The sequence below is a fragment of the Myotis myotis genome, unplaced genomic scaffold (assembly GCF_014108235.1).
Source record: "Myotis myotis isolate mMyoMyo1 unplaced genomic scaffold, mMyoMyo1.p scaffold_m19_p_5, whole genome shotgun sequence".
NCBI lineage: Eukaryota > Metazoa > Chordata > Mammalia > Chiroptera > Vespertilionidae > Myotis > Myotis myotis.
Window position 1 is genome coordinate 3,570,658 of NW_023416357.1, and position 288,358 is coordinate 3,859,015.

Genomic DNA, 288,358 nt, shown 5'->3' on the forward strand with positions numbered 1-288,358 from the left:
ACAAAGGCCCATGGGAGGGCCCAGCAGCCTCCGTGCGCTGTGGAGACATCACATGACAGCTGGCCTTTCTGACAGCTTCAGAGTGAAAAGGGAGAGGGCGGCTGGCATGGGAAGAGATCGCCCAGGGTGAGGAAGTGGGATTTTAGTGAGAGAGGGGAAGCCCTTGTGGAGGAGGGGACCACAGAGTTCTTTTCAATCGTCAGGTGAATAGAACTTCTTCTTGCGATGGTTCTCTAACAGAAAGGCACCCACACAACTCAGAACGCCTGCCAAGCCCAGCGGCTTCTGTAAACAACGTGAACTTGAGCAACCCTCTCGTTATTGAGCTGCTGGTACTTCTGCTTCCGGAGAAACGAATCCTGCAGGGTGTCCTGAGCTCCTCGGGTGGGTCCAGCAACCGATGTGTGAGCAACCCAGAGTCAACCCGAATAACCTCGGCAAAATGGAGGAGAATTTTAGGTGGTTTGATGTGAAATGTGTTCCAATTTGGTCCTTGTAGGGAGCGGCTCTAGAGGTAAGCCTCAGATTGACCTGTGGCAGAGCCACAAAGAAGTCCCAGCTTAGAGGGCAGAGCCCTCTTAGCATAATTAATCTTGACCATATGGCCGCCCCCTAGATCCTTCCTGGGTAGCAAATGGGCTGTGGGAGGTGCAGCAAGTGCTGCCAAAACAAGTGAAACGCACAAGAGCATTGTAACTATGGTGACCACTACCTTGTTTTCCTCTGACTATAAAATAAAGCCTCAGCTTGCTGGCTGGATCCTTCTCTGTGGCCTCATCCAGGCACAGAAGACACACCGAGCCCCAGCTATATTCTCTTTGTCTTTTCTTTAATCCTTCACCGCCCCTCCTCAGGCTCACCGAACCCTTGGCTGTGCTGACACGGCACAGGTCCTAACCTAAGATCAAACGGGCCAGCACAGTGGCCGTTGTGAGATTTTATGGCCTTTCCTAGCCTCACTGAGCTTCACTAATACAAAAGCCGTAGCGTGAAACCTGAACGGCTCTGTCTGCTGACCAGGCCCTCTTTCATTCAGTCCCAGGGTCTCTCCTTACATGTTAATCCCATTCCTCATCAGCCCCAGTTAGAGCAGACGCCTACCTTCCCATGCAAACACACATCCCTCTCAGTTTGTTCTCCTGGTAATTCTACTTGGTTTTCAACAGCTCTGGTTTCCCTTATTTTTAAAAGTGCATAAATACTGCAAGAATATATTCTCTGGGGAAACTGTTTAAAACATACATGAGTACAGACAGTAACATGTCCAGCTATCCTAACCCCTAATCCGCTCCTCACCCCAAAGGTAACTAGCACTTATAGTTAGGAGAGAATTCTCTCATTCTTGCATTCATATATTCACACAAATGTACTTATTGGGTGTCCCAAAAATGTATGCACACAGTTCGAATAATTATAAAGGCAGTGTTTTTTAAAATATATTTCATTTTTTAAATTGAGCTATCAGCTGCCAATGTGTGTATACATTTTTTGAGACACCCTATATGTTCATAGATTTATACACACACACAGTTCAAAAGGAACCACATAATACGTGTTGTTTTGCAACTTGATTTTTTCATTGTCTTGGAGAACTTTCTATGGCAATGCAAAGACATCTAGCTCAGACCTTTTAGCCACTGCAGAGAATTTGATTGAGCAGATAAACCATCACATATTTTAAGCATATCTCTATAGTCATAATGGGTTTTTCAAATGCTTTGTGATTCAAGCAATTTGCAGCAAACACACATCTTTCTGCACAGTTTCAGCAGTTTCTTTGGGGTAGATGGTTAAGGGGTGGAGTAACCGGGTCTCCAGGGGCTGGCAGTTCAAAAATGTGATGGGTATAAGCAAACTGCTCTCAAAGTGACCTGATCATTTTCTACTCTTCCAAGTGTGTTTTTAGAGAACCCAATTCTCTGCAACATTCCTAACAACAGCGACCACCAGCCTTTAAATATTTGGGTAATAAGTTGGATACAAAAAAAAAATTCATCTTATTTCTTTCCCTGATTATTACTGAAGTTGAGCATTTTTTTCAAGTGTTTATTGGCAACTTGTATAGTCTTTTGAGTATACAAGTATGAATATAATTGCCTGTCATATCCTCTCTCTATTTTCCTATTGGGGTTTTTCTGGCTTTCTATGACATATTCAGAAAAGATCTTTATATATTCTGGAGAGAAGTCCATTTTCCATTATAGATACTTTTTAGTTACATAGAAGTTTAAGATTTTTAGTTATTAAAAATAATGAAAACAAAAAATGTTAACTCCTTGAGACCAAATACTGCCCTCTTCAAAGAACCCTTCCTGGTTTTCTTTCTTACTAATATCCCCTCTACCATGAACTTCTCATTTCTAGACTGTAAGTTCCTTGAAGGCAGGAACTGGTATTACTCATCTTGGTAACCATCACGGAGCTTACAGTAGACACTATTTTACTAGAACGCACAGAAGCTAAGTGGATAGTTATGGGATTGACGTAAAGTCTTAGGGCCTCTACTGCTATTGTTTTAAATTCCCTGACATTTAGGTTGCCTGCTACTTACTCTTTGTTTCCACTGGCCTTAAACAGCTGTTGACACAGTGATGAGTATCCTGGGGGTACTCAGTAAAGACACATTGATCAATGGATTTCATTTTGCGATGACCTCATACATTTTATTCACAAAAGAGATGTCCCCGAAAGTGTTCCATGGGATAAAATTAAATGATAAGATTTCCCCCAAAAGTTTCCAGATTTAAGTCAATTTGGGGAGAAGTAGATTAAATCAAGTTAAATAGGTTTCTCTCTCATTAATTTGAACTTGTACTATGCCTAAGAAGGACATGTGGCATTTCCAGAAAGTTCCATATGACTGAACATTTGAGGGTTTTGTTTATTGACTGATTTTTTATTTTTTTGCCAGTGAATTGTGTTCTGTGTAATTTCAATTATATGTATTTTTTAATTTGGGTAAAAACTTCCAAGAGATATTATTTTTCTTCTTCTTTTTAGTATCAATTATGAAACAATTTTAATACTCATCCCAAGAAGGGCCTGTGATGACTGGGCTTTCAAGTAAGATAGGATCAAATTCTGACTCTCCAACATAGTAGAAACCTAAACTTGAGCAAGGTACATTGTTAATACATGAGATCTGTTTTCTCAGCTGAAGAGTGGGGAGAACAATGGCCCCCAGCCCTTTAGTGGCTAAAGAAAAGGGTTAACTGAGATGAACATGCAAAGAGAAATATAGGACTTGCTTAGTAAAAATTATTGAGGAGCCACTGAAAGACAATTTTCCTCACCCATTGTATATATAGATACAATTGACGGATTCTACCTTTATTTCCCTAATTAATCAGTAGTCTTCTATCTGGCCATCTGGATTCGTATGTTACAAGTAAGTTGTAAGGCTCTGCACAGGGACTTCCTGTTGTATTTGCAAGCTCCCTGGTTGGGTGCCCCGCAGGAAGCCGTGCGGATCTGACTTGAGGGTAGCTACTTTTCCCAGCAACTCGGCGCTAATCCCGGGCTAAAGACACCATGACCAGCAGCCCTCCTTGGGGCCAGGCTCTACCTGGCGGGCTGCTGAGTAAGTGAAGTGCTGTGACCTGCTCGGCCCAGGTCGAGTTCCCACTCCATGTTCGGGGCAGCTGGTGGGGAGGAGGAAGGAAAGTCTCTAGCTGGTCTCCTACGGGTCCGGTTGAAAAGCCATGTACAACCCCAGCTCACTGCGTTTCTCTACAATGCACCTGGGATACTCATGCATCTTTTGAGGGGGCGAATGATATCAAGAAAGATTGTTTTACTCCTCACAGTTTGCATTCCTTCTCGTTTCCATTTCATGGTGGAATAGCTACAGTGACAGACTGGCTTGCCTGTCCAAGCCCCTCCTCTGGGCTCAGCCCAGCAACAGCACGTCACACACACACACACACACACACACACACACACACACACACACACACACACTGTCTGTCTGTCTGTCTTTCCTCAGAGGCTGAGCTGCAGGGCTGAGAGCCTGAGTGATCGGCTTAGTCACTGGGAGATTCGGAAAGAGAAAGCCCAGGACACGGCTGGCTCATTACCTGCTGGTGCTCAACAGTCGCTCTGCATGACGAGCTTGGCAGAAGGTGACAACCGTCACCCTCCACTAAGTGCTTGCCGTTCTAGAAGTTACTGCCTGTCCTAGCAAATCGGTCTCAGCCACAGCTTGGCCCAGAACTCGGCCAGGCCCAACCTGAGCTCCGTTCCGTCAGGACCAGGAGTGGCCACGTGGCAGCACCACCCTGAATCCATGCCACTGTTCATCTACCCCTGTAATACAAGCCCACCTCCTCCCGCCACCCGGCCTGCCAGCCCACAGACATGGTGACGTTAGCAGGCTTCCAATAAGTTTGCCCACTCCAGCCATATCTTCTCTCTTCCATCTAGGTTATTTGAGGTGTGGTCCTGTCTAATAGCAGAGGTAGGAACTAAGTGGGTTTTCACTTTTCTTATGAATATATGTGTATACACACACATACACACACACACTAGAGGCCCGGTGCACGAAATTTGTGCATGGGGGGCAGGGGGTGTCCCTCAGCCCAGCCTGCACCCTCTCCAATCTGGGACCCTCGAGGGATGTCCGACTGCCCGTTTAGGCCCAATCCCACCAGGGCAGTCGGACATCCCACTCACAATCCAGGACTGCTGGCTCCCAACTGCTCATCTGCCTGCCTCCCTGATTGCCTCTAACCGCTTCTGCCTGCCAACCTGATCACCCCCTAATCACTCCCCTGCCAGCCCGATTGCCCCTAACTACCCTCCCCTGCCAACCAGGTCACCCCTAACTGCTTTCCCCTGCCTGCCTGATCGCCCCTAACTGTCCTCCCTTGCAGGCCTGGTCTCCCCCAACTGCCTCTCCTGCTGGCCTGGTCACCTCTAACTTCCCTCCCTTGCCAGCCTAGTCACCTCTAACTGCCCTCCCCTGCCATCCCAATTGCCCCAACTGCCCTGCCCTGCAGGCCTGGTCCCCCGCAATGGCCCTCTCCTGCAGGCCTGGTCACCCTAACAACCCTCCCCTGCTGGCCTGATCACCCACAACCACCCTCCCCTACAGCCATCTTGTGTCCACATAGGGGTGGCCATCTTGTGTGTTGGAGTGATGGTCAATTTGCATATTGCTCTTTTATTAGATAGGATATATATATATATATATAGAGAGAGAGAGAGAGAGAGAGAGAGAGAGAGAGAGAGAGAGAGAAGTTGATTTAAGAGAGAGAGAGAGGGAGAGATGGGGGAGGAGGAAGGGAGGAAAAAGGGGAGGAAGAAAGGAAGAAAGGAGTGTTCCTTCCAGCATTGTTGGGATGACAGCTTCAGCTGAAAGGATGAGCTGCATCTAGTGCTGCTTCCAAAGCCACTTTGTCGTTTTCCACTCAGGGTTTTGCTTCTGTGAAGCATGAAGGTGCTCAGTGGCCAGGCTCTCGCTGGCTTCTGGACAGCACAGCAGGCAAAGACCATCTTCCTTTCCTTAGTTCTGACCCCTAGAAGCAGCCCCAGACTGAGTTCCTGGAGCCTGAGTCTCTCTTCTCTTGGGGGGGCCTGGCCTTCCCACCGCCCAGTGCAGGGGACGCTTTGTGTTGGAAACGATCACTCTACCTGTTTCAGCTTAGTATAGTTTGAGAATAAAACGTACAACAGAGCCAGGAAATGGAATTAATATTGCTGTCACGTGTTACTGCCATGGACAAGGGGTTACAGAACAACTTAGTGCAGGTAAACTCAATACAATCGTCTTCTTCGTCTCCCATCTTCTGAAAGTGAATCATCCATGAAAAGGTTGTCAGAGGGCAAAGTCTGATAAATCAAAATGTAAGTACCAGTGACATGAACAGTAGGCAATGACTTCAAGAATTAACAGAGCAAACTCATAATGCTCAGGGTTTGCCTTGAAAAATCCTCCTGCCTGCCAGCCTGCGTGGGCAGAGTCCGCTCCTTATTCCCCTTGGATGTGTGACTTTGGCCTCTTGCCAAGCGGAGTACACACTGTGGCCCCTGCCTTTGGACTTGCCCATGACTTGTTTTGGCCAATCGGTTGCTCGCAGGTGCGATCGAGCAGAAGCGTGGAATGCGCCAGTGTGGTTGGACTTGGTCTCACACACTTGTACCATCACCGTGAGAAGAAACAACCTGGGTAATCTGCTGGCTCAGGAGGATGAGACAGTAGAGCAGACCCCGATTCAACTTGCAGCTAGGAGCCGAGCCCAGCGTAGCCCAGCCTAGACCAGGCACGGACACCTGAGTCAGAATAAAAGGGTGTTGGTGTAAGCCATGGAGTCTGGAGCCAATTTGTTACTCAGCACTACCGTGGTCATTGGTGACTGATACAAACAGTAAAGGCAATAGAAATCAATAAAAACGATGCACACGGCTCACCGGGCCATTGCTGGTACAAACTAGAGAACTATGAGCTTCTTGACAAGAAAACTTATACAGCCACCACCGGCTTTATTCCTACAAAGACACCTTCACGCCTTCATGGTGGCTCCCAGTTTGTCAGGCTCAGCCCCCCGCTTCTCAGCTGGACGCACATCCTGAAATTAAACGTGTTCTAAAGTTGAATTATTTACCCCTGAACGTGAGGGGGTAAGTAATTATGTGAGGTAGTGTGCCTGGAATCCACCCCAAAGTGTTGAGAGTGTTTATCTCTGAGCCGGGGTGGTCTTACGGACATTTTCATTTCTTTCTCCTTATTTTGAATTTTCAATAATAACATGGATTATTGGCATAATTTAAAAAACAGTTCAGTTTATTTTTAGAAGAACAAATTTAGCCTGATTTTTCAAATGACAGATTCTGAAGTGGTCATCTGTTTCCTGTGGGAATTTCAGAAGAGCAATAAAGAGGGAAAAGCTAACATTGCTGCCCTTCAATAAGTATGGCATTTATTTTACTTTTGCTGTCTTTCTCAACTCTATCAGACTTTTAAATGAGCTTCTGTAAGACCCTGTTTCTAGGGGGGCATTTCGTATTGTTCCCAGGGTGTCTGCGGGAGGCTCTGTAACAGGCTCTGTCTTCCCAGGACTTCCTCTTCCCTGTCAACCCCCCACCCCCATCCCAGGCCCTTTCACCTGCTGGTGCTTCGGGGATAGCATTACCTCCCCTCTGGGCACTGACAGGGGTCACGTGATCTCCAGCACACTGCAGGGAGGCGGAGTGTGCACGGGCCACAGGGGGGAAGTTCAGCGAGCATCACCCCGTGGTTAATGGTTAGTGGTTAGGCAAGAGTCTTCCTACACAAGTGACGGCTGCATCAGCTCCTTTGGGTCAGCATTCTAGGCCCCAACAGCACCCCTCATTCCTGCTGGGGTGACTCTTTAGCAGGCTCTCCCTCTCTCTCCCTCTTCCTCTCCCTCTCTCCCTCTCTCTCTGTCTTACACTTCCTTCCATTTTCCTTATCTTCCCTTCTCTCTTTTCATCTGAACGCAAGTATTTGGGATTGGGTTTTGATTTTGATTTTAATAAGAAAGTGGGGCCAGGGGTTCTGCTCCGCCTCAAGCTGCCTTGTTAGGTCTAGAGGGCACCCTGGCTGTCTCCCTGAGGCTCAGGACCTTGGCAACCAAAGCCAGAAACACACTGCTCCCTACTTTGCATGTTGACATCCCCGAGCAGCGGCATCAGGCCCCCAGTGGTCTAAACAGCTCCTGAAAGGGTTGGGTGGGAAGAGTCAGAAAAGGAAATAAATGAGTGGTAGGGAGAAGGGGAGGGGTAAGTTCTGTGCTAGGTTTTAACAGACAGCATTTCGCTTCCTTCTTGCCGAAAGGCCTACCTTCCCCGCCCCAGGCTGCTGCTTCCTCAGCTGAGGGCCAGGATGCAGCTGGAATGGGCTATGGTGGGGACAGGGAGGCAACACACTCCGTACAGCCCACAAAGCACCTCCCCGCCCCGCCACCCACTCTCCCGTGGCCTCTTGGGCCCTCCTCTGATGAAGGAGCCCCTCTGCTTCCTGTGTCTCTCTGAGAGCCCTTCTGCCCTGTCTACCCGACATACAATGTCCTGAGGAGACCCCACAAGGGACTCCCAGCCCCAAGCCTCCCCCTTCCCTATCGCTCTCAGAGTCACATGGCTCAGCCTCCATCTCCACGCCCAGTTGCTTTGACTTGTTCTTTTTGTTATTATTATTATTATTATTGATTTCAGAGAGGAAGGGAGAGGGAGAAAGAGACGGAAACATCACTGATGAGAGAGAATCATCCATCCACTGCCTCCTGCACGCCCCCCACTGGGGATCTGAGGCCCCTACCAGGGCACGTCCCCTGACCAGAATGAAACTGTGACCTCCTGGTTCACAGGTCGACGCTCAACCACTGAGCAAACCGGCCAGGCGTGTTCTGTCTTTTTACATCAGGCAACTTCTGCTGTGACTTAGCGATGTATTGCAATGGAGTCAAGCACTTTGAGGAAGAGTATCTTCCAATGTCCTCCCATCATTCAATTGGGAGTCTTCATGTGGATTTTAACGTAGGATATTAGTGTAGGCTCACACTTACCTAGCATACCTCTTTCCACTCCACACATCTCTTTCTCAGCACCACTTTTTAAGAAATAATAGTGTGGGGGTTTTTCCTGAATATTATTTGCTTGTCATGGGCTACCTCATGTACCATCTGAAAGAATGATCAAAATAATCCTATTTATGCATACTTTTATTTGGGCTTGTTTGTTTGATGAAGAAGAAGTTAACAGGAAAGTCTCTAAGTGTCAAGAAACTGCCAAGGAAAATGTTTTCTGAGCTGAACTTATCGAGTTCTCCATTGAAGCATAAAATATTTTATAAAGAAATGTGCTAGCCCAGCCATTCCTAAGAACCAGGAGGCCATGGTTCAATTCCTGGTCAGGACACATGCCCAGGTTGTGGGCTCCATCCCCAGTGTGGGGCGTGCAGGAGGCAGCCGATCAATGATTCTCTCTCCCTCTCCCTCTCCCTCTCCCTCTCACTCTCCCTCTCCTCTCCCTTCCTCTCTGAAATCAATAAAAAATATATATATTAAAAAAAGAAATGTTAACCAAATAACAGTTAACCGGGGTGCCTTAGCCCAGCTCTGTATGGCTGGTGTGGATATCATGGACTTTGAAAGAGACGGTTTCTGGAATGAAATGACTGAAAGAGAAGCACCTGTATCGTGCACATATGTAGATGCTGACACAGGAGGAGCAAGATTAGCACCAAAGGAGAGGTTCCCACCCTTGGGGTGGTGACGCTGCAGCAATTTCTTTGCAGCAAAGGCCCTTCCAACATCAAGTGCAAAGATCCGTGTGCTCAGTGAGGCCGCGTGGCCTGAGCTTTGAAGAGCTTGGAACTAATTCCCAGAAAGCTTGTACGGTGCCCATCTACCACATCCCAACAATCACATTTGCAGGGACATCTGTGAGTTAAATCTCTCCGTGTTCATCAGGTAATATCTTTAATCATGTCTGGTTAGAAAGTCAATTTGAAACATTTAAAAAATGGGCAAGACACGGGTATAAATGTTGAAAAAATTAACTGGCAAGGCAAAGTGAAACCCATTCATTCATTCTGTCCATCAGTTGTGTATGAACAAACATGATTTGCTTCCATACGAAGACAGCCTCTTGGGGGTTAAGTGGACAATTCTTTTCTCAATATCCCTCAGTCTTTCCTAAGTATGCCTCTAATCTAACTTCCCAAGTAAACTCCAGGTTCCCAGAGGAAAGGTCTGTAAGTCCTACTTCTTTTGACCCTTTATAATTTTGGTATCCATGCACAATTAGGTGGATGCTTATAACTATCCCAGAAACATAAATCTTTCAGAAAATATTTTCCATCACTTTCTCATTTCCGGCCTATGCTGTGCTCTAGGGAACGCAGAGAGTAATACGTTCCCTGCCCTACAGCAGGCTACTTGGAGGGAGACGTGAAAATCTATGTGCTGGAAAGGTTGCAGACACTGTGATATAAATCTCCCAGGAAAGAGCTATTTGTAGAGGCAATGTTCTCAGGCTCGGGCTCAAGTCACCGAGATTCAGTTCTGGCCTCGCCACTGGCTTCTTTCGGGACTCTGGGAAAATTACTTCAGCTCTTCAAACCCCAGTTTCCTCATCCTTAAAACAGAAATGATAAATAGTCCTTATCTCATAGGACTGGTATGCGATTAAAAGGGATTAGGCATTGATTAAATTTCCCCGGTGCTTTGCATTGCCAATGTTAGTCTTTGCTCAAAAATCAAATGGGGAGACAGCAGTTTATCTCTGAAGAAAATTTCCCATCGGTGGTCTACAAGAGGCCTGGGAAATGCCCAGCCTAGAGGTATGAAAGGCGAAGAGCAAACTTTTCTCTTTTTTTACGTACAATTTTTAAAAACTCTTTCTAAATAGCAAGAAGTTCTACAATCACTGTCAACAGATAAACAAATTGAGAAAAAATTATTAGATTCATATGCAGCAGATAGAGAGGTGATTCTTTTTTTTTTAAATAATTTTTATTTCTTGAAGTATTACAAAGAGTATTACATAGGTCTCCTTCCCCGCGCCCCCCCCCCCTTGACCTTCCCCCAGCCCCTACCCCCTAGTGTGAGAGGTGATTCTTAAACTTACAAATTATCAAGAAAACAGTGACGAGCCCAATAGAAAAAGGGTAGATGATACGGACAGCACTCCATAGAAAAGAGAAACACAGAGAAAGAGAAACGCATTAACAGTGAATATGTGAAAAGGTGCTCCATCTCACTGATGGTTCAAGGCGTTCGAAGCCAAATAGCGTTGGACTACCCTTTTCCAACTGATATAACGGCAAAACTGACATTTGTAAAACCTAGCATTGTTGGCAGCTTGAGAACAGGGTTTTGCTCGAGCACTCTTAAGGAACGTGTACAGGAATTAAATCTTTTGGTGCACAGTTTAGCGGCCTCTATGAAAATCAGCAGCGTCTATTCTCTTTGACAGGGAAAACCCCATGAGATGTTTGTAAAAAATAATGTGTAGGGATGTTCACCGCAGTGTTGCTTACTGTCTGCCAGGCCGAGCTGGAAAGAAGGTAGATGCCCAGGAACAGGGGACCGGGCGGGTAAACAATGGCACATTTGTGCGACACGCTGGACAGGAACGGAAAGCATGGGATAGAGACATTGCTGTTATGAAAAGAGTTTTAAGACACATTAGTAAGTGATAAAATCGAGGGTCATGAAAATAACAATAGTCCGTACACTAGCATGACACACTGCTATGTTTCTTTTCAATTTAAGATTTTCCCATCATCATTTATCCCCTCTATGCCCTTTTCGCTCTACACCTACCCTGCTTTTTAAAAAAGGGAGTCTATAATAATAAAAGTGTAATATGCTAATTAGAGCAGACATCCTTCCGGACAACCTTCCTGACAAAGCCATGGCTGCCCAGGTCCAAGGTGCCTGCCAGCGGCCAGGGCTGCCCACGTCAAGGGTGCCAGAGGAAAGCCGGCGCCAGCAGCCGGGGGAAGGAAGGCCTACTCTTACACGAATTTTGTGCATCAGGCCTCTAGTGTGACACATCAAAAGGTGAACATGAAATTGTTAACAGCGCCGTTCTCTGGGTAATAAGACTATAGGTTGGGGAAAAGAAGATACTTATTTTTTCATTTTAAGCCCAATGAGTTATTCAAATTGAATGCCATGGAGTGCATTGTTTTTATAATAAAAGTAATAATTAAACAAACACTGGCACACATTTTAAGTACTTGGGATATACATTAAACATCAATACAGTACACTTTAAAGGGTTAGCAGTTATTGTGTTGAGATTGGACTACAGGACCCTCATCTGCCACAGCTGTTAGCCAACCTGTACCATCAGCACCGGTTCTTTTTGAGAACATTTACAGCTGCCTAGTGTAGACTCTCAGTAACCCTTTGGTATTTTATTTGGTTCTTTTCCTGCAGGGATTAGCAGTTTCAGGCCTCAGATTGCTTATCTTCTTTCTGGCAGGTTAAACGCTTCCTCTTAAAAATAATTGCTCTTTTTTTCCCAGTGCATTTCGGAGGGTTTTTGCACCCCGTCTGGTTCTTCCCGCCTGATTAGACCTTTTCCTCTTAGAATGGCTGGTCCTGATAGGCTGCTTTCTTCAAAGTCCGTCTCAGCTCTTTGGCTGTTTGCTTTTTGGCTCATAATCAAACATGAATCTCCGGTTTGTTTTGTCCTAGAGAGAAACTCCATGAAGGGGAATAGGAGACGCATTAAAAATATAAACCCTGCAAAAACCCCATCATAGAGGCTGTCACGCTAAGACACTCCCACAGCTGGTGTGGCCATTCATTCCTCAAGCCCAGCAATTGTTCTTGCGCATTGCTCTGCCTTTCATTCTGTAACTGGGATGCTACACAGCCCCGGACACACTGCTGTGAGGAACCCCACTCATCGCCCAGTGATGTGACTTCGCCCCCGGGTGAGGCTTCTCAGGGGAACTGCAGGATGAGGTCCCTGGGATCGCGGCTTGCTCAGGCAGGGGGAGGGGGAGCATCACGCTGGCCCTCCGGGGAGCTAATGCATCTTTCATTATTGACAGGTTCACACAAGACCCTGTAGGTCTAAGAACATTAGCTCGGCAGCTAACTGACGGTCACATGAGACGGTCCTGCACAGAGCAAATCCGTGGGAGCTGGTGCCCACGGGAGGGACGTCTCTGCAGCACCCATCCTACCTGGCTGGTGCTGGAGACCAGGGCCTGCATGCCAGGCCATCCTGGAATGGAGGCCTCTGACATGTCTACATGGGAGCTGAGAATCATCTGGAATATACTCTGATATCTCCTAGCTGAGAGCCAAAGGGATTAAAGGGAAACCACCCTCTCGTTTTAAAGTAGAGTTTAAATTATGAAAATATAATAGCTCCATAATGTAAAATAGTTAGATGCACATACTACAGATGTAAATAAAGTGAGAGGTTTTCTTTTCACTCCTGCATCCATTTTTCCTTTAGTCTCTAAGGGAAATAGTTTAGCGCGAAGGTCTCCAAACAATATGTGGTGGTGTGTATGTATGTGTGCATTTGTGTATATGTGTGTATGTATATGTGTGTATACATGTGTTTGTGTACATGTGCATGTACTCATGTAGGCATGCATGTGTGTGCATATATGTTTGTATACATGTGGGTATGTGGGTGTTTATGTGTGTGTATTGTGTGTATGTATATATCTGCATGTATGTATATGCATGTGTGTATATGTGTGTGCCCACATATGTGTGTGTATCTGTGAGTGCATATGTGTATGTTTGTATGTGTATCTCATATGTTATTTATATATAATATATATCATATAAAATATGCAATACATGCATGTATGCACAAACAAATGAAACTTCCTAAACATATGGGTCTGAAAATGGTTCAGAATAAATTCGGACTGGGACATACAGGCACATGTGCGATGCAAAGGCAACCTCATTGTGTCAGGCCAGTAGAACTTGGGGCCTCCAGGCTCTGCCCCCCTGGTTTTTGTTGTAGAGGAAACTCAGTGCCAGAGGAAACCGGAGCAGAAATGCATGTGGGGACATGGGAAGCGCGTGGAGCAGCTCCCACTCACACACGCTCCTCACAGGGCAATGGGCTCGGCCACGGCAGGTTGGAGTGGGAGGCCCTCGAGCCAGGGCCTGGTTATGGTCATTGGTGCGGGAGGGGGCTCATCAAACCCGCTAACCCAGTGGTTCTCAACCTTCCTAAGGCAGCTCCTACTACGGTTCCTCATGTGGTGGCCCCCAACCATAACATTATTTTCGTGGCTACTTCATCACTGTCATTTTGCTACCGTTATGAATCGTCATGTAAATATCTGATATGCAGGATGTGTTAAAAATTGACCATAATTAAAGCATAGTGATGAATCACAAAAACAATATGTAATTATAGATGTGTTTTCCGATGGTCTTAGGCAACCCCTGTGAAAGGGTCGTTCGACCCCCAAAGGGTCGCCACCCACAGGTTGAGAACCGCTGTGCTAATCAAAGAAGAAGAAAGCACAGCTGTTTCATTCCATGACTGAGAGCAAAACTGCCACGGAACAAAATGGATTCCGGCTGGGGCAGAGCAGACATTCTGAGAGGACAGAGCATTTGAATTGTGTCGGCGTGAGGCCCCTGCATGAAAACACCCTGGGGTCTTTACTGCCATCTAAATTCCCCTCAGACAGGAGCCAGGCTGAGTTATGCTTTTGTGTTGCTTGCAGCCCACATTACGGGAATATATTAGTGTAAACTGTTGTATCATAAGTAATCTGTACTGGTATTTGCCAAAGTGTTTAGGGGAATTCCTGTGTCCTAACTTCTTGGTAAGTGAAACAGCCCCTGTTTAAATGCGTTTGGAAAATACTGAGGTTAATGTTTTATACTTTTAGAGATTTGCAAAGCACAGAAAATAATAAACACTTCAAGAAGTAAAAACTCTTATACCCACAGTTTTCATATTCATAAACTCTATGTTCCTTTTTTCATGCAATATCTATTGAAAACCTGTAAAAAAGCTACTTCCTGGAATTCAGCAATACTGTTCCAGATTTTCGGTATAGTTTTATGTTCCACTTTCCCACGAGATCAGAATCAGCATTTTCAGTCAGGACATTGGGACCCAACACCCCAGTCTCTAGAATGTTAGTTTAGTACTTTTTTAAAAAAATCTAAAAGTGTTTTCTGTTGAATCAAAAACATAGGGTCTATCTAGTTGTATTTTTAAGAACAACCAGGCTTAAGATACATGTGGTCTTTGTCTCAATTCCACGCGTTGGATTTTGTTCATTCTACCTGGTGTGACATTGATTATATCTTCACTTAAAAAGACAATGTTTGCTGAGCCAGTTCCCTTCGTCTGTCCGGATTTTTTTAAATAAAAGCCACAGAAACCTCACATGTCTGACTCTCACGGTGAAGAAATGTATCACAGAAATACCAGGGAGCTGGAGGAATTGTTGACAAGATGGGCAGGCCCCTCAGACTCAAAGTTAAGTGCCAGGAACATGCCCCAAACAAAGCGGCGGAGTCTGCAGAGGAAACCACCTGCCCCCCAGCTCCCCGCCCTGCAGCTGCAGCTCTACCTGCTGCTCCGCCCCGGCCAGCTGCGCAGCCCCCGCCCGCACCGCAGACACCAGCAGCTGCTGCCCTGCCTCCACCCGGAGCAGAGAAGCTGTTTCCTGCTCTGTGAACGTCTGTCCAAATCCCGCCAGGCCACCAGATCGGCAGGACGGAAAGCATAGGCTCGGGCCCAGCTGCAAAGGAGGCTGAGAAAGCCGGCCATCGGCCTTCAGCTTCTCCAGCAACAGGGTGCCTTGCTCCCCTGACACTGACGGGCGGGGGCCTTCCTCAAACACGGGAACAAACTTGACGTGACCACACATGTCCTCGCCCGGCTGCCTCAGGATCGGCGCACACGGTCACTTTTCTGGGAAACACAGAAGGCTGCACTCCCCGCCAGCAGAATGCGGCTGCTTCTCCAGGTGGACACTCACCCGCGCTCTCTTCCCCAGGGGCCTCCCAGCCACCTCCTCCGCCCGCATCCTCGCATCCTCGCATCCTCGCTGCGGCCAGAGCTCCAGGGATGGCCACCCCTCCCTGAGCCCCTCGCCCTGTTATCTCGGTATTTTGCCAGGCAGGGCTTCAACATGAAGTTAACTCCCCCAGTACATCCTACATGGAAAAGAGGAGGGATGAGAGGAGAGAAGAGGGAAAGGCAGTTAAGATATGTAAGGACATACGAGACGATGCAAGAAAGAAGACGCGGGAAGTGAAGGCCCTTGTTTGGGCCCCGGTGCCCCCAGCGAGCACGCTGCCAGTCCCAGCTCCACAGTGAAAGAGGTCAGACCCTCACTCCTGACGGAAATGTCCTTCCTGATCTACGCGCACACGCTTCCTGTGGTCGTCCTGAACGTATTTTACTTAGAAAATCAGTAGACTTCATTCTGTAGAGCAGCTTTAGGCTCACAGAGAAACTGTGTAGAGAATACAGAGTTCCTACACATCCCCTTGTTGTCCCCCCTCCGCCCCCCGCTCAGACTCCCCTGTTTTAAGCATCTTGCATCGGTGCGGGACACCTGTTAAAACTGAGGACCTAAAACTGCCTCGTTATTAACTGAAGTCTGTCGTTTACATCGGGGTTCGCTCCTGGTGACGGACAGATCTAGGGACTTGGCCACATGCACAGCCCTGACTCTACCGTTGCAGAGTCATGAGGAAGAACAGCTTCAGTGGCCTGAAATCCCCCTGCCCCTGGCTTACTCCTCTCTCTCCCCCTGCGGTCCTGGCAGCCACTGATGTGTCGCTGTCTCTGTAATTCCCAGAATGTCATGTCGTTGAAATATTACAGGACACAGCGTTTCCAGGCTGGCTTCTGTCATGTAGTAAACCGCCTCCAAGTCTTCTGTGGCTTCATAGCTCTCTTTTTTTAAATCACTGAATAACATCCCATTGTGTGGATGTATCACTGTTTGTTTACCCATCCACCTACCGGAAGGTATCCTGGTTGCTTCCAAGTTTTGTTAATTAGCCGTCATTAATTTTTACCATAGGACTTGGCAGAGTTAGTAGCCATGCAAGGAAATCCCCTGGGTTCTTCCCACTTTTCTCAGAAATTGCAAGTCCCCACTTAGAGTCAAGGTTTAGTAACCGAGCCACCCAAGGGCCCACTCTTAATTTTTTTATTGTTTCTCCGAGGGCGCGAGAAGCCCGAAAAGGCCACATTCCGTGGAATATTGCTGTGGCTCTCCCCTTGGGTGCACAGTCAGCAGGGCCTGTGGCTCAGAGGCAGGAGACGAACCTTTGAAAAGAACCAGTAGTGGTCACGGTGAAAGGTGTCCCTCTGGCATCCATAACCCCAGTCAGGGATCCCTGTGTGTGCTCCGTGGGGGACACATACAGGCGCAGCCTTGGTCACTCGTTCAGAACGCACACCACCCCCTCCAGCATCAGCCCAACCTTGCAGCCATTGGCTCTAAGCTGGCACTGAGCCAAGATGCTAATACAGCGGTTCTCAACCTGTGGGTCACGGCCCCTTTGGCGGTCGAACGACCCTTTCACAGAGGTCGCCTAAGACCATCCTGCAGATCAGATATTTACATGACGATTCATAACAGTAGCAACATGACAGTGATGAAGTAGCAACGAAAATAATTTTATGGTTGGGTCACAACATGAGGAGCTGTATTTAAAGGGCCAGAAGGTTGAGAACCACTGCTCTAATAGAATAGTTGCCATTCTGTAGTAAGTTATTTTGGGGTGATTGAGTAAATGATAAGACAGGCAAGTCCAGCGATATTGACTCTTTTGTTATAAAGTGAATTCCTTGCATACAAACAATGTGATACTATGGCCACATAGAAGGCATTCACTATGGCCCCGGAGGGCAGTGCTCAGAGAAGCATGGTGCCGAGAGAGACAGTGCAATCCCTGAATAACATCTATTCCCATTATTAACCCCCCGATGCCACGAAGAGAGGCTCCAGCATGACCAACCAGCCTGCCCACAGGTGAGCACTTCTTCACCCGAAATATACGACAGGGTGCTCAGCCTTGGGCCCTGCTGCCTGCGTGTTGGGCAGCGAATAGTCCTGCAGACGAGCTGGCTTTGGAGAGGGAGGCGGCATGCGGTTGAGCCTCTGGGTGCGCTCTACTGCCACCACCAAGGCTGCTTGTCCTCTAGGTTGTCTCCCACCTGCCCACGTGATTGATGATCTTCTCGACAGGAGTTTGCTGAGCACTCATATTTAACACAGACGTTCTCATCCTCTGGCCCATTCTCAGGGCTTCATCCACATATTTCTTCCCCCAAATTCACTGTTCTCAATCCTCCAATCTTGTGCCTTCCAAGCCCCTAATCATTTAGCCAAATCATGAGTCACCTCACATAAATCAATGATAGTTCTCCTTGCAGGAAGAGTACACAGCCAAGAATGTAGCCTAAAATTCTTTAAGACTGCGGAGTGGCTGCAATGCCCAGGCAACCTCCTTTTGGATGGTGCTGATAGGCTGTGCAGCGACTTCTATAAATCAGGCTCAGTGCCTGTCTTTGATCATCTGGCGGTAGGGAGCTTACCATGAGGACATAGGTGAGGACTGGGGAGGCGCAGCAGTGCAGAGTGAGCCCCTGCAGCTTCCTGGGTCTTCAGGATCCGTTTTGACTCAAGTCCATAGGTCTATCATTTCTACCTGCGGATGGAGTAGACTAGTTACCTGAGTGGCACTTACTTCGTCATAAGCAGTTCATGTTGTCATGTTTGTGCCATTGATGGACTTCATTCTCTACAATGGCCCAGAATCAAATCAACAGTTGTTTCTTAAAAAAAAAAAAAGGCACCTTACCAAAAAAGAAGCATTTGCTCTAAATTATGTGAACTTTGGAGGGGCACCCTAGACCCATGGTTGGCAAACTGCGGCTCACGGGCCACATGCGGCTCTTTGGCCCCTTGAGTGTGGCTCTTCCTAAGCCTTAGGAGTGCCCTAATTAAGTTAATAACCATGTACCTACCTATATAGTTTAAGTTTAAAAAATTTGGCTCTCAAAAGAAATTTCAATCGTTGTACTGTTGATATTTGGCTCTGTTGACTAATGAGTTTGCTGACCACTGCCCTAGACCATTAGTGCAAAGAAAATACTTTATTTATATTTATAATAAAGTATGTTAGAAGAGTGCACGATGCAAGCAAAGGCCCCTATAGGACATTAAATCATGGGGGTGTCAACAGAAAAACTCAGAATGAAAATTAACATAGTGCAATGATAAAGGAAGAAAAGACAGGCTACTCAGAACGAAGCTAACGTAACAAGAATGAACTACGGAAAAATAAAGGCAAATTTATACATTACAATTGGTAATTATTTATCTCCGATTATCACAGTTGGTTGTGCTCACTTATAAGCAATACAAAGCCTTATCCACATAGCAATATTTGACTTTTACTTAACAAGCAGTCGTAAGGTAGTTGGTCCCAGGGTTGGTTTGGTGGCTCAGTGTCACCTTAAAAATCTAGTTTCTTTCCACCCTTTCACTCTGTCTTCTTTAGAGTTTGAATTTCATCACTGGCTCATCACGCCCCAGTTATAAATAGCTGCTTCCTCTCCAGACAACTCAGACTTTTTGGAAGTTTCCAAAGTAGGCAGCTGATGAACGGGGCAAAGGGCCTTTTCCTTTCTCACTCGGGGTGAGATCTTTCCCGGAAGTCCCCCACACATTCCTTCTTATCTCTGAGGTCAGAAGAGATCGCACCTGCCTCAGAACCAGTCACACGCAGAGGGGCATGATGCTACATTATTGACTCGGACTTCGTCATGATTCATCAGTGGAGGCCAAGGTCTTAAAACGATAAGAGATCTGTTATGAAGGAAGAACGGGAAATAGCTGTTGGATAAACAGCAAGAGATTCTGCCTCCATTATATCTTTTGTGGATACGAAATTGTTTATAACCATCTGAGAACGGGAGAGGGTCTCCTCTGTTCTCTGGCTCTGTAACCATTTCATGATTCTATGCTATCACCTGAAATAATTTCACTAGTGTCTTTTCTAAAAATTGGACTGGTTGAAGATAAACTCATCCATACTATAGCCGCCATGAGCTAATATGTTACTTGTCCCCAAATATCACAGAGACTGGCCAAAGGATACCATACACAGTCCAGAAATCATGTAAGAAAAAGTTAAAAGGTCATGACAAACATCTCCACTCACCTCCGATCCTATGACAATAGCCACACACAGGTAGAGGAAAGACTAGGAAGTTAGGGAACGCAGAAGAAATATACCTCCCAGTCACTATCCTGAAGTGATGGGAGGACTTTGGCCAAGGTTCTTCAGAGAAATGAAACCAGGAGGGAATCGGCTTCCGTGATGATGGAGTATGGAAGCCGGCAAGTCCCAAGAGCCGCAGGGTGAGCCTCAAGATTTAGCTGTAGTTTGAAGGCCTGCAGGCTCGAGAACCAGGAAGAACTAATGTTTCAGATCAAGTCTGAGGTCAGAGAAAAACCAACAGCCCTGTTCCAAAGCAGGCAGGCACAAAGCACCCTCCCTGACTCGGGGGAGCTTCAGCTTAAGTTCCACTCGGGCCTTCCACTGATGAGGTGTGGCCCACTCGCATGAGGGAGGGCAATCGGCTTCACTTAGTCTACTGATGTACATGTCACCCTCACGGAAACAGCGGGGCAGTGTGTGACCACGTCTTTGGGCACTCGGTTCAGTCAAGTTGATGCATGACATTAACCATCCTAGACCCGGTGAGTCTTCAAAAGATATTAATTCCCGCAAACTTTGGATAACCTTTGTAATTGCACTGAAGGCCACTCAACATGCACACATTCCTAAAAAAAAAAAATGTTCTGTGTTATGTTGTTTGGTTTGTGAGAAGAACAAAGTTAAACACGGCGCTTTGGCATTTTTCCGCCTTTTACTCTGCTTACGGGCATATGCGCTACGTGTGTTTACTGCAAAACAGAAACAACAAACAAATAATAAGTAAAATTCAGAGTTGAAGAAATAGGAAAGGGTGGGATTAGCAAATATCAAACCCACGGACAGATTTGTATTCAGCGGCGCGGGCCGGACAGAAAGGGAGAGCCCGCCAAGCGCAGGAGGACAGGGCCCATCCAAACGCAAGTGGAAGTGGCTCAAAGCGAAGGGAACCCTCTCAGGGTAGAGGGGGTCCGGGCAGGGGACAGACTAACTCTCCCGCTGTGTTCGCTCCAGCTGCTCCAGCACCTCCCATATTCCCCGCGGCCCCAGCAGCGTCACGTTTACCTCTAAGACACAGCGCACTGCTTCTGTGCAGTGGCAGGCTGGCTCCTCGGGCACTCACCGTGCCCTGCCTCCTCTGCTTCTGTATCGCCGACGTTCAACACGGAACTGTCGAGATAAAAATGCTTACTGCTTAAAGCACTCAGCTACTCAGGCAATTTGGGTTTCTGACTCTGTCCTTGTGTCATTGCGCACGCACTCACACGCACACGCACACACACACACACACATCACACACACACACACACTCACACATCACACACACACACGCACACACACACACACGCACACACACTCACACGCACACACACACGCACACACGCACACACACTCACACATCACACACACACTCACACATCACACACACACGCGCACACATCACACACACACTCACACATCACACACACACACTCACACATCACACACACACACTCACACATCACACACACACGCGCACACACACACACACGCACACACACACACACACGCACACACACTCACACATCACACACACACACACACACACACACACGCACCATTTATTTACTTTTCAATTAGTTTACTTCTCAGCAGAAAGGGAAGCTCTGGAACTTGTGAATATGATAGAGCGTGTGTTCCGAATGTGAGCCGCACTGGGACAGGCGCACTGGATGGAGCCGTCGTCTTTTTCCACTTTATTTAATTTGGGGCGAAACAACACCCGGTTTGTATAGTGACTGGCGCCATTCGCTAAGAGCGCTCCAGCCACGAACACGTAAATGTCACCTGAATCACTGTAGGCACTTTCTGTGGTGCGGGAGGCTAGTATCTCCCGTTTGAAAAACACGTAAATGTCACCTGAACCACTGTAGGCACTTTCTGTGGTGCGGGAGGCTAGTATCTCCCGTTTGAAAAACACGTAAATGTCACCTGAACCACTGTAGGCACTTTCTGTGGTGCGGGAGGGTAGTATCTCCCATTTGAAAAACACGTAAATGTCACCTGAACCACTGTAGGCACTTTCTGTGGTGCGGGAGGCTAGTATCTCCCGTTTGAAAAACACGTAAATGTCACCTGAACCACTGTAGGCACTTTCTGTGGTGCGGGAGGCTAGTATCTCCCGTTTGAAAAACACGTAAATGTCACCTGAACCACTGTAGGCACTTTCTGTGGTGCGGGAGGCTAGTATCTCCCGTTTGAAAAACACGTAAATGTCACCTGAATCACTGTAGGCACTTTCTGTGGTGCGGGAGGTTAGTATCTCCCGTTTGAAAATATAAAATCTCAGGATCACAAAGTTCAAACATAGCTTCCAGAAGATCATTTTCTAAAGCCAATAGGAAAAAAAAGATCACGCCGGTCAGAAGAGAGGCTCCTGGCTGATAATGAAGTGGAAGTTTTGGGGTACCGCTAACCAGAGTCTCAGGAAGCAGCAGAAAAGCACTGCCAATAGGACAAGGCTGAACCGGGACTGCAGCGTCTGCAGCTTCCGCAGGAGGACAGTTGGCTCTTTGAATGCTAACTGGCTGCGCACAATGTTTTCAAGAAAGCGACACGGAGACACGGAGGGAGGGGACAGCATGGTTCTCTCCCTGGTTTCTAGCGCCTGGAGCTCTGCGAGCCCATTGTGTCTTCCCTTTGCCTCAAAGCCAAGAAAAAAAAAAAAAACAGCCCTGCCTCCAGTTGTCTCAGCAGCCTCATCCAGCAGATGCGATCGCACCACAGGCGCGTCTTACATGAAAATTCTTGCTCTCGGCCGCTGCCGTCTCTGCTTTTAATTGGGATTCCATAACCTGCTTGCCACTGAAAATATAGCCGGCGTCTGCTCCTTCTAATTAAGAAATGTGATCATTCGACTTGATTAAGTAATGATGTCACCTGCAACTTATAGCGGCGGTAGAGGAGCCCCATTCTCCCAGGGCCGTGCTTGCGAACGGAGCTGCCTGCGGGCCCCCGGGGTCCTGATGAGCCGCAGAGCCGGGCTCCTGGCTCTGGGAAGGGCCTGAATCCTGCCTTCCTAACAAGCCCGAGTGAAGCAGGCGTTCCTGGTCCTGAGACCCGCTATGAGCAGCGAGGCTAGAGAATTACAGATTAAACACGTGTGGACATGGACAATGTAGACCGATGTTAGAGAAATGAGGAAAGCTGCATTTTTAAAAAGGGAGGTGTTTAGCCTGTTCAGATCAAACTCAGGACGGTTCCAGGAATCCACAGCTAAGCTCCCCTTGAGACAGACGTGGCCTTAAGGTCCCCATGTATTTATCAGTACATCAGTTTCCTCGTTCTCAAATGGTATAAGAATTTGCTCCCAAGAAGCTTAGAGCGTTTTGTTTTGTTTTATTTATTTATTTATTTATTTATTTATTTATTTATTTATTTATTTTGCTGACTGAAGGCAGATACAGGTTACAGCCGCTATGTAGAGAAATGCATTAGAGAATAAAAAGATTGAAGAAGCTACATTACTAAAAAAATGGAATTGAATGAGAATAAGGAAGATCAAATGGAAATAAAGAATATGCAGCAGGGTATGGACTGTTAAACCCTTGATGAGATTTCCCAGGTAACGTGAGATAAGAATGGCAGAAAAGGTCAATTCTGATCTTTAAAACGTTGTGGGAAGCTGGGAGTAAGACGTAATATATCCAAGAATCCAGGACTAAAATTGTCATTTATCTCCTGAAAAAAAAAAAAAGAGAGAGAGAGAGAGGGAGAGCAACAGACCAGAAACAGTAGGAAATGAAAGAAAGAGGTTTACCTGCAATTCTTAAAACCAATAATAAATAAACAAATAAAGCTATTTAAAGAAATTTTTATGAAATTTAGATGTATAAGAAATATCTCCTCATGATGACATTATGTATGAACAACTGTTCATAACTCATATATAATGAATAAATATCTCTATGAAACAAACAATCCAATTAAAAAATGGGCTGAGGAGCTGAATGAACCCTTCTTTAAAGAGGACATACGGAAGGCCTATAGACATATGAAAAGATGTTCAATATCACTAATCACCAGAGAAATGCAAATTAAAACCACAGCGAGCTGCCACCTCACACCTGTCAGAATGGCTACCATCAACAGACAAACAAGTGCTGGCGAGGACGTGGAGAAAGCCCGCTCTCACGGGCTGTCGGTGGGAATGCAGACGGTGCAGCGCCATGGAAAACAGTATGGAGGTCCCCAAAATTAAAGATGGAACTGCCTTATGGCCCAGCAATTCCACTTCTGGCGACATATCTGAAGACACTACTTTGAAAAGATATATGTGACTCTATCTTCACGACAGCATTATTTACAATAGCCAAGATATGAAGCAACCCAAGTGCCCATCAATTAACAAGTGGATAAAAATAGCTGTGGTGCGTATGTGGCAGGAGAGCAAGAAGCGAGGGAGATTCCTGGGCAAAGAGAGAAACTGCAACAAGGAAATTAAATAAGGCCAAACAGTTTGGGCAGCTTGCAGCCAGTTTGTATCTAGACCTTATCTTCCCCAAGCAAGGACACTTGAGAGCAAATACTTAATACCTTGCCTCTCTAACCAGAGAATACAAACTTACATCATCCGGCCTGGGAAAGTATAAAAAACAAAGACCTGAGCTACACCCAAGGATAAATGTCACTTGAGGGATGCTAAGGCAGGAAGAGGGGAAGAGGGAAGGGAAAAGGGTTTGGGTGTTTGTTTTTTATCTCACCTCTGAACAAATAAATCAGCAGTCTTATTAGGACTTGCCAACATAAAATCACCAGACATTCTCATAAATTCTGGGAAAAGCCACAACAAAGTGACAGAGGGACCTTGAAATCTAGTTTGTGCCCAAGACATCCGGCAGGGAAGCTTTGAAAGCTATAGTGAGAAGGGTATAAAACCCCTTGAACTCCACAGGAAGGGGTGCTCAGAATACCTGGGTGGCCCACTTGTGCTATCTGCCAAATGTATTTTTAATAAATTTGCTTGTCTTGCTTCCTTAATAAATTTGCCTGCTTTGCCACAATGCTGCTTGCTATCTGTCACTTGTTTGAAATTTTTCTTTTGAGACTGAAAAAAACGGAGGAGGGGACAGCCCTCTTCCTCCAACTCTGGGGGCCGTCCGGTAACATCTTTTCTGGTGCCAACAGCACATACAGACAAAGGAATATTACTCAGCCACAGACAAGAACAAAATCTTAACATTTGCAACAGCATAAATGGACCTGGAGGGTGTTATGCTTAGTGAAATGTGTCAGACAGAGGGAGACAAATACCAGAGGCTTTCACTTACATGTGAAATCTAAAGCACAAACTACATGAACGAGCGAGACAGAACCTGACTCATAAATGCAAAGAAGAAAGTGATGTCTGCCAGAGGGGAGGGGTGTGGGGGTGGGGCGGGGTGTAAAAGGTGAAGGGCTCGAGAAGCACAGGTTGGCAGTGACAGAACAGCCATGGGGATGTAAAGCACAGCACAGGGAATACAGTCAGTAACAGTGTAATGACTATGTGTGGTGTCCGGTGGGTACTGGAAACATCAGGAGGATCACTTTGTAAAGTGCATGTGTGTCTAACTACTCTGCTTACACCTGAAACCAATACAAAATAATATTGCCCTAACCGGTTTGGCTCCGTGGATAGGGCGTCGGCCTGCAGACTGAAGGGTCCCAGGTTCGATTCCAGTCAAGGGCATGTACCTTGGTTGTGGGCACATCCCCAGTAGGGAGTGTGCAGGAGGCAGCTGATTGATGTTTCTCTCTCATTGATGTTTCTAACTCTCTATCCCTCTCCCTTCCTCTCTGTAAAAAATCAATAAAACATATTTTTAAAAAAATAATAATAAAAAAATAAAATAAAATAATATTGAATTCAAACTGGAATTGAAAAATAACATTTCAGAAGTTAAAACTTCTATCTACCATAAAAAAGAAATGTATAATAAAGGAAAATTATAACCAATCTCCCTCATGAACCTAAAGCAAAAATTCTAAATTAGAAATTAGCAAATGAAGTCTAGCAATTATTGAAATAAAAAGATATAGTATGCAAACTAGGTTTCATCCTTGAGCGCAAGAATTTTTAACAATAGAAAAAAATCTATAAATGTGATTCATCACACTAACAAGTTCAAGGAGGAAAAGCATTCAATAAAATTAAATAATTAAGCTCGGTAAATCTTTTTAGCAAACTAGAGATAGAAGAGCTTTTAGTGTCCATTTATAAATCAGACACTCTTGGTCTTTCAAGCGGAGGAGATTTAATAGAGGTGACGGATGACGCAGGTGATGGAAACCCAACCAGGAATGGTGAGTCCGCTGCAGCAGAGCGGAGACCAGTGATGCCCCAGGGCTAGAAGGTCAGTGGTAGGAGGTGTTGTTATTTGAGTCCAGAGGCCAGAGAGCAGGCAGGTGCTACAACCAAGGTCAACATTGTCTAGTGGAGCTGGCTTCAAGGGAGGAGGGCCATCTCTCAGGAGCTGGGCCCTCAGAAAAGAAACAGGATTGCTGGAGACACCAGAGGAGAAAGGGCGAAGTATCCTAGCTTCTCCCAGTGCCTCCCACGGCTAGCCTTGAGGGAAATTGAAGGCCAGAGGTGCTTGGGAATGTACCTTCCTGAAACAGCCAATAGGATAAGAGCGGAGACAGGAGGGGATCTGAGAACAAAGCAGTTTAGGAGCCAATAAATGCGTTCAGCAGGGAAGAGAGGGCCTGGTCGGTCGGAGCAGGTGGGCTCCACAGGAATTTAAACAGCCTAGTTTTAAACTTGGGGTTGAAAATATTATTGTACTATTACTAATGTGCATATCTCAGATATTTTTATAAATATTATTTTATATATATTCAGTACTTAAGTACTTTTCAAAATAGCAGTGTACAAATTTGTATGTACAGTACAACCCCGTAATTGTTTTATATACTTTTACATACAGTGTTCAAATGCATAAATATGGAAATACACATGAACTTTGGGCGAGACAGAATGTGAATATTCTTCACTATTATCCATCAATTTATAGTTACATTACAAGGATTGAATATACAAAGGATGAAGCGAATTGTAAAAGAAAAGTCCTTTAGAAATTAGCCAACAACTGTTCTCTGATCACTTACAATCCAGCTGCTACCAACTTTGGGAAGCATAACCGATGATAGTTTAATGCAAAAAGCTTACTAGTATATGTTAATAACCATATTTATTCTCTCTGAAGAAATGATGTCTTAACAGAAGCGGGTTAATCTGCATGGAGTCGGTAAGACGAAAGCTGAGATGGAATTGAGCTCTCTGTTGGTCCAATTCTGTCTAGAAGGACAGCTGGTGCACTGGAGTGAATCTCTGAGTTTTTAGTTGGTAGCAGTTGGATTTTAAATGACCAGACAACAATGGTTGGATAATTTCTAAAGGATTCTGCTTTTACACTGAAAATTAAAAACTGCGACCTTCTCCATTGTCTCACACTGTTCAGGCTGCTATTGACAAACTGCCACAGACTGGGTGGCTCATAAGAAACAGAAGTTCATTTCCCACAGTCTGGAGGCTGGGGCGCCCGAGATCAAGGTGCCTGTAGATGGGGTGTCTGGTGAGAGCTCACTTCCTGGTTTCATCATTGCTGTCTTTTTGCTGGATACTCTCTGGGGTTTCTTTCCAAGGGCTCTGATCCCATTTCTGAGGGATCCACCCTTATGACCTAATCACCTCCCAATGCCCCACCTTTATATATATATTATTTATTTCAGAGAAGAAGGGAGAGGAAGAGAGAGATAGAAACATCAGTGATGAGGGGGAATCACTGATTGGCTGCCTCCTGCACGTTGGACCGAGCCCGCAACCCAGCCATGAGCCCTTGACCAGAATCAGACCTTCGGTCCACACTCTATCCACTAAGCCAAACCGGCTAGGGCCCAGCGCCCCACCTTCCTATACCATCACCTTGGGGGTCTGGATTTAAACATATGAATTTGGGCGGGATGGGGGGGTGCATGAGATACAAACATTCAGTCCATAGCAGCCAATCATGGTAGAGTGAGACTCAGGTAGAAAGAGGGTGCCCAGTCTCCCAGTTTGCCCAGGGTGAGGAGTTGTCTGGGTGTGGAACTTTTGTTGCTAAAATTAAGACAGCACTGGACACACCAAGACTGGAGAAAAGTCACGTAGTGACTTTGTCTTTAACTGTGAATTTCTGTCTCGGTCTAGAGACCTGGCTACTCTGATGAACAGAGTAGGTGAGGAGGTGAAGTATCCCTGGAAAGAGGACTGAATTTCCATACCTGCCCGAATGAATACAGAGACCACCCACATCCTGTGAGAAAATGCCTTGCACTTCCGAAAGCTAACGTCTAGCTAAGTGGCGGAGAGTGAGCCTACCGAGGCCGTGGCATAGACCGTTTCCAGGGTAGAGCAGACAGGGAAGTTGATAAAAGAAGGTGAGAGGAGGCCACAGAAAACATTTCCTAACCTCGTTTTCCCCAGGACTCGCCCTGTGTTGCAGAGTGAAAACCTCTCTCCTAGAGACAGAGTTCTAGAAATGAACTCTAACATGGATCTTTTCAAACCGTTAAAAACACACACGCAGAAGAACATGCGCACTTACAGTGGCTGTGCCTACCTCCTCTGCCTGTCATTCTCCCGTGCTCAGGTGCCCTGTGACCCGTTGGGGAAAGAGGACATTGTATTTGATAGGGCAGGACCTGGATTTTCTTAAGTATCTTGGCCCTAGAGGGTGGTTCTCAACCTTGGCCACTCACTCGTGTCACTTGGAAACATTTTAAACTATTTCAATGCTGATGTAAAGAACAGCACAGGGAATATAGTCAATAATATTGTAATAACTGTGCGTGCTGTCAGATGGGTACTAGACTTATTGGGGTGGCCACTTCGTAAGTTCTATAAATATCAATCACTAATATCATATTGTATGCCAACTGTAATTAAAAACATGTTAAAATAAAATAAAATAGGACATCCCAATGCCATGTCGCACTGCTGCCTTTGGGAGGAGGGCAAGCATCAGGATTTATTTCTAAAGCTCTCAGACCTAAGAACCATGCACCTTACAATATTGCAAGTTCTAAAAAGAACACAGATGTTGTGCATAGATCTGTTACAGCCACGTTCTCACTCACAACAGACCAGTCTATAGAAATGCATTGATTATCAGGACTTGGATTAAATTTAAAAGAAGCATCATTAACATACAGTAATGTGTGGTCCTGCCCAAAGGCGAGGATCTATGGCCACAATGGAATCACGCTTGAAACTTAAAAAAAAAAAAAAAAAATGCCCTGGCCCCACTTTATCCCAATTACCCCCAATTTCTATTTGACTGTGTCCAGATACAAGTTTAAAGAAACAGTGGCTGCTTAGTGCAGTCCGGGCTAAGAACCGGCGTGCGACAGAATCGTTATGTGGAAACAGATGGCTCAGAGGGAACGCTCTCCAGACTTTGAATTCAGAACAGACAAGGCAAAGACAACAACAATCAAGCCAAAGTCTCAAAGAGCTGGTAGGTAACAGGGTGTCGACTCCAAGTAATTCAGTTCTTATGTGAGGCTTAGCGGGAGTACAATTTTACTTCAGTAAATTTCAGTTGGCCAGACAGAAGGAACACGGTGAGCGTCCATGTATGGAAACCACTGTTTTCTGAGTGATTGGAGAGGAGCTGGAGGAGTTAGATATGCAGCACGGCCATTTGCTCAACAGCCCGGGGTTTGTTTTATTTTATTTACGTAATGGGACATGTTTGGCCACCTGGAATAGTGCCTGAAAGTGGATGGAAAATGGCAAACGTAGCCGGTGAGGCTGATTAATAACCAGGGGCAGAAAAACAGGCCGAGTGGAAAAACTTATTCATGTAATTGCTTCGTTTTGCTGTCTGCAGAAGGATTTGCTTTGGAAGTGATTTTGGCTACTTAACTGGGTAGATTGATAGATAGAGAAAGGTCTCAAAAATCACCTTGCACAGTTTTGTTCATCACATGGAATTAGTTTGACCTGAGAGATGGATGCCATTTTTGGTGTCCACCTGATAAGACATTTGCCTTGAGAGAATCATTATTTTACAACATAAACAGTCTTTGTGAAAGGAAATAGGTAGACAGCAGAGGATTTTCCTAAAAACCACGGACTCAGAATCATAAAATTTTAACAAGACAAGCCTTATTTTTCTTTATTTATACACAAAAATACATGGGAGAAAACAGAAGTGTCTTATAATTCCATTTACCTGATTATTCATGCTGACAAAAATAGATTCCATGCACATGTTATGAAAATCCAGGAATTAAATAGAAGTAAAAATAAAATATAAAATTCTCCTCCTCCAGTCTTCCACCACCAGACATCTAGAATTTCCCCTGAAGGCAATCACTGTTGACAGTTTCTTGGTTATCTTTCTAACAATCCTATATAATAAAACCCTAATATGCAAATTGACTGAACAGTGGAACAACCTGGTCGCTATGATGCGCACTGACCACCAGGGGGAAGACAATGCAGGAGCTGCCCCCTGGTGGTCAGTGCGCTCCCACAGGGGGAGCACCGCTCAGCCAGAAGTTGGACTCACGCCTGGTGAGCGCAGCAGTGGTGGCGGGAGCCTCCCCTGCCTCCACGGCAGCACTAAGGACCCCTCAGGGGATATCCACCTGCGGGCTTAGGCCTGCTCCCTGCAGGGGCCTAAGCCGGCAGATCCCCCAAGGGGTCCTGGACTGCGAGAGGGCACAGGCTGGGCTGAGGGACACACACACCCCCAATGCACAAATGTCGTTCACCAGGCCTCTAGTGATTTAATATAGAACCCCCTGTAGAGAATATAGCTCTTAAACAAGTTACAGGAAACATAACTTTATCTTTTAGAATTAATGAAAGGATATTCAGAACCTATGAGTTGTGTGTCCCCCTTCCCATCTTTATTGAGACATAATTAGCAAATAACATCATGTAACTTCAGGGTGTGTGATGTCATGACCTGATAGACATATATAGTGAAATGATTGCTTAGACTTTGTGTTTTTGTTTAATGTTTTATCTTCAAGATATTCTTACTTTTAACACTGCATTGTATGACTATGTCATACTTTATCAAAACAATCTGCTACCAATAGCATTAATAACATATCTTGGTTTATATGCTTTTGCAAGATTATTGGTGTGATAAATTCCTATCATGAAATTGCTGCAGAGTATGTGAATTTCACAGTGTTTGTTGCTGTGACCAAATATGCTCCCCAAACATGGCCCCAGTGTGTACTCCTACCAACACCATACGGGCATGTTCAAGACTGACTCCCTCATGAACAGTAAACATGATTGCATTATTTAAAGCTTCACTCGGCACTGAATTTTAAAATATAATCTGATGAATTAAAAAAACAAACAAAACACCACAGTTTCTGCTACTTGAATCTGACATTCTCTGATCATTAGTCAGATCAGGCATCAACATTATCCCTTCAGCATGCAACTACTGACGCCGACTATAATAAATGTCAGGTGTCTGGCAGCCACGAATCCCGGTAGACGGAACAGCAGACTCCTCCGAGAGCACAGGCGTGGCGGTGCCGCTGGAAAGCCCCACAGAAACCCCAGCGCCTCCAGCCACGACCTTCGCCAATGTGGGCAAGAGGCTTTGCTTGTCTACGTTTCAGTTTCTGCAACATCTAAGCCGGACGGAACCACTGTGCTACTTCTTGGGGTGCTGTGATCGTATTAGGGAGCAGCGTCTGCTGGAGCGGTGAACACGATGCCTGGCACAGAGAGCCACAGCACCACTAGTGTTGCTAGGTGCGTGTCCCCTCCTGTTGTGCTTGCACTTCCTTTCTCTCTAGGCTCTTGAGTGAGATGGGATGCAGAACAGGAGCAGGATGAGTCAACCTGAAGACCTCAATGATTCACATTTGAAATCTCTTAACATATTTTGCTGGCAAAACAAAAGACACCTAACTGCCCACCGCCTTCACTGGGCAGTGGCCCCCTCTTTACGCTAGATAGGCAAACAATATTATAACGTGAGAGCATCAGCACCCAAACCCAAACCAAACCAAATGAAGCAAAAACACCACAAACAAAACGAGAACATGAACTTAACAGTAGGTTCCTGACTTTCCTGCAGGTGAGACGGTCACGCTGTGAGGACTGAACTGTCTGCATTGATGAGTAGGTGTCCGCCGTGAATCCAGATCATCTGCTCACCCACCCACTCACTCACTATTCCTCTTTCCAGTCTTTTTATATCTTTGCTACTTGTCTCTGTAAATTCATTTTCCCCAACCTTCTATTCTTACACTTTGCGGCATTTTATCATCCTATATAATAAAAGGCCAATATGCACATTGTCCCTTCCGGAGTCCAACCAACCAGGAGTTTGACCAACCGGGAGTTCAACTGCTCGCTATGACGTGTGCTGACCTGCCGGGGTCCAACCCCAGCAGGTCCAGGGGTCCCCAAAGGTGTGGATGGAGTCGGCGAAGAAGGAATGACACAGAGACAGCGTTCAGTTGATCAGCAGCCTAGCCAGGATCTCTAGCCAGGATCTCCAGGCAAGTTCTGGTCTGGATCTCCAGCGAAGTTCTGGTTCGGATCTCCAGCCAGGTTCTGTGTCCATGTTCTCTTGCTAGGTTCTCCAGGTTCTCCAGCCAGGTTCTGTAGCCATGTTCCCTCGCTAGGTTCTCCAGCCAGGTTCTGTCCAGGTTCTCCAGCCAGGTTCTGTAGCCAAGTTCCCTCGCTAGGTTCTCCAGCCAGGTTCAGTTACCAGGTTCTAGTCAGGTTCTCTTGCCAATTTCTGTAGTCAGGTTCAGTCCAGGATCTTTTGCCATGTTCTCTCCCTAGGTTCTGTCTCTAGGTTCTGAGGCCAGTTTCTGTCCAGTATCTTTTGCCATGTTCTCTCCAGCGAAGTTCTTCTGTCTCTAGAGAACGTTCTGTGTAGGTTCTGTGCCTAGATTCCGTCTCTCTTGGTTCCGTATTCTAAGTTCTGTCTCTTGCTGTCTTATTACATCTGTATTTATACCAGTTGATTCAATCCTATCAATCTCTATTACAAAGGTTAGGGCATTTCTTATCTTCATTCCAGGAAGTAAAGATTATGTAGCTTAAGCATGATTGTTCGTAGTTAAAGTGATTAATTACCCACCTGGCACTAGTTAAGAGGTTTTATTCCCTCCCTAACTTCAGGGGAAAATCCCTACCTGGGGAAACAACCTTTCTCAGAGACCTTGGTTAAAACACATAGTGCCAAGAAGGTGAGCAAACATATTAAGAACAGTATGCCATATATGCCAGGTCCTTTGAAACAGCAAGGATGGACCGGCTCCCGGCACTGACCACCAGGGGGCACCACAAAATGAAGGAAGGCCCCAGCCAGCCCTGATCGCCGGCCAGGCTTAGGGACCCTACCCGTACACGAATTCATGCACCGGGCCTCTAGTTTACAATAACCTTCCATTATCAAATGGTAGTTTGCATTTGTTTATCCTCGGCCATTCCAAAGCATCTAGCATACTCTCCTTTAAACCATCTTCCTCCCCTCTCACAACACTGCATTATTTTCAATTAATTCCCAATAAACTCTTAATTGCCCACGCTCTGTTCCAGCCAGCGAGTTAATCCCTGTTTAAGCTAATGGGTTCAACTTTTTTACTAGACAAATCTTTCATGAAGGCTGTGGACAAGCAGAGTATTAACGGAGCCTCGTTTCATTACTTCGCACTTTCCTTGATCTTTCTCCTTCTCATTCTTCCAGGCACACATGGCCAGCGTCCTGGTGCTAATAAACAATGTGATAAAAAGTAGAGAACACGGGCCGAGGAGGCCGGAAAATTCCCCTTAAAGCGGACGGATGCTTCTTATGCACCAAATACAGATTCCCAGCCCTGATGTGGGCAGCAGGGCCCTCTCCGCCCCCCTCACCACAGGGCAGCACCCGCACACCGGTTTCACCAGCACTGCGAATAAGAAGGCACTGTGGGATCAGATGCAATGACACATGATTGGAATTAATTTTGCAAAACGGAATTGACTTCATTATTTCTAATTATAAAAGCAATATATGTTTTTCATTGAAAAAGGTACAGAAATGTCTAAATGAAAAAGGGGGAGGGGAAATTACCTGCAGTCCTATATCCCAGAGACGATGACTGTTAACATGTTGACATTAACTATCCAAACATGTTTCCTATGGATAATATTCGTTTTCACAAAAAAGAACATACCAAGCATGTTAGTGTTTAATAACCTGTGCTTTTCTAATTGTATGTACTAGTCTATGCAATAAATGTCTCCACTTGACAGTATAAATGAATCCATTCTTTTAAACAGCAACGTACAATATACATAACACAATTTTGCATAAAGTTTTTACTGCATGGGCATTTAGGTTGCTCGTAATTTTCCGATTACAAACAATGTATTAAAAACATTATAAATTTTATAAAGATATTTATTTATGTGGGAAAATTACCAGGGAGAATTTCTGGATCAAAGATACACATCAATTTAAATTTCAAAGTAGTGTGTCTAATTGTCCTTCAACATATTGTACTGCATAGTACATGAGTTTCTTTATCTCCATCTTCTCTATAGCCAATCATCCTAATCTTTGCTAATCTTTAAAGCAAAAAAGGCCCCCAAAAATCCAATATACTAATACACAAGGGAGATGAAAAGATAGAAATAAAACCACCAACGACCAGGAATAATATGGGAAGTCATCGCCAGTACAGTGAGGATTCAGGGACATCAACACGACACATTGTTGGTGGAAATGTGAACTGGAACCTTTTTGTAATGTCAATAGTTCTTTGGGTTGTTGTTTTTAAGACAAAAAACCTTTTCGCCTGCATTCCACTTTTGGGACGAGGGCCGATGGAAATGAAAGCACTAGTGTGAAGGAATACATATTCCAGACGTTAGAATGTTTATTACTGCTCTGTTTTTAGTAGCAAAATATATGGGGCCGTGATGGACCTCCATCAATAGGAGAACGGTTAGATAACTTGTAGAATTTAGTTACATGTACATATATGTGTGTATATATTTGCACACATATATACAGGGTGTCCCCCAACAATGCAGACACACATTAACAGCTGATAGCTCAATTTTGAAAATGAAATATATTTTCTTAAACAATGCCTTTATAATTATTTAAAATGTGTGTATATATTTTTTGGACATCCTACGTGTTATTTATATCTATATGCAAAAATTATGCGGTTGTGTAAGGGATAGTGTTCACTTTTGCTTATGAACCTGTGGAGATGCTTATACTGTATAAGTAGGAAAATCAATTTGAGTTGAAGTGGCAAAGTCAAGTTATGTTTATAAAGTTTATTGCAGATTTTTATAAAGGGTAAAAATTTAAATGTACATTCCTCAAAAATTATTAACAAAGCATGGTGACCGCGTCGCGCAGCCTGAGTTGAGGCAAGGAAGAACTCATGAACATCTTTTTTTCTGTCTCCACTGGGGACAAAAAAGGTTGGAAAGAGCATGAATTCTTTTACTCTGGAATTCTTCATAAAATGTCAAGGAAGCGGGAATTAAAATTTTACTGTACTAATGTGTTTATATCTTCTTAGGAGAAATAAAAGAAAGTCCAGGTTTTAAGAATTTTTGACTAATACAGAGAAAACAAAATAAAACATGGGAGACGCTGGGTGGTCCGGAGCATGCCGCCTGGGAGGCAGGTCACCCCCGGGGAAGCCTGCAGACCCAGGTGCGCTGCTGCTGAGCCTCTGTGTCCACTTGTTGGAGGTTTGCTGGCGGCCACAGCTCTGATTTTGTTACATAATGTCAGGGAGCCCTTCTCTCTTGGGTGGACGTGCTGGGGAATCGAGCAGATAGTCTTTTATACTTTTTTGTGTGTCTATTTGTATTGAAGATTTTGATGCCTTCTGGCATCTTCTGTGCTGATTTTTTTTTTTTTTTTTTTTGCACAACCAGATAAGCTCAAAGTGTTTGTGCTCGATGGGATGGAGAGCCTTCCTTGGAGATCTGGGTCAGTGACATTTCTGTGTTCTATGCTCCCTTCTCACATGCAAATGAAATTCTAAAGTGCCGGGAGGGTGTGAAATGCAATAAAGCATTCTCCCTAGTCTGATCCACTCAGGGTAATTCACCTTTACAGTGGTCTGTTCTTAAGTGCTACTACTCTTCATTTTTCCTCTCTCTCAGGAAATTGGCAGATGAATTGAGGACAATAACTGGTCCTTTTGTGAACATTCTAGACCAGCGGTTCTCAACCTGTGGGTCGCAACCCCTTTGATGGTCGAACGACCCTTTCACAGGGGTCGCCTAAGACCATCCTGCATATCAGATATTTACATGACGATTCATAACAGTAGCAACATTCCAGTTATGAAGTAGCAACGAAAATAATGTTGTGGTTGGGTCACAACATGAGGAACTGTATTTAAAGGGCCAGAAGGTTGAGAACCACTGTGGCTCTCAGCATGACCTGGGAACTGGACAGAAATGCAAACCCTCGGACCTTACCTCCCGAATCCACCGGCTGCCAAGTAAGGGCCTGTGCGCCTGGGTTTTGATAAGCCTTCTGGGTGCCTCTGTGCACAGGAAGTTGAGTCACTGCGGTCGCAATGACAGACGGTTTGCATGGCTTACGCAGGGAGAGTGCTGACCTGGGAGGGTTTCCCTTGGTTTGCCCGCACCGAGCTCCTGGGAGCCTCAGTACACCTCGCAGTAGGGACTGTTCTTTGGACTTGTCGGGAGTTGCAGGCCCTTCTGAAAACTCTAAAGCAGCGGTTCTCAACCTGTGGGTCAAGACCCCTTTGGGGGTCGAACAACCCTTTCACAGGGGTCGCCTAAGACCATCGGAAAACACATATATAATTACATATTGTTTTTGTGATTAATCACTATGCTTTCATTATGTTCAATTTGTAACAATGAAATTACATCCTGCATATCAGATATTTACATTATGATTCACAACAGTAGCAAAATTCCACTTATGAAGTAGCAACAAAAATAATGTTATGGTTGGGGGTCACCACAACATGAGGAACTGTATTAAAGGGTCGCGGCATTAGGAAGGTTGAGAACCACTGCAAAGGGTTTCAAATGTGTAAGTTTCTCCATTCTCTCAAAAGAAGACCAAAAAAATCTCACAGAAATATAAAAAGGATTAAAAATAAGATGTGAGGAATGTTCTGTATGCCAACAACGAGCTATTACTGAACTTCAACAGTTATGCCCTTAGCTTGGCCTGCAAGCCAACTGGCTGAGGACTATAAATAACCAGCACAGAAAAGCCCGTCAGAACCCAGGGAGAGAGGCAGGGCTGGCCCAGGAGCTGATAATGACCCCCTGCTGTGCGATGTCAGTATCTTCTGATCAACTTCTTATATATCTTACTATCGCAGGAGAAAATTCATGGATTAGGTTAAACAACCTCTTAAATTTCAGGAAGTTCCTGGCTTCCTGGGCTTATCTGTCTAAATACAGGTGACTTGCTAAACTGTAGCTCAGAGAGAAAAAATAGAGAGGTTTACGTTTAAGTTGAATTAATGGACTTAGTTCTACGTAGGCCAAGAGGGAGAGGAAGACAGGTGAGTATGAGGAATCACGTAATGCTAAAGGCCTTGGTACTTTAAAGCACAATTTGAAGGGTTTTCCTTCAAATTTAATTAACCTTGATTAAAATGGAGCTCACTAATATTTCTACGCGTGGGAAATTCTTGGCCAAATGCATATGGTTTGATAGATTGGTTTAAATATGTGTTTTCCTCCTGATTTTATCACAAAGTTAGAATTAGTGTTAGCATATTTTTCCAATTTATAAAACACCCCAATTAATCAGCACTCTCTAAATGTTCAACGCTGCTTTTATGGTTCAGCTAAACTGAATTACAACAACTAATATCTCTTTAAAAGTTTGGTTCCTGGAGCTTGTGATGGGGCTGCCAATCATTACACTGCCTAGGTAAAATCCCCCTTACTCTGCTTGGGGAAAACTTTTTAAATTCCATATCCGACAGAATTTTAACATAAATCTTTGTTTCTCTATAACACAGCAGCCTAAGCTGAATTTAATCTACACATTACCTTTAAGATCATGGGCTCATATGGCGTTGAAATAATTAATAAATAATCTCTGGATATTCAAGCAAAACCTTTGGCACATCCGTCTCCCTTCTTTTCGTACATGACAGTGGCTGTCAGAGAATGAGCAGAATGCACGCGTCCCCTCAGCACCTTCAGGGCGTGCGTCTATCGAAGTCGGTGTGAATGTGGGGAAAGTGCACATCAGATAACTAATGTGTGTTTGAGTATCGGGGCAAAAAGGAAGTAACTTTTTCTAAAAATAAAATGGTTATGGCTGTGCCAGACTGTAAAATTAAACTTCAGAATACAAATTTCTGGGTGTGTAAGAATTGTAGAATAGCTGAGGGAATTGAGCTTTACTCACTACATTTTATATCTGTAAAGAGAAGAAAAACTAACAAGTGAAAAGTGTCCTAGATGAATTAAATGCAATAATTGTGTATGGCTATGCGGCAACATGTGTGCTGTTCAGGTTGGACTGAGACATGTTTATATTCATGCATGAAGATTGGTATGATAACTATCAGCCGTTGATTTTTTTAAAAAAATAACCTCATCCATTGACGGCAATAATAATACACATTTTTTAGATAAATTAAAGGCCCCAGAGGTCCCTCAGAATGCTTATTGTCTTTCATATGCTCTTTTTTAAAAAATAGTTTTTATTGATTTCAGAGAGGAAGGGAGAGAGAGAGAGAGAGAGAGATAGAAACATCAATGATGAGAGAGAATCATTGATCAGCTGCCTCCTGCACGCCCCCTACTGGGGATCAAGCCGGCAACCCAGGCATGGGCCCTGACCGGGAATCAAAGCGTGACCTCCTGAATCATAGGTCGATGCTCAACCACTGAGCAACACCAGCCGGGCGGAGCTTTCTTTTATTCACTCATAAAAGCTTTATTGAATGAATGTGCATTATACCTCCCTTGTGATGTTGTTTGCTATGACAAAAAATAAACCAGACTTTCCAGTCTCGTTATCTGCAACACTCCTTTCCCTTTAGATATACCTGAAGTCCTTTCTACAAAGTGCCGATCAGAGGTTGAGTCATCTGAAAGAAATATCAAAAGAACTTCAAAAAGAGACGCATCAGACACTTGATACTCTTGATACCACAGGAAATTGACGCACGGATGTCGGCCCCCACGAATGAGCTGGCCTTGTCCCCACAGACAATATTCTAGCTCTACCAAGCCAATGAGTCAGGATTTCCAAGACTCTTGTGATGTAGAAGCAGGTGATTTCATGAAGGTAGACCGCACAACACCAGCAAAACAAGAAGTCCTCGCATAGGGCGAAAGAGACTTCATAAAGTCACTTCATTGGGATTAATTTAATTTCCTCTTTAGTGAACATGAGAGAAGCCCCTTTTCTTTCTCCTGAATCTGCCTTAAACCCTCAATTTAAGAGATTAAATGTATAAAAACTAAACGGAGCACTCTGAGCCTGAGTCCTCAGCATTGAGGAAAAAAGATTCCTTATAAAAATTCTTAGTGTAGAATCAAAACTATTAAGTTGGCAAGAAAATCATACAAATAATGATCTTGTAAAAAATTGTGACATGTACAGTGGAATACTATGCTGCTGTAAAAAAGAAGGAACTCTTACCATTTGCAACAGCATGCATGGATGGAACTGGAGAGCATTATGCTAAGTGAAATAAGCCAGTCAATGAAGAAAAAATACCACATGATCTCACTCATTTTTGGATGAAAAAGACCATTATAAACTTATGAACAAAAATAGATACAGTGGCAGAGCAGCCTCAAACAGACTGTCAAACTACAGCGGGAAGGCCGGAGAGGGTTGGGGGGCAGGAGGGGAGGGTAAGAGATCAACCGAAGGACTTGTATGCATGCATATAAGCATAACCAATGGACATAAGACACTGGGGGTTAGGGGAGGCCAGGGGATTGTCAAGGGTGGGAACAAAAGGGGACATATGTAATAGTCTTTGTAATACTTTAAGCAATAAAAATAAAATTAAAAAAAAATTGTGACATGTAATATTTGGCTTTGTCTATTAAAAGACTCACAAAATTATAATGGTTAAATTATGTTATAATGGTTAAATGTTATACAAAATTACTTTTAATAAAGACCTTTACTTTTCAAGACAATGTAGTTATTTGTTTTGGCTCAACAAGAATCTGTCCTCTTTCCTACCTGAATAGGATTGAAAAAATCCAAATCTTAACATGCCCATGCTACAAATTTCATTTAATTGGACAACACACATCCAGTCATAGAAACAAGTCTTATGCTTTGACTGCAGAAATGATGCCTGCAGCATCCTTCAGGCGGCTCATCGGGTCCTTATAATCTTGGCCCTGGAGGTGGGGGAAAATGTCACTTCTTGGCAGGGCAGGGACCCTGAGAAATGTGGGTGTCTTTTGGAAAAAGGACGCCCTGGGAGGTATAAGTGCGGGGGCGAGATCAGGTAGGGGTGAATTGGATGACTGACTCTGCTCTCTACTAGGAAACACATAAGAATAAATTAAAACTCCCAAGAAACCAGAAACACCAGAGAGGACATATGCACCCCTATGTTCATAGCAGCACAGTTCACCATCGCTAAGATCTGGAAACAGCCTAAGTGCCCATCAGCAGATGAGCGGATTAAAAAACTGTGGTACAGCTACACGATGGAACACTACACTGCGGTAAAAAGGAAGGAGTTCTTACCATTTGCAACAGCATGGATGGAACTGGAGAGCATTATGCTAAGTGAAATAAGCCAGTCAGAGAAAGATAAATACCACATGATCTCACTCATTTGTGGGATATAATGAACAACATAAACTGATGAACAAAAACAGATCTAGAGACAGAGAAGCATCAATCAGACCATCAAACCTCAGAGGGAAGGTAGGGGAAGGTGGGGGTAAGAGGGAGAGATCAACCAAAGGACTTATATGCTAGCATATAGGCCTAACCAATGGACACAGACACCAGGCGGGTGAGGGCATGAGTGGGGGGATGGGGGGTAATGTGGGGATAAGGACACATATGTAATAACTTAATCAATAAAAAAATTTTTAAAAAAGAATAAATTAAAACTATTAAGGTTTTACCAACCTATAGACAGCCGTACACTATTGAGTCTTAGTATCACGTTGTTCCATTAAAAAAAGTACAAGGAGCTAATTCTATATTAAACATTGCTTGTTCCATCTATGCAAACAAGATGAGTCAAAGTAAAACACAAAAGCCAGACGGCTCTCCGAGCACATTGTTAAGCAAACACAGGCAGACACATGCGTATGACGGGGGCGGAAGCGTGACCACAAGACGAAGTGCAAGAGCAGAAGTGACACCTGGCGTTGCCTCCATCCGCCCCGACGTCACGTCCCAGCGCTGAGGGCAACAGGGAAGCTGCCGCGCCTTCCACTCCGCGTGAGTGAACAGAGAAGGGCCGCTCTGGGCAGCTCGCCCTCCACAGAAAGCCTCGAGTCTTCCCTGCACGTCGCTAACTCCTGAGCAAAAAGGACTTCATTGCGGACGTTTGCCAAACGACTGTCCGGAGATATGTCCTGGGCTTTGTGGATCTGGTGACCGTGAGAACACGGCCTTTCCCCTCAGAAGCGGGCGAATGCAGAGTCGACAGCCTTCGTAACACTGTTTGTTACAAAAATAAAACAAAACAGCTCGTCCTGGTTTTTCATTGAAGCCACTTCTCTGAAGTCTGACTTCCTCCCCTTTCCCCGCTTCCACTTTCCTCCCTGCTTTTGTGTCTCAGCCCCTCCGTGCCCACGCGCGCCAGCAGGTAGTAGAACCTGCAGCTGTTTTGGGGTTTTATGCTTCACTGGTCACGTTCAGTGGAAAAGAATATTTTCGCTCCAGCCTTGCTAACAAAAGACCTGGAATTCACCCTGAACCAACAAATGCCCCTCAGAGAAGGGTTTCGTCTTCCAGCTCATTGTTTCAGGATTTACTGTCCTTTCGCGCTGGCTTCCGCGCCTGACCCAATCCATGTTCTTGTTTATGTTGCGCCCCGAGCAGTGATCTGGGGACTCGGTACCAGGCCACGTGTTAGCCCGGCTACCCTCGGCCACTTTCCCTCAACCCGCAGCTCGGCACTGCAGGCAGCCAGCCTGTCTCCCCTCCTACCTCCCAGCACAATTCCGCGCGTGGATTCGTCCCGTGTTGAAGTGCCCAATTCTAGGCCCTGCGCTGACCGCCCGCCTGGGCTCACACTGGCGTTTGCTTCTTGCCGTTTTCAAATTCTGAAGACACTGCCTACTCTAGACCGCACATCACCGCAGCCAGGCCCGCTCCCCCAGGACCTGCCTCCAAAGAGCAGACTTTTAAGTTCCATCTCCCCGTCGGCCCCTCCATAGCCGCTGGAGGAGCCGGCACTGCTGTCTGACAACTGGCAATGCAGCCGGGAAAAGCCTCACTTCAGCCCGGGTGCAGGGAAAGCTCACTGATGGACAGGCCGCCGAGATCAGCTCTGATGAGCGTCTGCAGAGCGCACGGAGGATGGAGGGATGCGGTGGGAAACGAAGTGGACACACATGGGCATCCTGGGGAGACAGTGAGTAGAAACAGGAAGACGGGCAATGAGATGGCGTTCACAAAGCCCGTAAATAATCCAGTGTTTGACTCGCCGGGTGCGGGAGGTGGGCTTACGGGAATCAAAGGCTGATGTATCAAAACAGGAGCACTGTTGGGAGGGGGTGGGGACAGACCAGGTGACTCTTGTACATTCGGGGGGGTTGGGGGGGGTGGCTTCTCCGTTATAAACATGCCCGAAGGCCACTGAACCTGGGGCCATCCTTCAGTTAACACCTGACTGATATACACAAGTCGGTTAGAGTGTCCCCCTAATATGCCATTAGTTCCCAAGGTTGGGGGTTCGATCCCTGGTCAGGGCACGTATGAGAATCAGCCAATGAATGCATTAATAAGTGGAACAACAAATCGATGCTTCTCTCTTTCTCTTTCCCTTCTTCTCTCTAAAATCAATCAATAAAAATTAAAGGAAAACAACACTTTACTGATATTATATTGACCTCTGATGACCTCCAGAGAGCACCAACAAGATGGACTGATGGCAGGAGAAGCAAGAGAGGGCGACAGAGCAAATCCGGGCATGCGTCCTGTCATCTACCGGCGGCTTCGGCCAGAGGCAGCGATCTGCTTGTTCTGCAGTCAACGCTCTGAGTACAACCGAGTGGAACAGTAAATCCGGCCCCCGGAACGACAAGGGCCGCAAGCAGAGACAACAAGCCAGTATCTCCCAGGCGAAGACAAACTAGCCTGGATCTCGCCTTCCGCCAAGCTCCTGGGACAGTGCCCGCTGCAGCCTCGCCGGCCCTCCAGCCAGCGGCCCTCCCCCCTGCCCATGCCTGGGGGCGATTCTCTGATGCTCCTGCTACGGAAAATGGCATTTGTAGATGGCGAGTAGCATTCTGTGTAAAAGAAGCTGAGTTTTCATCAAATAAAAGAAAAAAATCCGGGAATAATAAATAACAGAAATCACGTCATGTCCTTAGCTGGGGGTTAGTTAAATACAATATCATGGAAGCCTGAAGGCCAACGACTAAATTGCAAAAGAATATGCACATAGTCGGAGACTAGGACTCATGAGTCCAGCACGAGGTCAGTGATTTGGGTGTATTGCCCACCGGACGGTAAGGGACTTTAAGAGAAGGTTTCCGATGTGTGTCCCAGGGGGAAGGAGCTGGGCCCACAGTAGAGAAAGCCGATGGCCATCGCTTCCAGACTCAGCTTGTTTTCCGCAAATGAACCGTCGTTTTGTAAGCAACTTTCAAACGCCTTGGAAAAGCATTTTTAATCCTACGGGTTTAGCTATTGCATCAAGTAAGTGGAATTCCGCTGGGGAAGGGTTAGAGGCTCATAAGTGAGAATCAATACTTCATTTGGATAATGGCTAAAACACCCACTGTCAAGATAAAGGCGAGAGTAAGCCATGATCAGGCCTCCGCCGACAGAGGGAGGGAGAAGCGGGTGCCAACGGGAACGACTTCATTCACGCAGCCACTTGAAACTGTGCCCCCGCCTGCTGCCCAAGCACAGTGAGCACACAAACAAACCCAGGCGGGCCAGACACGGGAACTGCACCCGTCGCCCACAGTGCGCCCCATGGCCACAGTGCGCCCCGTCACCCACAGTGCACCCCGATGGCCACAGTGCGCCCCGTCAGCCACAGTGTGCCCCGTCAGCCACAGTGCGCCCCAGCGGCCACAGTGCGCCCCGTCAGCCACAGTGCGCCCCACGGCCACAGTGCACCCCGACGACGACGGCCACAGTGTGCCCCGACGATGGCCACAGTGCGCCCCGTCACCCACAGTGCACCCCGACGGCCACAGTGCGCCCCACGGCCACAGCGTGCCAGGGAAAGTGCTGTCCCCCTGCTGGCCTGCTATCAGGGGCGCCTGGTGTTGGAGCCAGGAACCCTGCCCCTCAGCCACAGGCTCAGGCTGTCTAGTTCAGCACTTGTCACCAACCCCTGGTGTGTTTTGAACAACTGGCTTGATGCCCAACCACTTCTCTGTGACGTCCCCCGCTGTCCTTGGGGCTCTCCCTGCTGGGCGAGATGAAGGCAACCGTGTCCACAGCAGCTGGTCAGTTACTTCCGGGGGACAGCATCCTAGAGGACTGGGCTGCAGCAGGAGGGTGGCACGTGGGCCTGTCGCGGGACCCCCAGACTTTCATTTCTTTCTGACCAACGCCCTGGACAGCAGCGAGGCAGGGGCTGTGCCAGGGGGTGGAGACCACAGGGTGGGGGGGAGTTTGGGGAGAAGGAGCAGGGCCGGTGCTGATTGGGCAGGCAGGAGACGATGGAAGAGGCTGGTTTGACTTTTGTTGTCAGAAAAAAAGAAAAAGAAAAACCCTCAAACAACAACAAAGAAACACACACACACAAACTGCTCCATGTTTGGAAGAAAAGACATAACCGATTTGTGGGGAAATGCTGTACAGGCAGGATGGGCCCGAGAGGGAGGAAGAGGTGAGTGTGGGAAAGACCTGGAGACACCGACGTGCTGCCCAGGGTGACGTGGGCGCCCGCAGACGAGGATCTGGGTTCGTTTGCTTCCGTTTTCGAGGTGAGCCTCCCGCATCAGCTGCTGTCACAGTTCTTCTCAGGACGAGCTCTGTGGCTTTGTTCGGGAAGAATGTACATTTCCTTTACCACCTGGGCCCCGCAAACCCCAGAGGTGTTCGTTCAGATGGCATTTAGGAGGATGCGTGTTCCGCACACGTCACTGCTTCCAACCAGGACTGCAGGGCACACTGCCGTGACCATGGAGCCATGAGCCTGTTCCCGAGCGCGGGAGGGGCTGGGGGACACGGGGCAGGGTCCTGCGCTGTCACCCGAGGCCCCGAACAGGGGGAGCGGCCCAGGGCCGGGCTGCCCGAGGCTGCAGTGGCTCCGACCAGCAGTCAGTGGCCGGAGCGGCTTCCACACTCCGTGCAGATGAGAAGGTAGAAGGGAGAGCCCACAGGAGGCGCAGCCTTGTCCAGAAGTAAAATACGGCGACAGTGGATGAATGAGGCGCCATGAGGGGGGCCCAGGCCTGGGCCAGACAGAGGCGACACGACTCTGCTTTCTCACCACTAACAGGAGGAACTGGATTTTCAATCTCCAGGGATCAGGCGGGACCCAGGGGTTTCAGTAGCTGAACGAAATAGAGAGGGACACGATCGGGCCACTTCCAAACCAATACATAAAGGGGGAATTACTGAAATAAGTGGGTGACTCTGCCCGGGTGACTGTTAACAAAGCGCCACATGAGACTGTGCAGTGCCGTGAGCGGAGGCTCCAGAAAGGAGACAGAAAACAGAAGCACATCACGGCTTCCTGGGAGCGAGGTGTGAGAAGGAAGCCGGAGAGTGCGGCTGCACGTGAGACAACACGGACAAAGGAGCAGCCCGAGGCGAGCTCCTCCTTAGGAGAGACGCTCAGCCAACCCCCAGCGGGAAGGCAGGAAGAGGAGAGGGCACGGAAGCAGCGACGGAGGAACAGGTCACAGGGAGAGGTCAGCAGCCCACGGATGGGCCACAAGGCCTGGAAAGCTAGCGGATTAGAAGCAGGGCAGGAAGAGCAGGACCCGCGACAAACCGAAGGAGCAGGAAGAGAGAAATTGGAGGGAGTCCAGGGGAAAGGAAATTATTATTATTATTATTATTATTATTATTATTATTATTATTTTCACCACCTCAGTATTTTCCATGCACGGAGGTATTTTACATTTATCTATTAGAATGAGGAGCATGGGAGGTTTTCTAATGGGCATACTCTTAAGAGAAAGAGAGTTATTTGGGGATCATTTCTCTGCCTGCAGCAGTTATTCAAAGGAGATTTTTAGTTGCATCTCAGGGAAAAGCCCAATCCCAGTGATCAGTATGGTAGGGTATAAGGTCAAAGTTCATTTATTTGTATATATGTACTAACATCTGGATTAGAACAACAAAAAGACAGAAAGAAAAGGAAATCCAGAAGCCAGTCAATAACGCACAGCAGTGCTTTTGGATGATACTGTGATGGCTACTTTCAGAAATGTGATCTCAACCGAATTTCAAAACTGCCTTGTGATGGAAGGTGGCACCTTTCCTGACAATGTCAACATTCATTTGTCAAAACCTGGGATGCAGGCAGAGGCATGTAAGGTTGAATGAATGCCATTAGAAATGGGAAAGTGTTTGAAATACAGGACATACCTTCAAAATGTTGAAAAACTAGTGCTTATTCATCATAGTAAAAGTTTATAAAATATTGAAAAGCAAAGGTAGCCCTACCCCGTTTGGCTCAGTGAATAGAATGTTGGCCTGCGGACCAAAGGGTCCTGGGTTTGATTCTGGTCAAGGGCACGTACCTCGGTTGCAGGCTCCTCCCTGGCCGGGGCCCGGGTCGGGCTGCGTGCAGGAGGCAACCAATCAATGTGCTTCTCTCACATCAATATTTCTGTCTGTCTTCCACTCTCTCTAAAAGATCAATGGAAAAATATCCTTGGGTGAGGATTAACAACAAAATAAGTAAGTAAGTAAATAAATAAATAGAAAAGATAAGATAAATCACCTATAAACTCACCACATTTACTATGGAAATTTTCAAACATTCACACAGGTAGAGGGAGAGCCTAATCAATCCCCTTGGGCCCATCACCCCGTGTCCAGCAATTGTCAACTTTCTGTCAATCTTGTCTGCTGTTGCCCCACCCCTCCCCACACACACAGGTTTTGACAAGTGGTGTTGGAATATTTTCAATCCAACTCCACTCTTCATTACATTTTACCGGGGAATACTTCCGTGTGCATCTCTCACAGATAGACTTTCAAAAATACAAACACGATGCCATCAGCACACATAAAAATTAATAATTATTCCTTAATATAATTTCCCTGGTTCTCTCTCAAATGTCACATGGGGGGGGGGCGAAGGGGGAGGAGGAATTAAGGAAGGAAAGAAGCACCCCATGGAAACTAGAAAGTGTTTCACCTGAGGTAGCATTCATTCTAGCCACCCAACATATTACTAGCGATTGTTGTCCATAACCTTTCGCATCCATTTCTCACATCATTCACTCCCTGGTTTTGTGAATTAAGCAAATTCCTGGTAGAAGTGCAGGAGAAAGTACATGACTGCCAGTTGCTCGGTGTCTGTGAGCCACCCTGGTTTCAGACATTCCTGTGGCCAGCCGTTCCGACTTCTCTTTAGCTACCCAGAGATGCCTCAGTAACTTCTCAGAAAACCCTCTCCTTCTCCCTGTGGGTTCTATAGAGTTGTATACACATTGGTGTCTTGGCTCCGAAACTTTTTTCCTACAGATTCATTTCACTAAAAGTATAGGTCAGCTCCTACTTGTTAACGTTTATTCTGGAAGCAGGTCATGCTGGCGGGTGCGCTAAAGGCTCAGAGAAAGGTTCTGTCCAAAAGAGCTCAAATGAACAGACCCACTGCCAACTCTTACCTATTTCCTAGTGTCTATCATTTCGCCTATCTGGTGCCAATATGTCGTGCTGGCTTTTCCCCAAGGACTGTCCTCACTGACTTGCATTGGACGTCTTGCCCTTGTTTGCCACATCGGCAACTAAGCCACGTCACATGGGAGTCACTCTCATTTATAGGTCACCATTGGGCAGAAGAGTGAGTCCCCAGGGACGTGTGGCTGCTGGACCTTTTACTTGGTTTGGGAGTCACATAGGATTGACTTGGGAAGGAGGTTTGCTGACATCCTTCTGGCAAAACTAGAACCAGAAGTTTCCCCACTTCATTCACCTCACCTCCATTGTCCAGCCTCTTACTCCAGGAGAAAACAGGAATTAATTGGGAGGGACACCGGGCAACACTGGAGTCACTGGGGAGATCCTGCTAGAATTTGTTCTTAGTCTAATGCCGCTTCATAATTATTGGACATGTTTTTCTTTCTTGTTATACCCAGTCTTACACTAAAAACAAAAAAGTCATGGACTGAACTAGTATACAAGGAAACCCTGTTGGGTGAGGGTATTACATATCACCTTGACCACTGTCTCCTGTGTATCGGTCCAAGGCTGTTGGTTGGAAACATTAGACACTGGCTCTGGTTCAGTTAGGTAAACAGCGATCTTTAAAAGGAAGGTACTGCCAGCTAAAAACTCAACTTCAAGAGCGCCATAGGATTCCGTTCGAGATTCAGGTTCCCAGGAGAGAAAGCATCTTAGTTTACCACCTGCCGGTTAGGAAGGGCCGGGCTGCTGTGACTTAGTCTAAGAGCCGTGTGCTGTTACAACAAGGAGAAGAAGAAGAGCTCCTGGGAAGACATTCACACACACACACACGCACACACGCACACAAGCACGCACACACACGCATGCACACACGTGCACACATGCGCGCGCGCACACACGTATATGCACACACATGCGCATGTACACACATACACACACACACACCCATGACTGCGGAGAAATTGAGGAGCCCGGGGCAAAGCCATTAGCTATGTTTACTGCTTATAGGCTCTGTCCTTCGAAATGTAGCTTAAATGTGAGAAGAGTTAGAGGATGAAAATAAGTGTGTACATCAGACCTGAGGCTTGTCACAGCAAGCGTAGACATGAGAGCAAACGTACCAGCAGGGACAAATACATCAGATAAGAACCTTACAAATGGTACTTCCAGAAATTAAATAAAAATAAATGAAGCAACTAGAAAAATGCAGTAGGAAGCCATTAAAATGTATCACTAGAAATCAGATCAATAAAACTAGGCATTTAATTAAATTTAATGAAGCAAAGAAGAATCCCTGTCATTTGTGGCTGAGAAATGGCAGAACCTCCCTGGGTTTGTCAACCTATTGTCCATCCGAAATGTGACAATATTATTCAACGTTTCTAAAGGTAAGAACACGTGTGTTAGTTTTCTGTTATTTTTAATCCTCACCCAAGAATATTTTTCCATTAATTTTTAGAGCGAGTAGAAAAGAGAGGGAAAGACAGAGAGAGATATCGATGTGAGAGGAGCAGGTTGATTGGTTACCTCCTACAAGAGCTGGACCAGGGAGGAGCCTGCAACTGAAGTACATGCCCTTGACCAGAATCGAAACCGGGACCCTTCGGTTCACAGGCTGATGCTCTATCCACTGAGCCAAACAGGCGAGGGCCACATGTGTGTTAGTTTTCGATCACTGCAGTAGAAAACGACCACAAACTTAACAGCACAGAACACGCCTGTGTGCTATCGTTCTGCAGATCAGAAGTCTGACGGGGATCCTACTGGCCTAAAGCCGAGGCATTGGCAGGAGGCATCTCCCTGGCAGCTTTCCTGCCCCTGGAGGTCACTCACACTCCTCCGCTCCTGGCTCCCCCTTGCCCCTCCATTCACAAGGCCAGCGATGCCTAGTCCCGTCCTTCTAACATCTCACCTCTCTGACCTTCTTGATCACACACCTTTCTCAGACTGAGGCTCAGAAAGCTTCTAGGCGTTTAAGGACTCTAGATTAGCTTGGGGCAGTCGGGATAGTTTTCTTATTTTAAAATCAGCTGATTAGCAACCTGAATTCCATTTGTAACCAAAGTTTCCTTTCGTCACGTAACATAACATATTGATCATTTTTAGATGGTAGGACTTGTTCATCTTTGGGGATCATTATTCTGCCCATCACAACATGGAATATAAGGTAAAACTTTTTAAGGAGCAGAAATATAATTATTAATATTTTTAAATAATAAGGCAATCACTTAGAAAATATAAGGAAACTTGAAAATAGTAATGAAATGAATAATTGAGTCAAGTTGTCAAAATTAACAATAAAAATGTGAAAATAGAAGATGGCAGCATAGGTAAATGCCTATACTCACCGCCTCCCACAACCACATCAAAATTACAACTAAAATACAGAACAACCATCATCCAGAACCACGGGAAAGCTGGCTGAATGGAAGTCCTACAATTAGAGGAGTAAAGAAGAAAGCGCACTGAGACCGGTAGGAGGTGCAGGGGCCAGGAACGGGCTGGTCATGCACCCAAGTGGGCTGCTTTTCTAATCAAGAGGGAGATCATCCCTGCAGAGGCCGCCCAGAGGAGCAAGGGGTCCCAGCCCCACACCAGACCCCCAGCCCAGGCTCCCAGAGCTGACAAAAGAAGTCTCTACAGGCAGTAAGAACTACAGGCTGTAAAAACCAGTGAGGTTTGGGCCTCAGTGACACAGAGGCTGCTGGAGACTCAGCTGTTCCTTGTAAAAGGCCAGCACCATGAACTGAACTTACAAGGTCCCACTTCCTCTGAGCTTCAGCACCAGGGCAAGGCTCTGGGGAATGCAGACACATATGAGGAGGAACTGGATTGTCTGGCATCGGGGCAGGAACTCAGCGGTAGCTTTCTCCCAGACGAAGGTTCTCGCAGGGATCATTGTGCCTATGCTGGGACCTCCCCGGTCACAGGGCTGACTGACAGCCATTTCTGTTTGCTCCACCCCAGTGATTCCCTGAGACCTCGCCTCATCCAATTTATAACTCCACCCAAGCTGCATGCAGAAGCTTTTGCATATGAATGGCCTGTCCTTGCTCAGGCTTAAACCTCTCAAACAAGCTGCAGGTGGGTCAGGGAGCCCAAACCTATCAACAAAAGGCCCCAGACCCAGCAACAACACCAGCCTGCCTTGCTTCACAGCTGGACCTCATTTGGGCACTTCCAAACCCTATACAAGGAGGAGGAATCTGCAGCTCTCTCTCTAACTCCTGCTGGGTGGCCCCAGGCAGTGGCTGCCTTTACTCCACCCTGGAGACCCAAGAGCTGGTGTACCCAGTGGTCAATGTCAGGCCATACCAGATTACAACTCTACACATAAGTGACACACTCAAGGGGAAGATTCAGTGAGCACCAAAGCCCCGCTGAAGTAAGTCCTGCTCCATAGGGGTGTCTTCTGCATAGCAGCTCTCCCACTGTATTCCAAGCTGGTCCTCACAGCCAATTGGCCTGGAGGTCAATTCCTCCCAGGGATACAAACAGAAATCAAGTCTCAACTACAACAAGACTGTGCTCACAGCCTACAAAGGGATGCACCTAGAGTCCCAGCTCAAGTGACTGGGGAGGTTGAGCCACTGGGTCCTATAGGACACCTACTACACAAGGCCACTCTACCAACTCAAGAAGACATAGCAGCTCCACCCAATACATAGAAAAAAACACAAGGGAGCAGCCAAAATGTGGAGATAAAGAAACATGTCACAAATGAAAGAAATGGAAGAAAGCAAACTACTGGATATAGACTTCAAAACCACGGTTGTAAGGTTATTCAAGAATCTTCTAGAAACCTCCAAGGGACTTGGTGAGACTTTCAATGATCTTAGTGAGAATGCCAAAAAAATGAAAAGGACCATTTTTGAGCATACACTGACTGAAAAAAAAGACTAATACACAGAGATTCAACAGTAGAGTAGAGGATTCCAAGAATTAAATCAATGATTTGAAATACAAAAAAGCAAAAAACACCCAACCAAAAGAGCAAAAAGAAATAAGATTCCAAAAATAGGAAGCTAGTATAAGGAGCTTCTGGGGCAACTTTAAGCAAACCAACATTCACATTATGAGGGTGCCAGAAGAAGAGAGAGAGCAAGATATTGAAAACCTATTTGAAGAAATAATGACAGAAAACTTCCCCTACCTGGTGAAAGAAATAGACTTACAAGTCCAGGAAGCACAGAGAACCCCAAATAATAGGAACCCAAAGAGGACCACACCAAGACACATCATAATTAAAATGCCAAGGGCTAAAGACAAAGAGAGAATCTTAAAGCAGCAAGAGAAAAGCAGTTTGTTACCTACAAGGGCATGTCCATATGACTGTCTGCTGATTTCTCAACAGAAACTATGTAGGCCAGAAGGGAGTGGCAAGAAATATTCAAAGTGATGAATAGCAAGAACCTACAACCAAGATTACTCTACCCAGCAAAGCTATCATTTAGAATTGAAGGTCAGGTAAAGAGCTTCACAGACAAGAAAAAGCTAAACAAGTTCATCACCACCAAAATAGTATTACATGAAATGTTGAAGGGTATTCTTTACGAAGAGGAAGAAAAAAATCAAAAATATGAACAACAAAATGGCAATACACACATATCTATCAACAATTTAATCTAAAAATCAAAATAAACTAATAAGAAATCTAATGAACAGAATAAACTAGTGAATAAAATAGAGTCAGAAGCATGGAAATGGAACAGACTGACAATTCTCAGAGGGAAGGGAGGTAGAGGGGGCGGGAAGAGATTAAACAAAGATCTTACATGCATGTGTGCATCATCTAGGGACACAAACAATAGGGTAAGGCCCACAGGTGAAGGCCTGAGGCAGAGCGGAACCGGGTGGAGGGGGACGGACCATGGAGGGGAAAAAGAGGGACATCTGTAATAATCTCAACAATAAAGATTTTAAAAATAATAAATAAATAAATGTGAAAATATATGTGGATTAAAAAATAGGAAATTATCAATACTATGACCTATTAGGAGTGTGATGGTATACATATTTTTGGCACTTTCCAAATTTTTCTATTATGAGTATTATTTTTATTAAAGAAAAATAATTCAAGTTGTATTTAAAACAGTGAGAATATTAGGTCCATGTCTTTTTAAAAGAAACTGTACAGAGAAACAAAACAATATTGGGGGGGGGGGGTGAGCATACTAAGTTCTGAGAGAGTAAATTCAATTATTTCAGAATTAATTTAGAAGTTTAATGTCCTTTTTTATAAAGTTTCAATGAGGACCATTTTTTTTTAATTAAATCTTTATTGTTCAGATTATTACATTTGTTCCTCTTTTTTTCCCCCCCATAACTCCCCTCCTCCCAGTTCCCGCCCCACCCTCCGCCCTCACTCCCCACCCACTGTCCTCATCTATAGGTGCACGATTTTTGTCCAGTCTCTTCCCGCATCTCCCACACCCCTTTCCCCCCCAGGAATAGTCAGTCCATTCCCTTTCTATGTCCCTGATTCTATTATAATCAACAGTTCATTCTGTTCATCAGATTATTTATTCACTTGATTCTTAGATTCACTTGTTGATAGATGCATATTTGTTGTTCATAATTTGTATCTTTACCTTTTTCTTCCTCTTCCTCTTCTTAAAGGATACCTTTCAGCATTTCATATAATCCTGGTTTGGTGGTGATGAACTCCTTTAGCTTTTCCTTATCTGTGAAGCTCTTTATCTGACCTTCAATTCTGAATGATAGCTTTGCTGGATAAAGTAATCTTGGTTGTAGGTTCTTGGTATTCATCACTTTGAATATTTCTTGCCACTCCCTTCTGGCCTGCAAAGTTTCTGTTGAGAAATCAGCTGACAGTCGTATGGGTATTCCCTTGTAGGTAACTGAGTTTCTTTCTCTTGCTGCTTTTAGGATTCTCTCTTTGTCTTTTGCTCTTGGCATTTTAATTATGATGTGTCTTGGTGTGGCCCTTTTTGGATTCCTTTTGTTTGGGGTTCTCTGCGCTTCCTGGACTTGTAAGTCTATTTCTTTCACCAGGTGGGGGAAGTTTTCTGTCATTATTTCTTCAAATAGGTTTTCAATATCTTGCTCTCTCTCATCTTCTGGCACCCCTATAATTCTGATGTTGGTACGCTTGAAGCTGTCCCAGAGGCTCCTTACACTATGCTCGCATTTTTGGATTCTTTTTTCATTTTGCTTTTCCGGTTGGGTGTTTTTTGCTTCCTCGCATTTCAAATCATTGACTTGATTCTTGCGCTCCTCTGGTCTGCTGTCGGGAGTCTGTATAATATTCATTATTTCAGTCCGTGTATGCTTAATTTCTAGTTGGTTCCCCAATATAAGATCGAGGGTCTCATTAGTTTTCTTGTAGATCTCATTAAGTTTATCGGCGGCTTCTAAACAGTTCTTGAGAGACCTTAAAAGTGTGGTTCTGAACTCTATATCTTCCATTGACAATTTTGTCCTGTTTCTTTGTCTCCGCATTTTGTTATGCTTCCTTGGTGCACCCCCTAGTGGTCTTTGTGCGCAGTCTTATAGTTAAATCTTGATTGTTGTAGCTAATTCCAGGGAGGGTTTGACCTCCAGGCCAAGTGGCTATGAGAATCAGCTGTGTCAGCAGTGAGAGAACTTCTGTCCTCTAGGGAGGTGCTAATCTAGCCTTTGCCTGAGGCTATCCGGCAAATGCCTGTGTGCAGGGCTTGGGCGGGGTGGGTAGCACAGGATCAACAGGGTGGGCCGGAGAGAGCAGTTATGGCGGCTCTCAGTCCTGTCCCCAGGGGCTCTGCCTCTCTGAGTCCCAGCACCCGCTGCAAAGCTCGGAGAGAAAGCTGCACTCGCTCTGACCGAAGCCAGACAGTCCCGCCTCTCCCGTTTGAGTCTGGGTCCCTAAAGACTCGCCCGTATCTGGAGCTCAGAGTCTGCGACTCCCTCCCGATTGAAAATGCCAACCGCGCCCTCCGCCGCCAGCCCGCTCCGCACACTCCGCACCTCAGAATTTGACTTCAGCACTGTGCCTCCTCTGAGTGTCCGTATGTGTTTCTCTTTCCTCCTAGTTGTAGGACTTCCACTCAGCCAGCGTTCCTGTGGTTCTGGGTGATGGAGGACCATTTTTAATGTAACTTTATTTTGGAAGTGAACCAAGTTTTAACAAAATGCCCTTGGTAAGGTAAACAGTCTAAACAATTTAGACCATTTTGAAAAAAGAAGAGGACAGTGGCGACGGGAGGGGGGGGGGTGTTGAGAGGGGACTCTTCCTGTCAGATATAAGGTGTATTTTGAAGCTGCAATGCATAAAGCTGGAGTAGAAGTGTCTAGAAACAAACTACGATGCAGTCCAGATATGTCAGGCTAGGCCAGTGGTCGGCAAACTCATCAGTCAACAGAGCCAAATATCTACAGTACAACGACTGAAATTTCTTTTGAGAGCCAAGTTTTTTAAACTTCAACTATATAGGTAGGTACACTGTTATTCACTTAATTAGGGTGCTCCTAAGGCTTAGGAAGAGCCACACTCAAGGGGCCAAAGAGCCGCATGTGGCTTGAGAGCCGCCGTTTGCCGACCGCGGGGCTAGACCATGCTGGAGCATCCATCAGCATAAAGGAACCCTGACCACACACAGCGTGGGGCCTGCTCGCAGGGACGACAAACGCGGGCTCCCATCGCGGACTAGCCAGGGAGCCCGAGCTCGGCAGACAAGAGGAGCCCCAGAGGTCACTCAGCTCGCCCCAAAATGGGACACCAAAGGGACATGTGTTTACTCTTAGCCAGACAACCATGTCTTTTAACAAGTTGTGGGAAGCAACAGGATGGAAAGGAATTTTTATTCCTGAAAATTGTCAGCTTTGGATGGAGCTACGAAGGCTCAGATTCTTTCATTATGTGTCGGGGGACTGTGCTATTTTAAAGACTTGTTTTCTTATCTTGTATAGATCACCCAGAACAACCAAACACACTTCGAGCATTTGGGAAATCTCATTTAAAAACTCCCAGTGTCTGGTGCCGAAACCGGTTTGGCTCAGTGGATAGAGCGTCGGCCTGTGGACTGAGGGGTCCCAGGTTCGATTCCGGTCAGGGGCATGTACCTGGGTTGCGGGCATATCCCCAGTGGGAGATGTGCGGGAGGCGGCTGATCGATGTTTCTCTCTCATTGATGTTTCTGACTCTCTATCTCTCTCCCTTCCTCTCTGTAAAAAATCAATAAAATATATATATAAAAAAAAATAAAATAAAAAAAAAATAAAAACTCCCAGTGTCTAAGAAAACCATTCAAACTCGCCAACTTCTTCCTTTAACGTTCAACCCAGCAAAGTCAACCAGACTCCAGCCTGCGGTTCGGCTACATATTGATCGACTTGCCATCCAGGGGCTCCCTCCACAGGAGCCAGGATGGACCTCTCCAGGGGGGGGCGGCCGTGCGGTCTTTGGTGGGGTCGGGGTTCCTGGAGAAGGTGCGGGAAGCTCTGAGGGGACGCGCTGTGGGCTGGGGCCTGTTCCGCAGCAGGACGAAGAGGAGGGCGGGACTCCCGTGAGCGAGGGCAGGTTCGCAACTGCTGCCCCAGGAGTAGGCGGGTGGGGACAGCAACCTAGGTCTGGAGGTGCCAGTGTTAACAGAGCGGCGGTCACCCAAGCAGAGGGGGTCCCGAGGACATTTTATAGTTGCTCATGACCTTGAAAGAACAAAGCCTCCTGTTACCTCCGCACGAGGCTTCCTCCGTGTCTGTCCTCCCCGCCTGCTGCCCGGCAGGGCGGCCTCTTCCTTTTCGATCCAAGCTGATTTCCAGCACTTGGTTCCCGACAGACTTTCCATCTGCAGAGCCAGTGTCACCCCCTTTCTGTTACAGCTTCTGGAAATAGCTGTATCCGTTGATAACTGACTTTATTGAACAATCTAACAGAAAAGCCTTGTGAGTTTAGGTGGCTGTGACTCCAAATTGTGCTTCGAAGACATGGGTTAACAGCTAGGAAAATGCAGCATAAGACTCTTGGAGTTTTGGTTTTGAGTTTCCATCTAAGGAAGAGAGAAAATGAAAAGACTGGACACAAATTCTAACACCAATGAGGCATGCAACGCAGCCAGGCTGTTCCGGAGTGGGAGCTGGGCCACGGGTCGGAGTGGAGGAGGGGGAGCCCTGGAGAAGGTGAAGGACCCCAGTAGCATGTTCCCCCGCCCCCCTATCACCTCTGCGCAGCCCCTCATCACACCAGCACCGGTACTTCAGGCACCTTTTTCTAAACACAACCGCTGCCGTCTTCCCTTTCCTTAGTCTTAAGAACCTGTGAAAAGGGGGCGCGCCCAGTGGGGAGCAGGCCCAGAAGAGGCCGAGAATTCCCAGCTTTGTCCTGCTCTCCCCTCTCCCAGCCTCCATCTCCCCCTCTCTCCTGACCAAGCTACATTCCCACTTCATCTTCTCCCTCTCCCTCCCATGGGGAGAGGATGGATTGAGGAATAAATACATGTAGAGAAATATCAGCGGTGATTCTGCTAGTGGGGAAGAGGATGGATTTGTCGGGGAGCACCCGTTTGGGGCCGCTGGCGTTGGACCCGGAACAATGCAGTGTCGCATGGGAGGGGCCCTATACGGTAACTATCACATACAGCCTGCTCCCCACTCCCAGGGAAGGGGCAAAGCGCGTGCCCAGAGAAGTAGAGAGACCAAGCAAAACAACCTCCAATGCGCCTACACTCAGATTGGGGTGACAAAGAGTGGGCCCATTATATTGACAAAGAATCTCGTTACATGTGAAGGGAAAAGCTGGAATTACCCTGAGAGATGCGGGCTCTGTGGGATCTCGCCGCTTTGAAAGCATAACTGCGTGTGGGTTTGGAAACAAATGATCCGAAATGTGCACTCGGGGACAGAAAAGAAAATGGAAAAGGAGCAGAGGAAAACAGTAACAACTCGGAGTTTACGGTCACCCCCTTATCTGTGGCTCCACTTTCCAGAGCTTCAGTTACCTGCGGGCCAAAAACATGAAATGGAAAATTCCAGAAATAAACAACTGGCAGGTGTTAAGTGGCACGGGGTTCTGAGCTGTGTGCTGAGAGCATCCCTCTGTCCAGTGCAGCCCACTGTGTATGCTGCCCGCCTGCTCGTCACCGAGTAGTGGGTTACCCGATGGACTGGCAAGTGTCCCAGTGCTTGTGGCCAAGTAGCCCACCGCTATGTCACCGCGCCTACGTCACTCACCTCCCGTCCTCTCGTCACGTAGGCCTCGAATCATCTCCATCAGCACAAGAAGAAAGGTGAGGCTGGCACAATGAGGTATTTGAGAGATCACATTCACATCACTTCTATTTCAGCACATTGCTATAATTGTTCTATTTTATTATTAGTGTTGCTGTTAATTTCTTACTGTGCCTAATCTGTAAATAAAAGTGATCATGGTTGAAGAGAAACTAAGATGGCGGCATAGGTAAACACTGGGAAATTGCCGCTCCCACAACAATTGAAAAATACCCTAAAGGACAGAGTGGACATCACCCAGAACAACAGGAAGGCTGGCTGAGTGTAAATTCTACAACTAGAAGGAAAGAAAAGCACGCCGAGAGGAGCTGCGGAGGTGAAGTGCAGAGGTACGGCGGCTCGCGCGCGGGCGGAAAGGGGGTGGCACCTGAGGACACGGCTGTTTTTTTGAATCACAAGCTCCGGACTGCTCTGAACTCCGGTTCTGGGAAGTCTCTGGGGACTCAGGACTCATACGGGGAGGAGCGGACTCTCGGGCAGCGGGCGAACTTGAGTGCGGCTTTCCCTCAGAGGTGCTTGCAGCCACTACCGGGACACTGAGACGCGCGACTCCGGGCGGAGAATCGGCCATAGCTGCTTTCTCTGCCCTTTGACTCCCTGAGACCCCGCCCCACCCAGGCTGCGGCAGAGGCTTTTGCATGTGAATGTACCTAACTGCAGCCGAACCAGGCAGACCCGGAACTTCCAAGAGAAGGCCCAAGGCCCCGCAGCGCTTGCATTGCTTCACAGCTGAGCCTCTTCGTGGCTCCTGCTGTGTGGCCTCAGGCAGAGGCTGAGTTAGCACCTCCTTAGATCCAGGAGCCACTGTACCCAGTGGTCAGAGGGGGACCACCCAGATTGCAATTCCTCAGATCCATAAGGGACACACTCAGGGAGCAGACTCAGTGAGCACCAAAGCCCCACTGAAGCAAGTCTTGCCCCAGAAGGGTGTCTTCAGCACAGAAGTTCTCCCACTTTAGACACAGCTGATTCTCACAGCCAATTGGCCTGGAGGTCAATTCCTCCCAGTGATCCTACAACAACCAAGGCACCAAGAGTGCACCAAGAGTGTCCACCCCAGGTAACTGGGGAGGCTGAGCCACTGGGCCCTACAGGACACCTGGCACGCAGGGCCACTCTATCAACACAGGGAAGCAGCCAAAATGCAGAGACAAAGAAACAGGTCACAAATGGCAGAAATGGAGGAAAGCAAACGACTGGATATAGAGTTCAAGGCCACGTTTATAAGGTTTTTCAAGAATTTTATGGAAACCGCCGATAAATTTAATGAATCCCTCAATAAGTATAGTGAGACCATGGAGGACATGAAAAAGGACCAACTAGAAATTAAGCATACACTGACTGAAATAAAGAATAATTTACAGAGATCCAACAGCAGACAAGAGGATCCCAAGAATCAAGTCAAAGATTTGAAATACAAAGAAACAAAAAATACCCAACCGAAAAAGAAAAATGAAAAGAGATTCCAAAAATATGAAGATAGTGTAAGGAACCTCTGGGACAACTTCAAGCGTACCAACATCAGAATTATAGGGGTACCAGAAGGAGAGAGAGGGCAAGATATTGAAAACCTTTTTGAAGAAATAATGACAGAAAACTTCCCCTACCTGGTGAAAGAAATGGACTTACAAGTCCAGGAAGCGCAGAGAACCCCAAACAAAAGGAATCCAAAGAGGACCACACCAAGACACATCATAATTAAAATGCCAAGAGCAAAAGATAAAGAGAGAATCTTAAAAGCAGCAAGAGAAAGACAGTCAGTTACCTACAAGGGAGTACCCATACGACTGTCAGCTGATTTCTCAACAGAAACCATGCAGGCCAGAAGAGAGTGGCAAGAAATATTCAAAGTGATGAATAGCAAGAACCTGCAACCAAGATTACTTTATCCAGCAAAGCTATCATTCAGAATAGAAGGTCAGATAAAGAGCTTCACGGATAAGAAAAAGCTAAAGGAGTTCATCACCACCAAACCAGCATTATATGAAATGCTGAAAGGTATTCTTTAAGAAGAGGAAGAAGAAAAAGGAACTCTTACCATTTGCCACAGCATGGATGGAACTGGAGAGCGGATAAATACCACAGGATCTCACTCATTTGTGGAATATAATGAACAACATAAACTGATGAACAAGGACTGATCCAGAGATGGAGAGGCATTGATTGGACTGTCGGGCCTTGGAGGGAAGGTAGGGGAGGGGAGGGGTAAGGGGGAAAGATCAACCAAAGGACTTATATGCAAGCATATAGGCCTAACCAATGGACACGGACAAAGGGGGGGTGAGGGCATGAGCGGGGGGGGGGGGGGGGAGTAGAGGGTAACGTGGGGACAAGGACACATATGTAATATCTTAATCAATAAAAAATATATTATAAAAAAAAATTTAACTTTAAAAAAAAAAGTGATCATGGTTATGTACGTATAGGAAAAACATGGTATATACAAGGTTCAGTAATCTGTGGTTTCAGGCATCCATGGGGGTGTTGGGGGGTCCTGGAATGTCTACCCCATAGATAAGAGGGGGGATATTGTGTAGCCTTTATAATGTATTGTTATTTAATATTTGTGGAGGTTCTATTGGTTTGGTGATCAGAATAAAATCAGGGAAGTTGAGTTAAATCGGCTATGAAAGATGTGCAATCACCTATGTGTATCTTTGTTAGACAGCATTAACATCTGTGATTTCTAGTAGTAACTGAAAGGAAACCCACATTTCTTATTGTGAAGCAAACGTTTTGAAACGTTGATTTTCTACGGGGCAGAGGTAAGGAAAAGGGCAGAAGGGACTGGCTGAAATGCTCAGAAGAATTGTCTGAGCACCAGTGTGGTGGGAACTTAGGGAACGTGCCTTTTTAAGTTTGGGAAAGCACAATTTGAAAATGGTGTTACAATTATTTAATTGCCATAAAGTCTACACTATTAGAGAGGAGAATTTTAGCTAAACTTTTTTGATATACCTGGGAAGACATTTTTAGATATTCACAAATTAAGTACAACTTGATATTTGAAAAAGTAACTGACAAGAGTTAGTCTGTATAAAACCAGGTAGATGAGATTGCTGACAGTGAATTGCATTTGACGCGGGAAAGTGAGAATTTCATGTGATTCAAATTAGCTGGTAATTTTAAGTATTGATTCACTGCTAACTGCATGCGGAATAACGTGCAATTCATTTGTAAGAACTCATCCAAAGTTAATCATGAAAATAAAATGACATAACACCGTAAAGCGTCACAAATGCTGAGAAATAAGCAGAACAGAGGCGTGACCACGGCAGGAACGGAGCGGAACACAGCGCTTCCGACGGCTTTGGAACACACTTCCCTTGCTTCCTTTCATTTTCTGGTTTGTGACCAAAGCCTTCAGGATTCATCAAATGTTCTGCAATCTTCCTAGTTTGTTATGGGCTTAACCTCTTCACCAGGAAGTAATTTCTGATGTGAAATGTGAATATTAATGATCTCGCTGGACAAGATGTCTCTGGAAAGTGACACTGAGAAGACGCTCTGTGGATAAGTAGCTAAAGTGAGAAGTTACGGCGACATCTCGGGGGAACTTTGAGATCTTTTTCCACAGGGAACAGCCTTTCAGCAGCGTGTCCCGGGGCTGCACGGAGCGAGGAGCCGAATGTCTTGGTAGAACGGGATGAGGATAAAGACTGCATCTGCATTTTGGCTTAGGAAGTGACATACGTTCCTTCTGGAGTGTTGAGGATTCAACTTAAATTAAAAGTCAGCTGTTTCTGTCTTAAACAATGCTGGGCTGCTAAAGGGAGAGCGAGCCTGTTTCAGCAAGAGGACATCATAAATAAAGCACAGTAGAGCCCTAGCCGGTTTGCTCAATGGTTAGAGCATCAGCCTGCAGACTGAAGGGTCCTGGGTTTGATTCCGGTCAAGGGCATATGCCCAGGTTGCAGGAGGCAGCCAATCAATGGTTCTCTCTTATCACTGACGTTTCTATCTCCCCTCTCCCTTCCTCTCTGAAATCAATACAAATACATTTTTTAAAAAACAAAGCACAGTAGAAAACACTTCCTCCCTCTTCCCCCAAATTCTCACTGTCATCACAAATACCCAGGTTGTCTTTTTTTTTTAATTATTTTCTTTGTTTGCATTGAGCTCATATCATTAAATCTACTATGAGACCTTTTTTTCATTTTTATTTTCCAAACTGTGGGGAGCCGCTATAGCAGTGATGGCGAACCTATGACACACGTGTCAGAGGTGACACGCGAACTCATTCTTTTTGGTTGATGTTTCTTTGTTAAATGGCATTTAAATATATGAAATAAATATCAAAAATATAAGTCTTTGTTTTATTATGGTTGCAAATATCAAAAAATTTCTATATGTGACACGGCACCAGAGTTAAGTTAGGGTTTTTGAAAATGCTGACACGCCGAGCTCAAAAGGTTCGCCATCACTGCGCTATAGGGTTAAACCTTGGACTGACCTGTTGACAAAGTCACAAACAAGTCCCAGCTTAGAGGGCACAGTCCTTTTAGCATAATTAGGCTTGACCTTATGACGCTCCCTAGATCTTACCTGGGAAGCTAATGGGCTGAGGGAAGTGCAACAAGAACAAAAACAAGTGAAACTCACAAGAACAGTGTAAACAAGTGAAACTCACAAGAACAGTGTAACTTTGGTAACCACTACCTTGTTTACCTCTGACTATAAAATAAAGGCTCATATTGCCGGGGGAACTCTCTCTGTGGCCTCAGCCAGGAACAGGAAGATCCACGGAGACTAAAGAGAGCTAGAGAGTTCTGAACGCTGTCTCCGTGTAAAACGTTCTTCGCCGACTCCGTCCACACCTTTGGGAACCCTTGGACCCCCGGGGCTGGACCCTGGCACCAAACTCCATTCTGTCCCCAAAGTTGGGAACATAGAACATGGGCCAATTCATTGCTCATAAATAATCACAATGACAGCCCTTTTGTTTGTTTGACGTGTACTGTAGGCTTGCGAGCACTCAGCTGTGTGACTGTGTCATCTTACAGAATCCTTTGAGGGTGTGGCACTTGGTCCTACATCTTCTGACCTGTGAGGGAGCTGAGGCACAGCTTGGTTGGTGATGTCCTCAAAATGAAGCGCCCCATTCGGATGCCCAGCCTCCAGTTGTGGGCGCCGCTACCCCAAGGTGCTCCTCCTACGCCCCATGGAGCCCCTGTGACAGGGGTTTAGCTAGAACTTCTAGACCGCCCCCCATTAGTAAATCTGAAAGAGCACCCTCGCCCTGGAGAGTTGAGGGGCCTCGTAGGAGTAAGAAGAAGCTACACAGAAGATAGGGGCCTCTGCTCCTCCCCCCACCCCTCTGCGCAGACCAGGGCAACAGTCCTGAGCTTCCATCGGCTGAAACACCGATGTGAGCAAGAGGGACTCCTCGCAGACTCGGGGGGCGGGGGGGCTGAAATGGGGACAAGTGCAGTGTCTAGTCGCTAAGTACATACCGTTGGCTAAATGTGGTCCTTTAATGTTGTGATTTCCACACTTGGCTCTTGGGAGCCCCAGCTTCCAGGCCCCAGAACTTTCTAGGGCTCCCTCTGGCTAACCCTGAGCTGAAGGGTTATTATGATTTTTTGTTTGGTTTGTTTGGTTGATTTTGCCTTGTTTCGGGGACAGGAGAAGGGACCTTTTTGAAATAAAGTGTGATCTCCAGTAGCCGTTCTTGCTCCTGACGTTTAAAAATAAGCTCACACCTGGGTCCTACCCCAGAGATTCGCTTTAATTGGGCCCAAGCGACACTTCCCAAAGCCCCCCAGAGAGTCCCACGTGCAGCGCGGTTCCGGGAGATGGTGCCAGGCGGGTTTTGGAGACACTCTGGAGGGGAGGTCAGAGCACAATGCCGAAGCCCCGCGTTCACAATCTCGAGTCACAAGGCAAAGAAAACACAGCCGCTGAGAAACGCCGGTTCTGAAAGGGCCTCTGCGTCGGGTGGGAGGATGAATGCACACAGAACTGACCGGTGGGCTCAGCTCTCGGCTCAGGGAGGCTACAAAGAGGCCAACGCCACAAACTGTGCTCTGGAGGGAGGGGCATGGCCCAGGCAGGGGGGGCAGGAGGCAGAAGAGAACCTTTTGTACCAGACAAAACAGACCAAAGCAGACAAAGGCTACATATGGCAGAAACAGCCAGGCCCCAGCAACCCCACTGTGGGTGTTTATCTGCAGAAACTCAAAACGCTAAATTGAAGACATAGACATCCACAGGTTCATCGCAGCATTACTTACCATAACTAAGATACAGCAGCAACCTACGTGTCCATCAGCAGATGAATGGATAAAGAAGCAGTGCCGCCCTGGCCGGTGTGGCTCCGGGGATGGAGCGTCGGCCTGCGGACTGAAGGGGCCCGGGTTTGAGTCCGGTCAAGAGCACAGGCCCGGGTTGTGGGCTCGGTCCCCAGTGTGGGGCCCACGGAGGCAGCTGATCAATGGTTCTCTCTCATCATTGATGTTTCTATCTCTCTCTCCCTCCCCCTCTCCCTTCCTCTCTGAAATCAATAAAAATATTTTTAAGAAAATTAATAAATAAATAAAATGTTTAGCTCAGTGCCTGATAACAAACAACAAAAGCCCAGGGCGCTCTTGTATTTATTGTGCTCAGGCTCCGGGGACCAGATCATTCACCTCCTTTGTCTCCGTGTGCTTGGAAGTTGCCCCATAGAATTGGTTTTGGTTTTCAGTTCGGTGAGAAGTTAATTGCTGGAGACATATCATAGAAGCTTCATTGACATTCATAGGTCCTTCCCCTGCTTCATTTTAGGAATAACGACTTTATTGTGGTAACATTCACACAATTCACCTATTTCAAGTGTGCGATTCAATGACTTTCATTATAGTCAGACTGTGCAACCACCACCACAATGAATGTTCGAGAATTTCAATCGCTCCAGAAAGAAGCCGGTGCCCAATGAGCAGTGGAAGAGGGGAGAGTGTCTAACACAAACAAATTTGAAAACAACACACAAATATTTTAACACAGCGAACACAATAAAATCCAGTGAGCCCCGTTTCAAATCGGTAGAGTAATACTCTATGTGAAGAAAGGAGCATAGCATTTCTTTCGACAAATAATGCCATTATCATGTTATCATCCTGCTTGGCAATTATCATAAAGCATTCATTATTCTTGATTTAATAATGTTCTTCTGGGAAGTACATCTTTAGGAAATCACTCAAACTAGCCAAAACAATTTTTTAAGTATATATTGTATTGAAGGGAGAGGGCGAGATAGAAACAGCCATGATGAGAGAGATTCATGGATCGGCTGCCTCCTGCACGCCCTCTACTGGGGATAGAGCCTGCAGCCTGGGCACGTGCCCTGACCGACCATCGAACCGTGACCTCATGACTCATAGGTCGACGCTCAGCCACTGAGCCACGCCAGCTGGACCAAAACCATTTTTTGGGAAGAGTCTGCTTGCGATTAGGATGTAAAAGACCACGACAGGTTTCCACTCCCCCTGACTCATAAGTTACCCAATAAACCAGAAATTCACACTTTTGTTTAAAACCATCATTTTCGGACAACCCTGTTTCACCGGTCCAAGTCCATGTAAAAGAACGAACCTCCCCCGAGACAGACTTCCCAGAGAGATGAACACCGTTACCTGGTGCACTTGCTGCGCTGGGGACGCCGTCAGGGGAGGAGCAAACCTCAGAACAAGGACACCCTGTGCTCTAAGTAAGAGGAACCTGCCAGCCTCTGTTGGGCCTTTGAGCTGAGGTGAGGCTTTGAGTCTGAGGAAGCCTCTTTCCTCCAGCCATGTATTTTACCGAGTAACGGAGCCTTGCGTCAGGCCTGGAGATGGACAGATTGCTTACCTTGCGATCTCACGGTTTAGAAGTCTCTCCTCACTGTGCTCTGAGCTCAGACACCTGCCCTCTCCCAGGCACGAAGCTGCGTGGTCTCCCGGCCCATGGTCCTGCCGTGCCTAGAAGGCGTGATAGTGCTGACAAGGATGTGGAGCTACTGGAACGCTCACGCATTGCTGGTTGTAACAGAAATGATACAGTCACTTTGGAAAATGGTTGAGCCATTCCCAATAAAGTGAATCATGCATCTACCCTCTGGCCCAGCAATTCCGCTCCTACATAAAATGAAAACCTATGTACACAAAAAGACTCAATGAGAATGCTGGTAACAGTTTTACTCATAATCTCTCACAACTGGAAATAACCCAAATAACAAGAACGGCTAAACAAATTCATACAATGAAATATTGCCCAGCCCTAGCTGGTGTGGCTCAGTGGATAGAGTGTAGGCCTGCAGACTGAAGGGCCCCGGGTTCGATTCTGGTCAAGGACACATGCCTGGGTTGCGGGCTTGATCGCCAGAAGGGGGAGTGCAAGAGGCAGCCAATCAATGATTCTCATCATTGATGTTTCTCTCCCTCTCCCTTCCTCTCTGATATCAATAATTTCTAATTATTAAGACCAAGGAGCCCTGGCTGGGTAGCTGGTTGGTTAGAGCGTGTCCCGATATGCTAAGGCTGCAGGTCCCAGCCCTGGTCAGGGCACGTACAAGAATCAACCAATGAACGCGTCAGTAAATGGAACAACAAATGGAGTTTTCTTCCCCCCCCCCCCCCCCCGCTTCCTCTTTCTCTCTAAAAAAGTAATAAAATTGAAAAAATATTCTCTTTAAAAAAGAAGACCATGTTGCAACATGACTGATGTTTAGGGTGTAAACAGGAACACTGAACTAGAAAACTCGCTAAGACACTGGCATGTTGTGGATGGTTGGCATTGAGATTAATGGCACTCATAAACCCAAGCTCTACAATCCTGGAAAAAATCACAGTTGTCTGTGATTTTTAGCTGATTCCACACTTCGCCAATAATGTGCAAACAAAATAACCATAATAATAAAATTATTCTGCCAGCAGAACAAAGGTAGTCAAGTAGATCAAGTAGATCGAGCCTAAGTGATTACATTTGTGAAAGTTTATCATCATTTTTTCTCAATAAGAGTAATAAAAGCTTTTGTGGAAACTTGGCTTACTAAGGAAACTTATTCATTTCTAGACTTATATTAATATTTGTTACACATTTTCCCACTCTACTGTATTACTAATTACAGCAAGTAGCATAAAATTTACATTTCTGGGCATTATTCTTTACATAAATAATACGTTTAATGTTTAGCAAACTCTTCAGATCATGTATTTTATTACTGTATTGTTTATTTTCAAGTGTAGCACCAGCCAATATTTGTGAAGCAATGTCTTAATATATTATTATTTCTCAAGTTTTCTTAATATCTAATATTATAATAAAACTTTAGGAAGATTGAGCCAGCATCTACAACTTGCAGTAAATTCATGTCTGTTATAAACTACTTTTAGGCTTCAAATCCTGCCCCCCAAACCAAAACATTTTTAAGAAAAAATTTAGAAAATACATGTGAGGTTAAGGTTCCTAGTACTACATTGTCATAAAACCCAACTTTTTAGTACAAAAATATAAATTAAATACACCCACCTGCATTTTACGCCTGCTCGCCATCAAGCAAGACAGTGAGAAAGACAACGGTAATGTCTGAGCGGACTTGGGCCTGGGAAATGCTCAGCAGCAACCCGCCTGCTGAGGGTTGTCCGTCTCCCCAGAAACAGGGCAGATGCTGAGTTCTATTCGGTCGTTTCTGGACCTGCAGCCTGGTTGGTGCAGGACGCGGGGCTGTGCTTGCAGAGCCGCCGGGGGAGACGGGGGTGCGCGCGAGTCTGGCTGCACTTGGGATTCAAGGGCAGAGCTAAAGAATCCGGGTGCGAGCTCCAGTGGGAGCCCCAGCGTGAGGCCAACAACCCTCCCTCCCCCACTTTACACCTGGGAAGGGGGCAGCTGGTCCGGCACGGCAGCAGCTGTTCCAGGTAAAGGTGGTTAAAGGGTAAAATCAGACTGCAGGTGGCCCCTGCCGTGGAGAGAAAGAGAAATCCTGGGATTTCTTAAACCTGAGGTTGTTTCTCACTGTGGCCGGTGGTGTCTCTAGGACGGTTTCGTTTAGTGAAACAGATGGTGGCCGGTTGTCTGTTCTTCTAATGACGCACTCAGGCTCCTGGGCGGTCCCCACCGCGTCGCCCACGGTGAACGTCTGGCGAGTGAAGGACTACCCCCTGGATGACTTGAACCCTGTCCTCAGCCGCCAGTTCCCCAGGGGCGATCTGCTGTGGCTTGGATAAAACAGGTTTCCCGTGCTTACCTTTACTTGGAAGTCAAAGAAAAGACAGTGGTTAATAATAAGATGTATGTAAAGTATACAGGTTTATTTTTTTATGTGGCAGACTTTCCTAAAGAACCAAAGTGTTAAAATCAAACTTTTTATTTGTTACGTGTGACTTCATACACGGGTCCCGAGAGCAGATGAGGGTCCTAGACATGAGTTTGTTTGCAACGGCCAAGTTCCTAGACAGCAGTAGTGGACAGGGGAGTGTGAGGTTAATTGGGAGAAAATTAAGGTAGGTGCAGCCCAATGGCTTTTTTTTTTTCTTTCTAATTTAACTTAAAAATTCCAGGGATGGTGGAAAAGAGCACAAGCTCCCGCCACGTTCAGAAGATTTAACCTTCTGTTCCTTGTGCACAAGATAGGACTCAGATTCACCCGTGTGCATTACGAACGGCGAGAGTCCTCTTCGGATTGTAATGCATTTTTCGTCGGCATAAAGAAAGCTGTAACTGCCGTGCCGTGTATTCATCCAGCTCAGTCAAAAATATCTCTTGAGCACCTACCGGATCCCAGGCACGATGCCAGGTTGTGCGGATAACATGGTGAGTACAGCTGACAAGTGTTGTCTGTAACAGTGGTTATTAATCCATCCTCACGCAATGTCAGGCTGTGACAAATGGTAGGAAACCCAACACCAGGACCTCGATGAGCGCTCATCTAGCCTGGAGGTCTGAGCTGGAGGGGTGGCGGACACAGTTCAGCAAAACGCAGGCAACGCGAAGGTGCCGAGGGCCTGGGGGCGTGGGACTCTGAGAGGAGTAGAAGCTGGTCGCAGGCTGGTGTGTGGGGCTATATTAAGGTTTTGCTCAGGAATGCGGCTTTGGGAAACCATTGAAGGGTGTAAGCGGGGAAGTAAAGAAGGTTTATATTTGTAAACAACCACCCTAGACACTGCTTTCGAAGACAGCACAGGTGACTTCGATGGCCAAGTCATCTGTGCTAAAGCCTATGGCTCAAGTCTAAGTCATTGGCAATGCCCAGCTGCTTTAAAATATGCTGAGTATTTACTAATACGTTGAGATGGCAAAGTGTTTCAAATGCTCACTACTATTTGAGAGTAGTTACAAACGCATGAAATGAGGAGCCTGTCACAATGTCAGGGTCACTCTGTCTCCAACTCAAAGGCGCCCTCATTGGCATTCAAGCATAGATGGTATGTACGTGCTCACAATGCCAGCCAGCCGCTTCTCTGTCCACAAAAGAGAGGGCCAAGTCAAATCAGAGGTGCATAATGGCCTCCACATTTACCACAGGCGGGGTTCTTTTTATTTTATTTATTTAAAATATATTTTTATATATTTCAGAAAGAGGAAGGGAGAAGGAGAGAGAGATAGAAACATCAATGATGAGAGAGCATCATTGATCAGCTGCCTCCTGCACAGCTCCCGCTGGAGATGGAGCCCGTATCTTGGGCAGGTGCCCCGACGAGTCATCGAACCTTGACCTCCTGGTTCATAGGTCGATGCCGCTGTGCCCACAGTCTTTATTCTTACCATTGAAGACAACCTGGAATAGGTGAAGTATGATTCTTTCCCTTGTGAATTACAAAGCTATCATTTTGTTGATGTTATGATGACATTCGTTCTAAGAGAGAGCCTGAGCAACTGAAAGAAGTTCTGTGATACAATTTCAAGATTTTATGTGGAATCACCAATTCCCTTTCTGTGTTCCCCTTCTTCCTCTTCTCTTTTCTCCCTCCTTTATCCCCCAGGCATTTTCCTTGTGTAATTTTTCCATTGAGCAAAAAATGTGGATATGGTCAGACTTCCAGGACTGTTCCGTGGAACTGTTTCCACAAATCCATGTGCTTGTTTTTCCTCGTCAGCCCTGACCCACAGTCTCACTTTGAGTCTCATGCCACACAGGACAATTATGCTCTGTTACGAGGGTGCCTCGTGTGTCCTTGTCCTCACAGATGTCAAGAGAAAACCATCTGGAGTAACACCATGATATTTTCAAACAATTATGAATGCATTGTTATGGAAAATTATTACTGGCAAAAAAAAAGTAATGCAGTCAGAAATTATACTCACTGGGACGAAGCCCACACTTCGGATGTACCACAGTGAACTGCTCCACTACCACATCTTTTCATCTGGAGCTCCGAAGGCATTTAATAAACAGGAAGGAAATTTCAACAAATACACTTTATAGTGGAAAATGATAAAGACTGCGAACATTTTAAGATCAAAAAGAGTCAATGATACAATTGGAAGAGACTAAATATATTCTAATGTATAACCAAAGTGATACTTTTTATTGCACTTTGCAAATGGTAACCATTTTCACTGAAAATGAAACAGGCACATAAACTGAAGCTATATTAGAAAATTTAAAAAGAAACGTAATGACTAAGTACCTGCCATTTAAATTTGAAAACCTAAAAGGTAACAATATTCGCAAGAGAATAAATTAAGATAATCAAGCCATGACAAAATATTAAAAATAAAAAAACAATTAGAAAACACATGTAGACCAATAATACCTTCATCAGGTAACTTAATGGTGATATCAATTAATAACATTGTTTTGCTAAGAAAATTAGACTGATTTCCAGGTCAAGTGTCAGGAGAAACACATGCTAGAGAACAGACTTTTCTGTCCCAAATGATCTAGTCCCTGAATCACACAACACATTTTTAAATGCGTGTAAATCTGATTTGAAAATGCAATAAACACAAGCTATGCTGTGTAAGTAACTATACAATGTAACCATAAATAAACTATTTATTTTTCCTCTTTAAAAATCAACTTCAGTTATATTTGGGATAACAATTCTAGTCTTGATGAGAAAAGGAAACATATTTCTTATCATCTGCAGCCAGACAAGAGAATATATTCTACAGAATAGAATTCCATAGAATAGATTCTATAGACAATAGAATATAGAGTTTTTTTGCTTACATGTGAAGATTTACTTTATATTTTATTCATAGTATATTATGTAAAATGCTGGGAAATGTTATGTAAGAAAATGCATTTGAATAAAGTTTGCTTTATTTGATGGTACTGTAAAACCTGCTTTATTTAATTTCTTTTGTTTTGCTTTACTTAGTTATCTCAATTTTCTAAACTACACAGATAGAATTCTTGGCACAGTATGCAGATATGGGGATTTTTTTAAAATGAGAAATGCAGTTGGATGGATTCCGAAAATTTTCTAGATGATTCATGCATGACAGTATAAAGGGGGCTAGGTGATGGTAACTTTTTCTCTTCCTGAAAATGACTATAATATTTAAGTGCTGTAAAATGAAACCCTATATTATAATCTAGATGGCAAAGAAAGAAAATCTGTCAAAACACATTCAAAATCCTTAGCGATATAAGGTGATACGTCTAGCTAAACGAGATTTGGAACTCCTTAAGCCTTTTTCATTTTAGGAAGAAAAAAGAGCTTGAATTTGAACAACTCAATAGAATGACAAAGGAAACAAGGCATTACCTTAACCAGTTATTTTGGTTTTGGTCAGCCATCCATATCTTTTATCCAATCAAGTTATATAAAATTTTAATAGGAAGAAACAAATTGTACGGAGAGAGGGTAATAAATTTTACTAATTGAGAAAACGTAAACTAAACAGACCTCCGAAACAAACACTTTATTTGGATACTATAATTAACAATGATAATAGCAATACATAGAGCAAATTATGAGAGTAAGTGATTTTTCTTCCTGCTTGGCTATAGAAGATGCTTTTGTAAAGGCACAATAATACCATTCCCTTCTTAATGTAGCCGTGGGCACCCGCCCAGGTGCCATTTCTAACAGCACTAAGCATCTGACAAGGCCTCCTGCAGAACCAATGAGCAGTACCGCTGGGGCCAGGGCGGGTGGAGGGCAGCTCTGCGTCCCAGTGAAACAACAGAGTCATCATTAGCAACTTTTATAGAAATCTTTTGGGCAACTTCCACCTGCGAGCAATGAGGCTATTCACTCAATTGCTCAGGAAAATTGATTCTAAAAGAAAGAATTGCATTTGCAATTCAAGAAATTGGATGGAGCCGAAACCGGTTTGGCTCGATGGATAGAGCGTCGGCCTGCGGACTGAAAGGTCCCAGGTTCGATTCCGGTCAGGGGCATGTACCTGGGTTGCGGGCACATCCCCAGTGGGAGGTGTGCAGGAGGCAGCTGATCGATGTTTCTCTCCCATCGATGTTTCTAACTATCTCTCTCCCTTCCTCTCTGTAAAAAATCAATAAAATATATATAAAAAAAAAAAAAAAAAAGAAATTGGATGGAAATGCCAATTAATCACATTTTCTATTTAAGAATCAATTAGATAGACTTCAAGGTCAAGATGGCAGATATCTGTACAATTTTGTTAACCAGTGTCACCCCAATCAATTCAATAAAAAAGAAACAAAAACACAGTAATTTTGGAAATAAAATATCACATTGCTAACAATGAAGATTTAATAATGCTTAAAACTAATAAACCAAAAAGGCAATTATGTCCCAACTGGTGGTCCTAAATCAATATTTGGATGGAAATGTATGATTTCATATCCATTAATTCAAAGAAAAGACAGCCGAAACCGGTTTGGCTCAGTGGATAGAGCGTCGGCCTGCGGACTGAAAGGTCCCAGGTTCGATTCCGGTCAAGGGCATGTACCTGGGTTGCGGGCACATCCCCAGTAGGAGATGTGCAGGAGGCAGCTGATCGATGTTTCTCTCTCATCGATGTTTCTAGCTCTCTATCTCTCTCCCTTCCTCTCTGTAAAAACTCAATAAAATATATATCAAAAAAAAAATTAAAAAAACAAACAAAAAAAAAAAACAAAGAAAAGACAAATTGAGAATAAATAAATTTGGCAACTATCTCAAAAAGTTACAAATGTAGTAAACTGAGAGACTGTAGAGCAGTGGTTCTCAATGTTGGCTGCACATTAGAATCACCTGGGAATCTTTTTAAATTCCTGATTTCTGGGCCTCATCCTCTGGAAATTCTGTTTCTTTGTGACTAATGTTGTGGCCCCACCCCATAACAAAGAAACAGAATTTCTGGAGTATGAGGCCCAGAAGTCAGTATTTTAAAAAGATTCCCAGATGATTCTAATGTGCAGCCAAGGCTGAGACCCACTGCTGTAGAGGAAGAACTACCAAAGGTAAAAGTAGAAATTAATAAAATAGAAAATCACAAAAGGAACTCAAACAATTATAACCCAAAGTCAGAAATAATATCAACAGAACTAGAAGATGACTCATTGGAAAGAAAAATGAATTAGATATTCCTAGAAGTGTGGTAAATAAAACCGGGAGAATGAAGTAAAAGACAGTACAGAATTGGGAGTGAAAACAAAGAACCTACATTAGAAACTTCTTAATTTGTAAGAGAACGTAATGCACAAATATTTATCAGCAAATTTGCAAGGATAAATGACATAATTTTCTCAAAAGATTAAAGTATGTAAATCAGCCCTGGCCGGTTTTGCTCAGTGGATAGACCGTCAGCCTGCGGACTCAAGGGTCCCAGGTTCAATTCCAGTCAAGGGCATGTACCTTGGTTGCCGGCACATCCCCAGTTTGGGGTGTGCAGGAGGCAGCTGATCGATGTTTCTCTCTCATTGATGTTTCTAACTCTCTATCCCTCTCCCTTCCTCTCTGTAAAAAATCAATAAAATATATTTTAAAAAAAATAAAGTATGTAAATCAAACCAAGGCAAAAGAAAAAAGTTAAACAAAAAGTTAAATAAAATATATAGAAAACCGATCCATTTTCCTCAGAAGCAGACCCCAATACAAGTATCTGGGTGGGAGTAGTTTATATAGCCGCTGACGTCCCAAAGCTCTGATAGGGAAATGGAGAAGGAAGACTGGGCAGAACGAGGTCTACAAGGAACATCGTGGGCGGCTTACCCATGGGGGCCACTGGGACTCCGGCCCCCTGGAGGCCTCCGGGAGGCCGTGGGGAACCCTCCTCAGAACGGTGCTCCTTGAGGGACCAGGACAGCAGGGTGTTTATCCACAAACTCATCCTGCACCTGTTGAGGGCTCCTCCTGGGCTGTCAGTTCTCCAGAACGTTCAGGCTGCTCGTCCCCGGGAGCCCCAGGGGCGCGCAGCAAGCCGTGTGGGCAAGCACGGTGCCAATGAGTTAGGGGCAGGCCCCCCAGCCTGGGCTGGGGCACCTACTCACTGCTTTTTGGGAAACATTTCAGCAGGGCGACTGCGGGAGCGCAGAGCGGAGGCCCCTCCAGCCAAGGCACCGAGCCCGAGCCTGGCAGCTCTGTGTCCCTGAGGCCTGGCAGCCCCGCTATCAACACTCAGGTCTCCTCCTGTGATGCGAGAGCTCAGCTGCGAGACGGAGCGTCTCTGGTTTGGGGTCATTCGAGTAGACTCTGTGGAGGATGTGGAATATGAGTGGGCAGCAAGGAACCAGGAGGGCATTCCAGTGAGAGAGGCCGAGGCACAGGGCACGGGCACCAGGGAGCAAGGAGAGCGCTCAGGGCGTGTTTGTGTTCATAGCGAGCCAGGCCGACGGGAGCAAAACGGTTGATTCCGTAGGTGACTGGCCTGGGGAGAAATTCCAGTGGCAGGCGACTTGGAAAGATCTGGACTATGGCCTGATCGCAGTCACACTGCTAGCCACTTTTGGTCAGAAAAAAAACAAGGAAAATGGTGTTTTAGGAAGTTAAATCTGTGAGGAAGGTCAAAGGTGGATTGATTGTAGGGCTGAGAGCTGCAGTGGTTTGGGCAGGAACGAAAACTGACAAGTGACAAGTGCCTCTATGTGGGAAAGAAAGGGACTCCTCTGAGAAGTGAATCACAGGGTTTAGACGCAGAAGGTATTTTAGAACGCCGCCCACTCCCCCACCAATCCGACAGAGCAGAGAGGGGAAGTGTCTTATCAGATGTCACAGGGCGACTTGGTAGCTGGGACAAGAATAGATGTGGATCCCCAGACGCCAGGCAAGCGCTATTTTTAAACTCAGAGGCACCTTCTTCCATCGATAAGCAAATGACTGAACTGTGGTCACTACATTTAGAATTTCCTTTCCCCTTCCAGGCTGAGGCTGAAGGAAGGAAGTAAGAAGTAACTGCCAGTCTGCTTTTCTTGTCACCAGAAAAAATGTTAAAACTTGATAACTGGTCAGACATGAGCTCTAAAATCAAATGAGGCCCTGGCCGTTTTGGCTCAGTACATAGAGCACTGGCCTGCGGAGGAAGGGTCCCGGGTACGACTCCAATCAAGGGCACATGCCCAGGCTACTGGCTCCATCCCCAGTGGGAGGCGTGCAGGAGGCAGCCCATCAATGATTCTCTCTCATCATTGATGTTTCTCCCTTCTCCCTTCCTCTCTGAAATCAATAAAAATATTTTTTTTTTAAAAAGAAAGAAATCAAATGAGGACTGAAAGACAAACATCTATCTTCAGGGTCTCCTGACGGAGAACATACAATGGATTTTAACTGAGAAAATGAAGTGGCTTTTGAGAGGTGGCAGCAGGCGACCTAAATACACGTGGTCGGCATGAAGGTGGAACGTGGGCTGGGGAGGGGCTGACTCTGCTCAGCTGTCCTGGGATCCCACGTACGCTTCTTATGGTACTTGGTTTCACCAGATTTCTCTCCTTCCCCGAAAGATCGCACATGAACTTCTAACTTTGGACAGTCTGATTCATCTCTGAAACCAGCTGCTACTTGGTAACACCTGGACCACTTCTGTAATTTCACGGACAGTTATTTTTAAAGGGAATTTCACAGGGTGAGATTTGAATGTTTGGAAACTGTAGGTAGAAATAATATCTAATTCAGTGATATTGCCAAGTAAGTAACCTACAATTTCTTTCTTTGTTTTTTTAAGCCAAGCACAAATTATTTTGGGGGGAATGTTTAATAGAATGTCTTGAAATTATTTTTCAAGTGTGTCTGAACTTCTGCTCTATTAAATTTATTATTAGAAGTATTTTTTTCTTTGAATCATTGTACATCTCTTTTTTTTCTTTTCTCTCTCTTTCGCATGTGCTTTTAAAATAAACTTAATTTTTTAGAGCAGTTTTAAGTTTGTAATAAAATTGAGGGCGGTACAGAGGTTTCCCATACACCACTTACTCTCACACACGCATACCCTCTCCCGTTATCAGCACCACTCCCAGAGCGCTATCTTCTTTTCCTTTTTACCCAGAAAGGACCTACGTGGCCACACTACCCAAAGTCCGTACTTTATCTTAGGGTTCACTCTGGATGTTGTGCATTCTTTGGGCCAGACGCTCTCCCAGCATTCCACTTAATCCAGAAGACGGCTTACAACTTTGGTGTTATTTTCCCCACTTTAAAGATCAGGTCACTGAGATGCAGAGAGAGATGCGGTAATTTGCCGATATTCATATAATTACTGAGTGACCGAGCCCACGTGACCAGGCCCTCCTCCATGACACGCTCATACAGGAGGAGGCGGGGAGCTGATCCTGTCGTCCTGCACGCCTACATCTGCCCTCCCAACACACTCCTACTGGGCTCGCTTTACTCATGGACTTTGTCCACTTCCTCAGTGAGCCCCAAAGGTAGCCCAGCAGACCATGGACAATCCTGTTTATTTGGAGAATCTTTCAAGGTTAGTTCCAGGGCTGCAAACTTCTGAAAAACGTCAACATCGATAAGGAGTCCCCCCCAAAGCAACAGCGGTACAGTGGCTCCTAGGCATTCCGTAGTTGACAGTCAACCCTACCCCTACCCCTAATCCTACCCCTACCCCTAATCCTACCCCTACCCCTAATCCTACCCCTACCCCTACCCTAACCCTACCCCTACCCCTACCCCTACCCCTACCCCTACCCCTACCCCTACCCCTAACATACTCACATGTGAGAACTTCCAAAGGAACCACAGGGAATGGCTGCTAGGGATTTTCTAATGAAGGGGTCCTCTGAAGAGCATAGCCCCCAAAAGCTGAGCTAACTGGCTAATCTAATCAATCCTCATTCTCTCAATTTTCTCTCATCTCTCGCTTCTCTCATTTTCCTAAATCTAATCAACTTAATCCAATTGGCTGAACTAATCAGTGTAGTCCAATCGGTTGACCTGATCGACCTGATCTGATCAGGTAGCGATGATGCAGGTGCTTCTCCAACTTAGGCCTGTGATGCAAGCAGTCAGGCAATACTAAGAGGCCTCCCTATGGGAGCAAAGGATCCCAATGGTTAGTGACCAGCAGGCTAGAACCCCAGCTTCGAGTCCACAGGCAGCCGGTCCAGAGGGTTTCTGAGTGCACGACTCACTCAGAGCCTCTTCGGCAGACTGCAGGCAGGCGGCGACAGCCTGATGGTCTCGGGTTTGCAGTTTGAGGGTCTCTCGTGACTTTTTCTGCAACAGGTGCGAGGATTGTCCATAGTGGTAACTATGGGGCTTACGAAACCGGGAAGTTTTCCTTCGCAGGTCAAAAGCTACTGTACAGACGTCCAGGTGACAGACACGCCGCTTGCTCTCATTGCCAAAGGCAGGCAGGTCATAGGAGGGTCAACAGGAAAGAAGAAAGAAGAGCCCGGACCTGAACCACAAAGCAGGCCAAGATGTCTGTGCCTTTAAAGACACAAAACCACCACCCCAACAAATGACTTCTCTTCAGCGTAGAAAGGACACGTCACAGTTCTTTGGAATCACCCAGGGCTGGCCTGGTTATCAATATACTCATGTGTGAGCACTGGGACGCATTCCATCCCCATCCTAAGATTTTAAGGATGAGATATATATACATTGTGTGTGTGTGTGTGTGTGTGTTGGGAGGTTGCAGGAGTGTGTGGGCCCTGTCACTAGGCCGTCCCTGCACTGTGATGGGGACGGTCTTGGGGGCTCTCCCTGTCCTGCCAGGGCTGCCTTCCTAAATGCTCCAGAGCCCAGGGCAATGCCAGCTGAGACGCTCCTGCAGAGCGGCACTGACCACAGCCCCAGGAGGCCTGGAAGCAGCTGTCGTCCAGGCTCGCCCTACCCGCCCGTCCAGGACAGGAGGTGACCCAGGAAGGCACAGGGGCCCCGCCCCGCCCGTCCTGTCTCCCCCAGATGGGAAACGCCCCTCTTCCCGCCCCTCCGTCTTCCCCCGACCTCACCTGGAAGCCAAGGAACAAGAAATTCAGGGGAGACACGCCAGGCCCCCGGGGAAACCAGACCAGAGCCTGCTCATTGGCGGGTCCCGGCCCCTCCTGGGAAACGAATAAAAGACCAGAACTGAAGGCCGAGAGGACGTGGCGGCAGCGGGGCCTCCAGGGTCCGGCTTTGTGGGCTGAGGAGAGGGGATGTCCTGTCCTGACGAAGGGAAAGGGCTACAGGGCGGGAAGGCCGGAGAAATGGGCCTCCTCCCCGCACACGCACACAGGTGCCAGGCCCAGCCACACAAGGCCGTCTGCGCCCCGCGGCTGGCAGCGCAGCGCCTCGCAGGCACCCCCAGGGAAGGGCAGCCGAGGCCTCTCCCTTCACGGTGGACCGGCACTCAGAGCTCTTCCAGCCAGAAAACACAATCCTCATCTCAAACGGCCCCAAAGCAGAGCGCCCTGGCATTTCACTGCAAGGTCTAAAACTGTTCCTCAGCCGCTCCAACAGGCTCCTCCCTATCTTACTTTTCATTACAGTGTTTTGTCACCACTTGAAATTTAAATATTTGGTTATTGATTTTCCCACCACCTCCAACCAACCAACCACACACACACACACACACAATGTGTGAAAGTAATTATTCCATGTTTTACCAACCACACTGAGTATGTCTGCTGGTAAATTGTGCTTTAATTTCTGCAGTCAGACATGGTGCAGTGAGATACAAGTAAACTTTCATTGTACGTTCAAAAAATAAAAAGCACATTTATACAGATTTAGCCCAACAGCTTATTCCCTTTAAAAAAAAGTTTTACATGTAATTAAAGCTAATTTATCTTCAGTGTAAAAACTTGGAGGTATAAACAAACGCAAGATATTATACGCGGTAAAGTAACGTACATTTCCAAACGCGCACAGTGCAGCATCTTAAACAAAGCGAATGGTCTCGTTTCAGTTTTAACTGTTAAGCATAACCCACATTTCAATTTTGAATAAAAACGTCACAATATATAAACCCACTGAGAATTCTGTACACAAATACAAGTTTATAGAAATCTGATTTCAAATATAAATAAAATGTCATGACCTCCCATGTTATAACAGCTTATTTTTCTACTGTAATTTTTTTAAAGTCATAGAAAAATATTTCAATGCACATTCAACTGCTATGACAGGGGCCATGACTTGTGCCTTTAAACCATACTTTGTGAAGTCTAAAGCATCGCACCGGGCGTTTCTGGAATGAAAATTGCTAAGATCTTAAGACTGAAGAGGCCACTGTATAAGTATTCACGCTACAATATGGTAGCAAAAATAGCTCCGTCGTGTATTCGGGAGGCCCCTGGGGCAGAGACGTGGAGGTTGGTGCTAGTGTGCGAGGCCCACAGAGCGTGTGAGGGGGGCTGGTGAACGAGTGCACTGGTGAAAGCTATGGCAAGCCTGCGCCCACCTCCCCAGTGAGACTCTTCAGGCGACCGAGGCCGGCGTGTGCTTGGCCCCAGTGCAGGAGCCCGCCCTCCGCCCAGCCCGCTCCCGTGTCCACACGAGTGGGGGAGCCAAGCAGTGTCGGTACGGACAGAAGACGATTCCGTGCACACCGAGAACCTCCCGCTTCCTCCTGCCTCGGGACAAGTGGGAGTGTTTCTAACACCTGCCACTTAAACCGGGCTCTGCACTGGGCAGCAAATGCACTTAAAAGGCAAACATTCCTGCTGACACCTTCTAACCTCAGACGTTTTCCTCCCGCCTTTTGTGGGTTTAACGGGGTCCCACTGAGAATGAGAAACTGGTCCTTGCAAAGTGGACTTTCCCGCATTTAGAAGCAGGTGCGAGAAGGCTACCAAGCGCAGTTCGGCTTCTTGTATGGCTTTTAGGTCGCGGAGGCACAATCGGACAGCCATCGCTTCTGATGCTGATGCTCAGCTCCTCCCGGGGAAGCCACGGCCGGAAGGGATCCTCATCAGCCTGTCAGCCGACAGAGAGTGTGGGGAACCATCTGCGGGGCTGCGGCGGGGACCCCGGCCTGGGCACGCCGCTAGGAAATGGCCGAGCATCACCTGCACGCGCTGAGCCTCCAGAACGGAAGCGCCTCTGGGCAGACGAGAGTCCCCCCGTGTAAAAACCAGGTCTAGCAGCAAGGCCCGGGACCGCGGGCACCGCAGCCGGGCGGCATGGAGGGACGGGCGAGTGGGCGGAGCAGGCAGAGACCTGGAGGCGTCAGCACGTGGAAAAGGGTGGCGCGGTTGGCGGGCCCAGCACCCGCGCACGAAGGCCATCCCTGCGGGAGGGGGACGGTCTGCCCGTCAGGATGGTGACCGGGAGGCTGGCTTCCGCTTTCCACGGCAAGCGATGCAGGAAGGAATGACACGGCGGGTGTTGAAGTGAATGCTATACATCTCAACGCTCCACCTGAATCCCCGCCCCCGTCGCCATTCACATCCCACGAAGCTGAACCTGCTCTGCACTGAGACTGGGTAAGTTATCTTGGCACCGAAAGGATCTGAAGAAAGAATCGATCCAAGAATGTCTGACCAAAGCCCTTCTGAGTAGTAAACGAGCTACGGCCGATTCCGTGTAACACTGTGCGTCAGGGAACAGTTACTAATACTAGAGATACGGTTTTAATTGCATAGTCGCCCAGGGCCAGGAGTAGAGAGCCGGCTCTTCTCCTGAGGCCGCTGGCCCTCCTCCCAGCATGGCTCCCGCGGGACACACAGCCCGATCAGCGTGTCCACGTGCGGCCTCCGGTCCCAGTCCTCGGCTTCCTCTCCCACGGCCACCGCCCGCAGGTCACACCTCCCCGAGGTCCACAAACTCATCTTCTCGCCTGGCCAGGTCCTCTTCGTCTCCCAGGGCTTTCCAGCCGCTGGTGGGCAGGACGGGCTTGGAGGGGCGCCGCTGCAGCAAGGCGAAGGGGAACAGCGAGGACAGGCGCGCCGAGCTCCGCAGCAGGGACGGGGCCTCGGCCGGCAGGGCCCTCTGGTGGTGGTGTCTCTCGTTGATTTTCTCCTGTAAGCTCCGCACTTCCTCCATCATTCCCACCAGTCTGCTCGTCATGGCCACCGCGCCACCACCCAGGATTTGGGCTTCTGGGATCCAACGCAAGTAGCGCTGGGCCCACACCCTGACCTCCGGCCCCTCGATGTGAGGCAGCAGCAGGCCGTGGTAGTCGGCGGGCTTGCTATGCCAGCTGTCGTAGAACTCTCGAAAGCTGTCTTGCAGCTCATCGGAATAATTAATCAGTTTGCTAATTCTCTTGCCCAGAAGGTTTTTAATTAAATGATCTGTTTCTTCCCTGAAAAATCCTCTTTTGGGAGATGACTTGGACTGGGTCAGCGGCAAAGAAAGCTGTCGCTGATGCTTTGAGAGAAAACACAAAGACAAGCCTCCGGTTAGCCGGGCCACACAGGGACCGCTGCTCCCACCACAGAAAGGGGCCCGGTCCTGGGCTAACGAGTCACGAGCCCTCAGAACTGCCATGTGCATGCAGATTCCTGAAAATGCTCACAGAGGGCGGCTTCGTGTCTATTCCACCCGCCCGGCCGGGCCGAGGGCAGCTGCCCCCGCCCACGGCCACAGGGGCGCCAAGGGCACCGGCACTTGGGAAGGGCAGGTTTCCCCGAAGCCGGGTGAACACCGTGAGGAGGGGGACAACGACCCGAGGGTCCTGCCCCTTGGATGAAATGACTGTGGTTACCAGGCGGCCAGTGGAGCTGACGCTTAAGTCAGAAAGATTCTTCTGGAGAGGCAGGTGGGGCCAAAGACCTGTGAGGAACTGACTAACGGGCCAGGTGCTCTCCTCTGACAAGCTGCACAGAGGGAAAAGGTGAGCGCGTTCGCCTGTTTCCCCGGTAACTCTCCCTGCAGCCAAGCGAGGTGCTTTGTGTTGGGGCAGCTGTGACAGGGCTGTGAAGACGGGCGTGTCCTGACTTTACTAGTAACTCAGTTCTCGCGCTGACAGGCTAGTTACATCTCCTGGCCGGGATTTCTCCCCACAGACCCCACAGAGGGGAGGGCAGTCAGGCCAATCCCAGGCCCTGCTCGGCCCTAAAGGGGGCGGGAGCCTGGCTGCTCGGTGTGGGCGGTGGCTCCATCCTCCAGTGGCCTGGGGCCCGGGGAGCCAAGGCCAGGACTCACAGCAGGGCAGCTGCCAATGACTTCCCGCTGCTGCTGGGCCCCCTGGAGGGGCCTCAGGCCCAGCGTGGACCTTCCCTCCCTGCTACCCTCTCTCCTGCCGGGGAGCCCAGAGCTCCCTGAGCTCCACACGGCGTGGCCAGAGCTCAGCTTTTGTGTGTGTGCTGCGCCCCCTGGTGGCGACATGCACACTTCTGGTGATAGCGGAGTTAGGATCACAAAACTCCCCCAGGCCAGTGGGTAAGGGCCCTCAGCGATGGCAAGGCCTAACCCTTATTTGGTTTATTTATTTAACATATTTTTGTTGATTTGGGAGAGGAAGGGAGAGGGAGAGAGAGACAGGAACATCAGTGATGAGAGAATCATTGATGGCTGCCTCCTGCCCGCCCCCCACAGGGGACGAAGCCCACTTGATCCCAGCTCTGCGGACAGTTCCAGCACCAGCGTAACGGTTACCCCTCCACACACACCCGACGGGTGACGGGCCAGGCGTGTGGGCCTTACTTTGAGATGCGTTCCTTTCCGCTGGCCTTTGTCCAGTTTGGGTTTTTCCACGTACAGAGGGTTCTGGAGCAAGGTCTGGGCTCTGGGTTCAAACTGCACAGACCAGTCCCACACCGTGAGCAGGTGCAGGGGCGTGCTGTGTGCATCCTGAGCTTCCCTGCCCTGCAAAACAAGCACGGGTCAGGCAGGGCGGGGCCAGGGCCGGGGCGGACACAGGGCACAGGGAGGCTCCTGCGCCAAGACCAGCCCCGCGCGCCTCGCTTCTCAGGCTCCTGCTCTAGGCTGTGGGGGGAGGGGAGGGGTCACGTGCCAGTCGCTGTCCTGGGCACTTTCACAACCACCTGTGACGCCCCTGTTATTTCTGCAATTGTACAACTGAGGAAACTGAGGCTCAGAAAACTGAAGTGAACGGTCTGAGGTCACGGAGCTGGTGTGGCCGGGCTGTGTCTCACTTCACCGTGGGATCTGGCAAAACCCCACCTGGAGGGCCAGCTGGAGCGAACCCCGAGGCCGCAGAAGGCGGGTCAGAGCTACCCCCCCACCCCCTGCCCGGCAGCATGGCCTCAGGACACTAAGGGAAGCACCAGCGCGCTGCCTGGTCCCGTTCTCCAGAGGAGCTCCGAGCATCGAGCCCGTGGGAGGGAAGGCCTTGGTCTGGCCGTCTGGCCACCGTCACCAAGGACAGCTCTGTTTTGTGAACTGCCCAACCCAGCACTGGCTCCCGCTCCGCACTTACTGTGAGACAGGGCGAGCGACGGCTCCTCTCTGCGCCCCCCTCGGGACCATCGGGACAGACCCAGGTGCTGGGCTTACAACCACCCCCAGGAGGCACTCGGAGCAGGGCTCGCCCGCTGTCGTGTTAAAGGCGTTTCATTTTATCATCAACCTCCTTGCAATCTGCTTGTGAGGCAGTTCCTTCCACACACGGTTCCTAAGAGGGACTCACCAGGTTCATCTCCTTCTGATGAGGCGAGTTGAAGAAGAAGGTGGTGAAAATAGGTATGTACAGGCTGTCCGACAAGACGGTCAGGTACGTCTCTGTGAACTCGAATGCGGGGGGGTGCTGGTGCACCAGCTGCCAGACACAATCCAAGAAGAGCAGGAACACGGGGACCTACGTGACAACAAGACACGCGTTACTGAGCGGGCACGAAGGGGCCAGTGCCCGCCGCCCAAGCTCAGGGGCAGCCCCCCAACGGCTGCGGAAGAACCTGCTGGGCACTAGTCTCCAGGCAGCAGCGGGCTCCGTTCCACTCCGAGCGGGACACCCTGGCAGCGCCCCCTGTAGGGCACGTGGAGACCATGATGCGGAACCTCCCAGCTCGGCATTAGCCGAGGGGCACGTGGTCACTCTGACAGGAAACACCGACCGTGAGCCCTAACTAAGTGGGACATTACTTCCCCTGGAAGAATCCCATTCTTCTTCTTAGCCAATTTTATTTAAAAAAACTGTATTTAGTTATTTTGAATTTTGTTAATACCCCCTTCCCACTCCCACAATGAGAACCAGAAGAGAGAGAACAGGGGAGAAGGTAGATGCAGCAAAAAAGAGTTCCTAATATTTTTTCACAATTATATTTTTTAATTGACGGACTCCTTTATTAGCAACCGAGAGGCAAGCCCAGTATTAGCAGAGAATAGTGTCCAAGGGCCTCGTCACCCACCCGTGCTCATCCTGAGCCACCTGTGCCCAGCAGGTGGGCAAGACAGGCCCCTGACAGCCTCTCCCTCACAGGCTGGCCCAGGTCTCTCGCACGGCTCACGGGAGAGGTGAGCGTGGAACCGCACGGCTCACGGGAGAGGTGAGCGTGGAACCGCACGGCTCACGGGAGAGGTGAGCGTGGAACCGCACGGCTCACGGGAGAGGTGAGCGTGGAACCGCACGGCTCACGGGAGAGGTGAGCGTGGAACCGCACGGCTCACGGGAGAGGTGAGCGTGGAACCGCACGGCTCACGGGAGAGGTGAGCGTGGAACCGCTCGGCTCACGGGAGAGGTGAGCGTGGAACCGCACGGCTCACGGGAGAGGTGAGCGTGGAACCGCACGGCTCACGGGAGAGGTGAGCGTGGAACCGCTCGGCTCACGGGAGAGGTGAGCGTGGAACCGCTCGGCTCACGGGAGAGGTGAGCGTGGAACCGCTCGGCTCACGGGAGAGGTGAGCGTGGAACCGCTCGGCTCACGGGAGAGGTGAGCGTGGAACCGCTCGGCTCACGGGAGAGGTGAGCGTGGAACCGCACGGCTCACGGGAGAGGTGAGTGTGGAACCGCTCGGCTCACGGGAGACGTTATGTGTGGAATCACTCAGCTCACGGGAGAGGTGAGTGTGGAACCGCACGGCTCACAGGAGACGTTATGTGTGGAATCACTCAGCTCACAGGAGAGGTGAGTGGGGAATCCAACTTCTGAATCAAAGTCCAGCACTGTGTCATTTATATCACAAACAGACCATCCAGCTTTCCTTCAAAACTTGAATACTTCGATGTTGAGATGCTGAGAAACACTTACACTGCACTTTTATTTCACACCTCGTTTCATGCTCCAGACCATGGAACAGATGAAGACTGTCTGCCCGCGCCGTGCGGTCAGGGCCGTGGGTCAGGGCCGTGGGTGAGGGCCGTGGGTGAGGGCCGTGGGTCAGGGCCGTGCAATCGGGGCCGTGCGGTCAGGGCCGTGGGTGAGGGCCGTGGGTCAGGGCCGTGGGTGAGGACCGTGGGTGAGGGCCGTGGGTCAGGGCCGTGGGTGAGGGCCGTGGGTCAGGGCCGTGGGTCAGGGCCGTGCAATCGGGGCCGTGCGGTCAGGGCCGTGGGTGAGGACCGTGGGTGAGGGCCGTGGGTCAGGGCCGTGCGGTCAGGGCCGTGGGTCAGGGCCGTGGGTCAGGGCCGTGCGGTCAGGGCCGTGCGGTCAGGGCCGTGGGTCGGGGCCGTGGGTCAGAAGGCGTGGGGACTGCTCCAGGGCTGCATGAGCAGGTCAGAAATTCTCAGGGCTTTTTCTCCATTAGACACGTGCCTGTCGGTCCTATTTTCTGAGACATGAACACACTCTTCCCCCACAGTCTCAGCTCTCTCTGCCCATCGTATTATTTGAGTCCCATAAGCTTTCAAACTAATTTCCCAGAAAGGCGAACTCCACTCCAAGAATGAAGACGGTGACTTCCATTCAGCTCAGTGAGATACAGCCCAGGCCTGAAAGAAACTCCAGGCCCAGCGACGGCGGCCTGGGTCCCCGGGAACACGCCGCACGCAGACAGACGTGCTTTTCTCTGCAGTGAGAAAAACCACGAGGCACGCTACTAGCATATGGTAGCTCTGTAGGCGATTTAATTCAGGAAAGGACCCGTTTTCATTGTTCCTTCCATGATCGTTAATCTTGTGCCGCTGCAGCGAGATAAGCAGAACCAAACCCTAATGCTAACACTCCTGCACCCGCACTCACAGGGCCAGAAGCAGAGGCCGGCCGAGTGCGTCACTCACAGGCACACCACCAGGGCCCTGGCAGCAGGTGGCGCTAGCGTCCCCCTCTGCTTTACTTGGGACAGGTTTATGAGCAAGGAAAAAGGATCCAGTGTCACGTATTTTCTATAGGAAACTTATACCGAGTATCCATTTTTTGGCAAAAACTAACTTAACAGAAATTCTAGGAGTCTCTCTTACTGAGTTAATTTTTATTAAGTTTTACAAATCAGTCCTCCTCCCACCACGGACTATCTATCCATCCTTGGTGTACACCCTGAGAAGAGAGCAGGCTGAGAACACTCGCTACCATAACATCTCTTCCCTCTGGGAAGGGCTCCAATGTTGTTTAAACCATCAAAGTCATCACACGGGGAGTCACGCAGCCTTCCTGCTGAGCAGTGCCGGGTGCATCCGCACACAGAGCCCCGCCCCAGGCGCCAGGACACTCACCTCCTCCTTGTCACTCTGCCGCAGGTGGTTGCAGCGGTCCAGGAAGCAGTGCCCGCCCGCGACCCACTCCTTCTGGACGAGGCTCTGGAAGCCGGCCCTGGTCCTGCAGTGCGGGTCCATCATCACCTGCACCAGCGAGGAGACGAGGCAGCAGAGGTCGGAGGCGTTCTCCTCTAGGAGCCAGGAAGGAGGGCGAAAGTGTTAAAACCTTCAGAGCACTCACACTCGCACACAGAGCAGGGCCCCAACACCAGGCCTGCCATGGACAGCCCAGCTCTAATTCCCTCAGAACAAGGGCAACAGAAAGAGGGGATGTTCCGAGTGCGAGAGGGCGGCTTCGCCGGCCACAGGCCCCCGCACACAGGGCACTGAGCACGCTGTGCTCGCTGAAGGAGTGAACGCAGCACGGCAGACCCTGAAGCATATGGGCATCCCGTGTGCTGCATGGGAGGTTGGATCACACACGCAATGGTGACCTGCTGGGCTCTGCAGACCAAGCTCACCACCCGGGGCTGCGTGTCCACGTCTCCGTCACTGAACTCACTGCTACCAGGAGCTGCTCTCGGACCCTCCTCGGAACTCCTTTCCCGCTCCCAGCCCCTCCACCCTCTGCTCGGAGAAAGTGAGTCTTTCTGGACGTGCCCAGTGCTCCACGCTCGTGTCTAAGAGGTGGAGAGCCTGGCTCCCTGCCTGGCCAGACAACTCTCCGTGGCCGAGTCCCCCGGCCCAGCCCTGAAGGGGCAGCACAAAGCCCTCACAGTGACAATCCAGCAAATACCTGCTTACTTCATGGCCCACAGCCAATACACACTCATCTGCATCTGTGCGTCTGTCTGAGCGTTTAAGGTGTTAGGAGTCAGGGTCTAACACTCCAGGGTTCCTCTCCATAAAGAGAAGAAGAGCAATTCCAGTGGCTATTTTAAAATGGCCCACAGGATGATGGCACTGGCATTAGGGGTCAGAGACAGTAAGAAGGGACTGTGTGAGCAGGGAGAGCAGTCTGGCCCTGGGACTTCCCCCTCTCAGACCTGCCGTCACCCAACCTCCTTTCCACCGTGAGGACTGAGCTGTGGCTGTTGGTTAGGGCTTTTTCAGTAACACGCTTCAGGCCAACCCTCCCAACTGGTTGTCAGCTCCCAGAAGGCAGACGCATAGAGCTCTGCACATGGCAGGTGCCAACAATCAAACCTAGGCCAGCGAGCCAGCATCAGATGGGGTAGAAGCCACAGGCAGATGCTCTTCCCCATCGGCCCAGAAAAGCTACATCTCAGCAGCCATGCAGCGTGTCAGAGAAATGGTAAGAGCTTGAGGGCAGGAAAGCAGGAGGCGCCCTCCGCCATTTGAAAAGCAGGGGCTAGAAGAACCGATGGTACTCGCAGCAGCAGTGCTTTGGCTCGGACCTCACCAATCCCAGCCATCACCGCGCGGCGGCTCCCACCTGCTCTCACACACGGCGAACGCCCACGCCTGTCCCACCCACAGCAGAGTAAGCCCCCGAGGAGCAGGAAATCACGCACCACAAAGTTCCTGTGGCAGCTGCACCAGGTTGTTGGACAGAAACATATAAAAATAATAATTAAACCGCGGGTCTCTTTTTATAAAAGGGATTATCCAAAGATTGTAACTTTAACCAAGTTGAGTTAATATAAAACAAAATCCCAAACATTAGAAAATGAGCTTCGGTAAAGACACCAAACAACTCCTTATTGGGCTGCGAGCAGATCTGCCAAGTTCCAAGCGAAGGGGTTTATTTTTAAGCTGAAACACTGAACCCAACGCAAAGGACTGCAAGGTCAGGCAGGAGGCGGGCAGAATCCTGCGCTGGGTCGCTGCTTCCAGTCGCATCGGCTGTGCCCACAGAACCGAGCCTCAAGCAGGAACATGGAGGCCAGGCTCATACCTACAAGAAGGACGTTCGTGTTCTGTGCGTCCAGGCATTCTATGACCTCGATCGCCTTCTTCAGGCAGCGTCTACATGGAAAAGAGACAAGGAAAGAGGCATTCGTTCCGGGCTTGGGACGAAACAGGAAGAGCTTTAGAGACAGTCCACGCGGACCTTCAGTTTCTGTCTTACCTGCTTTCGCTAAAACCTCCAAAAGAAACAGATACTGCAAGACACTCGTCTGCCTATTAGAAACTCAACCTTTCCAGAAGGGACTCCCAAGATTGATGTAAAAGTGCTCCCAGGTGATTTCTAAACCAGAAGTCCTCAGTGAGAACGCGGACAGAGGCTGCGGTGGGTCCCGGTGAGACCTGCCGGCCCCACTGAGTGCTGCACGCCCACCCGCTTCATTCAAGGTCACTGCCCGGCAGTCAGCGGGCGCCAAGCTCCACCACGCCCAGCGGTCCTGCGTGTCTCTAGCTGCACCAGTCCCTCCGCGACGAGCAGCGGCTGGCAGCTTTGCCTTTGCTCATCCCCAGGGCTTCCCGCAGGCGGGCCTCTGCCCAGGGGCATGGCCCCAGCCCGACACTTCATCTGCTTACGGACACTCAACCTCCCCTGCCCACAGAGAGAAGGGCCTCTATGACACTTATCGCTGCTTGCGAGAACATATTCCAATTCTGAGACATGCAGCAGGCGCTTCAAAACATCTGTTAGGGAGCGTGGGAAGGGAGGCTCCTCCCACAGTGCACAGGGCCCAGCTGAGAGGATGGCGGGCTCTGCACGGGAGAACGCTCACCCCAGGATCAGAGCAAAGGTGTTGAGTCCACAATCAGCACCCCTCCCCTGCCCCACCCGCTTCCCCCCAGAGGCCGGAGGCCGGCACTGCTGCTGCAGCAGGAGGATCAGGCTGCCTCACCCCCCTACCCTCGCCTCTCTCAAGGCCTAGCCTCCGAGAGTATGTCTCCTGGGGAGCAGGTAGCATGTCTGTACATTCTGATCCCATGAGCACAGATATGATAAATAACAAATGCAAAATGTTTAACTGTGAAATATAAAACACCTTATCTGTCAATTTGCTTTACGACAATTAGAGAACTATAAAAGTCACAAGCAAAACAATGGCTTCAAATACCTGATTATGTCAAGCCAGCTGCTACTTTCCAACAAAGAAAACCATTTGATATCTGTGTCCCAAAATTCAGTACTGTTATCTGGGGGGAAAGAGCAGAGAAGTCAGGTGGCTCACGCACACGCCTGCACCGAACCTGCGCTGCTCAACGCAACGCGCTGCTCGCGCGCGTCCAGGCACAGGTCTCCGTTTCCATCAAGGCGCTTCCAGACCCCCGCGGGAATGGCTCTGAGCTGGAAGGCCCTGGGAGTGTGTGGCAGCCAAACCAGGTGTTACTGCTGAGGGAAAAGGTGCCTACGACATGCACTGAGCCACGCCCGCCTGAGGAGAGCAGCATCCTTTGGTAGAGACAGTTGACACCTTGGGCGATGTCTTCCCACTTCACCCTCACCTACGATCCAGGGAAGTGCCACAGGCTGCTGCTCCGAGAAGTGATACATCCTGGTGCCATGAGGGCCCAAAGGGGAGACCCAGCCTCCACTGGAACCCTAAACACACCCATTCATCCACCTTGCATACCACTACCCCGTGCCCAGTCCACCTGACTCAGAGCCCCGCATCCCACAGACGTCTACTACTTCAAAGCTGCAAATTCAAATCAAAGGCTGATGGCCTACAGGTCCCAGATGGTGAAAACTCTAGTGGAGACTCAGCTAGGGAAAGGGCCAGGGACAAGGCAGCACCTCCCACCGGATCCGCTGTGTGTCTTTCCTCCGTGACACAGCACGTTCGCCAGCATCTCTCACCTATCAGAAACAGCTGTTTAAACTTCGAGTACGCGGTCTGGATGTCGGGCAGGGACAGGAAGTTGCTTGATAGGTCTTCAGTTTTGACTATTTCATAGGGTGGCCTGTGGATGACCCTGTAAATTCTAGGTATCAAAAGTAATGCGTGATTAGAAAGGCAGACATGAACTAGAAGGGGCTGATTTCTCCTGAGCACTCACTCCGGCCGAGACCTGAGTGAGGAGCTTTGCAGGCGCCCTCCCATGTAACCCTCACCTGCGAGCGAGGCAGGCACAGGACCGCCGGGCCAGGCAGTGCGCGTGGAAAGGGAGGTGTGTGGCGTGCAGCTTCCTGGCCCGGGATTATGCCGTTTACACACTGATCGAGCCATGATTTGAACTAAGGCAATTTAACTCCAAAGTCTACGCCTTTTCTCCTTTGTTTTTCAGTTTCATTGGGATATAACTGACACACAACACTGTCTGAGGAGTACAGAGTGATGACTGGACCTACATATACTATGAAGTGACTACCACGATAACTTCACAGCCATTATCTCAAACGTGTTCTTTTTTCTTTCAATTTTGTTTTGTATTGGTTTCAGGTGTACAGCTTAGTGGTTAGACAATCATATACTCTACATAACGTTCCCCTTGGTATTTCCAATATTCACCTGGAACCATATATATGTATTGCAATATTATTGATTATATCCCCTCTGCTTTACTTACGTCAACGTGACTATTTTGTAACTATCAATTTGTGCTTCTTAATTCATGTACTTTGGGTTTTAACTTTTTATTTTGAAAATTTTCAAACATGCAGCACAGTGACGTGCGCCATGACCTCAGTTGGACAGCTATGAACAGCACAGACGCCCGGCCACTGCCCCTAACGCTCAGCGTGCGTCATTAAAAACAGCCACTCGAGGCTGCACTCGGGAATGCCACGTGATCAGAGGTAAGCAGATATGGAGACACTACTAGGAACTGCCCCTTGCTTCTCGGAAAACAAGAACAGAGCTGAACAATAACAAAACACTAAACAGCACTGACCCATCCAGGAAGTTCTTGTGGGTTTGTAGAATGCCATCGTCCTGTTCTCTGGGCAGCGCTGACATTTTTAAAAGGGCACATCCATTGTGGTAGGACCAACACCATATCTGCAGAGGGAAATGAAGGTTTTCTCAGATAATATACACGACAACAGGGAACAGGTAAACTTAGCATTTAAATTAAGTCAGAGAGAAACATTTTTAAGTTCAATATGAAATGGCTGGATTTATTCAACTTTGCGAAGTTCAGGAGCAGCTTCAGTGAAAAAAGACTGACTGGCTTAGAAAACAAAACAGGTCTAGGTGGACACGCTCAGACTTGCTTCTGGTCTGACACATGCCTCTGGCCTGGCCTTCGCACTGGGAGCCTAGAGGCTGACGACACCATGGCTGTTATTCCTGGGGCAGGGGCTCCTGCTGGAGTGAGGCTGGGCAGCCAGGACTTCACCTGGATCGGCTCACTCCATCCGCACAGTGGGGCAGGTATGATTATCATCACTGTTAACAAGAAGAAACCGAGGCTTGCAGACCAAGTAAATTCCCAAGTTACCCCCAGGCAAGGACGTCAAGGACCAACAAAGGGAGGGAAGGCAAGCAAGGAAGAGGTCCTGGGAGTGACCACAGTGACAGTCTCCGTGTTGTTCTGGATACACCGGCCATTTTCACTGGCTGGTTGGTTTGCTGTTTGGCAGCAGCAAAAGCAGATCAGCAGTGCTCCGGGGCACTGATCTGCCAGGAGGGCCTGGGAGGGAGGCAGGCGAGGCTGAGGCTGAGGCTGGCTGGGGCCTCTGAGTCCATGTATGGGCTTGGTGCCTGGGACACGGCCTGGCTAAGGGTTCCAGAGTAGCTAAAGCCCGACCTCTGCTCTGCTGCCCGGCATCGGGCCCGAGCTCACAGGTAAGCCTGGAGGATTTCAGCTGCCACTGCTCTGCCACGCTCCAGGCACGACTGGGACGGAGGGCTTTCATCCGTTCTGTCTCCTTTCCTGCAGCAGAAAGGCTGTCACTCGTTTTCTATGGGGCACAACCACATCTAGCTCAGCTGGGGCGCTAAGATGCAACCCCCTTGACTCTCCTCTATTTGAAACGTAAATGGAAACAAGCGAACTTCCTGGACAGAGCGATTTCTCAGGAATTTAGCAAAAAAGCACGCCCTCCCCTATTGTAATATGTACTATTTCTGTCTGGGAAAGGACTACAGGGTTCTTAGTGTGAATGACTTGACATAGACAAGAATCATAGTTTGTTAATCCTGTTTACCTAAAGAAAGGAAGGGGAAATTATTCATTATTTCATACATCTTACAGGGTCTCTCTTAATAGGGCCAAAACCAGAGTTTTAGGGGCGCAGTTGGAGGCCAGGAAGCAGTGAAGTAAGGAACTAGTAAGGAGGTAAGAGGACCAACACAGCACAGTGTTCCCAAAGCCAAGACAGGAATTTAAAAGGGAGACGTAGGCAGTGCCAACACTGTAGAGAGGGCGTGGGGGCCCGGGCGCAGGCTCGGTGCCTCCCGGGGTGAGTGGCAGTGCGGCAGCAGGGAGGCAGCAGAGACAGTGAGCTCAGACTCTCCCTATCCTGGCAGCACGTGGAAGGAGCGTCAGGAGCGTGGCTCTGCAGGAAGAGCCGCTTCGGGTGGGGAGGGCCGCGGAAGGGTTACGGGGAACGGGAAGACTGGGGAGCAGGTTCCAGCCACGCAAGGGCCGGAGACCCAGAGCCCAGGCAGAGGCCTGGGGTCGAGAGGAAGGAAACGAGCACAGAAAAGGAGTGGGAAGGAAGGAAGCGGAGGGAGGTCTTGCAATTGCTGTCCAAGATCCCACTGAAGGAGGGCGAGTCTCCGAGAGCCAGAGAGTTCAGAACGCATCGTACAGCCCAGGGAAGAGTGTGGCACCAGGAGTAATCAACAGGCGAGCCGCTGAGCAGAATGAGGACCCCTCCACGGCAAGCTGAGTTCTCACGTATCCCATCGAGTGACTAATCTATAGCCCCACATAAAAAAATAAAAGGAAATACTCTGGTTGGGGCCAAAGACTCCAGAAGGGCGGCAAGAGAATGACTGGAATTACAAACCACGGAGGCCTCCCTGAGAGGCGTGGCGGCAGGAAAGCAGACAGGGACAGTGGTGACGGTTCCGCAGGACTGTGAATACACCGAATGTCGCGATGGTAAAGTTCACGTTATGTGTACTGAGCGCTGTCTTCCCCGAACACATGTGTAAATTCCATCTGGCTAATAGTTTCTGCTGTCCGTTCACGCCCTCAGGACTGGCGACCTAATACAGTGAGCACGCCTTCCTACAGTTTCTATCCAAGTTTACTGCCGACCCCTCGCGCAGGTGTTAGCACATGTTCTGCTGCTAGAACACAGAACACCAGAGTCCCGCACCACGCGGCAGCGAAGCAGCTGGCCCCGTGGGCAGGCGACTCCTATTTCTTCCCACAGAGCACACCCTGCTCCTGGATCGTCTGGGAAAGGCTGACGGAGAAGACCCTCATTTCATTCCTCGAAGAGTGACTCGCAAACTGCGGTCCACAGACCCAAGATGGAGCCGAGACCCTGCCGGGCGCTCAGAAGCCCTGTCCTTGCCGCCGGGTGGCACTGGCACTGGCACTGCTGGCAAGGGAGGCCACACGGCCCTGCCGCCCTGAGCCTCACTGCCACGCAGAGAACACTCGGTCCCTGGACAGGATCCTTGGTGAGGGACTAAGCAGAGGTGGGCCAACTTTTTGACTCGAGGGCCACAATGGGTTCTTAAACTGGACCGGAGGGCCGGAACAAAAGCATAGATGGAGTGTTTGTGTGAACTAATATAAATTCAAAGTAAACATCATTACATAAAAGGGTACGGTCTTTTTTTTTTAGTTTTATTCATTTCAAACAGCCGGATCCGGCCCACGGGCCGTAGTTTGCCCACGGCTGGACTAAAGGCATTAATGTGACAGAATACGAGGCAAGCAGCACGGTACAATGTCTCTCACAAGGAAACGTGCTTATGCAACTGAGCTGAGGACCCGGCGAGCTGCTCTTTCCGTGTTCAGACTTCAGTAACGGGCAGACAGTCATTCTTTTTAAATAAATAAGTAAATAAAGTGAGTTTATCACGTCAAGGAAAATAACTGACAAATTGTCGCCAACGGTTAAAAATTGAACTTTCAAGTAAAAATTAGGATTCTGGAAAAGCGAGTCTCTGACTTTTTAGCTGGACAGCTTCCAACAGTTAAAGGTCCTGCTGATGAAATGGGGTGATACTAATGTGTGATTTTTACAGTCTATAAGAAAACGTCACTATCTGGACAACCTATATTACCTAGGGAGCCAGCATTTTCCAGATGAACAAGATTCATTCAAAGTACAAGATAGACCAGTGGTTTTAATTTAGAGAATGAAAAATCTGATTATGTTTTCATCAGATTCCTTACTGCAATTAACCTTTATGAAACTCCCACTGGCCATTTTTTGGTGTACCATCGAAGAACAATCTTCTCAGTTATGAGAAAAAGCTATTAAATATTCCTCCCTTTTCCAAATACAGATGTGTGAGGCTGGATTTTTCTTCATGTCCTTCAACCACAGCCTAACATACCGTAACAGACTAAATGAAAGGGCATACAGAAGCAGATGGCTGTCTTCTATTTTCTTTTTCTAATATGTTTTTATTGGTTTCAGACAGAGGAAGGGAGAGGGCTCTTCCTATTGGAGAATGAGCCGCAACCCGGGCATCTGCCCCGATTGGGAATTAAACCTTGACTTCCTGGTTCATAGGTCCATGCTCAACTGCTGAGCCACCCAGGCCAGGCTTCTATTTTCAAAAATGTAAAACTGCTTTTTAAAATTTTGGACAATATAGTTATTTTTTCATATAAATGTGTTACTTCCATTAGCAGATAATGAGTTTATTACTAACCTAACAATGTTTTTTTGTGATTTTTAAAAAATATTTTTATTGATTTCAGAGAGGACGAGAGAGGGAGGGGAAGAGAGAAACATCAATGGGTGGCCTCCTGCATGCCCCCTCCTGAGGATTGAGCCCGCAACCTGGGCATGTGCCCTTGACCGGAATCAAATCCAGGACCCTTCAGTCTCCAGGCCAATGCTCTATCCACTGAGCCAAACCAGCTAGGAAGTGTTTTAATGTTTCAGTTTTATATTTTAAAAAATGTTATCGAATTTAGAGAGAGAGGAAGGAAAGGGAGAGAGAGAGAGAGGCATCAATGTGAGAGAGAAACATCGACTGGTTGCCTCCCATATGGACATCAAGCAGGATCGAAACTGCAAGTTGGGTGTGTTCCCTGACTGGAAATCAAACCAGCAACCTGTTCGATGCTCAAACAACTGAGCCACACTGGCCTGGGCCAGTTTTAATTTTTCATATGGCAAATATCAGTACATACAACCACATAAACAAAGACTTTTTTGAGACCCTCAGTAATTTTTAAGAGTGTAAAGTCCTAAGACCAGAAAGTTTGAGAATTTCTGCTCTAAATTGAAGGTTGCAAACTGGTGGTACATGAACCAACTCGGGCCCAAAGACATGTTTTTTAAACCTTCAAGTCAGATGCGTCCATTTAGAAATCGGGGAAAACACAGAAATCCTACCTGTGTTTTCTCCTGAGGAGTCAGAGCAGCTGGCAACACCAGGCCCATATTCTGACCCAGCACGGACCTGCTGGCACGGAGCAGGCGCCCTGCGCTGTCATTATGCCCGGCCTGCACGTGCTTCCGGGCAGGTGACCCCAGCGTACACACCGCCTCCTACACGGGAGGGAGTGGCCTTTCTGGTGAACCAGCCATGCACACAGCAGAGCACATGTTTGCAATTCTCATTCCTTACTAAATTCCTGCCGGCTTGGCACCTCCCAACCGCCCATTAGAAACTAGAGTAACTGCCGGAGGCTTGCTCTCTCTGATCAGTGAGACATTAAATATGGCTCCCATCCAGTGATTCTGTGAAAACTCAGTAATCACTTTATGTTGTCTCTGGGGAAAAGACGGCCACGCCCATTCAAGATGAGTGGTGGGGCCAAGTAGGAGCTTAGACCTACTGCCCTCAGAGTGGTTGGCTCAGCCTCAGATCACTTAGGTGTCAAATCAGGCTGTCTTCCAACACCAGGCAGATCTGTGACCCTCTATGACAATGGTTCTCAACCTTCCTAAGGCCGCGACCCTTTAATACAGTTCCTCATGTTGTGGTGACCCCCAATTTCATCGTTACAAATTGAACATAATTAAAGCATAGTGATGAATCACAAAAACAATATGTAATATTATATGTGTTTTCCGATGGTCTTAGGCGACCCCTGTGAAAGGGTCGTTCGACCCCCAAAGGGGCCGCGACCCACAGGTTGAGAACCGCTGCTCTAAGAGCTGAGAAGATGTCTGCTGAGCACGCCAGGGCCTCTGTGAGAACTTCAAAACCCTGTCCCAGGGAGCCTCAAGCCTAAGACTCTCCCCTAGGGAATCCCTAAGATATTTTTGGATCACTCTTGGACTGAAGACAAACTATTTAGTACTAAAGCCGAAGGTTTTCAGGAGAACAATTTGCCAAGATGGACCGATGAGCAACCCATGGCTGTGAGGGTTTCCAGGTGCACTTACTGGGATGCCGTGGCCCTGGAAGCGGGACACACTCTCTTCAGGAAGTGGGGCGGGGACAACGAAGTGCGCCGGCAGCCTGGAAGAGAGAGGGCGGCAGTTTCAGGACTGGAGTTAATTCACTAGACATGGAAGCTCAGCTTAATGAACACAGGAAGCTAAGCAGAGAGGTAGGAATGGGTCCTATTTCCCTGTTAGGAACCAGTGCAGGTGAACTCTCTCCAGTCGCATCAGTCAGGAGCCTCAGTGCCAAGCCGAGCTCTGCCTGAGTCTGTGTCACCGCAGGTGAGGTTCTCACCCCCAGAAGGAGGGCCTGGAGTGTGAGCACAAAGGCCCAAGCTGGGAGTGATCTCTGTCATCACATTCGGGCAAAATAAGCAGTGACGCTGCTCTCAGTCAGATTACTGAAACCGGTAATCACTATGACTACTGCCCACCTTGCCAAGGGCTCTCACAACACCCAAGTGCTTACTTCATGCCCGACTCTGTTCTCATTACCTCCCATGACTTATTTACTTCATCTTCCCAACAGCGCGATGGGGCATGCGCTCGGGTTATTTCCATGTGGCAGGTAAAGAAGCTGAGACGCAGCCCGCGAAGGCCTCCGCAGGTCACACAGTAGTGAGCACAGTGGAGCGAGGACCCGACCCCCAGCACTGACTCCAGACTCCACATGAGAACGTCTACAACTAACCAAGCGGCTAGGAAGGGACGGGGAAGGGGGTTTCAGAGTGCAGAGCGCAGGGCTCCGCCGGCTCCACGCCCCCGTCAGCAGAGGGCAGCTTCCAACCAGGCTGCCCACGGGCTGTGGCCGTGGAGCTGGAAGCTTTCACTCAGAGCTTGAGAGGAAGCCTCACGGGAGGCAGGCAGGTGGGGTGAGGGACCCAGGGCGACGCACAGAGCAGCAATGGCGCCCTGGGCCGTCTGTTCACAGGCTCCTGCTACAAGGAGTCCTCCAGGGCCAAGGCCTCCCGCCGCCTTCCTGGGACGGGGACGAGAAAGCTCTTCAGGGGAAGGAGCAGACTGTGGGGCTGGAGCAGCCGCTCGGACCGCGGGGGAAGGGGACGTAGACACTGGGTCTCTCCTCCTCTCCAGACTGATCGGAGTCCCTCTCCCTACCCAGGGGGCTTTCATTAATGCACTCCCTGTCTCCCCCTTCTGGGGTCCCTCTTCAACCCAGGCTCTGAGGGTACACGGGGTGGGGCAAAAGCAGGCTTACAGTGGTCCTCTCTCTCAGAATACCTTCTTGTGCTGCACTCTCCTTCTCACTTAAAGGAAGCCCTCACCGTTCCTTTGGCATTTACTGAATTGCAGCATCACCACTCCTGCACTTTAAGGCCATGTCTGAGTAAGAGAAGGGTCACGTGAACACAAGCGCTGTGATACCACGACCGTCAGTCTGAGAACCAACAGGGCTGTGAGGGGCAGGAGCGTCTGCACACGGACAAGCTGGACAGGGCGGCGTGATTCACATCCTGGGAGGGACGCAGTCGAACAGCATGAGGTTTCTTCACGCTGCTCAGAGCAGCACCTGATTTCACTCTTATGCACTGTTTATTTCTGGAATTTTCCATGTAATATTTTGACCTGCAGTTGACCACAGGTAACTAAAACCATGGAAAGCAAAACTATGGGTAAGGGAAGACTACTGTTCAAATTTTATGAAACTGTCAGCAGAGTGCTGGGCGTTATGCTCCAAAATGATAAGATTCAAGTTTCCAAAAGAGAATTATGCAGAGTCATCCTTTAAAATGTAGGTCAGAGCACATCCTGCCTCTGCTCAGACTCCTCCTCACTGAACTATAAATCCTTCTGAAGCCTCCCAGGCAGTCACCTCCAGCCACTCCCTCCTCCCCGACCTCACGCCCTGGCTCACTCCTCTCCAGCCCCGGGCCCCTCGCTGTTCCCCACTCAGCCGGACAAGAGTCCACCGCAGGCCTTGGTTCCTGCTGACCCGTCCTCCCCCTGCCCTAACCTACTTTTCCCCTCGGCGCTTCTGCCTTCCAGTCCACTACAAATGCTCAGTCACTCCGTCACATCTCCTGCCACTGCAATGACAGCTCCCGAGAGGCGGGGATCCTTAGACTGTTTGCTGCTGTATCTTTAGTGGCCAGGACTTCCTGGCACAGAGTAGGCACTACAAATTTTTATTGCATGAATAAATAAATTGAAATGTTTGATAAGAGGAAAGCAAATACACAATATAAATTCAGAGACGCCTCTAAAAATTTTACACTTAGATTATAGATACAGTAATGGGGGGAAAAGACACAAATTTGCTTTTGAATGTTTGAAGGGACACTTTAAGGGTATTAGTGTGGAGAAAGGGGAACCTTCTGATGGGAATGTAAAATGGAGTCATTGCTGTGGAAAACAGAGTGCAGTTCCTCAAAAAGTTAAATTTAGAGTCGCTACCTGGCCTAGCAATTCCACTCCTAAGTATTTACCCAAAAAGAAATGAAAATATACATCCACACAAAACCTTGGACTCAAATGTTCACTGCAGCACTATTCATAATAGCCAAAAAGTGAAAATAACCCAAATGCCCATCAACTGATGAAGGGTAAATAAAATGTGGTATACACATCCATCCCATGAAATATTATTCAGCAATAAAAAAGAATGACATTCTAATAAATGCTACAACATGGATGAACCTTAATAACATTATGCTAAGTGGAAGAAGCCAGGCATGAAGACCGCGTATTACATGACTCCATTTATATGAATGTGCAGAGCAGTCAAGTCTATAGATACAGCGAGTAGCTGAGTGGCCGCCTGGGGCTGGAGGTGTTGTGAGGACATGGGAGAGACTCCTAATGAGGATGAAGTTTCTTGGGGGACGATGAAAACTGACGGGAGTCATGGATGCCCAGCTGTGTGACTATATCTGAAAACACGGTATGTTTCAAACAGGTGAACTGTCTGGCATGTGAATTAAATCTCAGTAAAGATGTTTTTAAAAAGCACAGCGTGAGCGCTTACCTCTCACAGACTCTGTAGCCTTCGTTGACACTCACTGCCTTGTACTTCATGCTGCCTTTGGTCCGCTCCAGTTCCCAGCACCAGTCCTCCAGTGTGTCAAACATCACAGTATGGTTTTGGGGATTGGTGGCTAACAAAATAAATTTAAAAGACAATACACTCTTAGCATGAAGCGCTGGTATGTGAATGATGTGAAAGTGAATCCTCAGGCCCCAGTTTCCTCTACTATGCCCATGATTATCCAAGCAGAATGATTCACTGCTTAATTCTAACTTTGTTCCTCTTTTTTGTCATTATTCCAAAATTATGACTGAGGCTCTTTTTTTTTTTTTTTAAATCCTCACCTGAGGATATGCTTAGAGAGAGGAAGGGAGAGAAAGGGAGAGTGAGAGAAACACTGATGTGAGAGAGAAACATAGATTGGTTGCTTTCCGTACTTGCGCCCAAACTGGGAATCACACCTGCAACCAGGCATGTGCTCTGGCCGGGAATGGAACTGGCAGCCCTTCAGTGCATGGGCCAACCCACTGAGCCACTCCAGCGGGGCGAGGCTCTCTGTCTTTTCATACTGTAGCAAAGGGCTTGTTCTCATTCCTTTCCTTGCAAAAGCCATTATAGCTCCATTTTCAGTCACCTGACCATGAGACAATTTTTATGACATAAAAAGATCCTGAGAGGCACTGAAGACGGGCTAAGCACAAATGCTAAAATAGATGTTTAGCCAATATGTGCACAGGATGCAAACCCATCCGACAGCATGCCAGATTCCTGAGTGTAAGTCCTCCTTCACTTTGAAGACACCCTGCCCAGAGGAGTTTCCAGTGTAACACTCGCTCCTGAAGCCACAACCACCCAGAGCCATGGCGGGCCTGCTGGCAACGGCTGCGTCACGGGGACGGCACCTCTGCCCCCACCCTGCCAGGCGACCACCTGCGGGAAGGGCATGCCCAGGACACTGCTTCTGTAGCTCAGCCCTCGCCCAGGCCTCACTGCTTGCTGGGGTGAAATGCGCTATTAGAGTTTGGGGTATTTACACCAATCGGTTAGTTTAAGCCTTTACACATCTAAAAAAACAAGCATTCTGGGGAAAATAAAGTATCTGACAAAACTCCCACCTGCTCTTTTTAATAAAACCAGATCATTGTATAAAGGATGATAAAAAGAAAAATGGTTTAGAAAACACAGTAGTTAAGTATATATGTATGTGCCAGGCACTGTTCTGAACAAACTACATGAACGAACTAAATCCTTATAACCCTACAAGTTAGATGATATCCTTTCTTCCAGCTTACAGGTGCAGCACAGAAAGGTCAAATGACTTGCCCAAGGCCACAGAGCTAGGCAATGGCAGAACTGGAATCGAAACCTAGCAAATATTTAAAAAGTCCATAAAATGATAAATGCAATAAAGTTTGCCCATGGACATAAATAATAATACTCCAATTCAAGCATAACAGGTCATTTTCTCCACAATATAGATAGGTCCTTCCCCAAAATGCCATCATAAGAATTTAGGAGTACCTTTCCGCCAAGCACAGTAATGAATTGTTAAGCCTGAGAACAGTGAAAGGTGCTCAGCTTGCAAAGCAGCCAGCTCTCCACACCCCTACACAGTGAAAAAGCTAGCTGGTCAAGTCACAATTATCTGATATAATCTTTACTTATCAAAATCTGGGGTTAGAAGGAGGAGAGAAGAAGGATGGGGTTAAAATAGAATACAAGATGCTTCATATCCTGGGCCTTCTGGCACAACAAGCCACCACAAGGTAACGAAACTGCCAGGGTTTCAGCACACGACTGACATATGTTCGCCAGCTGAGAAACTGTTCTACCCTAGGTCCGGATCAAGAATCAGGATATAAGAAGCAGAACTCCTAAAAATAGAGGATGATTTTTCAAGTGTAAACCCAATACAGGTTTATTTAAATTACAGTAATCAACAAAGTCATATTTTGCATACCTTATATTGCAACAAGCAGTTGTGAGCCAGCACCTAATCAGTACTTGTACTTACATTTAAAGTGAAAAGGTAGCCCCAGCTGGTTTGGTTCAGTGGATAGAGCGTCAGCCTGAGGACTGAAGGGTCCTGGGTTCAAGTCCTGGTCAGGGCACATGTCCGGGTTGCGGGCTCAATCCCCAGTAGGGGGTGCGCATGAGGCAGCCGTTCAATGATTCTCTCTCATCATTGATGTTTCTTTCTCCCTTCCTCTCTAAAATCAATTTTAAAAATATTTTTTAAAAGTGAAAAGATGTGCCCTAACCAGTCTGGCTCAGTGGATAGAGCATCGGCCTGCAGACTGAAAGGTCCTAGGTTCAATTCTGGTCAAGGGCATGTACCTTAGTTGTGGGCACATCCCCAGTAGGAGGTATGCAGGAGGCAGCTGATCGATGTTTCTCTCTCATCGATGTTTCTAACTCTCTATCCCTCTCCCTTTCTCTCTGTGAAAAAAATCAATAAAATATGTATATTAAAAAAAAAAGTGAAAAGATGAACTTATTGAATGAAGAAACAAATTTTATGTTCAGCCTAATAGTCGTGCTAACTGTGTTTTATGTCAACGTAATCCTCTGAACATAACCCGTCCTGTGTAATATGCAGTTATACTCTCAATGAACCCTCATTTAGTACCGTCCTCTGTGTCACACACTTAACAATTTATACTCTTCACAACACTTCAAAGGAAACATGAACACTATTGGTTTTTAAAATGAGAAAACAGAGGCCCAAAGCCCCACAGCTACTAAGCAGCTGAGCAAGGATGCAAAATCGAGTGGGACAGACCCCAAAACTCACACCTTTTCTACTAAATCACCATAGTTCCCAAACGCCACCTGCTCTCAGCTCTCTCCAGCGCTGCCCGTACCCGCTGTGCCCACCAGACATGCCCATGTCCTCTGTCAGCTCAGGCACAGCCTGCGCCCTCTGGCAGCCCACCCTCCTCCCTCCCCGGGGGTCGGGCGCGTCCTCCTGCTCCTCAGCCCCTCCCGACAGAGGCCGCATCCCTCAGCTGCTTCCGACGCGATGCTCTTCGGGCAGGGCGTAGCCCTGTTCACCCAAGAGCCCCAGTGCCTGCCCCTCAGCAAGCATCCGACACGTGCTGGCTGACGAGCAGCAAGTGGCATGCACTCTGCATTCCAGAAAGGCTGATACGGGCGTTAAGCTAACATGCCACCTCCCTGACGAGAAGCACCGAGCACGGGACCATCAAACGTCGACTTCCTGTTAGGAGTAATGGCAGGGCAAGGGGACAGCCGGAGGGAGAGACCGGGGCAGGAAGGCAGACATCTGTGGAAACACTACAGTGCAAGGCCTTATTAATAGCTAATTCAGATGACCAAACTTCCTTAAACGACCACTCTCTTTTCCAGTGAGCTGAATGGAAAATACTTGGAATCTTACATTTTCTACCCAAGCTAGTTTTCTGATGTATTCTTCTTTTACTAATGCTAACTGCAAACCCTTAGAGTTCACGATGGGCCTCATACTCTTCTGCGTAGTTCACCTACATTCCCTAATGTAACCTTCCGAACATCTCAGTGAGGTAGATACCATTATTAGCTCCATTTTACAGATGAATAAACTGAGACACAGAAAATGTAAGTAATTTGCTTAAGATCACACAGCTAGCAACTGGTGGACTTGGAATTCAAACCCAGGCATTCTGGCACCTATGTCGACACTGCCTCTCAAGCTATTCCATGAGCCTTCTGGTTGTCGTCTGATGTGTTCTTTTATGTACAGCTGTCCCACTCCCCCTCCCCACCCCACCCCCCCGCCCCAAGTATCTGCTATCAAGCATGTTCTAGTTGTTTAAGGACTTTCTAGCTCAGTTGGTGTGCCTACCAGACAGTCCCACGTCCACCAAAAGTGGTGGGTTCGATTCCCGGCTGCGGTGTATACCCAGGTTGCAAGTTCGATCCCTGGTTGGGTCACTTTTAGGAGGCAACCAATCGATGTTTCTTTCTCACATCAATCTTTCTCTCTCCCTCTCTAAAGTCAATAAAGACATATCCTCAGGTAAGGATTGAAAAATATAAATATTTAAAAAAACCTTCTAGAATGCAAGGCAGCCTCTAGAGCAGCGGTTCTCAACCTGTGGGTCACGACCCCTTTGGGGGTTGAACAACCCTTTCACAGGCGTCACCTAAGACCATCGGAAAACACATATATAATTACATATTGTTTTTGTGATTCATCACTATGCTTTAATTATGTTCAATTTGTAACAATGAAAATACATCCTGCATATCAGATATTTACATTATGATTCATAACAGTAGCAAAATTACAGTTATGAAGTAGCAACGAAAATAATGTTATGGTTGGGGGTCACCCTAACATGAGGAACTGTATTAAAGGGTCGCAGCATTAGGAAGGTTGAGAACCACTGCTCTAGAGTCTGATGAAATGACACCAAGTATATTAAAGTGGAAAAAAGAATCCAGGGACAAACAGGGCAATGTTAAACTTGTCTCAATTTTGTTTCTCTATAATCTCACATCCCCAGTTATAATATGTTGATTTTACCTTTCATAAGAAACAAACCAATCATCCCTCAAAAAAAGACAACAAACCTAAAAAAATGAGTTAAAGTAACAAAGATCACAGGAAAAATAACAAACTTTTTTTATTTAAAGAATCCTGCATGTGTCACCCCGGCAAAGGGGACCAATTGCTAGAGAAGAGGAGAAAATGCCCCATGGATGGGTTTTCTCCCAGCAGTTTCAGGTAGAAACTGGAAGCTCCGCCCCCTACAAACTACAGCCCACAAGACACTCACGCGTGTTGCTGTGCACAGCGGTTGCATAGGAGAAGAGAAACAATCGCTTCAGCAGTTTAGGAGCCAGGGTGTGATGGATGATGCCACTGACAATCTAGAAAAGAAGCACGCAATGGAGGCAGTCATGTCTTTGGCAGAAAGCACCGAGTTGTCTAAGTTTTCAGTCCAGCTAATAGGCACCTTGGGGGCAGCATGTGACAATGCGCTGAGATCTGCTTCCAGGAAGCTATCCTATATAATAAAGAGCTGATATGCAAATGGTCGTGACGCCCTTATGCCATAACAACCAATCAGCAGGAGGCTGCGTGCATGCGTGGCGAGGCCAGGGGATGTGAGGCTGGTGCCGGCCAGAGGACATGAGGCTGTTATTGTTTATTAATAAATTTATATATTATTTTCATATACATTTTACTAATTTTCTTTCATCTCTAACACTTCTATTATAGAGAAAGGACAAATAGCAATATTAAAATATTTCCTCTAATTAATTCTCTTTTAATGTGCATGAATTTCATGCACCGGGCCACCAGTCAATATATATAAAAAGCCAGCGACCATAATGCCCTAATGACCATAATAACCTAACCGGTCGCTATGACGCACACTGTGGCCAGCAACCTGGCCTGATCAAGTACATACATCTCCTTTTCTCCCCACTGACCCAAGAGCTCTCTATGTCAGCGGTTCTCAACCTTCCTAATGCTGCGACCCTTTAATACAGTTCCTCATGTTAGGGTGACCCCCAACCATAAAATTATTTTCGTTGCTACTCCATAACTGTAATTTTACTACTGTTATGAATCATAATGTAAATATCTGATATGCAGGATGTATTTTCATTGTTACAAATTGAACATAATTAAAGCATAGTGATGAATCACAAAAACAATATGTAATTATATATGTGTTTTCCGATGGTCTTAGGCGACCCCTGTGAAAGGGCCGTTCGACCCCCAAAGGGGTCGCGACCCACAGGTTGAGAACCGCTGCTCTATGTGGTTTGCTGAGGCTGATGCCTGGCCAGCATTGCAGCTTTACTTATTCCTCTGCTCAAGCCTGCTCTTTTCCCATTCTTCCCAGTTACTGTTCTCAAAAGTATCCTTTAATAAGTACTGCCCACTACTGGACTCTCCCACCCCGATCAAGGGCGGGCTAGCCGGCCAAACGCCCCACCCCCTTGCCCCTACCAGCCCTGCCCCCGATTGGCCCACCACACCACAATAGGCCTGCAGCCCTTCCCCCAGGCCAGCCCTGGCCCTGACCGCACCTCTGCCAATAGGGGGCAAGGCTGGCCGGCCAACCTCCTGCAGCCCCTCCCCCCGGCCGGCCCCATTCCCTATCGGCGCCCACCACCCTGATCAGCCTGCAGCCCCTCCCCGAGGCCGGCCCAGGCCCTGATCACACCCCCCCCAATAGGGGGCGGGGCCAGCCAGCCAACCTCCTGCAGCCCCTCTCCCCCACCCAGTCCCACCCCAGATCAGCCCTCCCACCCCGATCAGGGGCAAGGCCACCGGCCAACCACCCATGGCCCTTCCCCCAGGCCGCTGTCCCCCAATTGACACCCCTCACCCCATTCGGGGGCGGGACTGGCCAGCCCACCACCCACAGCCCTTCCCCATGGCTGGCCCCATCCCCCATCAGCCTCCCAACTCCAATCGAGGGCAGGGCCTGCCAGCCAATCACCGGCCATCTCCTCCTCCTGACAGGCCCAGCCCCGATCCGCCCTCATTGGGGCCAGGCTGGTTGGACCCCACCGTGGACGAATTCATGCACTGGGCCTCTAGTCTGTTATAATAACACCAAATAAACAAAGGCTAACCATTCTGTCAGGTTTTCTAAGAGCTTTGAATTTCTAGGGAAATTTTTAAAGCACAGCCCAATTTCTCAAAGCCTACGTGCTAAGAAACCTCAAGGGCCATATGTAGATACTCTAAAAATCTGACATTAACAACATACAGCTGATATCAGATAATAACCAACACACGGAATCATCCTGACCCATTTCTGGCCTTTAGGACTTCCATCTAGAAGGATCAGAAGACATCAACCAATTGTGCTTTTTTGTTCAAGGTTCCCAGCCAAAGTAAGTTTAGGTAGACGACTAACTCGTCGTTTAGAGCGAGTTTCGGCTTCTCAGGGAACTTTCCGTGTCTGCACCACTCTTCTGCTCGCGGAAATCCTGGGGCCCTGTTCTCTAATCTGACCGAGAGAAAATCAAGGGCTTGCCTGTCAGTGTGCGTAACTCACAGGGCCACAGACAGAGATGAACTGGGCTCTCGCCGGGCTGCCCTGGCGCACGTGGTCAGGGGGGCAAGTGTGACCCCCTCAATGTCTCAGCAAGAGAAAGCTTAGAAGTCACAATGACCACTGTAACCAGCTGACGCAGTTATTCATCTTGTTTTGCTGTGGCAACTAGATGCAGTCTACCACCAAGTCCAAAAGCACAGCGTCACCCCGTGACTCGGCTCTGCCCATCCGACCTGTGGCCTCCTCCTCCCACATTCCTCACTGCTTCCCAGACAGACGCTCATCCACCCAGGAGCTGGGGCCCTGCTACCGCCTCATGGAAGGCTGTCGGGGGCCAGGTAAGAGGGATGCTTTGGCTGCTCCCCTTCCCTTTCCCTCACTGCCTCCTGACCCCTGCAGAGGCTCCAGGAATGAAAACATGATGGACTAGAGAACTAAAGGTGGCAGGGTGGAGGAGGGGGAAAAAAAAGAACTAACGGTGGCCTGTGCCAGGATAATACACAGGCACACTTCACCAGTGTCTCTCAATTCTGTCAAAGCCTCTGGGGTTATAACCAAGTTCAACTTTGCAGAGTGAAAGGCGCCCTCCACCTTCATGCAACGTAAGCAAAAAGTAGTGGGGAAACCCTGGTGGGAAATACAGCCTGAAACACAGGCAGCTAGTTACCCTTTTGACTTCCTCTTCCTTTGTGTACCTCAGACAGAAGTGGAATACCCGGAGGTCTTTGCAGTGGATGATGAGCTTCTCGGGGTATTTCTTCAGTTGTCCAAACAGAGTTTTTTTTTTCTCATCAAACACTGCACATATGACAAACGATAAAACCAGGAAGGGAAATGATGTTATAAGGCAACAAGTTAATGCCAAAGAAACAAGGTGCACTACTGCCTTCCAGGAGAGCGCGCAGAAGTGAGAGGAGAGGTGCTACCTCCTAGCAGCAGCCAGCAGGGCCCCCCATCCCTCCGCAGGGCCTGGCTCTGAGCCGCTCAGGGCCCTCATTCCTCTGGAGGGAGCACTAGACTCAAGGGACTGGCCACTGTCAGGAGAGCGGCCTCCACCGACCAGCAGAAAACCCAGCTCCGAAAGCTGAGATTACTAACGATGGACGGGAGACCCTAGCGACATGGCTAGGACCGTCAACTCCTGGCTTGTAGCTGAGGGCCCTCCTTCCACCTCCCTCCCTGTCTGAGTTTGACCATGCAGCTCCTCCTGGTGTTAAAAGCATCATAAATGACTACTGCATGGTTTCTGGGAAAGTCCTGCTTACAGAAATAGAGGAGTGGAGCCGAGGCTTGACAGCCACATGCAGGACACGGCCCTTCCCCAGGTTCCCCTTTACAGTAAAACCTACGCTGACAGCGACACAAAGCCCTACGCAGTGGCACTGTGGGGACTGGGAAGAACAGGTTCCAAGGTCAAGTCCAACCTCCTCCAGCTAGGTGACCCAAACAACCACTTCCTATCTCAACTTTATCATCCATAGCACTGATTTAAACGAAGATAACATGTGAAGAAATTACAGTAAACTATGTAAGACCATAAACACACTATCAGCTACACTTTCAGAGCTAGCACCCCCTCTCCCCCCGGGGAAAACAGATACTTAACACTTACCTCCATAAATCTGATCAACACAGTGGAGCGGAATGTCATTCTCTCCTATGATCTTATTCTTAAACTGGGTTTCCTAAAGGATTCAAAAGGGAACAGCTGTGACTCCTTTCTATGCACTGCTGGACATTAATACAGAAGCTCGCTGTTCTCCATGGGCACGTTAAGAAACACAGGGCAACGCAGCCACGTGCCTGGGAAGGGGACAAAACGTGTGAAGAGCTGTGATCCCTGGTTCGTCAGACCCAGGCCGAACATGCCATTCCTGGGCCGCTCCCGGGCATGACACAGGGTCACCGTGAGAGGTGCTGAAGTGGCACGCAGGTTACGATCGGTCCACGCCAATGCAAGTAGGTGAGTGAGAGCTGCCCAGGACGAAAACATGGCAGGCTCACGTTTCTGTAAATGCTCGTTCCCAGGACTGGGAGCCACGCCGCTAGGACGGCGGCCAGGAGACGGCACTCTGCGCCAGCCACGGTGCTGCTGCTTAAGAAGCGAGGGCGGCCGGGCGGCGTGGCGCTCCCCGAGTGGCGTGGCCAGTCCTCGCGCTGCGCTGCTCATCCAGTGACACCACCACCGGGGCAGCGTAAACCCCAATCCAAGGGCTGCCTTGGGCACGTTTCATAAACGAGCTTAACTCCCGAATTTAAGGAAGAGCTTAGTATAGAGAACACGGCGGGGTGGGGGTGGGGGACCGTATATTTGGGGAGATGGGATTCCAATGAGTTATACGCTGCGATGAAATATAGAAGAAAATGAGAGAAAGTGTCAACCTCTGAAGTCAAATGCAAGCCCGCGTGACAGGAGGCCCAAGTGGGAAGCTCCAGAATGGCCCTCCCCCAGGGAGGACACCTGAAGGACTGAGGGGGGCGGGGGGGGGTGTAAAAAGGGAGAGAGAGAGAGAGAGAGAGAGAGAGAGAGAGAGAGAGAGGTGAGCAGAGCCCTGTGCCTGCGTTTGTGTGTGCTGGGGGTGGAGGAGCTGGGGAGCCAGGGACAGACACTGGGCCACGACTGCACGGCCCCCCCACGCAGCCAAAGGCGGCTCGGACATACATCGCTTTCCAGTGCAGACTCGTCGTCGCCCAAGAACGCAATCTTGAAGTCTGTGCAGACGAGTTTGCCATAGATGCCGCGCTGGCAGGAGTCTTCCTGGACGCACTTCAGCACGGTGCTGGCTTCACAGAGCAGCTGCTCACCTGGTGACACCAAAACAAGTCCTCGCTAGTCCTCGGGGAACAGCCAGCTCGCCAGCAGCACGCTGCCCTGGCCTCTTCTTGTAGAGACCAGCCCTCAGCACACGCAGCCCTCACACGCTCACCCTCCAACAGGCACAAGCTGCCAAAATCGGAGCAGACGAGGCCGCGTGGGGCCCCTGAGGAGTGAGATACACGGCTCAGATCCCCTTCACACAGGGCGCCTCTCTATGTTCTCACTATGCATACGGGACGTTTCCCCCGGGGGCAATGACCTCAGCTACCCTCGCAAGCTGAGGTCTCGTGTTTTATTGCTTGGCCCCGAGCAGAGGTTCCCAGGAGCATGGCAGCAGGGCCTGCCCTCCGCCGACGCAGACCTCCGGCCACTCTCCGGCCAGTGGCTGCTTCTCTCTCTGGGGCTGCGACAGGGCAGTGGGCGTCTCCCTGGCCGCAGGGCTCCCGGCAGCTTCCTCTGCAGCAGAGCTGCAACATGACCACACTCATCCTGGCTCCGCAGTCAGGATGGGAGGAAAAGGGAGGGCAGAGGTTTGTGGGAAAGAACGGTTTCCTCTCTTTCTTCGCTGAGATTATTTCCTCCCAGTGTGTCACCTTCCTGCTCTATCTGCAGCAACCCAGCCCCAGGGAAAGCTGCACTTCCTGGAGCCAGAGCAGTTCTCTTGACAGTCAGAAAGGTGAGGGTTTAGGGGCGACAGTCTCTGCTCCCAGAGAAGCCTGTCAGGGCAGGGTGTCTGGCTGAGGGTAGGAAAAGAGAAGGTTATGGGGGAATGAAGTGTAAATACTTTGCAACCAAAAGGAGAAGGAAACTCTTCTCCCCAATCAGTAGCCCCCAGAATCTTTGCCCCAGAAGCTCCCTCTGGCTGTTTCCTTCAACGCCTTGAAATGTACTGTTTGGCCCGAAATTCATTTAGTCATTTAGTCTAACCGTCAATATGTAAACAGAAAAGTTACAGACACTGAGACTATCAAGAGACACTGTGGTATGTTTTTCGCCTTCCGGGGGTTAGTTACTAAGAAATACTGGGAGATGGCTCAGCCTCCAGCAAGACCACAGAGCTTGAAGAAAACAATGAAGTCAGGGCTCATTAGGGTTTTAAATAGTCCGGGCGGTGGAAGACCTGTCCAAGGTGGAAGACCTGTGAGCAAGGCTTCCTGTGCTTTCAGCTCCTAGTGTGGACCTCGCCCAAGACGGGGAGCGAGAGCCTGCGGTCGTGCACTGGAGACTGGAAACTCGCGTGAGTGGCCGCCAGCACTGGTGGCTGTGCAAACGGGCGCACGGCCGCCGCCATCAGCCTGTGTGTGCGGAGGGGGGAAGATCATGGGAGCGGGACAGGATCTTAGTCTCGTCTCGGAAGCGGGGCTCAGAGGAGTCAGCTGTGAGCTCACAGCTGCACACCCAGAAGAACCATCAGGTAAGAGGGGATGGGAGAATGCATGCAACACTATGCTTAAAATAAAGTATTTTCAGAATCTCCAGTCCAAGAAAAGGAAAGACAATAGGGTATATGGATTAAGGTTTAGGCCATTATTATGGGAAAAAGCCTTTGAAACTTAAAAGCATTTCTTAAAAAGTTATAAAATTCCAACATATTTACCAAATAAGGTGGACCAGCCAGAAACCTATACGTACTCACATACTCCCAATAAAACGGAATATAATAAAAAGTACCAGAATAAGCCCCTATTGTTTTTGGAAAATGCACCTTTAAACACTTATTTTTAAAAGCTATTTGGGGTTAGAAAAAAGAAAGAGGAAGAACTGAATGCATAGCTTATTGGACAGCCCCACGTATGAAGAGGACACGCCATCAAGTAGGTTCTGGTTCTGAATTCAGAACTGATGAAAGCTTAACTCAAGTTATAGAGTCACTCTCCTTTCCTCAAAAGTACCCAACCAGCCCTGGCAATTTGGCTCAGTGGTTGGAGCATTGGCCCATGCACCGAAGAGACCCAGGTTCAATTCACAGACCTCAGTTTTGGGCTTGATCCCCGGCCCTGGCCGGGGCACATGCAGGAGGTAACCAATCAATGTGTCTCTCTCACACCAATTTTTCTCTGGGTCTCTCCCCCTCCCTTCAACTCTCTCTGAAAACCAATGGAAAAAATATCCTTGGGTGAAGATTAACAACAAAAAATACCCAACCAACCCACGTTCCTGGGTGATGACCACAGAGCAAAGTCCCGGTAGCTCTGGTGGCCCTGGGATGGCACTGGCAAACCCCAGCACACCTGGCACTGGGGCTCAGATGGCCAAGCGGAGACGCCTGCCTGGGGAAGCCCGGCAGCTGCGCTAGTGAGGGCGGCAGGAGGACAGCGTGGGGAGGAGGGCTGTGCGGGGACCAGGACTGTCCTGACGGAGGACCAGAACAGTGGATGGGGCCAGCGAGGCAACCTGGAAAGGTCTCCTTTGCTTGTGAAAGGTGAGAATTTCCCAGGTGTATTTTCCTCTGCTTGAGGGGAGGAAAAGAAGAAAATTCTTACAGCTACTGTAATACTCACACCAGGTGTGTAACTACTGAACTAAAGACCTTGCTATTTTGTCCAGCTCACAACTGTTACATTTTGTCTGGATGGAAACAAAGGTGTAGATAGTGACAGTAGGAAGGACGCGACTTATCACTGGCTTTGCGTTGTACATGAAGCTAACATGACTGTTACCTGGCAGCAAGTGCAGAGTTACTTCCTTCTCTGTTACTTCCTTTTCGTTTGTGTGAATTTCCTAAAAGAGAAGAGCAAAGGGTAATATTTTTATTTGTTTAGGGCTCAAAATGAGTAACATAAAGCCATGCTTTCAGAATATTCATGAAAATATATGCCCGCAGGAGTTTTTTGTTTATTTGACAAGCTAATTATTTTTTAAAGTATTTTTAAACTAAAGGATGACAGAAAATTCCAACAAATTAGTTCAATGCATTAAAATAATTACTTAGGGCTGACAACTATCCTTGCCCGGAGCGGAGAGACGGAGAGGCACTCCCTCTCCAAGGATCAGATGTCCCACAGCAAAGCCAGGCAGCCCACAGAGTGACTCCCTCTCCCTCCGGGAGAAGCAAGGGTGAAAAGCACACAATCGCTGTTCTGGAGAGAAAATGGACTTCTGTAAAGAGCTTACAGGTAAGAACAGGAAAATATGAATGTGTCAAGTCAATACTCTGATGGTAAAACAATAAAATAGTAAAAAATAAATCAAGCCAATGTTAACGCGGCTGCTCCAGGCACAGCAGGGCCAGGAGGACAGCTGGGAACGCCAACGGCCCCTTCCAATGACCAAGGCCCAAGACAGTGCCACTGAGGTAAGGAGCTGAGGCCAGCCTCTGTGTCACTGTTTCTCAATGAAAACCTCTCCAAATGCCTCCCTGTTGGGCTCAGTGTTTACTGGATATTCAGAGATAATCAGCAATCCTTAATGAATTAATGGACCAAAGCCACACTCATCCACGGCAGTTAACCTAACAAAAGAGAGGCATGGTGGGCAACCTACCACACCACCCATGAAGCAGTCTTGCCAAAATAGCTCATCTCCGTCTGCCTGAGCATCTAGAGCAGTGGTTCTCAACCGTGGCTGCACATTAGAATCACCTGGGAATCTTTTTAAAATCCTGATGTCTGGGCCTCCTCCTCCGGAAATTCTGTTTCTATGTTATTAATGTTGTGGCCCCACCCCATCACAAAGAAACAGAATTTCCGGAGGATGAGGCCCAGAAATCAGGATTTTAAAAAGATTCCCAGGTGATTATGAGAACCACTGATCTATATCTATGTTAACCTACCAATTCATAAGAAACACTGGGGCAGAGAAACATGTTAAATGACACCATGGGGATGCAGTCAGTCAAATCCTGACTCTACAAGACGCAACCAGTTTGTCAACATATACAATTGGAATTTGTTTCGTTTTGTTTTGTTTCTGACAGAAGGCTCTGGGTAGTTTTCTGAAGTTGTTAATTCCGACTGAATTAGAAGAAACTCGGTGCAGCTGAGACAGGCAGGGGCTGAAGTAGAAAGTCATGGCTGCCTCAGAGAACCCATTTTGAGCGAGGGGTTGGGTACTCCTTTTGTTTGTTTCATTTTAAATAGAGGGTAAGCCCTGGCCAGTGTGGCTCGGTTGGCTGGGCAACGTCCTGTGCACCAAAAGGCTGCCGGTTTGATTCCAGTCAGGGCACATGCCCAGGTTGTGGGCTCAGTCCCCACTGGGGGCCTTGCAGGAGGCAGCCAATCAATGATTCACTCTCACATCAATATTTCTCTCTCTCCCTTTCCCATCCTCTCGCTCTAAAAAATCAATTTAAAGTCCTAACAGGTTTGGCTCAGTGGATAGAGCGTTGGCCTGCGAACTGAAGGGTGCCAGGTTCGACTCTGGTCAAGGGCATGTACCTTGGTTGGGGGCACATCCCCAGTAGGGAGGGTGCAGGAGGCAGCTGGTCGATGTGTCTCTCTCATCGATGTTTCTAACTCTCTATCCCTCTCCCTTCCTCTCTGTAAGAAATCAATAAGATATGTATTTTTTTAAAGATCTTTTTGGAGAAAAAAAGAGGCTAAGCCCTGGCCGGGTAGTTCAGTTGGTTGGAGCATCGCCCGGATACACCAGGGCTGTGGGTTCAATCCCTGGTCAGGGCACACACAGACTCAGCCAACGAATGCATGAATAAGTGGGGCAACAAAGCAATGTGTCCCTCTTTCTCTGTCTCTCTGGCTCCATTTTTCTCTCTCTCTCTCTCTCAACTCGTTAAGTAAAAAAATGTAAAGAGGATAAGGGCATGATTAACAAGTCCTCCAGTTTCCACGTTTTACCTCACAGATCAAAAGAGGTGACATCTGCTCCTGCTCCCACTGCTAATACCAACAACTCCCAGGGCCCCACAGCAGCCCCTGCCCCCATGATCCAGGCGTCTCACCCAGTGCTGAGCGGAAGGCTACGCCTGACAGGAGGTGAGACTGTCACGCGTGCTTCAGCAAGCTTATGGCCCAGGAGACCCCCTCCTGGGACCGCCTCCCACAGCTGGCCCAGACTCACAAAGCTGCCCATCGGCTCGCTCCTCAGAAATCGGATTCTAGAAAGAGCTGCCCAAAGCACAGGGAGCGAAACCAGTGGGTCAGCACTCAAGTTGTATGTCTGGCTACTCAAAGCTGCAAGATACTACAGACCAATTCGTTCCAGCAAACAGCTCCCGACTCCCCTAAATATCCAATGCTGAGGATAAAAATACTGACTTCTGCCCTCAAGAAGTGCAGACATTCAAAAATAACTGGAACACTGGGTGATCAGGCAATAACTACTAGAGCCTGCAAAGATGATTTCTCGACTCACGGTCTCATTTAGTCCTCAAAACTCGAACAGCCATCACTGTCCTCATTTCAGAGACGAGGAGATGAAGCTGGCCCTGGTTAAGTGAGGTGCGACTCAAGCCTCAGTTTACCTGGCCGGCCATACTCTTGACTACAACACAACCTGCCTGTCCCTGCCGGCCACATCCTCCCCCAGGTGCTGTCTCCGCCTTGGCTTTCACCCACTTCATCTACTGAACGGTCACTGCACCTGCCCCGCTCTCACCCAGCACTGCAAACGCGGGGGGACAGCACACAGGGCGGCGCCCTCCCGGGTGCCCGGGAGCGACACGGTGACGCGCTGACAGGGACACGGCGACGTGGCTGCTCGCGAAGGCCAGGCTCGGCTGGGAACAGCAGAAGCGGGAGCTGCAGGCAGAGGGGCAGGGAGGCTGCCCCCAGGAGTGTCCTTTACCCCGAGACTTGAAAATCAGCAGAAATGAGCAACAGGCCAACGACCAGCGCTCTCTCCAGCTGCTCTTCTCAAGTCTCTTTCTGGCGGGTCTTCTTCCCTCCTCGAGGCCTGTGCTCCCTGGACGGGCTCTCCCGCTCACAACATGGCCAACAATATGCGCTGATGACCCCAAATGGCTCTTCCCTCCAGACCTCTCTTCAGAGCTCAGACCTGGACATCCACACAGCCTCCAGGCCACCTGCACTGGAATGTCCCTCAGCGCCTCCCAGTTCACACTTCACAACCAGCGGTCATTTCCCCTGCCCCTCACCAAACCAGCTGGTCCTCCTCTGGACTCTGGCTCAGCACATGGCCCCGCCACCCACCCAGTTGGCCACACCAGCACCCAAGAGCCATCCTAACTGCAGTCTGCCCTTCCCATTCTACCCGCTCTGCTCTAACAGCTCAGAGCTCATCAACATCTGCCCACCCCTCCTGCTCTCTTGCTCAGGCGACCCTTAGTTAGCTCCATCTTGCTTGGCTGCTTCCTGATTACCATTGCCCTGCGCCCATCTAGCCCCCAGTGCACCCACTGGGCCCACCAATCCACAGTCCCCATCCCATTCGCTTTCCAACCCAGAGTCCACACAGCTTCAGTCCTCTCCGGAACACCTAATCCCATGCAGCGGTGGGAAGCAGCCTGTCCTGACAGATCGTAAGTTGCCAATAAAAGTCTCCTGAGAGAACGGAGAAATGAAAGCATACAAAGAGACAAATAATTCTAGATCCTGGTACTATTCTTTAATCCTGAACAGTTCTTAAGAGAGAAACAACTGTATGACATAAGCATACGATGAGCGCCAGGTATTACGGAGCTTCTGCAGACCCTCCCTTAGTTGGCTCCTGAAATACACTCTAGTCCAGCGAACCTTTCGGACCTCAGGGACCACCAGTGCCCACGGACCACAGGTTGGCAACCGCTGCTCTAGTCTCACCAATAGGGTAGGGGCTTTCTCCAAATCTGAAGCCTTAGCACTGAGGACAGAGACTAGAGACTCGGTGACTCTATCACCGTCCAGGTCCAGGAAACTAGAAATCAGAACAGGACCTGTTTCCTGGAACTGACTCCTGGGCTGCTGGCTCCCTGCTCCAGGCCCGGGGGCTTCGCTCCCTTCCCAGCGGCATGACTAGCAGGTTCACTCCCCTGAGAGCATGACCAGCTCAACTCCACTCGACTCACTGGACAGTGGCTTTGGCAAATAAAGCAACAGTCACTCCGACGATAAAGGAAGCAAACAGCATCTGAAGCCAGGGAAGCAGGCACGCAGGGAGAGGAAACTGAAACCTGTCTGGGCTCAAGGTACCGGCCCACGGACTGAGCTTTAAGGACCCTGCTATTTGCCCAGCATGCGAACCAGTTCTCAGCCACCACAAGTGTTCATTTCACCGGGAACACTACTCATGAGCATTTGGGACTAAGCGTTTATTACCCACAGAAATATATGTCTACCTTAAACACGCAAATATGTAATTTGCTGGAGGTCCTATGTCTTTTTTTTTTTAACATATTTTATTGATTTTTTACAGAGAGGAAGGGAGAGGGATAGAGAGTTAGCAACATCTATGAGAGAGAAACATTGATCAGCTGCCTCCTGCACACTCCCTATTGGGGATGTGCCCGCAACCAAGGTACATGCCCTTGACCGGAATCGAACCTGGGACCCTTGAGTCCGCAGGCCAACGCTCTATCCACTGAGCCACACCTGTTAGGGCTGGAGGTCCTAGGTCTTTACCTTGACAACAATCCTGTAAGGCATTTCCACCCCCACTTTGCAGATAAGGCCAAGGAAGCTCCATGCAGGTAAGCAATGTGCCTGGACTCACACAGCTACACACGTGGGGACCAAGTTCAGTGCTCTTGATTCCAACTCTGTTTTTGTACAAGTTTATTAAGACATAATTCACAGAAGATACAATTCACCTAAAGTGTACAATTCAATGGTGTTTAGTATATTCCCAGAGTTGTGAAACCATGGCCACAATCAATTTTAGAACATTTCATCATGTCTAACAGAAACCCTATGCCTAGCCCTGGGCGGTGGCTGCAGTGGCTCCGTCGGCTGGAGCATCGTCCCGTACACCAAAAGGTTGCAGGTTCAATTCTAGTCAGTGTGCGTACAGGAGACAACCCGATCGATGTTTCTCTCTGTCTGTCTGTCTCTCTCTCTCTCAAACAACAACAACAAAAACCCTGTACCCAGCCCTGGGCAGTGGCTGGTCGCAGGTTTGATTCTAGTCAGTGTGTGTACAGGAGACAACCTGATATCTCTCTTTCTCTCTCTCTCTCTCTCTCTCTCTCTCTCTCTCTCTCTCTCTCTCTCTCTCCAACAGCAAAAGAAACCCTGTACCATTAGCATTCATCCCCTCATTCTCCTTATCCGCACCCCCTGCCCCTAGCCCTTGGCAACTACCAATCGTAACATTTGTTCCTGTTATAAACTACACCACCAAGTGTCCTTTCAGCTGTAACCAGGCTTCAGGGGAGCGGAGCAGACAGCACCCTGCGATGGGGCGCCACCCTAGCAGCTGAGCAATACTTACTCACGTCCATTTTTCACATTTAGACTGCTTTTTCCCTTATCTGTTTGTTTTTTTTAAGGAAGAAAGGAACTGCTAAGGCCCAAACTAGAGCCCTCACTCTGTTCTGACAGCTCAGCATTCACTGAAGGGCAGTGAAAGTATTACTCATTCAAGCTTCTTAGCAAGGATCGCTCTTACCAGACATTCCTTGGCCTTTAAACAATCCAAACGCTTTATCAAACTCTCCCTAGTAAGACACTCAAGCTCAAGAAGAAATGTTAAGACCCAAATACCAGTGGAAGCCTCGGAACCATAGACGTGACCTCACCGAACAGTTAGCTGGCTCGATTCCGACTAAGAGGGTTGCTCACCCGATGGACTAGGAAGCTGCCTGGAAGCAAACAGAAGCAGAGGACACCACAGAGAACAGCTGGGTTCTGGCATCCATGCCAAGGCCCTGGTTTAACAAGCTACAAGCCACGGTGACAGCTAAAAGGACTATTTTCGGGCGAAGCACCTCATGCCAAAGCCGACTCTTGGGGCTGAAAGACAGAGAGTAAGTCAGCAATCACACTGAAGGCCTAAGACAGTGCTGAACCCCGGCCCCCGAGTCACTGTGGAGGAGACATGTTAAAAGCTCCGAGTGATGCTCTCGTCAGCTACCCGCTGAGCCCCCTCCTGGGAGGGCCCGGGACCCAGTTCTCTCTGCCACCCCGAGCTCCATCCACAAAGCCACCCTGAATGGCACCACGGCCCTGCCCTGACAGCTTACAGTGCTGCGGCGAAACAAGACCACGGGCATAGAGCAGTCAGACAGCGAGGGCTAGCGCATCTCAACTGCATCCCCAAGAACCCAGAGCTACAGGCAGCCTGAAACCCTGGCACAGGCAAAAACACAGGGAGTGTCAGTGAGCTAAGGCGAGAATGCAAAGAGGCTGTGGCAAGGGCTTCCAAGGCGTGTGGCCAGGTGCTTTTCACACTAGACTTGCACCCTTTCTCTTCTTTCCTTTCTCTCTATTCTTGGGTTTCCTCTATGATTTCATGTGAAACCGCCGTCTCAGCAAGGACGGGGAGCCCACAGTGCCTGGGAGGAAGGCTGAGTCCTACTGCAGGCGCCCGCTCCCCGCCCTGAGGCAGCCGCGAATCTCTAAAGAGGACGGCAACAGTGTGTTTTTAGAAGGTCCCCCACAGAACCATGTTGTTTAAAAAAATAAAAAGTACAAGTTCCCTGCACGAAGCAGGTTTAAACACACTCCCCCCCATCCAACTCTATAATCAGGAAACGAGAGGCACACAGAAAAGAAACCGCCCAGCCCAGCCTCCCAAAGCCAAACGAACGCTCTTTCAACAAACCAGGAGCAGATCTGCAGGAGCCGGCGAGTCGGTGAAGATCAGACCCGGGGAGGGGCACGGGGAGGGGAGAACTAACTCCACATGGAAACGACGCGTGAAGGCTGCGTCCAGGCCTGGCCGCGGTGCCCGGGCTGACTCGGGCACTGCAGAAGGGACAGTGGTGTGTGGTCCCAGGCACGAGAGGAGATGCCAGCAGAGGGTGGCGATGGAAATGCAGACAGACCACCCTCCCAAAAGGCACCCTGGGGACCACGCCTGGTTTGGAGTCCAGCGACTGGGAAAACGGGGCCGCTGACAGGTCCTCCTGGAAGCCCTTAAGGCCAGAGACAATACTGTTCAGGAGGGCAGAGAAGGGACCCATGAAACAGCTCACGGAGAAGGAAAACTGCAGGAAGGCAGGGCCTACAGGGAGATGGGCTGGGTGCCTGTGTGACCTGGCAGAGTCCTGCAAGACGGACAGCACCCCAGCTCCAGACACAGCCTCTGCGAGCGCCAGGGAGAAAGTGCTGGAAGGGAATTTAGACTTGAGGTCAAGTCTTGCCACTATTGGGACCTGCACTGGTGGCCCAAAGAACATGTGAACACAGACATGCAGACACCCACACACACACACAGCTGCAGCTTCAGGGAGAAGAGTAACAGCCACTACAATTCACGTTTAGTAAGTGTTCACTGCATGCCAGGTACTGTGCTAACTTTCCAAGGACTGCCTTACTGAAGACTAACAACAATCTTATGGGCTAGAATAGATACTATGATTTTAATTCCCATTTCACAGATCAGGAAACTGAGGCCCAGCCCAAACCCACAGTGAGCCAGCGGCAGAGCGCTAGCTCCACAGCCAGCTCTTACCCACAGTAGTTTAAAGTGGCAGCACTGGGATGTGTGCACGTGCTCAGAGAAAGGCGGCAGGCGGCAGCGCCGGGGCTGTCAGTCTTCCGTGCTAAGCTAGCTGATGTGACTAACAGCAGCTGCAGAAACACATGGCCTTGCCTTCTGTCCCCGCCCTTCCCCCTCCAGGACCCCTGCATAAATACTAGCTCAGCTGAAGACTGTGAGGGGCTGAGAGCCTGGCAGCAGGAGCTTGTCCCAGGGCTTGGTGCGAGCGGAAGCAGGGGCAGAGGTGCCGAGGCCCCGGAGGGGCCAGGCTGACCGAACGGAAAGCAGCCTCCAGAGAGAGGAAGACACAGTCCTGCCGCGAGCCACTCTTCAGACTCCTCACTGGCACCCACGCACATGCCTTCCATGAGGGATGAGGACAGGCGCTCCAGCCACCTGGTCCCCACCGCCTCTGAGCCTTCTGAGTTGTCCCTCTGGCCTGCCAGCTCCAGCATCCCCCGCCCCACCGAGCCCACTCCAACGCCGCCCTTTCCAAGTCCTACACAGGCTGAGGCTGCGGCTGAGGCTGAGGCTGAGGCTGCGGCTGAGGCTGCGGCAGGCCCTCCTCCGGGCTCCGTGGTACCTGCTCCCGCATCAGCAGGCAGCACCCACCTCCACGATAGAGCCATCTGTTGACTTGCCGGCTCCTCAACAGAATGTGACACCCTGAGTGCACAGGCTGGTTTTCTGCCGCCCTCATTCTAACACAGTGCTTAGCAAACGGTAGGCATGCAAGCAAGACTCCTTCCCATTCAAGTCATTACGAAGAGCCACAGCATCTAGCCTGTGGTGAGTGTCCACCATAGGACAGGTCCTGGGCTGGGCAGACATGGTATTTCTTCTCCTGCAGGGCAGACGGCCATCCGCGGTTACAGGTGAGGAAAGGAAGTCAGAAAGCCAGTCACAATGGGGAATGGATCTCACGGGACTGAATTCAATCTTGTGTCTAGAGAAAAGGTAGGAACAGTGGGCTTTTCATCAAAAACACTGGGCTCATTTCCTCCAAGGTTCTCTCAGGAATTTTAAAACTCTCCTAGCAAAAACAAAAGCAAAATCCTCAGCAGCGCAGGGCCATTGTCTGAAACAGGGCTGGCAATCTGTCACAGGGGAAAGACAGACTCAAAATATCTCACCATTGTGGCCAGGGCTTCCACAGACAAGTCTGGCTTTTCTTGTGGCTGAAACCTCTCCCTTCCCCAAAAGCAAAGAAGTGAGGCCTTGGATGCCACCTCTGAAAGGCTGCCCACCAGCCAGGTCTACAAGCTACAAGGAAGGACGGGGCACAGGAGGGGAAAGTGATGATATTATTTTAGGAAAAGCATTTACATATGAAATCAAAACAGCATGGTCTTGCAACTGCCTGTGAAATCGTTATTACTCCCAGAGGTCACTTGATTTTGCTTACTCAGATCTTATGTAAACCACTGAACAGACGTGATAAATGGGCAGAATTTGCCCTATGACAGATAGACTTACTAGAAACGAGGAGAAAGAGAGAAATAAGCACATAGGCTGAAACTAGCAAAATGTCAAAGGCCAAATATTAACAATGAAAAAAGTCAACTGCTAAGTGTTCCCTTTCGGCTGGAATTTTAAATGTAATCAAACCATTCTCAAATGTATGAAGGAACAAAGAGGAAAAGGAACTTTAGAGATAGTGAAAAATACTGTCAGTTACCACAGTGAACTTTCCTGGCATGATGCCATGGCAACCACCACCACAACTAAAACTCGGCTTTCATGAATCCCTGAGCTGGGGAAGATGTGTGTTCTAAGCAAGGGTCAGGCGCTTTCAGAAGCCATGCAGGTGGCTCTGGCCCAGAGGTCCTGAAGGCAGACACGTGTGCGGACCCCGCTAAGGGCTCTCCCTGCATACCCACATTTACTGTTCACAATACTCATCCACACTCAGGTAAAAGCGGGAGTGTCACTATTCCCATGTTTCCTGTAGCGATGCGACTGAGACATGCAGCGAGCACGGGAGAGACTGGCTGCTGGCTCCCTGGAGCTGCGACCCGCCAGGTAGGCAGACCCTGCAGCCCTTCCTGCCGCTTCACTCCCTCCCCCCTCCCACTCCACCCCCGCCTCCTGCCGTCCTCCCCCAAAGCAGCGGAAGATGAGAGGTCACCTGAGAATTATTCCAGTTCCATCCTACTTCCCAACCTATCTTACGAAGTTATTTTAAATGATTCATTAAACTGCAAACCCGCTGTCCTTATGGTCTTAAATATAGCGCATCAGAAGTCAGGAGCCGGACGGGAAGAGAAATGGAGGGTGTTCTCCTGCTGGGAAAACAACTCCCAGTAAAAGCTCTCCCCACGCAGACCAGCAGGGCCATCGGCACCCCCGGCACCACACGCAGGTTGATTCGTACACGTGGCTGCGACCATGTCAGACAGGCTCACACGGACGAAGCCTGGGCAGACTCAAAGACAAGCACGCACTTTCGTTACGGGAGCATCACTCAGGGCGACTGTTTTTCTAACTTCTCAAGTCTGCAACTTTATTACACTGTCTTTGTCATAAAAACAGGGTGTACATCTTTTATAGTGATAAAAAAATTGTGGCCCCCCAAAATCTAGGTTTCTCTAAAGTATGCTACCACACAGGATGGTTTAATGTGGAAGTAGCTCAAGACCATTAAACGTCCTGTTGAGGCTATTTAGAGAAAAATCTAGAACTTTAGGTTTCTAAGTCCGGGTTCCCCAGAGCCCAAGATTCTGACAGCAGTGAAGGCGGAAGCCGTCCAGAGGCGGGTCTGGCCTGTGGCGGCTGTCGGATGGCAGCTGGGCGATCAGGAAGTGCTGCTGGCGCTCCATCTGCAGCAGCGGGCGGTGCTGGACAGGACCCAGGCAGATTCCGCAGGAAGCACATGGGGGAGAAAAAGCGGAAGCTCGGGACACATCAGGCTCCAGCCACAGCTAAGAAAGTGATCGTTTTGGGAAGAACTTTCCATGTCCTTCATGGCCTGTTCAATCACTAGCAATGCCCTCTATAAAAGGAAAAATTCTGCCATTAAAACACTAGTTTGGAATACAGAAAGCGTTATAATCTTTAAAAAAAAAAAAGTAATGGATCTAGATTTTGCTTTTAACGGTAATTTTATTGCTAGGGCTGGGGAAGTAGGGCTATCTTAGGATAAAACAATCTCTTCTTGTCATCAATCCATCAAAGTCATCAAAATTAGTGGTCCAATACAGAGTATTTTACCACAAAATAATCTCAAATATTTCATCGGTTTGTATCCCCAATATTTAGAACAGTGCCGGCACTGGAAGGTGCTGAGTAAATATGTGATGAACAAACTAGTTGTGTCTCCGCGGAGCCTGTGTCCACTGTCACCTGGTGGATAACCTAACAAAAGCCAAGAAAGAAACCGCTGCTGAGAACACAAAGGAGAAGGAACTCAGTGCGCGTGCTTCACGGGTAACACGCCTGCGTTCATATCACAGGATAACGAACGCCCCGCAGGCAGACTGCCCTCGTTAAAGCCCCGCCACCCTTCGCCACTGGGACCCTGACGACTTAACTTCTCTGGGTCTGACTTTCCACCTCTCAGCACAAAAAGGAAGGTAACAGTACTTGGCATCCACGACGTAAGAAGCTGAGGATGACACCAGGCAAGTGCAGCTCCTGGGACACAGCAGTGCTTCAGAAATGTCAGGGATTATTAAGTGTTTTAATTTGGATATATACCCACAGTCCTATCTCTGGGAAGAATACAGGACCATAGGTTTACCTCTCCCCACCAAAAGAAAGAACCTTAAATGAGGACTAAGCAATGGAATGGATTCTTTTCCCTAAGGCAGTGGTTCTCAACCTTCCGAATGCCACGACCCTTTAATACAGGTCCTCATGTTGTGGTGACCCCCAAACCATAAAATTATTTTCATTGCTACTTCATAACTGGAATTTTGCTACTGTTAAGAATCGTAATGTAAATATCTGATATGCAGGATGTATTTAGGCGACCCCTGTGAAAGGGTCGTTCGACCCCCAAAGGGTCGCGACCCACAGGTTGAGAACCGCTGCCCTAAGGGATAAATGGAAAAAAAAAGACAGCTCTCAAGTCTGGATTTTTGTTCTGACCCTCAGTCTTCCTCTCTCTTCCTGCCTTTCTCCCGACGCCGTCCCAAAGCCTTCCCTGCGCTCCTGCGGCCCTGGCCTGGCCACTGCCCCTGGCTCTAGGAGACAGTCCCATCGCTGTCCTGCCATAGTGCTGCAGCTGGAGGGAGGCCTCACTTCCACATCTGGGACCAGGAGCACAGGCCTCCCTAGATGACCTTTAACTTCTCTTCCAAATCTAACTCTCCACAAAGAAGAAACTGAAAACTGTTGTTAGTGCATTCAAGCCAAACACTCACCTAGGCTCTACGGGAAAGTGCACTTTAACTGTACGTGGAACATCGCACAAATATGGGCACAAGTGCAGCAAGCTCTAAACACACAAGTTCCCCGAAGTTTCCATTCAACTTCCTTATCACGATGGAACAGACTATTATTAAATCAGAACTTTCTCTTAGGACCTCTTAATGGTCCGTGGCTTACAAGCTTCTGGTTACAGACACCAAGATTTCTTTGTTTTAAAATTACATATATATTTTTTTAAATATATTTTTATTAATTTCAGAGAGGAAGGGAGAGGGAGAGAGAAATAGAAGCATCAATGATGAGAGAGAATCATTGACCAGCTGCCTCCTGCACGCCCCACAATGTGGATCAAGACCACAACCCAGGAATGTGCCCTGACCAGGAATTGAACTGTGACCTCCTGGTTCATAGGTTGATGATCAACCACTGAGCTACACCGGCCAGGCAAGCATTTCTAATCACGAGAAATTACCAGACGAGTGTTTACAATTTCAAGGTAACTGAGCAGAAAGCTGACAGTTTGGAAGAATCAGAATTGTCACTCGGCACCACAGAAGGGGACTAAGTAGAAAAACACTCAACAATCATATGACTTTCTTGGTTCTCTGTGCTACCTAACATCTCCCCAAGACACTGTATGCCTCTGTTGAGGAAAAGGGGTCAAATTAAAATGAGGTTACAAATGACATGGAAAGATATTTACAATATAGATTTCTGGTGAAAAAGGCAGATTACAAAGTAATATAATCAACAATATCAATCCCATTTTGGTAAAAAATATATACTGGTATATGCACACACCTACACGCATCCAATAGGATACAGTCCAAGTTGTTAATAAGCTTATAATTTTTCTGTAAAATGTTTGCATATCTATATCTTCTTATTATTTTTTTAAAATATATTTTTATTGATTTCAGAGAGGAAAGGAGAGGGAGAGAGAGATAGAAACATCAATGATGAGAGAGAATCATGGGTTGGCTGCCTCCTGCACGCTCCACACTGGGGATCGAGCCTGCAGACCTGAGCATGTGCCCTGACCGGGAACCGAACCTTGACCTCCTGGTTCCTAGGCCGGTGCTCAACCACTGAGCCACGTCAGCCGAACAATTTTCTTATTTTTCTACAATGAACACTTATACCTCCTGAAATAATGCAAACATTTTATGTAACAATAAAAATGGATCTGGCACCCAAACTATCAACAGATGCCTCCCTCAAGCAGAGCTCAGGGATTCCCCGTACAGAGGCCAGCATCTGTTGTACATTGTACCTGGGGCCAAGCTGGGGCGGGCGCTGAGATTTTTAGGGACCAGCCATCAAGTACCACTGAGATAGGCCCAGAGCTCTCCTTCCTATTCACCTTGATTCCAGAGCCATCGGCTTCCCACTCACAAGGTTTATTTGATTGTAACCCTCTGGGCAGAGTTTTCAAAACTGACCAAAGGTCCTAAGTTACAGTTCAGGATTTTAACGTTCACATTCCTTGATTTAAGAGGGTCAATAACTGAAGAACACAAGTTACTCTGGCAGAGATCCAGTTTTAAAAGTTGGAGCTAATCTCTACCCCTCATGTTAGGCTGGCCAATGCCAAGCCGTTCTTTTCTTTTTTCTTAAAATATGTTTTTATTATTTCAGAGAGGAAGGGAGCGGGGAGAGGGAGGTAGAAACATCAATGATGAGAGAGAATCATTGATCAGCTGCCTCCTGCACGCCCCACACTGGGGATGGGATCCAGCCCTGACCGGGAACCGAACCGTGACCTCCTGGTTCATAGGTCGACACTCAACCATGAGCCACGCCGGCCAGGCCAATCCTTTCTGATAAGAATAAAAAATAAGCCATGATGTTTAAAAGCATCATCGCCCAATCCATGATCCAGTTCCACACTTCTGCTTTTAACACGAAGTGCTGACTCCCAATAGATTGCTTGGCCTATCGAAAGCCGCCACCGCTGAGCCTCCCAAGGTCCCATCAGCCAAGAAACAAGCTCATCACCGGGCACAGGTGTCACTGCATCAGGAGGCGTGCAGGCTGTCCCGGCAGCTCAGAGACCTGCCAGCAAGCAGGCGTCTTCAGGCACAGACCTCCCAGCTAGCAGAAGCAACGTGCACACAAAGAAGGGCTAGGAAGACAGACATCACAGGCAGCAAAGATGAGGGCAACAGAAGGGAAAGCAGCAGAAACAGCAGGAGGACAGTCCTCGGAAGAGTGTCTGAGGCACCCCACCCTGAGTGAGGGGGAGAATGCCACCAGGCCCAGTGCTCTGGGAGGCACGCAAGTGAGCCTGGACGCTGCTGCCCCTCATGCCTTTCCAATGCGGCATCTGGCAAAAGCTACACACACTTCAAAACCAACTGTCTTCTCACCCCCTCACTCTCGTATCTCTTAAAAACCATCCACGATTCACATCAGAGCCTTATCCTCTGTTACAAAACATTTGTGGAGACTGCTTACAACAAAAAAGCAGAGTCTACACAGCACTATTTTCTTGCAAGAAAACAAAACTGCCAACTATCAGGATCTGAAAAAAAAACACACAAAAAAACGTGATCACTTCAGGCTCGTTTTGGGTCTGAACCACTCCCCTTCCCCAGCTATCCTCCAAAGAAACAGAACAGGCGCTGCTGCGGGCAAAGAGGGAAAACAAGTCTAATTACAACATGTGCACTTGGCGGATGAAAAAAAACCTGGGCATTCTTGAACTCTGGCCACGTTTCAGAAGCGCTCCCACTTGCCGTTTAACCTCGCTCAAAAGCGAAGGTTAAAGATCAGTTGTACTTCAACCAGAGCGCAATAAAAAACAAAAGACGCCCCGACCCACTGGCCACAGTGCTGCCGGTGACACCGCAAGGGAAGCCAGCTGGAAACTCAAAGCGACCCTGACTCCTTATCGAGCACTGACAGAGGAAGAGGAAGTGGTTTTCACTTTATTTTTAAAATGAGGTCTAACAATCGGACCCGGTGCACGAGCGTGCTCCACCGGGGAAAGCACACATTTTGCAACGGGAGACACAGACGCGAAGGCTGCAGGCCCAGGCGGGCGGGCTCAGCCTACCTGCCCTCCCTGCAGAGGTGGAGGCCGCTGAAGACAGAGCTGGCAGTGCTTCTGCGGGAGGCAGGAGAGACTTCTGGAACCCAAAAGGGGGGCTGTCCAACTGGACATCTGGATCGCGAGCTACTGCTCAAGAGGCCTGGGCACCTACAAGCTGTCACCTCGCAGCCCCTGTATGGGACCGTGCCCCGCAGACACTGGGCCTGCTGCCTCGGTGCCCCCACCACACACACACACACACACACACACACACACACACACACACACACCAGGCTCTGTCCCCCCACCCCAAGCATCCTTCAGGCCTCGGCTCAAACGCCACCGCCGCAAGAGGAAAAAGGAGCCGCTCCCCCAGACACGCACCGCCTGCTAACACACCATGCAATTCCCTTCTGCCTCCCCCACCGCTCGCTCCTCTCCCAGATGAGCCTCGGAAGAACGGGGAGGCTCGGTGGCTTGTCCCCTGGTGTCTACCCCGGCCGCTTAGGACAGTGCCTGGCACCGAGCAGGAGCTCAAGAACTGTTTTCTGAATGAATGAATGAATGAATGAATGAATGGACAGGAGCACTCCAGGAGGAAGGCAAGGCGGGTGGAAAGGGTGCCGGTGTGTGGGTGAAGTTGCGGGGGGGAGGGGGGGCAGCACAGAGGGGAGTTCCCCGGGGAGGGGAAGGCTGGGGGGCCGGGCCGCAGGGTTCCTCCCGCAGAGCCGATGGGAGGCGAGAGGCGCACCGGGTCCGCCAGTGGCACCGGGTCCGCCAGCGGCACCGGGTCCACCAGCGGCGCCGAGCAGCGCTTCCAAAGGGCGGCTGAGATGGAGCGCGGAGGACGCGGGGAAACCCAAGGGCAGGGCAGACTCGCCGGCCGCGGGCCCCGGGCAGGCCCCGCGGGACCGGGACCACCCGCCCCGCCCCCGCCCCTGCCTCGGGGCCCAGAAACCAGCTCCCCCTCGACTTACCCGGGGGCGCCACGGGCCGCCGGACCTCTGGGCTCCGGCCCTTCACCGGGTCGACAGCGAGAGGGGCCCTGCGCTCGGGCACCTGCCTGCCCGCCCCGGGGGTCCCCACCCCGGGCCCCGGAGGCCCCAGCGCGCCCTGGCGGGCGTCACCCCGCCCGGTTCCCCTCCGCACACGCCCGCCGCCCTCCCCGCAGCGGGGGAAAGGGCTCCCGGCGCCCCTCGCCGCGGCCGCCCAGCCGGACGCCCGCCCGCGCGGCGCCCGCTCACCTCGGGGCGCACGTACGACACGAAGGAGGGTTTCGGCGCCCTGGTGCCGCCGCCACCGCCGACCACCCCTTTGCCCAGCATCCCCCCGCCCTGGAAGCCGCGACGCGCGGGAAGAGGCGGCTGCTCGGCTCCCGGAGCGGCGGCGGCCACCAGCACAGGCGGCGGGGGCTCCGCCCATCCCCAGGGCCGCGAGGGCCGCGGCGCCGCCCGCATCCGGCTCCGCCGCTCGCTCCGCCCGCCCCGCCCCGCCCCGCCCAGGCCCGCGGGCCCCGCCCACTCCCCCGCCGGCGGAGAGACCTCGCCCAATGGCCACGCCCCCCCACTCGCTGCCGGCGCGTCTCACTGGCGGAGATTCGCCGTCTGAGATTGGCTACGTTTCACCGGAAAGGCCCGCCCCCTGGTTTTCTGATTGGTCAGAAACGCTCTCGGCCCACCCCCCTGCGCCATGCCCCACCTGGAGTGATGTTTCCCCTGACCAATCCAGAGAGCAATCTATCTGGACTCCTCGGCGACTGGATAACAAGAATGTCGCCGTCGTCCAATGGTCCTGCGGCCACTAAGTGATGAGGGGCGGTTCACGGCGGGAGTCCCGTAGCTGCTGGTGGCTTTGAAATGAAACTTCCCAGAAGCAGAGTATGTGGAGTCTCCGCGTGAGTTCCAAGTCCACACTAGTGGCTTCAGGCTTCTTTCAAATGTTGAAAAAAGTGAGATAAACCAAGAGTTAACAGGCACTTGGGAATAGGCTTAATGTTCGATCATAAAAGGCCTTGCCCATCTCATTTTCCAACATTTTTTGTTTGTGTTTGACAATATCAAAAGACCGTAAGAGGCTTCTCGTAACCACTCTCCCCAGTTACCGAGAAAACCCTCCTTTTTAGTGAAGACTGCAAAGAAAAGTCATTTAAATAACACATGTGGCGCTACGCATGGTTAGGCACAAATGAACGATGCAGGGCACAGCTTTCAAGAAATGCCGCCCAGCCAGGCTTCGCGAAGAAAGACCCCCTGAAGGAGGTGTGGAAGCATGAAGTTCTCTGTCAGGATTAAGAACACCACTTTCTATTTCACAACAGTTTTTACTTTTCACAGTCCAACGGCAGCCCCGGCCAGGGAACTGCAGCCTAGGTGCATGCTCTGACCCGGAGTCAAACCTACAGCCTTTGGGTGGATGGGACGACGCTCCAAGCAACCGAGCCCCCCAACCAGGGCGCCGTCCTGAGCAAATTTTTCGTCCCTGACCTTTCGGATAACTTTGGTTTTCCGTGATCTTCCACCAGCGCCCGCGTGTTCGCGTGGGTACCGATGGCCAGGCTGGCTTCGTGGACATGCAACTAGTGCAGTCACGCAGGGCCCACACTGATAGAAGGGTGTGCGGTTTAATGCTTGGCAGTGGCAGCCTTGAAATTCTGAATCGTGGTATCTCTAATTGGTGGTTTTGAGTGAAGTGCGATGAGACAATGGAGGGAGCCTGGGGTCTCGGAGCCTCAACTCCTGCAAAGTGCCGCTTGCCATCCTTTCCCCACCTCCTCTCGGTGCCTACCCTACATCTTTTGTCTGTGTCCTTGGGCAGAAATAATAAAATAACATTAAATCAAACTGTAACTGAAAAATAAAATTATTTTTAAAAAATAGTTTTAACTGTTTACCTCTGGATTTTGAACCATGAGTATTACCTGGCTCAACAATAAATAAATTAAAATTTACACACACATACATACCTATCTCATTTACTTTTTTAAAAAATTAAAGCAAAATTCACATAAGGTAAAAGCAGCCATTTTAAAGTGAACAATGAAAATACGTTGAATTTTCATTCATAAATAAGAGCCTTTAACAAGTCCTTGCCATTTTCTGTCTCTGCTTGTCTTGGCATTCACCCCCACCCATCAGGGTCTCCTCCCAGTGCCACCACCTCGTTGGCACCTTCCTTAGGGACAGTTGGGACAATCTAGATGCTTCTGAATTCCTAGGCATCCAGAGCCCACAGCCGCCTCGGCTGTAAACTTGAACCTGCCTTAGAATCACTGCAGTGGGTCCAGGCCTTTGTCTCCCTCCCTAGAGCTGTGCCCAGAGCTTCTCACGGTCAGAGGACGCCCTCCTGTGCTTCGCGATACTCCCTACAGCACAGCCCTCGGTGCTGTGAAGAGAATATGGGATGGATGGATAAGCTTTCCAACCTGACACTCCGGAACCCCGCAGCCTCTGGGACAGGGAGACTGTGCCCTCTACAGGGCCGTTAGAGACGTGGGGAGCCGGGAAGGCACTCTCTAGCACAAAGAAGAATAACGAAAGAAGAGGCTGGGACTGCTCCTCCCATCCCCCCTCCCCAGGCCTCCGCTGGGCACACTGACTGGCCCACCGGTGCGTGAAGCATGCACTAGAACTTGGCTTGCGTCAGCCGCTACGCCACCCACAGCTCCCAGAGCGGGACACCAATTCATTTTGGAGAGCCTGGGGGTTGGGGGTGGGGAAGTCGCAAGGCCCAGAGAAGTGGAACAACTCGTCCAATCTGCTTTCTGACCATGAATTCCAGTCCACTGTGGTCTGACGTGATCTGATGACTTCTGAGCTTTATCTTTGTCACTTGTCTTCTAAGGCCGTTGCAGTCCATCTCCGAACTCCTTCCTTCCGTGTGTCCCCCTGCTCTCTGGGCTGGTCCAGAGCCCCAGCCAGGCCTGGTCCCATTGCTTGTCCCGTGTGCTTCTGGGCAGGGAAGGTGCCCGCTTGGGGCCTGTGGTCCCTCTGTCCTGCCCGGCCCAGCTGGCTGGATGGCGAGTCCTCAGAGCTACAGTGGAGTCCTCCTCCCGGGCTGGGCAGCCTCCCAGTAGCACCTCTGGGAGGCTCACTCACATCACTTTCTAGGTCTCTCGGGGCCATGAAAAACAGTGGGTCATTTTCACCCCCTGGGAGACACAGAGGAGTTAAGGGGCTTTTGCAAGTTCTGGGAAGGTTTCAAGTTCTCTGTGCCTCAGAGCAGGGGCGCAGGGGCGAGGATGGTGTCAGCAGCCCAGGCAGGCGGGTGTCAGTGTGTGTGTATGACGGGTGAGAGGGTGGAACCAGCAGGCAGAAAAACCTGTTATTTGGGTTGATTCATTCCAGGAGAACAGCACCGAGATCTGGCATCTGATTCCAGGCAGGATGACCTCCAGGAGAGAGGAATGAGAAAGCTTGTTGCTGTCTCAAATGATTAAGATTGACGTCACCTCGTGCTTCCCATGTCATTCAATCATCCGGAGGCCGAGTGTCGCCAAGTGAAAATAATGTGTTATTCCTTCTTGAATGTTTCCTGAGATGGAAGCATCCAGTGTCAATCTGACTTTCTGGTGGGACAGAGCTGGCTGGGGAAAGCCAGGGGCCTGGCCTGCGGGCTGTTTGTTTGCTAATTGGAAGGGAAATGGCACTGGGAGGACCTCTCCTGCCCTCCCAGTTTTGCTGGAGGCTGAATCTGGTTAGAAACTCTGGCGCGGAGGACACCCTTTCCCACAGTGCGTGGCGCCTACTGGTGCTCTGGACGGGGAGGAGGGGAGCTGGGCTGTCACCGGGCAGGGAGAACAGCTCAAATGGAAACGGGCCCAGCATGCCCCCCACTGGGACATTTGATCTTCACTCCAGCAGCCGGGCCTGTGCCCAGCTTGGCGGGCCCCTTCCCACTCACTGAGACCTGAAAGGCTTATTGTTCAGGTGGCTGCAGAGCAAGCACAGAGGTTGTGAAAGACCCACTGTTTCATGTTTGAAACGCTCGTCTGTCCCAAGGTTAAAATGGATTCAAAATTGTTTTTTCAAAATCCTTTCTGTCCAAAGGCAAAAGGAGAATTCAGGGAGTGGAAATGGCTGAGCTGCAGAGCCACGGCTCAGCGTTTCTTCCCTCCCGAGCAGCTTCCTGACCAGCCATTCCCCTTCCCTGGGACACTGGCGTCCACTCTCCATCCACTCACCTGGTCTCGGAGCGGATCCCGAGGGCAGCCACGTAAAGCACCAAACCAGACCCTCTCAGACCTTGCAAATACCTTATGCAGGTTAAGAAGTTTCATGGCTCAGCTCAACTGGGGTCCCAGAAAAAGAGGGGGATCCATTCATTCTCTCATCCAACGTGAGACAGCAACGGAAGGGAAAATGCTAAGAGAAACTGGAACCACATAGACGTAGTCGATTAACTTTCAGGTAAACCTCTCTCCGCTTTATTTTTTCCTGGTCTCCTCAAATGCCAGGGCGACACCTTCCCCCCATCCCCAAAGAAAGGCGCGGCCCCTCCCCAGGCCTCTGACGCTGCCCCAGAGGGAGCAGACAGGCCTGTGGAGAGGAGAGTGCTCTGCTGGGGACTGGCACCGCACGTCCCAGCGCAGGGCGAGGCAGGAGAGGCGGGAAGAGCAGGTTAGAACGGCAGTCAGTGGAGCCCTGAGTGCCAGGCGAAGGCTGCTGGAATCCCTCCTTAAGGCATGTGGAGATATTGGGCGGTTTTCACACCATTTTTTCTTCTTAAAGAATTATTATGCTGTAATTATTTCAGAACTAGTCAGTAGTTATGTGGTGAAAGATATTATAGAAACAGAGATTATCAAACCTCCTAATCTGATAGGAACAAAAGCCCCAAGCTGAACAAGCCATAATCACACTACAGAGATGAGCTGCTGAGTCCGCTGGAACATGCTGGAGAATGGTGTGTGTGTGTTTTATAATCTGGTTTTTTACTACACGTAAATTTCTTCGTGTATTATTCTACTACTAGTTATTTTCAATTTTTTCCAACGTCACGTTCCTGAGGGAGCTGACCCCTCTCAGGAGGAACGGGCTGAATGACGAGGACTTTTCAGGAGGGAACACTCCCTTTGGGGTTGCTGGTCTCTAACATCATTAGATGGTTGAGCAGTATTTCAGTCAAGTACTTATTGGACATTTCAGTTGTTTCTACTCTTACACACTTGCCAGTAGTGCTTCAGTAAAAATATTTGAATTTATAGTTTTGTATATCTATCTGATTAGATTTCGTTCTTTAAGATGAAGTCTTTGAAGTTCAGCTGCTGGGTCAGAGTCTCCCTCTTTATTTGTATACTAGAGGCCCGGTGCACAAAAATTTGTGCACTCGGGGGGAAGGGGGGGTCCCTCAGCCCGGCCTGTGCCCTCTAGCAGTCTGGGACCCCTCGGGAGATAACGACCTGCTGGCTTAGGCCTGCTCCCGGGTGGCAGAGGGCAGGCCCAATCCCTAGGTGCAGCCCCTGGTCGGGCTCAGAGCAGGGCCGATTGGGGAATTGGGGCACCCCCCCCCCCCCGTCACACTCAAGGCGGGGTCGATGGGGAGGTTGTGGTGCGACCCCCTGTCACGCACAGAGCAGGGCCAATCCGGGGGTTGGGGCACTGCCCCGTCACGCACAGAGCAGGGCCCATCAGGGGGTTGGGGAGCTCCCTCCTGTCACGCACAGAGTAGGTCTGATAGGGGAGTTGGGGCACCGTCCCGTCACACACAGAGCAGGGCGGATCAGTGGGTTGGGGTGCCGCCCTCTATCACCCACAGAGCAGGGCCGATCAGGGGATTGGGGCGCCGCCACTGTCACACTCAGGGCAGGGCTGATGGGGAGGTTATGGCTCTACCCCGTCACACACAGAGCAGGGCCCTGGGGGGGGGGGGAGGGTTGTGGCCCCGCCCCCTGTCACACACAGAGCTGCAGGGCGATCAGGGGGTTTGGGCGCTGCCCCGTCATGCTGATCCCGGTGCCGGGAGGCATATTACCCTTTTACTATATAGGGTAGAGGCCTGGTGCACGGGTGGGGGCCAGCTCGTTTGCCCTGTAGGGTGTCCTGGATCAGGGTGGGGGTCCCCACTGGGGTGCCTGGCAAGTCTGGGTGAGGGGCTGAGGGCTGTTTTCAGGCTGGTGGGTGACTGAACTCCCAAACGCTTTTTTCCTTTTTTTTTTTTTTATTCTGGGCCAGGTTTAGCTTGAGGCTTGGCTCCAGCTCTTAGGCCTCCGCTCCTGAAAGTAGGTTTCTGGCCTTTGCATACAATGTTGCGAATCTGCTGGCTGAAGCCTGGAGGTATTTGTTAAAATGTTTCAAACTGCCCGCTCAGAGGCCTGCAGCCACAGGCAGGGAACGTTGGTTTCCTCCATCACTGAGGCAACCAAGCCTCATGTTAGTTTCAAGCTGCCTGGCTGCCGGCCGCCATCTTGGCTGGTAGTTAATTTGCATATCTCGCTGATTAGCCAATGAAAAGGGTAGCCAATTACCCTGTTTCTCTTTTATTAGTGTAGATATCCCATATAATAAAACCCTAATATGCAAATTGACTGAACGGCAGAATGACAGGTCGCTATGATGTGCATTGACCACTGGTGGGGGGTGGGTGGGTGGGCAGCTCCTGCATTAAGCGTCTGCCCCCCGAGAGGGAGGTGACCGGCAGTGGTAATCGGGGTGGGGCTAGCAGTCAGACATCCCCTGAGGGTGCAGGCTGGGCTGAGGGACAACCACCCCCCCCCCCCGCACAAATTTCATGCACTGGGCCTCTAGTAGTTTTATATTTTTTTTTTTAAAAAAGGGTCCTTCTGATATAGGCACTCCTATGTTCATAGCAGCACAATTTACAATAGCTAAGATTTGGAAACAACCTAAGTGCCCATCAGCAGATGAGTGGATTAAAAAACTATGGTACATCTACACAATGGAATACTATGCCGCTATAAAAAAGGAACTTTTACCCTTTGCAACAGCATGGATGGAACTGGACAGCATTATGCTAAGTGAAATAAGCCAGTCAGAGAAAGATAAATATCACATGATCTCACTCATATGTGGGATATAATGATCAACACAATTTGATGAATAAAACTAGACCCAGAGACAAATGGCAGGGGAGGGGGGTGGTTAGAGAGCAACCAAAGGACTTGTATGCATGCATATCAGGATAACCAATAAACACAGACACTGGGATGGTGGGGGCTTGCCCAGGCTGGGAATGGCTGGGGGGGGGGGGGGGGGAGGTGTCAATCGGAGGAAAAAGGAGACATATGTAAAACTTTAGACAATTTTTTTAGAAAAAGGGTTCTTCTGATGTCGACTGAGCTAGTGCCTCTTGCCTTTACAATCTTGGTTTTACTAGTTCAGACCTAATTATTTTCTATCTTTCCAACCTTTATCAATCTGGTTGACAAAAAGTATATTACCTTCATTTTTTTAAATTTGTATTTGATTACTAGTAAGGTTGAAAATTTTTCATATGGCTATCAGCCACTTATATTTATTTTGAGAATATACACTTCTTTTGAGAACTGTCCACCCATGTACATTGTTCATTCACCCTTTTAAAGAAAGAAGCTTTTGGTCTGAGATGACCACTGAAAATGGTTCACTATTCACTTGACCCAGAAACCCCCATGAAGTCATGCCAATCAGGAGGTTCAAATCTTCATGTTCACTCTAAGAACATTTGTGAAACTGCCTGGGCCATCAAGGGCGTGCCTACCCGAAAAGCCACCAAGTGCCTTAAGGGTGTCCCTGTAGGAAGCCATGTGTGCCATTCCGCACTTAAAATGGCGCTGGTAGGTGGTGTCCAGGCCAAACGGGGGCTGGATGCAGAGTGCTGGGCATCTTGCTGCACGTGCTTAAGAATGCAGAGAGCAGTGCTGAACTGGGCTTAGGTGTAGATTCTCTGGTCACTGAGCAGTCAGGTGAACAAAGCTCCAAGAGGTGGTGCAGAACCTAAAGCTCACTGGCAGATCAACCCGCACATGAGCGCTCCCTGCCATCGGAGATGATCCTTTTTGAAAAAGAGCAAAGTGTTCCTAAACCAGAAGAGGAGGCTGCACAGAAGAAAAAGATATCCCAGAAGGAACTGAAGAAACAAAAACCTGTGGCCCAGGAGGAAATCCAGTATAAAAAAAAATGTCAATAAAAGTTTTTATCTTATTACCAAAGTGTTCCTTGTTCCGTCAAAACATCTGAACCAGTTGAAAAAGTCATCCAGAACAACCAGTGTCAATGGTTTTAAGACTTTTCCTATGTATGTGTGTGCATATGCAGATGCATGTATCGTAAATGGATGCTGGTTTTGCACACGCTTATTTGTGAACACCTCAGCTTGCTGATACATAGCTACATCATTATTTGTAATGGCCCACTATATGGATGTCCCATTTTCCCAATTCTTTTTTTTTTTTTTTAATGCTTTATTGATCTCAGAGAGGAAGAGAGAGGGAGATACAAACATCAATGATGAGAATCATTGATTGGCTGCCTTCTGCACGCTCCACACTGGGGATCGAGCCCTGAAACCCAGGCATGTACTCTGCCTGGGAATCGAACCGTGACCTCATGGTTCATAGGTCAATACTTAACCACTGAGACACACCAGCTAGACCCATTTTTCTAATTCTTGACCACTTAAGTAGTAAATCTTTATGCCTATGTCTAATTCTTAGTGGAATCAGATTCAAATGACTTGAACATCTTTATCAATATCAACTCTCTGGTATAGTATGTTGTAATGGCTTTCCCAGTTATTTCTTTAAACTTTTGTTTATTCTAGGATAGTATTAAAATTATAAAAATTCATATATTGATTTTCACATATTGAATCAGTCTTGCATTTCAGTTGTATTTTTTTAACTTTTCCATCTGCTTTCTTTTCTTTTTTTTTAAATATATTTATTGATTTTTTACAGAGAGGAAGGGAGAGAGATAGAGAGTTAGAAACATCGATGAGAAAGAAACATCGATCAGCTGCCTCCTGCGCATCTCCTACTGGGGATATGCCCGCAACCCAGGTACATGCCCTTGACCGGAATCGAACCTGGGACCTTTCAGTCCGCAGGCCGACGCTCTATCCACTGAGCCAAACCGGTTTTAGCTTCTTTCTTTTTTTAAAGCTTTATTGTTGAAGCACTTTTTTTTTTAAATCGTTTTTGTGTCAGGGTAATGTTGGCCTTACAAAATAACTTGGGGTTGAGCCCTGGGAAAAAACTATTATAAAATTATTCACAAGTAACTTTATGGGGTCACTTACCCTTGCTCTTCCCTCCCCCGCAACCTGCCCAGTTATGTTCCAGTTCCCAGGGGCTCATCTTTATCATCCTCTGGCCAAAAACCTGGGCTTTGATTACCACACACTGCCATACTCTCCCATGACTGTGCTCACGTGCACGGCTAAGCAGGGAGTTCACCTCTGGAAGGTAAACTGTCTGATAGTTCACTTGTGATCTTCTCCAATCTCTGCCACTAAATACGTTTGAGTCCTCACACTGCTGCTCGAAGCATTTTATCCAGATTTGACAGTTGCATTCAGAGACAGGGAAGAGAGTGCTTACTTCATCTGATCCAGAGCTGTGACTCACAGACTGGGTCTCAGTCAATAATTCAGCTGCAGCTCCCTTTCCACTTCACCATAAATGAAGCCCTCTCCATTTCATCTCTTTTGATGTACACGAAGATTTCAAAAATTTAAGCACCTATACAAGTAAGAATCTAGAAAGTCTTATTTTCCTTTAGCCCATCTTTGTTCTCTTCAACTCCCACAGCCTTTTCTTCTCTTTCTCTTGGTCCAGCCAAAGAGCAGACAGGAAGACAGGCAGGCTGCTGCGATGTTAGATCTTCAGGAGAGAGATTTTGGTTTCTATTCTGAAAGAAAGGATGCCCTTCAGGCTGTAGCTTACTTGACTTTCAGGCCTCCTCCTGACATTTCTCTGCAAACAATCAATGAAGGAAGTGCAAGTGTTGCTTCATGACCGCCCTTACATTCAATGTGGATAACCTCAAGTGTGCTAGTGCAGGAAGCACAGGATCAGAGACCTGGAAAATTCTGAAACGAAGGAATTTTAGAGATTCTCTGTGCCTCAGTTTAACAGATGTAGTTACACACACAGATTGGGCGAGTCCACAGGCCAAATGGCCGGCATCTGAAATGTGATACAACTGAATGCCCACAGGCCAACCTGGTAGGAAAATAGGGAGCAAACGAGAAGGCTGTGGTCCACTGTCCAGAAGAGGCTTTGTCTCAAATTCATCCTCCAAGGAGTGGCCATTACGCTCAGCTTTAGCTAAGTAACACCATGTAGTAACATGTCCTGTGTCATCAGATCTGACAATTTTTCAAGAGGTCAAATTAGAATTTTTGTGTTTAAAATCTTTAATATTGGCTCAGAGACTCTAACAGAATTTGGGACAAATAACACCTATCTATATTCTGGATGTAGTACATACAATATCCTTTCTGACTTCTGGCTCAGGAAAAGGTTAAAATGCAGAGCAAAGGAGATGGGATTCCCTTTATTTTCCCATCCTTACTTAACCATTGGCCTTAGAAAGAGATATAGCTTTGTAAGTTCTTTAGAATAAAGAGGGGTGAAAAAGGTTGATGGATAGCCCAGTAGCGTAGACCAAAACTGGGAGACTTAAAATCTATCCGCATGCCATGTCTTGAGCATTTAAATTCTACAGAAAGAGGGTTGGCTAAAAACACAACTGTAGGAGGTACAAGGCTTAAAGATTAAAAGCTTAGGCTTTTAAGTCAACAGAACTCTGATGATCTGACCCAATTCAAGAGACTATATTTAACCAATACAGTATTGAAAATTATAAAATTTTTTGGAAATTCTATGCTCAGGCAACAAACATTTGTCAGCAATAACAAAATATAACTACCCAATACTTTTGAATATAGTTTTACTAAAGCATAAGTCATTTCAAAGCAAAAGTAGTTTATGTCAATTCTAACATATAATACATTTAAGTCATAATATGAATTTAAATTTTTATTTGTGTATTTCACTGTAGTGCTGTGACAACAAAATGACACCTGTGTACCAGAGCATAAACACATCAACAGTAAGATGTAACTTATCATTACACCACTGCTAGAATATTTAGCTTTTTGTAGGACACATAAGCATGTAAGATGGCCACACCAAATAATTTTCTGGTTTTTTTTCCTTAGATAATCTTAATTTTTTATCAGTAATACTTTATCAACCTCACTGTTAATAGAACTGTAAATTCTCTGGGTGATAGGGTATAGGGGCAGGGAAAAGGAATCATTCAATTGTGTTATACTGTAATAGTCGCTAGAGTAATCTCACACACACCAACAAGGAACTGTCATCATAATTAAGGGCTAGTTACTGTTGTTAGTTGCACAATGATAAAGTTCTTTTCAAAATATTGGTTAGCCCACTTATAGTATGAAAAATGCCCTCTCCACTTATGCAGAAGAAAAAAATATTCAGAAAGTTATTTTTGGCCTTGCTATGTCAAAAAGTCAACTGTACAAAGATCTACGTGTCAAACCTAAAATTATAATTTTAAAAGTCTATTAAAAACAAAGATGTCATGCATATTTATTACTTATGCAGAGGCTTTTAAAACTGTTGCAAGACCATAGTATATATTAGCTTTTATACTGCTAATGCACAACTAACAGCAAACTTGATTAGATTAACAGAAATCTGTCTTAATTACACCTTTATATATCACACTAGGGAGACAAATGCCACAAAATCTGCAGAAACATTCAGTTCTGAGCACTTAAATGGCAGGATAACTTTTTGTGTTATAATCCATCACATATAGAATAACAAAACAAAACAGGAAAAAATTCTGCAGTCTCACATTACAAAAAATTTACTGCTGTAAAATATTAAGGAGTAAAGGACATCATCTATAACACAAATAGCTAGTGTCAAAGAACAAAACCTCTAAATAAACCTCTCAAAATACACATAGTAACTGAAGTACAAATACTGCATTAAATACAGTGAAGATTTAATAAGACTAGTTAATAAAAGACACAAAAATAGAAGAAACTAGGGCAACCAGTAAATAAAACCAAAATAATGGCGGGGGGGGGGGGGGGGGAGAGAATCTGAACCACTGTTTTTCCCCTAGTTGGAGCACAATTTTTGGGGGGTATCTTTCCATTCATATAACACCTAACACTGTACATGAAGATTTTAATGTCACAGAAAAACTTGGTTCTTCCATGAAATTCTCGATAAATTTTTTGAAGTAGACATTATTATGAATGAAAAACAGCCAACAAATGGGCACCTATTATTTTTAACACTGCAGATTTTCAGAAACATTTTTTAAAAGTTATCATAATCTTTTTTGTCTTTTTTCCCCTCAGCTTCAAATCCATCAACTCCATCACTATCCCTTCTTCGTTTCCTGTTGTTGTGGATGTTAAAACGTTGGCTCATTTGGGGTAGCGGGTCCATGCCTAGAACTTTGTGTATCTGGCGGAATGCAAGGAGTCTCAATGCAAACTGGAATAAAGAGTCAGAATTTAGAATTAATTAATTAATTAATACTTCTTGTTAGGTTTATACCCCCATATGTAAAAACGCCTCTGCTTAATGAAAGAAATGCCTTAAACAAGATTAATTTCATAACTGAAACCAATTCATCCACCCAGTCAACAATTGATGAACATTTGGGATGTTTCTACTTTTTGGCTATTATGCATAATGTTGTCATGTACAAGTCTTTCATGGACATGTTTTCAGTTCTGTTGGGTATAAATCTATGAGTCACACTACTTTTCAAAATGGCTGCTGTTTAGACTATTCTTAACCCCTCTTTATTTTCTTTAGCCAGGATAATATACTTTTGGGTTAAAAAAAAGGAAAGCTGTAGCAGTTTTTGATTGATCAATTTTTTTCATTCATTCATTCATTCATTCATTCATTCATTCATTCATTCGGTTCACATGTTTTCCTTTTCCATAATTCTTCTAATAGGACTAATAACTGATAATGACAATGATGATAGCCAACGTAAAGCTGGACAGTGAAAGCTGGTAGCAAAAAAATTGTTTCATTGGCAATATGGTGTTGGAGGAGAGCTTGATTGATACTTTGGATCACCAGAAAGACAAATAAGTGTGTCCTACAGCAAAGGAAGCCTGAAACACCACTGGACGCAAAAATGACAAAATGGAAGCTGTGCTACTGTGGGCACATCCTGAGAAGAGAGCAGGAAAAGAGAAAGACCAAACAAGAGATGGGCTGGCTGCATGAAAAGAAGCCACAGGCATGAGTCCAGAGGAGCCACGCTGGTCTGGTGAGGACAGGACACTGTGGACATGACCTGGGTCAGAGCTGACTCAATGGCACATAACAAGCACATTATTACAGTTACACACACTAACTCACGTAATCCTCCCAACAATCCTGCTTGAGGCAGACACTGCTTTTATCCCCATTTTACAGATGAGATGGCAGAGCTGGTATTCAAACCCAGAGGGTCTTGACTCCAGAGCCCACACCTTAATTACTACATGAGACAGCCTTTCCAGTGGCAGGACAGGCTAAATTATAACAATAATTACCATAAACCACATCACTTCTGTACAAGCAGATGACCTCGTTTCCCTACTGATTTTCATATATAACCTAATACTCAGATTTAACAAGACTGAAAATGCTGCTTTATTTTTATATTTATATAATATACTTTAATTAGACATACATATAGTTAAAATAATAAAATTTCAGATAATAGTGAAATCTAGTTCAAAATATACTCCCCTTTAAGAACTTAATAAATAAACAGAAGAATGAATCCTATACAGTATTTCTTCTAAAGGACAGTTATAAAAAAACAAACCCTTAAAGGCAGTGGCCCAATAAAGCTTTGGGATTAAGAAGACACCCTTACCTGTGCACTGGATGTGATGTCCTCACGCTGCTGGTCAGTCATTGTGGCCAAGGTATCAAAGGGATCCTTCTCACAAGGATCCAGAAGGCCAGGACTACCTACAGTAATCACCACAGTGAGAAAGAAATATTAGCTTTTTGTAAAAGAAAGAAGAGTTCTGATTCAATTATCAAACATACACATCAAAAATGAAGTAAAACTTACCTTTAAGAATAATCCCTGAAGAAATGCACTCAAACACTCTTCTTAGTGCATCTCCAGGGCTCTGAGGACTAGAAGCACTGCTGATTGCTTTCTCTACTAATAACTCCATAGCCTAAAAATAAAAACATACAACATGTGTTTAACAGCTTACAGACCAAACAACAGAATGATAAACCACTCGATAAAAATTAAAATTTTAAAGACTGAAAAAGTTACATAGAACAAATCACAAAAACGGAAAATAAAAATTGCATGTAATATAAAAATAAACAAATAATGAAAACAAAACTCTTAAGACAATATAAAAATTACATTTAAAAAATATTTTATATTTTTTTAAAAAAAATTTTATTTACTGATTTGAGAGAGAGTGAGAAAGGGAGAGAAAGAGGATGGGCGAGGGAGGGGGAGACAGTGAAAGAGAGAGAGAAACAACATAAGTAAATTGTTGTTCACTTATTTATGTATTCATTGATTGATTCTTGTATGTGCCCTGACCAGGAATTAAACCCTCAATCTTGGCATACAGGGACAACGCTCTACCTGGCCAGGGCTACAATTTATTCTTAAGGGGAAAAAAAAAAGAAAAGTAAAATATATTAATAGTTTTTTTTGTTTGTTTTTTAATGTTTAAATTATTGCTATGGTTTTCTATTAAACAAGGACAGTCCTTAAAAATACTTTAGATATGTAGGGCTCACATACATTTGTTCTTTAATACCTACAGACTGATGATACCAGGGAGTTACAGGAGATCAATAGAGAGGACTTTTGTTTTTTCTTTACAAACAATGTACATTATCTAAATTTTCATTTACTTCACAACTGAACTTCTATTATCCCAAAGGAAAATACAAATTATGCTTTCACTGTAAATTATATTTGAGACTTAAAATGTAAGCCAATGAACAAAATACAAAAGTAAAAGTACAGGTTTAGAAAGCAGCTAATCCAGGAAATATTTTGAAGGGCTTATTAGAAAATTTGCTTTCATTTAGATTTTTAACAGTGAGATATAATTCCCATAACATTCTCTCTTAAAGTTTACAATTCAGTAGTTTTTAGTATACTTACAAAGTTGTTCAACCATAACCACTATCTAATTCCAGGACACATTCATCCCCAACAAAAGAAACTCCTTACCCATTAGTAGTCATTCTCCATTCTCCCTTTCCTCTACCCCCCTGGCAATGACTAAATCACTTTCTATTTCTAAAGATTTCTTTGTTCTGGATATTTCATACAAATAAAACCATGAAAATGTAGCTTTTTGTGTTTGGCTTTGTTCACTTAGCATAATGTTTCAAGTTCACCCATCGTGTAGCTTTTAACTTATGTTTTAAATAAAACTACCAATAACAATTCAGAGAAAGTAAATAAACTAGAAATACAATGAAATCCCTAAAATAATACTGAAGTTGAAAATACCTTAGTGAGAATCCATTTTTAGTTGTCTGCTTGAAAAGCTCACAGATTTATTAATCAGAGGTGAAAAACTGTCAAGGCATTCAATCCAAAGCTACTACTCAGGTGTTTTAAATAAGAATTTTAAAATGTTTGGATACGTGAAGACTGTATTCCCAAACAAATTGGGAATAAATTATAAGCGAGATGGGAATTTAAAGAGACACATTAAAGAGTGTATATTAACAGCAGTGAAAAAAAAAAAAAAAAAAAAAGACTACTGCTGGCAGCAGGAGAGATTGGGAAAAACATTTTTAAGCGAATGTTCAAAATGACACATGTAAATCACAACTAAAAAAAAATCATGATGTTCAGTTTACCCAGTTCAGGAATAAAAAATATTCAACACATTTTCAAAAGATTTTCATTTTAAAATTTTAGTATTTTAAGGATTCAACTTCAGTTTTCCAAACACTCTATGACTGTATAATAAGTATCTCCTTGCCAAACAAAGTATTATTTTAAGATGTTCAACAGACTGTGAAATCCTGAGGGAGGTCAATGTCATATATTTTGAACCTCTCTGCCTATAATAAATGGCCAGGATATAGAAAATACTCAATAAATATTTGTGAAACAGAATACTTTTGGAAAGAATCCTATCTAATAATAGGCAAACATGGTAATTGACTGTACCTTCATTACGCCTCCCATTGGCTAATCAGCACGATATGCAAATTAACCCAACCAAGATGGCAGCCGGCAGCCACGCAGCTGAAGCGAGCAGGAGGCTTGCTTGCTCCAGTGATGGAGGAAGCCAAGGTTCCCCGCCTGCTGCAGCCCAGCTCTGAGCTCCGAAAGCAACAAAGTTTCAGTTATAGAAGCTAAACCAACCCCAGATACCTGCTTTCAGCAGGCCGTGGCCACAGAGCTGGAGCGAGCAGGAGCCGGCTCTTAGCTCCAGTGACGGCAACAAAGTTTCAATTATAGAAGGGAAATAAATCCCAGATTAAAAAAAAAAAAGAAAAAGAGAGGCTGGGAGCTTCAGTCATCAGCCAGCCTGAAAATGGCCCTCAGCCCCTCACCCAGACTGGCCAGGCACCCCAGTGGGGACCCCCACCCTAAAGGCAGTGTGGCCAGCCTGAAAACAGCCATCAGCCCCTCGTCCAGGCACCCCAGTGGGGAACCCCACCCTGAAGGGGGTGTGACCAGCTGCAAACAGCCATCAGCCCCTCACCCAGGCTGGCCAGGCACCCAAGCGGGACCCCCACCCTGATCCAGATCACCCTTCAGGGCAAACCAGCCGGCCCCCACCCGTGCACCCTGCCTCTATCCTATATAGTAAAAGGTTAATATGCAAACTGACCTTAACAGCAGAAAGACTGGGAATGACTGGTCACTATGACACACACTGACCACCAGGGGGCAGATGCTCAATGCAGGAGCTGCCCTCTGGTGGTCAGTGTCTCCCACATGGGGGAGCTCTGCTCAGCCACAAGCCAGGCTGATGGCTGCCAGCACAGCGGTGGTGGCAGCCTCTCCTGTCTCCTCAGCAGCGCTAAGGATGTCCAACTGCAGCTTAGGTCTGCTCCCCGCTGGCAAGTGGACATCCCCCGAGGGCTGCCAGGCTGCCAGAGGGATGTCTGATTGCCAGCTTAGGCCCAATCCCCCGGGGAGCAGGCCTAAGCCAGCAAGTGGTCATCCCCTGAGGGGGTCGCAGACTGCAAGAGGGCACAGACCGGGCTGAGGGAACCCCCCGCCCCCAAAGTGCACAATTTTTTTTTTAATATTGTACAACCCCCTTCAGGGCTCACCGTCCAAAGGTAAGGAGGCTGAGCAATGGTTTGAGGCTGCAACTTCCTCTGGCATGGGTCGACTGTGAGACACAAATTTTTGTGCACTGGGCCTCTAGTCCTATATAATAAAAGGCTAATATGCAGATAGACCGAACGGCAGAATAACCAGTCGCTATGACATGCACTGGCCACCAGGGGGCAGATGCTCAACACAGGAGCTGTCCCCTGGTGGTTCAGTGCACTCCCATAGGGGGAGCACCGCTCAGCCAGAGCCCTGAGCCGTGCTCATGGCTGGCGAGCACAGCGGTGGTGGCAGGAGCCTTTCCTGCCTCCGTAGCAGTGCTAAGGATGTCTGACTGCTGGTTTAGGCCCATTCCTAAGATGTTAGTCAGACATCCCGAGGGCTCCCGAGCTGCGAGAGGGTGCAGGCCAGGCTGAGGGGACCTCCCCCCTCCAGAGTGCATGAATTTCGTGCACCAGGCCTCTAGTGCAATAAGAATCCTGCTTATATCAGGGTAATAATCCTGCTGATAAAAGGGTAACAAGCAAATTACTTACTGATGCTGTGCTTAAAATATAAAATTGAATAATATATGAAACTCTCAATAAATACCTAAACTTTTACTAAGTACTTTTAGGTAAAGTTAAGAGAAAAATAAATATTAAATAATCACCTATAATCTATATGTCAAGATAGAGAATGTGTTTCAAATAATACTAAGCTTTTTCAAAATCTGCTTATTGACTGATCATAAGAAGTAGGAATTTGTTATTTATACTTGCATATAAAGGTAGATAGAAACTAAGAATCAAGAAAGAAATGAATTATTTAGGGAAAACAATAGTCAATATATTTAAACATACAATGAAACTAAGCCAACAACCTAACTTCTGAAATCATTTGCTATGAAACAAGCAATTTAAAAATATTAATTTTCACCCAGCCAGAGTGGCTCAGTGCTTGAGCATGGATCCACTAACCAGGAAGTCACAGCTTGATTCCAAGTTGGGGTCCATGACCAGGTTGCGGGCAAGATCCCCAGTAGGGGGCATGTAGGAGGCAGCTGATCAATGATTCTCATCATTGATCTCTCTCCCTCTCCCTTCCTCTCTAAAATCAATTAAAACATTTAAATATATATATATATTAATTTTCTACAGAACATGGCTATGCTCCATGCAGATACCTACGGTTAGTAAAGCAACAAAAGTACAATATACATGGATTTATAAACTCTGAAATACATGCATTTAAAAGTAAAAGGACATCAAAGAAGAAGAATTAAACTACAGAAGTAATATCTAGGCTGTAATGTAAAGGATCTTAGTGGCTTAACGAGAAAAGGACCCCATAGTAAATAATTTGAAATCAGTAACTTCAACATTTGTTTTTAAAAAGTCATGAAATCGTTCTAGGTTTGCCCATTATGCATAATATTGGCTGTAAGTTTGTCATATATGGCCTTTATTATGTTGAGGAATGATCCCTTTATTACCACTTTGCAGAGAATTTTTATCAAAAATGGGTGTTGCCTGGCCGGCATAGCTCAGTGGTTGAGCACGACCTATGAACCAGGAGGTCACGGTTCAATTCCTGGTCAGGGCACATGCCCAGATTGCAGGCTCCATCCCCAGTGCGGGGCATGCAGGAGGCAGCCAATCAATCAATGATTCTCTCTCATCATTGATGTTTCTCTCCCTCTCCCTTCCCCTCTGAATTCAATAAGAATAAGTTTTTTTTAAAAAAATGGGTGTTGAATTTTGTCAAATGCTTTTTCTGCATCTACTGATAAGATCATGTGGTTTTATCTTTGAATTTGTTTCTGTGATGTATCACATTTATTGATTTGCGTATATTATACTACCCTTGTATCCCTGAAATAAATCTCCACTTGATCATGGTGTTTGATCTTTTTAATATATTGATGGATCCGATTTGCTGATGTTTTGTTGAGGATTTTACTTAGCATCTATGTTTATCAGGGATAGTGACTGGTTAATACTCTTTCTCTGTAGTGTCTTTATCTGGTTTTGGAATTAGTATAATGCTGGCCTTGTAAAAAGAACTTGTAAGTCAGTCAGAGAAAGACAAGTATCACATGATCTCACTCATATGTGAAATCTAAGAAATAAACTAAGAAAGAAAATAGATCCAGAGACAGAGAAGCATGGAAAAGAATGACAAATCTCAGAGGGAAGGTGGGAGTGGGTGGGTGGGTGGAGAGACATTAACCAAAGAACTTGTATGCATAACCCATGGACACAGGCAATAGTATGCTGAGGGCGGGGACAAAGGTTGGGAGTGTTAGGGTGTGGCTAGAAGGGGTCAATGGGGAAATAAAGGGACATCTATAGTACTTTCAACAATAAAGACAAATTTTTAAAATAAATAAATAAAAAGAGTAATGAAGCATTTTTTTTCCCCATCCCTAGTATAATGCTTACGAAGTGGTAGGCACCCTGCTAAACACTTTAAATGCATGATTTCATTACATTTTTATAACTAGGTAGTATTATATTATAATTTTAAAGATTAGAAAAAGAAAACTTAAATAGTTTGATTCCCGGTCAGGGCACATGCCCAGGTTGTGGGCTCGATCCCTGGTGGGGCCACGCAGCCAATCACTGATTCTTTCTCATCATTGATGTTTCTCTCTCTCTCCCTAACCCTTCCTCTCTGAAATCAATAAAAACATATTTTTTAAAAAAAGAAAAAGAAATACTAAAGTTAAAAAAAAAAAGTCATACAATTATAAGGTAAAAAGACTAGGATTTGAACCCAGGTCAGTTTGACTCAACTCCTGTTTTGTGTGTGTGTGTGTGTGTGTTTTAAACTATATATTTCAGTAAATATCCTTCTCTAATACTGGTAGATATCAAGAGTAAAAAAACAAACAAAAAAAACCCACATAAAAATCAGTGAGATTGTGGTGACATAGGTATTTTCATTTGGTAGGAATATAAACTGGTAAAACCTTTTTTAGTACACAACTGAAAAGCTCAAAGGCATACACCAGCAATGTCAGTACTAAAGATTTACAATAGGGCTCTTATACTTAAATGAATTCATTAAAAAATATTCAGTGCGGCTATTTATCTGTAATGGACTGGAAACAACAGAAATACCTAACGTGAGGAATTCTGGTTAAATAATTGTAACAGTAACAATTATCCTCTTCACCATTGTAATTTATTATACTCTAAGCACTATTCCGAGCTTTTACATACATTAACCAGTTTTAATCATCATAATCACTGTTAGGAGATAGATATGACTATTATTCCCATTTTAAAAATAAAGATGGTTATATCATTAAAGTAGGATTTTGAGTACTGTCACAACAGGTAATTGTATATACAAAAGCCATTTCTATATTCCAGTTGACATAGAGCAATACTGATACATGCATGACAGACTTCTATTCTTAAATCCATTTGCAGAATGATATATATATGTATTATATTTATGCACAGCACCTTACTTTATACTCAAAACTTTAACACTTTAAAATATATATTTTTTATTACTGATTTCAGAGAGGAAGGGAGAGGGAGAAGGAGAGGGAGGGAAACATCAATGTAAGAGACAAACATCGACTGGCTGCCTCCTGCACACCCGCTACCCAGGATTGAGCCCAAAACCCGGGCATGTGCCCTGTCCTGGAATCATGCCAGCAACCTTTCAGTGCACGGGACTGCGCTCAACAAACTGAACCACACTGGCCAGGGCCAAAAATTTTTAACATCTGAGGTCATAATGCTTATCATTAAGAATTTAATGAATTCTGATCACAAATAAATACTGAAATACCCATTTGTCACTGCTTCTACATAGCAGTGCTATTACTGGCTAGTTTAATCAAACAAGGGAAAATTAAAACCAGAAAAAGTTATAATAAATATGTTGCAAGATATTTTTCAAATCCTAAGTTAGCAAAACTCTACTATATACAAATCTGAGTTATCTGGCTGAATTGGTTGACTTTTCTAGGAAAAATGTAAGTTACCAAAATTAACTCCAGGAGAGAGAAAAATTGATTAATCACAATAGAAGAAATAAAAACACACACACTAACCCTAAAAAGATTGGGAACAGATGATGTCACGTGAATTTTATAAACTGTAAAGGAACAGATAGTTGTGATACTACTAAAACAGTTTCAGAATTTAGAGAACAAAACTTCCAAATTGTTTTTGTTCTGTTTTTTTTAAGAGAGACGAAGGGAGAAAGAAACATCGATTTGTTGTTTCACGTATTTATGCATATCGGCTGTTTCTTGTATGTGCCCTGACTGGAGATCGAACCTGCTACCTTGGCGCATTGGGACCATGCTCTTACCAACTGAGCTAGCCGGCCAGGACCCAAATTATTTTTATAGTTAGTTCATTATTGATTCAAAATCTGACCAAGAGGACAAGCATAAAACTACAGACATTGTTTTATGTCACTATAAAATTTCTAAATAGACATCAGCAAACAGAACTTAACAATTTATTAAGGCTGTCATATACTATTTAAGACTCAACTCTGGAATGCAAATGTAGCTATTAGAACACCTATTTGTATAATATATAATACTAACAGATTAAAGGAGAAAAAACTATGCATTCATGTCAAATCTTGCTAATTTATATAATAAAGTTCAATTTCCATTCCTGATTCAAAATTACTTAACAAACTAGGGAAAAATTGATACTTCTAACATGACAAAGCTAGTATCTCAAGACTGCATCATGCTAAATACAATTAACACACTAGAAGCATTTTCAATACAATTAGGAACATAACATGCATAGGAAAGTATTATTTCTTTTATTCCATATTTGTTGTAGATGAATCAATTAAGTTAGAAAAAGAAGGCAAAATATCACTTTTACATATGATTCCTTTAAAAAAAATTTACTGATGGATTTCAGAAAGGGAGGGAGGGAGGGAGAAAGTATGGATTTGTTGTCCCAGTTATTTATGCATCATTGGCTGATTCTTTTATGTGCCTGACCAGAGATCAAACCCACAACCTTGGCTTTTTGGGATGATACTCTAACCAACTGAGCTACCTGGCCAGGACCTACATAAGATTCTAAGACTAGAAAATCACAAGGGAATCATATGAAAAGAATTATTACAAATAAAGGAATGCAGTTAGGTGGTGGGTTACAAAATTAATATCCAAAAGATACTAGAAAAGACAATGTGAGAAAAAAAACTGATAAAATACTTAGGTACAAAGAAACAACACAAAGATCCTATTCAAATCTAAATAGGTACATAAAATTAATTTCAATAAGTAGGATATCCCATATTCTTGGCTAAGAATAGTTAATGTTATAAAAGTGATATTCCCCAAATTAACCTACTAATTCAATGCAGTCCTACTTAAAAACATCAGTAGAACTTTGAAGAAAATTAACAAAATGGTAAGTCAAGTTCATTTGGAAAAACAAACATATGAGAGCCAAAAAATTCTTCTGTGCAAGATGGTGTTTACAATGGGGTTAGAGAATGGAGAGGGAGGAATGTGATGCAGAGGACCATCAGAACTGCAGAACACGCTATGGAGCTTCAATAATGAAGAGTTTCGTATGAGAGAAGACAAACTGAGGAACAAAAGACAGCTGCAGAAACGGCCCACGAAGATGAAATGCTGGCTTATGACAGGGTTTCTCAACCTCAGCGCTGCTGCTGACCAGTTTGGACAATGTCTGCGGACATCTGGCAAATGCCCCCTGGAGGGCAACTGCCTCTGGATGAGAGCAACTTGTTTATGACAGTGATGATATTTCAAAGAACAGTAACCATTATTTTAAAACCGCTAAATAATATTGAAATAATTGGCAATTGTCTCGTAAAACATGTAGCTGGATCCATCTTTAATCCATTTGTAATTTTTAATTTTATAAACAATAGATGTATAATTTATCCTGGTAAAAACCAAACATTACAGTTCTCTGTTCTAACCATCCCTTCCTCCCACTCCTCAGAGACAAGAACTAGTAGACTAGAATATATCCTTCTAGGAGCTTTTGCTAGGTATTTATATATACACATACACTTGTAGAAAATAAAATTTGATCGGAAAAAAAAAAAAAAGTTCTGAAGAAAGCATGTGTGAACTAATTTATGACCTAAACTACATGAGGAGTTGATAAGTAGAATATAAAACCCAGAAGTCATAAAAGATTAAGGAGTCAGAATTTGTAAAAATTTAAAAAATTTTTATATAGCAAAAATTTCATGAAGTTGAAAAGCAAATAAAAAGACAGAGAAAGTAATTTTCCAATACAAATGGGAGATAATTTCTTAAAAAAAGGATATAAATTATTAAGAAAATGAGTAACAAAGGAAATGGCAGTTAAAGAGAAAAATAATTACAAATGCCAGCAATCACTGAAAGAAATGGACATTAAAAAAAGGAAACATGGTGTTTTACGTATTATATTGTTAACTAGAGGCCTGGTGCACAAAAATTTGTGCACTGGGGGTGGGGGTGGGGGAGGGGGGGAGCCTCAGCCCGGCCTGCGCCCATTTGCAGTCCAGGACCCCTTGGGGGATGTCCACCTGTCAACTCAGGCCCACTCCCCAGTGGGTCAGGCCTAAACTTGCAGTCAGACATCCTTCTGGCAGCCAGGGAGCCCTCGGGGGATGTCCGACTAAAGGCTTTGGCCCCCAAGGGATCGGGTCTAAACCGTTAGTTGGACATTCTTAGTGCTGCCATGGAGGTGAGAGAGGCTTCTGCCACCACCTCTGCGCTGGCCAGCCATGAGCCAGCTTCTGGCTGAGTGGCACTCCCCATATGGAAGTGCACTGCCCACCAGGGGGCAGCTCCTGCATTGAGCATCTGCCCCCTGGTGGTCAGTGTGTGTCATAGTGACCAGTCATTCCCAGTCTTTCTGCTGTTAAGGTCAGTTTGCATATTACCCTTTTACTATATAGGATAGAGGCCTGGTGCATGGGTGGGGCCCGGCTGGTTTGCCCTGAAGGGTGATCTGGATCAGGGTGGGGGTCCCACTTGGGTGCCTGGCCAGCCTGGGTGAAGGGTTGAGGGCCGTTTTCAGGCTGGCGGGCGACTGAAGCTCCCAGCCTCTTTTTTTTTATTCTGAGATTTATTTACCTTCTATAGCTGTCACTGGAGCTGAGAGCCGGCTCCAGCTCTGAGGCCCGGCTCCAACTCTGAGGCCGTGGCTGGCTGAAAGCAGGTTTCTGGGGTTTGTTTAGCTTCTATAACTGAAACATTGTTGCTTCCGGAGCTCAGAGCTGGGCTGCGGCAGGCGGGGAACCTTGGCTTCCTCCATCACTGGAGCAAGCAAGCCTCATTTTCGCTGCAGCTGCGTGGCTGCTGGCCGCCATCTTTGTTGGTGGTTAATTTGCATATCCTGCTGATTAGCCAATGGGAAGTGTAGCAGAGGTACGGTTAATTACCACGTTTGTCTATTATTAGATAGGATTATATAGGATGCCCCTATTACCCCCCTTTAGCCCCCTCTACCCAGCTCTTGCCCCCCCACTTCTCTTTGGCCATCCCCATACTGTTGTTTGTGTCCATGGGTTGTGCATATATGTTCTTTGGCTAATCCCTTCTTTAAATTCACTTCTTTAAATTTTTACTTTCAGATAAGTGCTTATAACTGCACTATTATATATTTCCTATTATATCATTTAGAATTAAGGTATCTTTTAATTAAGCCCTTGTAAATTTTAGCACAATTAATATATGCTAGAAGCAATTAGGAGATTTTTCATGTAATGCAGATACATTTCAATTAATATTTTATTAATTTTTAATTTTTTAATATTTTAATTTGAAATAATCTCATACATGTAAAAAAACTGTAAAATACTACAGCATATTATATGTACCCTTCACCCAATTTCTTAGGTGTTAATAATTTAAACATAACCATTATACAACTAACAAAATTTGGCATATATTTTTCTTATAATCTCTTTAATGTTACTTAATCCATTTACTTTGTTTTTGTTAATCTTCACCCAAGGATATTTTTCCATTGAATTTTAGAGAGAGTGAAGGGGAAGGGAGAGACACATTGATTGGTTGCCTCCTGCACATGCTCTGATAGGGACTGAGGATCAAGCCAGCAACTGATGTACATGCCCTTGACTGGAATCGAACCTGGGACCCTTCAGTCCACGGGCTAATGCTCTATCCACTGAGCAAAACAGGCTGCAGCTTAATTCATTTACTTTTAATCTATATGTGTCTTTATATTCAAAGTGGGTTTTTTGATTCACCCTCATAATCTGTCTTTTAATTGGTGCATCTATGCCACTGACTTTCAGAGTGCTTACTAATAGAGTTACTGCCATATCAGGTGGCTTCTGGGGCTTCTGGGGCCGGCCAGCAGCCCAGGATCAGATCCGATCATGGGCGGCAGGCAGGCAGGCGACTTCTGGAGCTTCTGGGGCAGGCCTGCGACCCGGGATCAGATCCGATCACGGGTGGCAGGCAGGCGGCATCTGGGGTCGCACACGGGGGCCTGGATGGCGGCTCGCACTCACGCTGTCCCGCCTTGCCTGCAGTATGCAAATTAGCCGCCATCTTTGTTGGCGGTTCATTTGCATACCATGCTGATTAGCCCATGGGAGGCATAGCGAAGGTATGGTCAATTACCATGTTTGTCTATTATTAGACAGGATAAGTATGATAACATCCCACAGTTAGTGAGGGTATGAAGGAAACCACCACTTTCGGGAGTTTTAGCACATGTCCTTTCACCTTGGAATTCCAGCCCTAGTAATTTATCACGTGTATAGTACTTACAAAACTTTGACAAAATGAGCATTTAATAGCAAAACACTACAAACCCAAATGTCCACTGAATAGGTACCAGTTAAATAAAATATGGCATGGCCATACAAAGGGAATACCATGTAGTCAACATAGAGAATGAGGTGCCCTGCTCAAAAACTTCAAGATGTATTTTGTTAAGCATGCTGCAAATAATGAAAATATTATGATCACTGCTGTGAGACTGACTTAAGGTAACCCTGGCTATTCAACTCTCACAAATCCAATCCAACTGTGGAATCAAAGGGTTCAATTATATTTTTTAATGAATCCCTCTCTATCTCAATTTATTCTACTCAGGAACCTAAGAGGTTCACATATCAAAGAGATACTTGTACATATATGAAAATAAAAACGTATGTGATGTATATGCATGCCCTTTATCCCTGGAAGAAATCACAACAGTTAAGATTTAACCTGCCTTAATCGCTTCCTATTTTGTGCCTTTCTGCATTATATGACTGTCCTACCATTACATACATTACTAGAGGCCCGATGCATGATGCTTGTGCAAGGGGCTCGGCCCTCGCAGCAGCCCCGCCCATTGGTCATTCCAGAAGGTCACCCTGGAAGGTCATTCTGCCATCCGGTCTAATTAGCACATTATCTCTTTATTATAGGATTTCTTAATAATGTATATATCTGAATTTTTAAAATTCCTAACCTTACCCATTATTTCAAAGGAAAATGTCAACAGAACCCTGCAAAGGGAGATTAACAGCTCATTTTTAGTCTTTTTACTGCTGTTATATAAAAGCCAATTAATAACTACTGTCACTGTGAGACCAGCAGAAAAAGGAAAATGCAAAAAAGAAATAAATATTTAAGCATAGTTTTTTAAATATTAAATTCTTATTGAAGATTAAAAACCCTAAGACCTCCAGGTTTTTTCACCAGAAGAGGAAACTATATTTAGGAAATGAAAATAAAGTATGAGACTGTAAACACTGCAAAAGTATTTCCTAAATGTTCATTTTTGACACCATACAGTTACATACTACTTACCCAGCTTGGAAAATCAGACCAAGTTGGAACTCGCTGACAAAGGTCCCGAAGAATACGTATGATAATCACACAGGACTGTAGACCATTAGCTCTAGCCTTGAGAGCAACACAAAAACCAATTGAATTAATCTTAGAAATACTGAAATTATCCCTTGATGAAAAAAAGTTAAAATACCGCTGTTCAATGGAAGCTCAGATAAAAATGAAACAAAAATAATCACACTTGAAATTGGATTCAATGAGCTGCCATTTACAGCAGTATTTTATGCCAGGGTTAGTATTTAAAAGCTGGTATTTTAGGTCAAAGTAAACAGATTATACAAGAATAATATTTCTTGATACCCTGTGAACCTTGACCTGTAATCACTTAAATCAATAAACTTAAAAAAAATCTGCCTACATTAGAAATAAAAGAAAAAGTAAAGAGCTAAAAAGTTTGTCTAGGGACTGAAAGGTTAAAGAAATCTGTTTGGTTTCCCTTCTGTGCCTTTGCATGACTGCAAAGTCACTAAACCAAACAGCTACTTCCTCACCTTTCACTCCCTACACGTATTAACTTAGAGAAAGAGGGGAGAGAGGGGATCTTAAAACTATACAGAAAGCTTTAAACACATATTCCATTATGTAAAGCAAAGTTAATCTGCAGCCTTATGGAACATAATATATATACACAAACATGTGATGTTCCTAAACAAGTCAACTTTAAATATAGCTACTAAAAATAAAAATAAAATAACCCAAACTACAAAATACCCCCAAAACCTAAGTTCATTGTCAAATAATAGTAACTGCAATATGCAGATCTTCAAACCCAGCTTTCTATGTCAACATATTTTCTGAAATTTAATTTAAAATAGTGTTGCTTGGGCAATCTTTCAAAATGTTTAAACACAGTTAAACATGTTGTACTGAACTACTCTCTCATAAGGCTACAATAAAAAAGTAAAATGATGTTCCGAACCTGGAACCACTTAGCGTGGCGTAGAGCAGCCAGAGCGTCAAGGCATTTTTGCCTGTCCAAGACGTCCGGTGGGTCTTTCACCATACCCGAGGTTACATCTAAAATGGATTGAATTGGCAAAATGCAGTGAGGAATGGGTGTTTGACCAGGTGAGCAAGACACTTCCTTAAAGTAGCATCAGTGTCACACGAGCCATTTGAGAGTCTATCAGCAGTTTAACGTACCCAGGGAATTATTTTCAACAAATTTACATATTCCAACATGACGACCAAACGGAGACTTAAACTCTTAATTTAGAAATGTAATAATTTCTGCAAATATAAACCCTACCCACCAAAATAAAATCAAACGGAAGGATTACTGGACACAGTGCACCAGCACAAAGACGACAAGACAAGAGGGAACACAAAAATCCACCTTAATAAATGCGAATGTACAAAACACTGCTGAGTTTGTTCAGTATTTTAAATGGCCACAGGTTATTCTGGGGCTAATATAGCGAAGAATTAATGATAAATATGGAATGACAACAGAGTAATGATCATAGAAAAAAATAAAGAGGCAAAAATTGGCATTTCTAAGAGTTTAATACTTTCTCTTCCACAAGGAGATTTTTAGTTGTAAGGAATACAAAATGCCTTTTAAAAATTCAAAGTTCCCAAGAGGTGTTCCAAAGCATAACTGGAGAGAAACAATGGGTAACAGAGAAAATGGCAGTAGAAACTAGCATGGTTAAATAGAGTAAGTATAGAAACAGAAGAGATGGACTAAGCAGAGCACTTTGATGATAACATGTAAGGCCTGAGGTTATAATACTTGGTTTTAATCAGATTATTATATTAAAACATGAATGAGCTACATAAAACTTGAGAAGGAAATCTGAACCCAAACCAAGACAAAAGGTTAACTTTACATTCACAAAAGTAGTTGGAGGGCCAGCTTTATATTCCCCTAAACATATCTGTAAAATGTGTTTAAATATAACAGTAAATCTGCTGATCAAACTATTTACAAGTAAATAGCAATTAAGCCCAACAAATTCACAGCTCTTGATGATTTTTAACACTATAAATGTTTTCTAAATTATAGGGAAATTATATACCAGGCAAATAATCTATTGAATTTAAGTCTGGTAAAAGAGCACCAGAAGGTGCATTTAGGATATAATCTAATAACTCACTGAGGATACCAAATGGATGAGAGAAAAAGAAGTATGTGATAAAAGAAATAGTGATAAAATAAACGATGATTTTATTTTAAGAGTACCATTGCAACTCTGGGCAAATTACTTGATTGCATATTATATGACCATTCAGAAGTCTTAAGAGATACTTGTTCATATTTTGAGTAGATAACATATAAGAAAGCGTATTTTAAGTGATAAAGAATTATATTGCCTATTGTTAGTTCTTACTCCTAAAGTAATCAGATGGCACAGATTTCTCAGAAGACAGTTTAGAAGGGAGATCTACTGATAATCAAAGAACACTATGTCATATCCTAAGAATGAACACTAAGAGGAATCTGGGTACTCAAAAGAAACTATCAAGACAAAAATAGTATTTACTTTTTAAAATTAATAAACAATCTCAAAACCTGCAAGACCAACTACTGAATCAAGAAATATACTGAACATAAGAAATGGGCTATTCTGAGATAAGAAACACAGGAAAGCATGGCTAACTCAGGAAGGAAAGAAGAAAGGAAAAAAGAACCGAAAAAGAACAAATCCACCCACTCCTCAAAGCAGGGTTACAGAACATGCTGGAAGACCCTCTTCCCATGTCCCTAATTACTTACATTATTTGCTAAAGCTAGAATGCAAATAGGTGACAGTGTGCAATCTCTTTCCAAAAATGTTTCTAAATTTCTAATGTTAATCCTTAATGTTATAATTTCCTCTAATATGTAAGAAAAATGTTCTTTTTGGATACAAGCATTCAAAAACTTTGAAAATTTTAATTACTGATACAATTTCAAAGATGCCAAGACACCTATTGCAAATTTAAAAACAAATTAAGAGCTAGAAAGTTTCTGTTAGAGTGTGGATTTTTGCACCCATTTTATACTTCAAGTGGATTAACCCCTTAGATATACTGTACTAAAAGCATACTTGTTGCCTAATACCCAGTTAAAACAAAACAAAAATGGGTTATTTTTTTTAAAATTCTTACCCTACATGAATGTATTTCATAAAATTTAAGGGGTTAATCACTAGTTAGAAAACATGCTGTGTCCACACTATTTTATGATTAAAAGTTAATAGGAATATATTAATTTAAATTAACATGGTTATGTAAAATATATAATCCACCCAACCATTTAAAAACTAGTGTGAACACTGCTCAATTCTAGAAGACACAAAGACAAAACAGAACAGCCACACAGAGGACAATAAATGCCAGGCTCTGCATCCAAAATCTCTTCTTAATCAAATGGCAGGTGTGACACTGAGCTTTTGAAAACCTTGGTCAAAAATCCTTCCGATGTCTTGGCAGCAACCCCTGACAGGAATCAATCCCCTCTGCTAGAAGGCTTTGGACCGGGCCTGATAAGCTACAGGTGAAAAAACACACACACAATACTTGACTTGCTGCAGAAAACACTCTGTAGCAAGGGTTAGAGCATTTTGAACATTTCAAGCCTCAAGTCAATTAAACTTGTACTTAATATTTAACTGTCAAACACTGTACTGTAAAATAGATCCATCATGCGTTTAACAGTTATTTGGACAATTTAATAATTTCCTTTAAATAATTTTTGGCATTAAATGGGATCATTACGCATTAAAGAGGCTACCACACTATGCGCAAGTCTCAAGTCTCGTGATTTACAATCACTCTTCCGGCAAAGCCTTCCTTAACCCCTGTACTAACTCCCCAAAGCAAGCTATAGGCTTTACATGATTTTAAGACACAGAGCATTGGGAGCTGCAGTGAGAGAGAATACATACCGTTATTCTGCAGCAAAAAAGAAGCACTCTTCATAATGAAGCTAAAGAAATGGTTTACTGCACTAATCTGCAGCAAGGAACATTCTATCAATGTTTCTATACTTTTGCACATCCAACTTTTCAGCTCAGTGTCTTGAAGTAAAATCTTTCAATTTTGGACTGATCATTTCTCTCAATATAATATTTATGAAATTCAGAACAATAATTCTAAATCAAGTCTGGGTCAGACAAAAATATAATTTTGTTTCCTTTAAAAGGGATAGGTTATTAAACATTCTACTACAACTATGATACCTTGACTTTAGACTCTTGCAACATAAATGACTTGATACTGCACAAATTAAACAGCCTAAATGTAATTGAACAAAACATGCTCTAAAATAAAGCTAAATGGCTATACAAGTATAATTTCACCCTAAATATAGCACCTTTATTTATAACATAATACATCAGAAGATTTTCCCCCGAGCCCTCAGAGTCATAGGCTGCATATGAATTGACCAGCTTGACTCAGGAACTGTTTCCAGTAATGTCCACAGCCAGACCTTGAGTGGAAATTCATGCTCATATAAAAGATCCTTTATACAAAATCCATTTATTTTTAAGATGCAAAGCTTATAGAACATACAAGTCCTGATATGGTCTATATACAAAGTATGCAAAATTAGACAAGTCTCCCAATGAAGTTTTAAATGAAATGTTCTTTTTCTGGGTAGTAAAAAGCCCAGTGCCTTAAATAAATTGCTTTGCTGTAAGAAAACAAATTTAAAGTGACAGTAATTGAGAGCCTACTGATGCTATTTTAGACAAATTTTAACATTCAATATATAGTATTCTTTTCTCCTATACATGTATCACAAAGAAATACTAGTGTAGACTTTAACTCCATAATCAACAACAACATGAAAGGAAACAAAGTAAATTTTATCTGACCCATAAAACAACAGAACCAACATATGGCAGACACTGACCATGCTTTTTGGCTTAAGCTTTTGAAGCTTTGAAAATGTTACAGAATAGTCCCTAAAGCAACATTGCTGGCACCAGCAGGATTTCATATTCTACAATTGTAAAGTAAATCCTGAACTGTACTAGAACTCACTAACTACACCTACCCCATTTGTTTTTCAGTATCTCTAGTATAATAGCGGGGTCAAATGCCCATGTCTACATGCAATAGGATACTCTGCATTTATGAAAGTGCTCCAAACCAAAGAACAACCTCAGAGAACTAGAAATATTTTTACCACAGGACAAGCCAAATCCATGATTACATATATAACAATGCCTCTAAAAATATAAGTTATGAGTGTTTAACCAATTTTACTTCTAAAACTCTTGTCTTTTTTGTAAGACAAGGCAAGAACAAGAACTTCTTAAAAGAAGTTAAATTTGTGGCCCCTTACAAGCAACATTTAATTTTTTATGTGTTGCGACTATGCCAGTAAGAATAATTTTGAACTTCTTTTTCCAGAAATCTGAGGTTAGCAAGAAAAGAAAAAAATCGAGAAAATCAGTAATACCATGAGTGTTTTATATAAAAGTACATTACTAAGAAGAACATTTACTTTCTGCAAAATGATCTTAAGTAAAACTGGCTGCTACATTTAAATCAAATCCATCAACTTCATATGTAATGCCAGCATGTTGCCTTCTAGGGCTTAATGCCATCTCAGAGTAGGTAAATGAAAAAAAAAAAGTTAATATAAAAATAGAATGTTTAATGGCTTTCCAACCTCCTTCCCTCATGTTCTCTTCTCGAATAATTGGAGATGTTAGGGTGATAGTGACTTGCATTTTGGGTTCCACACATGAATTCAAAATGATTGCCGCTTCAGACACAGCACATTTTATGTCATACTTCTCAGGACTTATAACCTATGTAATGAAGAGCACAATAATTAGCTGGACCTTTGACATTATCAGACAAAGCAGTTTCATCATGGCTCTTTCATTTTCTCACTACCACAACCATTTTATAAGGACTAGATCATATACTACTCCCCTTGGGGAGCCTTGCATTAAATGAAAATAACATTAAATTATTGCTCCACCTTTCTTCTAGAATTGCTTGAATTTCCTTATACCTGCTTCTGTAATATGGGAAAAATAATTCTATCTTATAGGATTGTTGGAGGAATAAATGAATTAACTATATAAACACTTAAAGCAGTACCAGACTGGTATATACATAGTAAGTGCTATATAAATGTTAACTATGACGATGATGAAGAATTCTATTACTCTTGCTTATCCACTTTACAATACGTACAGACTGATTTGGAAAAAATATTCTGCTTTTCGCTTAATTATTTAACTGTTAATTAGTTAAGATATAACATTTCCTGCTTTGTGGTTTTACTAAGCACCACAATTAGGACCAAGATGTTTCCTGCAAATTTACATGATTCTTTCAAGGACCTCAAACCTCTTCTTCGCTCTCCTCATTGTTCCAGCAGTCTCAACCGAGTATCGGTAAAAAGTAGGCATTGCCAATTCTGCTGGCTCCTAATACTTAAAGACTCATCCACAATAAGAAATTTCATCTCTGGAACAAGGGTAATACAAAGCAGACAACAGCTGAAGCTCAACCATGTGCTTCATTATTCCTTGCTATAGTTGCTCTGCTGTGGTCAGGTACTACTTATTCTGACTCATTACAATACAGTGGGGCCCTGACTTACGAGTTTAATTCATTCCGTGACGGAGCTTGTAACTCAAATTACTCGTACATCAAATCAAAAAGTGAACAAGTGAGACATGTGACACTGGGCTGATGTTGTGGCGTTCACTGTGACGTTAGCTGTGCCAACTAGCGGTGGGGTATCTGAAGCTGGCTCGTAACCCGAATTTTAGCTCGCAACTCAAAGCAAAAAATTGGCCGAGAGATGGCTTGTATCTCGAAAAACTCATTAGTCGGGACACTCGTAAGTCAAGGCCCCACTGTATCAATAAAATGTCAGTCCTTGGATTTAGAATGCCTAATTAAATTGCAAGGTTTTAAAATAAGTTTTATACATAAAATTAGTTAAGGAATCTGTATTTTAAATCTCAGCCTGAGATTCTAACAAGCTAATGTATAAATCTTAAAAAATTCAAACAATTGCTTTTGTAGAGCCAAAAGGGGATATTCTGTTAATTGTGTATTGCCATGATTTAATAAATGGACGTTGGAGAAGGAATTCCTACTGTTATAATATGGAGAAGACTTAAAATAACTACGATAAACTAGGGAAATTCAAATCAGAAAGCTTATTTTCTTTATTATATTTTATTAAAAACATGCACTCAAGTAAGTAGCCAAGAGGTTCATGATTTTTAAAAAGTTAAGCTTGCTATACGTGGCCTTTGTTTAAAAGAAATCACTTTCTGTTCTGTACAACTGCCTTCTCTCTGATGATTCAAATCTTAGAAAAACACAAATAGGACATGCAATTTTACATTTTAAAATAAATTCCTAAGATGGCTTCATGCCAGTTACAAGCACTATAAAACCTAAAACGACAAAGTAGAAAATAGCCCTACTAATTCGCACAACCAAGAATAAAATTCAACATGGAAAGTGAAACCAAAAACTTAAAGGCTGGCTTAGGTTTAAAGCTGAAATAGTAAGTTAGTTCTGCCAAAAACGTTTGAACCAGACAAGGGGTAAAAATGAACATTTCCATAATACTTACAGCAAGCTGTTTGGGTAGGTTTTCTGCAATACGGGTTAATAATGTCTTTGAAGGTTTCTCTGAGCACAGCAAAACAAGGTTGACATTTCTATCTCCTCGGAGAAGTAATCCTTTTGCCAATACTCCCACTCGCAAAACTCCTTTTAAAGCTCTGCAGTAAAATCAAATTATATTATGTTTCTCTTCTCAACGAGAACCATGATAGTCTTTGTCCACACAGAGTAAATTAAATAACTTTCTATACTATTAAATTTTCCATCAACTACAGTATAAACACATTCAATATTTGTAGAAGTACCTTTCATCTAGATAAGAAATATAAATAAATGAAGAGTTAAGTTATCATAGGGAGAACTGAAAAACAAAGAACATTAACACTTCTGTGTCACATTTTATAAATTAGGATAAGAGTCATTTCTAATATCATACAAAAATATTTCCAAATAAAGGGAACATTAAAAGTTAATAGATCATAATGTAAAACTTGAAAGATGTTGCAAAAGCTTGGGTTTATTCAGGCTTTATGGTCAATGCACTAAGGAAAAAAGTTGATAAAACAGATACAATGTAGGACAGATGCAATCCTATATAATAAAAGGCTAATATGCAAATCAACTGACCAGCAGAACAACTGGATGCTATGACATGCACTGACCACCAGGGGGCAGACAGTCAATGCAGTAGCTGCCCCCTGGTAGTCAGTGTGCTCCCACAGGGGGAGCACTGCTCAGCCAGAAGCTCTGAGCCGGTCTCATGGCTGGCAAGCACAGTGGCGGTGGCAGGAGCCTCTCCCGCCTCCATGGCAGCACTAAGGATGTTCTACTGCCAGCTTAGGCCTCTCCCCATCAGTCAGACATCCCCTGAGGGCTCCCGGACTGCAAGAGGGTGCAGGCTGGGCTGAGGGACGCCCCCCCAAGTGCACGAATTTCATGCACCGGGCCTCTAGTAAGTAAATAAAAACTAACAGCATATGAATGTAATTAGAAAACTACAAAGGCAGCTTTGAACACAAACGCAGAATAGTTTTATATAAATTTAAACAAAACGTGTAAATTTAGAAGGCTGGAGATTGTAGGGAATCGTGTATTTCTCGTTTTGGCAAAAAAGAGGTGACTACACTAGGCATCTAACACAAGCATGATAAGCATGTAGATCCACACCAGAGTTTTCAGTCTTTATAACTTTTATTTCAAGTGTAAGTCCATGAAAGGAAAAGCAAAAACATACAAGTAGATAACTCTGAAGACATACCTGTCTTTACCTCCCTCTTTCTTATCATCTCCTTCCTTGTTCTTGCTCTTCTCATGTTCAGACAAACTGTCTGAAACAAGTTTTAAAGCACGTTCAGTGATAGAAACAATTTTCTGAACTGCCTGTAATTCCTCTTCAGTTGGGTAAATGGTTGCATGTTTTGTCATTACATAACGGTCATCAGATGAGTCAGGACGTCGTAAAGGCTACAGAAAAAAAAAATACTTCATTTAAAAAAATGTTTCCTGAGCAAAAGTAAATTATTATTATTATTATTTTTATTTATTTATTGCTTAAAGTATTACAAAGGGTATTACATATGTGTCCATTTTATCCCCCCGCCCTAGACAGTCCCCTAGCCTCCCCTATCCCCCAGTGTCTTATGTCCATTGGTTATGCTTATATGCATGCATACAAGTCCTTTGGTTGATCTCTTATCCCCCTACCTCCTGCCCCCCAACCCTCCCCGGCCTTCCCGCTGCAGTTTGACAATCTGTTTGAGGCAGCTCTGCCTCTGTATCTATTATTGTTCAAAAGTTTATAATGGTCTCTATTATCCATGAATGAGTGAGATCATGTGGTATTTTTCCTTCATTGACTGGCTTATTTCACTTAGCATAATGCTCTCCATATTTTCATCATATCTTTTCAATAACAAAGTCGATTATGCAAAATGTCCATTTAAAACTATCTTCTCCTTTTTTCTACTTCAGTAAAAACAAAAATGCAAACTATGGAAAGTTATACTACCTAGAATATGTAAGTATATACATGGCCTCAAAACAAAATTATAATACATGCCATCTCAAGTTACAATACTTTTTTATATATATTTTTATTGATTTTAGAGAGGAAGGGAGAGGGATAGAGAGATAGAAACATCAATGACGAGAGAGAAGCATTGATCGGCTGCCTCCTGCACGCCCCCCACTGGGGATAGAGCCTGTAACCCAGGCATGTGCCGTTGGCCAGAATCGAACCTGGGACCCTTTAGTCCACAGGCTGACGCTCCATCCACTGAGGCAAACCGGCTAGGGCAAGTTACGATACTTTTTTACTCAACTTTAAAAACCAGTGATTCAGAATTCTTTTGCTTTTAATAAATGTTTTACTGTTGCTTATTCTGTGTAAAGACAAATGAAAAAGGTTAAAAAGGAGAAATTTGCTGTTTTCTTCCAAGTGCTCTCCAGAAAAAAAAAAACAACAAGCAAAAAGACCCTCTTGTTTTCTGTAGTCTGAACACTTCTATGAAATTTCCAGCCCCCCACCCGTCTCCCTCACCATGTCTCTTCTTTTAGCCAGATTCCACAGAACACATGCTCTGAGATGCAGATCTTTCCTCTAGTTTTCCTAATTCATCAACTGTAGTGCTAATCTTGAACTAGTTAGGTACTACCCCTTATCCTGCACTCAATTCAGAAGTAGTAGTAGGTTTTAGATGGTCAGGATTTGAAAGAAAAAATATTCTAAACCACTGGTAAGGGAGAGATAATCAGTTCCTGCTGATCACATCTAAACAACAAAGGCAAGACAATCTTTTCTATTGGCAAAGAAGCTCTACTCCCATTTAGCTTCCGTTGAAAGAAACGACTCAGAAATTCTATGAAGTTCCTTATACATAAAGACAGGTACTAAGAACCTGTAATAAGGGGGCGGGGGGAGGATGCTAAATCAGATGAATTTACATTGTGATTACGAGATTATTAAGTCTAAGAACTGGCTCCCCAAAACTGTTATCCTCCCATGCTGAACTAGTCCTATGTTTTCACCCCACATAAATGAAGGGGACACTCACTGCTGGCCCCTGTGGCTGAGGAGGCATGCCTGGTCGGACTCCGAGAAGGCCTAGCGGACCTGGGGGACCATGAGGATAGCCACCATCAGGCATTCGGCGGCGATCATCCCAATGATGTTGTTCTTCCTCCATTCTTCTCCAGTACATATCCTCTTCATAACGTCTGAAACACAGAAAATGACATTACAAGCCTATAAGAAAATTACAACCCAAGAACTTACATTAATGACATAAAAGGCTATTTAAAAACCCTAATCAGCCTTGCTAACACCTTTCCCCCTTTGATTTCCTTTATATGCTTTCATTTAGAAGTAATACAAGTGAAAAGAAAAAATGAGAATACAAAGAGAAAAGCAAAACAAAATTTCAGTGTAAGGTCAAAGTTGAAAGAACAAGCATCAGGAATCTCCGTTCCTTCCAACCTCTCTCTCTTCTCTTTAAGGGAGAAATTGTTAACTTAAATGCCTGCCTAACAGGTCCAGACCAATAATGTGTGTGAGTGAAAGATCCAAAGCAAACACTTAGGAATTTCTTCATGTATCCAAAGAAATATGCTCTCTCCTATTTTTTTTTTTGCTTAGAGAGAACCTCTTAAGACTACCTTTAATTTTTTCCTCTATGATATAGGTAGAAACAAAGACATTTCTCTACTATGAGGAACAACAATAGTATACAACAATGATAAATGGCAACTCACATTCTGTCTCATTTTGGGGAATATTACAAGTGATGGAGGCTATGGTAAAAGTAGAAGTGCATGTTCTGGCTAGAGACAACAGTTGTGACTTAGCTCTTATTAATTATTGCCATAATGTAATATATATAATCCCAAGGCCACCAGGATTTTAATGTTTTTAAAATGTCTTTGATGTTGGTCTTTAAGCGTTAGTTCAGATTTAAAAATATTATGTATACCAAATAAAACACGCATGGGCTGAACTTGGCCTGTGGACAGCTAGTAGACAGTCTCTGCTTTAATGGTCAACACTTTCTAACTTCTTTTCATTATCTGATTCTCTTTCACTTCTATCCTCATTTTCAGCTTCAAACTAGGAAACCAGTAACTCCCAAGGGAAATCTAATTTTTATAACAATAAGCTTTTACTAATTTTTTTTTAATACAAACATAAGAAGTATGCTTCTCAAGTAGCACCGTAGAAATTACCAATTTTGTCAGGTTGAGAATACAGTGCTTTTTAAGTCATCCAACTTAGGACCACACTTTCAATGTTATTTAGGCTTTGAGAGAAAAAAAAATAAAAACAGTTTGAAGGCTCTCAATGCCAAATACTTTTATTATTAGCAACTAATCAGTTTTGAACAGTTATTACAAAAGATGTTTAAGTTAAATAAGGGCATGGAACTTTATCCATTGTTTACCAAATCACACTCAATGCCAAATACTTCAGGCACATGGTAGGTGCTTAAGTAAATATATATCAGTGCAGATAAAATAACTGCATAATACAGGAATAAAGAATTTCCAAAGCATGACAAAGGCAGAAACTTCATAAAGAATGTGACTTAGTCCTAGCCGGTTTGGCTCAGTGGATAGAGTGTCAGTCTGCGGACTGAAGAGTCCCTGGTTCAATTCCAGTCAAGGGCACATGCCTGGGTTTCAGGCTCAATCCCCAGTAGAGGGTGTGCAAGAGGCAGCCAATCAATGATTCTCTCTCATCATTGTTTTTTCTATCTCTCCCACTCTCTCCCTTCCTCTCTGAAATCAATAAAAAATAAAAATAAAAGAATGTGACTTACTGGTAGATTTAAATACATTTTAAAAAATCAATACATAAATAAGAGCTACTTAAAAGTAACATGTTAATAATGACAATATCTATAACGTAAGTGTCTATATGAATCAATAACAGGTAAGTAAAAAACTAAACAGGCAATTTACCACAGAAGAAATTAAGTGGTCAAGCATGAAATAAAAACTCAATTTGCCAGGCATACAAACAATTCAAATTGAAACACAAATGGCTTTCACATTTCACACTCTCATTGGCAGAGATATTTTTTTAAAGAATCGTTTACTGATTTTTAGAGAGAGAAACATCGACATGAGAGCACAACATCCATCAGCTGCCTCCTGCACGCCTCCCTACTGGAGATCGACCCTGCAACCTGGGCATGTGCACGGACTGGGAATCAAACTGGCAACCTCCTGGTGCACAAGACGACATCCAACCAACTGAGCCACACCAGCCAGGGCTCGCTCACTGGCAGAGATTTTATTTTAGTAAGTTCTAGCAACAGATCTCAAAGTGTGATCCAAGAACCCCAGATGGCCCCTGAGACCCCTTTCAAGGAATCAATGACTTCAAAATTACTTTCATAATAAGGGTAATACACTATTTTGCCTTTCCATTTTCATTCTCTTATTTGTGTACAATAGAGTTATCCAGAGGCAAAATGTGGTAATCATGACATATTGAACATAGATGCAGATATGAGAATTATGCTGCCTTTTTTAAAGTCAGACATTAAAAAGATTTGCAAAAATGTAAAACAATGTCATTCTCATGATTCTGGGGAAGAATATAGTTATTTTAGAGTTAATTTTCATCATATAGTTAATCTAATATAATTGTTCAATGTTATTTTAACTACATTTTAACTATAGTTTGTCATTTAAAATTTAAATTCATAACTATTTAAACTTTTCAGTTTTAATTTCTAACGCAGTAAATCTTGATAGCTATAACCCACTTAAGCAAAAACTCACTGAAGTCTTCACATATATTGAGCACAAAGAGTCCCAAGACAAAAAATTTAAGGACCACAATGTTATACTATCTAGTACAGGCCGAAGTATGGGTATCTTTAAATCAAACATTTCCATTTCTGGGATTTTATTGTTAGCAACTAATCATGATTTATAGTCTCAAGGATGATCAATGTAATTTTAATAGGGAAATACTGGAAACAACCTAAATATCTAACAATATATAACTGGTTACACAGAATATTTTACCTCTGTACAAAAAAATACTATGCTGCCTTGGAAAAAAAAAATCCTGGCTTAATTTTTTTATAAAAGTTGATATGTAGCATTGGCCTGTGAACCATCACGGTTCAATTCCTGGTCAGAGCACATGCCCGGGTTGGGGGCTCGATCCCCAGTAGGGCGCATGCAGGAGGCAGCTGACCCATGATTCTCTCTCGTCATTGATGTTTCTATCTCCCCCTCTCCCTTCCTCTCTGAAATCAATAAAAATGTATTTTAAAAGGTTGATATGCAAATGAAAAAGTGTGTTATAAAATATGCATACATTATGCTTTTATTCATATTTTTTGAAATTACATTTTAAAACTGGCCCACAAATACTCATAGCAGCAGTATTCATGATAGTACAAAAGTAGAAACACAACTGTCCATCAATTGATGAACAAAATGTGATACCATAAAAAGAAATGAAGTACTGACATATACAATAATATGCATGAATCTTGAAATCATTTATGCCAAATGAAAGTAGCCAGACAAAAAAAATACCAACTATTGTATGATCCCATTTATATGAAATCTCCAGAACAGGCAAATCTCCAGAGACAGAAGTGTAGTAATGGTTGCCTATGGGTAGATGGAGGGGTTGCTAATGGGTTTGTGGTTTTTTGGGGAGGTGATGACAATGTTCAAAAGTTGATTGTGGTGATGACTGCATAACTAAATATATATGAATTGTACCATTTAAAGACATATCACTTAAAACCAATAAAAATGAAGATCTCTCTGAATGATGTTTCTCATTTCTCCTTCCCTGTAGCCTCTAAACCAGCAGTTCTCAACCTGTGGGTCGTGACCCCTTTGGGGGTCGAACGACTCTTTTACAGGGGTCGCCTAAGACCATCGGAAAACACATATATAATTACATATTGTTTTTGTGATTAATCACTATGCTTTAATTATGTTCAATTTGTAACAATGAAAATACATCCTGCATATCAGATATTTACATGACGATTCATAACAGTAGCAAAATTACAGTTATGAAGTAGCAACGAAAATAATTTTATGGTTGGGGGTCACCACAACATGAGGAACTGTATTAAAGGGTCGCAGCATTAGGAAGGTTGAGAACCACTGCTCTAAACTTTCTAGAATAAACTGCCTTCTTAAAAAACACACTAAGTTGTATTAATAAAATGGCCACATTCCTATGACCCAGAACTAACCACCTTTTTCTCGCTGAGTGACGAACATGTGCTGCCTGCACGACAGCTTGTAATGCTGACGTCTCAGTGAGCCACAGGCCCTGCTGGGTGCTATGTGGTACTTGTGCCCTGGAAGAGTGTGGGCTCCCTCTACATCCTCAAAGTCATCCCAGAGGAGGGGGAAAACAGATGCCATGTTTTAAAATTCCAGTACAGTTACGACTACAGATAGTCCTCGGGTTACATCGGACTCGACATACATCGTTTCGTCACCATCTCCCATTTATTTATTAAAAGAAAAAAAAGTTCCATCATTTCGACATATGTACATATGTGCTTTATGTTTCTTATTTATTTACCACAAGTAAAGGTCAGGAATTGTTATCTTTCTTTTAAATTTTTTTTTACTGTTTCTCTTCATTACTGCTGTGTATGTGCTCCATGTGAGTGACATAGGTGCTTACGGAGGTTGAGTCTGACTTATGGCGAAAATCACCTTACGTCACGCCGTAGGAACGGATCTCCAACGTAACCCAAGGACCTACTGTATTTTAAAATTACTAGCCACCAACATTGAAGAACAGATAAGGGGAAAAATTAAATTTCTGTTTTTGGCAGTAATTCCACACTTCTTGATTTTTTAAACGATTTGTAAATTGAAGCCTCCTATTAACTTGACAGTCACATCATTTGAAGAAATAAGAGTTGTCGTTAGATGATAAATTTTAGGGAATCTAGGTTCTCCAAACCTCATTTGATGTTTCATTACAGCTAGTTGCTGTCAGTGAGGGTAAACTTACATCTTAAGTCCAGTGACTATTTGCATTCGAAGCCACAAAGATCTTTTGGTACAAGAGATCTTTGGACCAACTAGCTAAGATAGAGGACCGAGACTATAGTGAAATTAAAACTATTTGTTACCCTTAATTTGCTTTTATTGCCTTTTAAGACTAACAGCAAAAGTGCAAGGTTAGCTCCAGCTATCAGTTCACCTCTACCTGACAGCAGGGAATGCTGACAGACCTTGAAAATCAGTATCAAACACATGCCAACAAGAAACCCACTTCCTTTGTTGGTAACTTATTTGGGAAGGAGCACCTAACATGCAAACGCTGGAATAATCTCTCGCTACTCAGACACCACATTAGGCAGCACTTATGATTCCTCATTTGTGAGAACTACCCTTCAATAAAACAAAAGGGGTGTGATGTGGTGGGAGCCCGGGCCACTTGGTTACACATATTTTTAACAAATTAGAAAAGATGAAATGCTTTCTTATAAAACTATTAAGCATGGCCGAAGTATGAGGTATATGATCTGTATAGTATGTCCCATCAAATATATTTATTACTAATGCCTTAAACTCCAGAGTAAACATTCATTTAAAATAGAGTTCACTGGCTCTAACCAGTTTGGCTCAGTGGATAGAGCGTCAGCCTGCAGGGAGACTGAAGGGTCCCAGGTTAGATTCCAGTCAGGGGCATGTACCTGGGTTGCAGGCACATCCCCAGTAGGGAATGTGCAGGAGGCAGCTGATCAATGTTTCTCTCTCATCGATGTTTCTAACTCTCTATCCCTCTCCCTTCCTCTCTGTAAAAAAATCAATATCCTATCTAATAAAAGAGAAACATGGTAATTAGTGTACGACCGCTACCCTTCCCATTGGCTAATCAGGGCAATATGCAAATTAACTGAGAGCCAAGATGGCGGCCAGCAGCCAGGCAGCTGGAAGCTAACATGAGGCTTGCTTGCTTTAGTGACGGAGGAAGCCAAGCTTCCCTGCCTGCCTTGCCGGCCTCTCAGCTGCAACTCTAAGCAACTATGTTACAAAAATAGAAGCTAAACAAAACCCCGGGCTTCAGCCAGCAGGACCGCAACATTGTTTCAAATACAGAAGGGTAAACAAAGGCCAGAAACCTGCTTTCAGCAGTGGAAGTCTCATAGCTGGAGCCGAGCCTCAGAGCTAAAGCTGGCCCAGAATGGAAAAAAAAGGAAAAAAGGACAGGTTGGGAGCTTCAGTCACCCGCCAGCCTGAATACGGCCCTCAGCCCCTCACCCAGGCTGGCCAGGCACCCCAGTGGGGACCCCCACCCTGAAGGGTGTGTGACCAGCTGCAAACAGCCATCATCCCCTCACCCAGGCTAGCCAGGCACCCCAGTAGGGACCCCCACCCTGATCCAGGACACCCTTGAGGGCAAACCAGCCAGCCCCACCCGTGCACCAGGCTTCTATCCTATATAGTAAAAGGGTAATATGCCTCCCATCACTGAGATCAGCAGAGCCGTGAGGCCTCCCAGCACCGGGATCAGCGTGACAGGGGGCAGCGACCAAACCCCCTGATCGGCCCTGCTCTCTGTGTGACAAGGTGCGGCGCCCCAACCCCCCTCCTGCCCCCCACGGGCCCTGCTCTGTGTGTGACAGGGTAGAGCCATAACCTCCCCACCGGCCCTGCCCTGAGTGTGACAGTGGCGGCGCCCCAACCCCCTGATCCACCCTGCTCTGTGTGTGACAGGGGGCGGTGCCCCAACTCCCCTATCGGCCCTACTCTGTGAGTGACAGGGGGGAGCTCCTCAACCCCCTGATGAGCCCTGCTCTGTGAGTGACGGGGGGAGCTCCCCAACCCCCTGATCGACCCTGCTCTGTGCGTGACAGGGGGCGGTGCCCCAACTCCCCAATCGGCCCTGCTCTGAGCCTGACCAGGGGCTGCACCTAGGGATTGGGCCTGCCCTCTGCCACCTGGGAGCGGGCCTAAGCCAGCAGGACATTATCTCCCGAGGGGTCCCAGACTGCGAGAGGGCACAGGCCGGGCTGAGGGACCCCCTCTCCCCCCGGAGTACACAAATTTTTGTGCACCGGGCCTCTAGTATTGAAATAAATAAATAAATAAAATGGGGTTCACTGGGCAGATTTCCCCTTTAATATTACATAGGAATATTCTTTATCAGAGATTTAGTACACGGTTTTATGAACTGGTAAAAAAACCAAAACCAAATGTAAATATGTAAGAATGTTTATTTGTTGCACATAACTTTTTTGGTATGAAATAAATGTATAAGTTACCTGTGGAAAAAACAAAAAAACACTAAGATGTCTAGGCTTTACCAAATCTTATATTCAATATTTTTAGCATGTAGCCAAATGTTTTGCTTGTTTTAAACTGAGGCATATATTTATAACATTAAACTATTTCTTCACATATTTAATACATGTAAGATGCACTTAACCACATAATTCCTAATACCAAGGCCATAGTCAAATATTAGAATAGTCAATAACTTACTCTAATGCATTTCTTTTCTGCCCCTAGGATCTTCCTGTAACGTGAAAATTAAAAGTACATGAAATAAATCTGGACTGCTTTGAATGGGAGTCACATACTTAGAATAGCCACTTTTTTTTTTTAAGAAGGCTGAATCACGTATGCTACTAAAAGCTAAAGAAATTACCTCATTTCCATTCTCCAGCGCTCTTCTTCTTCTCGTCTCCGCCAGTACTCCTCTTTCTGCATTTGCTTCCTCATTTTCTCTTCTTGAATCTTTCTTGCTCGAATACTGGGCTTTACTTCTACTTGCAAATCTGGATTGACTTTTTTCTGTTAATATAGACAAGACATTTCAAAAACTAGCACCCCCTTCCAACAATCTACACATACAATCCCACATATTCTTTCATCATAGAGATTTTTTAGTTACAAATTTCCTATTATATAAAGAGTAAATTCAACATATAAGTTGAATCAGAGGAAAGATTCAGAATACATTAATATTCGTTTTCTTCCCACCCCTAAAATTCTTAATTATTCCAAGTTTAAAATTATATACTTAGTATGTAAAAAGTACATGCCTTAGTGCTGACCAATAGAAGAGATCCTTAGGGGACGAATGAATATTTAACTTTCCTTTATTTTTTTGTAAATAGATGATTCTAAATGTCTAAGTGTGGAATTAAAAAGTTTCTTTTCATAAAAAAGTATTGCCCTTTAACAATTTAATTTTCACCACCCCTGTGTTTAAAAGAGAAAACATGAATCTAATGCATTAGATTAGTTCAGCCTAAGTAAAAACTTTACCTATAATATTTATATTTAACTTAATGCTTGAAGTGTTTTCAATAAAGAATTCCTTATCTCAAAATTCATTTTAGTGGGAATTCTACCAAGATAAAGTAGGTAAATGGAGACCTGACACTTCTTTCAAAACACTTTATTATGTGAAAAAATTATCTTTACATGATCACTTGATCCAAGCAATGTTATAATTTAGCTACAGTCACTGAGAATGATGAAATATGGTTATAATCTTCTTTCCTAAGTATAACAAACTGATCAGTAAAAATCAAACATCTGAATCTAAGTGAGACATAATGTGCTAATCTTGGCGTGGGAATTCATGGACTCAGTGAGTTATGTTTAGAATCTTTATTTTACATCTAGAATGTTCCAAGCTGTTTTTTAAAAAAAAAAAGAGAAAAAGTTGAAATTTTTACTCACTTTATATTGAAGTCTGTGTCTTCGCCCTTTTAAGTGCATTTCCTTAGCATTGGGATCATTAAAGCTGCACTCGCATAATTTACAATGGAATCGAATTACTTTTCCCTCATCGTTTCGTACCTTGATGCAAGGGGAAAAAAATCCAAGAGTTATAATGGAAATGTTACAGTTGAAGATTTCATTCATATGGCCTCCCAGATTCTCTGATAAAAAAAAAAATTGTGAAAAATTAAGAGGAAAAAAGATAGGCAATGGCTAAAATTTTTTAAAAGGATGATCTATAAAAACAAACTGTTAGAATTTTCTAACTGTAGTGTTAGCATACAAGATGTTAGCATGTATTTGCTTTTGTAATTAACTGCAATTTTAATACTTTTATCTGTATGTAAACATTTAAAAACAATTAGATACCTTAAATTCTCTAATAAATAGTTACTGAATATCAGATACTGTTATTGAAAATGAAGATAAAGATGATTAAAGATAAAGCTCAATGTAACTTCGTGGAAAATCAATGTCAATTTTTTCTAACTGTACAACCAGTTAGGAAGACAAGTAGACTAGAATCTTATTAAGAAGTTTATGATGAATACTACGTTCAAATTGTCAGGGCAATTTAAAGACTAGCTTTGAATGCATCTATCTGAAGTTTGGAATTACTTTATTATCACTGGAAATTATGGGGTTCTGGAGGCATACATTTTTTCAAATCTTACTCTTTTAAAATAAATTGTATGTGAACTACTGATAAACTTCATAACCCAGTTTTCTACCTTGTAAACAAAGAACTCAACATAACTTGAGAGAAAAAGAATAAAGGAAAAATATTTACCAAAAATCTACAATATGCTAGGCACTTTATTTCATTCAATCTTCATAACTTTGTTAGGGAATAGCCAAATTTTATAGATGTAGACACTGAATTTCAGAGACTTACATATGTTCTACAATAAAGAGTAAAGACTAGTGCTACATCACTCCATGTTAGTCTTTCTACTAACGGCAAATATTGATATCAAGACTCTCTGATGTTCCCTCATTCCTCTATTTACTGAGCTTACTTTTCGATAAAACAGGAATAATTTTCTAATCAGCTTGAAAAACCAAATAAACAGGATCTTTTAAATTAACAACCCTGCCCAGCCAGTGTGGCTCAGTGGACTGAACATCGACCCATGCACCAAGAGATCACTGGATCATTTCCTTGTCAGGGCACATGCACAGGTTTTGGGCTCTAACCCCAGTAGGGGATTTGCAGGAGGCAACTGATCAATGATTCTCTCTCATCTTTGATGTTTCTCTCTCTCTCTCCCTTCCTCTCTCTGAAATGAATAAAAACGTATTAAAATAAATAAATAAAAAATAAATCAACAACCTTAATTTTACACATGAAACTAAGTGATTGTTAGAAAAAAAGTATTGGCTTTATCAAAATATTTGGTGTTCGCAATTTTTAAAATTTTTATGGTCAGGGCAGTTGAAAGATAGAAGAATATCTACCAAATAAATGGAGAGTTACTTTACTGTTTTAGCAGGGAAAGAGATAACAAAAATATTGTAATGTTACTTAGACAAGCTTAAAGGACATGCTTTTTAAAACCCTTAAGAAGATCCCTTTGATATTCCTTCACAAGTAACTTAAACCTAATGGACTATAATTTAATTTTACATGAAAAACATGCCTACAACAAAGCGACACCCTCTTCCCCTTTCCTCATCTCACAGCAATGGTGTTCTTGAGTCAATACCTCCTCCACGTAGTCATGGCCCACTGGCTGCACATCACTCTGCAGAGCAGCCAGAGAGGCAGGCGTGACTGGTTCTGACACTGTGTCTGGCTTCACTTCTGGGATCTGTACAGAAGGAACAGGAGTGCCTTTAACAGATTCTGTTCCTTTTAAGTCTTCTGTTTTATTTCCTGTTGATTGCAGCTTATTACCACCTAGAAACGCATAAGAGAATTACAGTAATTTTAACTTTCTTTTTTGTGTAAATGTATAACCTGATACAACAAAAACTTCAGACAAAATTATCTTTTCTACCAAAAGTCAAACCCCTGCTTGACACACAATAGATCAGAAATTTGAAGAACCACATAAACCACTTGGCTTCTTTACCCTATTGAAATACACATCTGGATTTTCCCCTTCTTCACCACCCACACTCAACACTCCTCTCTGTCCCCACTATGGTTCTCGTAACATCAAGTACCTAAAAGTAAACGGCAAGTGCCTGAAAAGCCTTATTCACGCTGGTATCCCCAGTTCTTTGCCAATGGAACTGGGCACTGTCCTACATTCTGGTAATATAAGAATAAAACAATGTAGCTGCTTCTGAGGTGCCAACAATTAAGGGAAGAAACAACTAATTATAATACAATGTGATAAGGGCTGTGCTAAGTATGAACAGAGTACTGTAGAATGCAAAGCAAAGAAACCACTACCCTTTAACCTGATCCAGTTAGAAAAGGCTTCACCAAGTGTGTGACACTTGAGCTGGGCTTTGAAAGAAGAGTACCGAGTATGAACTGGACAGGCAGAAAGAAGAGAATAATGTCTAAACAAAAAGAACAGGATGTACAAAAAAGCACAACAACATCAAGTTAAAAAGACTGCAGTAAATTTAAGGCAGCTTCAGTAATTCACTATGAATTACTACCTAAGCAGAGATGATGACTGATGATGAGGCAGGAGCCCGAATGGGAAAGGCCTTGATGACATAATTAAGGAACATAGAGGGTTTTTGCCCATACCAAGAAGAATGACAATGAAAGCTTCTAATCAGGAGTCTAATATAATTTAAAATGTATTTTCACAAAATGACTTCGACATGTGTTGGAGAGACTGGATGCAATAAAGACAAAGCTCTGAGGAGCAGACTTTTTTTTAAAAAGGAGAGGTATCTGTTATATGTTTTTATTGATTTTTAGAGAGAGAAGGAAGAGGGCGAGAGATAGAAACATCAATGAGAGAGAAACATCATCAATGGGCTGCCTCCTACATGCCCCCCCCCGGGGAACAAGCCTGCAACTTGGACAAGTGCTCTGACCAGGAATCTAACCCGTGACCTCTTAGTTCCTGGGTCAACACTCAACCGCTGAGCCACACTGGCCAGCTGAGGAGCAGACTTTGAAGGCCTAAAAAAACAAGGCAGTGGCTATGAAGATGACATTTTCTTGGGGGGGTAGAAATATTGTGATAGAAACAAAAGGACAGGTAAACAATTAGAGGAGGCAATAAATAGGAAAAAATGTCAGTTTTCCAAGCAATTTTATGAGATCATTTCGTGGTACTCTTATAATAAGACAATGGGTAAGGAGACACTGGTAGGCATCAATAAAGCTGTTCAGATCATGACCAGGGCTACCTAAAATATGGCTCTAGATTCAGATGGGGGTTTTGACTTTGCCCAAAAGATTTTAAAGTTACTGTACACATTGGAATGGATGAGACCACTCATGAATACTGGATGAGAAGAGTAAGATGAGAACAGAATCAGAATCTTAGAACACCACCATTCAGTGAACATGAAGGCAGGAGAACCAATAAAGATACCTGAGAAAGGGGTGGGTAGACAGACAATAACTAGAGAGACAGAGACATATCTTAAGGTTTACGGTATAGCAGTCAACTATGTCAAAAGTTAGAGAGGTCTACAGGATGAAACTGAAAACTGGCCACTGAATTTTGCAATTAGGTTTTTGGTGATTCTTGAGAGCAGGCTCAGAAAAGGGTAGAGTGGAAACACTAACTGACTGGAGACTGGATAAGAAGTAGAGAAGTAGAGAAAGAATTAATTCAGCAGCTTGAAAGGATAACCGGAATGGGAAAAGATCTTTTTAAAATTTAAGACCATGAAAGATAAAGGTATACCTGCATGGCTGAAGGGAAGAGAGAAGAAACCATTAGAGGACTGACTAAAAATTCAAGAAAAAAATAGAGATATGTGATTCAACAAGGTCCCAGAGAAGAAGGGAGGAGGTGGGTACAAGACCATAAGCAGAAGGGTTAGTCCTGGACTGAAGAGAAATGTTACTTTGATGGAGTTGGGAAGAACATAAAGAATCTTCAGTACTTGCCAACAAAGTTTATTTTGGGTGTAGATGTCTTCTTGGCAGCCATACTTGTAGGCACTGCTGACACTTTAGTGTTGGATGTGCTATTAAGAGACGAGTTTCCTGTAGCTGTAAGACCTTTCACTGAAGAAGTTGCAATTGATGAAGTATTCACAGTACAATTGCTTGCTGCAATGCTTGAAGGAGAGGCAGTCGGTTTTGTAACAGACACAGCTGTTGAAGAAGTAGCTTGGCTAACAACATTTGGTTCTGTTGAAGGAATGGGTTTACCAAGTTTTGTGTGTAATTTAACCACCTACAAAAAAATAAATAAAAGCACATTTATTTGTTGGAAACTCAGAATATAGATTTTCAAGTTCATCTAAAAGAAATTATAAAATTAAAATACAAATGATATCTTTTGCTATATATTTTCATACACAAACTCATTATTTTCCAAATAACCTCTATGAAGCAGATAAGGAAACATATTCCACCTATTATCAGTGAGAAAACTAAGGCAGAGAGAGATGAAATGACTTGGCCACATGCATACCAACCTACACTTAAGCATGACAAAAGGAGGAAAATAAACATACAATTTTCCAATTGATAGAATAAATGATCTAGTTCAGTTTAAAGACAGGCCTCTAGTCTTCTTTTATGTGTGTGAGCACATAAACAAGGCTTATCCCACAGAGTTTTGGAGCCACTTTTGCTTACACCGCTCCCCCCAGCTCCCTACTGAAAAGGTAAAAAACAACAGAGGAAGACAGAAGGCGGTGTGGGAAAAACACCTACTTTCTGATGCTTAGCACCACGAATGTGGGCAGCATATGCATCTGCTCCTGTACAAGACACATCGCAGAGCTCGCAGCGCAGCTGATTCTGAGTCCCACGAGCAGAGTTGCTGCTGCTGCTGGTATTTTGTGAGGCTTTCAATGCAGCTTCTTTTTTTTTATGTTTCTGTCCTTCTAAATGTTCTTTGTAAGTCTGTTTCAAACAAAAAGGATACATTTTGTTTTATTAATTTTCTAGATACAAAGTCATTTAAATTATTCAATTCTCAAATCTCTAAGACTTATTTAAAAAATGAGCACCAAACAATTTTAAAAGCAATTTAAGAAAAGCATGTGGGACTCCCTACACACGTGATACATCTGAGGTTCTCTGTACCTTGTTCATCAAGAATACATTTGTCTAACACTTTGATTCACAAAGGACTTTCACACAGAGCCATAATACCAATAGGTCACTGCTTTCAGTTTCAAGAATTTGTATCTTGCCCTAACTGGTTTGGCTCAGTGGAAAGAGCGCCGGCCTGCGGACTGAAAGGTCCCAGGTTCAATTCCGGTCAAGGGCATGGACCTTGGTTGTGGGCACATCCCCAGTAGGGGGTGTGCAGGAGGCAGCTGATCGATGTTTCTCTCATCGATGTTTCTAACTCTCTATCCCTCTCCCTTCCTCTCTGTAAAAATCAATCAAATATATTAAAAAAAAAAAAAAGAATTTGTATCTTGCTCTGGCTGGGTAGATCAGTTGGTTAGAGCATCATCTCCAGGAACCAAGGTTTCGGGTTGGATCCCAGTGAGAGCACATGCAGGAATCACCCAATGAGTGCATGGATGGGTGGGACAACAAATCCATCTCTCTCTCAAAAATCAATCAATAAATAAAAAGTTAAGCCGAAACCGGTTTGGCTCAGTGGATAGAGCGTCGGCCTGCGGACTGAAAGGTCCCGGGTTCGATTCCGGTCAAGGGCATGTACCTGGGTTGCGAGCATATCCCCAGTGGGAGATGTGCAGGAGGCAGCTGATCGATGTTTCTCTCTCATCGATGTTTCTAACTCTCTATCTCTCTCCCTTCCTCTCTGTAAAAAATCAATAAAATATATTAAAAATAAAATAAAAAGTTAAAGAACAAACAAAAAAAGGATATGTCATTTATTGGTTATGTATAATGTTGAATAAAGAATACTAGACAGTGATCATTATAGTAAAATTATACATTAAAAACTGTCTTGAATGCAGACAATTAAGAATGCAGATTTATTAAAATGAGAGGAAGTAAATATGGATTGCTGGTTAGTTTGTTTGTTCTTGAGTGGGGCCTAATAGTTAGTTACTCTTACATATTTTATTTTTAGAATTGTTTTTAAGAGAGACCAAAATTACCATAAAATTATATACTTATCATAGAATTTCCAAGCTGGATGGAACTTTAGAGATTACCCAAAATAATGACTTTCTAATTTTCAAACAAGAGAATCCTTTCTATAAATAATAGTATGCGCAAGTAAGGAAAATTGCTGTTTTTGAAATGAAAGAGATCTAAGACTCAGCCATTTGATTCTTCTCTAGTCTGTGGCAGCCTGAAGGGTTCTGTGAAGCAAGTAAAGCCTCAATTATTTAAGACAAGTTCCTATTATAGAAGTAAAGACATAAAAGCCCAAAGAAGTTAAGGGCTCTGACTTGCCCAAGGCCACAGTAAGTGACAGAGCCAGGACTGAAACCATGGACCCTTAACCCTGAACTAATGACTCTCCCTCCTTATGTTCACACCTACACTCTTATAATCTCAATATTTTTCTTTAAGGCTCATTTCATTAACCCCTTAAGACACTGCATCTGACTTGCAGAAGTACCCTTGGCCTGTTCTTGTGTAACCATTCAGATACTCCAAATCAATGGTCAGCCATATATATACTCATTCTAAATATTGTTAACACACCACCCTAGAGTCATGTTCTATCTTTTCATATGGGTGCCAAAGATTCAGTAAATCTCTTAGGTTTACATTTGTCACTCATAGCATCATCCTCTCTACAACACCATCATAGAGTAGGATACACTCCTCAAACACTAAGACCAACATCCTTGCTCCCTTTCATGTTTAATCCTGGTCACTGTAAATATTCTTTACCTATCCCTTCTCCTCCAACCATGCAATCACAATGAGACCATTTCCTATCACACTCAAAATAGAGAGAAAAAGGTTTTATGTAACTAGCCATACATTAAAATATTCCCTAATTTGATGTCAGTAATTCAAGGAATGCTGGTAACTTAAAAAGTAACGTATACTGCCGAATCCGGTTTGGCTCAGTGGATAGAGCGTCGGCCTGTGGACTGAAGGGTCCCAGGTTCGATTCCGGTCAAGGGCATGTACCTGGGTTGCGGGCACATCCCCAGAAGGGGATGTGCAAGAGGCAGCTGATCGATGTTTCTCTCTCATCGATGTTTCTGACTATCTCTCTCCCTTCCTCTCTGTAAAAACTCAATAAAATATATTAAAAAAAAAAAGTAACGTATACAGATGGGGCAGCAGTGAGAGACAGAAGAAATAATTAGAGTCAAAATCTGATCTCAATCAAATAATATACTTATTACCTGCCAAATGGCTTTTCCAATTTTTAAATAAAAACTAGACACTCTGCCCTGGCTAGTTTGGCTCAGTGGATAGAGTGTCGGCCTGTGGGCTGAAGGGTCCCAGATTCGATTCCATTCCATTCAAGGGCACATGCCTGGGTTGTGGGCTCGATCCTGGGGGGGGGCGGGGGGAGGCATGCAGGAGGCAGCTAGTCAATGATTCTCTCTCATTCTCTCTCTCTCTCTCTCTCTCTCTCTCTCTCTCTCTCTCTCTCTCCCTTCCTCTCTGAAAAAAACATAACAAAAAACTAGACACTCTTAAGGAAAGTATCCTATCTAATAAAAGGATAATATGCAAATTAACCATCACTCCATCACAAAGATGGTGGTGCCCAGTCCTCTCAGCCCCACCAGAGTCCCCCAGTCCCAGGGGGGGCAGCTGCTGAGAGCGGGCAGCGTGAGTGGCCTGGTGGAATGCTTGCTTTGTCGCCACAGCGACAAGGAAAGCATTCCGCGCCCAGCCGCGGATGGGCCTCTGGGCTGCAGAGAGTCTCTGGGCAGCAGGCACGGAGCGGCCAGGCCCTGCAGAGAGCTACTGGCACATGGATTTGTGCGCAGGGCTGCTAGTTAACAAATAAAGTTGGGAAGGGAGTTGTACTAATTAGACTCATGCCTAAATCACATATTTTAAGGTGTAGCAACCAGAATAAAAGACCAAAAAATGGGGGGAGGAGGGAATAAAGGTTCTGCATGCTACATTAGTCAGTATTTTTGAAAAATTCACTTCCCTACACCTTTCTTGTTTCCTGAATTCCTACCCTCATGGAGAAGATTATATAGAAATAAGTAATAATATCTTATAAAGCAAATATAAAAGTCAGTCTTATTAGAAGTATCCCAAGAATTATAGATTAAAAGAATTTTTTTTTAATTCCAGAAACACAATTTTTCCTGCTAGTTATAGGCTCCAAAAACTAATACATTTGACAAAGTACTTTCATCTTTAATGTAAGTGTATAAACAATTATCTTTATGATCATCCTTTTTCAGCTATAAAATTCTATATATATACTCATATACAGACCTTGAAGAAGAGATAGGAAAGTCAAAAATTTTGTATAAAGTCTTTTAAAAGCAAGTTATAAATGCTAAAAAAGAAATAAAAATTCAATCTTTCCCCAAAAACCCAATTAAGTCAAATATAAAACTTTTAAGCTAAATTTAAGGTTTACTTAAAGAGCAAGGTATTCTTCTTGAATAAAAAAAGCTCAATTTGCCCATTTTACATTTACATTCATAATCATTTTTACAGGTTTAAAAAAAATTATCTTTATTGTTGAAAGTATTACATACATCCTACTTTTTCCCCCATTAACCCCCTCCACCTGGTACCCACCCACCCTACGGTTTTTTCTTAATAGAATTCTTATGTCTTAATACAAATACCTTTTCAAAAATGGCCATTTAATGAACTATGTGTATTAGCTAAACTCTAACAGAGAAGAAACTGGAAACCTTCTTTGTAAACACAAGTTATAATATCAACCATATTTAACTGTTAAAAAATAACCACTGAAGACTTGTGGTAAAACATACAACATAAGTACCTGTGGTCCAGCACAGCTGATCTTACAAACATCGCAATAGTGAATCTGGGGTGGTTTGGGAGGCTGTTTTGGTTTCAGTTGCTTATTTTGGAATGGTGCTTTTTTAGTAAAGGTGGTCCCTGTCCAGGCAGCTGTGGCAGCAGCAGCAGCAGCTGCTGCCGCTGCCTGCTTTTGTTGCTGCTGCTGCTGTTGGTAGTAGGAGGATGCAGCTGAATACACTGCTGCTTCATAACCTGAATAAGATGTACCTTACAAACAAAATAAAACAAAGATTTTGTTACATAATTATACAAGGCCAAGCTGAATGTTACAAATTTAAATCCCATAAATTCTGTTAATAAAGGTAGGTTTACACATGCATATTTACAAATAATGTATCCTTCTTGAAAAACAAACCTAGAAAACATTTATCCTCCTTTTATATATAAGTCAATCAACAAGTTTTACTCAACACCTACCGGGTGTTGTGGAGTAAAAAGAATGTGTAAGGTATAAGATTTGGTCCTTGTCTTAAAGAAGCTTGTAGTTCAGTTGGAGGAATGTGACAGAGTATTTGGGAACCTCTGTGGCTACAGAACTGGTTACTCTTTCACTTAAGAGTGAAAGGTAGATGAAAGGTAACAGGCCCACAGATTACTTGGTTAATTACAAAAGGAAAGGGGTATTTTTACAAAGGAGAGATTTGGCAGTCACTACTGTGGAGAGCGGCTACAGTGTTTGGACAGGGTCAAGCCTTGGACTAATGAGAGGGCACAGTCCTCCCATGGCCACGTGCAAGTCCCAGGTTGGAAGGCAGAGCCCTCCCAGCACAATGATAGCCAACAGCTATTGTTGTAAGCTTGAATCTACGGTCCAAACCTGTTACCACGTTTCTGAGTATAATGTGGGCTTGATAGAGTTCAGGTGCATGTAAATGAGTAGGATCGAAACCCACAAGAATGCTGTAAACATCTTGACCATGCCCTTACTTTGCCTTGTGGAATCTGCTATAAAATGAAGACACAGCTTATAGTCTGTGGCACTGTTGCTAGCTCTCCATCAGAGAAGACAGCATCCCACCCAGACCCAGCTCATTCTCTTGTCTGTCTTTTCTCCATCACTCACTGCCCCCTCTCAAGGTCACTGAACCTGGCTGAGCTAGCATGGCACATAAGGTGCCCAATGTGGGGCTGAGTATGCCATGGCCGTGCCGGCTCGCCACACACCCTTTAACAGTGATTTATACTTGGTATCATCAATAAAACATAAATTGACATTATTTACTATGTGCTCCTGATATGATGAAATGGGAAGTTTGTTTTGTTTTATTGGCTAAAAAGCTGCCAGAAACTAAGCATAAAGAAATTAGATAAATCCAGATTCTACAACTGGCCTAACTCTTTAAGACATCGGTTGCCAACCTTTTGGACCTCACGGACCATCAGTGGTCTGCTGACCACCGGTTGGCAACCGGTGCTTTAAGAAATGTCAAGGTCATGAGAGAGAAGATAAAAATAGGGGATTATTCTATATTAAAATAAAACACTCTCTAACAACACATGACAACCAAACACAATGCATGATCCTTGATTGGACCCTGAATTTAAAACAAAGCACAAGCACACAGAAAGCCCAGCCATAAGATACATTTGTGAGAAACTAGAGAAATTTATTAGATAATCCATGTTCAGATCCTTTTTCTGACACGTGCAATGTGACTATTTAAAAGAAAGCCCTTATTCTTAGGAAATACATGCTGAAAAATTCTGGGCAAAACACCATGTCTTCTTCCATCTCCAACTTTTATACCAGTATATTTCTGAACCATTTGAAAATATGTATTTTAGAGGAGAGATAAAGTAAATATGACAAAATATTAATAAATCAGTGAATCTAGGTAAATGGTATACAAACATCTGAACAATTATTTCAACTTTTCTGCAGAAAGAAACTTTTCTAAAATAAAAAGCTAGTGAATAACATTAACCAAAGGAATGATAGATATATCTTCATATTTAGTGACATGAAAAGACATTCACAATAAGAAAGTAGTTTACACAATAGTATGTATAAGACAAATTCTTTTTTATAAAGAAATCATGAGGTTTAGGTATGTATATTCCCATGTAAAAAAAGTATATGCAGTAAAATGTTAATGACAGTTAGTGTCTAGGAGTAGGTGTCCAGTGATTTAATTTTTTCTCCTTTTTATCTATAGTTTCTAGTTTTAAAATAATGATGTATTATTAATCCTATATAATAAAGATGTAATATGCTGTGAAGCGTAACGACCAGCCGCATAATGACAGGATCAGCAGGAGGGTGGGGCAGCAAGCTACAAGCGGGCAGCGGAGAGCTACAAGCGGGCAGCGGAGAGCTACAAGCAGGCAGCGGAGAGCTACAGGAGGGGGCAGGGCAGCAAGTATAGGGGAGTGGCGGGGAGAGTTACAGGAGGGTGGGGCAGTGGGCAGCAAGCTACTGACGCACGGATTAGTACACAGGGCTACTAGTGTAATATAAAGAAAAGGATACCGTCATACTCCGTATTCTGAAGAAAATGTGAACCTTTAAAAAGCAACTCTCCACTCCTATTTCATTGGAATAACTCCAGTACAGTTCTAACTGGTTAATCAGATACAGAGGCAGGAAAGCTCTATCTGGGAAGTCCTAAATGACAGATCTGGGAGTAATCACATCTCCTCACTCCAGCTCACTTCCACAGGACTGTCATAGTGAACTTAAACTCTGCTCCCATTGCTCCTTTCATAAGATCTCCTCTTTGCACCCTTTCTACCCACATGATAAAGACAGACTCCACAGTCCTAGCCAGTGTGCTCAGCGGTAGAGTGTTGGCCTATGTACCAAAGGCTCACGGCTTCAATTTCAGTCAAGGGCACGTACCTCGGCTGCAGGTTTGTTCCTGGGCCCCGGTGGAGGCGTGTGCAGGAGGCAACCAATCGATTTATCTCTCTCATGACGATGTATTTTCTCTCTCTCTCCCCCTCCCTCCCTCTCTTTCACTCTCTGAAAAGCAATGGAAAAACTATCCTCGGGTGAGGATTAACAACAACAAAAAGACACTATAGCAGAGCCTACAAGGCTTTTTCACACTGATATTTCCAGCCTCTTCTCCTGGTATTATCCCATAGATCCTGTGTTCCAGGCACACTGAACTCTCATTCCGCAATACTCTACGCCTGCCTAATTCACCACTGTATCCCTACCAACATAGCATTTGGCATAGAGTAAGAGACCAAAAAAATCTCTTAAGAAATTAAATAGTTAATTCAGTAGCTAGGATTCTAACACAAAGTATCAAGAGGTAAGAAATGAAATTACCAATGTCACCTTAAATCCTCTACAGAACAAAATAGGGTATTAAGGAATAAATAAAATGCAAAACAATAAACCATACAGTAGTACCAGAAGATTGTCTACAAAAAAGTAATGTGTGACTTTAATTACTGAAATACTGGTTACCTCAGTCAGAAATTAGCAAGAGCACTGGACATAGTACGGTTTCAGTAATTATAGTTCTCTAAGAAAAATATATGATTATTTAAAGAAAATGAAACTACTCTGTCCTTCTGAGGTGTGTTATATAACCATTATCTTATGAATGTTTACAAGTGTTAACCAGTATTGTCAAGATTACTTCTTCCTGATAATAAATATGAAATGCTAGCTCCTTGGGGGCTGAAATAAAGAATATAACTTGTCGGCAATATTTCTTTAACTTTTCAAACTCATTTGGAAAAGTCAGAAAGAGAATAGAATACTACTAGTAGAATACTGTTATTTTTTCTAATTGCAATGCTAGGTCCAGGACTCATGACTAGCTTTCAAATGTCCAAAGAGCATTAATGTTCTGCTAAAATCTTGCTGGCTTAAAAACAAACAAACACGCAAGCAAACCATACAACTTAGAAAGTCTTTCTAGTTTCTTGATTTATTTAAACACTTTTTATCAGCTTACCAGAATAAGTGACTGCCGTGGTACTGTAAGTAGCACTCTGGGTGTAGGATGGCACCACAGTAGCTGCAGCTGCTACTGGCTGTACGGTGGAAGATACCGGATAAATGGAGAAAGTAGTGGTAGCTGGACTCGGTGTCGCTGGTTTTATGGCTGTCACTTGTCGAGTTTGCTGGGCTTGTGTATACTGAGTTGCACCTTGACTATAACCTGCTTTGGGGGCTAAATTAAAAAAGAGACATCAGAAAATTAGAAGGGTAAACCACTTATAATACCTTACTGTGGTGGTCTGGAGCCAAACCCACAATATCTCCAAGGTATGCCTGCAGTTACTATACCAACATCTTGGAAAACTAGAGAAAGTAGGTTAAATGTTAACTGTAAATTAGATGCCAGTAATTTCTTCTTGGCAAAAGGGGTGAAATTCTTATTAACAATTGAACAAAATATAACATCTATATAAATTACTATCCCATCCCAGATGCTTTCCATATATTTCCAAAATAATATTTTGTAAAAATTTACAACTAACTGAAATAGCAGTACTACTTAAAACAGGTACTAATAAAGTTTTTGAAAAACGTGTGTGTATTTAGGCTAGCCTACTTGAAAGTTATGCTTAATACTGGGAATAGAAGAGAGAGGGCTTCAAAGTACATATTTCAATTCACAGTAAAAATTTCAATGTTTAATCATATGGGACTTGTTTATATATCAGCCATCACACTTTATTGACTTTTCCGTAATTCCAACTCACAAGGTGCTAACCATTCTTCCAATGCAATAGCTTGAGTGCAGCTACTCTTAAATGGCTACCATTAATGTCTCTGCTAAACTTTCTGCTGCCTTTGACCATATTCAAAACAAATCTTATGAGCTTTAGTACCAATCAATAATTTAATAATTAGTCACTAATTAATGATCACCAAAGCATACAAATGTCATTTCTAAGAAAGGCCCAAATATCACCAGGGCAAACTCATTTTATGCTCAATTACCAAAAGGTAGCTTAAGTAAATAGCACCTAAGAGCATAAAACTTTTTTTCTAGAGAGAGGAAGGAGGAAAAAGAGAGAGACAGAGAGAGCGAGCGAGAGAGAGCAAGAGAAAGAGCACGCGAGCATCGACTGGCTGCCTCCCACATGCACCCCGACTAGAGATGGAACCTGTAACCTGGGTATGTGCCCTGATCAGGAATCAAATCCACCATCTTTGGTGTCAGGATGACGCGCCAATCAATTGAGCCATACCGTCCAGGGCAAGAGTTTAGAAAACTAAAACTGTGTAGTTAATGTCAGCACTTACACTAAATCAAGGTCTTTTGACTCTCAGACAACTCAATACTTTTAAGCACAATCTAATTTTGATAATTAACCAGAAAATTCACAATAGACTGCTGTACCTGCATATCATAGATGAGACTATAAGAAAATTCAGGGTCATTTTAATTCAAAATCTTTTTAAACCATTTTTAAAAACACATAACATCTTAGAATTAGAAGTACCCTAGAGAGATACAGGTCCACTATCTCATTTACAAATAAGAGAACATATAGTGGTAAGCCAATTCTACTCTTTCCTATCCAAGGCTCCACCCACACTCTCATGCTCCTTCAAAAATAATGAAAGTAAAGGAGCTGCCTACTTTCCAAAGCCCAGAGAGCTTTGTTTTAAAAGTTGTCAAATCTCGCCCAGGCCAGGTGGCTCGGTTGGTTGAAGCATTGTCCTGTACACCTAAATGGTGACGGGACTGATCCCTAGTCGGGCACATGCGGGAAGCAGCTGATCAATGTTTCTCTCTCTAAAAAAAAATCAATAAAAACTTATTTTTGGGAAAGAATTTTTTTAAAAAGAAAATTGTGAAATCTCTATGAAAAAATCCATCTTTTAAAGACTCCTACTATATAGGGTTCTTTGCAAACGAAACACCGCCTGCATTTGAGCCCACTGTAATATCTGTGGCTGGTTACAGAATCAACTGCCATTACAGATCAGGGAAAGAGGATTTAAAGATATGGGCCCACAAAGAGTCTCTACTGGTTACAAAGGCAGTCAGCAGCATGTCCTGGGCATTTCTGGCAAAGACAAGAAGGTGGCCAGAAGATACCACCGCAACCTCTTTTGTAAAGCTTATTTCAGCAGGAAGTGAACTGTAAGCTGAAGACCAGGAGAGAAGGGCATGATTATGAAGTGCTTCCATGGCCTTCTCTTTGGGACTCAAAGGCATTCTAGCAGAGGAAGAGAAAGACATGGCTAGAATATAACACAATGAGTTTAGATTAACTTCATTAAAAAGACACTAAGTAATATATTTCAATAGTGTAAATGAAACTGTGAAAGTTAATAAAACCCACCTGTCTGATAGTAGGTTTCAGCAACAGAAGGCTGAGGCTGGGCAGCGGCAGCTACAGCAGCAGCAGTTGCTGTTGGTTGTTGGTAGTACTGCTTACTATCGTAAGCTACAGCAGGAGCTGTGGATCTTACATAGGAGTATGAGTCCTAAGGAAAAAGAATGAAAGAAAACCTTGCTATGAGGAAGAGGCAGTAAATGCTCCTCCTCTTTACTATACAAAAGTATAATAAAGGAAATTAAAAAACCAAATATATACTTAGACCTAGACATGAGTCAAATTCAATTACAAAGGGGATACATTTTGGACTTCACTAAATAAGGTCAAAACCATTTCAAGCATCATGTTTAACTTTTAAAATTAGAAAAATTAGCAATGCTTATTTTTTAAAAATCAGTTTTATTAAAAAAACTCATGGCAGCTTTTCCTTAAAAATGGATCCCCTAGTAAAGAACGCCTGTGTGAACTAAATTTTGCGTTTGCTCCAACTTTTTCATTCTCCTTTATTTACTACTGACATTAACATAGTAATGAATAGGAGCTTCCAGATGGAGGAGAGGGGAACAGAGGTGCCAGGGAGAAGGAACATCCTACATAATAAAAGGGTAATATGAAAACTGACCCTAAGGGCAAAACGACCACTGGACCAGTCACTATGAGGCGCACTGACCACCTCTTGGCCCCTTTCCCCAGCCAGCAGGCTCTGATTGCCTGATGGCCACCCGTGGCGGGGGCAGGGCCAGCGAGCGGGTGGGAACAGCTGACCTCTCGGGTCCCGGGTTCCTTCCCCCAGCCGTCTGGCACCGATCACCCGATGGCGAACAGGGAAGGGGAGGGGTGGGCGAAGCCAGCTGCAGGTAGCTGGGAAAGATGGCCCTGATCACAGGCCAGGCCTAGGGACAGTACCCGTGCACAAATTTCGTGGGCCAGGCCTCTAGTTATATATAAATCTCCAAGGCAATGAAGATCAAGGTGAACTAGGTGAATTCCTGTGCTGCATAAAGTGAGGGATGAGAAGGCATGCAGATAGAAAGGCTGAAGAAATAGGCAGGGTGCAAAAAAAGATGGGCTTCATACACCCTATTAAAAAAAATGGAATTTATTATATTCTGTCTCTGGACATAATGAAGACAATCGCAAAAGTCAAAAGGAATTCCATGTTAGTAACTTGCCATATATTATAGCAAATACTAATATTGTTAATTCATATGTCAATTTCTTAATTCAAATTCCTATAATTAGAAAGAATATAGAAAAACCAGGCCAAGTCCAGAAGGATCAAAGTTTAAAAAACAGATCCTAAAAGCAAACAAACCAAAAAATGGGTTAATTTGCACAGTAAAGGAAACCATCAACAAAATGAAAAGACAACCCACTAATGAGAAAACATATTCGCAATGATACATAGCTTGGGCTTGTAGTTCTCAAAATAGGAGGCACAGCTGTGTTCCAAGTGGACAAATAATGCCACAATACAAACAAGGGGCATTTTCCCTATTATCTTAATTTTTCTTAAAAACTTGGGGTAAAATTAAAATATTTAATCAATGTAAATTTTTCAAAATTAAAGCAAGCAGATATAGTGGAATAGACTAGGGGAGATTATTAATATAAAATGCACAGCCCAGCCAGTATGACTCAATGGATAAGCATCGATGTATGAACCAGGAGGCCACTGTTCAATTCCTGGTCATGGCACATGCCCAGGCTGTAAGCTAGATCCCCAGTAGGAGGCGTGTAGGAGGCAACCAATCAATGATTCTCTCTCTTCATTGATGTTTCTATCTCTCCCTCTCCCTTCCTCTCTGAAATCAATAAAAATATATTTTTTAAAAAAAGAAAAAAAAACTTACAGTAAGGAAACGTAATGCTTAGAATATGCCCCTAAATTACCTAGGAATACACATTTACTTTTTTCTATCATTACAGGTACATTCTGAAAGATCCAAGTTTGAGAAGAACTGGCTTGGACAGGATACCATACACTGAGGACACTGAAGCCTGTATGTTAAGGCTATTGAAACTAATAGTTTTCTTACCTGGTAGTTTTGTGTAGTAGCTGGAGGCGGTGGGGGTGGTGCTTCTTGTTGTCTCTGGGTATAACCATAATCCGTTGCTGTGTGTGCAGTGGGGTAGCCTCCATAAGCAGCAGCGGTTGCAGCAGCTGCAACAGCTACAGGAGCAGGCCTGGCAACCGCAACTGTAGCAGCTGCTGGTGCATAGGCAGCAGTAACTGTGTGAGCAGCTACTGGAGCCTGATGGACAGTGTAGCTAGCAACTGTAGTTGGATGAGAGTAGGCTACACCCGAAGCTGGCTGCTGGCTATATTGTAGAGAAGAAGAATAAACATAATACAATTTATTAAAAATCTAGGAGTTTAATCAACTTAAATAAAAAGTGCATTTTCAAGGAATTTACTCATGGACTACAAAAAAAACCAGTATTTTATTTGAACTTAACCTCCCAATCAATACCATATTTGTTGTTACATACTTTTCATTCCTTAATCTCAATACATTAGATAATCACACATATGATTCAGATCACAGATCAGATCACAAAGCAGGGATGACAAACTGGGATAAAAAGCAGTATTAGGAAGAAATGAAGTTGATCAAACTTGAAATTTAAAAAAATATTTGTTGTACCTAAAGTTCTTTATTATGCTCTACGGTTTTTTTAAAAAACTCTACAAAGAGATGTTAAGAAAAATATTGTATTCTAACTCCAATTATAGAAAACATATAGAAAAACTATAACCCAATTGACCTAGGAAATACTTCTCCTGCTCAGGCTAGGGCAGTGGTTCTCAACTGGGGGAGATTTTGCCGCCAACCCCTCTTGCCCTCCACCCCAGGGACAGTTGGCCATGTCTGAACATATTTTTGATGGTCAAACTGCAGAGAAATTGGTGGTGGGTGATGAGTGCTACTGACATCTAGTGGGTAGAGGCCAGTGATGCTGTTACACATCCTACAATGCACAGGATAGCTACTCACAACAAAGAATTATGCAAAGAGTGTCAATAGTGCTGAGGTTGAGAAATACTGCTCTAGGATACACAATCTATAATATAGAATCTGTTATTTTATATAAATTTTCCAGATTACAGGCATAATTTCATTATGCACATTTTTCTCTTTAAAATGTAGCAGATGTTGCAAAAGAAGATCTAAGACAGATGTTTTGCAATCATAACCAGTTAAACCTCAAAGAGGCAAAAATTTTCCAAAATCGTAAATCAAAAAATTTACAGCCAAAATTCTTAAAATAATTTTTGCTTTAACCTTTACATTGAGAGCCTATGTCACATAAACGAAGGCCCAAAGATGTTGGCATAATAAGTTTATTTGTTGTTCTATGATCTCTGAATAATACACTCACAATTACGTGCTAAAGCTTTATTACCAAGACAGAAATGCCTTCTAAAAAAATGACAGCTCCAACAGTTATTTAGCTGACAGTGTTTAGCTAACCATAGTTATAATGAGTCAAGAATAAAACAGAATTCTTCACTGGTGTTCACAATATCATAGAAACATGGCATAGAATTAAATTTTGAGACCATCATATTTTAACTGGTATTATGGAAATCGCTGATAATTAGGAATTATTCAAAGGGAATCACTATGAAGCTTACAAGTTCATATAAAAAGTGGAGGACCTGGGGACATTCAGTCTAGAAAAGGTGATATGATTAGCTGCCTTCTAATATACGAGACTTACTCTATGCTGCTCCAGAGAACAGAACTAGAACCAATGGATGGAAGAGTGGCAGAATTCAGCCCAATATGAAAAAGAAAAAAAAAAAAAAAAAAAAAAAAATTAGAAAAGAGTTCAAAGGAACTCCTATAATTTCTATTTGGATGAGGTTTTCCATATTTTGATGTTAAAATTAGCTAACATTTTCTACATGTATGCCAATTATAAGACAGGCAAAGTAAGTTTCCATTGTAATAATGGGAAACTGGTTTGGGATTGACATTTTCTATGGATAATTCCACATCCTTAAGAAAAAATGCCAGCAACAGCTTCTTCAAAACTCCTAGAACTATGAAAAAGAATTATATTAAAATATAAATATACCAGTTCTGTGAAGCTTGTGTTTAACATTTACTAATAAGATTTTACACATCCAGACTACACTGCATACATAAAAGGGGTTTTGATTATGTAAAAATTCAGATAATCTTGGATTCCTATACTATTTTTATTCATCCTACTACTCTTTATCAAACTATTCACATTTCTTTCTCCCCTATGTTTGTCCTATTGGATAAAAAACAGGGTGGGGATAGAATAGAAATGTCAAGTCAACTAGGCAGGCAATTTGACTTACACTGTCTCATATAATTAAGAGTCCATGTGACTCAGGATGAGATGACCATATGCTCTGGTTTATGCCCCTATCCCAGCATAATTATTAGTAGTATTCTCTTTCACTCTCCTATGTGTCTCAGTGTCAACAATAGATTTTACAGTCAGCCTTCCAAGAAACCATATAAAAAGATGCCAGTGCATTTAGCAATTACCACATACATCTATCTCCAAGGCTGCTTAACCTAACTCTGCTCTGTATAGCCAGGTCCCTACCCATCATCTGGACTGACCATATCCTCCACCAAAAGCATCATGAATGATAATAATCCAGTCCCAGTTCTCAGGGGAGTCAAGGCGAGGGCAGCTGACTGCTTGCTGTTCAGAATAAAGATCCTCTGGGCTGTCGTCTTAGACCCATCTGGGAATTTCTCTTTCTGTTTCAAATATCCTTAGAAAATCTGTCCTTTATATGACGTGGACGACCACACTGGACTGTACCAATTCAATTAAGTATCAAGTGATAAGTCTAAATAAACAAGTTAATTTTTAAAATCCAGGTCAAATCAAATTCAAATTCATTTTAGTAAAATTTGTCTAAGTGGAAATAGTTCAAATCAAGGTGTTGTTTTTTTTTTGCCTAGCTTTTGATAGAATAAAAGGTGTTAAATTATATCCCTACATAAAATGTAAGACTTACAATCTTTAAATTATTTCTTAAATATAGCAGAATATAAAGTAAATAACCCAAATCTTGTGCCATAAAAATACATTAGTGGCCCTGGCCAACGCGGCTCATTGGTAATAATATTGGTCTGTACACTGAAGGATCTCGGGTTTGATTCCCAGTAAAGGCTCGTATTTAGGTTGCCGGTTTAATGCCTGGTCGGGCACATGCAGGAGGCAATCAATCGATGTGTCTCTCTGACATTGATGTTTTTCTCTCTCTACCCACCCTCCCCCCTCCTTTCCATTCTATGAAAATCAATGGGGGAAAATACATTTGTGAAATACGAGAAGACTTTCATTTACTAACCATCCAGTACAGCGGAAGCTTCTATTTAGATAATTATATCCTTTGTGAATAAATTAAATCTAATCAGCCTCCGTCAGTTTTTAGCCAGAACAAATAAAATAATAAATGATGAAACAAACATAAAAAAGTGGGTAAAAATGGTGAAGAAGACTTGGGGTTTGGGTGGTGGGTCCCTACGTGTGCTCAGCACACATCAGAGCAGTGCTAGTTCCCTTCTGGCCCATTTCCCCGGGACGCTGCAGGGTGTTCATCCACAACAACTGCAAGGTGTTCAGGTTTTGTAAACCCAAATGTCATAGCAACTTTAAAAGGAAGTGCAGTCTGCCCAAGGTCAGGTGGACTAAAGCATCCCACAAAGCAGCCCTCAGAGAGCTAAAGTGGATAATTCATTTGAATTTGAAAAACAACGTAGAAACAAACCTGTCAAATACCAGAGAGCGCTGTGGAATAAACGACGGATGCAATGAAGAGCTGAAGAGATTAAACAGCAACATCAAGCTAAATTTATAATGAACAAGTTAAAAAAAATAAAGAGCTACAGAAAGCTCAGGACATCAAAGAATTCAAGCAAAACATTCATCTCATCCGGGTCCCTTTTGCATGCAAAGGAAAGCACCTAGGAGACAAAACGATAGAGAAACTACAAGAGGATGTGGACATGGAAGTTGTTTCTGATCATCTTACTGTGTAACTATTTCTAAGAGCACACTGGAAAATCTCCTTTAGAGGCTTAGATGCTCTAAGTTATTGATTTATTTTTTACATAAGGTGACTCAAAATAAAAGGTGATTAAAAATACATCCACATTACTATCTACAGATCATATGGATGTTACATTGCATCTCAATGGTAAATCTTCACTGATATACTTACGTAAATAATGAATATTCTGTAAATACAAAGTGAACTGTGGACATAAAATGATTATGCCACTTATATAATGGCATCAGATACATTTATGTAATAACTAATGACAAACATTCATGGCTAGTGATATATAAAATAAAATTTTCTTTGCAGTTAAAAAAATGTTAAGAAATAACTGAAGAATCAGACATAAAATGAAGGGTGTTTCTCTTGGAAAGAGAAAGAGGAAAAGAATTTAGGGAATTATTAATATTAGGGAATTATTAAATCCACCTGCTTCCCAAAAAGTGAAGCCAGCCAGAGGGCTTACCAAAATAGATAGCCAACCAATCTGCCCTCGCTGATCTGGCTCAGTGGATAGAGCGTTGGCCTGCAGACTAAAGGGTCCCGGGTTCGATTGTGATCAAGGGCACGTGCCTGGGTTGTGGGCTCGATCCCCAGTAGGGGGCGTGCAGGAGACAGCCGATCAATGATTCCCTCTCATCACCGATGTTTCTATCTCTCTCTCCCTCTCCCTTCCTCTCTGAAATTAATAAAAAATGTTATAAAAAAAAAGATTCAAAATAGATAGCCAACCAAAATTACCACATAGTTAAAGAAAGCCTACTATAAACTGCAAAAACAAACAAACAAACAAAATCCCTCAAGAATGACCCTGTGTGGCTCAGTGGATAAAGCGTCGGCCTGCAGACTAAAGGGTCTCAGGTTCAGTTCTGGTCAAGGGAATGTGCCCGGGTTGAGGGCTCGATCCCCAGTAGGGGGCGTGCAGGAGGCAGCTGATCAATGGTTCTCTCATCATTGATGTTTCTATCTCTCTCTCCCTTTCCCTTCCTCTCTGAAATAAATAAAAACACATTAAAAAAAAAAAAAAAAAAGAATGACCCTGTGGAAATAGGCTATTTCAAGGCAACAATTTTCAAAAATCCTAATGTGTATCCTTAAAACAAGACCTTTATACTACTTAGAAGATAAAGTCGAGGGATACAGACAAGATAAAGATATGAAAACTATAAAAGGAGAGAAATCTAAGAGGTCCAATATTCAACTAGAAGGAATTCTAGAGAATAAAGAAAAAAGAAAATGAAAGAAATAAAATTTCCCTCAAAGGGAGGCACAAATTTTCAAATTCAAAGGGCCTACACAGTGCAAAGCAGAATGAAAGAACCACACCAAGAGACACACAGCATTTCACATCTCACAACAACAAAAAAGATCCTTCAGGTCTCCAGAGAGAAGAAAAACAGGTCACCTACACACACCTAAATGTAAATCAGTCTCTCACGGAGGCTAGTAGCTAGAAGACAATAGGATGTCTTGAAAATTCAAGGGAAAATTATTATTAATGCACAATTCTGTACCCAGATAAATTAAGGAAGAATACATATTTTTCTTGGCATTCAAGGACTGAAAGAGTTTACCACCTCTATATTACATGATAATGTATTTTTAGGGCACTACACGATAGTGTATTTTTTAAAACCAATCAAGAAAAAGATTGTAAAATCCTGCAAACATGGATCCAAACCCAGGAGGGAGATGAAAGCCCAGGTTAGAAGCTGTGTAGCAGCCCAGAGAGGCAATGAGCTTAGAGTAGAATCAAAGGAAGGACAGAAGCCTCCAGGAGCAAGACGTTTAGGAAAGAGGACTGGACAGTAGGCAGTAGACTGGGAGACTGGAAATATCTTAAAATATAATCAAGGCACCAACAAGATTGGGGGTTGGGGGGAGTAAGAAAACACTTCAGGAAATATAAAACTACTCGATCCCAGTAAAAGACATCACATTTTGAGCAATTAGTAGGGTGTAAAAAGGAAGAAATTCATTTTAATTTGAGCCTAGGAAGAGGCTTCTATTAAGTGGTACAGGGCTGTAAAAATGAAACATAGGAATTACAATCATAAGACAGTACTTGGCTTACAGTATGTACTATTTACACAGTCATAACAGTGGAAATTTTTGTTTTAAAGTTTTAGAATCAAACTAATATACAGAAGATAAAATTATAATGTATAATAAATTCAACAAATTAAGTCCTAGAAAAGCATATTATTTAGTGATACAAAGTTTAGATATAAAACCAGAATGGGCAGAATTGGGAGGCAAGAAGAAGAAAAAATAAGGGAATGTTGTTTTCATTGTAAACCCTCCTACATTATTTTTTACTTATTTATTTTTGGTTAATCCTCACCTGAGGATATTTTTCAATTGATTTTTAGAGAGTGGAAAGGAAAGGGAGAGACAGAGAAAGAGAGAAACGTTGATGTGAGAGAGACACATTGACTGATTGCCTCCCACAGGTGCCCCAACTAGGACTGTGGATCAAACCTGCAACCAAGGTATATGCCCTTGACCAGAATCGGACCCGGGACCCTTCAGTTCATGGGTCGACACTATCCACTGAGCCAAACCAGCTAAGGCCACTACTTTATTTTTAATTACATCATGTATTACTCTGGTGGGGAAAAGAAGCATAAAAGCATTGGAATAGAATTCTTAAACTGACAACTAGAATGACTAACAAACCCCAACTTTAAATACTTCTTTCTAGTTATTCCAACTCCACTCTAACTTCTACGTTCTGGCCTCCACCCTTACTTATGTCCAACTCTGAACCCATTTTTAATGCTTTCAAATTCCATTACCATGATCTGGCTTTACATTATACTAAATTTATAGTCACAATTGAAATTAAAATAACTTATGAACAAACAGCTTGCCATATAAATGGCATCTGGTAACAGAGAAAACATTTCTATACTTCCTTTAGTTTCCATACAACAGTGGTTCTCAAAATGCGATCCAAAGACGGCTAAGGGTCCTAAGAGGATTCCTAAGGGACCTTTCAGAGTTGAGAAGGTTCCCTTTTGTAATTACAGACTGCCTTCATATATTTTAACCCAAACAATTTATTACAACAGACTGAATGCAGAAGCAGATTTAAGAATCCAACCATCTAATTGAGATATTAAAAGGATTTATAAAAATATAAAACAATGGCTTTCGTGTTTCACTATTTTGGGGGAGGTAGGAATATAGGTATTTTTCATAATGATATTTTTGGTTAGCATATAGTGATTTTTAAAAATATATATTTTTATTGATTTCAGAGAGGAAGGGAGGAGGGAGAAAGAAATATCATCAATGAGAGAGAATTGTGAATCAGCCGCCTCCTGCACGCCCCCTAGTGGGGACCAAGCCCGCAACCCAGGCATGTGCCCTTGACTGGAATCGAACCCGGGACCCTTCGGTCAGCAGGCTGATGCTCTATCCACTGAGCCAAACCGGCCAGAACAGCACATAGTGATTTATTATTCTTATTTTAAGATGATTTGATAAATATTTTTTAAAATGTCTTATAGTATTATATAACCCATATAAACAAAGCTCTTTGGGGTCTTCAATAATTAGAAGTATTAGAGAGGTCCCAAAACCAAAGAGATTGCGCCCTGGCTCGTCGCCCTGGCTGGTCTGGCTCAGTGGAGAGAGGGTCTGCCCACGGACTGAAGGGTCCCAGTTTCCATTCTGGTCAAGAGCACGTACATCGGGGCCCCGGATCAGGGCGTGTGTACTAATAGATGTGTCTACTTCATATCACTCTCTCTAAAATTCAATGGAAAAATATCCTCGGGTGAGGATTAACAAAAACCAAAAAGTTTGAGACCTGCTATTTCATGATACAAAACATTCACGAGTAGTCACCTTTCATTTTTCTGCTTTTTAATTACCTTTAAGCAAAATGTTTCCTTCTATCCAACAGGGAAACTGTTAGTTCCTAGGGAAAGGGGGCAGTGCCTGAGTGACCAGAGCCCCACGTCTGTCACCTGCAGCTGCAGTATCTGTGTCCAGGGCTCCAAATCTCCAAGTTTACCCAGTATGCTGCTGTACAAGTATCATTTTCTTTGTTAGCAGACACATGAAAGGCACAGGGAAGTAATGGCCTAGAACTCTGGAACTCACACAAGAAACCAGCACATAAGGTGAATTTTTAAAAAACCTACTACTTCCCCCTTTAAGGGAGGAGCTGTAAGGAAACTCTTGTCTCAGTCCTGGCTCTGGGTAGAGGAAAGAAGTCTCCCTATCCCTCCCTCCCCCTAGGCTTGGGCTCTAGAATTCACATTAGTTGAACAGGAAGATTCTAAGCCAGTGATGGCGAACCTTTTGAGCTCGGCGTGTCAGCATTTTCAAAAACCCTAACTTAACTCTGGTGTCGTGTCACATATAGAAATTTTTTGATATTTGCAACCATAGTAAAACAAAGACTTATATTTTTGACATTTATTTTATATATTTAAATGCCATTTCACAAAGAAAAATCAACCAAAAAAATGAGTTCGCATGTCACTTCTGACACGCGTGTCATAGGTTCGCCATCACTGTTCGAAGCCAATGTATATCTGGGAAAGCAATGTTCTCAAGTGCCACAAAATGCATATTCCTCACTAAATGCTACCATGTTCCAAGAAACAAGAGATCTCAATAAAAAAAATCACAACAAAACCTGTAAGGAAACAAGTTACTATGAGAAAGAATTTGCAGAATAAAGGTTTTCTTAAAAGACTAAAAATATTAGAATTATTGGATATAAAATATAAAATAAGTACACTTAAAGAAGTAAGAGAGGCTATCAAAACTAAGACCAACAACCAAAAGATTAATCAAAAACAACCAGATAAAATTTTCAATCCTCACCAAAGGATGTTTTTATTGATTAAATTTAGAGAGAGAGGGAGAGAAACACTGATGTGAGAAAGAAACATCAATCAGTTGCCTCCCATGCATACCCTGAACTGGGGATCAAACCCAAAAACTAGGTTATGTGCCCTGACCGAGAATTGAACTCACAATCTTTTGGTGTACGGGATGATGCTCCAATCAAATAAGCCACCCGGCCAGGGCCAGATAAATTTTTAAAAGAAGCGAACAGAATGAAATATAGTATATAAAAATTATCATTAGAAACTCAGGAAGATACTACGTAACTGATTAGACATGGCTGGCAAAAAAATTAGTGAACCAGAAAGTGTCTATAAAAATTACCTAGAATGTGCAGAGACCAAAGAGATGAAAAATATTTTTACCGATTTCAGAGAAGGGAGGGGGAGGGGAGGGGGAGGGGGAGGAGGAGGAATCAATGATGAGAATCATTGATTGGCTGCCTCCTGCATGCCCCACACCGGATATCAAGCCCAAAACCCAGGCATATGCACTGACCTGGAATCAACCATGATCTTCTGATTCATAGATAGACATTCAACCACTGACCCACACCAGCCGGGCTAAGCAAAGTTTTATACTAGTTTTTTTGTAGCGCCAAATGATTCGATTCTAATTTTCCTATAGTAGCTACCCATTAAAATTATACCAATAATTTGATAACTATCAAATTCTTGATCCAATCTCTCTAAAGCCCTAACATTGCTGACTACCTCTGTCTTGATTTTTATGACATTACTTTCCTCCAGCTCTCTGCTCAACCAGTATTTGTTCTTTCTCTGGCCCTACTTTAAACACAGACATTACCCCAGTTTATAACCACAGCACTACTTTTTTCTATTTTTCATTCATTCAAAAAAAATGTTCACTAATATTTGATGTATGCCAGGCACTATATTTTATCATGTTTCAACCATACCTGTAAACTATTTATGGTGGATCACTACCATATGAGTAATATCCAGACTTACATTACCAATCTTTATCCCTTTTCTAAGCGCCATTTCCAACTGTTGACTGAATGTAATACTAACATTGATGGGGATGTAGTATATGCCAGGAATTGTTCTGAGCACATTATAAATATTATCTCATTTGATTCTCAAAACAGCACAATGGGGACTGTATAGGCCTCCCAAAAACGCTGGTAATGTTCTAATTTTTCATCTGGGTGATATATTACACTTCAACAAAGAATTTTTAAAAAATCTCAATCCCATGAGGTAAGAATCCCATTTATAGATGAAGAAACTGAAATATCAAGTGACTGTTTGCTTCAGATCACACGGCAGGTGGTAGAGGGAACCAGGATTCAGCTGAGGTGGGCTGACTTCAGAGCCCATCCACTCTGAAGCAGATCTTACATTCCTATCTTGGCTCAATACATTTCCTTTGTCTAAAATAACATTCCCTGGCCCTAGGTGGTTTGGCTCAGTGGACAGAGCACTGGCCTGCAGACTGAAGGATCCCGGGTTCGATTCCAGTCAAGGGCACATGCCCGGGTTGTGGGCCCGATTCCCCAGTAGGTGTCGTGCAGAAGGCAGCCAATCAATGATTCTCTCTCATCATTGATGTTTACGTATCTCTCTCCTTCTACCTTCCTCTCTGAAATCAATAAAAATATATTTAATAAAAAATTTTTAAAAATAAAATGACATTCCCTGGATTTTCAGACAGACAGACCATGAAGTCTACCTCAAATTCCTAGTCAGAATCCTCCAATTCTCATTTTACTATTTCAGTAAAACTTAATTATGATCATTATCATGGCATAGTTATTTCTGGGTATATCTGATCTATTCCCACTCTCATCCCTCAGAAGTGTAAACTCCTTGAGAGCAGGGAATGTGCATATTGTAGCTGCTCATTAAATATCATGTGAGTTACTCCCTACAAGTGTATTTTAATATACATATCATATAAGACTAATAATAAAACAAAAAAGCCCAGTGTTCTTTATTTCATCAATCTGTGCTCTATAAGTAAGAATTAAGAACTGCCCTGCACAGCTTTCACAAAACACTAAGAAATGTTGTCCTCAGAACAATGACTCTAATTCTGACAGAGTGGTGCCAAAGCAATTTATGGACAAGCACAGTGGGTGCACTCCTCACCTGTAATCATGCGTCTAAGTGATCCTAACTTACTTTGTTAATTACTACATTTACAAGCCCAAGAACTGTCTTGATTAACCTGATGGCATATTTCTGAATAATTTGGCTTATTTTATTTTTATAAATACCTCTACTTAAACAGCTATACATTGTAATCCAACTGCCCATAAGCATAAATCTCTGGGCACTCTATTTAATTCAATGATCTATTTGTCTATCTCATATCAATACCCCATTTTCCTGTTTAATAAAGGTGGATACAGGATAATACAAGAATTCCTTATCACACCTCATGACTACTTTTGGACCAATACGCTTTTCAAAACCAATATTAGAAGTCCTTTATCAAGTTACCCCAAAAATCCTGTTGAGATATTTATTGGAAATACATTAAATATATGGATCACTTAGGGAAACTGATAACTTGATGGTACTGATTTTTTTTCACTCCATGGACATAGCTCATTTATTTATGTCTTCTTTTATGGTCTAATATATTTTTTTCCTTAAAGTGTTTGCATATCTCATTAGTTTTATTTCTACTTATTCAGTTAGTTTTGTGGCTATATATAAACAGGACTTACTTTACACTGAAACTGTGGTCCACCCATACTCAAGTACCTACTTTTAAAACATTTTACTTTGCGATTATAAAACTCTATATATTAAGTATATGATAAAAATCAACTAAGGAGTACTTTAAAAACCATTATAGTATTATTCAAATCTCTACTTCATAGAAAACTAGCAGTGGTAAAATGCCTTCTAAAAATCAGGGAATAGGCTAGTAAGTTTTATATTTAAATCTTTACCTCAAGGCAAATTAGGTAAGGAAACTGAGTCTTAGAAACGTTAAGTGACTGAAGGGACAGAGCTGGGATTCAAATCCCAAGTCTAACCAGCTACAAATGCATGCCCTTTCATCCTAGTAATTTGTAAGGTAGTTTACAAAAGCACAGTAAAGCACACACCTTAAACAGCATTCTATTCAGGGATACTCTGGCTCACCCTACTCTTAAAATTATTAATAACATTAAAAAGGAAATATCGTCAACATTAACAGCAACAGTCTTTTTGGAAAGAAAAATTTTCATTATTTCAAACTCACTCATGCACTATGAATCCTAAGATCTCTGATTCAACAATGGAAGAGCTGATATAATTAGCAGTTGCAGTATTTTTTTTTTATTTTTTTTTTTGTAGAGCCAGTAAATTTCCATCACCATGATTGGTTTCAAAAACCTGTTCACCTGGTTTTTGCAGCTTCTCAGTGATTATTCCTTTTTTACCTTACTAGTGTTACTTTTAATCTTTCCTTCAAGACACAATATTTTATACTAGTTACTTTTATTCTTTCCTTCAAGACACAATATTCATAACACTACATTCAAATAAAAAGTTAAAAAGAAAGAGAAGGGAAAATCCCCCCTGCTTACCCAATCAGCCTACCCAAGTTATCTTAGTGATGTGAGATAATTATAATTTAGGAACAGATTGTCCTAAAGACATCTCAAGAATCATTAGATGATATGCCTTCTTTTGACTAGCAGATACTTAAACTAATGTCCAGAAAACGGTCAAAATCCCACTTAAACATTTATCCCTTAGCATTTGCTAAGACTCTAAGAATATGGGGGTAAAGCAATTATTTTGCAACCTTTATGCAATCTCTAAAGTCTTCAAATTCAATAAATGGTGGATATAAAAAGTGTAAAAAATGTTGCCAACTGATTATTTTAAATAGCTAACTATACTGAAAGGTAAAATAACATTCAGATATCAATGATACACTAAGCATTATATATAGGACAAAGAAAACTAGTTTAATTAAACACATGCTAAAGATTTAGGTTATCCAGGTAAAAAACAAGTATCTTGAGTAGCTGGAAAGATGACAAGGAACTGATACGTGCAAAGCTTTTCTAAAGAATAAGGGAAACTGCTGGTTTAAAGGTCTCAAAAAAATGGTTGTGTCTTATTAATAGTGATATTTAGTGGGATTACTTTATTTTACATTAAATATACATATATTTAAATATACCACAAATCAACTTTTGTATTACTGCCAATGAAAGAGTGGTAATGATTTTGATTCTATGAAACTATGAATTAGAAAGTTTTTCCTTCCTCACATTTTTTAAAATATATTTTTATTTATTTCAGAAAGGGAGAGAGAGAAACATCAATGATGAGAGAGAATCACCGATCAGCTACCTCCTGCACACCCCACACTGGGGATCACGCCCACAACCCGGCTGGCATGTGCCCTGACCAAGAATCGAACCATGACCTCCTGGTTCATAGGTCGATGCTCAACCACTGAATCATGCCAGCCGGCCCTTCCTCACTTTCTTTGCTAACCTAAGTCCTTATAACTATTAAAATAGTTTCCAAGATTTATTATAAATTAGATTTGTCTGTCTAAAAGGAAGTTTATCTTGTCAAACCAAAAAGGTAATCTACTGAATGAAGTAGGTGATCTACCCAACCAAGTTCCCTTTCTGCCATGAAGCCATCTCTATTTTTTCACTGTGCTTGAGGTCTGCCTTGTCCCACACACCCCAAATTAACATTCTATCAACATATTTAATACATACATATACATACACAAATACTTATAAAAAATGTTTTTGATTTCTTCATTTCCAAGGGGGGGGGACGGACAAATTAAAGGTCAGAAAATGAAAAGATTACATCTGCAAGAGTGGCAAATGGCATAATAAGTTTATTTACTTGTCTTAAAAAAATAACACAAAGCAGGAAAAAAAACTCAGCAGCTGACGGAACATGTAGCATAAGAACTGAACAAATGCCTACCACAAAAATGTTTCATATGCATATATAAATGAAAACCTTGGTTTATCTTAAAGTTATTAGTAGCAGAACTTATGAGATCTTTAAAAAATCCTTTTTAAAACCTTGATTTTTAAAATTCCATTATGAATCTCAAATATTAACAAGCAATAGTCTAAACTCCAAATAAATTTAATAAAATACCTTACATAGCTGTAACCAATAGCTTAGAACCAGAATTAAATCTAGACTTAAGAGTTACTTTCATTTCTCTGAATTCAATGACAGATGAAGCAACTACCCACAGCATCCACATATAACTGCTTAAGACTTGAGTTTGCACCCTTCAAAGTAGGCCTTAGTCTGCCATGTTTAAAAGTTACATTGTAATGATTTCTAGACAGGAAGAAAAAGAGCATCCTTATTGCATTTTTTGTATATGCTTTTACTATTAATGCTACAATAAGACCTCAATATAATGGACTAATTCAGGTGAGGGCGTGTCCATTAAAGCCAAAAGTCTGGCCCAGCCAGTGTGGCTCAATGGTTGAGCGTGGACACAAGAACCAGGTCGTCATAGTTTGATACCCAGTCAGGGCACAGGCCTGGGTTGTGGGCTCCATCCCCAGTAGGAAGTGTGCAAGGGGCAGCCATTGATGATTCTCTCTTATCACTGATATTTCTATTCCTCTCTTCCTCTCCCTTCCCTTTTTGAAATCAATAAAAACATTAAAAAAAAAAAAAAAAAAGGCTGAGCCCTAGCTGGTTTAGCTCAGTGGATAGAGCATTGGCCTGCAGACTGAAGGGCCCTGGTTTTGATTCCAGTCAAGGGCACATGCCTGGGTTGCGGGCTTGATCCCCAGCAGGGGCGTGCAGGAGGCAGCCAATCAATGATTCTCTCTCATCATTGATGTTTCTATATCTCTTGCTCTCTCCCTTCCTCTCTGAAATTAGTATCAATATATTTTTTTTAAAAAAGGGCTGAAATAGGTTTTCCAAATGTATATGTTTAAAAATTGACAAATTAGTTCACCTGTTATTTATACAGACACATTTGTGTAATTAAAATTATGTATGAGAAGTTCACTTTCACAGAAATTTTTGACATGGGAACATTGTTAAAACTGCTGCAGAAAGTCATGTAAAGAACAACAAAACCAATCACTGTGAGCGATACAAAGTGATCAAGTGATACAGTGTGACTGTGATCATTCTCTGAATACTGTTTACCAGCAATGACTCTGGGATTTAAATTTGTAGACTACTAGAGGCCGGGTGCATGAAATTCGTACACTGGGGAGGAGGGGAGGGAGTGTCCCCTCAGCCCTGCCAGCACCCTCTCGCAGTCCAGGAGCCCTCACTCATTACTACCTGCCTGCTCGCTGCTCCTTACCCCTCAGCTTGCTGCTCCTTAGCGCTGCTGCAGAGATGGGAGAGGCTCCCACCACCGCCGCTGCGCTCGCTAGTCATCAGCCTGGCTTCTGGCTGAGCGGTGCTCCCCCTGTGGGAGCACACTGACCACCAGGGTTCAGCTCCTGTGTTAAGCGTCTGCCCCCTGGTGGTCAATGCGTCATAGCGACTGGTCATCCAACGTTTGGTCAATCTGCATATTACCCTTTTATTATATAGGACTAGAGGCTTAGTGCACAAATCTCGTGCAACGGGAGGGGAGGTCCCTTCACCTCGACCTGCACCCTCTTGCAATCCAGACCGCTTGGGGGATGTCCGACTGCTGGTTTAGGCCCAATCCTGCAGGGGATCGGGCCTAAACCAGCAGCCAGACATCCCTCTCGCAATCTGGGACTACTGGCTCCTAACCGCTCACCTGCCTGCCTGCCTGATCACCCTTACCCGCTCACCTGCCTGCCTGATCACCCTTACCTGCTCACCTGCCTGCCTGATCGCCCCTAACCACTTGCCTGCCTGTCTGATCACCCCTAACCATTCTGCCTGCCTGCCCCTAACTGCTCGTCTGCCTGCCTGATCGCCCCTAACTGCCTCTGCCTCGGCCCCCACCGCCATGGCTTCATCCAGAAGGTCGTTTGGCTGTCTGATCTAATTAGAATATTACATTCTTATTATTATAGGTAGTTGTAGATGTGTAATATTTATGTGGGCGAAATTACTACAGTGTTTTTTCTAACATATGACTGGCCTATTGGCTAAAATTTGTTACAAATAACAGTGAGCCCGGGCTGGTGTGCTCAGTGGTTGAGCATTGACCTAAGAATCAGGAGGTCGCAGTTCACAGTTCAGGTTCAATCCCCAGTAGAGCGTGTGCAGGAGGCAGCCAATCAACAATTCTCTCTCATCATTGATATTTCTATGTCTCTCTCCCCATCTCCCTTCCTCTCTGAAATCAGAAAAAATATATTTAAAACAACAACAAAAGGACTATTTAAAAAAAAATTTAAAGCAGTTAATAACAAAAAATATAACCTCTTAATTTCATTATAAGCAAATCTTGGTTAAAAGCATTTTAAAATGAATAAGGTGTTAATTTCCACATGTGATATACAAACTAGAAATTTTGTCCGTTAAATCTGAAGGTTGTTAAATTGAGGTCTGAAAAGTCGAGAGCTTACTGTACGTGTTCATTATGTTGAGCCAAAATATTAGCCTTATTGGGCCTCATTTATTCCTATCAAAAGCAAACAATTTCCACGTACTATATTTATATGAGGACAGAGCATCTTAATTAGTTTTGCCAATATATGCATAAATAACATTTTTAAAAATATTCTCACTAGACATATATGTAGCAAGTAATAATTAGACTGTTGTTAGTCTACTGAAACTATGAGATTCAAAGCCGAAGAAAAATTAGGTACAGAAATTATTTAATAGTTTCCTATATTAGGATAAAATACATACATGCAACTATTTTATTTAAAAAAATAATTACCTTTAAATTGGCATTTGCTCCCCTCATTTCTATCTGTAGGTCGGCATTAGAAAAATATTTCAAAACTGCCACAAACAACAAACCCACTACATTTTCAGTAAATAAACCAAAAAGCTATCACTCTGCCCATTTTAACAGAAAAATACTGGGTAAAACAAGTAAAATTTTGAGTGGTTAAATACAGCCTTGTCTAGAACACAAAGTACTTGGTAGCACTGGATTTATGGCACAGGTGCGGAGTAGCTATCTCGTTTCCCAGAAAAAGAAAACAGCTAATATTTTTTCTCTCTCCACAAAAAGTATTAGCCCTAAAAGCTTTTAACAAAGTAGCTGAGACTTTACTAGTTTACAACTTGTAAGCAAAGGGATTTGCTAATGTTTAAAAAGCCCCAACATTTTGCCCCAGTTACCTGTCATCTCAGTATTTATTTATTTGAAATATGTACCCAGATAAGAGAGAGTTGTAAAAAAAAGTCCACATGCATTCAATAATTAGCAAAACACCAATTTCATCAATAAATGGCACATTTATACATGTTAACATCTCCTAAAATCAATGGTGGTAAGCACTGTCATGTTTTAATTGGTAGCACATTTTTAGGGGTATAGGAAAACAATGATGCCCCTTTACAATAAATGGCATCTTAGAAATTCCATGGAATAAGGCAACTTTCTCAGAATTACAAATTTTTAACCCCAAAAGATGACCGAGAATCTCATTTTCTACATGAGGGAAAAAGAAAGCCCCGATAGAGTGTTGCCCCCCAACGTCATAAAATCGAGAGCAAACAAGACGGGCACCCAGGTCTTCTGGTTCCCGCTGATGCCCTTTGCACGACACCTCCCGCTGCCTGGAGTGATGAGCGGGGGAAAGCGACCGGGTTCGACAGTGACCATGTCCCGTACTCACTCACACACATACAGTCCATCTCGCCACAGGAAGCCTGCCATGTAGGAACTCTACATGCTCACGGCCTGCATCTGGACTCTCCATGCTCACGGCCTGAACCTGGATCCCCATGCTCACGGCCTGAACCTGGACTCTCCATGCTCGCGGCCTGAACCTGCTGAACCTGGATCTCCATGCTCACGGCCTGCATCTGGACTCTCCATGCTCACGGCCTGAACCTGGATCCACATGCTCACAGCCTGAACCTAGATCTCCATGCTCACGGCCTGAACCTGGACTCTCCATGCTCACGGCCTGAACCTGGATCTCCATGCTCACGGCCTGAACCTGGACTCTCCATGCTCACGGCCTGAACCTGGATCTCCATGCTCACGGCCTGAACCTGGATCTCCATGCTCACGGCCTGAACCTGGATCTCCATGCTCACGGCCTGAACCTGGACTCTCCATGCTCACGGCCTGAACCTGGATCTCCATGCTCACGGCCTGAACCTGGATCTCCATGCTCACGGCCTGAACCTGGACTCTCCATGCTCACGGCCTGAACCTGGATCCACATGCTCACGGCCTGAACCTGGACTCTCCATGCTCACGGCCTGAACCTGGAGACAGGCTGTCTCAGAATGACCCAAAAGTAACAGCGACGACAACAAAACACCCCCCTTTTTTGGTTTGTGACACCTGAGAGATTAAGGCCCCCCTTCCGGTAGGCATTTCCTAAGGCGCATGGCAGTCACTCCGTGCAATCTCCCCTGCACCGCCCTTTCCCCAGGGCACAGGCTCGCTCCGGTAAACGACGGGCCCACAGGAGCCCAACTCGCAAACCAGGGGAGGCGCGGCCGCCTGGAACCTGGCCGTCTCCGCAGCCTCCGACCCGCACCCGCTGCACAGGTGGTTGGAGGGTGCGCATCCCGCCCGGAGGGAGCCCGGGAGCAGCAGGGCCGGGAGGGGCGCCCGCAGTTTGCTCGCGGGGCTCGGGTGCAGGGCCCGGGGAGCCGCAGGCCGGAGGAGAAAGCACCCTAGAAGACGGCACGTTATCTGGGCTCCGGGGGCCCGGCCGGGGCCGGGCGGAGACCGATGCGCCTGCGACTCGGCACCCCCCCACCCCCGGCGCCCGCCCGCTCCGAGACCCGGTGGGAGGGCGCCCCGAGGTGGGCACGGGGCCGGAGGGAACCCGGCGCCGGGGCCCCGGTTCCCTCCACGGCCCGCCGGGCGGGGGCGGCGGCCGGGCTCCCAGCCGCGGGAGGCCATTTTGGCTGCGGGGCCGCCGAGAGCCCCGGCCGCCCTCCACGTCCCCAAACCTCGCCGCTCTCGGCCCGCCCCCCACGGGGGCCGCTCCCCGCCGCGGGCCGGGAGCAGCGGGAGGGGCCGGGCCGGGCCCGCCGCGCGGGGGGCTCGGGGCCGCGGGGCGGGGACGGCGCGGGGGCGTCGCGCCGGCGGGATCCGGGCGGAGGAGCGGGCCGGGGAGGGGAGGGAGGGCGGGAGGGAGAGGGCGGGAGCCGTTACCTATACTGGGCCGCAGCCGCCGCCGCCGCCGCCCCGCTGTGGGTGAATCCAAAGTAGTTGCCGGTCGCCATTTTGGCATCTTCCCCCAGCCGGCTGGGCACTGCGGCGGGCGCCGAGCGCAGGGTCCCATGGCGGCCGGAGAGGCGCGGAGGCGCGCGGACGCCGAGGGCGGGAGCGGGAGAGGGAGAGAGAGAGAGAGAGGCGCCGTGAGAAGCCGCCCTCGCCGGGCCGGGGCCCTGGTGGCGGCCGCCGCCTCCCCCGCCCGCCTCGCACTCCCTCACTCACTCGCACGGGGGCCCCGGTGGCGGCCGCCGCCTCCTCCCCGGGGCCAGCCCCAAGCCCGCGCCTCCCCGCCGCCCCGGGCCGGGCCAGGGGCCGGGCCGGGCCCCGAGGGGGCACATGAGACTCACCATAGGTGAAGGAGACGACCGGGCATATGGGAATCATGGGCTCGGGCTGCTGCTGCTGAACTCTGAACTCTCACCCGCTGCCTCCCTCCTCGGCCCTGCTCCTCCTCAGCGGAGAACAGACCGCCGCCTCCCGCCGCACTGCGCAGGCGCCGCCGCGCTCGGCACGCTGGGAGTTGTAGTCCCCGCCGCCCGCGCGGCTCCACGGGGCGCGTGCCGGGCCTCCGCCGAGGCTGGCTGGCGGAGGGGCGGGGGGCTTCCCCCGAGCGACAAGGCAGGCCCCGTCTCCTTCAAAGTGGCCGGGCCAGCGAGCCGCCGTCGGGGCGGCAGAGGAGAGGGCGAGGAGCGCCTGGCCGGGCCGTGGGGGCATCGGGGAGAGTGGCCAAGAGGGTGACGTCTGTTGGCCTTTTCTTCTTTCCACTCTCCTTCCACGACTGCGTGTGCATGTGTTCTCCACCTTGCAGCCCTCGTGGCCTGCGCACTTCCCCTCGGGATTGGAGCTGATCAGCTCCAATCAGTGGATGGATGCTCCATCAGTGCCCGCATTCCCGCTCCTTGTCCCTGGCCCCTGAATTAGGGAGGGAAAGACGGAGGAGCGAAAGAAGAAAGAATGGCAAGTGGGCCGTCCTGATGAGCTGGAAGCACACCCCCAAACTTCCCTCTCGGACACTCCTCCACTGCTGCTCTCTCCCACTGGCAGCCACTCCTCGACCCACTCAACGTCTATTGAGGCCTCCCTCCCAAAAATGTCAGGCTAGGTGCTGGCGATCTAGCTTTGAACAAAACAGAGTGCCTGCCCACATGGAATTTAGATCCCGGGAAAGCGGGGAGGGTGCTAGACAATAGCCAGTTGAGTGGCGTGTGGGCGGTGATGGCAGCTTTAAGGATAAAGCAGGGTAAGAAGATAGAGAGCAGCGCAGTTGCTGCTGTCAGTAGGGTTTTAAGTAGGGTGTGGAGAGGGCGGGCACCCTGAAGGGAGTTAGGGACTAGCCCGGTAGATACCTGGGGAGCAGCCGCAGGTGGAGGGTCCTAGAGCAGGAGTGCTCCAGGGCAGCGGGGGACCCCTGGCTGGTTTGGCTCAGTGGGTAGAGCGTCGGCCTGTGGACTGGAGGGTTCCGGGGTTGGATTCTGGTCGGGGGGCACATGCCTGGGTTGCAGGCTTAGTCCTCAGTGGGGGGCATGTAGGAGGCAGCCAATCAAGGATTCTCTCTCATCATTGATGTTTCTCTCTCCCCCTTCCTCTCTGAAATCAATAAAAATATATTTTTTTAAAAAAGAGCAGCTGGGAGCCTCACTGAAGATGAGGGATAGGGAGACAGGATGAGACGGGGCCCTGGTAAATGTGCCAGATCTTTCGTGGTAAGGACAGAACTTCACTCTCTCCGTGCAAGTGTTCATTCTTCCCTCTGCTTTCTCGCCGTTTCCTCTTTATGTTTTCCCAGTCCTTTCCAGCCACTCTCTTTCCTCCTGCTGTCCCTCTTCTGGCTGACTCTTCTCCCATCTGACCCCCTCCCTGCCCCCCGTCATTGCACAAGCTCTCCACCTCTCCTCTGCCTGGCTTTCTCTACGGCCTTTCCCCAGTCCCTGCCACTGGCTTCTCCTCAGTGTTAGACATGAGCACTAAAGAGAAAGGCACAGGGCGGGCCAGAGCGCACTCATGAAGTTAGGGCTCTATCCCGCCTTCTTATAGCAGAGCGGACACAATGCCTCTCCTATTTGTGCCAACCCTGCTCCCCCACACCTCCTGTAAAGGTACGGTTCTAAGGACCCGTCTGATTTATCTGCTTATTCATTTCAGAGAGAGAGAGAGAGAGAGAGAGAGAGAGAGAGAGAGAGAGAGAGAGAGAGGAAGAGAGAGAGAGGGAGAGAGAGGCTGTAAAATGTTTGAGAAAAATCAGTATCATTGTTTTTGAGAGCACCGATGTTTCCCTAGGCTAAAGTTGTCTGTGTTCCAAGTGTGTTGCTGGGGAAAGAAATCTTCAGCACACGGCTCTTTGAACGGAATTGTAAAGTCATTTGCCTTGAACTTCTCGGGGCATCAAGCCTTCGCTACCTGTACAGTTGAGTGCTTTGATGGGTTTGCACTATTAATTACAAGGCCATTTGAATAAGACCGGAGGACAACAGACAGGTGTTAATCACCTGCCAAGAAGGTCCCTTTTTGGGCTAATGTTATGCTTGTTTACTTGGCTGGCCTTCAGAGGATGGAGGAGGGCAGCTGGCACACCCCAGCCAGCGCGCTGGTAACTGAGAGAGGGAGGCGGCCTCGTTGCTTTGTAACTGTTCTCTGAGGTCAGCGTAGGGCCGGAGGGCTAAGGACTGCCCTCCTCCAGGGGATCTGCGGCAAGGGCCTCCCCTCCCCTCTTGCCCTGCCGGGGGCTTATTCAAAGGAGTTTTGGAATGAATTTGGAATGAAGAGGACTTGGGTCCTTTTCCTGGGTATTTCGTAGCGGAACGACGTCATTGAATCTCACCGGGCTGCGGTGGGGGCTGAATGAGACAGCATTTCTGCTCAACAGTCCCAAGCACAAGGCGTTTACGTGAAAAGAACGAGGCTGGGTGGTGGCAAATCTCGTTAAAATGTGCCTTCAGGTAAGTGAGTCTCCTAGAAGGTTTATGTCCCAGGGACTACCCAGTCTCGGCCACAGAGCAGGATGCCATCCTCCGGCCAACCCCAGCAGCTGGGAGGCTTGCCTGGAAGCAGCCAGTTAGAACACCTGTCATCCTCGTGCCCAGAAATGGCTGCATCAGAATCCAGAAAGGTGCACTTCGCAGTCCGGCTCCGCGCTTCGGCTGGAGGCACGGGCTCCAAACGCAAAGCTGGTGCAACCCTTCCGCGCTGCCCTGCCTCCGAGATGAAGCGCACTCGCCGGTGTGGTGTGGCCGCAGAGCCCCGTGCCGTCCGGCCTCCCTGCCTTTTCAGCCTCTTGCGCCCGTCCCCATCCCAGCCTCCGGGCCGGCTGTTCGCCGTGCTCCCCACGGGACTGCGTCCTCCCAGCCCCGCAGGGCCTCCGCGCCTCGTGGGCCCGCAGGCTCCAGGTCTCGGCTCGGCGGGCCCCTCCGCCTTCCCTCGCCCCTTCGTTCTGCTCTCAGACGCCAGGCGCCTCGCCTTCGTGGCCTGTGTCACCGTTGCCGTCTTTTACTCGTTGTGTGAGGACTTGGTTAGTATGTATGTGCAAACGAAAACAAGAAAAGGCCCAACTAGAGGCACTGTTGCTAAGCCACACCCCCGAGCAAAACTGAGTAACTAACCTCGCGGCGGACTTAGCCTCTTCCCGGAGCGAGATTTTAAACCAAACAGTGGGACTCCCTGATCCACACGAGCCAGGTGATCTGCCTGGGACCCCTGCTGTCCTCTAAGGCAGCGGTGTTCAGCCTCGAAAGAAAAAGCCTGGCACACATAAACAGCTAAAACCCTGCGGCACACCAGAAACTATTGTTATTTTTTTGCTGACCTGACAAAAATACAGGTATAATTTTGATTCATTCACACTGGATGGTGATTGTTGTGTTGGCTGTTGTCATTTTAAAAAATATATATTTTTATTGATTTCAGAGAGGGAGAGGGAGAGGGAGAGAGATAGAAACATCACTGATGAGAGAGAATCGTGGTTTGGCTGCCTCCTGCACGCCCCCTACTGGGGATGGAACCTGTGACCCCGGCATGTGCCCTTGACCGAAATCGAACCCGGACCCTTCAGTCCACAGGCCGACGCTCTATCCACTGAGCCAAACCAGCCAGGGCTGTTGTCTTTTTATTTTTAATTGACAATCTAAAGCAGTGGTTCTCAACCTTCCTCATGCCGCGACCCTTTAATACAGTTCCTCATGTGGTGGTGACCCCCAACCATAATATTATTTTCGTGGCTACTTCATCACTGGAATTTTGCTACCGCTATGAACCATCATGTAAATATCTGATATGCAGGATGTATTTTCATTGTTACGAATTGAACATAATTAAAGCATCGTGATGAATCACAAAAACAATATGTAATTATCTACGTGTTTTCCCATGGTCTTAGGCGACCCCTGTGAAAGGGTCGTTCGACCCCCAGGTGGAGAACCGCTGCTCTGAGGGAAAAGAGGGCAGTGCCCCTGAGTGCATAGTCAGGCATTGCATGCTTAAAAAACTCTTGCAGCCCATCGGTTGAGAACCGCTGCTCTAAGGGAATGTGTCCTTGTCCGAAATAATTCACTCTTTTCACTTCTTTGTCCCACACGCCTCCGGCCTATAAAAACCTCCCATTTTGTACAGCTCCCGGGAGAGCCTTCTAGTTGCTGCCTGACTCATGAATCACTGAAGAAAGCCAATTAGATCTTCCGGTTTCCTTGGTTGGATGTTGTTCTTCAGCATCTATTTCCCCCATCAAACTGCAGCTTGAAGAAGGCAGGGTGCCTGGTGAGAGGGCCCCAGAAGTGCTGAGTGAATGAACCAGGCTGTGCGCAGTGTGATCTCCCGTAAATGACTCGGAAGACAGTTCAGGAGCTCGCAGGGCCACGGCCATCATTCCCATCGTTCGCAACAGCAGCGAGGGCAAGTGAGGAAGTGCCCATTGGCCGGCCAATAACCACAGGGTGGAGCGAGCCTGAGAAAGCCTGCCCCTAAACTCAGGGGAAATGTATTTACTCGCCTTTAGTCACACCTTTGAGTCAAGGCCTGGCCCCCTGATGAAAGGCCTTGTGAAAACACAAGCATGTCAGCCAGAAAGGATAACTTAAAAGCTATTCTGTACCAAAAGGAGCAGGGCATGCTGAGTAAGTATGGACTCCTGCCCGGCTGGTGTGGCTCAGTGGTTGAGCGTCACCCTATAAACCAGGAGGTCACGGTTTGGTTCCAGTCAGGGCACACGCCCAGGTTGTAAGCTCAGTCTCCAGTAGGGGACGTGCAGGAGGTAGTTTATCAATGATTTTCTCTCACCATTGATGTCTCTCTCTCTCTCTCTCTCTCTCTCTCTCTCTCTACCTCCCTCCCTCCCTCCCTCTCTCCCTCTTCCTTCCTCTCTGAAATCAATAAAAGATACATATTTTTAACTCAGCCATGACCTCTCCGTGCCTCATCTTCCTCCTCTGTAAATAGGGTTGGTAAAAGTCGCATCTGAAGATGCAGGGGGGTGTTGGCAGGGCTGAACAACCCCCAGATGTAAAGTTTCTAGATCCGTGCTGGGCCCTTTGCAAGCTCTTCTGTGAGTGTTGTTCTTTATTCTAACCACCACCCGCTTTTTAAAATGGTGGTTGGAAAGAAAAGGTTTTACCATAGAATACACGAATGTTTCTATTAAAACCCAATTCTAAGTACATCTGATTTGCATACATCCTGGAAATATAGTCATTTGTGCCCTTGCTGCCCCCACTCCCACCCACCCTGAGTCAGCTTTCTGGCTGCCAATCAGCCCCCTCACTTCCCTTTCCTCGGCCCACTCCAGACTCCTCCCCACCATGCGCAGCTCAGCCAGCCTGGAGGCCAGGAGCCTTTGAATAAACCTTTCTCTGCCTGCAGGGCCTCAGAGTTGAGTCATCCTCCCCCTGAGATGCCACGGGAGCCCAGAGACTGCTGGGTGCGGACGTGACAGCCAAGGCCTTTCTCTTAGCCCGTGCCAGCCACACGCCTAAGCCACGCTCAACCTTGAGTACTTTCAGAAAGGACTCTGCTGAGATGGCCACATTCCCACCTTCCTGGTTTCTCACAGCCACGTCTTAAAGCCACACAAGCAAGATGCTGTGCAAGGTGGGGTTGGAAGAATACATTTAAACATCTAAACAGGAGAGTGTGGAACAAGTAGAACTCTCATCACTGCAGTGAGCATGCCAATTATTTCAACCACTTTGGAGAACTGTTAAATTAAAGCTCAACAAATGCATACTTATCCAATAATACTACTCCTGGTAAACCTACCAGAAATTATATAAATACTAGAGGCCGGGTGCACGAATTCGTGCACAGGTGGGGTCCAGCCAGCCTGCCCTGATGGGGGGTGATCAGGGGCCAGGCCAGCCAGGGGGAGGGACCATGGGAGATTGGCCAGCCAGCCCTGCCCCCAATCAGGGTGGGGGGTGGATTGGGGGCAGGGCTGGCCAGGGGGAGGGGCCGCAGGCAGTTGGCTAGCTGGCCCCCTACCCCTGGATTGGGGTGCGGGGCCGGCTGATCTGGGCCCTGATCTGGCTGGTTGGCTGCTACAGTGCACGTCATAGCAACTGGTTGTTCCGGTCGTTCTGGTTCCGTCGTTCTGGTCTCTTGGCTTTTATATATATACTAGAGGCCCGGTGCACAAAAATTTGTGCACTCGGGGGGGAGGGGGGGTCCCTCAGCCCGGCCTGTGCCCTCTCGCAGTTGGGGACCCCTCGGGAGATAACAACCTGCTGGCTTAGGCCTGCTCCCGGGTGTCAGAGGGCAGGCCCAATCCCTAGGTGCAGCCCCTGGTCGGGCTCAGAGCAGGGCTGATTGGGGAGTTGGGGCGCCGCCCCCGGTCATGCACAGAGCAGGGCGGATCAGGAGGTTGTGATGCCACCCCCAGTCACGCTCAGGGTAGGGCCGATTGGGGGGTTGGGGCACCACCCCCTGTCACACTCAAGGCAGGGTCGATGGGGAGGTTGCAGCACACCCCGTCACACACAGAGCAGGGCCAATCAGGGGGTTGGGGCACTGCCCCCTGTCACTCACAGAGCAGGGCCCATCAGGGGGGTTGGGGCTCCATACCTTGTCATGCACAGAACAGGGTCGATCAGGGGGTTGGGGAGCTCCCCCCTGTCACGCACAGAGCAGGGCCAATCAGGGGGTTGAGGAGCTCCCCCCGTTACTCACAGAGTAGGGCCGATAGGGGAGTTGGGGCACCGCCCCCTGTCACACACAAAGCAGGGCGGATCAGGGGTTTGGGGCGCCACAGCCTGTCACACTCAGGGCAGGGCCGATGGGGAGGTTATGGCTCTACCCCGTCACACACAGAGCAGGCCCGTGGGGGGGGGGGGTTGGGGAACCGCACCCTGTCACACACAGAGCAGGGCCGATCAGGGGGTTGGGGCGCCGCAACCTGTCACACACAGAGCAGGGCCGATCAGGGGGTTGGGGTGCCTTCCCTGTCACGAACAGAGCAGGGCAGATAGGGAGGTTGTGGCCCCGCCCCCTGTCACACACAGAGCCGCAGGGTGATCCGGGGGTTTGGGCGCTGCCCCCTGTCACGCTGATCCCAGTGCCTGGAGGCCTCGCGGCTCTGCTGATCCCGGTGCTGGGAGGCATATTACCCTTTTACCATATAGGATAGAGGCCTGGTGCATGGGTGGGGGCCGGCTGGTTTGCCCTGAAGGGTGTCCTGGATCAGGGTGGGGGTCCCCACTGGGGTGCCTGGCCAGCCTGGATGAGGGGATGATGGCTGTTTGCCGCTGGTCACACACCCTTCAGGGTGGGGGTCCCCACTGGGGTGCCTGGCCAGCCTGGGTGAGGGGCTGAGGGCTGTATTCAGGCTGGCGGGTGACTGAAGCTCCCAACCGCTCCTTTTTTTCTTTTTTCTTTTTTTATTCTGGGCCAGCTTTAGCTCTGAGGCTTGGCTCCAGCTCTGAGGCCTCGGCTGCTGAAAGCAGGTATCTGGTTTGTTTGGGTTCTATAATCGAAACACTGTTTCAACTCCAGCTCTGAGATCCCGGCTGGCTGAAAGCAGGTTTCTGGGGTTTTGTTTAGCTTCTATATTTGTAACAATGTTTCAAACTGCAAGCTCAGAGGCCGGCAGCTGCAGGCGGGGAATGTTGGGGTCCTCCATCACTGAAGCAAGCAAGCCTCATGTTCGCTTCAAGCTGCCTGGCTGCCAGCCGCCATCATGGCTGGCAGTTAATTTGCATATCACCCTGATTAGCCAATGGGAAGGATAGCGGATGTACAGCTAATTACCATGTTTCTCTTTTATTAGATAGGAGATATATACATACATATATATATATATACATATATATATATACATATATATATGTATATATATATATATATATGTGTGTGTGTTTACTAAAATATATGTGCCAGAATATTTGTAGGAACAACTATTCATATTGTCCAAAATTGGAAACCACCCAAATATTCATCAATAGCCAAAAGGGCAAAATAAATTCTATTATATTCATGCAATAGAATATTATCGGTAATGAGAATGAATGAATTATTGATACATGAAGCATGTATAGATGGTTCTTACAATATAACGCTGAGAAGAAGAAAAAAGCCAGACATAAATAAATTTATATGATGTCATTTATACCAAGTCTTTTTACTTCTTTCCAGCTTTATTGAGGAATAATAGACATATTATGTTGTGTAACTTTAAGGTATATGATGTGTTGATTTGCTACATGTATATATTGTGAAATATTTACCACAATAAGATTAGTTAATAGGTCCATAACCTCACATAATTATAATTTTTTACATAAAGTTTTAATTAAAAACAGGCAAAATTAAACTCTGGTATAATAAGTCAATACAGTGGGTGGGAAGTGATGAGAAGAGAATATGAGGAGAGTTCTATGGAGCCAATAATATTAGGGTCCATCAGAAGAAACGGGTAACTTGTAAACCTTTAATTTATAAGTACAATTGGGTAACTAATGGGTAACTTATAAAAATCCACTGAGTGGTCCACTGATGTTTTATACATTTTTCTGCATAAATGTTCTTTCCATGTAAAGTTTACTCAAAAATCAGTCCCCATGAGCAGTGGTTCTCCACTTTGCCACAAACACCCCCCTTTTATAGCGAATATTTTTTAAAGTATATTTTATTGATTTTTTTACAGAGAGGAAGGGAAATGGATAGAGAATTAGAAACACTGATGAGAGAGAAACATCAATCAGTTGCCTCCTGTACACCCCCCACTGGGGATGTGCCCACAACCAAGGTATGTGCCCTTGACCAGAATTGAACCTGGGACCCTTCAGTCTGCAGGCCGACGATCTATCCACTGAGCCAAACCAGTCAGGGCTATAACGAATGTTTTATAACACTTTCTCCACTCTCCTGAAATGAAAGTTGGAGACAATTGTATATACAGGTATAAATAAAATATTTTCTTTTTAAAATAAAATGTTAATTTTATTACTTAAGAATCATTGTAGTGCCTTAGTTGGAGTATAAAGAAAAAAGGAGAGGGGGAAAGACTTAATAATGAAATAATGCATATTTCAGGGTATGAATGTTCGGTCACAACTACGCTAGGAGACACTGGGTACATGAGGCGTTTGCACCTAGGATGACAATCTCCAGCCATGCAACGGCTGCAAGCACATTCTAGCCAATGCATAGGGCACTGGTGATATGATTCTCTGAAATGGTAAACAATCTGTGCTCAAGTCTTTTTAAAAATATATATTTTTATTGATTTCAGAGAGAGAGGAAGGGACAGGGAGAGGGAGCGAGCGATAGAAACATCAATGATGAGGCAGAATCATTGATTGGCTGCCCCCTGCACACCTCCTACTGGGATCGAGTCCAAAACCTGGGGATGTGCCCTTACTGGGAATCGAACTGTGACCTCCTGGTTCATAGGTCGACACTCGACAACTGAGCCACACTGGCCGAGCTATAGTACAATCATTCTTCCATTTGTGCAATAATGACATTCCTTTCAAGTCTAGAACATGTTACTAAAACTATGAAAATATACTTTGTGTTCATATGTCAAAGCCAGCATAGATTCTAGGCTCAGAGTATTATAAACAGGCTTTGCATGTACATGGATGTCCAGTTTGATATTATAAAATCATGTGCAAGATGGCAGCTATTTCCAAATAGGAAGAGGATCATCACCAGAGAGATGGGGAGAGGAAGAGAGAAGAGAGAGAGAGAGAGAGAGAGAGAGAGAGAGAGAGAGAGAGAGAGAGAGAGAGAAAGTTCTTCATGAAGCAAGGACCTTGTCTTTTCCACCTCGGTATCTCTATGCTCAGCATAGTCATCGAATAAATACCTGTGGAATGAGTGGAAGGATGAATCCTCCAGGACTAGTCTGAACGGACCTATTTTCTCTAGAGAATGGGAAAGTGACAATGCCATTTACCAGCCACTTCTGTCCTCAGAATCCCAGAGAGAGAGCAGGCATAAGAGGTTCCACTAGGAACTACTAGTATTTTCTCAAAAGAGCCAGGCGCTGGGTGCGCTGGGACTGACAGCTGGCCCGGGACTGTAACCACCTTCAAGGAGAGAACATTCACTTCACCTTGCCCTTCTCAGTGGTGTTCTAAAAGGAAAGCAACTCGCCCCAACAAGAGCGCCCTGCTTGGCCCAGGAGTACTGTTTAGGTTGGCGAGGAGAGAGGGTTTGACTGCAGCCCTGAGTAGGGTCTCAAATGATCTTGAGACCCAGCTCTGATGTATCAGGCTCCTGGGAGAGGAGTCAGGCACGAAAATGAAAACAGTAGTCCTAGCCGGCTCGGCTCAGTGGGTAGAGCAGCGGCCTGTGGACTGAAGGGTCCCGGGTTTGATTCCTGTCAAGGGCACATGCCTGGGTTGCGAGCTCGATCCCCAGTAGGGTGCGTGCAGGAGGCAGCTGATCAATTATTCTCTCTCATCAGGGATGTTTCTATCTCTCTCTCCCTCTCCCTTCCTCTCTGACAATCAATAAAGATATATTTTTTTAAAAACTTAAGAGCTGTAGACAGCAGCACAGGATGGCTGGCTGATGGCCTCAGAGAGGTTAACCCAGGTTGGAAGAAAGTGTGTCCCTTCAACAGCAACTGGGGGGAGCCTCTGACCCCACAGACATGGGAGATATTACCGGATGGGGGGCGGGGGAGGACCAGCCACAGCGGGGAGCGTGGGCACCCATGCAGCAAGTCACAGCGCTTGTCTGGTGAGGAGTGACTGTGGAATGACAGGAAGCTCTGTGTGCCATAGAAAGGTGCTGGGTCGGCCAGGTGCGACTGCAGCGATTTTGGTAAACAAACAGAAGCTGGTTTCAGCGGCTTACAGCATCGATGCCACGTGTCTGCTTCTCACTGTAGGTCTTCAGTCTGCTGGGGCCGGGTTCAGGTCAGCCCCACCCACATGCCTCTCATGCTGGGACTAGCATCTTCTCCTGGCAGAGGACAGAGATGCACAAAGCCAGGACAAACCATGCAAGGACGTTTAAAGCCTCAGCTCGAGTGACAGACAAATACTCCACTGACGAACAAATCGCATAGGCAAGCCCAGCATCAGGGGGGCATGAAAATGCGCTGTAGTGGGAGACCCTGCAAGCCACGCAAAGGCTGTGGGTGTTTCCTTCCACCGCAGGGAGGGAGGGATGGAGGGAGGGAGCAGCAGCCCCATCTCCCAGGGGGCCATGGAGGCTGTTTGGAAGCACCAGTGAGTTACCATGGAGACACCTTGAATGAGAAGAGTGAAATCGCAGTGGTGAAGGCATGCTGCGGAGGATTGGTCCCTTATTACTGGTTCTGTGATATATAATCCTTGATTTTGAGCCTCCAGGGTAAAATTTGAGCCTCTTCTACTTTTACCCCCAGGCTAAATAGGAGAGTGCGGCAGCTCCAATGACAGGGGCCTGTGTGGCTCAGTTGATTGCAGCGGCGTCCTGTCCCCCAAAAGGTGGCAGGTTCCATTCCTGGTCGGGGCACATTTCTAGGTTTCCAGTTCGATCCCAGGTAGGGGCAGGTGGGGGAGGCAACCGATCCATGTTTCTCTCTCACACCCATGTTTCTCTCGCTTTCTCTCTCCCTTCCTCTCTCAAAAATCACTTAAAAAACACACAAAACAAACAAACAAACAAACAAATCCCCAAACCTGGCAGGAAGCAATCAGACTGAGGAGCACAGCGTTTGCAACCTGTCACGTAAGAGGCTGCACACCCACGCAGTACAACGCAGCAGCCAGGCCTGGCCTGGGAGAGACACACCTGGGTCTTCAGTTTTGTTTAAAAACACAGGTAAGAGAAAGATTTTTTAAAAAAGAAAGAAAAATTATAAAGGAAAGTACAGGAAAGATCTCCCTTGCTTTGCATTTAATGAGCTTGGCTCTGCAGTAACTTCTTTTCTTTCTTTTTTTTTTTTTTTAAATATATTTTATTTATTTTTTTACAGAGAGGAAGGGAGAGAGATAGAGAGTTAGAAACATCGATGGGAGAGAAACATCGATCAGCTGCCTCCTGCACATCTCCCACTGGGGATGTGCCCGCAACCCAGGTACATGCCCTTGACCGGAATCGAACCTGGGACCCCTCAGTCCGCAGGCCGACGCTCTATCCACTGAGCCAAACCGATTTCGGCAGTAACTTCTTTTCATACTTAAGAATTATATCAGTACTTACCCTATGGACATGATATGAGAATCAAGGTTCCACATAACTGATCTTTCTTTAAAAAAAAAGTTTTTATTGATTTTAGAGAGAGGAGAGGGGCGAGGGAGTTAGAAACACCAAAGAGAGAGAAGCATCAACATCGATTGGCTGCCCCTTGCACTCCCCCTACTGGGGATTGAACCCGAAACCTGGGCATGTGCCCTGACCAGGAGTTGAACCAGGGACCTCCTGGTGCATGGGTCGGTACTCAACTACTGAGCTACACTGGCCAGGCTGATCTTTCTATTTAACGGAAACTTGCTCCTTCAAGTGCCAAAACAGTGGCCCTTCATTTAACAACCTTTTAAAAATAGAAATTGCTATAAAATATATAATTTATTACCTGTCCTAAAATCAAAGGGGCCTAAACATAAGTCAATATTTTCTTAAAGACCCAGAATATTAATCTATGTCTATTATTGTGCAATACATCACAGTTTCTCCTCTGGTTTTCTGTGTTCTTTTTTGTATTCAACTTTTACTTCCTTTTACTATCATTGGACTTGTTTCTTTAAAGAAAAATCCTACTTTTATTTCCTCGCTTCCATTCTAAGGTAGATAAGGAAATTGGTTATCAAATTTTATTAGAATCCTATGTTAAGACTATGCAGTTAAGGGAAGTCGGTATTTGATAGAAATGAGATCTTCTTTTAAGCATCAACTTTTTATTTATTTTTATATTTTTAAAATATATTTTTATTGATTTCAGAGAGGAAGGGGGAGGGAGAGAGAGTCAGAAACATCAATGATGTGAGAGACTCATTGATCAGCTGCTTCCTGCATGCCCCCTACCGGGGATCGAGCCTGCAGTCCAGGCATGTGTCCTTAATGGGAATTGAACCTGCGACCCTTCAGTCCACAGGCAGAAGCTCTATCCACTGAGCCAGAACAGGTAGGGCAGAGATGAGATTTTAAAATCAGTATGGAACAAATAGAAAATTAGCTATCCATTTGGAAAAAAATAAATAATATGACTTCCTTAATTCCATTGTAAGTTCCAGAGGAATTTTTACATTTATTTCAAAAGCAAAAGAACAAAAGCATTTGAATAAAATGTCAAAACATAAAACATGGAAGAAACTTGAAATGGTGAAGACCTTTTTAATCCAAGAAACAAAATGCAGAAGCGACGAAGTCCAAATAAATAAATTCCAACACTCTCATACAAGTAAAATTCTCTACACTACCAAAGATACACCTTCGACTTAATCAACACGCAAAAGGCTGGAGAGAACAGTCGTCACAAATATAAAAGGTGAAATATCAGTAACTAAAATGTACATGAATGTCTACTAAGGAAAAAATAACCTAATAGAAACATGGGCAAAGGAAATGAACATACAATCCTGTGAGGAGGACAAACAACGGGCTGGAAAACTGGTGTAAAAAGTGACCACATTTCAAACCGTATTTCAAACAGCCAAGGGCACAAATGCCCCGGCCCTGCTCTTCCTACAGCAGAACCACGCCCGGTGCCAGCAGCCCGGTGGTGCCAGGGCCTCAGTCCCCCCCGCCCCCCCCCCCCACTTGTTCTTCCTGTCCTCAGGGCAGCCCTGTCCTACCGCCCACGGTAGGGTAGCCCTGTCCTACCGTTCCAAGTTGTTGGGTTTTCAGGAGACCGCTGTGTTCGTGCTTTAGTCCAAAACAGGACCAACTGACAAATACACAGTGTGTGCTTTTTTACTGACAAGCACCGAACTAAACATGGATTCAGACCTTTGGCTAAAGGCATTTCCTCCTACAAGCAGACAGGGTTAAATTAGATAGGCTTCCTCACTCGGTCACAGCTGGTCCCCGAGGACTAGAACCTGCCACGCGGTGGCTAACAGGTCAAAATGTGGTGTTTTCGAAGGTCATCACGAAGAGAACAAGGAAAAGCGTCCAGCCCACCACATTGGCCAATGCTGCACCTTCTAGCCACGGCTTTGGATGTTTGAGCCTCACACGCTATGGCTTCATCATCAGAATGGATGTGTGTTTCATAAACCTTTTTTTTTTTTTATTTTTTTTTTTATTTTTTTATTTTATTTTTTTAAATATATTTTATTGAGTTTTTACAGAGAGGAAAGGAGAGAGATAGTTAGAAACATTGATGAGAGAGAAACATCAACCAGCTGCCTCCTGCACACTCCCCACTGGGGATGTGCCCGCAACCCAGGTACATGCCCTTGACCGGAATCGAACCTGAGACCTTTCAGTCCGCAGGCCGACGCTCTAGCCACTGAGCCAAACCGGTTTCGGCTCATAAACCTTTTTAAGAAATTAAAATGTAGCGCCCATGCACATAGGTGCTCAAATCATAAGAGTACCCACTCAATGGATGATTACAAAGTGAACACTCTCCACTCCCCCCACCAGATCAAGAAACAGAAATGCGTTTTGTTACTAACCAGTTATGCGAAATTCTTGGGGTGAAGTAGAGAAACAGCTCAATAAAATTACCGGAAAGCTAAAGGCCGAGAAGGGATTAAAAGGCCCATCTCTAGGAGTCAGAGAGTTAAGGGGGAACGAATAAAAGTTTGAAAGAAATATGCTTTAGGATGGGGCAGTGGAAGAATTCAAGCAAACTAGAGGGAGAGTTTCCCTTAAGAGGAGATTGAGGTCTGAGAGCCAGGCTTCAGTGGGAGGTCACTGGGAACTTGTTAGAAATGCATCAAATTCATTAAAGCTCCAGGGGTGGGCTCCCTTTTCTCCACATCTTTGCCAACGCTCTCTATGTGTTGTCTTTTTGGTGGTGGACATCCTAACAGGTGTGAGGCGATAGCTCAATGTGACTTTGATTTGTATTTCCCTGGTGATTATAATGTTGAGCACCTTTTCATGTACCTGTTGGCCATTTGTATGCCTTCTTTAGGTAAATGTCTATTCAAGTTCCTCTACCCATTTTTTAAGTGGGTGTTTTTGTTGTTGTTGTTATGGAGGTGTATTTATATATTGTGGCTATTCACCCCTTATCAACATATGACTTGCAAATGTTTTCTCTCATTTGGGTAGATTGCTTTTTCATTTTGTTGATTGTTTCCTTTGCTTTGTAGAAGCCTTCTAGTTTGACATAGTCTCAATTGTTTGTTTTTGCTTTTGTTGCATTTGCTTTTGGTGCCAAATCTAAAAAAAAATCATTACCAAAAGTCATACCATGTTGCTTACTGCCTGTATTTTCCTCTAGGAGTTTCAGGTCTTATGTTAAAATCTTTCATCTATTTTGAATTAATTTTTGTGTATGATATAAGATGGTGGCCCATTTTAATCCTTTTGCGTGTGGCTGTCCAGTTTTCCTGACACAATTTATTGAAGGGACTGTTCTTTCTCCAATGTATATTCTTGGCTCCCTTGTCATAAATTAATTGACCCTATATATGTGGGTTGATCTAAGCTCTTTATTCTGTCACATTGATCTATGCGTCTGTTTTTAGGATAATATCATACTGTTTTGATTACTGTAACTTTGTAATATAGTTTGAAATCAGGGAGCATGATGCTTCCACGTCTGTTCATTCTCAAGATTGCTTTGGCTATTCAGGATCTTTTGTGGTTCTATACAAATTTTAGAATTATTTTTTCAATTTCTGTGAAAAAGGACATTGAAATTTTGATAGGAATTGCATTGAATCTGTAAACCACTTTGGGTAGAATGGATATTTTAACAATATTAATTCTTCCAATCCATGAGCACAGAATATTTTTCTATTTATTTGTGTCTTCTCCAATTTCTTTCATCAATATCTTCTAGTTTTCAGTGTATAAGTCTTCCACCTCCTTGGTTAAATTTATTCCCAAGTATTTCATTATTTTTGATGCAATTGTAAATGGAATTGTTTTCTTAACTTCTTTTCCTAATAATTCATTATTAGTGTACAGAAACACAACAGATTTGTACATTGAGATTGTATCCTGCAATTTTACCAAACTTGCTGATTAGTTCTAACAGTTTTTTGGTAAAATCTTTAGGGTTTTCTATATGTAACATCATGCCCTCTGCAAATATTGATAGCTTTAGTTCTTCCTTTCAGATTTGGATGCCTTATGAGTAGAAGTGGTGAAAGCACACATCCCTGTCTTGTTCCTGATGTTAGAGAAAAACTTTCAGTCTTTCACTACCTAGTGTGACGTTAGCTGTGTGTCTCTAACGTATTGCCTTTATTATGTTAGATACTGCATTCTTGAAAGGCATATCTTCTTGTTGCATAACCTTTGGTGAATTACACTGACCATTGTGATTGGGTGTGTTTTTGATGGGAAATATAATATGGAGCACATTTTTGGCTTAGGCAACATCGAGATCTAGGAGTTACTCTAACAAACGAATGGTCCCTACCCATATTAGGGTCTTCTGCGGCCAAAATAAAAACTGCCCGTAAGATGGGCCTACACACGAACAGTGGTTGGTATTGAGGGAATAGGTTGGTAAAGAAAGAAGACAGGAACATTCGAATAAATGCCTGCTCTCTTCTCCCAGTAGGGATGGGGAGGTAACCACGCCCCTGTGGGTTTGGCCTAAAAGGGTTCCCTGTCATTCCCTCGTTCATCCCTGTGGGAAGAGGCCTGGCTCGCGTGATGAGTAAGTTGGGAAGAAGGATCTGGGCACCTTGGCTCAGCCCTTCACCACCGTCTTCCACGGTGCCGGCTGGGAGAGCCTTCCAGCCGGTGCGCTTACTTCTCTGCAGCAAGCTCTGAAGCCTGCTGCCCGGTGGGTGTCCTGAAACGCCCGCGACCTGACAGGTAAGTTTTTACTCACTCGGGGTGAAGTATTGCAAGTCCTTCTAGATGTTCCGTACGCCATGCTTGCCGAGCAGCTGGTGAGCAGCACAGGCATTTTGATTTCTGTCAGTTTTTTAGTTATATCTGCCCGCCTCTATTGTCTTCTTTCTCCATTAATCCCAGACTTAGAAAAGAAAGGGAGTACTTTGGCTTTCTAAACCCCCAACGCTACGGAATAGCATGCAGCAGTTAAAAAGAACGAACTGGCTCCATATATATGCACATGGAAAGATTTATTGATAAATGAAGTCTTATCCCTAATTTTTTTTTTTTAAATCAAGCTATGAAAGAAGATAGGTACTTGTTTTTCAAAAAAAGCTCCACAGGTTCACAAAACTCTCTATATACATTTATATAAGCAAATATATATAGAAAGTTCTGGAAGGACATGCTCCAAACCGATATCAATGGCTTCTGTATGTTGTATTTGGTATTTTTAAACAAAAGAATGTAACTGTATTTAACAAAATTCTTATGTATGAGTCAAGTATCTGGCTAAAGCCCATCCCCCCCCCCTTTTTTTTAAATTCTCACCAGAGGATATGCTTAGAGAGAGGAAGGGGTGAAGCATAGTAACCTCCATCTTGGGTAAAAACTGCTGTTTAAAATTTTAACCCTGCTATTCTGGCTTCTGTAAACATTTGCTTGCTTAAATAATAAGGAAAAATAAGACGACTCCCATTCCAGAGAGGCCATAAACTATGCCCCAGACAGAGCTGTCAGTGCTGGCGCCAGGCCAGGCCTTGAGATATGGTCTCACAGCCCTGTCCCAGCACGCAGGACTTTTTCTCAGAAGGTCCGGAAGTCTCGTTCCAAATTTGGAAGACGAAGAGCTGAAAAACGTATAAATAAGGAAGACTTCCACCATATTGGGCCCCAGAATTTGAGAAGCAAAAGTTCCTCTGGGCCCGCCAGTGCTAGCAAAAATGAAAAGGACTCCAAAGAAATTTGGCTTGTTGATTAAGGCGTCTTCTGATTTACAATATAACAGGGGGAGGGAGAGGGACAGGAAGAGAGGGAGACATCAGACTATGAGAGAGAAACATCGATTGGTTGCCTTCTGTATGTGCCCAGACCCGGGATTCCAGGGGATTCCTGGGGATTCAACCTGAAACCCAGGTGCACAGGACGACCCTCAACCAACGAAGCCACTCTAGCCACGCCCGCACAACCCCTTTTGAGGGTCCAGAGGCCTTTCCTGGTCACTCTCTGATGAGAAGCGGGGAGACTTTCCCCTAATGAGGGTGGTGGGGATGGAGGGAACATGTGAGCCGGATGGAGGTCAGGGGACACCGGGTAAATGCAAGCTCTGTCCCCGGGAGCGTATTCCCGGGTCCATAAGAGGGGGGAGTGTTGGGTTGGGAAAACAGACCCAGAAACTGGGCAGGTGGCCTGGGATTTGAAGTAGGGGTGCTGGTGGGGCCTGATTTTTATTGAGTGCTTTCTGTGACATGCACGGTGGGCCTGATTCTGTGTGTAGAGTTGGGCCCAGCAAGAACTGGTTTTAAGGTTTGCTAATGTCTGCATATGTCAAATATGAAAATACCCAAGTGTTGAAGGTATCTATACTAATAAAAGGGTAATATGCTAATTAGACCGGATAGACCAGACATCTTCCAGATGTCATTCCGGATGTCCTTCCTGACAAAGCCAGGGCCTGGGCAAAGACGCCCGGGGTCCCGGGTGCCTGTGGCCGGCCCGAGGAGGGAAGCCTGGGTCCCGGTTGCCAGAGGAAAGCCGGTGCGGACAGCTGGGGGAAGGAAGGCCTACTCTTGCACAAATTTTCATGTATCGGGCCCCTAGTGTAGAATAAAGTGTGAGGATGCCACCAGAGCCATGATACACCTTTCTATCCAACAGTCCTGATGCATCTTTGAAGAGGACTGTACCTGCAGCTGTCCCTGTAAAAGTAAAGTGTAGTGTGCCTTTTTAACCACCAGGGGGCACACGCATTTCGGTCAGAGACCCGGCTTGGGGCTGGGCAGGAGCCAGGAGGGGATAATTCCTTCCAGGTGTAGGAGGGTCTGCATCCTTTTCCCCCCAGAGCCCTTAGCAATGAACCCTTCCATTGGCCAGTTGGAGTTTGTCTTCTTGACATGCGGTCCTGCCCGGAGGCTTTTGGCTCTAAACAGGTTTATAAAGACTCTGCATTAATTAATTTAACTCTTTGTCATCCCGACTTTCATCTGAGAACTCCTCACGCCTGTGCTTCTTTCTCATGTGTTTACTTTTCAGCCCTAAGTAAACATGGCACAAATTGAGTGGGAGCGGAGATCATTTGTCCTGGTTTTTGTCATTAAAGACGAAATCACACCCACACAAAAAATCCCCTGGTGAACAGAAATAGAAGAGAAATCCCTGGAAGCAACAATCTGTCTTTCATTTGCCTGCTTTGTTTTGAGGATGTGAGCAGATGGCCCAGCTGCATCAATACGGTGTCTGCCCGTGCTAGAGAAGAGTTAGCTGGAGGTTCAGGGGGGCTGGCTGCGCTAGCAGCTCCCCCGCTCTCCCGGGGGCAGTTTCTCCAAGTACAGTCTGACTGCCATGAGAATCTGAGCCGCCCAGAAGGAGGCTTGTTAAATGCAGCTTTCGGGGCGGCAAACCAGCGTACTCAATCAGAATCTGTCTCCGAATCTGCGTTTGACCCCTCGTTGACTTCTTACGAATATGCATTACATTTGAGATTAGAGGTCAGCCTCCTAGGAGGAAGAGGGGAGATGGGGGGTGGGGGTGGGGGGAGCACAGGAGGGTATTTCTGTGTCAGGTTTCAAAGACTTTACCCTGAGGTAAAGGTCATGTGCCCTGTGGAAAACCAAGTGGCTGGCAAGCTGGGCCTGAGGATGGACAGGAGAGGCTGGGAGGCCGTGGCTAATGTCACTGGGAGCCATCTGGAAGGAGACATGGGGATTTATTGGACAACACAGGAAGTGGCTCCATCGCTTCCCTGAGGACCCCTGTTTTCGGCCTCTCAGATGCACCCAGAAATTCAAAGCACAGCATCCACAGGATGGGTACCATCTGCAGAGCACCTGTGAAACATTCCTATCGCCGCCCCCACAATGTCTCTCTTGTTTCAGGAAATCTCTGCACTTGATTGCACTTCCTGGAGTGTCACCAAGTACAGCTACATTTGTGTGGGATTTTGTTTTGTTTTGAAATCTTTTCAAATACAAATCCCTTTGGGAAAGAGAAGCTCCTACTCCGACATTGGAAGGAATTCGCTTATTACCTCTTGTTGCACTGTTGTGAACTCTTACATGCAGAAGAAAAGAAACATTTTTATTGAATTGAGAGGGAGAGGGAATTGCGAAGCCTGGAGAGCTTGAATGAAGGGAACAGAAATGGGTTCCAGGGACACTGTGAGTGGGGAAAACTCCAAGGGTTGCTCCTGGACCTGCAGGGCTTCAAGCCAGGAGGGTCCTGGTCAGAGGAAATGAGACATAGTGAGGACTTGTAGCAGGAGTGACATCTTAGTCTGCCAATTCCAGGCTTGAAGACACAGAGCTTTCTTTATGCTTCTATGTCACCCTCATATCTGCTTTACCTCCCTGGACCCATTTATAAACAAACTAGAGGCCTGGTGGATGAAATCCGTGCACTTGGGGGGGAGGTCTCTCAGCCCGGCCTGCACCCTCTTGCAGCCTGGGAGCCCTAGGGGATGTCCGACTGATGGCTTAGGGAGCGGGCCTAAGCCATCAGTCAGACATCCTTAGCGCTGCCACGGAAGTGGGAGAGGATCCCGCCACCACCGCTGTGCTCACCAGCCATGAGCCTGGCTCAGGGCTTCTGACTGAGCTGCATTCCCCATGTGGGAGCGCACTGACCACCAGGGGGCAGATGCTCAACCCAGGAGCTGCCCCCCTGGTGGTCAGTGCGTGTCATAGCAACCAGTCGTTCTGCCGTTCAGTCAGTTTGCATATTAGCCTTTCATTAGTATAGATATCTCCCACATCTCGGTGGCTTAACCATGGAGGGCAGAGGAACTAGACTTGATAGTGTCACTCAGGAACCCAGGCTGGGGCCGCATTTCCACACGCCAAGGTCACTGTGCAGGGAAAAAAGAAAATGTGATGAATTGCACAAAGGCTCTGCACTGGTCCAGGTTCTCCAGAGAACAAAACCAGGGAACATGTACATGTGCACAGAGGGTGGGAGGGGGAGGGGGGGAGAGAGAGAGAAACAGAGAGAGCAGACAGAGATTTTTCTTAAAGATTTGGCCCACACAATTGCAGGGGCTGGGGAATCCAAACTCTGCAGGGCAGGCTGGAGACCAGGGAAGAGTTCATGTTGTAGCTGAAGTCCAAAGGCAGTCTGGAGGCAGATTTCCTTCTTCCCTGGAGGACCTCGTCTTTTCTCTTAAAGCCTCAAACTGATTGGATGAGGCCCACCCACAGGAGGGAGCACGATCGGCTTTACTCAGAGCCTATTGTGTTACATGTCAGGCACACCTAAAGCACACATTCACAGCAACACCTAGACTGGTGTTTGACCCAAACTGGGTCCCATGGCCTCGCCAGGTGGACGCATGAAATTAGCCATCATAGGCTCTTAACTTTCAGCTCACACAGGATGCATCTCACTTGTACTCTAAGTCATTGGCCAAAGTATATCACGTGACATCAGCTCCCTGAGCTCACTCTTTGTTTTTGTTTTTTTTTTGTTTGTTTGTGTTTTTTTTTATTGCTTAAAGTATTACAAAGGGTATTACATATGTGTCCATTTTATCCCCCCGCCCTAGACAGTCCCCCAGCCTCCCCTATCCCCCAATGTCTTATGTCCACTGGTTATGCTTATATGCATGCATACAAGTCCTTTAGTTGATCTCTTACCCCCCTACCTCCTGCCCCCCAACCCTCCCCGGCCTTCCCGCTGCAGTTTGACAATCTGTTTGAGGCAGCTCTGCCTCTGTATCTATTATTGTTCAAAAGTTTATAATGGTCTCTATTATCCATGAATGAGTGAGATCATGTGGTATTTTTCCTTCATTGACTGGCTTATTTCACTTAGCATAATGCTCTCCAGTTCCATCCATGACGTTGCAAATGGTAAGAGTTCCTTCCTTTTTAGAGCAGCATAGTATTCCATCGTGTAGATGTACCACAGTTTTCTAATCCATTCATCTACTGATGGGCACTTAGGCTGTTTCCAGATCTTAGGTATGGTGAATTGTGCTGCTATGAACATAGGGGTGCATATATCCTTTCTGATTGGTGTTTCTGGTTTCTTGGGATATATTCCTAGAAGTGGGATCACAGGGTCAAATGGGAGTTCCATTTTCAGTTTTTTAAGGAAACTCCATACTGTCTTCCATAGTGGCTGCACCAGTCTGCATTCCCACCAGCAGTGCACAAGTGTTCCTTTTTCTCCACATCCTCTCCAGCACTTGTCGTTTGTTGATTTGTTGATGATAGCCAGTCTGACAGGTGTGAGATGATACCTCATTGTTGTTTTGATTTACATCTCTCGGATGATTAGTGACTTTGAGCATGTTTTCATATGTCTCTTGGCTTTCTGAATGTCCTCTTTTGAGAGGTGTCTATTTAGGTCCTTTGCCCATTTTTTGATTGGATTGTTTATCTTCCTTTTGTTAAGTTGTATGAGTTCCCTATAAATTTTGGAGATTAGGCCCTTATCAGATATGACATTGGCAAATATGTTTTCCCACACAGTGGGTTTTCTCGTTGTTTTGTTGATGGTTTCTTTTGCTGTGCAGAAGCTTTTTATTTTGATGTAGTCTCATTTGTTCATTTTCTCTTTCGTTTCAAGTGCCCTAGGAGCTGTATCAGTGAAGAAATTGCTTCGGCATATGTCTGAGATTTTGTTGCCTTTGGATTCTTCTAGAATTTTTATGGTTTCCTGTCGTACATTTAAGTCCTTTATCCATTTTGAGTTTATTTTTGTGTATGGTGTAAGTTGGTGGTCTAGTTTCATTTTATTGCATATATCTGTCCAATTTTCCCAACACCATTTATTGAAGAGACTATCTTGGCTCCATTGTATGTTCTTGCCTCCTTTGTCAAATATTAATTGAGCATATTGGTTCGGGCCGATTTCTGGGCTCTCTATTCTATTCCATTGATTTATATGCCTATTCTTGTGCCAGTACCAGGCAGTTTTGAGAACAGTGGCTTTGTAATACATCTTGATATCTGGTATTGAGATCCCACCTACTTTGTTCTTTTTCAGGATTGCTGCAGCTATTCGGGGTCTTTTTTTATTCCAGATGAATTTTTGGAGAGTTCGTTCTAGATCTCTGAAGTATGCCATTGGTATTTTAATGGGAAGTGCGTTGAATTTATAGATTGCTTTGGGTAGTATGGACATTTTAATGATGTTGATTCTACCAATCCATGAACACGGTATGTTCTTCCATCTGTTTATGTCTTCCTCTATATCTTTTTTCAACGTCCTGTAGTTTTCTAAGTAGAGGTCTTTTACCTCTTTAGTTAAGTTTATTCCTAGGTAGCTTAATTTTTTTGGTGCGATGGTAAACGGGATTGTTTTTATAATCTCTCTTTCACTTTCAGTCTGTGTGAGTCCCTTCTAATGAGGTGGGTTTCTTGTAGACAGCAGATGTATGGGTCATGTTTTTTTATCCATTCAGCCACTCGATGTCTTTTGTTTGGAGCATTTAGTTCGTTTACGTTTAAAGTTATTATTGAAAGGTACTTGTTTGTAGGCATTTCTGTTTTTGTGTGGCTGTTTTCTTTCTGAGCTTTTTATTTCTTATTTTTATACCAGTCCCTTTAGCATTCCTTGCATTGCTGGCTTGGTGGTGATAAACGCCCTTAGCCTTTTTTTGTCTGTGAAGCTTCTTATTTCCCCTTCAAGTTTGAATGATAGCCTTGCTGGATAGAGTATTCTTGGATTTAGTCCTTTGCTTTGCATCACTTTGTAAATTTCCGTCCATTCTTTTCTGGCCTGATGTGTTTCTGTTGAGAAATCATTTGACAATCTAATGGGAGATCCCTTGTATGTTTCTCTCTTTGTCCTGAACATTTGCCATGGTAATTATGATGTGTCTTGGTGTGGGTCTTTTTGGGTTCACCTTGTTTGGGACTCTCTGGGCTTGTGTGACTTTTTTCTTCCCCACCTCAGGGAAGTTTTCTGATATTATTTCTTCTAATAGGTTTTCTAATCCTTGTTCATCCTTCTGTTGTTCTGGTACCCCTATTATTCGTATGTTGTTTCGTTTCATGTTGTCCCAAAGCTCCCTTAGGCTCTCCTCCTGTCTTTTCATTTTTTTCTCCAATTGCAGTACGTTTTGGGTGTGTTTTGCTTCCTTGTCTTCTAAATCACTAATTCGGTACTCCGCTTCTCCCAGTCTACTGTTGATACTTTCAATGGAGTTTTTCATTGCAGCTATATCACTCTTCATTTCTTCTTGGGTCTTACTTAAGTTGTTGATTTTTTCATCTGTTTCTTCTAGCTTCTTCCATATGTTATCGATTTTTTCATCTGTTTCTTCTTGCTTCTTGGAGAGGTTGTCGATTTTTTCCTCCATCCGGTTTATGCACTCTAGGACCCTTATTCTGAATTCTTTTTCTGTCATGTTGCATGCCTCTGTATTACTTAGCTGCTTTTCTGGAGAGTCCTCCTTCTCTTTCCTTTGGGGGTTTCTTTGTCTACCCATGTTTGATCTCGCTGACATATCTAGACGTTGAGTCGTTCAGTGGCTGCTCCCTTGGTGGCAGTGACTCCTTGGTCTGTGGTTGCTCTTCGGGCAGTTGCGGTAGCAGCTGCTCTTCAGTTGGCAGCAGCTCCTCTGGTGGGTGCTGTTCACAGCTGTGGTGGCTCTTCTGGCTGGTGGGGCAAGGTTTCACGTACAGCTGCTGTTCCTCAGCAGAGGGTGTGGTGCTCAGGAGGTTGCTGTTGCTTGGATCTGCTGCGTTGATTTAAAGGCACAAAATACAACACAACAAGGCACCACGTACCAGGCAGTATACACAAATATATTCACGATATTAATAACCCCAAATAAAGGTGACCACCTGAATTAAGAGAATTAGGGGATAAGGAAGAAGGAAGAGAAAAAGAGAAAAGAGAAAAAAGAAAAGAAAATTAGGGACCAAAAAAAGGAGTGCAAAAATGAAATTGGGAAAAAGGAGGGGGGAAAATAAAAGCGAGAAAAGAAAAGAAAAGAAAAAAAAGAGCGAAAAGAGAGAATGAAGTGGAAGAGGGGAAGAGACTTTTTTATATGAGGAGAATACTCCTATAGAACAGCCATTAATCCCAACAAATTCCAGCAACAGCTCCCTGGAGATGAATGCAAACTAGAAACAACCAATAATATAACGATGAAAATAGAATGGAGAACACTAATCCCAAAATAAAATAAAGATAAAATAAAATGGCACTTTAAAAAAAAATGGTAAAATGGTAGCAGTAATAATACTGGTTAAAAATAAGAAGGTAGTAATTAAAAGGGTAAAATCAGGTGATGGAAAAAAGAAGAAAAAAAAAAAGAAAAAAAAAAGAAGAAAAGAAAAAAAAGAAAAAAAAAGAAAAAAAAATTGGTTTCTTAGTTAAAAGGTGAAAAAAGAAAAAAAAATATTGCAGTAGTGAAGGTCCTTCGGTTCTTCTATTCTTCAGTGTGGCTCGCCTTAGACCTGCCAGGTATTCAGGAGAGTGTTGAGTTTCCCTGCGATACACTGTTCCTCTGTGTTGTAAACCACAGTCCTTATTTTAAAGCAAGCCGCATTTGTTTCCCAGACTGCCTTATTTTGTGTTTAGCAAAGAGTCAGTTTGTGGGTCAGCCTCTGGGTGGCAGTGTTCTGGGGTTGGCCTCTGAGGCTATAGGGCCTCTCTGTCCAGTGGAAGTTCACTGCCCAGAGCTGGCTGCGTAAGAGTTACCAGTGCTGTGTTGTTACTGGGATTCCCTGAGCTCACTCTTTGAACCTGCCCTGGATTTGATGAAATGACTTGTTGCCTTTGTTTGGGTTCCCCCAGAAGTATCCCAAAATGAAGAATTGAGTGTAAGTTGTCTCTTCAGGAGGTAACTCGGGGAAACTCCAATAGGGGGATGGGAAATTGAGGTGGGAAGGGGAAGGGAGCCAATCGAGTGTGTGTCGGCCAACGAGCGGCCACTGCAGGGCCCCTAGGCTCACTCTGGAGGGAGCGCTGAGCATCATCTCAAGTGTCCCTGGTCCAGAGGGGTGAGGAGGGTGAGGAACATCCATGAGATCTCTGGACCTCATTGGCTGGAGGCCGTTTCTGGAGGCATTTCCACGCTGGCCCTCAGGACTCGCCACGGGCAGGCCAAGCAGGAAGGTGTCTTCAGGTGGAGGAAGATGTGGTCAGTAAGCAGCCCTTGGTGCAGGGACCGCAGTGGATGCGGTGGCCGGTGCCCAGGGAGCTGGGACTACGCTCGTGTCTGCTGTGGCTCCTTCAATGCATTTCCCTCTGTGACACCAGCTCATCAGAGAAGGAACAAAAAGAATCTTTCCTTTAGGAAAGGAGCCAGCTTTGCTCAAATTACAGCCAGACGCTCTCCTCCTGAGCTATTCTCCCGCTTAAATGGAAACCAGGAAATAGCTGCTCAGGATTCTGATTCTCAGGTCCCATACAGTAAATGCCTTTGCTAAGGACAAGCGAATAATACGTGGGGACTCATAGGAAGTAAAAATGCAGGGGCCTTTGTTTACCAGTAATTAATTGAGGCCTGGCTGGTGTGGCTCAGTGGAGCGTCGACTCATGAATTAGAAGGTCAGGGTTGGATTCCTGGGCGGGGCACATGCCCGGGTTGTGGGCTTGATCCCCAGTGGGGAGTGTGCAGGGGCAGCTGATCAATGATTCTCTCTCGTCATTGATGTTTCTCTCTCTCTTCCTGTCTCTGAAATCAATTTTTTAAAAATTCAGGAGAACCAAGATGGCAGCGTCGGGTACAGACCTGTGCATGCTGCCAACATCGAGACTACCCACTATAAGACAATCAGCTGTCATTCAGAACCATGGGAAAGCTGGCCCAGGGGAAGCTCTACAACTGGAAGGAAAGAAAGAAGAGCATTGAGACTGAGTAGGTTGTGCAGAGGCTCCAAGAATGGAGGTATGGAGTCGCGCACCAGGCGGGCTGCAACTGGATGCGTGTTTTTTTTCAATTGGAAGGGGCTGCAGATTCTCGAGTCCACTGAGCTTGTTTGGGGCAGGATTCTGAGGTCCCAGACCCCTACGGGGAGAGGCGGGACGGCCTTGTAATGGGCCGGAGAGCGAGGGTGGCTGTCTCACGGAGCAGCTCGCCGGCTCTCGGGGATGCGGAGACGCCATTGCCCTTTGCTCTGCCCTGGTGATTCCCGGAGACCCCGCCCTACTCAATTAACATCCCCACCCAAGCTGTGCCAGTGGCACAAAGGGAACCACCAGAGCTTTTGCAACCCAACCCAGCAGACTGCAGATTTCAACTCCTCGCATACATAAGGGACACACTCAAGAAGCAGAATCAGGTTCGGGGGAAGCCGGAGCCGGACCCGGCTGGGCCGGCGACGTGGAACCACTGTACCAGCAAACGCACAAACAGGTCCACCAGATCCAGTCTCACATGGGATGCTGGGAGATGGCAGACAGGCAGTCTGTGCACTTAGTAGAAAACAAAATCCAAGCAAGCATACCAGATATTCAGCCACCAAGAACGCCTGGAGATTTTGTCCAGCAAGGAGCCGCCCAACAAAAGACAGAATGCCAAACTTCGTGTTGCTGAGATGGCCCCCGTGAGGCTGAAGCGGCCCAGGTGGGGTTGAGACGGCCCCGGTGGGGTTGAGATGGCCCCCATGAGGCTGAGGCGGCCCCCGTGAGGCTGAAGCGGCCCAGGTGGGGTTGAGACGGCCCCGGTGGGGTTGAGACGGTCCCGGTGGGGTTGAGATGGCCCCGGTGAGGCTGGGACGGCCCCTGGGAAGCTGAGAAAAATACCACATGATCTCACTCATTTATGGATAATAAGGACCATTATAGACTGATGAACAAAAATGGATACAGAGGTAGAGCAGCATTGAGCAGAATGTCAAACTACAGTGTGAAGCTTGGGGAGGGTTGGGGGGGGGTAGGAGATCAACCGAAGGACTTGTATGCATGCATATAAGAATAACCAATGGACACAAGACTCTGGGGGGTGGGGGTGGGGGTGGGGGAGGCTGGGGGAATGTCAAGGGAGGGAAAAAGGAGACATGTGTAATACTCTTTGTAATACTTTAAGAAATAAAACTAAATTAAATAAAAAAAAATTAAGATGTGCCCTGACCGGTTTGGCTCAGTGGACAGAGCGTTGGCCTGTGGACTCAAGGATCCCGGGTTTGATTCTGGTCAAAGGCATGTACCTGGGTTGCGGGTACATCCCCAGTAGGAGGTGTGCAGGAAGGAGGCAGCTGATCGATGTTTCTCTCTCATCGATGTTTCTAGCTCTCTATCCCTCTCCCTTCCTCTCTGTAAAAAATCAATAAAATATATTTTTTAAAAAATTAAGACGTTCTGGGTGGAGGCAGCTGAACAGTAACTGAGCATTGGACCCTTCTGTGTGAGGGCCCGCGGGGACCATCCCGTGAAGTTTTCCGATGCTTGGTAAGCTGGAGCGCTCCTTGGCAGGTCTGTTAGCCAAGCTCCAAGTTTCCAACTCAGATTCTATTTCCCTCCCCTGCCTCCTTCTCTGGGTTTTATCTCCCCCTGATCCCTGGCACTGAAGACCCAAGACCATTAGAGCTCTTTCTCTCACAAGTGCCTCCGAGCCCAGCTTTCTGTTGTTGACCTGAAACAGCCCTGCTCTGGATTAGCCCGGAGGCAGGGAGGCAGGCAGCATGGCTGGTAGTTAGACAGCGTGTCTCTTCGTTGTCATGCACTCCTGGGTCCTCCCTTCTCAGTGTCCCTGGGTCTTCTCCCCTGTGAGTGTAGGGGGTGAGGAAGCTGTTTATATTAGGTCCACAGCCATCCTGGCCACATATTCCGAGAGAAAAACGTAAACTCGACGGGACTTCATTTGGGTGGGATTTTGTTTTGTAAACAGAAATAGAAGAGATGAATTACATGAAGGAAGTACCACAAAGGGCTCCTAGATTCCCGCATGAACAGACGTGGTTTCTCTTGTTGGGAGGAGAAGCTTCCCCTGTCCTTGGTTCTTTGGGCTGGTTTAATAATTAAACTGACACAAGATAGATGAACAGAAGAGAGAAAAAACACCAGTTTAATTTGTATGTACAGGGGCCTCATAGATATGGGACCTGAAGAAAGGACTAATGAGGGCAGCTTTTATGCGTTTTAGAGAAAGAAACAACCAATTTGAGAAGAATGGGCAGGGCAAAGAGGCTTAGGCGTGGGTGCTTGCTCAGTGAGGAGTCTAAGCAGGGTTTGGCCGTGGGGGCCATTCTATATAAAGGGTGTCCCAAAATTCACGCAAGAAGTAATTTTGAGAGAAAACACAGGTTTATGAGTGTTCCCTTTTCTCCGCATCCTCTCCAGTACTTGTCATTTTGTTGATTTGTTGATGATAGCCAATCTGACAGGTGTGAGATGGTACCTCATTGTTGTTTTGATTTGCATCTCTCGGATGATTAGTGACTTTGAGCATGTTTTCATATGTCTCTTGGCTTTCTGAATGTCCTCTTTTGAGAGGTGTCTATTTAGGTCCTTTGCCCATTTTTTGATTGGATTGTTTATCTTCCTTTTGTTAAGTTGTATGAGTTCCCTATAAATGTTGGAGATTAAACCCTTATCAGTGATAACATTGGCAAATATGTTTTCCCATGCAGTGGGCTTTCTCGTTGTTTTGTTGATGGTTTCTTTTGCTGTGCAGAAGCTTTTATTTTGATGTAGTCCCATTTGTTTATTTTCTCTTTCATTTCCAATGCCCTAGGAGCTGTATCGGTGAAGAAATTGCTTTGGCATGTGTCTGAGATTTTGTTGCCTTTGGATTCCTCTAGTATTTTTATGGTTTCCCGTCTTACATTTAAGTCCTTTATCCATTTTGAGTTTATTTTTGTGTATGGTGCAAGTTGGTGGTCTAGTTTCATTTTTTTGCATGTATCTGTCCAATTTTCCCAACACCATTTATTGAAGAGACTGTCTTGACTCCATTGTATGTTCTTGCCACCTTTGTCAAATATTAATTGAGTATAATGGCTTGGGTCAATTTCTGGATCCTCTATTGACCAGTGGTTCTCAACCTGTGGGTTGCAAACAATGAAAATACATCCTGCATATCAGATATTTACATTACGATTCATAATTGTAAAATTATAGTAGCAAAATTAGTTATGAAGTAGCAACGAAAATAATTTTATGGTTGGCGTCACCACAACATGAGGAACCATATGAAAGGGTCACGGCATTAGGAAGGTTGAAAACCACTCTAATTAGAAAAGAGAGTCAGAGTGATTATTTCCATCCAATATGGCTAGAACCATGACAGAGATAAGCACAGGATAGCACTGGGCCCCAGGGGAGGGTACCTCACACAGACAGGAAAAGGTAATTAGAAAGACTCTCCTAGAGTACATGCCCTTGACCAGAATTAAACCTGGGACCCTTCAGTCCGCAGGCTGATGCTCTATCCACTGAGCCAAACCAGCCAGGGCTCTTCTCCTCTCTTCTTTTTCCCTTGAAGAAGGAAAGGAGAAAGGCAGAGGGTTTGGAATCTGTACCAAAAGGAGGGGAAAAGAACTCTACATGGACACAGAGCAGTCCAAGTAAGACCCCAGAGTTTTGAAGTACTGTACAAGTTGGGGAATTATGATGTGTTCCAACCATAAAGTGACAGAAAGGATGGAAGGAGATGAGGTTGGAGAAAGGGGTCCCAGGCTGTCCTCACATGGAAGTCATTACAAAGCCTCTCTTTCTCACACTCCCTCCTCACTCTCTTTCTCCCTTTCACCAGGTTCATCTATTTGCTTTAAAATAACCCCTCAGTTGAAAATGGAAAACAATTCAGGAAGGAAGACTTGCAACATAAATGGCATCTGTGAATGCTCTGGAAATGAATCCTCTCCCTCATTGTTTTTGAGGTTGTTTTCACTTCCATCTAAAGAGTCTTGACTGGTTTGGCTGAGTGGATAGAGCTTTGGCCTGCAGACTGAAGGGTCCCAGGTTCGGTTCCAGAGAGAGAGAAATGTCAAGGTCACTCTTAGAAATACAATATTGCTAGTTCCCAATTTCTTTACATACCAAGGCAAACCAGAGCTCCTGTCAGAACTGTACATAATAGGGGTTAAGGGACAAATGTAATGGTCAGCTCCTGATAAGAGGCAGCTCCTTTTAAGAAAACAAAATGTTAGATCTTCATTGCACATATCTTTCTAAACTAATGCATAAATTTTATGCCTGAAAAATTTGGAACAAATATTATCACCCAGTTATTTGCAAACTAGTGAATTATACCATTGCCATACAGCAACTATTAGAGTCAACCATTTTCAATGATTACAAAGCCATTCTTTTCTAGAGGTATATTAGGGAAAATAACTTTTATAACAATTGATAGTTGGGGTGCCGCTGGGGCTAAGATTCATAGATAAACAGTCTGGTAGTTGTGATCACGTCACTTTTATCTTAGGACTCTTTGATTTCTGGTAATAGGAATATACTTAAACTTGTTTAGTCCAAAGAGGAATTTATAGGTTCATGTAATTGGACAGAGAAAAGGCAAAGGTAGGGTTGTCCCTAGAGTAGATGGAACCAGGAAATCAAACACCATCCATGTTCTCGCTATTTTGTCTCTGGGTGTTCACTTCATTTTTTTGGTTTAGTTTCTCCATGAGGACAGAAACTTTGTTGCCTGCAGATCTCAGTACACATTTCCACAGCTTTCTGAGCAGAAAGAAAATGGCATTAACCTATAGCTCAAATTTGAAAAATCCAAGGGAAGGTATTTTGTAGGCTCAGGCTGAGTCATGTGTCCATCCCAGATCCAATCACTATGGAGACCATGAGAGGTCCGGAATGAGTCAAGTGCTCTTCCTATTCGATGATCAAAGTCAAGAAGACAGGGTCAAGTAAGAGAATGGCTGCTTCCAGACAAATCACATGACTGCATTTTGGCTTTATGTGTAGGTGTGAGGGGAAGGTGGGGGAAAGAAAAAGGATTCCCCAGAGAAAGGGGTGAGCTATGAAGGGTATTTTCATCGAGAAGTTTACTGGGAACCAACAATCCACCTACTTATGTCCAGCAAAAAGATGAACAAAATCAACATATCTATAATCCAACTCAGAACCTTTCTTTCCAGGCTGTTCATCCACCCTATTTCTGTTAAGAGAACCCCATATTCTCAGAATCTAAGGAAGAGCTGACTTTTTCACAAGAAGGACATAATGTCCCCTTCCTCTCCCTTTCCACAGGATTTCCCTCCCCTGCTGGCAGGTCTAAGCAGTCTTCCCCCTCCCGCCCCACCGTCATCGTTTCATAAAGTCTTAGTCGATTAGCATTTAGAAGGGAAGCTCATTCTTACAGGTGAGAGAAGATCCCAGTTCCTTGTAATTCAAGCAGTCACACTGGAGTTGCAACAGGTAGGTCATTCCAAAAAGAAAAAGGGAAAGAACCATTCTTTTAAGGTTTTGTTTCTCCAATTGCTACCCATTCCCACTGAACCCTCTACCATCCATCTACCCTGTTGTTTGTCTTTGACCATCAGTGAGAGACTCCATGTAGAAGGAGTACCTTAGGGGAGGGGACATTGTACTGTTTATTTCTATTAGTTACACTGTGCTTTGAACGCATGTCAGTCCCTGTAGAGTGGGTGCAGTCCATGGTGAAGTCCAGGGGCAGGGAAAACTTCAGAGAAAAGCACAGCAAAATACGAGTGTTCTGGAAGAACTGCAATAATAAACTAGAGATTAGGATGAGATAATAAGCAGGCAATATACCCATCTCTCTCCCAATATTCTCTCTTGATGTTCCCACCATCTTTTAATGTACATAAACATGTACACGTGGTTATGCTAGGGTGAGGTGAGAGCAGGATACAGGTGTGACAACTCATCCGAGAGGTTTTTGAGCCCGAGTCTGAGATAACTGTTCAATTGGCTTTGCGGAGAAGAAATCTAAGAGGATGAGGTCAGAGGAATGGGATGGAAAACAGACACACGGTGCAACTTCTTCACTAGGTTAGGCAACCTGCTCTCTGGAAAAGGACTGTTAAGCCAAGACTTTCTTCCAGACCGAGGCTGACCAGAGATGCCTTTTAGTCCACAGGGAGTTATCCTGTTACTCTTTCAGAGTCTGAGAAGGCTTCTCAGCAGCTAGGCACCCATAACCTTATTCCCTGTCTGTTCTCCCCAATTTTCTCGGGGGAATATTTCTGAATATTAGAGACATGGAAAAAAACGACATAGTCTCCTTTCTCTCTCCTCATGTAGGGATTTCCCAATGTAACTCTAGGCGCCCTGTCGAATTCTTTCTCTGTCAGTGATCAACAAGAGGCAAATGTGAGGGCTTGAAGCTCAACAAGTGGGCTTAGTTGAATCTACCAGGAAAAAGAAGTTGATTGAAACCCTCTACTTTAGGCCCTAAAAAAAAGAGAGGAGAAGAGTGCGGATTGGTTTGGCTCAGTGGATACAGCATCGGCCTGGGAAGTGAAGGGCCTGAGGTTCGAATGCAGCCCAGGCTGGGGAGGAGTGGGGGGGGAAGGAGGCACTGCCACCTAAATGCTCACATTTTACAGTAGCCATAATCCATGAACATTACACAACCCTCAAAGGGGTTCAGGGCTGGCGCCAGGCCAGGCCCTTAGATATGGCCTCAAGGCCCCCATTCTAACACACTGGGCTTTTTGCAAAGCCCTGGAAAGGTCCGGAAGTCCCCATCCACATTTGGGGGACAGAGAAACCAAAGGGAATAAAAGAAGGGCTTTCACCATATTGGTTTGCTCAGACTTTGGAGGCAACTCCTCTGAGACCGCCGGCGTAATAAAGCTGTATAAGTCCGTTTCTCTAAGTGTCGCTTGGGTTTCTTCAGTGAAACCACAGTAGGAACTCAGACTAGTCGACTTAAAAAGAGAAGTTTAAGTGTATGTAAATTATAGCTCAACAAAGGCAGTTTTTTTAAAATTCAAAAGCAGGTCCCTCAACCTCAGTGCCACTGACACTTGGGGCCTCTGGTTCTTTGTGGCGGGGCCTGTCCCGTGTATGCCAGGACGTACAGCAGCGTCCGTGGCCTCTACCACTACGTGCCAGGAACACTCCCTCCTCCTGTTGTGACAACTGAAATGTCTTCAGCTTTTGCAAAGTGCTCCCGGGAGGGTACAGTCCGCTGGTCTGACACCACTGCTTCCGAGGAACACTAAGTTTCTCTGTCAACTCCTTGGTATCCTTAGGAGTCTAAGTGCTAAGAAAGTATTCTCTCTCTCTCTCTCTCTCTCTCTCTCTCTCTCTCTCTTTAGATGTTTAATAATTGATTTTTAGAGAAGGAGGATGGGAGAGGGGGAGAGAGAAAAACATGGATGTAAGAACTAAACATCCCTCGCCCGGATCAGCCCACAGCCCGGGCGTGTACCCTGACCAGGAATCCCACCACCAGCCTGTTGGCACCAGCAGGACAGTGTGCTTTTAGCATTTGCTAACATTGCTCAAGACGTGATGAAATCCTGTTCCACAGAATGTACATCCAGCCATCTACTTTTTTTTTTTTTAAGAAGAGTTTATTGATTCTTAGAGAAAGAGGAAGGGAGAAGAGAGAAACATTGCTGGGAGAATGCAACCTCCATGGGCTGCCTCCTGCATGCCCCAGTTTTGTTTCAGCTCCAGGCCCAGAAAAGCAGCAAAACCAGACCAGCCATAGCTGACAGCAGGACCAGCTGCATGAACAAATGACCCCCTGCCCTGGCACCGACTGACCAATCAGGGGAGACCAGGATCCCGAAAGGGCACACCTGGACAGCTGGTGAATAGTCTATGAGGACCCTCCCCTGCGAGGCCCAGGTCAATGCCCTCAATGGGAGACCCAGCTCTGCTTTTCTCTGGAGCACAGCCATGCTCTCCCCACCTGCCCCAGGTGCCGTTTCCTTCCTGCCCCACCGCCCCCCTGCCACCCCAAGGGCCCTTCTTTTGCCTCTGTAACTTGTTTCCTGAGTCCAGTTCTTCTACAGCTCACTTCTACCTCGGAGACTTTCTACATAAACTTTGTCTTATAGTTTGAGTCTTGGCTCTGAATTCTTTCTCAGCCAGAACTCAAATACCGAGGTCGCTGACCCGAGGTCCCATCGCTGGTAACATTGTGGTGCCGTCTCACTGCCACCAGATCCAGGGCTTTGGGCCAGGAGCGCGCTGGAAAGGAGGGCTGGAGAGGCCTTTGCAAGAGCCTGCCCTCGGGGATTGGGCGAGGGAAGGAAGTGTCCAGACCACGGAAGCTCCCAGCTGAACAAATCTGCAGGCTATGCTGTTAAGAGCAAGGCTGCCTCACTCGTTCTAATCTATTTTGTATTCAACCCCAGGAGGAAGAAGGGTAAAGGAGGAAAAAAATATCTTTCCTGCCACATATAAAATATCGCAGATGTTAGCTGATGATTACAAAAGGCCGCCAAGCGGGCCAAGAAACCGTTGGAGGAGAGGGGGTTGTTCTCAGAGCTGACTGTTCAGGGCAGATGTTCCCGGGGATCGAATTACAGAGAATGAGGTGGTAGGTGCCCCTTGTCCTCGGCCCTCCCCGAGCTCCCCCACACACCCCCGCCTCCACTCTCCCCCAAGCTCAGTAGGGTGGGAGCTCTTTCAAGCCAGTGGGAAAGAGTGCACTGTACCCTTTAGCAGGCACTTTCTTTTCTCCCTGGTTTGGGGAAATTATTCCCAGCTCTGCATGTCTGTATGTGGGCGACTTTCCTGAAGTCTCACCGGAGATTCAGCATCAGCCCAGGCCTGTGTGGATCCTGCCTCCTGCAGCCATTCCCTCTCCTCTGGCAACAGCAGGTGGTTTTTCATGGGGAACACCCCGTTCCTCTCAGTCCACATGGTCAGTGCGACTGACTCTCACCTGCCCAGCACCCCTACTCCAAACTGGGCACTTACATCAACCTGAGCCATTGGTCCCTGTGACCGTACATGGCGGTGGGGGAGGGGGGTGAAGGTGGGGGGGTGTCCACAAGACTTGAGTTAGGAAGACGGGAGTCAGCTCAGGACTTCGGGGGTCCCTTCTGTGGAAGAGGGTAGCTTCCTGCGGTGGCTGCTAAGTGGATGGGCTAGAAGGCAGGCGTGACAGCTTGCCAGAGAAGGAGGCCAGGAAGAAGCCAGCCAGTGGTGCGAAGGAGAAAGGTTCCCCAGGGCACCGCGTGAGCCTTTGCATCCGGCTGCAGCTGAAACTGATACTATCTGTGGGCGCAAAGAGGGCCGCATGCCAAAGCTGACAAGCGCAGGGAAGGCCTGCAGGGTGGGCCTCCCAAACTCAGAGGCCTCCGGTGACCGCGCAGGAGGGTCTGCAATGAAAACTCTCCAGCTAAAAGCAGGCGTGGTGGGTAGTCAAGGCCTAGGCCCGTACCTTTCATGACAAAGGTCAGTCTTTACCTTAACAGTCTGTCTACAGTCTTTCTACATCTACATATCATACCTGGGGAGTGTCAGGTGATCTCATTTTTTTCCCAGACCCCTCAGGGCACAATCTCCCACCACAGCAGGGGCCCACAGAGCCCCTCATTGTCATTGCGATCGTGTTAATTGTTGACTGTCAACTCTCCTGCACCCGCCCATGTAAAAGAAGTGTGTCTATTTGTTTTATTTTTTATCCAATCCCAGAGATTCCCTCACTTTGCTTTCTTCCCACCTCCCTAATCTATCACCAATGGATTTCATGTAACCCCTGTACTTCCCCCCCTTGATTCTGATGTATAAATAAGTGGTCAAACAACCACTTTCCGGAGCATTTTCTCAATTCATTGAGATTTTGCTTCCTAGCCATTGTCACCAGCTTGGCTCAAATAAATTCATAAAAATTCTTACAGGTTTGGACATTTTTTTTACGTTGACACACCCCAGGACTTTTCAAATGTATGTGCCTAAAAGCCTACTTCCCTCCCTTTTATTTTCACCCTTTTCCATTTGGGTTTCTGTCACTGACAACCCAGAGGGTCCTGCCTAGGACACGTGGCTGGGGGGCCCAGGAGGCTCGTCCCGGCCCCTGTGCCCGGCAGCACAATGGGCGCTGCTGCTTGGCGGTGCCCGGGCCGCACCCGCTGTGGATGGAGCGGGCTGCCCGGTTCCGGGTCACGTCTGCCTGGGAGCACAGCTGCTCCCGGGAAAGGCTGCCGGCCGGCACCCACGGGACAGTCAGCATGTTCAGAGCTGTGCTATGATGAGCAGGACTCTCCCAGGGACACCCGCACACAAACGCATGTGTGTACAAGCCCCACACACGTCCCGAAAGCCAGCCCTTCCACTGGCACCGAGTGTAAAGGAAGAACTGTCCCCAGCCCCTGGAAGAGACAGCTCTTGGCTCGCTGACACGAGCCGCCGTGAGAATGTTCTTGAGTGAAGGCAGCAGGAAGCAGCTGGGAAGGGCGTGGACGAGTAGAAAGGAGAGGCCACCTTCGTATTTATGCATCTGTCCCGCAAACATTGACCGAGTGCCTCCTATTGTGCCAGGGATGGAAAGGCGAATAAAAGACAGCGTTCACGCCCTGGACGAGGAGAACTTTCTGATGCCCCGCGTGAAGTCACAGCAGGCCGGAGGGGACAGAGACAGGAGAGGTTAGTCAGGTAACAGCTGCAGGGCAAAGCCAACAGAAGTTTTACATGAACGCCCAGGGAGCCACGGCAGGAACACCGGAAGAGAACAGCCAGGAGCCACAGGCGGGCAGGCGCCACCCCTCTGGGCCCAGCACTGACTTTCTGGACTGTTGTGCACAACCAGTCCAGAGGCACAAACACTTCCTCCCTACACGTCCGCACCTGTGGCAGGACGGCCCGCCTCACCGCCTCCCCCCTGCATCTATAGCCAATGTGAATTCTCTCCAAACAACCTCCCCCACCCTCCCCCAGCTGTTTGCCTAGAGAGCCCTTTGCCCAGGAGCTCTGCTTCGACTCTGGGGCCTGCATTCCCCCAGGACCTGGGCCTTTTCTGGCCAGTGTTTGGCTCAATAAAGCCATTCTTTCAGAAAAGATTTTGGCCGTGTGAGTTTCTTGTTTAATATTCTCAGGCCCCTCTCACCACTCCTGTTCAACATAGTACTGGAAGTGTTAGCCATTGCAATTCGGCAAGAAGAAGAAATAAAAGGCATCCAAATTGGAAAAGAGGAAGTAAAACTGTCCTTATTTGCAGACGACATGATATTATACATACAAAACCCTAGAGACTCCATCAAAAAGCTACTAGACTTAATACATGAATTTGGCAATGTAGCAGGATACAAAATTAACCCCAAGAAATCTGAGGCATTTCTATACACCAATAGTGAACTTTCAGAAAGAGAGATTATAAAAACAATCCCGTTTACCATCGCACCAAAAAAATTAAGCTACCTAGGAATAAACTTAACTAAAGAGGTAAAAGACCTCTACTCAGAAAACTACAGGGCGTTGAAAAAAGATATAGAGGAAGACATAAACAGATGGAAGAACATACCGTGTTCATGGATTGGTAGAATCAACATCATTAAAATGTCCATACTACCCAAAGCAATCTATAAATTCAACGCACTTCCCATTAAAATACCAATGGCATACTTCAGAGATCTAGAACGAACTCTCCAAAAATTCATCTGGAATAAAAAAAGACCCCGAATAGCTGCAGCAATCCTGAAAAAGAACAAAGTAGGTGGGATCTCAATACCAGATACAAAGTTGTATTACAAAGCCACTGTTCTCAAAACTGCCTGGTACTGGCACAAGAATAGGCATATAGATCAATGGAATAGAATAGAGAGCCCAGAAATCGGCCTGAACCAATATGCTCAATTAATATTTGACAAAGGAGGCAAGAACATACAATGGAGCCAAGATAGTCTCTTCAATAAATGGTGTTGGGAAAATTGGACAGATATATGCAAGAAAATGAAACTAGACCACCAACTTACACCATACACAAAAATAAACTCAAAATGGATAAAGGACTTAAATGTACGACAGGAAACCATAAAAATTCTAGAAGAATCCAAAGGCAACAAAATCTCATATGCCGAAGCAATTTCTTCACTGATACAGTTCCTAGGGCACTTGAAACTAAAGAAAAAATGAACAAATGGGACTACATCAAAATAAAAAGCTTCTGCACAGCAAAAGAAACCATCAACAAAACAACGAGAAAACCCACTGTGTGGGAAAACATATTTGCCAATGCCATATCTGATAAGGGCCTAATCTCCAAAATTTATAGGGAACTCATACAACTTAACAAAAGGAAGATAAACAATCCAATCAAAAAAATGGGCAAAGGACCTAAATAGACACCTCTCAAAAGAGGACATTCAGAAAGCCAAGAGACATATGAAAACATGCTCAAAGTCACTAATCATCCGAGAGATGCAAATCAAAACAACAATGAGGTACCATCTCACACCTGTCAGAATGGCTATCATCAACAAATCAACAAACGACAAGTGCTGGAGAGGATGTGGAGAAAAAGGAACACTTGTGCACTGCTGGTGGGAATGCAGACTGGTGCAGCCACTATGGAAGACAGTATGGAGTTTCCTTAAAAAACTGAAAATGGAACTCCCATTTGACCCTGTGATCCCACTTCTAGGAATATATCCCAAGAAACCAGAAACACCAATCAGAAAGGATATATGCACCCCTATGTTCATAGCAGCACAATTCACCATAGCTAAGATCTGGAAACAGCCTAAGTGCCCATCAGTAGATGAATGGATTAGAAAACTGTGGTACATCTACACGATGGAATACTATGCTGCTCTAAAAAGGAAGGAACTCTTACCATTTGCAACGTCATGGATGGAACTGGAGAGCATTATGCTAAGTGAAATAAGCCAGTCAATGAAGGAAAAATACCACATGATCTCACTCATTCATGGATAATAGAGACCATTATAAACTTTTGAACAATAATAGATACAGAGGCAGAGCTGCCTCAAACAGATTGTCAAACTGCAGCGGGAAGGCCGGGGAGGGTTGGGGGGCAGGAGGTAGGGGGGGTAAGAGATCAACTAAAGGACTTGTATGCATGCATATAAGCATAACCAATGGACATAAGACACTGGGGGATAGGGGAGGCTGGGGGACTGTCTAGGGCGGGGGGATAAAATGGACACATATGTAATACCCTTTGTAATACTTTAAGCAATAAAAAATAAATAAATAAATAAATAAATAAATAAATAAATAAATAAAAATATTCTCAGGAAGCTTGTAGGTGCATTAGAGAGTCAGGCAAGAAAATGGATGGATAAATAATGTAATCAGTGCTATGTTAACCGGAAATGATCGAAGTGTGATGCCTACCCACCAGCATCCCTCTCTTCTTCCTTAGTTCATGGAATCCTGATTTTATTCAAGGAGGCCAGATGCTCGGGACTTGCACAGGCTCGGGATGAACATGAGAGATCTTAGCCAGTGCCGCTCAGATGTTCGTATGCATTAGGATCACCTAGAGCAGTGGTTCTCAACCTTCCTAATGCCAGGACCTTTTAATACAGTTCCTCATGTTGTGGTGACCCCCGATTTCATTGTTACAAATTGAACATAATTAAAGTATAGTGATTAATCACAAAAGCAATATGTAATTATATATATTTTCCAATGGTCTTAGGCGACCCCTGTGAAAGGGTCGTTCGACCCCCAAAGGGGTCGTGACCCACAGGTTGAGAACCGCTGACCTAGAGGGCTTTCAACACCCAGAACCCCAGGCCTCACCCTCAGAGTTGCGGACTCAAGAGGTCCAGGTGAGGCCCAAGAATTTGCACTCTAACCAGTTCCCAGGCCATGCTGCTGCTGCTGGCCGGAGGGTCGCTCAGCTAAGTCAAGCGTGGCCACATGGCCCACCTGCTCTGGCATGTGGTTTAGGGTTGGGCACATGACCAAGGTCTGGCCAATGAAGTGAACAGGAAAGCCTGTGGAGGAATTTCAGGAGGAAGTTTTGCCTCCTGGGGAAACGTGAGCAGAGCTACGTGAGAAGACACGCTCTGGAGCTGCCACTGTCATGTTGTGTCTATGTGGACATGGTTGTGTCCTGCAAACACCCTGACCCAGAGCCTGGACATTGCTGAGGAGCGAAGCGAACCCAGAATCGTCCACCTTCAAGCTCTCTGTGGTGTGAACAATGCAATGCTGTCTTTCCCCTTTGCAGGGAGCGTTGTACGTGTGGCCACTGGTTCCGAGGGCCCCCAGTCTGAGAGTGAGTGGGATGGAGTGTCAGGAAAGGCTCCCGCGAGGAGGCGATTCACTCTGATTTCACAGCTCTTCAGGGAGGATGGCGCCCATTTGTGCACTGGCAAATGACAAATGGTGACACTTTATAGACTCGCTCTGTGGAGTACCTTTTGAACTGGCTGAACTGGAAATGTGCATAAAACTGTGTGGGGGCACAGAATAAGGAAACTATTAAACCCACCTGCGGTGGAGACAAGGCATAATTTGTGTGGAGGTGACATTTGGGCCAGGCCACTTAGAGCTGGTGTGGGGTGGAGGGAAGGTACAGTGCTACCGCCTGTGATGTGGTATGGACCCATGTGTTTGTGGGACTTAACTGACCTTACGAACACATCATCCAGAGGAAATGGCACGGACAACGGTCCAGGGGCATGACCGCGCTTGGCATCTCTGGGTAAGAGCACACACTTTGGTGCGGTGACTTAGAGGCAGTGGGGGTTAGACCAAGCATGTCAGACTTGCGGCCCATGGGCCGCATTTGGCCCACCATAAATATTTTTGCAGCCCAGCCAATATAATGGTATGTAAGAAACATTTAAATAAAAATTTTGTAACTTAATTTTTACAATATCCTGTTATACATAATCCTATATAATAAAAGGCTAATATGCAAATAGACTGAATGGCAGAACAACTGAACCGGTCGCTATAACGTGCACTGACCACCAGGGGGCACGTGCAGAACATGGTGGGTGTCAGCAGCAGGTGGCAGAGTGCGAAACATGGTGAGCGTTGGCTAGGGTGGGATGGTAGAGCAGGTGAGCAGGGTGCCAGACCAAGGCGGGACACCAGTCGCTGTCATTGGGGTGAGCCTCTGGTGATTACTGAAAATTCTTTGCTCCCGCGTGCTGCGGTCCCACCTGGCTCTCGAACTCGCTGCCAGTGCCTGGCACCGCCCCATCGTCAGCAGGTGAGAGTGGGGCCAGTGCTGTCATCGCGTTGCAGCGGGAGTGGGGCTGAAGGCAGACAGGGGACCTGGGCTGCGGCAGGAGGGGCTGAGACCCACCCCTGTGCCCAATGCAGCCTCTCGGCCCACAGTTCCTTTCGTGGTGCACAAATTCGTGCACTGGGCCCTTAGTACTAATAATGAACTACAATGCTCACTAATGACTGGTTACTATAATCATGTTGCATTCATTTCCCTTACATGCCTTATGCACAGGTGCATCATTTCTCTCCACTAATACTAGCAGCGAGTATTTTAGCAGCCGACTGCCATGTCATTATTCTTGGACTGACTTGTTTTGAGTGTATAACAGGAAATACTTCGCTTTCGGCAAACAAGAAAAATAGGTTTATTTGCATTACGCTTATTAAGTTGTGCAGTTATTCAGTGTCTGGTAAGTTAATGCTCAAGAAAAAATATTAATTTTTATTAAAATGTTCTGTTATTTTATGTTGATGATTCATTTATTTCAGCCCTTGTATTCAGCATGTCTCTATCGAAATAAACCTATGTTTCTATGAAAAGTGAAGCTTTTGTTTTTTTGCGGCCCACATACACTTACACCTTATTTATTTGGCCTGTGTTAGCCTGTGAGTTTGACATGCTTGGGTTAGACTGTGCCACGATATGGAAAAAAAAAAAGTTGGGGAGCATTAAATTAGAAAGCAAAATCAAGGAGATCCATTAGGTCAACAACAATAACTAAAAATGGAATATTCCGACATCAAAGGCTTCTGAACCCCAACTCCCTCAGCTTTTCTGCCTCAGGAGGGGTACCTCCTTTGCCTGAAGGAGGCAGTAGCCCCTCCCCCCACCTCTGCCCCCCACCGCCACCATGGAGTAGGAATTGATGCAGGCCCTCCTTCCCATTTACTATTCCCCAGTAACCAAACTCTAAAACACCATGGCCCAGGGTGGAGCAGGGGAGGGCTGAGCAGGTTGTGAAATGAGCCAGAACATGACAATAAAAAATGATCCTGTGTCCAGCAGGCGGGTTACCCAGACACGATTGCTTACAGCTGGGGTGACCAGTCCAGGGGTTCCATTTCCCGGCTCCACCCAACCACCGCCGCCGGGAGGGGAGCAGGAACTCCACATCTGTAGCTCATTGCTTGCTTACATTTGTAACAGTCCCCATGATGTGCTGAGAATGGATTTGGAGGATGCTTAAACAAGAATGGTGGAACGTGGTTTCATTTGGGCTGAATTTAGCGCTCTTTGGTGCAGTTATATGCTGGCATGGACCGGCGAGGCTGTCTTCTCTCTTTCTGCAGTGAAAATAGCTTTCAAAACGATTCAAGGCCCTGGTATTACTACAATACAAAAAGCGCAGCATCTGGAGATCAGATTTGACATCTGGTCCCAGGATACAGGCCACCTTAGACCCACAGCCTGGGGGAAGTAGCTATTCTTTTTGTTCTTTATTTTATTTTTTTTTTAATCCCCACCCAAGGATATTTTTTCCATTGATTTTTAGAGAGAGTGGAAGGGAGAGGGAGAGGCAGAGAGAAACACTGATGTGAGAGAGACACATGGTTGGTTGCCTACCGCTTGCCACCTGCCAGGACCGGGAGCCTGCAACCGAGGTACGTGCCCTTGACCAGAATCGAACCCAGGACCCTTCAGTCCTCAGGCTGACGCTCTACCCACCGAGCCAAACCAGGTAGGGCTCTTTTGTTCTGTAAATAACAGCTTTATGGAGATATAACGCACATATCATAAAAGTCTCCATTTTAAAATGTGCAATTTAGTGGTTTCAGTAGATTCACAAGATTCTGTACCCAGCCCCTCTCTCCAAGGCACTCTGCTTGAGTGTCTGATGGCACCAGGAGGGTCAGCGTGACATCGAAAGGACATGCACTGATCTTCTTGCCTTCATTCTAAGTTTGGACAATTAAAAAAACCAGAATGAATGAACAAATGTTCCAGTGGAAAGGGGGCTAGTTAGTTAGCTAGTTAGTCAGGGAACAAGGCCCTACACATCTGCTTCATCATGTCTTCTCTGAAGGTATCATCATGATCTAACATCTGTCCTTGAGAGGGAAGCCAGAGTTCTGCTTCCTCTGTAAAGTCTACCTAGAGTTTTCTCTGGCCCCCGCATCAGGCAAACTGAGGTGCTCAATCCTTGCTACTGAGATGGTGATTGTTGCCGAGGGCCTGGACTTTTTCCCTATGACGTGTGTAGCTCTGGTTTATGACAAGACACAAACCTTTGTTGTAACCTCTGTTTCCCAGGCCATGCTTTTGTTCTGTGGAGATACATGAGACACTCAGAAATAATTGAGAGTGGGGAAGGAGACTTTAGATTTTTAAAGAACATTTGTATTGATTTCAGAGAGGAAGGGAGAGGGAGAGAGAGAGAGAAACATACATGATGAGAGAGAAAGGTCCATCAGCTGCCTCCTGCACACCCTACACTGGGGATAGAGCCCGCAACCTGGTCATGTGTCCTGACCAGGAATCGAACTGTGACCTCCTGGTTCATAGGTCGACGCTCAACCACGGAGCCACGCCGGCCGGGCTGGGGAGGAGCAGTCAGCAGGTGAGGGTCAGGACAATGTAGGCAGGAATGTAGAGATGACCTCATTGGCATGCTGCCTGGTGGTCCCGGCTGTACATGGTTAGACCAGCATGACAGCTGCTCCCTCATGGCTCCCTCTGTCCCAGGAGACACTCCCTGTCCAGCAGGCCCCCGGGCCAGCCTCACGGAGTGCCTTTCTCTAGTTTTGTGACGGACTTTGAGGGGGGAACAAACAGTGTTTGGGGCCTGAGTCCTGAGCATTGGACCAGGGGCTCCCCCAAGAAGAAATCATTTCCAGGGCAAATAATGACTCAACCCAAGTGCAAAACAGCTCCCTTAGCCCTTCAGAAGGGAAGTGGCAAGTGGCATCTTGCCAGGGACTTGACTCAAGACACATCTCGAGGGCCCCGGAGGAGCTGGAGGGGAGCTGCAGAAGCAGTCGTCGGGCGAGGACTGTGCAGGAGCTTACAGGAATGGCCTCCCTCAGGCCTTGATGTTCACTCCCCACAACTCTGCTCACCCTGCAGCTTCGAGGGGGAACCAGGGCCCGTTACCCCAGGAGGTCAGGAGACCTTGGGCGCGTTCCCTCCATCTGTCAGGGCACGGGGGAGGGACCCCAGGCACAGAGATGAACACCTTTGCCCAAAGCCACCCAGCGGAGATCTGTAAGCAGGGCTGGCTCTCGTTTCCTGGTTCAGGCGTTTCCAATGCCTGGTGCCTGGCGTAGGAACCGCTCTCCTACCCATTGTCTCCATGCCTGGTGCAGAGCTCAAGCATCAATCAAGACACGGCAGGGAGAGCGCTGTGGCTCCAGTGTATGGGGGCAGCATATGACAGTGTGTGGGCGCGAACATGATTAAAGCAGTGCCATGGCAACCGGCATTCACTCTGGCCTCAGGTAGCACCGTGAGCCACAGGGTGTAATTGAAAATGGCTCCTCACTTGCTGAGTGGAGTGCTCAGGCCTCCGTTTCCCCCACGGCCACTGACTCTAAAAGGTACCAGGCCCTGAATGCAGCAATAGGACTAGTCCAGCCCCTGTTTTGTTTTGTTTTGCTTTGTTAATCTTCACCCAAGGATATTTTCCCATTGATTTCTTTTTTAGAGAGAGGGGAAGAGAGAGGGAAAGACAGAGAGAAACATCGATGTGAGAGAAACACCTCGATGGGTTGCCTCCTGCATTAGCCCCGACCAGGGCCCAGGCTGGGGAGGAGCCTGCAACCTGAGTTACGTGCCCTTGAGGGGAATCGAACCAGGGACCCTTCGGGCCGCCAATGCTCTACCCACTGAGCCAAACCGGCGAGGGCTAGTCCAGCTTCTTTGCAGGGCTGGGGAGCTCTCGCAGGAGAAATGAACGCGGCAGAGTTGGGAACCCCCAAGCACTGCTGCCTGGCAGTGTGGGCCTGCAGTCCAGGCGGCACAGTTTTGCTTCCTCATAGAGCAATGCACTGCTCCAAAGCGTGTTCCCTGAACACGAATGCTCCAAAGAGGTGCCCAGGCCGTCTGCCGCCCCCCAACGCGTGCTTTTCCCCTCTTGTCCTGAGTTCCTAAGTGGCCCCTTGGAGTAGACTCCCAGCTCCCCTGACCGGGAGGCGCGGCTCCGGGACCGCGGGCTGACCGCGCACCAGGAGGGCGAGCCCCCTGTGCTGTCAGCAGCAGCCTTGCTGGAAGCGGCTTAGAAGCGTGGGCGTCAGCAGGACAGGCTGGCGCTCCACAAGGAGTCCAGAGGTGGGAGCGGGGCTCGCTGTTGACAAGTTGCTGCTTTGACAAATTTCCAGCAACTTGGTGGCTTTGCTCAGCCATCTGTGCTCTCTTCCAGCTCCAGAGGCCAGAAGCCCGGATCAGTTTCCCTGGACAAAAGCCATTTGGCGGGACTGGGGTTTTTATTTGTTTGTTTGCTTTCTGAGGCGCTAGGAAGAATCTGTTTCTTTGGGGTTTTTTTTTGTGTGTGTGTGTGTGTGTTTTTTTTTTAGCTTCTGGAGACTTCTGCATTCCTTGGCTCATGATCCTCCCCAAATGACTCCAACACTCTTGCTTCCACCAAGTCTCCCTCCGCCTGCCTCCTGTGCGGACACCGGTGGGTACATTTAGGGCCACCTGCGCAATCCCAGAGAACCTCTTCAGCTCAAAGTCTTCAGCTTAGTCGCCTCTGTAAAGCCCCTTTGGTTATATAAGGTAAGATTTGCAGGTTCCACGGACTGGAACCATCACCATAGGTAGTTATTACAATATTATTGACTGTATTCCCTATGCTGTACATCACACCCCTTGACGATTGTTATAACTGGAAGTTCGTACTTTTTTTTAAAGTTTGTACTTCTTAATTTCCTTCCTCCTTCTCCTCCACTTCTGGCAACCATCAGTTTGTTCTCTGTATTTATGAGATTGTTCCTGTTTTATTTTGTGTGTTGGCTTGTTTTGTTTTTTAGATCCCACATGTAAGTGAAGCATAATACCCTCCGTATCCATCCAAGTTTTCATGTTTATAGCGGCAGCTCATCCATTCTCAATGGAAAACCGTCTCCCCTCGAGGTTTGAACGTCACATTAGGGCTCTAAGCATCACATCCTCACGAGGCCTTGTTCACAGCAACAAGGGAGGCTGTTTCCGTCCTTCCTCTTCATCACCAAGGAGGACCTGCTTTCCCCAAGGGTCAGGGCAGATGCGTGGCAGGTCCAGGAGCCAGGACCGGGCCATCTGTCTGTGCTCTAGCTGCACAGGAGGTGGGAAGTTGGGCTCCGGCATTGCTAACTTCTCCGGCAGCTGTGGGTGCTGCTGCCCAGCGGGAGAATGGCTGCTAGGGAGGCAACAACTCACTCTTGAAGGTCCTGCAGGGGAGTTCACAGGTGTGAGTACCACTAAGGAGCCCTTATTTCTAAGCAACCCAACAGAGCATGTGTGATGAGCCCGGCCAGTGTGGCTCAGTGGTTGAGCGTCAGCCCATGAACCAGGAGGTCATGGTTCAATTCCCAGTCAGGGCACATGCCCGGGTTTTGGACCTGATCCCCAGTAAGGGGTGTGCAGGAGGCAGCCAATCAATGTTTCTCTCTCATCATTGAGGCTTCTATCTCTCTATCCCTCTCCCTTCCTCTTCCTAAAATCAATTCAAAAATATATTTTTAAAAAGCATGTGATGAAAAAATAATCATGTTTACTTACAAAAGAATATCCTATTTAACTGTCAACCGTGGTTGGGAAAAAAAAAGTTGTGCGTGTGCGTGTGCACAAAGCACCAAACATGACGTCTAACAATTTTGGTCATGACACATATGTCCTTTCAGGATAACGTGTGATATCCTTTTATTCATTCAACCAACACTTGAACCACTTTCTCTGTGCCGGACTTCTCCATCAAGGGCTGGAGTTAGACATATAATGGAAGAGACCGCTGGTGTCCAGGAGAGCCTGCACGACTGTGAGAGAAGTAGACAGTCCAGTTGGTGGATCCCGGATGGACACATAAGATGCTGGGATGATGCACAGTGATGCTCTATGGAACCCAAGGGCTGTTAAGCTTGTGGAAGTACAGAGGCAGGAAGTGAACTCGCAGGAGCAGGACTGGCCGACGGTCTCTCACTTATCCGCCTCACAGTTCCTTCCCTCCAATGCCAGCCTTTCCCCTTCTCTGTCCACATGACTGTCGTCAGCCACCCTACAACCGATGGGCTCCCCTCCACTTGGCTGTCCCACCGTAGTGCGGGGAGGCCATACTATCAATGTAGGTGCCACTGCCAAAGGAGGCGGCACCACAGGTAGCTTTCAGGGATGCTGAACGGGAAGAGGAAGCGGGGGCAGGCAGACGCGGTGGTTGTCATCTGAGTCACTTAAGCGAGCTGTCTGTACCCACTTTACGACCGCCGGTGCCATTTCTCCAAGCCTGGAAAAGGGGGAGCAAAAGCCTTGCTGCGTTTGGAGGAGGAATGAGGCCCACCCCTGTCCCCAGGGGGCTTTGGGCAGGCTGCCCCGTGGAGGCTCCTGGCAGGTGTGGAGAGGTGGGGCTGGCACAAGGCCACACCTCGCTGGTTTTTTTTTTTTTTTTTTTTTTTTTGATTTGTTTTTTAATATGTTTTTATTGATTTCAGAGAGGAAGGGAGAGGGAGAGAGATGGAAACATCAATGACAACAGAGAAATATTGATGGGCTGCCTCCTGCATGCCCCCAACTGGGGATCGAGCTCGAAACCCGGGCATGTGCCGTGACCGGAATCGAACTGTGACCTCCTGGTTCACAGGTGTAACCACTGAGCAACACCGGCCAGGCCAGACCTTGCTGCTTTTTCATTGAGCGGGAAAGGTTCCTATGCAGAAACAGCTGTGGCTGGAGAATGCGTGCGGGGTTCTCTCTTGCCCTCTGCAAATCTGCGTCCATCCTGGTCTCAGTGTAGGAAGGAGAAGATCAAGATGCTACCGCCCCCACTGGCCACTGGACTCCCGGAGCTGGTGTAAAAGTCGCCTTTCCATCACCCAGTACAAAGGCGACGCTTTTAGCATGAATTGGTCTTTCTGGGGTAGACAGTTCAGGTCCCCTCTCCGCCAGTCCCCTGGCTCTGTCCAACTCCTCTCACTTCCACAGTCAGGAAGTCTGTCTGTCTGCCTGTGTCTCTTGCTCTCACTCTCTTTAGCTTTCTGTCTTCTCACAGCACTTCCAAATGGCAATGGCATGAAATAGACAATCTGTTGGAAATGGAGAATGGGCAAAAGAGAAAAATACAAGGGAAATATTGGGTAAGCCTCCCGAACATAGTGCGCGCACAGGGGTGGGAACCTCACGTTGCCCATCCAGAACTAAACCAGTTGGGACTTCTGGCGTCACCATCACCTGTGTGCTTGCTACACACCCAGATCCCTGCGCCCCACCCAAGGTCTACCGAGTCAGAACCTTTCCAGGCCATTCTATGGGCCCGAAGGCTTCCGACACTGGCCTTGACTTTGAAAGAAGAACTAAGCCTGTGGGAACTCCTGCCTCGTTCTGATTGGTGGAGAGAAGGGGAAACCCAAGCTTGCTTGCACGGTATGCGGTTACCCCTCCACCCCTGTGAATTTGTTGGGAATATGTTAAAACCCACAAGGGGTTCTGCTGTAGCAGTGGATTCTGTGGGCACAGATGGAGAACCCTGGTCCCGGGCCTGGCAGACAGCTCGGAGCAGTGAAACCAGCACAGGCCGTTCGGTTCCCTGGTCGACAGGGTGGGGACACCTCACGGTTGTCCTGTGAGTAAGAAAGAACCAGACACATGGAGTGTGGAGTACAGAGGTTGGCGCGCAGCGGCCCTCGCTTCATGTTCCTTCTCTCTCCCTTCCCTTTGCTCGGGAGCAGCTGCCTTAAGGGAGAGGCAAGCGGGAGGAGGAAAGAACACGCCTGGAACGTGTTGTGAGAGGACCTGCCGATCAAGGGGGAGAACGAGGAGCACAAAATGCAAAGGCCGAGAAGAGGCCCAGACATCGCCAGGAGCGGCCACAGATATGAGACGGTGCCGCCGCTGTGGGAAACAGCGTGCACACTCCTCGGAAAGGCCAGACACAGTGCCACCCTCTGACCCATCAAACCCGCTCCTCGGTACAGAGAGAGAGCAGGAGGCACATGTCCACACACACCTGCTACCAACGTTCCCAGCAGCACTGCTCAACACAGCCGAAAGGGGACCAACCCACAGGCCCATCACGCGAGGAATGGGTGGACCAACATGAGAGGGCCTTAGAGTGGAGTATTATTCAGTCACAGAAAAGGGTGAAATCTGCTACGGGCAACAGGATGGGTGGACCCTGAGAACAGTCTGCCACGTGAAAGAAGCCAGTCACAAAAGACACATATTGTCGGCTTCCATTTACACGAAATGTTCAGAATAAGAAAATCTGTAGGCACAGATGATAGCTAAGTGGTGTCCAGGGGCTGGGGAAGGAGGAAATGAGGAGTGACTGTGAATGGGCATGGGGTTCCCTTTTGGGGGATGAAAGTTCTGAAGTGAGATAGTGCACAATCTTGGGAATATATTAAAACCCACTGAACGGAACACTATAAAAGTGAATTTTATGGTATATAAATTATATCTCAATTAAAAAAATTTTTTTAAAGAAGGGAGCAACCACAGTAAATAAAGCTAGCCCACATCCTGTGGATAAAAACTCAGAAGCAGCACAGAGCCTGTTGTGCCTCAAGAGATTGCAGATAGAGCCCCAGGGTTCAGGTGACAAGCCTGGTAGAGCCTAAGACGGTTTTGTGTTTTGTTTTTTTTCCCCCTGGGGCTTGAAGAATTTATCCATTTCTCAGAAACGAGGAATTGGTGATTAGCAAAACTATGCCTATTATACTTGCAATAATGGTTTATTTCTCAGCCTACCTACATTGATAGTTTACATATGTTTATATTCCAACCACAGGGCTGGTTTGTTCATATTTTCTGTTAATTTATTGGGGTGACATTGGTTACTAGGTTCAAATAGGTTTCAAGTGTACATTTCTATGATACAAGACCTGTACATTGCACTGTGCAGCCACCACCCAAAGTCAAATCATCTTCCGTCACCATCTATTAGACCCCTTCATCCTCAACCCCCACCCCCTCACCCGCCACCCCAAGCCCCTTTCCCAGGGCAAGCACCACCCTGCTGTGTATGTCTGTGAGTTTCAGTTTTATATCCCACATATGAGTGAAATCATACGGTTCTTAGCTTTTTCTGACTTACTATTTCACTAAGCATAATATTCTCAAGGTCCCGCCATGTTGTCACAAATGACAGTATTTCATGCTTTCCCATGGTTGAGTAGGATTCCATTGAGGATATGGACCACATCTTCTGTATCCAGTCCTCTGTCAAAGGACGCTTTGGTGTCTCCGTGTCTTGGCCACCGTGAATAGTGCTGCAATGAATGTAGGGGTGCATATATCTTTGCAAATACATGTTGTGAGTTTTTTGGGTAGGTACCTAAAAGAGGGGTTGCTGAGTCATATGGTAACTCTATTCTTAACTTTTTGAGGAATCACAGACTGTTTTTATTAGTGGCTGGACCAGCCTATATTCCCACCAGCAGTGAGTGAGGGTTCCCTTTTCTCCACAACCTCTCCAGCACTTGTTGCTACCCATCTTATTAATTACAGCCATTGTAAGAGTGTGGTTTGGATTTGCATTCCCCTAATTGCTAGTGAGGTTGGACATCCTTTCATAGATCTGTTGGCTGTTTGTATGTCTTTCTGCGAGAGGTGTGTTAATTTTCAAAGACTTAGTTAATTTTGTGTGTGTGTTATTTTTCAAACATCCAATTCTGGAAGCCCATTCAGATTGTTAGAAATTCAGTGCAGGCTTCTATCTTGGGGACTACCCTTCGCATGAGCCCAGCAGGCAACAGCACACAGGTCTCAACAGGTAGGGCTCCTTGATCAGCGAGGCTCCCAGGCTCCCGCTGGCTGAGGGGGAAAGATGGGTGGGAGAAGCCAATGAAATTTCCTGCTGGATGAAGACGCACTTGGGGACAGACGGCGCTCTGAAGCATGAGGGGTTTGGATCGTTGCTGGGAACGGAGGCCTGCCAGCGGATCAGCATTCCGCTTTCCGGCTCGTCATGGCCTGCGGGTTTTCTCCTGTGAACGGGTCTGACCATGTGCCATGTCACGGAACGTCCCTGTCACTTCCCAGCGGCCGCATATGCTCCGCTGCACATTTGGGATGACTGCATCGGGGTGGCAAAGGCGATTTTAACAAATCTTTTGAAGTTTGCCTTAAGCATTTTGCAAGAAGGTTGCTCACCAGCTGTCTGTCTATACTTTCCAGTGATGTTTGTTGCACATGATCAATGAGTTGCATGCACTGATATCATCGTAACGACAAGCAGTAAACTGAGTCCCAGGAGGGCGTTTCCGGGGCATAAATGTCCTCTCTCTAGTCCTATTGCCCTGAAGAGATGCCAGGGTTTGACCAACCATTGGCTCTGGGGAGATGAGGGTCCCTTGGCCAACGGCCCAAGCCTCGGCCTCCGGCAGCCCTCACCAGACCACAAGCCAACACATTTCAAAGGTGCTGGGCCTCTGCCAGGGGGACCTGCCTGAACCTCTTGCTCCCTTATATTTGACCACATTATTCATGACAAACCTCTCTTCTGTTGGGATGGACACTGAGTTAAAATGACCCCAAGGATCTGGATATAATTAGAACCTAATTCATCCATACATTCATTTAAAAAAAAAGAATAAGAGCTTATTGAAATATAATTCACAAACCATAAACATCATTCTTTTAAAGTGTACAGGTTAGTAGTTTGTAGTGTATTCACAGAGTTAGCATTACTGCTAATTTTAGAGCGTTTTCATCACCCCCCAAAGAAACCTCGTTCCCGTTCCTGTTAGCAGCCACGCGCAATTCCCCCTTCTCTCCCGACCCATGGAAACCACGAACCTACTTCCTGTCTCTATGCATTTGCTGCATCTGGGCAGTTCATACAAACAGACTTATACAGTATGTGGTCTTTTGCTATTGCCTCCTTTCCCGTAGTCCACGTATCCACGGTTGATTCATGTTGAACGTATCTACATTCATTACTGAGGAGTTGCTTAAATTGTGGTAAAATACCCATAACATAAAACATACCATTTTAACCGTTTTTAAGTTCAGTCGTGTTAAGTGCATTCCCATCGTTATGCAACCAGTTCCCAGAACTCTTTTCATCTTGCAAAACTGAAGTTCTACATGCATTCAAAAACAACCCTTCATTCTCCCCTGCCCCTAGCCGCACCTCTTCCCCCCCCCCCCATCCTCTTTCTGTCTCTATGAACATGACTTCTTTAGGTACCTAATAGCATTTGTCTTTTGGTGACTGGCTTACATCACTTAGCATAATTTCCTCAAAGTATATCCATTTGTAGCACGTGTCAGAGTCTCCTTCCTTTTTTAAGCTGAGTAATAGTCCTCTGTATGTATCTACCACATTTCGTTTATCCTCTCACCAGTCCATGGTCACTGGGTCGCTCCCACCTCTTGGCTGTTGTGGATAACGCTGCTATACACATGGGAGTACAAACATCTGGGTCCTGCTTTCACTCCTTTTAGGTACATACCCAGAAGTGGAATTGTTGGATCACACAATAATTCTATGTTTAATGTCTAGAGGAACCACCATACTGTTTTCCACAGGCTGTACCATTTTACATTCCCTCTAACAGTCACAAGGGTTGTGATTTCTTCGACATTCTTGCTCACACTTGTTATTTCCTAGTTTTTGTTGCTTTTAAATAGTAGCCATCCTAATGGGTGTGGGTGGCATTCATTCATTCTTAGTGGACATCTGACACATTGCGCTAGGTGAGAGCTCATGTCGCCGAGCACACCCTCCTGACGCGGAACTAGAGATGAAGCCCAGCAAGCCCTCATGCAGGAGGGGTTCGTGCCGGCACCGTGAGTACTTGGGAGGGAAATTGTGAGGTTCCAGAGGCAGCTTAGCAAGATGGGAAAGGAGAAGGCATGTGGAAGGCAGACCTCTCCTTCATGCAGGGGTTCCCCAAGTCCACACCTCTGCAGAGAGGCTCCCTAGAGGCAGCTGCTGGTACTTCAGCTCTGATTCAAGTCCTATAAAATTCTGACTCTGTTAGCTCTGATTTAAGGCCTATTGAGTCCAATCCTGCTCCCTGAGGTAGGGTTTGAGGACTCCAGTGAGGGTCAGTGTTATGTGTTAATGTGGCTAGGGCTATGGCAAGGTCAAACACCATCTAGATCAGCGGTTCTCAACCTGTGGGTCGCGACCCTTTGGGGGTCGAACGACCCTTTCACAGGGGGTCGCCTAAGACCATCGGAAAACACATATATAATTACATATTGTTTTTGTGATTAATCACTATGCTTTCATTATGTTCAATTTGTAACAATGAAATTGGGGGTCACCACAACTTGAGGAACTGTATTAAAGGGTTGCGGCATTAGGAAGGTTGAGAACCACTGCTGTAGATGTTGCCACGAAGGCATTTTTTTAGACGGGATTAATATTTAAATCAGTAGACTTTGAGTAAAGCAGATTATCCTCCATCATGTGGGTGGGCCTCGTCCAGTGAACTGAAGGCTTTAGGAGCAAAGACAGAAATTCCCCAGGAAGAATAGTAGGCATCCTAAGGGGTGCGAGGTGGCATTCTGTCTGCAATCTGCAACTTCAAGACTTTGTATTCAGGTCTGAGACACTGGCCCTTCCCTGGGTCTCCAGCCTGCCTTGCAGATTTGCTAGTCCCCACAATTCTGGGAGCCAATTCTTAATCTCTCTCTCTTCCCCCCTCCTTCCCTCCTTCCCTTTCCACTCTCTCTGTCTCTCCCTCTGTCTCTGTCCCTCCCTCTCTGTCTCTCTCTCTCTTTCTAACCCCCCCCCGCCCCCGCCACACACATACACACACACACACACACACACACACACACACACACATACCCTCTATCACTTGTATTTCCCTTGGAGAACCCTAATACAATACCATAAAGTCCAAAGACACATGGCCTTTGCGCTCCTAGAATTTGGAGTTAGGGTGGATACTTGCAGCTGGTGGGGTGGCCTGGCTCTGGGGTGACAGGAGGCCTGGAGGACAGGAGGCCTGGAGGCCATACACCATACACCGCACTGCCAGCTGATTTAACCAGCAGGGGAGCTTGGCAGCAGCCTGCCTCCCAAGGACCGTTTTTATTTTTTAAATCGGTCTCTTTCCCCATCGCAGCTCCGTCTACTCATCCTGAGGCTGTTTATTCTCCCCACTCCGGCCTCCCCACCGCCTTGGGCGTGTTCACAGAGGAGACGGTCAAGGCCACGATGGTCCATCTCTGTCCTGTGCCGAGCTTATCACCAGCCAGCGGTGCGGGGGACTGCAGGGGAGGCTGGGAGGATGCTGGGATGCTGGCTTGAGGTGATTGAAATTGATGCGTTTAGAGCCGGCTGCAGGCAGAACCCATAAGGGAGGGGACGGGCTGCAGGGGGGAAGAAGGTCGCGGCAGGCCTGGCTTTTTTTTTTTAAGCAACACAAATAAAAAGCTGGGAGACAGGACTTGGGGCTGCAGAAAGGGACCATCCTGACAGGCCATTTCTTTCCTGGCGCCCTGCGCATCCTCTGGTGACAGGTAGTTAGGGCCCATTATCCCTGTGACCTACATGGACACCGAATACACAAGAAGTGACACCGACGTGTTCCCACCTTATTGTGAGTATCCAGCGAGATGACCTGTGTCGAAGCACCTGAAGCTACGCCAACATCATCCATTTTGCTGTTATCTCGGTACCTAGAGAAGACGAATTCCTGTATTAACTCCTAGGTTGCTGTAGCAAATAAAATTATATACATTATATGTCATCTATTTATCTGTCTATGGATTTAATAGATAGATGAATAGATGACATATAATAAATTCCAGCATTTAAAACATTATCACCTATATGACAATTTCCATTGAAATTCTCTGAATTATAAATTTAAAAAGATCATTAAGCCCTAGCCAGTTTGGCTCAGAGTGTTGGCCTGCAGACTGAAGGGTCCTGTGTTCGACTCCGGTCAAGGGCCCATGTCCCAGTTGCAGGCTTGATCCCCAGGTGGGGGTGTGCAGGAGGCAGCCGGTCAATGATTCTCTCTCATTATTGATGTTTCGATCTCTCCCTCTCCTTTCCTCTCTGAAATCAATAAAATATATTTTAAAATATATTTAAAAATATAAAATAAAATAAAATAAAAGGATTATTAGTTGCTGCTAAATATCCTGCAAAACACAGGAGAGCCACCCACAGCAAAGATTGACCCCATCCCAGATGCCACGGATGGGATGGCGTAGCGGTTGAGAACCCTGCCAGGAGCCGGGAGCAAACAGCACTCCTTCAGCCTGGCCCCTCCTCCCTCTCCTCACAGGAGCTGGAAGTGTGAGCATCAAACCTCCCCAGCTTCTTTCTTTCTCGCATGTTTGGACCTTTTTCTCCTTTCGCTGGGACGGTCTCCTCAGGAGACACTACATGTTTTTAAAAGGAATAAAAACAAGCACTCCTGTTTAGACTTTGATGCCTTAAACTCTTACGTCTTTTTGAACTTGCCTTGTTTTTTTATCACCAAATTCACAGAAGAGCCGTGCGCAGGCCGTCCACAGGGTCACGGTCACAGGGGGGAGTGAGTGGCCTGTGTCTATGTGCCTCCCGCGGTCCTCAAAGAGGCGGGCTTGAGGCCCAGCAGGCTCCAGTGCAGGGAGGAATCCGCCGGGCTGGGGCCTCCTGATATATATATACTTTCAAGGCACTTGAACTTGGAGGAAAGTTAACCTAAAGCAAATGGTAGGGGACACTCAGTTTTTCTTTGGGGTCTCCTCTGGGTGAGGGATGCCTTGCTTCATCACAATTGTTTGGACTCAGAAATTAAGTGTCTGGCTCTGTTCCGGTAGCTCAGTTGGTTAGAGGGTCGTCCCGATGTGCCTGGCTAGCAAATCTCTTCACAGCTGTTGTGGGTTTGATCCCCGGTCAGGGCACATGTAAGAACCAACCAATGAATGCGCAAATGAGCAGAACAACAAAATCAATGTCTCTTTTTCTCTCTTTCTTCCCCAACTCCTCCCCCTCACATCAATAATTAAAATTAAAAAAGAAATTAGGGTGTCTATAAAAGGTCACGAAAGGAGAAAGGCTGACAGATTATATATATGCCTTAAAATGCCTTTCTTTTTACAGGAACTCATACAACTTAACAAAAGGGAGATAAACAATCCAATCAAAAAATGGGCAATGGACCTAAATAGATACTTTTCGAAAGAGGACATTCAGAAAGAGAGACACATGAAAACACGCTCAAAGTCACTAATTATCTGAGAGATGCAAATCAAAATGACAATGAGGTACCATCTCACACCTGTTAGATTGGCTATCATCAACAAATCAACAAACGACAAGTGCTGGTGAGGATTTGGAGAAAAAGGAACCCTCGTGCATTGCTGGTGGGAATGCAGACTGGTGCAGCCACTGTGGAGAATAGTATGGAGTTTCCTCAAAAAACTAAAAATGGAACTCCCATTTGACCCAGTGATCCCACTTCTAGGAATATATTCCAAGAAAACAGAAACACCAATCAGAAAGGATATATGCATCCCTATGTTCATAGCAGCACAATTCACCATAGCTAAGATCTGGAAACAGCCTAAGTGCCCATCAGTAGATGAGTGGATTAAAAAACTGTGGTACATCTACACGATGAAATACTATGCTGCTGTAAAAAGGAAGGAACTCTTACCATTTGCAACTGCATGGATGGAACTGGACAGCATTATGCTAAGCGAAATAAGCCAGTTGGAGAAAGATAAATATCACATGATCTCACTCAGATGTGGAATATAATGAACAACATAAACTGATAAACAAAAACAGATCCAGAGACAGAGAATCATTGATCAGACTGTCAAACCTCAGAGGGAAGGCAGGGGAGGGTGGGGGGGAAGGGGCAGAGATCAACCAAGGACGTGTATGCATGCATATAGGCCTAACCAATGGACAACAGGGGGGTGAGGGCATGAGCAGGGGGAGGGGGGGCGATGGGGGGGGATAAGGACACATATGTAATACCTTAATCAATAAAGAAAAAAAATGCCTTTCTTAACATTAGTTTAAGGTGTGGTGTATTGGTCAAGGCCTAAGCAAGCTTACCAGTATCTACTCTAGAACGTGGTTCTCAACCTTGGCTGCACATTAGAATCACCTGGGAATCTTTTTAAAATCCCGATTTCTGGGCCTCATCCTCCAGAAATTCTATTTCTTTGTGATGGGGTGGGGCCACAACATTAGTCACAAAGAAACAGAATTTCCGGAGGAGGAGGCCCAGAAATCAGGATTTTAAAAAGATTCCCAGGTGATTCTAATGTGCAGCCAAAGTTGAGAACCACTGATCTAGAAACTCCCCAGGCCTGGGGCTTGTTTGGGAAGGAGAAAAGTGAGGTGTTTAGGGCACAAAACTCAGATTCACTCTCAGGGTTCTGCAAGTTCAGGGTCAGTGTGGCACCAAGCTGACAGAGTCTCAGGGGCCTCTCTTGTCTCACCCTACTCCTGGCCCTGAGCTCCCCCAACCTCCTCAAGGGGCTGGAGTTGCCTTATGCCTTTGCACAGGACAGGAGGGTACACAATACTTATGAGCAGATATCCCCGTCTCATGAATGATCTCATATGCTGAGCCGGCACGGCCATGGGTGAACCTGGCTCAGGCCCCTATTACCCATACTCAGCCCCACATTGGGCACCATATGTGCCGAGCCGGGTGAACCTGAGAGGGGGTGGTAGAGGATTTAGAAAAGACAGACAAGATAAATAAAACTGGGCGCTAGGTGAGACGCTGCCCTCTCTGATGGAGAGACAGTGCCCCCGGCCTGTAGGCCGTGTCTTTATTTTATAGCCAGATCCCACGAGGCAAAGTAAGGGATTGGTGACAACGTTCTTTCGGGTTTCGAATCTACTCAAATACATGCACCTGATCAAGCTTTGTTTACTTGCTCACCTCCTGCAGCCCACATCACTCAGTCACGTGGGCCCACAGGTTCAGACCATAAGGTCAAGCTTATAACCATAGCCTTTGGCTATAATTGTGCTGGGACTTGCACGTGGCTTTGCCACGAGAGGATTGTGCCCTCTCATCAGTCCCAGGCTTGAACCTGTCCAAACGCTGTAGCCGCTCTCCACAATCTTGAATCTCCTTTTGTCCAGTTTTGGAGGTAAACCCTAATAAGGTCTCTTGGGCTCAAATTCTTCCTTACAGCTCTGACCCAGCCCATTCTTAGTCCAGGATTATTTTACTCGGTTCCCTAAAATGTCTGTATTATCTTTCCATTTCCAAATCCTTGATACTCCTCTTCCTGACAGTCTGAGCAGTGTTTCTCATTTGGCCTTATTTGGTTAAACCAGTACGTTTTGTGTTCTCTGTTTCATTAACCCTACGATCCATTATTTGTTGCACTCTGTGGAACTCATCTGTTTCTGTCTTTGATTTTAGTATTCTAGTACATTGTGCATGCACCTACCTCCAGGTTCCCCGCAGCTGAAAAGGCAAATTACTGGTGGGTTGGATCACAGGCGCTGAAGTCCAGCAGGTCATGTATGTATGTTAGTGAGGATAGGTGGTGTGAGGTGCTATGACACATGAAACTCCCATTACTTGTGGCTTCACACAATAGGAGCTCATAGCTTGTTCACATGAAGTCCTTTCCGGTGCACAGTGCCATTCAGGGAATGAGGCCCTGGCTATCTGGGAGCTCTTTACTGCCTAATCTCACTGGAGTGGTTTCTGCTGTGTGCAATTAAGAACTTGAAAAGTATAGCTAGTCTTAGATTGAGCTGTAAGAAATTCACATCTGAATACAAAAGTAGCCTATAAAATGGCAGTTTCATATGAATCCATCTAGTTTCACATATGTGGTTTTAAACAAAAGACTCTAAAAATCCATGTCCTCGGCTGTATAAAGGGGTACACTCCTTTTTTATTCAACAACAATTGGTCACCTAAACACTCCCTCCCTTTGGGTTATGAAGATTAATGAGAGAATGAATGCAAAGGACATGGCACAGCATCCGACACATAGTAGGAGGCTCAAAAGGTTTAGATGTGTTTTATCCAGTTCCTTGGCACAGGGTCTCTGCATATAATAGCCACTCTTTAATTATATTTTTAAAAATTGAGATGTAATTTACATACAGTAAGACTCACCCTTTTAAAGTACAATTCAGTGGTTTTCAGTGTGTTTACAAAGTTGTACAGCAATCGTCACTAATTCCAGAATAATTTTTAAAAACAGGTGTGTGTTTTTAAATATATTTTTATTGATTTCAGAGAGGAAGGGAAGGGGAGAGGGAGGTAGAAACATCAATGATGAGAGAATCATTGATCGACTGCCTCCTGCATGCCCCCTACTGGGATATTGAGACCGCAACCCTGGCATGTGCCTTTGACTGGAATCGAACCAGGGACTCTTCCGTCCGCAGGTCGACGCTCTCTAGCCACTGACCAAACCAGCTAGGGCCCCAGAACATTTTTATCACCCCCAAAAGAAACTTCATACCCAATTAGGAGTCACTTTAATTATCTTTTGAATGAATAATCTTTGTCTCAAAATGGCTGAGAGCATCTGCCCTATAAGACTCGCCCAGCCCTGGCTGGTTTGGCTCAGTGGATAGAGCATCGGCCTGCGGACTCAAGGGTCCCAGGTTCGATTCTGGCCAAGGGCATGTACCTTGGTTGTGGGCACATCCCCAGTGGGGAGTGTGCAGGAGGCGGCTGATTGATGTTTCTCTCTCATCAATGTTTCTAACTCTCTATCCCTCTCCCTTCCTCTCTGTAAAAAATCAATAAAATATATTTTTAAAAAAGACACCCAGTACTTGATAGATTTATTGGCATTGCCTGTAGAGTTAAAGGGACACTCCTTTTTCATTCAATAACAATCAGTCACCTTCTTTAATGTGTGTGTGTGTGTGTGTGTGTGTGTAATCAAACATCCACATTTAAACTCAGGAAATCAGATTTTCCCCCACCAGGATAATAAAATGACATCAATAACAACTATAATCAATAACAACAACTATTACCATCCTCGCTGTGCATTTAAAAAGACACAAGAAAGCTCCTGTGATGCTTCGAGGCTGTGCCCATCCCCCCCACCCCGGGAGGGAATTCACGAAGACCTCTGGTTTCCTCACTCTTCTCACCGCAGGGACCTGCTTGCTCTCTCCAGGGGCAGCCACACAGCCTGTCGCTGCAAGAGAGGAAACTGAACAGTGTTTGGGAGGCTGCCTCGAAAGCTCCTCAACAGGATTCACCCGTGAGTGCAGACGTGTTATAAATAGCTCTGTTACTCTAAGAAGGGCCAGTCGAAGTGCAAGCCGCCTGGTTCCTCCTGGCTGAGGGGGCCTGCACTCCCCCATGTCAGTCGCACAGGCTGTGTTGCGGAGCGCTGGCCTGATTCTGTAGGGAGGCACAGCTGTGGAGGCATACTCTGAGACACATTTTGGCCTACTTTGCATTCTTAAAGCAAGGTCATCCCGGAAAACACCCCGATTTAGTATTGACATGACTCTACACGCTTGATGGCTTCCAAAGGCCAGTCATGTACTGGTACTTACTTTGGAGATGGTTCACTGCTCCTATTTTGAAACAGCCCTGTTCTCTTTTGCACCTGCTGTCGTTGGCTTGGGCCCTGCCTCCCAAGTGTGAGCTGTTGTCAGCTCAGAAGGAGCAAGAAATACTGTACACGGCATTGGCATAAAAATAGTTCCATTGGCTACTGATGCCTGAGGTTGAACAGATACGAGAAAGAAACCTTTAAATGTGGATGTGATCAATCCACAGGCAAAACATTAAAAAATTTAACATTCAAAATGAAACTTACAGACAAGACAAAGAAACAAAAGTGAAAATAAAACCAGCCCAGGGTGGGGTCCAGCCACTGGTTGTACCCCAGTTGCCTGGAATCACATGGAATATTCAGTCTGGTCTCTGGAGACAATTGAGACCCAGAGAGTCTACAGAAGGACCAGCTACTCATTCTCTGAGTGTCTCTTCACAAAGCATGACGACCAGTCCCTCTTGAAGAATCACTGTTGAGATGCACTTTCTGGTTCCACTTCCTTCCTCCCTCAAACCACAATGAATATGACCTTTTCTGCACAATTAGGGTTCTACTTGGATATAGCAGCAACTCTTTGGTATTTTTTATGAGACATAAATGACCACTTTCTATGTATAGTTGACACAAAGACATTTGTACTTTTGAATGAGGGCTCCTAATTCAGCGTTAAAGGTAAGCTTTGGGTCAGAATACTAAATAATTATTAAAAGTTGCATCAACCCCCGGTTGGTGTGGCCCAGATGGCTGGAGCGTCACCCAGTGCACCGAAAGGTCACGGTCCAATTCCCTTTTAGGACACATGCCTAGGTTGCGGATTCGATCCCCGGTTGCAGGGTGTATGGGTGGTAGCTGATCGATGTATCGCTTTCACGCTGATGTTTCTCTCTTTCTTTCTCTCAATAACCTAAGAAATGTGCATTTGTATAAATGGACAAGTCTTATCAGAAAACTGTCTTGTAGAAGAACTGTTCAAACTCATAGAAGATATTTCAAAATCTAGATGTTTATTTTTTAATTTATTTTTAAACATTTTTATTGTTGAAAGTATTACATATGTCCCCTTTCCCCCCATTGACCCGCTCCAGCCCACCCTTACCCCCGCCCCAGACCTTCAGCACCCGATTGTCTGTGTCCATGGGTTCTGCATATATGCATACAGGTCTTTGGTTGATTATTTTCCACCCACCCGCCCTCCCCCGCCTTCCGCACTCTGTTCCATGCTCCCATGTCTCTGGATCTACTCTGTTCATCAGTTTATTTTGTTAATTAGGTTCCACATATGAGTGAGATCATGTGATACTTGTCTTTCTCCAGGTCCCTCCATGCTGTCTCAAAAGGTAAGATTGCCTTCTTTTTTACTGCTACATAGTATTCCATGGTGTAAATGTACCAAGATGGCTTTTTATCCGCTCGTCTACGGATGGGCACTTGGGCTGTTTCCAGATCTTAGCTATTGTAAATGTACTGCTATGAACATAGGGGTGCATGCATTCTTTCTGATTGGAGTTTTGGGTTTCTTAGGACATATTCCTAGAAGTGCAATCACAGGGTCAAATGGCAGTTCCATTTTTAATTTTTTGAGGATACTCCATACTATTTTCCATAATGGCTGCACCAGTCTGCATTCCCACCAGCAGTGCATGAGGGTTCCCTTTTCTCCACATCCTCACCAGCACTTGTCATTTGATTTAAAAAATCTAGATCTTTAGATCAAAGAAATTAATAAACTGAGGATATATTTTAGCAGGATCTAATGTGGTAAGGTGTCTCTAGAACTTTTTTTAAAGGCATATTTTGAGTGACAGCTAAAGTGAAGGACAAGTAGAAAAGAAAACCAGCAGGGTAGAAGAAAGGAGAATTGTTGAAGAATATGCTTAAATGCTAACAAAGTTTTTTTATGTTATTATTTTTTTTCCATAACAACATTTTTTTTAGTGAATAAATTGAAAAAAATCTGAGGAGAAATAATTTACTAACAATTTTTAAATAATTAAAAAATGTCTTTTGCATAGGGTGAGGAAAATTATTCATCCATGTTTTTCATAAAAAATAATTAAAATGAAGATGATGGTTTGGCTTCTTCACTGCAATGTCCCTCTGAGTTTAGGTCCATGTTTTCCTTATTTGGTTCTATGTCTCGGTCTAACTTGGATGCAATTCCACATGACTTTCTGAATTCAGCCTTGTCATATTTGGGGACATAAAGTCCACAATAACCTAGGTGCTACTGTGGAAGAACAAATCTATTTCATTTCCACCATCTAGGCCTGACGATCTAGCAGATATCACTGAGGGACAAGAATGTCCACATAAGATGTTACTAAAAAGTAGACTTTTTAAAAAACAGAAATACCAGAGTCTCTACACCTGTCTTGGTCCGTTAATCATAGTTAAATTTTTGAAACGGAAATAAGCAGATTGCTTTCGAACAACATGCATTTACTAAAGATACAGTGATGTGAGAAGACCACAGATCTGAATGAGATAAAGTTGGCAGGGCCATCTTGACCCTGAGCTGAGCTGCTGGTTTCTGGGTTGGTCCAGAGTCAAGGATCCTACCTCCATAGCTCTCCCGAATCCAGCCTTCTGAGGTATTGCCAGATTGGGTTGCCAACACAGCATCGCTCAGTGCTGTGGTCTCTGGTTAAGTGGCTTTGCAGGCTGTTGGGGGATTGAGTACTTGTTTCAACAGAGACCATGACAGTAATAGAGTATATGTTTAGTCACTTTTCCTAATCTGTTGGCGGATGCAGCTCATGCTATGCTACTGGACACTCTCCCTAGGGGTGTGATGGTCAACCAGCCAGGCAGACCCTGGTACTAGGCCCCAGCTAAAGAGGAGACTCTTTGGGTTGGATTTTTATATTGGTTTGGTGTGCTATCGCAGGCATAGCAACATAAGATGCATGTTAAATGCTGAGAACTCCAAGAAAGTTTACCTAAGCAGTACGACCCCTGAAGGACTGTCCTCCATGGTGGTCTCCTTTGGACGTTATGTACTTGTTCAAGCGGTGATACCACATTTATACTCAACATTTTAAAAGAATTGTCACCAGGGCCAATTAGTGATCCATATAAAGATATTTTATTTTATGAATGTCTTAATTACTCGTATTCCTCATCAAGGATTTGAGAATTTCTTTTGCTCTTTACAAATAGAAATTGACCTCAAAAGCTGAAGGTTTCCCGTCTCTAGGGACATATGAAGACCATGCCTCAAGCTCTGACAACCGTGCTCAGAAGAGAGTTCTATAAGTTAAGTTCGACCAATGTCAGAGTCATGGCAATCATCACACACCTTCGAAGAAGGTGACTTTTGAAGGGGAAAATGCTCATTTGGATGTAAGTTATGGCATATTTACTAGAAACTAATTATACTATTTTATAGGACATTAAATAAGTCAGGTATAAATAGTATGATGAGTTATGCTACTCACCTAGTAAAGATGGAACATAGACTTTTGCCATTATAAGATGCATTCTTCTATAAAAGGTGAGATAGCACATCTGAGGAAAGTTGGATCTAAGAATAGCTCTGCTACCAAGTTCAACAAAGTCACCCTAGGAAAAAAAAATGCTTAGCAGTTTGTGTTTAAATAGCTTTCTTAAGTATATTCCTGTTCCTCGCTGTGTATGACCTTACATATAATTCATGTTCATTTGTAATTACTTGAGTGAGAAGGAGCATTACACGTTTGGAATCACAAGTCATTAACTTTTTAATGTTGTGCTATGAAGGTTGATTTCAGCAGATAAATACAGGGCCTATAGGAGCTCGTCTAGTAGGAGAAAATTTTAGCAGGGAGCTCCTAGCCCTGCCCTTTTCGGAGCAAACACAGCCTTTCCTTCTCTCCTCCCATTCGGATCAATTCGTCTTCTTAGGTCCCCAGATGACCAGCACGACCCACAGCGACTGACAGAGGAATTTTGCTCTTGCTGGTGACTTTTTTTTAAAAAAATATTTTTATTGATTTCAGAGAGGAAGGGAGAGTGAGAGAGAGAGAGAAAAACATCAATGATGAGAGAATCATTAATTGGCTGCCTCTTGCATGCTCCCCACTGGGGACTGAGCCTGCAACCCAGGCCTGTGCCCTTGACCGGAATGGAACTCAGGCTGACGCTCCAAACCAGCAAGGGCTGCTGGTGACTTTTGGATCTGTGTTGTGTCCCTTTACAGTCAGGCCTATAGAACATCAGGACAATACCTTGCTGGTCCCTTCCCTCTCTGTCTCTGGGCCTAATGCTCCAGACTGTAGGTAGGAAAGGAGAAAGAAAACCAGTCTTACCCTCTTCTTCAAAGCCTATGAAACATGGCTTGTTTCGGCTGAGCTTTTTCTCATTCACTGCGTCCGAGGGTTGTAACTCATACCCTGTGAAGTTAGATGCTTTCTGGGTCTCCTCTTAGGAAGAGGGGGTACCCCGCCTTACATGTGTCCCCTCCCTTCCCAACTCCCTTTCGCTTGTCTTCCCTTCTGCACTATGATCCAAGTGGCCCCATCCTAAGTGGCCCCAAGACACCTGGACATCCAGAGCCAACACTCTCTCTTCTCATAGCCCAGGGAATGGCGGCTGCTAACATTTCATGCGCCACAGGACCTCCGGCCTTCCGTTTCCCAAAACTTTCTGGAGGAGTGACGGTCTAGTTAATCCGAGCTGCGGTCTGCTTTCCCGTTCTAGCCTGGATCCTAAGCCAGGGGAGACTGACCGCGCTCTGTGCCCACCCCACCCTGGCACATAGCACGGCTCCTTTCCCTTCCTTTCTGGTTCCCTCCTCTTGGTCCATCACAGGTAGGGCTCTTGTGCTATAAACTGAGGTTCAGGAGAAAGGCGACTGTCTTGATTTTCTATGATTGCGTTTCATGATCGCCATTGCATCCAGTGGCAGAAACGTCATCTTAGCCAACTTCAGGTCACGATTTCTCCCCTTCCGTCTTTCTCCGCAGCTAAGTTCTGGGTGGGCGTCGGCAGGCGTATATGGTGTCAGAGCATCAAGGGTGGTGGTGGGATCCAGCCTCTTTCCCCAGCTGGTCTGCATTGCAGAGTTCCTCTTGTTTGGTTCTGGTCCCACGTCCTTCCTCCCACGGGCATTGTTGAGATGTGCTTTGTTCTGTCCACTCTGTTGAGGTCATGGCTGGTGAGATAGCTGCACCCTGACTGCAAGGCCGCCCACCTCTGCTGGCTGCCAGGGCCCTGAGGAAGACATTCTGCCGAGTCCTGCAGCACCTGGGCAGCCCGGGATTCAGCAAAGCTGCCGTAGGCCCCCCTCCTTGATGTGCGGCGGACATGCTCCCCACACCCTGTGGGGCCTGCCCACCTGGGAAGCAAGGTGCAGGTTTGCTTTGCTCTCAGATGCCCAGTCTCCTTGGGGATCTTCTGCCAGGGTTGGTTGGGGGACAGGAGCAGAGCTAAGTCTCCAAGACCCTGAAGAGAAGGTTCATCTCCTTTCTCTCTGACTCCCCCTTCCCCGGGTCGGGAGAATATCTGGAGAGTGGCAGGATAGGGGGAGAAAGAACAGGCTTTGGCTAGTGACATATTCTTTTAAATCCCGAGGTTTAAAAGCCCAAAGCTAAGAATCTGCCCCCCTTGCTCTGCTATAACCCTCTGGTCCTTGTGGATGCTATGGCTGAGAAAGTGGGGAGCGGGGGAGGGCCAGGGAGAGAAAGCAGAGGTGCTGGGAACAGGGGCCACATTTCACAATAATATCCTGCTGCTTGAATGCTTCTTCCTTTGAAGTTGCGGAAGAAATGAGCAATGGAGGGTGTTCGCCGTGTAGCATCGCAGGGACTCCTTAAAGTCCCCTCAACCTCGCCCAGACTCCAGGAACCTCTCATGATCTGGCTGTTCCGCAGGCTCTGGTCTTTCCCAGTAACCGAGCAGTTTTCTCTCCTTCCTGCTCCCCAAACCGCCTCCCGTTCTGGTCTACCAGCAGATATTCCAAATGCAGTTCATTTATTTACTAACGCTTCTTTGAGGAATCACCCATTTCTTCCAGAGCAAAGCCTGGAGGCAGGTAGGTAGTCCTTTACCTCCAAAGAGTCCCTCTAGAAATTTCTGGTAAAACGAGCAGTTCCCCACCCCATCCTGTACAAATGCTCGTGAATGACACCTCCCTCCTATGATGTGTATGTGCACGTGTGCATGTATTTTTGCCTTTCTGCATTAGACAATCCAAAGAAGTGCATTTTCTTTCAAGTACCCGCGGTAAGGAGCGTTGGGCTACCCAGGTGGTGCTGGTTGGAACAAAGAGAACTGATCTATAATTCATACGTCGAAGCATCCACACCCAGGAGCCAAACACACCTTGGCCTGTCGGCACCATGTGAGCAGTGTATGCTGTGTGAAGGAGTGTGGAAGTGCTTGGCCTCCTGTTACTTAAAAGCAATTGTGGCCCTCTTTTGCTTCGAATAAGATTTTTCCTCCCTCTTTCACTCGAATGTAAGAATTTATTCTTATTTTTTGAATTACATCTACTGAAAAAAAAAGAAAAGAAAAATCACTTACGATGAATCGCTTCACCACCCAAGAAAACTGAGCCAACTGCATTCACATGCAAAACATCACCTCTCCCTGCTTCTAAAAATTCCTACTTCCTTAGCAGTTCACCCCGAGGCCCAGAGAATCGAAACCCAACCGGACCGCAGGCCCCGCCCAGTTCCTTCAATGACACTGCAGCTGAAAGACACCTTTGTTAATGGGAGAAGGGGTGGCCCTGCCCAGGACTACTTGTCTACATGTGCTCAGTTTACCTGGAGTGATGAGCATGATTTTGACGGAGACCAGAACATGTCACCCCATAATAGGCCTCAACATTGACATACAAATTATTTTTGAGCTAAAGGCACTTAAAACCACACGCCAAACAGCCGGTATGAGAAGGACATCCTGATCCTCCCCTTTCCTCTCTCAAATCAGCAGATAAGACCCACTGTATGGAAAATGCCTTTCCTATACAGGAAGGAAATTAGCATTCTTATCATCACGACAGGAAGTTGAGACAGAGAGAATTCCATACAAATAGATCTCGTTCAAATAATTCCCACCTTTAGTCTCCCTACATACCTTAGTCACTTTTTCCACAAATACCTCTAGGTTGATGACGTATAAAAGCATTTAGGCTTTGCCACTTCTCTGGTCTTCATTGCCTTATGAGGGCCCCTGTGTCACATGAAGCTTATATTAAGTAAATCTGTATGCTTTTCGGTCTGATGTCATTTAATTCTGAGGCCCGGTGGAGACCCCAAGGAGGTGGAGGAAAATGTCTTCTATCGTTTCCTTAGGTAGGTGTGTGTGAGGGTGGAGGTGAGCAGGGCGGCCAAGCAGCAGCTGTGTCAGTGTATATATTCTTGGCTACTTTAAAGAAAAAAAAATTTTTTTTTTTTTATTTCAGAGAGGAACGGAGACGGGGAGAGAGAGATAGAAACATCAATGATGAGAGAGAATCATCGATTGATAGGCTGCCTCCTGCACGCCCCACACTGGGGATGGAGCCCACAGTCCGGGCCTGTGCCCTGACTGGGAATGGAACCGTGACCTCCTGGTTCCTAGGTCAAAAGCTCAACCACTGAGCCACACCAGTCGGGCTTTGCTACCTTTACTTCATTATGATTTAGATTTAACAATTTTTAAAAAAGAAATTAATTTGTGTTTTTGTCTGCATTTAATCTTTTAAGAGTCAACTAGTGCTAGAAGGGGAAAGGGCCTGGGATTTTGACTCAGTCTCCTGTCTTCTATTTGCCACGGAACCCCTTCACACATACCATCCCTCCATCCCTCCTCTAAGTTGTCCAGATAAGGTACAGTTCCCCTCCCCTCTGAGGGTCAGGTTCCATAAAGGGACATCCCATCTTTCCCCCCTTTTTTCACTCCATTCCCTGCACCCCTAACTTTCCATGGCATCTTGGGCCTGTAATTCTGAGCTTCGATAGCATTCCGCTTCGACTTTGCTCCAAGTCCCTTCCCCTTCCTCCACGTGCAGTCCTTCTCCATAGTTTGGGGTTCTGCACCGTGTATGTCCTCTGCTCTGGCGGCCACGCGAAGGCGTTCTCAGAGCTCCTCCTCTGGGAGTGAGCGAGCCCGGGCTGGCCATCACCACTGAGCACTGTTTTCACCAAAGGTTGCTCTGCTGGGGTCCGTGCTGTGAGAAAGGCTCATCGGTCCGAATTCCAATAAGGGACGCGGAGACAGAGTATGGGGAAAACGAGACTTCAATGCGTTCTCGAGAGAGCGGCGTCTGTCCCATTGTCCAGGCACACATGGAGTAGCAATCACAGCCTTTTTACCCTCCCTCCTCCGGTTCCTCATTGGCTGAGTGTTATGGGGTCACCTGTTCCCCCATTGGTAGCCTAGGTCTTATTGTCTCCCCTTGGGTCACTAACAAATATTGGGCTTAGGCCTTTTCTAGTTGCTGCCACCTCCCCCCGTCTAGTTGAGGCCGGGACCTGGGGGTTTCCACCATGATGCTGGCTCACGTCCCCAGTTCTTTGTTCTTATATCCTCTTCCCTCCCCCCTACATTGCTTGCTCTGGGGAAATTCAGTAACTGTTTCCATTAAAAGTTGACTATACTTGTGGTTTGGCTCAGTGGATAGAGCGCGGGCTGCGAACTGAAGGGTCCCAGGTTCGATTCCGGTCAAGGGCATGTACCTTGGTTGCGGGCACATCCCCAGTAGGAGGTGTGCAGGAGGCAGCTGATCGATGTTTCTCTCTCATCGATGTTTCTAACTCTCTATCCCTCTCCCTTCCTCTCCGTAAAAAAATCAATAAAATATATTTTTTTGAAAAAGTTGACTATGCTGGAGATGGACCACAGAGGCCTATTTCCTACTACGGCCTCCTCTCCCTCCTGGGTAGGGCCTCCTCTCTTGCTGCGCATGCAGGTCTAGGAGTTTGTTTTCGGTGGACACCATTCCACAGCTGTGCCATAATCAGTGGCTAAGAAGGAAGGCTGGCTCTCTCCCCTCCGCATTCCCTGCACACGAGCGGGTCTCGGAGCAGAGCCCCTTGCACCCGGGGGTTTACGTTTAGAACAGATCTTTTCTTATTACTCGTCATGCTCCCTCCCTCTGTTGGACCAGGCATGGGCACAGAGAGCTCAGCTGGGGCCGAGTCCAAAGGACAGTCACTCTGATATTCTAGGAACGGGTCCCTTCTCACCCTGGCTGTTAGAGCATCCTCCCCTACGCTGTTCCCAGCTCCCAGCTCTCCCTTCTTCTTCCTTCAACCCTCCCGAAGACATTTCACTGCTCAGCTTTCCACACTCATTCTTCTTCTTTAAACAATATATTCTTATTGATTTCAGAGAGGGAGGGAGAAGGCGCGAGAGAGAAACATCAATGGCGAGAATCATGGGTCAGCTGCCTCCTGCACGCCCCACGCTGGGGATGGAGCCCACAACCCCGGGCACGTGCCCTTGACTGGAATCGAACCTGGGACCCTTCAGTTTGCAGGCCGACGCTCTACCCACTGAGCCAAACCGGCCAGGGCTCACTGCCTTCTTTTTCACCTGGAATAAAGTCCAAGCTCTCTGCACTTGGTTCAAGGCACTTTCCCCTCTGGCTTCAGCGCCTCCCCCGCTCTTTCTCGATGCCTCCAGGGCTGACTCCTCCTCCCCTCTCACTGACTCCAGCCTCCTTTTCCCACTCCACCTGGTCTCTCTCGCCTTGGTGCTGGTCTTTCAGGTTTTTTTCATTCGTCTCTTTAGGACAGTGGTTCTCAACCTTGGCTGCACATTAGAACCACCTGGGAATCTTTTTCAAATCCTGATGTCTGGGCCGCATCCTCCAGAAATTCTGTTTCTTTGTTATGGGGTGGGGCCACAACATTAGCAACAAAGAAACAGAATTTCCGGAGGATGAGACCCAGACATCAGGATTTGAAAAAGATTCCCAGGTGGTTCTAATGTGCAGCCAAGGTTGAGAACCACAGTGGTTTGGGACGAGGGGCGGTCCCTTTAAGGCCCTGGAAAGGGTCTGGGTGCGGGTTTCTGCGGAGAGGCCACGCCCCGTCACGTGCCGGGGGCGGGGCCAGGGCCTCGGCTTCCGTCACGTCCGGTTCCCTGTCAGTGGCGAGGAGCGAGCGAGCAGGGCAGGTCGGCGGCAGCGGCGCAGCGTGAGTACGCGGCCCGCCCCCACCCGCGCCCCGGCCCCCGGCGCCCGCGCCCACCCTCCCCGGCCCCGCGCCGCCTGCGGCCTCCGCTCTCCCCGGCGGTGACCGAGCGGGAAAGGGCGGCGCTGCTGACCCGCCCCTCCCCGCCTCGGCCCCACGGACCCCCCCCCACCCCGGGGCCGACCCTCCTCCGCCAGGACCCCGCGCCCGGGAGCCGCAGCCCCCTCGGCGCCGGGAGCTGCCCCCGGGAACGGCCCAGGGACGGGCGCGGCGGCCCGGGGTTCGGGGCGCGGCCGGGCACGCGGAGCCGCGGGCAGGGGGCCGGGCGCCCCGGACAATGCGGCGGCGGCTCGGGCAGGGGCGGGGGCGCGTGCGGGGCCGCTCCTCCCCAGGCCTCCCGGGCCCCCGCCCCCGCTCCTGCCTCCCGGGTGGGGGCGCTCCAGGGCGGGGGCGCGCGGACCCCGACGGAGGAGGGCGGGGTGGGGGCCGAGGGCGGCCGGCTGCGGCCGGGGGTGGCGAGCGCTCCGAGCGGAGAAAATGGCGCTGGTGCAAGGCCCTCCCCTTCCCGCTCGGCCGCCGCCGCACTCGCCGCCTCCCACGCCCCCGACGACGCCGCCGGCCCGACCCGGTCCCCTCCCTCGCATCCCTGGCCCCCTCCCCCGCAGCCCCGGGCCCCCTCCAGCCCCCGCGCCCCGGGAGGACCCCCTCGGGCTGCACCGCGCTCCTGTGCCCTTAGTCCCGGCCGATCTGTTGACCGCCTCGTCCCCAGTCCTCCACGCCAGCGATTTCGTGTTTTTTGTTTGTTTGTTTGTTTGGTTTTGTATGTAGTTTAGCGATGTTAGTATCATTTGCCTGAACTACGAGCCTGCCTGCCTTTTTTTTTTTTTTTTTTTTTTTTGAACAATAAAGGCTTCTGGGGTGAACATAAATACCTATTTCCATCCGTCCTGAGAGGCCGGCTTCGGTGCCATTACCTTGTCCTGTTAATGGTCGCACTCGCTGAAAAGGAGAGTGGGTGTCTTGGAAACGGACCTAGGCCCCAGGCTGCTTTAGGCAGATGGCGGCGTTTCAGAGGGAAGCATGGGCGCTGTTTAATTTAGTTTTGAAATGTTTCCTGGCATTATCAGCAGCTAGCATACACAACGGGGTAGATTTGGAGATAGGTGTGACATGGAGCAGGAGCAGGAATAACGGGCGAGGCGAGACGTGGTCGTGCAGGTTGTCCCTCCCCCCCCCCCCCCCCCCCCCGCGCCCCCATTTGGAACTTCATGTCCAGGATGGGGCCCTTTACCTTGACCTCCTGTTGTGGACACAGTCAGGGCCACTGCTAATGCAAGTTCCCTCTAGAGTGCTGCGTTATTTCTGACTTTTTAAAGGAAGAAATGAAGCCTTTGGTTTTTAAACACGTGAAAGACTGTGGTGCATACCGGGCCCTTTAGGGCATAGAAAACTCTGGCTCAGTCTCTTGAGAGGGGGAGATGGAGAGAGCTGAAGGTAACTTCTTACCCCCCTGGTGTAAGTGCCTTGAAAATAGGTTCAGCGGGTCTTGGAATTCCTTGAAATTCGGGATCTAGGCTTTAAACAAATCTCTGCAAATGTAGATGTGCAGGGCTCTCTGCCTTGCTGCTTAGGCACCTGGGGAGCGAGGGTCTCCGTGGGAATTTGAGGACAGGTTTTGCCTCTGCCAAAAGCAGAGTCTTCAAATTTTAGTATATTCCAGAGTAGAAAAATCAGTGTTAAAATGTAACGAATTGTGAATTATGTATAACTTTGTGAGCTCTGAATTAGTCCTTGTTATTTGATGGCATGGTCAAAAAGCCAAAGAAAATTAAGAACGTGTACAAAATAAGAAAAATCTATATAAAAGCCTAAGAGACCATTAGGACCCAACAACCAGAATGACTGGTTGCTATGACATGCAGTGAGCACCAGGGGGCAGACGCTCAATGCAGGAGCTGCCCCCTCATGGTTAGTGTGCTCCCACGGGGAGTGCTGCGCAGCCAGAAGCGATGCTTGCCAGCCCTGCGGTGGTTGTGGGAGCCTTTCCTGCCTCCATGGCAGTGGGACATCCCCCAAGGGCTCCTGGACCACTAGAGGGCGCAGGCCTGGCTGAGTGACCCCCTGAGTGCACGAATTTTGTGCACTGGGCCTTTACTAGTATTATAATGGCAATTAATTGTATATCAACATCGGTATAGTGCAGTGGTTCTCAACCTTGGCTGCACATTAGAATCACCTGGGAATCTTTTCAAAATCCTGATTTCTGGGCCTCATTCTCTGGAAATTCTGTTTCTTTGTTATGAGGTGGGGCCACAACATTAGTAACAAAAAAACAGACTTTCTGGAGGATGATGCCCAGAAATCAGGATTTTGAAAAGATTCTCAGGTGATTCTAATGTGCAGCCAAGGTTGAGAACCACTGGTATAGTGCAAGTATTCCCCATGTTGTGTGAATGTTGTGGTTATTTCCTGTGGTGAATAATTTTATGTTTGGTCTCAACAATGAGAAGTGGAAAGCCTTACTGAGAGGACTTACTCCCCCTGGCTTCCCCTGGTGGCTGTCAGCTGCTGCTTGCAATGGACCCTACTCATACATCTAACCCTGCTAAAATGAAGAATAAAAATGCACATTGGCTCTGAGAAAGGGTGTAAGAGTGTGCGATGTGTACGACATTTACTCTGCATGTTATCTTCAGCTTGGAAGAGTACAGGTTAGAATATAACTTCTAGCATTCCCTCAGTATAAACTCCAGTACTACAAAATGGTAGCATGAACCATGGAATTTCTTAAATTTTTGGTTGGGGGAGAGTTAAAATGAATGTAATAGAGCAATTTGTAAATTACTTACATAATACGTTTTTCTTTCAGAATGCCTAAATCAAAGGAACTTGTTTCTTCAAGCTCTTCTGGCAGCGATTCTGACAGTGAAGTTGACAAAAAGGTGACTGTTACTGCACCAGGTCATTTCTGTAGTCCTTCCTTCCGCAGCATTGCCATAGCCAGTTCCGAGGGACAGCACCGTGTGTCGGAATCTTACAGTGAGAGACAGGATGGGTGTTTCTGAAAGTGGGGTGGCCTGGATCTTCATTCAGATGCTGAGAGTGCTGCTCCATGCCACCCCTCGTCCCTAAATCAGACTCCAGGCAGCCTCAGACTGACTTCTGTGAGGAGCCCTACACCTGCAGACCACTGCCATAGACCCTAGAGCAGCGGTTCTCAACCTTCCTAACGCCGCGGCCCTTTAATACAGTTCCTCATGTTGTGGTGACCCCCAACCATCAAATTATTTTTGTGGCTACTTCATAACTAATTTTGCTACTGTTATGAATTGTAATGTAAATATTTGATATGCAGGATGTATTTTCATTGTTCGCAACCCACAGGTTTGACAACCGCTGCCCTAGAGGAATAGCATTAGAATTAGGCCAAAGTCACTGTTTGCCATTATTTAGAGATGGGCTTAATCTGTAGCTATTGTATGAAGTAATTGATCCAAATTATCTGTACTCCTTGAATGCATATGTCAATTTTGACCACTGTCTCAGTCATTGGTGTTTATCCAGCCACAAGTATTTCTTAAAGTGTAGGGTTGGTGCATTTTAAGTTAGAATGCTATTTACTCTGGTTCCCTCCTTTCAGCCCCCAGCATAGCTGACGTGAAATTGCCTGTTGAGGCAGAGTAGGCTTTTTCCGCATCAGATGGCCGCTGCACTGTGCGTGGTGCACTATTCTCCTTCGCTGAGCACCTCACACTTCATCGGGTCTGCCTTCCACGCACTGTCCTCTGTCTCCTAGAAGCCCTCACAGTGGGGTCTCCGAGCCTGGTGGCAGTGTCAGTTAAGAGAGAGCTTAAGGGGGAGCTTGGGGGAGATGGATTTTCATAGGGAAATACAGAACATGATATCATCTGGAAGAGTGAAACAGGCTTCAGAGAATATATGTACTGTAGTAGGGAATCTCTCTATTACACCAGCAGAGCATTTGAATACGTTCATTCAACGTATTTTTATTGAGCTTTTGTGTGTCAGGTATGTACCAGTCCACAGGGACTAGCTATACAGACCCTGATGTAAAGAATAATTGCTTTTGCTTTTTTATTTTTTTTTTATTGTTATTTTTTTAAAAAATATTTTATTGATTTTTTACAGAGAGGAAGGGAGAGAGATAGAGAGTTAGAAACATCGATCAGCTGCCTCCTGCACACAGCCCACTGGTTTTGTGCCCGCAACCAACGTACATG

General features: G+C 45.8%; 3 protein-coding genes across 11 annotated transcripts in view; 1 reads left to right on the plus strand and 2 right to left on the minus strand.

Moving 5' to 3' along the window:
- Window positions 1-78,799: 78,799 nt before the first annotated feature.
- On the minus strand, window positions 78,800-129,313 carry MTMR12 (myotubularin related protein 12). 2 transcript variants are annotated; one of them, XM_036308881.1, is made up of 16 exons: window positions 129,105-129,312; window positions 112,583-112,643; window positions 109,767-109,909; window positions 108,717-108,789; window positions 107,772-107,902; window positions 104,858-104,951; window positions 100,077-100,206; window positions 97,094-97,169; window positions 91,504-91,610; window positions 90,470-90,594; window positions 89,727-89,805; window positions 88,610-88,680; window positions 86,710-86,882; window positions 83,756-83,923; window positions 82,810-82,971; window positions 78,800-81,531 (listed from the first exon to the last, which is right to left on the minus strand). In XM_036308881.1, the coding sequence occupies exons 1-16, from the start codon at window positions 129,183-129,185 to the stop codon at window positions 80,962-80,964; spliced, it is 2,244 nt and encodes a 747-aa protein (XP_036164774.1). In that variant the 5' UTR covers window positions 129,186-129,312; the 3' UTR covers window positions 78,800-80,961. The 2 variants fall into 2 exon arrangements, with proteins under 2 accessions (XP_036164774.1, XP_036164775.1); XM_036308882.1 differs by lacking the exons at window positions 97,094-97,169; window positions 100,077-100,206; window positions 104,858-104,951 and having other exon boundaries at window positions 129,105-129,313.
- Window positions 129,314-139,731: 10,418 nt separating this feature from the next.
- Window positions 139,732-212,299, minus strand: ZFR (zinc finger RNA binding protein). Of its 6 annotated transcripts, XM_036311071.1 has the most exons (20): window positions 212,141-212,298; window positions 211,731-211,830; window positions 192,610-192,892; window positions 190,574-190,718; window positions 188,224-188,442; window positions 184,269-184,516; window positions 180,095-180,286; window positions 179,318-179,609; window positions 176,988-177,181; window positions 175,240-175,359; window positions 174,197-174,342; window positions 166,593-166,755; window positions 164,798-165,003; window positions 163,547-163,697; window positions 161,606-161,747; window positions 156,917-157,014; window positions 155,956-156,051; window positions 142,944-143,055; window positions 142,740-142,837; window positions 139,732-141,346 (listed from the first exon to the last, which is right to left on the minus strand). In XM_036311071.1, exons 1-20 carry the CDS (start codon window positions 212,175-212,177, stop codon window positions 141,167-141,169), a joined length of 3,222 nt encoding a protein of 1,073 aa, XP_036166964.1. In that variant the 5' UTR covers window positions 212,178-212,298; the 3' UTR covers window positions 139,732-141,166. The 6 variants fall into 6 exon arrangements, 4 of the variants coding, with proteins under 4 accessions (XP_036166964.1, XP_036166965.1, XP_036166966.1 ...); XM_036311072.1 differs by lacking the exon at window positions 155,956-156,051; XM_036311073.1 differs by lacking the exons at window positions 155,956-156,051; window positions 156,917-157,014; window positions 161,606-161,747 and having other exon boundaries at window positions 212,141-212,299.
- A 71,726-nt stretch (window positions 212,300-284,025) lies between these two features.
- Window positions 284,026-288,358, plus strand: part of SUB1 (SUB1 regulator of transcription) — a 13,561-nt gene continuing 9,228 nt past the window's right edge. The window contains exons 1-3 of one of the 3 annotated variants that reach the window (XM_036310821.1): window positions 284,038-284,120; window positions 286,628-286,828; window positions 286,987-287,059. In XM_036310821.1, the coding sequence (XP_036166714.1) occupies window positions 286,779-286,828; window positions 286,987-287,059 (123 nt within the window). In that variant the 5' untranslated portion in view covers window positions 284,038-284,120; window positions 286,628-286,778. Of the gene's footprint in view, window positions 284,121-285,431; window positions 285,612-286,627; window positions 286,829-286,986; window positions 287,060-288,358 lie in introns of those variants that run through there. The other 2 variants (XM_036310822.1, XM_036310823.1) reach the window with 2 other exon arrangements.

Excerpts from the sequence above, each read along its gene's own strand:
- MTMR12 (XM_036308881.1), bottom strand. The coding sequence starts at position 129,185 with ATGCTGGGCAAAGGGGTGGTCGGCGGTGGCGGCGGCACCAGGGCGCCG. Across the intron at positions 109,910-112,582 it reads AACTCTGCACTTGCTGCCAG|GTGAGCAGCTGCTCTGTGAA; the intron begins GTAACAGTCATG and ends TGGTGTCACCAG. Across the intron at positions 88,681-89,726 it reads AGCTGGCTTGACATAATCAG|ACGCTGCCTGAAGAAGGCGA; the intron begins GTATTTGAAGCC and ends TTTTCCATGTAG.
- ZFR (XM_036311071.1), bottom strand. The coding sequence starts at position 212,177 with ATGATTCCCATATGCCCGGTCGTCTCCTTCACCTATG. Across the intron at positions 211,831-212,140 it reads GGTCGTCTCCTTCACCTATG|TGCCCAGCCGGCTGGGGGAA; the intron begins GTGAGTCTCATG and ends CGCCCGCCGCAG. Across the intron at positions 192,893-211,730 it reads GCGGCTGCGGCCCAGTATAG|CCAGCAGCCAGCTTCGGGTG; the intron begins GTAACGGCTCCC and ends TCTACAATATAG.